The sequence below is a fragment of the Sorghum bicolor genome, chromosome 6 (genome assembly GCF_000003195.3).
Source record: "Sorghum bicolor cultivar BTx623 chromosome 6, Sorghum_bicolor_NCBIv3, whole genome shotgun sequence".
NCBI lineage: Eukaryota > Viridiplantae > Streptophyta > Magnoliopsida > Poales > Poaceae > Sorghum > Sorghum bicolor.
In genome coordinates, this window is record NC_012875.2 from 60,177,011 (window position 1) to 60,452,283 (window position 275,273).

Consider the following 275,273-nt stretch of genomic DNA (forward strand, 5'->3'; position numbering starts at 1 on the left):
CCGTCGTCCTCCTCCGTGGCGGCTCCTTCCTGTACCCCGACATCCTCCTCCTCCAAACGCGGTGGTGCTCCTCCCCCTCCTCCACCCCACCCTAGCATCCACCTCACAAGGAGGTCTCCACGCGTGTAGATCTGGCGGCCATGGGGCTCCCCATGCTAGGCTCTCTTCTCTCCCCCTCCCCTCCTCCCAATGTTGAATCTGTATCTTTCAAATGTTTCAGAAACTTCGAAGGTATGTTGTAGTAGAATCATATGATTGTTACCAAAGTAGATCGGGGATGTTGTACTTTTGTTGAAATGTTTCAAGTGTTTCAAAGGATTGCTGCAAGCACTTTGTTCAAACTATTTTCACCTGTTCGTACAAGATGTTGTAATCGTTTATGATCTAAATATTCTATATGCTTCACACAAATTGTTGCAATAATACGTTCTAAATGTTTCAGTTGCTTTAGGCTTTATGTTGCGGCAGTTGTTCCACGTTGTTTGCGAGTGTTTTTAATCGATCGTTGTTTCATACGCTTTGTAGCAATATTGCAATAATACGTTCCAAATGGTCCAGTTCTTTCGACCTAATGTTACGACAATTGTTTTTGTGTTGTTGCAAATGTTCTATTTGAGCTTTTTGTGTTGTTCGGTTAAGGAGGGGCAAGCCGAGCGGACAGGAGCGTGTGGCTCGCTGGGGCCTAGCGGACGTAGATGCCAGTGGATGTGGATGTTGTGGCCAGGGGCGCTAGGACGCGCTCGTCGCGCGGCTGCTGCTGCCAGGGGCACTAGGGCACGCTCGTCATGCATGGGGCAGACGTGGTAGGCTATGGTGCACGTTGGATCAGGATCGTGAAGCGGACGCAAGAGTTAAGCGCTTTAAGAGGCGTCTGGACGTGAGTCATGCGTCGGACATCCGAGCGCTAGCATGACCGGCAAATAAACACTAGATCTCATTTCTTAAAACTGACATAACTTTCCTATAACCAAACACACTATATGGCTATAGGCGGGCCTATAGCTAGAGAGACTCTCGACTGGGCAGCCCGTCCTAGCCCCACACAGCCACAGCTGTGGGCTCGCACGCCCGGTCGTAGCGGGCGCGGACCGCCGCTCTCACGACCCAAGCCGCGCGCGCCCGTGATGATTCATCGGTTCGTTTCACACTCACCGAGCAGGAATGCAGCCCGCGGCCCCGCATCCGCTCGGTTAGCGTGACGCTGCCACGACCGTACGGTCATGGTGGTTTTGTTGGCATCGCGCCATCGCCACTGCACATCTGGCGCTACCATCCGCTCCGTTGCGTCCGTGTGTTTTGCAGGACTGGATTTCCTGGCGCTCAATTCCCAGATGTTGCTGCCCACGTTGCGCCCGTGTGTACTATGTCTATGGACTAGTAATATTGTATACTATTATATTATTGCATGCAGTTCTATATAATTAGTCACGACTATTAATTCCTTCTCCGGCCTTTATCACGTACGTACATTACTATGCTAGCTACTACTATACTCGTATATAATCCCCCGTTTGATCGGAAGGAATTCAAAATGAATGCATCGTATGGAGTTCTGTATTATGGCGCTGTTTAGTTTTCTACCCAAATTTTTTTCATCCATCCCATCGAATCTTTAGACACATGTATAGAACGTTAAATATACATAAAAAAATAAAATAATTACACAGTTTGGTTGAAAATCGCGAGACGAATCTTTTAAGCCTAGTTACTCCATGATTAGCCTTAAGTGCTACAGTAACCCACATGTGCTAATGATAGATTAATTATGCTTAATAGATTTTTGTCTTGTAGTTTCCTGACGAGCTATGTAATTTGTTTTTTTATTAGTATCTAAAAACCCCTCCCGACATATCCGATGTGACACCCAAAAAATTTTCATCTTCAATCTAAACAGGGCCTATATATACGGATCTTCTCTGACCTCTCTGTGGCTTCTGAACATTCTTCGGTTCCCATTGTTTGATTTTTCTTCTTGTGTAATAATCCGCACAAACGGTGGTTGCATACGCACGGGCGCACCTAATGTGGAGAAAGATGGCCGGCGCCCGGAGCGCGCGGCGACGACCTGGTGCGTTTTGATTTGTCCATCCATGGCCATGGGGCTGGGGCCATGGCCACGCCCGCCAAGCGCCAAGCGTGGTCACCAGTCAACGCATAGATGGATACTGACCAGCCAGCTGCCTCCATTTTTCCTCCGCTGATAGATGTTTCCTGTGTGTGTACTGTATTTGTGTTGCCTTGTGACCGCTGCCCCGGTCAACTTATTCCTTTTCACTGTGGGCGTTCACACGCCCCCTCTAATTGGCCCATCACCCTTATAACAGGTCTAAGTAGTTATTTCCTCCGTCTTAAAATAGAGTACTACATTCTAGCCTCAAGACTTGTCCTTAAATATAGTACATTCAGAAAATAAGAAGATAATGCTTATTTAAATAAAATTACATGATCTGCTGCTTTCTTTTTTATTTATTCTCTCTTCTACTTGAATAATAAAAGTAATTCAGTGCATATTATATTTTCTATAAGGAAACACAGATTCTACCTTTTAATCATGCAAAATAGGATTATATTTCAATAGAAGATTAGGAAGTTAAGTGAGGGATACATGTATTTATTGTCTTTTGTCTCTAAGAATAGCCGCAATAAACTATAGTCTACGATGGAAGGAGTATGTATAGAATCTATATTAAATAAATAATACATGACCTCGTGCCTAAATAAAGCCATGCAATACGATGGATTTGTACTTTTGGGCGTGACCTCGTGCTCGCGTCACGGCCTGCCAGGGATGACGTGACGACGAGCAGGGCAGTGCCAGTGGGCAGCGTCAAATACTACTGCTCGGTGGGCACGAAGCCACGACCACCAACACCAGGGAGACGCTGACGCCGGGTGTTTGTTTATTTTTCTTTACTATTGACTCGATTAGGCCTTGTTGAGTTCACCCAAGAAACTATTTTTTAAAAAAAAAATTCATCACATCAAATCTTGCGACAAATATTAAATATAGACGAAAAAAACTAATTACATAATTTATCTATAAATTCTGAGATAATTTTTTTAATCTAGTTAGTCCATAATTAGATAATAATTTTTAAATAAAAACGAAAATGTTACATTATCTCAAAACAAACTTTTTTGAAAACTAAATAAGGTCATATAATAAAGTTTTCGAATGCAGACGCACGGCACGGATGCACCTCTTCTCACTTGTCATGCCCCTTCCGGCTTCCGCCGCCCCAGTTCGGTCCATGCTCAAGAATAAGAATGGATCCATCAACTGTCACGGTGGCGGAGGTGCGAGATGAGATGCATGCGTCCCCGGTCCCCGTCCGCCACGACGACGACGGCGACAGCCGCCGGGTGGCCATGCACCGGTGTCTCGCCATACGCCGGCCGTTCCGTCGAGTCACCGTCACGCGCCGGTGTTTTCACTGACTGGGGCCCGCCGAGCCCTGCAGACTGCAGAGTCAAATAGGGAAAAAAAAAGTATCCGACCTGTAATCAGACCCTGTTAAGACGCTGACCGATGGAGAGGCGTAGGCGCATCAGTCATCACACACTCCAGCTCCTACTGTTGCACTACACGCACACTTGTCGATCGTCGTCGCCCGATGGTCGTTCGTGTCCATCCATCCTTTTCTTGCCTTTCGTTCAAAAGCATGCATGCAGCTGTGACCAGAACGCACGACGGTACGAGTACGGCGCCATGGGAGGGGATCGATGCATGCATGGTTCGGCGGCCGAACCGTGTGCGCATGCATGCTCGTGCCATGCAATTAACCGCGCAAGAATATAATAAGGTCTTGTTTAGTTCGCAAAAAAAATTACAAAATTTTTTACATTTCCCGTCACATCGAATCTTTAGACACATACATGAAGTATTAAATATAGATAAAAATAAAAACTAATTGCACAGTTTGGTCGAAATTGACGAGACGAATCTTTTGAGTCTAGTTAGTCCATGATTGGACAATATTTGTCAAATACAAACGAAAAAGCTACAGTGTCGATTTTGCAAAATATTTTAGAACTAAACAAGGCCTAAGAGCATGGCTAATAAACCCGTCGGCTGCCGACTAAATAAACCTGCCATGTCACCGCCAGCAACATAGTCGGGCCTTGTTTAGTTTTCTAAGATTCCCCGTCACATCGAATCTTATGGCAAATGCATGAAACATTAAATATAGACGAAAACAAAAACTAATTATACAGTTTAGCTGTAAATCACGAGACGAATCTTTTGATCATAATTAGTCCATAATTAAATCATATTTGTCACAAACAAACGAAAATACTACAGTACCGAAAACTTTTCGCTTTTCGGAACTAAACAAAGCCTCGGCTCATATAGTGAGATGGCTAAAAAGTCGACTGTAATATAAGTGCAAGCATTTAATAGTTGCAGTACATGCTATTAGTGAATTGGCTAAGAGAAAGATGTCCCGTGAAAAACGCCAACTACGCGCTTGCTATCGGCTGTAAGCAGGCTGTTAATTTCTCGATTTGTGTACGCAGCCCGGCGTTTCACCAGCCGCCCGCTTCATTCTCTCTCTTCTATTCTCACCCCTCCACCTCATATTTCTTTTGACGCGCAATACCATTTAGCCTGCTGACTGTACCTTACTATACTTGCTCTAATGTCGTCGTCGCTTCCGTATTCAACGCAACTGCTGCTTGCAATTATTGTCCAAAAATAAGTGGCGTTTAATTGCAGATTATTCGTAATGCAATACAGTAATGGGATCCAAGTCAACGCGTGACGCCGGCGAGGCAGGTGTGTGCATGCGGCCTGCCGCCGGCAGGCTTATTATTATTTTTTCAATCTTTCCAGATTTGCAGATATAGCGAATCACCAACTCCAACCAACCAACAGATTTGCAGATTTCCAGATTTGTAAGAATAGAATCACGGGAAACTAATGAAAAAAATTCCACTGCCTCAAAGATTTCATAGGAAAATCACATGAAAAAGAATTCATGGAAAATTTCATGTGCACAAGGAATGAGAATGAGCAAGGGATTAATAGCTGCATTTAGTGTCTAATAATCAAGCGGGTGCTCTCCACCGGTATTCTATTATCATACTCGTCATAGTTGCTTGTATCCTCTCAGCCCGCGATGATTAAATGCAAATTGAGTGTTTTAGCTTTGCTCCTTGGTCGCTGCACCGAAGACTTAAACGATGGAGATAAATGAACGTAGGAAGTGTTATGAAAGGATACCTAGGTTGAAAAAAGAAGCAACATGAATATGTTCTTAGATTCCTTAGTTTTTCTTGTGCCCAGGCAAACACATAATTCCTACATTTTCAATTCCTTAGAATTGCATATGCATTCCTACATTATTTTAGTGTTTTCTATTCTTGTGTTTTCTCATTCCTATGTTTCAAAGAGGGTCTAAAATTGTACACCCCTTCTTGTCTTCAAAACAACCCTCGAAAAAAGGGTAATAATTAAGCCATGTAATATTGTACGAGCTACCTTGGTAAAAAAATGCAATTCTAATTTTGAACGTGCCTAACTAAATTTACAAATAAAATTAGTCTCAACATTTGTATCCAAATATTTTTACAATAGTAACATGTTCGATTATGAATGTAATGACATACTCGCTCTCTTTTTTTCTGACCGGACTTAGAATTACCGTTACCTCCCCTTTCTCTACTTACTAGTTTCAGTAACGTATAACGGTATAAGGACGTAACGCATGACAAAACTTGTGGCGTTTTCAGTCCTTGCATTGCGTTTTCAGTACTGCAACGAGAATCGCACCCAATTGAGAGTCAAGTCTCATCACTCATCAGTCTATTCATTTTTCCGCTTCTACCTCCAGTCTATTCTTTACGGGGGTGAAAGCGAATGTGAAACGACCAAGAAAGCACCGCAGCTGACGATGAAAACCCGGCCGGCCACCGCCCGGACATCATCATCAGGTTGGTAGCTAGACGTACAGGTAGTCAAACAAGAAACGTTTTAACCGTCCATGCATGATGCATGGGAGGATGACGTACGATGGTGCGTGCATGCACAAGGACCGGTTCTTGTTCTTGCTTGCACCGCTGTGCTTTGGGGAGCGAGAAGAAGCAGTCAGTCGCTGGGCGCTGGCTGCTGGCTGCCTGGCCATTTTGCTTGGACGCGCTAGCATTTTGGCCGCAGTGCCCCTAGGCAGCAAGCAAACGTGACGAGGATAGATACCACGGAACTACTACTACTACTTCCGTTCAACAAGTTTGGATACACAAGAATAACACAAGTCGTGTGTGGTGAAATAGTGTATGGTCTAACACTGCATCGTCTGTGGTTGGTAAACGGTTCATACAAAAATGCAAAGGCCGGAATATCTCATACATTCAGTTTCGGTAGAAAGTTTCGTAGCGTTGTTTCCAAAATTATCATGTTATATGAAATAAAATGAAACTTGAATGAAACCACCCACTCTCAATAAATAGTTTAATTCAATGGTTTCATACATATTTAATTTCAAGACACGTAGAGTTAGTAAAGGCAGTCGCAATAATAAAAATCATGTGCAATATATGACAACCTACTTAAATACACCGTCGTATTATAAAAAAACTATATTACAACTTACTTAATGCAAATAAATTTTACATAAAACTCTCATTGAGACTGGCCTTGTTCAGTTCACCCAAACCTAAAATTTTTCAAGATTCTCCGTCACATCGAATCTTACGGCACATGCATGAAGCATTAAATACAGTCAAAAATAAAAATTAATTATACAGTTTGTTTGTAATCGCGAGATGAATCTTTTGAGCCTAATTAGTCCATAATTAGATAATATTTGCCACAAACAAACAAAAATGCTACAGTGCTCCGAACCAATTTTTTTTGCAAACTAAACCAGGCCAGGCCGATTTGATCGCCTGTTGTCGGGTCCTGCAAGAATCATCATCAGCGAGTCCGTGCTGACTTGTCGGAAACGCGCCGCACCCGCGTACTGTACGCATGCATCTCCTCCAGAGTCCAGACCTCCACCTGCTCGTGCGCCGGTGCGCGTGACTTTTGTTACGCAGCAGTACAGTTTTGAAGCGGCGGGTGACAAAGGCCTTGTTTACTTCACGAAAAAAAAAATCAAAAACTTTTTTAAGATTTCTCGTCACATCGAATCTTGCAGCATATACATAAAATATTAAATATAGATAAAAATAAAAACTAATTGTACAGTTTGCCTGTAAATCGCGAGACGAATCTTTTAAGCCTAGTTACTCTATGATTGGATAATGTTTGTCAAATACAAACGAAATTGCTATAGTGTCAAAATTCAAAAAAAAAAAATTGAATCTACACAAGGCCAAATTTGTGGTGCGCGTCACTGCGTCGGTTAGTTGAACAAATCAAATTAAAGTAAATATATATCCGGGGTCAAATGGGTGAGGTTTGGGGAAGAACGGCCAATGATTTCGGCGAGTTTTGAAGCAATCTAAACCAATATTCCGGTCTTACTCTGACTTTGAAGAAAAAAACAAGGTCGTTTTGGGCTGCTCAAGTGCTGATGGTATGGTAATATGGTACGGTAATAGCAGCAACCAACCAAATTAGCATTTCCTGTTTGACAAGGTCGTTTAGCATGGGTTATTTATTTATTTATTAGCAAAGTTTAGCCTGGTTTTTTTTTGGGAGGAAATTACCGCTTTACCGGTTGTTCTGGGCTGCCATTAGCCAAGGCCCCATGGCCCAGGATCTCTCCGTCTTCATGGGCCGATCGCGTGTGCATGGTTTCATGAAGGAATTTCACCAATCGACCGTACATACATTTCTCTCTCACGGAAATCAGTTCAATAATAATAAATATAATAATACTTAAATCTCACAGAAAAATCGTAGGTACAGGGATATTTTGTATCGCGCCTCTTCTACGTGGCCGCATTTCCACCGTTGGTCAAGTCCGTACTTTCGTAGGTATACAGCTGCTGTGTACTAGTGTACTGTATGGTAAAGGTCGCATACATACGATACCAGAGACGGAGAGGGTGCAGTGAGTACTGTATATTTCAGAGTCAACTTTAGTGTGCGCTGCTGAGCTCTACACGTATATATTGTACCAGTGAGTACTGCATGCGTCTCCTTCACGTATAGCAACGTACGTGTGCTGCTGCTGTCCCCATTAAGACGTACGGACGCCGTCGCCGATCGAGAGACGCTCAGCTCGTGGCGCCGTTGCAGTACACGCACGCTCACAGTCACAGCCGGCAGCCACACCGTACCTTGGTCTGCCTCCGTCGTACGTCGTCGCACCTCGATGTCCATCCATGCCCGGCAGCATCTTTTTGTATTTTTCCCCTTCTTTCAAAAGCAGCTGTGGTGTTGCGTGTGACCACACACGCGAACGGCGCCAAGGAAATATGTGACCGGCCGGTGCTCCGTGTGTGCTCTATCTCGTGCCATGCAGCAAGTCAGCAAGTCCGCGCGTGCAAGAATATAATGTCGTCGCGTTCGCTGCCATGTTCAACGCATTTCATCCAACTGCTGCTTTGCCTGCAATTGTCATTGTCCAAAAGAAAGTGGCGCTTACAGATTGTCTCTACTAAATAATGTTCTTGTAACCACAAGTCAAAGCGCGTGTGACGCCGGTGAGGTAGGTGCATACGGCCGGCCGGCTTATTCTCTCTTTATCTACAGATTTGCAACTAGTATATAGTATGTATCCTCGATCGATATTATCGCCCTTGACATACATGCATCCACGTCCACGCACAGCATTGATCGATCATCACAGCTAGCACTACCAATCCGAGTACATGCATGACACACGGCCATTCAGAGATAGCATAGACTAGCGACGTGATCAGATTTTTTTTTTTTTAAGGAGGCGTGGCCTCTGCTTTTTAGAAAGCAATATAACGATACACCATCACGACTGGGGTTACCAGTTCAAAACCAAGCATAACAGCGAGCACCAAAAAAACCAACTACACCACTAGATCTCCACTACTTCAGAAGGACTTATCGCGCCAGGCTTGAAGTCTTTGAGCCAACTTGTGACAGCATCATTCATCTTGATGATCTGCTCCTAATCTTTCTCCTTAAGTTTGGCGCTCCACTTCTGCAGTAACGACAATGCAATGTATATGATATCAGTTGGGGCACGAGGGAACGCCTTGTTAATAGCCATCTTGTTTCTGACAGTCCATAAAGCCCAAGCAAAACCTGAAAATATGAAAATGATCAATCTAATTGGAAAGGGCCCCTTGCCCCTTAACCACGTATTGCAAAAGTCTTCCCATGATTTAGGATAAGCATCCAGATGAAAAACTTCCTTAAGCATCTCCCAGATCAATTTGGCCAGATGACATTTAAAAAAATGTGATCAGCAGCTACGTGATCAGATATTCATTTCAGATGTTAATTCTAATAAGTACTACTACTCCAAAACAACTCTAGGGAAAAAACAGGCAATTATACTGTAATAATAAGCCACATCTCCCGTCTTTTGGACCGCTTCCACCATTTCGCAATACCGACGAAAGGGTTAACCTGAGCTTTTTGCCTATCTTCTGGTGTTAACGCCGACTGCAAGGCACGGGTGCTGAAAGGATGTATCGCCTTCCAACACCGATCGTCACCGGGCCATTCAGACTAAAGTTTTCTTTGCCCTCGAGGACATATGCCCTTACTCTCCTACCCATTGGATTCGTTTTGAGAAGTGTGCAAACACACATCTCAATGCGAAACTGCTTTGAGATATATGTTTGCACACTTTTTAAAGCGAATCCAATGGGCTGCGGCCATTCAGCTCTTGTTGGTGAAAGTAGGGTCAAAAAGGCGCCCAAGTGTGTGCCATCCCCCAACAGCGAGAGTAACTCAGCCCACTGCTATCAATGTGTATACCGATTATTACAGTACTTAACTGGTAGGCCATTATAAGAAATGATAGATTTAATTTAAGACAACAAAGCTAACCTTCCACAGAGAGCCTGCATAAAAAACTGATGGCGCTGGGAAAGGAAAGGGAAACAAGGAATTTAGAGTTTTACAACTTTCTGTTCATGTCCTCTCTCTCTCCCTTCCTCTTGCTACTTATACTGTAACCTAGTTGATCCAGGACGGGCCGACTATTTTGGAGTTGGGCCGCCTGCGTCTCTTGGGCTTGTCGACTGGCTGGTCTGGCTCCGGGGCTTCCTTCTCAGGTGCTGCTAACAAATACTTCAGCTGAATGTTTCACCTGACCATCAGCAAGCCTGTGCACATCCTTGAACTCAATCCTGTGTGATCTAGTAGATACGAGGTGCCCGATTTGTCTGAGGTTTGATGAAGATGGAACCCACTGTTTTTTGAAGTACAAAGGCGTGCGGCAGTGCTGGATGAATCTGAATTTAGAACATATACGGGGAATACTGCTAGCAAAGAAAAACTCGAGGGAGTTCGTCAGAGGTGTCCTGAACTTTGAAGAGGATCTGAGTTCCAAAATATTTCTGCTACTATGGAGATGGTAGGGTATGAGAAACAAAGTGAATGCAGAATGCTCAGTGGTGATCAGAGAGGTCATCGATCGTCATGTTAAGGATCAGAGAAAAGGCGTGGAGATTGGAACGGTGATCAGCAGAAACAATGCAAGTGCCTGGAAAGCTCTCGAGGGGGATTGATTGGCTGGCTGAAGATCAACTTTGATGGGGCTTATTGCCCATCGTCGAAGATTGGGTCCTGGGGCTTCATTGCTTGGGACTGCCAAGGGGATGGTGCCTTAGCAGGAGCAGGCAATGAGGGGGCAATGCTATCGATGCTCTGATGGAAGAGTCCATTGGTTGCCTGAAAGCACCAAAGGTGGCAACACATCACAGGATTACGCACATTGTGCTGGAAACTGATTGAAGCTTGCTGACAAATGCGATCTGGTCTACGTCGAGGAACCTTTGTCCAAGTGGGATGATCTTTAAAGCGATTAGAGAGAGCATTTTGTTGTTTCAAGTATCGTCAATGTATCTCGCCAATGTAATAATTAATGTTGCGCATGAATTAGCTGTCTGTGCTACAAGTTGCAATGGCATGCCTGGGAGGTGGAATTTCCAAACTTTGTAAATGTTGCAGTAGCTCGCGATTCAGCTGATGAGCTAGTTGCTCATAATATGAGGCCTTAGAGCCGTGTTTAAGTTTCAAGAAAAAAAAAAGAAACAAGGAATCAATGTACACATCCCATATACGATAAATGTAAGACATATTTTGGTTGATTAGTCTTATCAATTTTTATCTTGAAATTTCTTATTTCTTTTTTCTTAATTGGCATACTATCAACAAAGAATCAACCAACAGGTAATCTAAAAGTAAACTCTCGGGGGGAAAAGTGACTTCAAAGAAATTACTTGCAGTCAGGTAAACAACCGAACATAGTGTTCTGTGAGAGGTCCTATACTGCTGTTTGATGATAGTACCGCAGAAACAGATACGGATATCAGTAGTCTTACCCAAAGCGGAATGACAAAAAATAATTAGGTGGTGTTTTCATGTCTAATGAATTAATGATATATAGTTGCATCCTCTACAGTTTCCCAATGTGACCCAAGTTCATGCTCCTTTGACTGTAGTGTGTATGTGAGTTCACATATGCTTGCTTGCAAGCACAAGAATTACTTGTGTATCAGCGAGATTCTCCTTGCTGTCACAAGAGAACCAGATCGGTTCTCCGGGCTGCCAAGCATGTTGTGGCATGCACCATCTAGTCAAGGCGAAGCGAGGGATCCTTGGCCGATGTTCCAAGCACGCAATTTGTGGTATAGGACGGCAAGAGAAATGTTAAATGTGACGTGTTCCGAGGTGGCAATGTTAGATACATATGAACCAAAGAGGCCTCTAATCAGCCAACTAACAGAGCAGCGATGCTCCAAAGTCCAGGAGGAGCTTAGCAAAGTTTTGAAGCAAACTCTTCTTTCTTATTCATGATGTTGAACAACCCAAGTCCACAAGCCACAAGCACTGCAGAAACTAATGTACAAATGCCAGGATAAGGAAAAAAAAAAGGGAAAAAGAAAACAAAGTTCTAGTAACATGGCATACTATTCCATCCTGTTTCCCGTAGCACTAGCCCAATCAGAATGATGGAGCCTTTCAGAAAATAATGTTTGGATGGAAGTTTTGACGCAGTGCTTGGATCTATTAGTAGATAGGAAGACCACGGGCAGGGGCAGGGGAGGTTGCCGTGCAGACTTGCAGACATGGGACATGATGGTTTGGTTGGTGAGCAGAGCAGAGCAGTGGACACCGCTAGATGGCATCCTCCCAGGCGGCGGCCCAGTTGGTGGCGCTGCCGACGCGGGGCATGGAGTTGATCTTGGTGAAGGTGTCGACCTTGAAGGTGGCGCCGCACATGGCGCCCTCGCTGTCGACGCGTGGCATGGCCTTGAGCCTGTTCATGGGGTGCTCGAAGCTCTTGAGCCCTCCCTCGCTGTGGAACATGCAGCCAGCAGGGAACGGCGCGTACGACTTGCCGCACCCGCGCTTGACCACGTCGCGGTCGTCGCTGATGACCGCGGACCCGTCCGCCGCCAGGCCCCAGTACAGCGGCACGCCGTCGCCGTTCCCGCCCAGCGCGGCGAACACGGCGCCGGAGCGGTTGTCGAAGACGACGAAGGCGAAGGCGCCCGCGAGGTCCTTGACGACCTGGTCGGCCGGGTACGGCCCGCGGTCGCGGAGCGTGCGGTAGGCCTCGATGACCAGCAGCGCCTCGTTGGTGGACCGCCCGCACAGGCCGTACTGCCGGATGAGGCCGCTCAGGTTGTCGAGGCGACCCAGGAAGACGCAGTAGATGTCGTCCAGGCCGCAGAACATCCGCGGGTAGGTGCCGGTGCCGGTGCCGGTGCCGGCGGAGGTGGGGCCGACGCAGGCGAGCGCGGCGCCGCCGCTGAAGGAGGTGGAGATGGCGTTGGTGGGGTGCGCGGCGTGGAAGTCGCGCAGGATCTCGTCGGGGTTCCGGGGCTTGTTGGACGCCGCGCCGCCGCGGGGGCTGTTGAGCTCCTGCGGCGCGTGCGCCACCTGCTTCTGGAAGATGGCCAGCATATCCTCTCCCTCCTCGTTCTGCTCTGTTTGTGTGTGAAGTGGAGTGCCGGATCTGAATGGAATGGGATTGGGAATGCAATGGAATGGAGGTGGGGATAGAGATGTGGCGTGCCTTTTATAGCAGGCACCAGGCAGGGAGGGAGCGGGATTGGATAGGGTGGTGGGACGTGTACAAAATATCCGTCCATTCCGTTCCGTGGATCCAAGGAAGGAAAGCGTGGAGTAGAGTAACGTGGGAGTGAGTGCTGCTCCTGCTGACGTGTAAGGGAGATGGGGAAAAGGACCGAGAGGATAAGATCATCACGTAAGGTAATACCGCCGGGTTGCTATTGCTAATGATGATGTGACACCACTAGTACTACGAGCCGGGCTACTGCGTTTTTTGTTTCACTCCATTATTACGGAGGAGTATTTTACCATGGACGGATGTGATTATTTTGTGGGTACGTACGTACGTATAGCACTAGCAGTCCATCGCGATCAGAAACCACATCGAGTCGCTATTTCATCGAGACATCGAGGCCTTGTTTAGTTGGTAAAAATTTTGGATTTTAGGTACCGTAGCACTTTCGTTTGTTTGTGGTAAATATTGTCCAATCATAGACTAATTAGGGTTAAAAGATTCATCTCACGATTTACAGACAAACTGTGTAATTACTTTTTGTTTTCGTTTAAATTCAATACTTCATACATGTGCCGCAAGATTCGATGTGACGGGAAATCTTGAAATTTTTTGGAAACTAAACAAGGCCTAAGATAACTGACGGCGATGCGTGGCGGCTACCCGGCCACCGGTGCTGGACGAAACCAGCTGCCCCGGAGCCGTGTCCCGTGGGCGTCAGTTTGGCAGGACCCCAACCCAGGTACTGGTACCTGCCGCGCACGCGCAGCGCGGCTGCAGGCAGGCAGGCGCGCGTCCCACGTCACGACACGAACCTTTGGTCCGTTTTCAGCGGGCCTGGGCCCCGCTGCTCCCCATGGTCCTCTGGTCCCGCGGATCAGATCGGATAAGGCCGCGGCACGGCATGGCCGCCGGGGACACGTCACCGTGCGTCGGACAGGCCCTCAGCGATTCGGTTGGGCCGGAGCCGGACCTGACTTCCCGGCACGGGACGAGGACGACCCACCCATGACCATGACCCACAGGTGTGAGCGGCTCACGTGTCCACCTCGGCCTCGACTCACCACCTTTTCTATCTACTATATCTTCCTCGCGTGTTGGCGTTGGTGTTGAGCACGTCCACTCGACTCGTGTCCTCCTCACTTCCTCGGTACGTAACACACAGACCGGGCTGAATAATTGTTACTCCTCAGCTTGGCAGTAGCAAGCAATTAGCAAACGCGTTCTGCCACGACATGTTGTCGGTTGGCCACGCAAATCATGTTTCTTAACCTCTCCTTGTTAATTAATGCTAGCTATGAAGACGCCGTCGTCACTGCTGCGTACGGCGAAACAAGCTAGTTGTGCGATGTTTGCTTGCTTGGACCAACAACGGGCAATCCGCTTCCCCCTTCCGCCCGCTACGATGGCTGGCCGTGTCTCTAGCTTTTATCTTCGTCACATATACAGTCATGCATTTGTCTTTGCTCTAGATAAGCACGCGGTTGGATTTCTTTCGGTCCAGATAGAGAGATATATATCGTCGTGAATATAAAGTGGGAACAAGGCAACAACGGTCGCTTTCCGATGAGTTTTTTTTTCTTGCTAAATTATTAAATGCTCTGCACTGCACTCAGGAGGAGGATCTATCGGCCCTAGCACGTTCTAGCAATGTAACAGTACATGTGTGCGCCCAATATATTTTATCCAAAATAATTATGGTCAAATACACACATGGATGCCTTTGGTTGAGCTTAGAACAACGAGATTTGACCGCAACTGCTCAGCCCTCGATAATAGGAAGGCAGTCCATCATGCCTCCATGGGCCTTTTGCGCCCAGCAGACCCTCACGACTGACGGACTGAGACAGACCGGCTTTTTTTTTTCTTTCATTTCTATATTTTTTTAAAAACGTGTTTTGCATAAATATTTCTCAAAAAAACCAATTGGAAAACTATACTACTATTACCGCTGCCGAATTATATGAAAGTTATGAGAAACCTCCATTTCTCTCACATCTTAAATGAAAAATCATAACTTATATATATATGAACCCAAATTAAGAAAATATTTATATGAAAGTTATGAGAAAAAAGAGATCTACAACATTATGATTTACGAATTTCCAAACTGAGATCTTTTTTATACCTAAAAAATAATATAACATTTTAGATATGTATATTTAGATTATACCGCCAAGATGGCTTCAAATAGGATTGTTGCAAGCTATAAGATTGTTTAGATTCCATCGTTAAATTATTCATATGTGGCAATCTCATTATGTATTGAATATTTTTGCTTTCCATAAAAGCAGAATTTACCTCGATCAAGAAAATATATGAAAAACTTGTGAGTTTTAGAAGATTTGTGCAACATAAGGGTGTGAATAAATTGCCTCGATTTATCCACTAGCTCGTATATTTTAGAAAAAAACATACATTTTCACATAATTTCGTATATGGTATAGATTATATACAAATAGTGTGGATACATAAGAGATGTATATTTTTATAGTTCACAATATTAAATATTTGTATATTAATATAGAAACATAGATGTGAATATTATATAATATTTTTCTTTATTTCAAAAAAATATTATATCAAATTTTTAGGTATCAGAATGATCTCAAATAAAAAAACCATACACTACAAAAGTTATGGATCTCCTTTTTATCTACAATCTTCATATAAATTGTGATTTTGTCCGAGTTTATATGTAAAACTTATGATATGAGCTAACAGAGAAGAGATGATTATGCCCATTGAACCTGCGATAAGAATTTTCCACTGGTTCAATCGGCAGCAGTGGTATAGTTTTGCACCTTTTTTAAATCTGGACAAATACTTTTGTGCATGAAACGAACTTAAAAAATATAGATATTTTTGTTTGGGTGGGGGTGGGGGTGGGGGTGGGGGGGGGGGTGCGCTGGGGGCTGTGAGGTTCCGGCTGCAGTTGATTAGTGGATGTGGAGCGGGGTCCAAACTAACAGGGAGGAGTTGATCCGCTGATGGAGCCCAATAAACGGAAGCCTCCCAGCCGCGCGGAAGCGTCCATACGCCAATACGGGCTGCCGGAGCCAGTGGTGGTCTGCACCACATCCACGACCCATGGGCCTACTGATTGTCCGCGAAGGAAGGATTTTTTTTTTCTTGATCAACGCGAAGGAAGGATTGGCATCACAGCATCAGTCTCCAAAATGACATTGGCATTCCACTCAAAAAAAAAAAGACATTGGCAGTCCCCAGATTGATCGCCGCTTGCGCCCCATGGATGCATGCATCCGATCACTTCAGCCTGGAAAGCGTCAGTTAGAAAATCAACTCTGCCGCACCCTGCAATGACTACCTCGCCATCTGAATCACGAATTACATAGGCCTTGTTTACTTCCCAGAAAATTTTGCAAAATTTTTCACATTCCCCGTCACATCGAATCTTTAGACGTATGTATGGAGTATTAAATATAGACGAAAATAAAAACTAATTACACAGTTTGGTCGAAATTGACGAGACAAATCTTTTGAGCCTAGTTAGTCCATAATTGGACAATATTTGTCAAATACAAACGAAAGTGCTACAGTGTCGATTTCCCAAAAATTTTCGGAACTAAACAAGGCCATAACCCCATCCGCCATTAGCTCGCCTTCCGGTGGACTGATATCTTCCCTGCCCCCCTGGGCTTCTGGAAAAATGGAGAAAGTAACGGGAGCTCTGCCTTGCATTGAAGGAAAACAGAAGGCCTTGCCTCAATGGCAGACACACCACGACATGGCACAGGACAACCACAAGCTCTTGAGAGAGCCAACCCGCAAAGAAACGAAAACAAGACGAAAGCCCCCAAAAACTAAACTAGTTTTGAAAGGCACGTTGTCGTTGATCAAAGTCCTCGTTTTGTACGTAGCGCAACCGATAGAGTCATGGAGCAATCATTCTGGAAAATCCGTCGATTCCTTTCGTTCCACATGACGTACTAGTAGATGCATAATCCGTTGAAGTGTCGTCTTTTATCATTTGGTATTGTCTTTACCGCAGCTTCCCACCAATCTTTGGTATTGTCCTCTTCTCCCTTGTCAATGTCATTTTTCGTTTGTTTCGGCTCTGAATGCTGTTCCCTTGTCAATGTCATTTTTCGTTTGGGCTCTGAATGCTGTTCCTTCTGCAGAATTCACCAGTCAGTGAAATGTATAAAGTGGGATCCTAGGACTATCCTGTGCACAGTGCACTGGAGATAGCTGCTGTGAAAGCATTATCTTAGCATATGGCTTAGGCACATTGCCATTACTCTCCATGGGTACTTCTATATTATGATGTATATATGTAAATTTCCATTTGAAGGTGCTGAATTTGCACAGCTCTTGATCAGGTTTGGACAAGTGATTCCTAATTTATAAGTTTGTGCATAATTTAAGACTAAAACTTTTGAGCAAGATCCAGCTCAAAATGGCATTAAACCACTCATAATCAACTGTCACTGTAGAATTGGCACTCATAAGACTCAGATTTTTAAGTGACAGTTCATCAGGGGAAAGGGCCTCGAGATCATACAGAAATGGTTCTTAATGGTCAGTGCTGCGTCTTTTGCCGGCCTTGTTCAGTTGGGAAAAAACATGGTTGTTGGCTACTGTAGCACTTTCGTTTTTATTTGATAAACATTGTCCAATCACGAAGTAACTAGGATCAAAAGAATCATCTTACAAATTACAGGTAAACTGTACAATTAATTTTTATTTTCATCTTTATTTAATGCTCCATGCATGCGACCAAAGATTCGATGTGACGAGAAATCTTGAAAATTTTTGCGATTGCTGCTTTGATTTGATGATTTCTGACTCAAAGTCAGGTATCCATGTTGTCCTGCTTTCCCTGACTCAAAGTCAGGTTCAGGGGCGCAGCCCTGAGAGATAGTGTCCTAACATTCATATTAGATGGCTGCCTTGTGCTAGTACTAGTATATGGTTTTTTTCGGCAATTGAGTTCAGTAATGTCATATGAATGATGAATTTGATCATATATATATATATATAGGCCTTGTTTAGTTCCGAAAAAATTTCGGATTTCGCTACCGTAGCACTTTCGTTTTTATTTGATAAATATTGTCCAATCATGAACTAACTAGAATCAAAAAATTCGTCTCGCGGTTTATAGACAAACTATATAATTAGTTTTGTTTTCGTTAATATTTAATACTTCATGTATGTGCCGCAAGATTTGATGTGACGGAGAATCTTAAAAAAATTTTGGATTTCGGGTTGAACTAAACAAGACCGTAGTTTTGCAAATATAATGTGGGGAAAGAATAGCCAGCAATGCAAGGCTAAGGCTAAGGGACTACAGAGAATAGTTCCTATGGCATGTACCGAAACAACATGAGGCGGCAATTCGTTGCTCTTATTCATCGATCGATCGACTCGAGACTGTAAAGAAGAGAAGGGGAAAGCTTTACCACCAATTACCACCCAATGGAGAAAGAGAAATTGGCATCTCCAAAACCAAGCAAAACCCTTGATAAACCTCCTCTCCAGATCAGTGATCAGTCCCACTCCTCGTCGCTAATCATGCCGTCCTCATCCTTGGGCGGCCGGACAACGATAACCACCTCGGCAGCTGCCGCGGCTATGCCCTGCTCAGCCAGCTTCTTCCCCCTCTCCACCACAAGCCGGCCATCCTTCTCGAGGACGTATATCCCCTGCTCCACGACCTCCTTCTTGCTCCGGTTGGCAATGACTAGCACCGGCTCCTCATCGGCCGTGCGCCACGGCAGCCTCCGGCCGTCCGCAAGCTCGACGACGACGGCGTCGTCCGCTGCCTCGGCCACGGGGCCCCATCCGGGCAGCACGGCCCACCGCGCCCACGCCTTGTCCACCTCCACAATGCCAAGGTCCACGTCCGTCTTGGTCCGCCTGGGCGCCGACTCCATGGCCGCGACGCCGTCCGTCTCCCTGACCACCGGCAGCATGAAGACGGTGGTCGCCTCGGCGACTTCGCCGTACTGGAGCCGCACCACCGTGACGTTGGGCCGCGAGGCGGCAGGGTCATCCTCCTCCACCACCTCCTCCCCGGCCGCCTTCTTCCTGGCGCGCTCCAGCTCGAGCTCCACGCGCGCCCTACCGGACTCGGTCTCCACCACCTGCAGCGCGCGCTCCAGCTCCGCAATGCGCTCCTCCACGTCGATGGCCTCCCTCGACTGGCGGAACCGCGCGTAGGCGAGGCAGTCGGCGGGGGAGTCCCTCCCGAAGGCCTCCCAGCCTTCCTCCCCGCGCCAGCGCGGGAAGCCCTTCATGGCGCGCGCCAGCTCCCGCACGCCCTTGGGTTCGAGCCTGTAGTCGATGGCGTGCCTGGCGGCGTCGGCACGCTGGCGCGCGTTCAGGAAGCGGAGCTCGTACAGGAGGTCGGGTCCGCCGTAGGAGTCGAAGTACGGGAGCAGGTCGGGCGGGAACGCGGCAACCTTGTCGTCGAGGAGCGAGTCGCGGACCTGGGACGCGACGACGAGGGAGTTCTGCTCGACGCCCGAGATGCCCGTGGCCTCCTGGATGGAGGACGGGTTGAAGCCGTCACGGGAGAGCGAGGCGATGAGGGGCGCGTACTCGTGCCACAGGCCCATGCGGTCGCGGAGGATCTGGAGGCGCTGGGTGAGGTCGAGGTTGCGAAGGCTGGGCGGGAGAGGGGACGGCGGCGGGTGGAACGGCTGGTAGAGCTGGCCCGGTGGTGCCATCGGGGGCGGCGTGAAGGGGAGCCTCCGGTCGCCGGGCCCGCCACCGCCGCCAGTGCTGCCGCCGCCGGGGAGCAGGATGGCGCTCGCGACGATGTGGCTGGCGCGACGGCGGCGCCACACGGGAGTGGCGGCGCGGGGCGTCCGCTGGTGGCGCGGCGCGGTGGTGGACGCGGCGGGGTGCGGGTGCGAGAGTGACAGCATGGTGGCGATAAGGGGGATCGGGGAGGGGAGAAGAGGAATGAGAGTCTGGGAAGCACGGAACGGAACCAGGGCTTATCCTTGTCCTAGCGTGCGCCACACGGGCGCTACCGACGCGCACTCCTGTTTTTTCCTTCCGTTTCCCTTTCCGTCAGGTACTTTCCGTTTCTGTCGCGCTTGCTTCTGAATCGAGCCTTCTCTCTCCACTCAACGGACGCTTCTCTTCTTCGAGGTTTGAATTTTCCTATATAAAAATTCAGATACGCAACTTGATAGATATTATTTGTTGCCTGTAGGAAGTTTTTATGAATATATGATTTTGAAGTTTTTTTATTTAAGAAAGGGAGGTTTCTCCTACTTTTTTATTTCAAAAAGCATAACACAGTCCAAGCATCATGTTTGATAGTCGCAAGGCAAAATCATAGACCCAAATCCAATTCTACGATCGTTCATCAGTAAGGAATCCAGCGAACCATCAGCTACTCCCGTAACTTTCTTTATTTGGAAATAATAATTTCCGCAACTTTTCATTTTTAGAAGATAACTAAGTTATACATATATGTTATAGAACATAACTTATTTCTATAAATTATACTAAGAACTTGGTATAACACTTTGCCAAACTTATCACCATATGACTTATACCATATAACTTACGACTTATGCCAAAACTTTAAAACACAGAATTATAAAACATTTTTTTAAATTTTCTTTTGTCTTTTTTTTCTCTTTTTATTTTTTATACAAGTCTATCAATTTTTTCTTTTTATATATGCTGCCAACCCTTATTTTATTTGGGTGATCGTTCACGATTTGATGTAACAAAGGTTCAAACTACCTCTCCTTCTAGCGGGCCTTTCCATAACCACCGCTGATGTCATAAAAAAGTAAAACATTTATTTTAAAATGCTAGATGTAAATTTTAACCATATAATTTGTAATTATTAACTTTCTGCACGTAACTTTTATGTCTAACTTTCTGTACGCAACTTTTATATCTAACTTTCTACGTGTAAGTGTGTAACTAGTAGATATTAACTTATAATTATTATCTTCTTTGTCTAACTTTTTGCAAAGCTATTTGATTTATTATATTTTGTGCTTAACTTTCAGTTATTAACTTATATGTTTAAATTGGTTTAATCAAACTATATGCTTAAGTTTTAATTGTAACTTTTTTGAACGTTCGCTAAATTGTCTCGTCATAAATTATGTTGATAAACTTGTTCCATAAAATCTTATATTATAGATAAAAGTTATGCGTATAACTTTATCATGTAGTAAGTTATATGTATATGTTATATGTGTAACTTTGTCACAATGAAGGTATATGTTAAAGTCACGTATATGAGTTATACGTAAAAGTTTGTTCCATAAGTTATACGTAAAAGTTGTGATTATAATTTTTCAAAAAAGAAAAGTAGAGATTTTTTTTTGCCTAAAATAGAAAAGTTTCCAAAAATAGAAAATTGCGGGATTTTTTTTTGCCAAAAAAGGAAAGTCGTGAGAGTTGTCTGATCGTTCGCTAGATTCAAATATATTGAACGTTCGCTATTTAGTGAGTCCGAATCATAGAATACTAGTTCCAATCGTTTTTTATATGTAATCTGAAAGTAGATATTAAGAGTCTTTTTCGTTCCCCTTGCTAAATTTAGTCAGCTAAACTTTAGTCATTTTAGTAGTTAAACTTCTAAACACACTGCTAAAATAATTTAGTCTTATAGTCACTCAAGAGTAGCTAAAATAGTTTTAGCCGTCTAAAATTTAGTAGGGGGACCAAACAAGCGCTAAATGTGTACAAAGCTATATAATTTGTATGGTTTTCAATTTCGGATATAAATGTTTGCAATAAGTAACTAGAAAGTTAGAATTGTTCGATGTTTTTACATATAATTTGGACTTTTTTGGATTATAACTACAAAGATTTTGGATTTTTTTTTAACTTACATCGTAGACATGTATTAAGATCTGAATATAAATTTTGCAAGTTTCTTGATTCCAAGTGCAATAGGTTTATTTTTTACTTTTGAAAACTTGAAATATGTGGTACACTGGTACTACAAAGTTTGCGAGATGAGCCTACAAAGTTTATAAGGTGATACTTCAAAGTTTTGTACAACTCAGGGGTAAAGTTTAAGTTAACCTTTTGGACATATAGAAGTGCAAAGTCTTAAATCAATTTTTATAATATATTAGTACTCGTATTTTAAATTCCGTGAATACAAAGTTCATAATGCATATAGGGACGAACTGCTTGTTCACTTGACAAAAAAGTCATGGCTAAAAGTATTGTTCGCATATTTATTGTGAGGAAAACACTGCTGAATTATTGACAGATTCGGTTTGTCATGGTGTTTATCCTTTGTGAAATCATAATCACAATACCGGCACTATTTGTTGATATATTCTACAGAAGGATGCAAAAGACCTTAAGTGCTTGCCTTATTTACACGGTAGACATCAAGAATTCAAGAGGATATTATCAGCACATGTATGGAATTCCCATTCCATTTTCATATAACTTTTATTATAACTGTCGCGCAGAGTTGATGATGCACAGTCTAACACAACTTTATACATTATATATATATATATATATATATATTGCCTCGTTGTTTTTCAGAGTATTAATGACAATTACTATAACTGAAAATGCAAGCTGCATGTCCTTTCTATTAGCTACCAGCAAAGACATATATCTCAATAAATAAGATGTACTCTATTCTTGTATTTAGTGCAAAGATAACTTTGAATTTCTATTTTACATACATTTTATTGTTTTTCTATATATATTGAGTAAAGTAATAATTAACATACAACATTTTATGGGGCATAAGACTATCAACTTTGTATATACTGGTTCTGGATAAATATTGAAAGAAACCATCCCCCATCTGTTTCAACTCCCATGTACCTGTTTTTCGTAAGAGAAAAAAAGCTTGTAGAATCCAAATAGTAGATTACATATTTGCATGGGTTAAATCTAGACAAGAGAAACATGCAATGAAAAATAGACTGATTGGGCTGCATGGGCTAAAGACATGAGAGGTAAGGAAAAAAAAAGTCCAAATCATATATCGCGGCCCATATATCACACGCGTGCCAACCCAACACCTCTTGCGCGTGTCGCTTCCTCCTGCTGGTGCACTATCGTCGAGTAAGAGGCTCCAGCAAATGTACACATTCATATTTTTCCACCACGACGTGCCTATCGACATAGAGAGATTGATATAAGCTTAAATCCTTCATTTTAACATGTTTACCAATGCAAAAATTGATTTATACTATGCCATGGGATCAATCAAGATCAGGATGCATTCCACATCCACTTCCATCACCATCAGCAACCAGGTGGTGCCTGAGCACACGCAGCACGTCGAGCAGGCCGACCACGCCCACCAGCTCTTCCTCCTCCACCACCCACACGTGCGTCGCTCGGTGCACCATCGCCTGCACCATCACTGCCACCAGTGAGCTTCTTCTGCGGCACACGGTTGCCTCCTCTGTCCGTCGCCTCCCCGAGAACAAGTTGCCGTGGATGTGCGTGTGCGGCGACGCTATAAGCTCCCTCCCGTTGGCGTCGATTATGTCCTCGTCCTCGTCGGACGACGAGGAGGATGACGACGAGGAAGCAGAGGAGGAAGACGACGACGACGACGACAAGGACGCATCAGTGGTACCACCGTATAGCAAGTCGAGCATTCCGAGGAGGTTGCGGCGGCGGAGGCGGGAACGGACAATGTGGAGCGTGGCCGCGGGCGGGGCACCACCCCAGTCCAAGAACGACACAAGCTGGCCGGCCGAGAGCGCCGCGATGGCCGCCACGGTCGCCACGCCGCCGGAGCAGAGCGCGGACGGCGAGATCTCGCCGACGAGGCAGCGGGCGGGGAAGCCGGTGCCGGTGCCGGTGCCGGCGACGACCGCCACCGAGGCGTGGGATGCCAGCGCGGCGCGGATGAGCGGCACGGCCGTGAGCGCGCTGTCCCCAGCGGCGACGGCGAGCGCGGCGGGGCGGACGGCGCCGAGCTCGGAGACGGACCGTGAGGCCGTGGCGGAGAAGACGCCGACGGAGCTCAGGAGGAAGCGCACCACGTCCTCCACCGTGAGCCAGCACAGCTTCCCGCGGTCGGCGGGGGCGCGCCACCTCTCCCTGATCGGCACGGCGAGCGTGTGCGCGCCGCCGAGGAACGCGTCCACCGCCTCCAGTACGCTGCCGACAGACACCAAAGGACCGACCCCATCGTCAGATCACCAAAACACTCGACCGTACCGTACGCAGGCAGCGCATGGCCGGCGGTCCGGGAAGATAACTATACGCGTGCAAGTGCGGCAGGCGACCTTGCGTCCGGGTCGACGCGCCGGACGGGCTGCAGCGCGCCGGCGGCGAGGAGGTCGGCGAGCGTGGCCTGGAGCGCGGCGGCCGGGGACGCCAGGTTGGCGTTGTCGGCGCAGAGGAAGAGCAGCGCGTCCGCCATGCACATGCGACCGGCCACGTCGGACTCCTCGCTGCCGTCCCACACCGCGACGGCCGCGTCGCCCCCGCTGCCGGCGGCCTCGAGGTCCGCGATGGCGTCGGCGACCGTGGACGACGGCGGCAGCCACCTCAGCGCCGGCTTGCCGATGCAGAGGTCCGACACCTGGTGCGCCTGGAGCAGCCGCTCCGCCGCCATGCGTGCGCGTGCATGCACCGGTGCGGTGCACCAGGTACAGTGAGCCGAACCGGGAGCGGGCGGTGGGTGTGATATGGGAAAAGAAAAGGGAGAAGCTAGCGTCGCGCGCTCAATCAGCGGCGGCGGCGGATGGTGGTGACTGGTGTTAGCTGGCGGTCGAGTTGCAGCTGAGAGAACATGCGATGCGATGCAGGAGGTGTGTTTTGATGTGTGTGCTTGCCGTGGCAGTGGCAGTGGGTTGTGGCCGTGGCCACCTGAGGACACAGGACAGCGATGGCCGATGGGTGACTGGGTGAGACGTGGCGAGGCAGCATGATGATGAAAACCTGAAAAAGGAAAAAGATCTGTGCCCGTCATTATCCTTTCTCACGGCCTTGTTTACTTCTATCAAAAATCCATTTTTTTTAAGATTTCTCGTCATATCAAATTTTTAGACGCATATATAAATTATTAAATATAGACGAAAATAAAAACTAATTGTACAGTTTGGTCGGAATTAACGAGACAAATCTTTTGAACCTAATTAGTCCATAACTAGATAATAATTATCATAAACAAACGAAAGTGCTACGGTGTCACGAAATTTTTCCTTCCAAAACTAAACAATGCTATGCTTTTAGCTACTCCCGGTTTATTTATATATGAAACTGATGACTGGTTTTTCTTTTTGGTTATATCCTGCTGGCTTTATTATATATAAGGAGTACGTAGTACTTGTTTATTTCATCACGGAAGTGAGTACGTAATCGACTAATCGTGCGCGCAATCCCTGCTGAACAACTGACTAACTGTCGGACGTTAAAGTTGCTCGATCGTCCAGGGCTTCGGCCATACATACCACTTTGCTGAATAACCGTCGGACGTTAAGTTGGCGAAACGGTACCACTACCGTACGGCTCCTTTAGGTTTCATGTCACAGGAGAGAAGGGCAACGACGTGGCCGTGTTAGCGTAGTATAGTGGTATACGTTTGTGGCTACCTACTACCTAGGTGTCGATCGCCAAGGTCAAATAGTGCTAGCTAGAGCTTTCACGAAGGTCAGACACGCGCGACGCTCTAGTTTCGTTTCATAACGAGCTGCGTGGCACTGCAGGCTCGTGCAACCAATAATATATCTGAGATGAATTGAACGTACAGAAAGACGTGTCACGTACGTCCGGCACGCGAGTATATCAGTCTTCTACGTGTTTTGCATTAATACGGTCTTGTTTACTGTGTTTAGTATGGACGAGATCGTCCTCACACATCACGGGAACCTTACGTCGTAATACCGCCGGTTCGGTACGGTGCCGGTTGGCACGCCTACGTAGTACTACGTGCATGCCACTTGTTGTTCAATGAAAGTGAAGTCAGTGTAGTATATCGCGTGGGCCGGCAAGTACGTGTACCTACGTAGGAAGACCGTATCCAACATAATGACGTGGCAGGGAACGGACCCACAAGGTCGCTCGCGTAATGCGTCTTGTTACTGTGTTTTTTTTTTAATTGCTGGAAAAAATACAAGGTTGCTACGTACAGTACGTACGTAGTAGGTATTACCACCGGACACGGACGCACGGGTGGTGAATGTGTGCGGCCGTGGCGGTGGTCGGTGGACGGCGTGGCCACCGCCCACCGGGGGCAGGCCGCAGGCCATGCATGGGCCTGCACGCGCGCGGGCAGGTGGGCGACATGCATGCGCGCGCGGGCGGAGGCCAAGTGGAAGTGGACACGCGCTGAGGCACACCAGCAACCAGTCACCACCACGTGCCGCACCGCGCGAGCTGCGGCAGCGAAGGGCTCCGCCGCCCGGATGCGGTGCGCGCGGACGGCCGGGTGCGACGGGAACGTACACATGCCGCAACCGCATGCCCGGCAGCGGCAGGTTAGGCCTTGTTTACTTTCACCCAAAATCCAAAACCTTTTTAAGATTTTCCGTCACATCGAATCTTTAGACACATGTATACAGTATTAAATATAAACAAAAATAAAACTAATTGCACAGTTTACTCGAAATTTACGAGACGAATCTTTTGAGCCTAGTTAGTTCATGATTCGATAATAACTACCACAAACAAACGAAAGTGCTACAGTGTTTCGAAAAAAATTTCAGCAAACAACTATACATATACATATACTCGAGGCCTTGTTTACTTCCGAAAAGATTTCGGATTTCGGTACTATAGCACTTTCGTTTGTTTGTGACAAATATTATTCAATTATGGACTCGATGTGACGAGAAATTTTGAAAATTTTTTACTTTTTGTGTGAACTAAACAAGGCCTCGAACGTAGCAGCGGGCTAGCAGCGGCCGTGTCCAGAACAGCAAAAGGCACGACAAGAACAAAGCAAGCTAGTAATGCCTGCATTCGTAGGGTCGTCGGAGGCTCGGAGCTAGACTCAGGCCTTGTTTAGGATTTTGACACAGTAGTATTTTCGTTTTTATTTGACAAATATTATTTAATTATGAAGTAACTAGGCTTAATAGATTCGTCTCGTGATTTACAGGTAAACTGTGCAATTAGTTATTCTTTTTATCTATATTTAATACTTAATACATGTGCCGCAAGATTCGATGTGACGGAAAATCTTGTAAAATTTTAGGTTTTTGGGTGTATATAAACAAGGCCTCAGACCGGCATCCGCAAGCACTGCAGAACAAACAGAATTTCGTTTTAATTTCTGGCACTGGCAGGGATGGTGATGGTTTGCAGCTGGATAGATGCATGCATGGCGGTGATATATACGATCGATGTCGATCGATCTCAACACGCTTGGATCTTTTTTTTTCATGTGTTCATGCATCCCAAGTAATGTGTTCATGGATTCCATGCATGCCCACAAAGCTAGTAAGGTGGAGGCAATAATGGTTCCATTGCGTTACGAGATTTAATTTGAGACAAGTTATTTTTCTTTCCAAGTCTGATCTATTTTATTGGGTATAAATACCAATATTTACATGGCCAAGTAGATTTAATATAAAAGTATATTTCATAATCAACATGATACAAAAAAAATGTTAGTACTTACCCTTTTCGTATATAGAAGTGATCAAAATTAAAATTATTTAACTTCTCGCCGAAAGTGAAAGCTGTATTTCTTTTTAGACTATAGCTGATATATTATTCGCTGATTTATTACAAGAGAAAAAACATTGTTGGCTGGCAAAAAAAGTACGACTTATAATTAATTCACATAAATATTTAATATAAAATAAAACTTATTTCAGAACATAACAAAACATGACTCGCTACATCTTACTCCTTACATTTCATCAAAAAGAATAAAAAGTCTAGTCTCCGAATGAGTCAAATAATTCTAAATTTAGTTACACACATATGAAAAATACTAGTCCTCTATACTTTAAAATCAAGTCATTTTGGATATAGCTTAGGTCAAACATTGAAAATATAAATCATGAATAACTTTTAAGTTGTGAATTTAAAAATATAAGGAACATATAAATATATTTATTTAAAAAGTACTTGTATATATATCACTTATTGATAAATTTTTTTATAAAAACAAGAAGTCAAAATTATACTTTGAAGATCGTGTCATTTGCTTCGACTCACCAAACCACATACATGGCACTACTTTAACAATAAAAAAAGCTCTCTCCATCCCAAATTATAAGGCATTTCAAAAAACTTAGAGAATCAAATTATCTCAAGTTTAACCAAAATTATAGAAAAATATAAAAACTTATGAGATCAAGTAGATATACTATAAAATATAATTAAAGAAGAATCTAATGATGTTTAGTTAGTATCATAAATGTTATTATTTTATTATATAAATTTGGTCAAATTTGTCATACTTTGACTATCTAGGATTCTTATAATGTCTTATAATTTAGGATGGAGAGAGTAATATGTTCGACAGCATGGCCTAACCTACATGATTCCAGGAACAACATCGAACACGATATGATGACCATTTGACCACAATATGTAGATAAGGCATCCCATAAACAAAAGTTTAACTCCGTCGTTATGCAACCTTTAACTAGTGCTTATATTTACCGCTACAACTTTGTTGGCTAGTGTGCGCTAGAAGGCTTCAGCTAGCGTTAGGCCCACGGACCACGGTGTGACGTCGATACTCTGAAAAAGATCATCACTAATCAGGGGCGAGGGCGACCAATCGAGTGGTAGCTGCTCATTCTATGTATCCTTTGTGCTGACTAATTAAAGAGAGCACATGGATAATCTTGTCAAATGAACCAGCGTTATGATGGCTTAGCAATGGAGTATAGTTATTAGAATACTAGTATGTAGCAGTATCTTTTTATCGAAGGGTGCCTATCCATGTGGACAATCTCATGTTAACCGTCAAATTTATGGTGGTGAACAAACAGGGTTATGGGCATCTGTGGGCTTTCTGCACGACCACCTAACCTCAACACTGCGCCCCGCAAAGCCCACTATGCCGACTAGGGGCTTGTTTGGCACAGCTCTCAACTTCACTAGTAAAGCTGTTTTTTTAGAAAATAGCTTCATGAGTGACTTTCTAGATGAAGCTGAGCTGTTTTGGAGAAAGTGTTTGGCAAAATAGCTTCACCAACTACTTCATGCATAGTTGAGAGAGAGAAATGAGGGAGAAGCTGCAATAAGCTACTTTTTTTCAGCTTCATCCAACTTATGTCTTTGTGAGAGGATGGAAAAAACAGCTTCACCTATGAAGCTGTTTTGGAAATAAGTGTTTGGCAAAAAAAACAGCTCACACCAAACAGGCCCTAAAGCAGATTCCCTGGGCTGACTAGTACTCCTGCAATTCTTCCTAAAAAAATGTACTACTCCTGTACATCGTACATACTCTAAGAAAGTTACTAGGCAATATCTATATGAGTTTCATTTGCTTTTAACCGCTTGCTACATAAGCATTCTATATGACATAACGATATTTTTAAAAGAATATATAATTAAGTTTTATGGAGACGAAACTCTGTTAGCTCAGTTTTCCAATTTTAGATGGGTCATGAAATGAAATAAAAGAATACAAGTGTATCTGAGGATGGTTGTTTCATTCATGTTTTAGTGGATTATATATATTTTGAAAGAACTTCATGAGACTCTTTTACAGTTTAGCCAAGCACGTCATCCATCATCACTGAAAGAATCTATCGTGTTAATTTAGCACGAGGGTACCAATCAAGCTCAATGTCAAGCTAGCTAAGCTGTTTTGAGTATTTTATATATACATATTATACGGTGTATATACAATAATAAAGGAAAAAGAGTAATTGATCAGATTGATGAAGGAAAGAGACGGGCGGCCTGGTGGGGTGATCCGCCGTCCGCGCATCCAAACACCAAAGCTGTTCATCCAGTGTGTATGGTATGGAGCTCCCTCGCGAACACGTACGCGAGGAATAGGCCCGTCGGTAACTACCGCCACTGCGTGACGGCAGCGCTGCACCCACCCGTTCCGTTCGGTCACCACCTAGCCGTTCTGTTCGGTGCGCCCGGTAGTATTTTTATATTTATTTGATAATTATTATTTAATTATGAACTAATTAGATTTTAAAGATTTATTTTGTGATTTATATGTGAATTGTATAATTAGTTTTGTTTTTGTTAATATTTAATATTTCATATATGTACCGTAAGAATTAATGTGATAAAAAATTTTATTTTTTTATTTTTGAGCGAAGGCCTGACTCCTCTCGTTGAATTAATTAGCACCGACATTTATTACTACTAGTAGTGTTTACGTGACGTTGAGCGCCGCCCGCCTCCAACACCAGCCGCGGGGCCCGCACCGCATGTCACTCCGTGGCCTCATTTCTCTCTCCCACAGCGAACCACCGAGCCACCCTCGCTGACAATCTGCCCGGTGCTAGTCCTGTCCTGTCCTGCCCCACCTGTCAGTACTGTCGGGTAAGCGGACGGAGGCGGCGCTGTCCCCGGCTGGGCCCCGCGCGTCAGTCGCGGCTTTTCTCGCTTCGCGCCCCCGGACCCGGGGGACGCGTGCCCGTGCTCCTCCGTCCCGTCCGCTCGGCCTCCTCGATCGGGTCCTCGCTCTCCCTCCACCCACGCAACGAATACAAACAGCAGAGGGCCTTAGCAGCCAGGGTACGGGAACATGGGCACGTTCCCCGTTCCGGGAACTTCGTCCCGAAACGTGGAACGGGAACATCATGGAACATCGTTCCCAAATGCGGTGGAACACGAATCATATGCAGGAGAAATCATAGAAACGTCAGTCTCAAGTGACTATGGAACTTCGTGGTGTGCGTGCATACTGCGCCATACCCGTCCGTGAGCGGCTGGCGGTGGCGACCAGCAAAAAATATAGTTGGTGATTGACTCATTGGCTTGGACCTACAATGAGCCTTATGGTTGGAGTTGGACAGTCCAAAATGAAACAAAAAATACAACAATAAACTATACCACGCTAGGAATCGAACTCATTTGGTTCAAAACAACACGTAAAACTACCTGAGCCAACCACCACGTCCCAGACACACGTTCCTTTGGAAAGTGGAACGCGTTCCGCAACTTAAAGGAACGAGACGAAGCTGTATACCCCCTACGTTCCAGAGTTTATGAGAATGCCGTATCACGTACCACGTTCCCGTACCACGTACCCTATGTTCCGGGAACTTGGCTGCTAAGCAGAGGGCAGCGAGCGAGCGGGCCGGCGGAAAGGGAAAGCAGGGCCAGGGAGGCGACGCCAAGTCGCCAACTGTTGAAGTGGAGCTGAGCCAAAAAGCGGGCGGCGGCACCGCACCGCCCCGCGCACCGCAGGCCTTGGCGCCATCCGGCGGCTAGGGGGGTGCTCCGCGCGTGGCTGCTCGCTACTTCTTCCATGGTGTGGCGGCTGTGGCGATAGCTAAAGCCTGAAGCGGCGGGTGGTGGTGTTCACGAGCCAGACGGAGCAGGCCGCCACGGCGAGACCTAGGAGGAGGAGGAGGAGGAGATGGTCGTCTGCTCCATGCGCAAGTCGTTCAAGGACTCGCTCAAGGTGCTCGAGGCCGACATCCAGCACGCAAACACCCTGTGAGTGCCTCCCAATCCCCTCCCCTCCTCCTTTTGCGGGGTCTGTTTCCATCACGGCCGGCCCGATTTCACGCTCGCACTTGGATTTTGACGCCATCCCGCGCCGCTCCCCGCCCGATTCCGGAGCGAAATCAGGGCGAAATAAAAAGTTGCCTTGGTGGGTGGGTGGATGCTATGCTACAGTGGCGGTTGAGCTCTCATGTACGTCGTGTCACGCCGCGCGCATGAGCGAGCGGTGGGTGCCGGCCGGTGGTTGGCTGCCGACGCCCCGCTCCGTGCGTGGGTGATGCCGCTGCTGCCTCACGCGTGCCCTTGTGCTGACTGCTCAAACAACTCGACAGGGCAGCGGATTTCTCCAGGGACTACGACGGGGCCTGCCTCCAGATGCGCATGTCCTACAGCCCCGCCGCCCACTTCTTCCTCTTCCTCGTGCAGTGGACCGACTGCAGCCTCGCCGGCGCGCTTGGGCTGCTCAGGATCCTAATCTACAAGGTGGTTTCTGCTCCTCGATAGGTTCCTGTGATGTGGCGTGGTGTGGTGTTCAGGATTTGATGCCGTTCTGTCTCTGTGCTGCGCTTTTTGCTGTTGTGCTCAAGCAAACTTTGTTTGTGCAGGTTTATGTGGATGGGAGTACCACCATGTCCACGCACGAGAGGAAAGCAAGCATCAGGGAATTTTATGGTAAGTGTCCTGCAACAACAACTGGCCGGGGGACAAAAAAGAACATCTTTGTAAAACTGCAACTGAAAAAAACACACACGCCTGTTTGTAATTTGGTCTTGTGATATTGATGCGCATTGTTGCTTGTTGCAGCTGTCATATTTCCATCCCTTATGCAACTGCCCAAGGGGATCAGCGACGTTGATGACCGAAGGCAGAAGGCGGTGTGCACCGAGAGATACCGGAGGAGAGATGAGGACGAGGGCAAGAGGCCAGTTTCAGAGATAGACATCGAAAGGGAGGAAGAGTGTGGCATTTGCATGGAGATGAATAGCAAGGTGGTGCTACCCAGCTGCAGTCATGCTATGTGCATGAAGTGCTACCGTCAATGGTGAGAACTGAGCACATTTACATAAAATTAACAGACTAAACAAGTTACTGTATATTCGCGTTGGATTGAATGTTCCCGCAGTGATCAGATAAGGCCCTAGTCAGCCAATTATTGAGTAGTTTCATTGCCTGATCCTTAAGGCAGCTCTGATCGCTGTATGCCTGTATGATATGAAATATGAATACATCCATATGCTGAACTATCTGCTGCAGAGATATACTATTAGATATAGTAGTTGTATTGATTGAGCCATGTGCTATCTATCCTTGTTTTCGCAGGCGATCAAGATCTCAATCCTGTCCCTTCTGTCGGGACAGCCTCAAAAGAGTAAACTCCGGCGACCTGTGGATGTTCACCGATTGCCGGGACATAGTTGACATGGCGACAGTGACCAGAGAGAACATCAGGCGCCTGTTTATGTACATCGAGAAGCTGCCTCTCGTTACGCCGGATAACATCTTCTATGCCTATGATTCTCATGTAAAATAGCTCGAGCTGTAGTAGTACACGATGACTTGCTCACCATTGTTTTCTGAGAGTGATGACGCATGGCTTATTGATTCATGCAGAGGATGTTCCTCGTCCTAGGATGTGGCTAAGCTTGGAGCAGGGTGTGGACTCTGACGATAGACCTTTTGAGCCTAACATGTATAGTCTGTTCAAGTTTCTGTAAATGTTTGTACATATTTATTGCGCAATGGAAGATCTTTAGGGAAAAACCAATTGTGTTCTGAAGTATGCAGGCTCTAATTGTGACACTACTTGGTGCATGTATTGGGTTCAATTTGAATGCTCTGTAGTTTCAGTTGGACATTTTTTGTGTATCGAATTCAATTTGAATGCAATGCAGTTTCAGTTGGATATTTCTGTGTATCGAACTGTTTCGTTTTATTCCTACTGTCGGAGTATCAGGTGCAACGCAAAGCCATGATGCTGAATTTTTCTGGTTGGAAAGGTTGTTAAACCCAGTGACAGGATGCCTACCGTTTTGCCTAATGGTATCGGTTGAATGGACCCAACGGTATCGGTTGAGTCGTTGAGACGTCGTTGAGACGTCATCTGCTACTACCATCACAATGGTCCTGCGCCAACCAGGATTGCTGCATGGAGCATCTCCTTGAAGTAATTCGTGGTACAGTACAGAAACAGAACACTAGAGAACAGCTCTGACCGTGCTGCCCGATATTTATGGAGCAAGCATCGCGGCAGGTGAGAGCGGCTATAGCAGGCGCACCGTACTTGCCGTACCATCACAACCAAACAAGGATGACAGTTATGCAGTCCGTACCATATGTACAATACGGATTACGGAGTACGGCCTTGTTTAATTCGCAAAAAAAATTACAAAATTTTTCAAATTCTCAATCACATCGAATCTTGCGGCACATGCATAAAATACTAAATATAAATAAAAAAAATAACTAATTACACAGTTTATCTGTAATTTGCGAAACAAATTTTTTAAGCCTAGTTAGTCCACGATTGGACAATATTTGTCAAATACAAATAAAAATGGTACGGTGTCCATTTTGCATTTTTTTTTAACTCAACAAGGGTACTCACACGGTCACAGGTCATATTTCAAATACTCCTATTTCAGTTTTCATCCTTCGGCATTGACAGGTGATGCAAGTAGGAAATCTGACAGCAGACAAGCAGATAAAAATAGGGGCCCCATAAAAATACATGGATGATGCAGCTGATGGACAAGTGGGAAAGATTAAACATTTCTGACTTTGGTCAGGGAAGGCACCAATAATGCCCTCATCTCTTTATGAAACATTATGGTACAACATCCTTCCCATACATTGTGGGTTTATAAGGGTCAGTCACATGCTACTCAAATATCTGTGCATGTTGAATGGCATTCAAAAGTAGACAGAACTAAGAACTACTCTATCGCTTCTGCTAATCATCTCTCCACAAGAAGAAAAAAAGGGTATAATCTTATCATCCTTCTGAAACCCTAGGAGCGAAAGTCTTTCCCAAATGGTCTGTTGTATGAGATCATTATAAGATCTTAGTTGTTGACCTGAAATTAAAGGTCGCGAGGCTTTATTAATGGTGAACACATTTAGAATGTAATAGGCTGCAAACGGAAGTCCCTGTTGGGAAACATCTTACCTTGTCTAAAATCCGCAATTTCCATGAATCACTCCTACGAGATGTATTAGGTTCAGCATAGTCTAAACCATGTTGGGCCTGATTTCTCAGGAGAGGCAGCCTTGCAGGCACAATTGTGTCATCATCACTGTCATAGTCAGTCTCACGTTCAGGCCCAAGGGTCCTGAGTACCATCCCCAGAATAATTGATAACACCTGACAAACTGAATATGTTAATAGAGGGTCACTCACACTCAAAAGTTTAATTTTTCTTCAGAAAGTACAATTTTGATGATGCAGCTACCCAAGTTAAACTTGAATCCCCCCAAACAGGATGCCAGCACCTGATTTCATTTAGAAAATTGATTATTAACAATTTTAAACAAATGAGGTATGATCATTGTACCAGTCATGTTTGGTTGTTTCTCATACATTCTTAAGAAACCATACGCTAGAGGCAATTTGTTTCTAAGCATTCTTCAAAGGCAGAATGTCCAAACCCCACCAAACTAAGCTACACATACTAGTGTCAAGTGTCTTCTAACTCCATTCACAAGAACTTGTACAACATTTTCTAGTCATATGCAAGGTAGAATTCTACAATAATGAACAATTGCCTTTTACTGCAGTGGAGGTGCAGCAGAATCTAACCTGAGCAGCCACCACTGAGAGGCCTACCCATTCACATATCTCAAAATTTGATTTCACAAAGTCCTTGAAATCCTCAAACTTGCCTGATGGATCAGGGGGGAAATCCTGAAGGTTTTGAAAAAAATCAAATACTCTGTCAGGACATAAAGTAGCAGATATAAGGAAAAAATCATAAAGTATCAGATTCACAGCTGAGCTCCTTACCTCTTCCCAGTTGCTATTCAGACATACATCCATAGTGATTGTGCCTTCCAGTATAATAAGCACAAATACGATGATCATGTACTACATGTAAAGTTAAGGAAAAAGAGACCCAATATCACCGCCAGGTCGCACTGCACTAAACATTACAGAACCCAAAGAATGTAACTGCAATTTGAGGCCTGCACTCTCACTCTCAATTCAGTTCTTTTTGGCATCTCATGTACAGATAATTATATAGCCCAGAAAAAACTGTAGTTTTTGCACCTAACTGAAAACCTTGGATAAACCAGCAGGAGCTTCTAACCATTGATTCACTATAGGTAGTCAACAAGCAAAACGCAAGCAAGGGTAGCTGGTATATCAGATAACATGTAATGTAACTCCATGTATCTAGCATTTCACCACAGGTAATCAGTAAGTAAGCAAGCAATGGAAGCTGGTATATGCAACAACATCTAACTCCATGTATCTACCAACTAAAGGATACACAAGAGAGGCAGTGACCATTTGCAGTTTCAGCGGCAATATGCCCAGAGCAAGTCAACAGGCACAAAAAGATCCCCAGGCCAAGAAAAGCGTAGATGAACCTGCATGACCGGTAATATATTTTTTCCTCAGTAAAACAACCAATTCCACTGTATATACTCTAAAATATTGAAAGGCAATAATTTTTCGACATGGTGCTCAAATATTGCTCAAAAGTCATATCTAACTACTTATTCTTAAAGTATCTGTTCCACGCCGCACTAACATTTTAGATTGGTAATGGCAGCAAAAGCATGGACGCTTGGCCCATTTGAATAATATTAATACTACAGTTGTCAGGATGAGGAAAGTCATTTGATTAATACTACTACAGTTGCTAGGAATTAGGATGAGGAAAGCGATGGCTAAACATGCTCACTATTTGGTTGTTTAACATCAGCATCGTCATTCTTTGTATATTCTTCATCAGTGCTGTTGCCCCACCAATCAACTAACTGCGGATCTACTTTTGAGTTAGGCCGTCCATTGCATCACATCATGCGTCCCGATCTGACGCCACATTGCAGCCGCCACCTAAAATCTCCTCTAAAGCACAAGTCCAAAACAGCAACACGGAAGCCGATCATCGTGCCACCATGCCCATAGAATAGCACTAGCGTCCACTAGAAGGATAGGGCAGTGGTTTCTTCCTTGTCATGCGTCACTAACTGTAGCCAAATCTGCTGCGATAGTGGCATGATAACACGAGGCCGTGCCCATCACCCCATCCGAAACGAGTAGCCTTTAACTGCCACAGGAGAATTAAAAAGCGCTTTCGGCTGGGTAGCTTGGTGTTGTACGCCAGCGCTTGTAATCTCTCATTTCCGCACGGCATCGTCGATTGGTCGCGGAACTACGTCTAATTCTAATGAAAAAAGGTCCGATGGAACAGTATGGTAAATACAGTTGCTGCGAAATCGGCCTGAAAGCAAACGCATTTCTCGAAGCGAAGGACGGTTTGGGAGAAGAAATCAAGAACAGCGAAGTTGTGGGCAAGAACAGCTGCAAATCTAGGACCTTGATGGCTCCTATAGCGTGCGCGCCCGAGCGGAAACAGAAACGGAGGCCGAGATCTGCTAGTAAGCAGGAGGAGGATGAGAGAGGGGAGGGAGAAGCGGTTGCTGACCAGGGGACCGGGAGGCGTTGGTGGAGGTGGTGGTCGGCGACCTCCCTGTACCAGGCGCGGAGCATCCAGAGCGCGTAGAGGATGACGGCCATGCCGGCAAGCCCCACGACGGAGTTGGCCGCCTTGAGCGCCGTCTGCACGCAGCTCCGCACCATCCGCCCCGCCATGCCGATGCCGATGCCGCCGTGGCTGGCCGGAGCAAGACCTGCTGCGGCTCCGACAGCCCAAGCAGCGCCTCCCTCTCGTGGGCTCGGCTGGGTCGTCGGTCGGTCCGGCTCACTTTTTTTTTTGTTCCGCGAACGAAGCAGGCAAGCGGCGGTGGCAGGATGGAGGCAGCACTCAGCAGCAGCCTGCGCGTGCGGGAGAAGCGGAGACCGGGCGGGTAGCTAGAAGCTGCTTTCTCCGCGGCCGGGTTTGGTTTGACGTGGGGTGGTGGGATCTTGTAGAAGCGGTGGATGAGTGGAGCCCCGCGGCGGCAGACTGCAGAGGAGGGGGAGAGAGAGTGGGGGTGGGAAGGGATGGCGGGCGAGGCGTGACGTTGACCTTGACAAAACGCGGGGAAAATGCGGGGGTGGGGAGTTTCCGACGGCCGACGGGGACGGGTGTAATAAACGACGTTGCTACGCTTGGTCTGGTGTAGTCGACGCCTCGCCGTCACGTATGGCTTCTGCGGTTCTGCTTGTATACTTTTGTTTCGTTTTGGTTTGATCGTGTGTTTCGTTCCTACTAGACGTGGACGGAGATTCTTCCTGCCACGGCCCACGGCTTGACGTTAACATGGGCAATTAATGATGTGTACTAGACTAGATGGGAAAGACCTGACGCAGTGACCCGAGTGAACAGAAATGATCGAGTCAGCACCGTCCATGCGAGATTTTCGTTCTCAATCTAGTGTGCGTGTACGGCTTTGTTTTTGAGAAATCATCACTTGACAAGTTCCAAATTGCATTGTCCACGTAGGTTTAAATAGTGGTTTGGTGGTCCATCACAGCTCCCTGCAAAAGTTACGGCCGCTTCACTTGACAAGAAGTAAGGCTACTAGTATTGTCTGTCTGTATTGCAGCTGCCCTTAGAACGCCTCAACACTTCTTGTCGACATGACGTAAAACTTTAGATTGAAATCACTACTTCTATTGGTTTGCGTTGGCCATGCCCTTGCCCCCAAACCTTATCATCCCGAGATTTTCTCGCTAGCGAGTGGGTAGCTTGGAGAATAGTGGCGATTGAGATGTTTTTTAGAGGTATGTCTTTTTTTTTAACCTTGTACGAGACCGTACTATCTGATGTAGAGTTTTGAGTTACGGGCTGTTGGCTGAGTTGTTTCATTTTATTTGACAATCAATTTCCAATTATAAATTAATTAGGTTAAAAAGATTTATTTCACAAATTACTTTCTAAGTTTCATAAATAATCTATATTTAATACTTTATGTCTATGTCCAAACATTTAATATAACGGACAGTAAACTTTAACAAACAATCCAGACATGGCCTTAGGTGATCAGTACATAGGAAACATACATGAATCATGGAGATTTCGACGCAAATGTCTAAGTTCATAGCCTTATATATGAGACGTTAATTGTGAAATACATCGGTGAAAAAAATTAGAGTAAACACAAAAATAAAAATCATAAAAAAATCAGTAAGTAAAAATACAAATATAAACAAAAATAAAATAAAAAGGAAAGGGAAAAAGAAATAGAAAAAAAAGGAAAAACGCAGTACCTGGAACTGGAAGAGAGCGCTCCGTGCTCAGCGTGGACGGCTACGCGCTCGAAGCTCCCTCGCGTGGGCCGCCGCTCGAAGCTACCTCCGCGTGGGCCGCCGCACGCTCCTCGTGGGCTGCTCGCTTCTGTAGTCGGCGGATGGCAGGTTGCCGACCGGTCGCACCGGAAGTTTTGGTTTCCCCTTCCCCGTTGCCGCCCGCGGCCCGCGCTCTCCAGTCTCCCCAGTCGCCCGTCGCTCGCGCCGCCGCTCCCCTCCCCAGCCGCGACGACGGTTGCGTCGCCGCCGTCCTCCCCAGCTGCGAGCGCTGCCACCGCCCTCCCCAGTCCCACCGCTGCCCTCCCCAGGCGTGAGACGGAGATTCAACACCCGCGACCGCGACGCCGTGGCTCTGGCAGGCTGGCTTCGTACTAGCGGCTCGCCTCGCCTCGCTCTGCGCCGTCACCGCGCACTATCCTCCGCTCTCTGTGCGCCGTGCTGCTGTGCCCCGTCTTCTGCTCCGGGACCCGGTCGCCCGCCGTGCCCCGCTCCCCGCTCTGCCCGGCTCGACGTTCTAGGGATTCAGCCGCTTCTCACCTCTGGAAAGGCAGAGTAGCGGACATCCCTTTGCAGACTGTAGCACCTCCTCGTCTCGTCTTATTCAGTGGTGAGCACTGAGCATATTTGACATTTTACCTAGGCAACGGGCATTGCTATTTGCTATGTCGCAGCTATTTTGTCAGTTCCTTAGATAGAGCAGTACTGAGCATATTCTGTGGAGAGTTAAATTCATTGCAGTCTCATGCCAGTTTCCACTTCACTTCACATTGGGCTTAATCTCGTGTCAGCTTACCTACATTGCAAATGTTGTCACATAGTAGGGCATGAAGCACGCGAGACCTTTTAAATATGTATCGTGCTTTTGACAGTCTCATGTTTGTATGCCGAATTTCTTACAAGTATCGTATATGTATATGTATTACCGGATTGTGAATTTAGATTATACTCAACTGCATACAGTAAACTTTGCTAGGACTACCCTGGGTCAAAATCCTGGTTCTGTCTCTGGTGTGAGCAGCGCCTCCCTTTTCTTGGTACCTTCATCAGCGACGACCATCCTCCTGGTACATCCTTCCCTACCCGCTGTGCAAAGCATCCCCACCCTAATTTCTTTTGCAAAAAAAGTTTGCGGTTGTACAATGTGCACCCATGCCCTGGATCTGCCCCCTGGCTACTGAGACTGGTCAGGTGTATGCAATTTTGAAGGAGTCAATTTTGAAGTAACAAAGATTTGGAACCCAGCTCTCTGTTCTCCACCAGCGCTTCGAAGATGCCGCAGGTAATGGTGGTGGCACGGAACTTCATGGATATGGTGGCTGCTCTTCCTGCGGGCAAGCTTGATATGCTCTATGACTCAGCCTTTATCTGTGAGGCAGTACTCAGGTCCAGAATCCACAACTTTTTTATAGTGCATTATTATTTCTTGCTTTTCTCATCTTGATTCAGTTAAGTTCACAGGTCACTTCCCCCACTGGCAAAGAAGTATGCACTGCAGATGTTGTATGTGTTGGCACCGGTGACCGCTGCAGCAATGGAAGAGTGGGTGCTCAATGAATATGCTGCCAAGCACAAGGTTGCCATTGATAAGCTTCTCCAACTCAGGGTCTTTGTCGAAGTGCGCGACAGGTAAGAAATATCCATCTCCATGAAATTCTGGGTATTTCATCTCAGTTGTGTTTATCTTTTTATGCATTCATCATGGAGTTTAGTTTTTCACAGTTACCGATGCTAGAATTTTGCCAAAATTGTTTTGCCATATGGCAATCAGTAATGCATTTGTTGTTCAGAGCAAGCGATAATTTGCATTTCAGCTGTTATGGCTAGTGGGCTGGCACTGGCCAGGAGTATTAGTTCGCAGCACTGCAGATTAGGATTGTTTGTTCAAGTATGTTAGCAGATAGATTAGTTACTTGCATGGATAATATTTGTTACTTGTTAGTAGGTTGTTAGGCATGCAAGTAACTAATCCTATCTGCTAACAAACTTGAACAAAATAATCCTAATCTGCTGTGCTGCGGAACTAATAGCCCTGGCCAGTGGCCAGTGCCGGTCCACTAGCCTTACTGTGCATGTTTGACGACATGTGTGGCTGTAGCAAGCTATTAGGTTGTGACACCTCCTTTATTTATTTAGTCAGCCAACCTTTTACATGTTCATGATGAAATAACCAGTAATCACATGAAATTTGATGGCTGTGTTGCTAAATTATCATCAAGAGATGGCCATGTCTTTGTAGTGTGGATGCAAAAAATTGGGTGCTGATTAGGGTTGTTGATCAATCACACTTACAGATTTGCATGTTTCATTCACACCAGTAATTAGGGCTGTAGATGGCCATGTCTTGTATTTCTTGAAAAAATTATCTTGTGATATATACTTCTAACATGCGAAGGTAAATGGTATGCTTGTATACATGGACACATGGCTTGGTATGAATGCTTGTTTTTGAAATATCCATACTATTTTATTTAAGGTGGAGAAGCGAGAATTTGTAATGATTGATTAATCATAGCAATTGACTCTTTATCGTGTAGTTCTTTCAGAATCCTGCTAACTTATTAATTTATTATTAGCTTTTGCTTGACTGACTTCTGTGCTTAGCACTGCAAACTTTCTGGTGCATGGTAAATTAATCACTTCCTAGCTCTCATGGTTTGGGTATGCATATATAGGCGACGGGACGTGAGCTACAAGATGAATCAGAAGTTCCAGGGAAACATGCAGAAGTATTTGGTTGATGGGTATGGTTCTCTCAACTACTCTTTTCTTTGTTTGAAAATTGCATGTGCCATCCTTTCTCAAACTTGGAGCTGCTATGATGGCATCAGCAACACAACATCACTGATGTGCTCTCCAGTCTCCATATAAAAAGTGCGGAATGATTATTCTGCCTTATAAAACTACCTGTGTCCTGCTGTTATCAATATCAATCGGGAAAACAACTCTACCCATATGGTGTTTTTTGAGGAAGAAAATAATTCACTCCTACAGATGATTGTATTGAAGAAGTGTAGAAAGTACCATTTTGTACACGAAATGAAAATTGTTGCGTATTGGTGATACTGTTCATACTATTTGTTTATTTAAAGAAACAATCTAACATGACATAGCTCAAGCTGGTGATGTTCAACCTTCTTACTCTACGGCAATAGTGTAGCATGATATATCTCAAGCTGGTGACATTTAGTGTTTTTGTTCTGAGTTCTTTTGTGGAGCACATTAATCAGTTGATCATATGACTTTTAGATTTCTTTTCTTTTTTTTACTTTTATTGCAGTGGAAGTTTACCAAGGGAACCTTTACCATTAAGTGTCACTGGTCGATTGCCCACTCCAGCAGATCTGGAAGCCTATGCTCTTGATCAATGGGAGGTTAGGATGCCAAAGCTTAACTCAGAACGTGTTTACCATGCCTGCCTGTTTTTTACTTTTCTTTATAGTATCTTCACTGTCTTCTTTTTTTCCTCTTTGAATCCTGTGTTGGCTTATATATATAGATATATATGATTTTCTATTTCGTGTTGGGATTATAGTGCTTCTTGTTGCAATTGATCAATTCATCCCAAGTCGAAAAAGGGACAAGTTTTAGCTCCTCCATGATGAAGACATTTCAGCGTGGTCTTCTGAGTTCAAGGTTCCATCTAGTTCCCTTGTCTTGACAGTTAGGTTAGTTCTTATAAATTAGTGATAGTCAAATGTTGTTTGAACAATAATGAATTGCCAAGTTGCTGCAGCTCTTTATTTCTTGTAGTACAGTTGAATAATATATCCTGTGGCATTCTCTAGAATTCTACATATGTAATACATACACTAAACAGTAAGCAGTAACTAGTAACTACTCCCTCCATTCCAAATTGTAAGACGCCTTGGCTTTTCTAGATACATAGTTTTTGCTATGCACTTAGAGCAATTCCAAGAGACTCTAAATCTTTCCTAAATGCTAGGAATAGAGATTTTAATGAAAAGCTATCCTCAACAGCTTGTCTAAATGCTTATGCAAATATAGCTATCTTCTATTCTGGATTTTTCGCTAGCCAAAAATAGAAGACGAGAATGGCTCTCTAGAGTGCGCACGAGAGATAGAAAAGCTGTTGGAGAATGAAGAAATATAGAAAGCAATTTTTATGGAAATGGTTTTCTAAATGATGATTTAGAGAATGAGATTTGCAAAGACTCTTGGAGATGCTCTTAGATATACACTGTCTAGATACTTAGTAAAAGAAATGTATCTAAAAAAGCCAAAACATCTTATAATTTGGAAAGGAGGGAGTAGTAAATTCAAGTTGATGGGGCTGACAACAAATTGCTGTTATTTTACTGTTCTATTTCCTGCTTGTAAGAGTTGATTAATGATTCAGTTCAGCTGAATGTTTTTTTTTTGGTTAAAATAATCAAGATATTTGTAAATCTTATTTGATATTACCAACCATGTACAACATTTAAATCATATTTTGATTTGTTGCTGTATGTTGACCAGCATTGCTATATATTTTTGATTGACTGATATAAGCGGTAATTTTGATGATATGATTTCCTGATTTGGTGTGCTTGCAGGGACGGTGAAGCTTCAAAGTTGACTGAGAATGGCTTCCAATTTCTTGTTAGTTCTCTGTTCTCAGCTAATACGTTAACCGACAGATTTCCGTCTTTGGCTCTTAATATTTTCTATGCTATCAGCTGATGGAAACGAATGCACAACTTTGGTACATAATGAGAGAATACATTTCATCTGCAGAGGTATTGGTGTCATATCCTTGTAATGTTTCTGTTGATTCACGTTTGTGACTTTGTGTTAAACTCTGTTGCTGATTATTTGTGTTATCAAATAGGAACGTGGAGTGGACCCTACGGAACTGATATCATTTCTCTTGGAACTTAGCTTTCATAAATTGGGAGCGGTAAAGTGATACTAGTTTATAACATCATGTTAAGCAAGTAGCTGTACACAATTTTCTTGCCAATATGGTGATGTCTGTGAAAACTCCTATATTCATAGCAACTTGGCCTTTGGCAATACAATACATGAATAGGAAAAATGAAGTTCTCATAAGTGATATCAGATGAGCATCTTGAAGAAGCTGTAATATTCCACGATATTTTACATGGTAGGAACATCAAGCTTGCATGTCTGATTAAGAATTCTTGAAAAAAGTTTAAAGGCACTGCAGTCTGAATCTAATAAATGAAATTAACGTGCATCTTACGTCGAGGTTTGTGCCTGGTATGTTGGTTGAGAAATTCATGGCCATGCATTCTTTCTGCTTTGTTCATGTCTCAGGCTTATAGCTTGAATACTCTGACTGATGTCCAAAGGATTGCCATCAGGGATCTTGCAGAATTGGGACTAGTCAAACAGCAGCAGGTAGAAATTTTATCTTTTGTTCTTTTGCCCCGACCATCTTTCTGATGATAATAGCAAGTTTTGAATTTCAGGGTCGAACAGATCGCTGGTTCATTCCTACCCAACTGGCTACTAATCTCTCAGCAAGTTTGTCAGATTCATCATCTAACAAAGAGGTTGCATAACATTTGCATCCCTTGCTTCTGCAATTATTTATGTTTTTCCAAATCTTCTCTATAACCTCCACCTATTTGTCCCCTATAAGCAAGCAGTGATCATGATTATAAAAGATGTAGTGTGTTATCACAGGGATTTGTGGTTGTGGAGACAAACTTTCGAATGTATGCATACTCTACTTCCAAACTGCACTGTGAAATTCTACGCCTTTTTTCAAGGTACATGAGATATCTTATGACCACTTTTTAATTAATGCTATGGTATCGTAGCAGTTATCACGTAGCTCACTAGCTCCTGCCAGAGAACTACATTCTTCTGTTTATTAATGTGCTTACATGCTATATGTCGCATGCAAAGAGGGCAACTGATGTGTCATAACTCTGTGGGCTCTGTACTAAAGTTCGATTACCTGATTGTTATGTCAGTATATTTTAATTCAGTTAATCTGGCATTCCTACTAGATCGCTCAGTGGTCACTGTTGTGAGTTTCAGATAGATGCTTGTTTAGCCCCCCCCCCCCCCCCCCCCCCCCCCCCCGCACACACAAATTAGACTGCATGGGTTAAGCTTCTAGTGTAATCCAGTACTATATCTAGGCAAAACTCTTAAATTACTGAAATAAGCCATCTGTAGAGAATCCATGGAGGTGGTAACACTTTAGAGTTGTTGTACTGTTGGTGTCTTGCAGATCTTGCTGTTTGAATCACCTGCATCTGAAAGTATTGTTGTCAGCTGCGCGCTGTTGGTTGTATTGTGTCCAGATGGTGCTTTGCCACCTTGTGCTAGCTTTGCAACAAACATGGCAAGGTGAAATTGACTTTTGTATCCTACTACTGAGGTTGACTAGAGACTCTAAGATTTGAAACTGAAAACATGGTTTTGAATGAGTTTGGTTGACAGGATTTGTTCTTAGGTTTCATTATATTGGCTATTTGACCTGATTAGTTCTGTAATATTACTTTGTGTGATGCCAATATTTTTATCTTTGTTGATGCACTCATTTATTCTGAAAGGAAAGTATTCAGTGTTCACTTTGTGTTTTCTTTCAAGGGTGGAGTATCAACTTCCAAACCTCATCGTAGGAGCTGTTACAAAAGAAAGTATCTATGGTGCTTTTGAGAATGGAATAACTGCTGAGCAGGTACATCTCTATAATACAACCTCTGTTTACTTGTAATCTTAAAACGTGCACAGCCGATCTTCTAAAACTGTGGCCACTATGTGCATCAAAGTATGGTAGATTGTATTCATGTGAAATGAGTAAAATGTATAGGTATATTTGTTATCAAAAGTATTGACATGTATCTAAAACTTGGAATGGTCATTGGTATTTATTGTGGAGACTGTCAACCAAACTGACGAGTAATAGACAATGTGGGTAGTATGTTAAAATCCGTTAAGCATCACCTATCAGAATTGACAGTTTCTTTGTTAGACATAGTGTGAGTTTCAGTAACAGATTTTGTCCATCAGCTTCTTTTTCTTGTCTCGAAAAAGCAGTTGTAGGGTATCTGTAAAAGCAGTCTTACATTTAAGATCTAGCTTGCATCTTGTTTTAACAAGACTGGTTATCTTTTTTTGTTTTTCAGATAATTTCATTTCTTAGACAAAATGCTCACCCTCGTGTTGCTGACAAGATACCCACTGTCCCGGAGAATGTCACAGATCAGGTAAGAACCGTGGCCAGGCAACACTTACTATGCTTTATTATTATACAGTACATTAGTAATTCGATGCTCATATATTCAGATTAGGCTGTGGGAAACTGACCGCAACAGGGTTGAGATGATTCCATCACATCTGTACGAAGATTTTCCTAGCAAGGTAAACACATTATCTTTACCATGCATCTGCCCAAGTACATATACTACTCGCTTACTTTTCTGGTACGCTGGGAATGCATTTAATTCGACTTCCTCATGCAGGAATGGTTTGAACAATGCTGTGATTATGCAAGGGATAATGGGTACTTGCTCTGGGAGGACTCTAAGAGAATGAGACTGATTGTACGAGGGGAGTTCCACCCTGAAATGAGGGAGTTCCTCCGCAGGCAAAGATGAAAAAAGACCTTGTAATATTTTTTTTTTGTTTAGCTACCCACATAATGTGTTGACATATCATCTGACATCTTTACTACAGCTGCTAAAATGTATATGATGCAGAAAATTCACAATTATCTTTAAAGTGACGGTAGTGTCAGTTTGGTAACAAATTTCAAGAGGGGATAAGGAAGATTTCAAGTTTGGGTGCTAAATTAGGAACAGCTAATTTTCTTGGTGTCAAATAAGTAATTTTCTTTATATGCTATGAGCCGAGTAAAGCATACACGGGTCGTTATATCATACATATCCACAAAATGTTGGCACGAAAGGCCATACAATTTTCAGCAGTGTTTAGATGTCATTCATCAATCGACATATATCATGCCTTTCAAAGCGTTTGGACAAAGAGTACAGCAGTTTCAGGTCGCAGATAATCTTTAACAAGACAGAATCCTGCACCATAAAATTGGGCATATTATTTCGCCATGTGTCAGGCATCCCAATCAGCCACATCTCACCTCGTTTCTCCCACTTCTTTCTATTCATCCTCTGCTTATGGGCCCGTCGTCGCCTCCACGTCTTGCAAACCGCGCGTCCAAATAGGTCGAACCTTGCATCCACAACTTGTTTACTTTCTAAAAATTTTACAATTTTTTTAAGATTTCTTGTCACATCGAATCTTGTAGCACATACATAAAACATTAAATATAGATAAAAAATAACTAATTATATAGTTTGTCTATATTTTACGAGACGAAGATTTTGAACATAGTTTGTCTATAATTTGTCTGTAATCACGCATGAAAATCTAAACCGATAGATGATTAAACCAATAGATGTATGATAAAATTGACGAGGTAACCCAAACCATTTTTTTCTAAAACATAGTACAATGGTCATATATACGCATGTACCCATCCTATAAATATATATACGTGTACACTCTATCCTGTTAGCACCAACGAAGAACTAAACTATTTCCTATTAGGTCATATCTATTTTTTGAAAAAATGAGCCGACTTATATTAAGATCGATGAAGTCATCGTAAACATTTCTTGTTTTTGCCAGGTAAAAAGATGCGAGCACCTATGCTACTGTCGATACCTTAAACCTTGATAGACACGGTCTCACTACAAGGAACCAATGTAGATGAACTAGACATCACTACAAAAATGGCTTTTAGAGGTGTCACAACTTTTCCAAGATATGTTGTATCTAGATGTTATGGAAATAATACACTTTAAGGGCCGATCTAGATCGCCACTAGGAAAATCATTTATGTGTAGCTAGAAACACCAACCGTCTAGAGAATGGAGGTCTTTTTCAAGGATTGTGTAGCGGTCGATAACACCAAAACTTCTTGTAGAATTCTCCCCTAGAATACCCGTACGATTAATATTTTTGAAGTTTATTAGTGCTGGATTCTAATTTGCATCTTTCTCTGGATTCTAGAAAGTCTCCATGCGTGTTAAACCATCACATTTCAGCAAACAATGAGTAATTTTCAAGTGAAAAATAATAAACAGACATAAACCAAAAGTGGAAACAAAAAAAAACCGTCTACATAATAAAACCATTATTAGTCAGCAAGCAATCAGTAACTAAGCTCGTAAAATAAGGCTTTATTTAGTTCACCCCAAAAATAATTTTTTTTAAAAATTTCTCGTCACATCGAGTCTTGCGGCACATGCATGGAACATTAAATATAAATGAAAATAAAAACTAATTGCATAGTTTGCCTGTAAATCACGAGACGAATCTTCTAAGCCTAGTTACTCCATGATTGAATAATATTTGTCAAATAAAAATAAAATTACTATATTGTCAGAATCCAAAACCTTTTTAGATCTAAACAAAGCCTAAAGTACCATTCTTACACACATTCACCTAATCATAAAATATTATAAAGCATGCTAGAATTATCACAAAGAGGTAGGTCAATAATAATTGCACCAATCTACGTCTTCCTATATTGCCGAACAAATCAAGGCATCTTGCTAAATTCGATCCATGTGTAGCAAGAGGACCTTTGTTACATATAGAGGCATAGGCTTCTCTTTTTTTTTGACTTTTTCTGCTTAATGAAAAACGCGCCGCTCGGCGTGGTCTCGAAAAAAAGGCTTCTCTTTTTTGAAGAATCTGGCGTATTTTTTTCAACGCATCTTTCCTTGGCATGGTGTACAGCGGGCTCATTACGAAAACTTTATGTAATATTGGATCTTTGCGTATATAGAAGCAGCCAGCTTCTATACGACGATCTTTGTACCTTGCGATAGCACGACGAAGAAAACCGAATGATTTTTGGATGTCTTCTCTATGTTCCTTGTAGGCTTCCCAACTCAGCAAGCCTTTTTTCTTCAGGTCAAAATACTCAGCTGTGATTTTGCTTGCCTTAACGCGCAACATCACTTCACGGTATTAAGCATGTTTGTTTGATCATGGCTCTTCGTTTCAAGTCTGAAACACCATATGGATCACGGCGACAAAGTGTCAATCCTTTTAATCCAACAATAAATCCATGTTTGTTTGATCATGACCCTTCGATTCAAGTCTGCAATACCATATGGATCACGGCGACGAAGTGTCAATCCATTTGATCCAACAATAAATTGGATCTTCCCTAAGTTATATGTTTTCCTGCATGCGTTTTGGGAGACAAAACCAAGAATTCATCTACAGAATTGGTCAACATGCTTTTTTTTTTCTCAGAAGAGTTTTGTACCCCGACTATACATTATTAATTCGGAGTGTATTACGACAGTTCTAGCCTCCAGCCAACTTAAGACTAAAAAAAAAAGTAAAGAAACGATGGCTAAACTACATCAGGAGAACCGTTTGTCCAAATTGTACTCTCTCCATTTTCTTTTCTTTTTTTTTTCCTTATTACGTTTGCGGGATTTAAATTGAATCCAGGGTTAAACAAACGAGAACAGAGGTACTAGTAGATTTCTTTAATATATAAAAAAAGAAAGAGGTAATAGATTGTAGCAAGAAAAAGAAATACAAAACCTGGGCTAAGTTGAGAAGATCTGTTAGGTTATATTGATTTTATTAGGAAGTCGAAACCAGGTATGGCCGTCGTATGGGAAATCGGCGAGGAGAGCAGGCTTCCGGCAGCGTTTCTCACGGGGACAAGAGAAAGAACACAGAGGCCTTGTTTAGTTCACCCAAAAACTAAAATTTTTTCAAGATTTCTGTCACATTGAATTTTGCGGCATATGCATGTAGTATTAAATATAGTTAAAAATAAAAACTAATTGCACAGTTTGCCTGTAAATCACGATATGAATCTTTTGAGTCTAGTTAGTCTATAATTAGACAATGTTTGTTAAATAAAAACGAAAGTGCTACAGTATCGAAATCTAAAAAATTTTCGGAACTAAACAAAGCCAGTGTGGAAAACGCACCTGTAGGATTCCACGCACCGGTACGATTGCATCTGAGCTTAGCTTTCAAGTCGCCGTACGTACGTCGTGCTAAGTCGATTGGTAAGTGGTACAGAGATTTCGACCAACAACTCAACAAGGCCCTTACTCCCTCGAGGACGAGGAAACACAGCAGAACAGAAGCAAAGGAAATCTTTTGGGTCTCTCGGCCCACGTTGCGTTACGTTGCTTTTTTAAGGAGGAGGAGGCCTCTTTCGCACCAGACCAGAGTCGGTTCCGTTCCGTGACCGCGCCGTGCAGGTGCAGGGTGCACCTTCTCCGTAAGCTAAAGAGTGAATACTGTACTTGATCGGTGATAGCGTTTGGCCATTCGCAATCTGCTCATGGGGGGCGCAATGTTGGCATGTTTCATTTTTTTCTCCAAAAAACGTAGCGAGGAGGGCTACACTTCTTTGTATTATAATTAAGATAGAATAGAGTTGAATACTGTACGAAATACGAAATGGCATAAAAGTTCGCTCCCACAAAGAGTTCAACTTAAGGCCTGATGAGGAGTGCTACTCAAAGACATCTAACCACGTCAGCTACAGGCTCTTTCATTATTATTACTCCCTCTCCGTATACGGTATACCCAATGTTTTTGGTCTAAGTCAATTTTTACTAAACTATTAGAAAAATATGTTAATAACAACTAAAAGTTCAAATACTAGCAAGACATGGCTTATGAAAAAAACAATGAAACTAATTCATGCTGTACACTATCATCGTTTTTTTTACTACAGATGCGTCGAGGTTACATTAATTTTATTTGGACTAAAAATTGAATCCGAAACGAAGGCATCAGACATTCGTGGAGGGCAAAAGTATTGGGCCGAAAGTACAGCTCGTACGAGGCCCGGCCCGGCCCGTGTTATAACAGCGGCCATTGGCGCGAGACGACGGACTCGTGCGCACGGCTCGGCTGGTGCTGGCCATGCCCATTCCCAACCAAACCCTGAACAAAAAGCCGCTCCGACCGCGCGCGCCCGGCCCGACTCCACTAGGGTTTTATCTCTCCCGCCGCCGCCTCGACGCTCCTGTGCCGCCGGCAACGAGCCCGAAGAAGCCTCGCGAAGACATGGCGGGGAAGAAGCGCAAGTCCGGGTCCGAGAAGCCGGCGAAGCACCGCCTCCCGCTGGGAGCCGATGCCGACGCGGTTGCCGAGGCCTCGAAGCGCCGCCGCTCGGGCGCCGCCAAGCAGCACCAGGCGGACGAGGAGGCGTCCATCCCGCCCTCCCTCAGCGCCAAGATCCTCCGCGAGGCGCGCAAGCAGCAGCAGGAGGAGATGCGCGCCGACGACTCCAGCGACGAGCAGCGGCCCTCTGCTGCCGAGGCGGCCGCGGGGCCGTCCACGTCGTCCTCGTTCCCCGTCCCCGCCGCGGATGGCGAGGAGGAGGAGGACGACGACGTCGACGAGTTCGACGGGTTTGACGCGCAGACCGAGTACGACGGCGGCGAGGTGCCTTTCCTACCTACCTGCAAGACTAAGAATGTTCGGTTAATTTATTGCCGTTGCTGAGCTTGTGCTGAGATGCGAATTTGCTGGCCTTGTGGCGTTGGTAGGTGGAGATCAACGAGGAGGATGAGAGGGCCCTTGCTGCCTTCATGTCAAAGGACAAAGCTGCCGAGCGCACCCTTGGTGATATCATCCTCCAGAAGATCATGGAGAAGGACGCCGAGGTTGCAACTGGTGCGTATGCTTTTTTTAACTGTTATCCCGTAATTGGAATCGCAGTCCGTTCGCCAAACCATGAGCTATTTTGAAATAGCCTTAACTGCAATTTTGGTATGAATCAAGTTAAATGTGCTAATTTTGGTATGAGTCAAGTTAAATGTGCTGGTGAATGCCAATGGACAGCAATTGTTGGTCGGACAATTCCTGATTGCTGTATTTACTTGAACAGAAGGACGACCTCGTGTAAAATTGGACAACAGCATTATTGAGCTTTATAAAGAGTATGGGACTTTCCTCTTTCTTACTTTCCGTAATGTGAAGAAGCATTGCATATTTCTATGCAGTACTGAATTTTTCATTTGTAGGGTTGGGAAGTTCTTAAGCCGGTACACGAGTGGGAAAATTCCGAAAGCCTTCAAGCGCATACCATCGCTGGAGTGCTGGGCAGATGTTGTGCAGCTAACGGAGCCAGAGAATTGGTCTCCTAATGCCGTGTATCAAGCAACTCGCCTCTTCTCTTCGAACATGAACACAAAGAACGCTGAGCGGTTCTATGAAGCCATTTTGCTACCTCGTGTTCGTAATGACATAAGGAAGAACAAGAGGCTGCATTTTGCACTCTACCAGTCGCTGAAAAAGGCCCTTTATAAGCCTGCGGCATTTAACAAGGGAATTTTGCTGCCACTCTGTCGGGTAATTGTTCTCTTCAGAGATCAGCATTTATTTGAACATAGGGCCTATCCGTTTCCTTTAATATCTCAAATGTTTATTCTGATGGTGAATTGTTGCATCTCTTTTATGGTTACATAATGTAGTTAATATTCTTGCAAATAGCATTTCCTGATGATCTGTTATGGAAAGGAGTTAGATCGTTTTGAAAGATTCAAAGATAGATTGATAACTGTTTCTTCTAACCACATATTATGTTTTTGATTGAGGCACCTTATCTGTCCATTTTTCCTGTCGTCATATTTTAGTCTTGACGCACAGATGGTACATAGCTTTCCCCTTTCCTTGTCAACTTCCGAGCTTATCCTAATTGCAGGAAAGGAATTGCACCCTCCGTGAAGCAGTGATTATTGGGAGTATTATCCAGAAAGTCTCCATTCCATTTCTCCATGCAAGGTCAGTTGAATATTAATAGGATTCATTTTCAAGATAATTGTGAGTTAGTGTCTTATCTTCTATTGTGCATTTCGATGCAGTGTAGCTCTAGTAAAACTAGCAGAGATGGAGTACTGTGGCACTACAAGGTGAGTGAGCCACAACCAACTTCTTCTATTCTCTCTGCATTGTTTATTAATATTACTGCATCCTTTTGTCCAGAGATTGTTTTGCTAAACATGCAAACTTTTCATCAGAAAATATTTAAATATCAGTTATCTATGATGAAATTTTTGTTTAGCTACCCACATAATGTGTTGACATAGCATCTGACATCTTTATTACAGCTTTTAAAATGTGTATGATGCAAAAAGTTCACAGTAGTTCTAGTCGTATGTATATACTGTATTAGTTCTTGTCACCTTGAGAATGCTGTAACCTAATCTCTCTTGCAGTTACTTCATCAAGCTATTTCTAGACAAGAAATATGCTTTGCCGTACCGCGCGCTTGATGCAGTGCTTGCTCACTTCATGCGTTTTCTTAATGATGAGAGGACCATGCCTGTTATATGGCATCAATCACTGCTTGCATTCGTGGAAAGGTTAGTGATGGATGTGTAGACTTTGAAGCATGATTTCTTTGATTTGAACTTTGAAGCACATAAACCTTTTATTTGTAACATGCTGCGAAATCACTTTCATACTTCAAATATGAAAAGTTCTCTTTGAATTCTCTGTTCCATCAGTCTTTGTATTCTTTGGAACAAAGTAGTCGCCTCGAAATCTTGTTGAAAGTGTGGTTATATGGTTTGAACATGTTCTTTATTGGGCGAGGCCCAAGCCTCATAGTTGCAGTTATGTTCATGGCTGGATTGATTGCCGGTGTTCATTTACCAAGTGTCTGTGCTCACTCTTTCACTGCTTTAGTCATGTATTTTACACTAAAAATTTCATGGCAGATACAAGAATGAGTTAGAGAAAAAGGATAAGGAGAACCTTGCACGTTTGTTGGATCACCAGAAACACTATTTGGTATGCCACTTTACATACTCATGAATATCAAAGCACCATTTACTGGATTTTCTTGGTTAACTGACATAGTGACATGAGCTAATGCTTGAAACATGAACCCCCTCTCTAAACAGGTTACTCCAGAAATTCGAAGGGAACTTCGAGGGAGCTGCAACAGGGGTGAAAAAGATATGAATTTGCAGACTTATATCCTTGCAGTGCAGCTTGTTACATTCTTTAGCTTGCATACATATACCATGTTAGCTGAACAAAAAAAATGTTTCAATGATTGCAATTGGAATTTTGATTCCAGTCTGGTTATTTCCTTAACATGTTTTCTTACTGTCACCTATCTCCGTCATTACCAAGCCTATCGAGGAAGACAAGTGGGACGTACCACAAGTGCCAATGGAGGAAGATTAGCCATATTCTCCAGTGTCAATTTTTACACTTAAATGATTTTTGGGGCAAACTTCTAAAGATATTGCTGTGATTTTTTGGTCATAAACTTGTAGTGCCAATATTATAAAATGGGTACCCAGTAGATAGGGCCCCAATGTTCTGGGAAGGTATTTTGCAATCAGAATGCGATTCACACAGTAGTTTGTTTTGATTGGAACTTGGAACCTGAAGATCAGTTGGCGCATTTCAAGGGGTCATTCAGCATGGATATGTGGTATACTGCCTTTCTCAGAGGTGGATAAGAAATAGTTGGGTTTTTTTGATCCTGGTATTTTGTAACCGTGATAGAACTAAATTATGTCGTACTTGAACCAGAAATGGAAATGAATGATCACGAGTTCGTTTGATTTGTTTAGGGTGTTTGTTGCTTGCATAATCCCCTATCTGGACCTCTGTATTACAATTTGTCTCTATTTAGGCTAATCTCAATGAGAGTTTTATGAATATTGAATATGCTGACATGACAATGTATCTAAAAGTTTTATGGTGATGAAAATCTTATGCACCGTCTCTAATATATAGAATGTTGGAAGATGAGCTATGAAATTCTCATTGAGATTGGACTTAGTTACCCACACAGACTGTAGATTAGCATTGTTCTCAAGGAATGATATTAAATCTTATTTATTTATTTATTTATTTATTTATTTATTTATTTATTTATTTATTTATTATCTAGTATGTTCTATGGATTCAATCTATATGTTTTAAACAAAAAAATTATAGATTTGGATCATGGGATTTTTTTTTCTTTCAATATGTATTTTTTTTTACTAGTAATACAAATTGGTATTTATCCAAATTTGTTCTCTCGCTATCCATTGATAGGATAGAGGTTCTATTATCCAATTATGATATTAAATATGATTTTTTAAACTAGTTCCCTTTATATCCCATAGCGAAAAAAAAATAAAAAGTTAAGTTCAAGAAAAAGTTCAAAAAAAAGGAAAAAAAGTAGAAAAAGTCAAACTAATATATCTCAATTTTTTAGAACTTTAGACGTCTTTTCAAAGGTTCTCAAATCAAACAAAAAGAAAAGACTTTATAAAATGAAGATGTCTATGTTATATATAATTATTGGATGGTAATGTAAATGAATCATAACTAGTTAAACCTATTTCCTGACATAGTGATATCAATAAAACAGATCCAAACTATAAGAAATTTATCGAAGCTACAATACAAGTTGCGGAATCTATACCGCTCAGAGCAACCTTTCTGCATCCCACAATTCGATCAAACCATAAGCATAGAGCTATCCTCCGCATTCAACCAATCTTGAGCCAACTCAGCACCCTCCTACATCTGCTTTTTATTTTTATGATTTTTTGGATAATTTTTAACAAATATTTGTAGTCTTATTTACATTCCTATAAACTTCAGCTTAGTCTAGTTTAGCATCACCACATCAGCAAAATCATCATTAAACAACCCCAAGTTACAAAAACAAATGGTTTTAAAAGTAAAAAATGAAAAAAAAATGTATTGTAATGAAGGAGAAAAACGGATGACCACAGTAAAAATGGACTTCAGAAAACAGTTTAGCGACCCATGCATTTTTAGATGGAAGAGGAAAATTAGAGAGGTAAGTCAATCTTTTTTTTCCTATAGAAAGAAAGAAGTTTTGGGCCCAACTTTAATTGCATTTGGGCCCTATACCCATATCCCATAGGAAAAAGTTTCTTTTTTCCTTTCCAAACTAAAAAAAATGTTGTAGTGCAAGCTTCATCCTTGAGCTTTAAAATGGGACAAACTATATCTCCCTCTACGCTTAAAAAACAGTAGCATTATCCTACCCCAGTTCACAAGAGTTTTTAGATGGTTTGTAAAAATATCTATAAGGCTTTAAAAATTTTGAGAAAAAACTTGGAGATAGATTGCCACATAAGAAATCCATATGAAACATTTGGCGTTCGTGAAAATATTTCTAGAAGCTATCAAAAATTGAATTTAGCTCTAGAAAAATGCAAAACTTATCTAAGAAAATTTGTCTAATTTGTCTTTTGAAAAGTTTTCACAGTAAAAATAAGAAATGCATGGTGGAAAAGGTCGCAAAGTTCATCTTCAACACTGGACCTCAGCCCCTTCTACACAACAAAACTATGGTGAAAAACTAGAAACTTTATGTTCGTACGATTAGAATCAGCAGCGGAAAGAGTCTTCCATCGAGAGGGAGGGCGAGGAATGAAGAGCCATAGTTCATACGACCACCACCTTCCTCACGCCATTAGCGTACTTCATTGAGAGGTATGTACTGCTGGATAGTACCAATACCCTACAAAGGGTTTTTAAAAATGGGTTTCAACGTGGCTTCTAAAAAATATCTTTAAGCATTTAAAATTTCTGTTGAAAACATGGAGATAGAAAATCCATATAAAACATTTGGAGTTCATGATAATATTTCAAGAAGATTTCAAAAATTGAATTTAACTCTAGAAAAATGTAAAGCTTATCTAAGAAAATCTTTTTCTAGAATATTCTAATCACACCTGAATGTATTTTGAAAACTTTCCATAGCGAAAATATTGCATCTAATATATTTGTTGTAAAGATTTTTTAAAACACTTCTAAACATTGACTAAAACTTCTTGGGATTTTTTCATACTTTTTTGTATATTTTCCATTTTATCAAAACTAAATCTATTTTTAGAAGCTTAGAAACATTTACATGGGCTCGCAATATTTTTTGTGTTTCTCATGTCCCAATCTATTCCTGTAATGTCTCTAGGAACTTTTAGAAGCTCGGAGATAATTTTGGCGCTTTAAAAACCTCTGATGGGTTTACCAGAATTTTTAAAATTTAAAACATAAAACTACCTTGAAAATCACATGTAACCGAAATAGGGAGCTAACTTAAATAGTTCTGCCATTTGAGCGAGGCGTTTATCCAACTTTTGAGTTTGAGGAACCTTAAACTCCAGCGGTATTTAGTAAAACAGGAGCGTGCTAACCTATAAGATTTGTGTCAGAGTGATTCTATAGTCAGCATTTTGTTCAGCTTGTACTATAGATTTTCGTCGTGCAAGAGTCGTCTATTAAGGAAATGATCGGACACGGGCGTCCGTCCGGACGGACCGCTCGCTCGCGGCGCGGCCCCGTTATTAACCCAAACAAGGTCAGAACACATATAGCTCTATGAGACCCGTTTCGCACCTGCCTGTGCCAGTTTTTTTAATATAGAAAAGTGCTGGTCTAGTTATAACTGAGTGCATAGACACAACTTTGCTAACATAACACTAGTATGTACATGTACATATAGATGGCACGTGAATATGTGACATACATGTATACTAGAAGAGAATATAATCAACATGCATGGAGAGATATGATGTACTGAACGACCAGCTAGTGCAACTTATAACGACCGTCTATACTTACATGTATGTGCACAAAAATGCCTTTGATTTAAAAATAATTATAAACCATAAATATAAGTTAACATGATCAACATAAATAACAATCATTTTCGTATGGGCCTCAATATGTTATTTGTACGGTAATGATTCTATTAAGACAACCGTCATCAACTCACGCGCCATTCCGCTCGCACTCTCCCCGTGCCCGTGACCCCTCCGCTCTACCACGCCCACTCCGCCCACACTCTCCCCCACCCCTCCGCACCGCAATGCCATTCTCCGGGCCTCTACTTGCGCTCTCGGGACGGACGCCACACCCGCGCGATAGCTCGTTGTTGTTCCATCCGGCTACGCTCTCTGCCTCCTTCCCTTCACAGAGACGAGGATGACCTTGATGGCTCTGACGAGGCAGGTCGGTCCTTCTCTGGTTTTGAGCCCTCCCCTACTCCTCCTCTGAATCTGAGCGCTCCTCCTTTTTTTCTCTAGATCTGAAGGATACGGTGGTGGCTAGGGTTCTAGTGAGCTCTATGGTCCTATTCCCTCCTCCCTGCAGCGAGCTCAAAGGTGATGGGCTTGGGGCTGTTTGTATATTTTTTTTTGTTGCTCATGTTGCAATGGGTTTTTTAGAATATTGCAATAGATGATTTTGGAATGTTGCAATGGGAGTTCGGGATCATTGTGACAGATATTTGTACAATATTGCAGTACTACTATTTGAGATGTTGGAGTATATAATTTTTTATGTTGCAGCACATAACTTTCGATGTTGCAGTACATATTTTTTCAATGTTGTAGTATATGTTTTTCGATGTTGCACTACATATTTTTGTGATGTTGCAATACATAATTTTCGATATTGCAGTACAAAAATTTTGTTGTTGCAGTACATGTTTTTCGATGTTCTACTATATATTTTTGTGATGTTGCGGTACATAGTTTTCGATATTGCAGTATAAAAATTTTGTTGTTGCAATATATGTTTTTTGATGTTCTAGTATATATTTTTGTGATGTTGCATTATATAATTTTTGATGTTGCAGTATATAATTTTTGATGTTGCAGTACATAATTTTTGTTGTTGTAGTACATGTTTTTTTATGTTGCACTATATATTTTTGCAGTGTTGTAGTATTTAGGCCTTGTTTAGTTGGCAAAAACTTTGGTTTTTGGCTACTGTAGCATTTTTGTTTTTATTTGACAAACATTGTCCAATCATGGAGTAACTAGGCTCAAAAGATTCATCTCACAAATTACAGGTAAACTGTGCAATTAATTTTATTTTTATCTATATTTAATGCTCCATGCATGCGACCAAACATTCGATGTGACGTGGAATCTTAAAAATTTTTGCGAACTAAACAAGGCCTTATATTCCGATGTTGCACTAAATAGTTTTTCCATATGTTTGTGATATTCCAAGTGTTTTATCTGGTTTAGACGTATGTTTCAGCAAATACTTCATGTTACAAGTGTGAGTAGTAGTACAAAGTGGGCATAGGTCCCTGCAGGCATAGAGGCGTGGGAAGTGGAGTGGACACGCGCGATAACAGGAGCATGCATACTTTAGCAGCAAGCGAGACCGGCCAGTGGGCACGGCAGCAACAGGAGCAGCAATGCACGGGCAAGTGTGGCAACAACAGTGTGTGAGCAAGTGTGTGGTAGCAGCTCGGCTAGGCACAGCAACGCATGACCAGACGGGCAGAAGCTGCATGCAACCGTGATCAGGTGCGGGCAGAGTCTGGCAGTCCACTGCCCACGAACATAATGTACAAAATAATAAAGGGAGTTGTGGGGACCAGCGACTAACAAAACAAATTTAAGTAATCAGGGGGCGGGCAGCGAATAGGCGCCGGCGTCCGGACGCGTCTCACGCGCCGGACGTCCGGGCACGAGGAAAGCCGTTAATCTATACCTTTCCGGCCACAATTACACATGAGCATTTTGCGGGCTAGGTTTGGGCCGGGCCAAAAAAAACCTAGCTATTTTAGACAAAAAAAATTCCATCCATAACCATCCTGCTGGGCAAGTCAGGCCTAATTTTCTGGGCAAGACTTTACGGTGCAAAATAGCTAAAATCAGTATTTTGGGTCAAGAAAAAAAATATCAACAGTGAGATCTGTAACCAAGCCCTGTCCATTGGGCAGGCCAAAACCATCGGGCTTAGGCTAGGCCCACAGACTGGGCCAGCCTCAATTTGCTCAGGTCTAACCACGGTAAGCAGGTGAAATGAAAATTTTTCTGTCAATGCCATTGCTAGGTGTTGTCACCCAAACATGATTGAACCGAAAGATAATTCAGTATCGTGAGGCTATGAAATATGTCATGCATGGCATGGAGTAGAAACTCTGACTCCATTACTTGTGTACATTACATTGTCGCATTCCTCATCAGGCCATCAAACCTTCAGCCAGGCCATCACCTCTCACGGCCAGTGCAGTAAATCTTCACCCTAAGCTAGATAAATTTCTCGCGTGTTTCCCAGAGAGAAATTAGGTCGAGTAGGAATACAACATGCAGAAGCACATCGGCTTTACAAAATTTGAGGCACGTCAACACTCAGGCCCTGTTTGGTTCCCCTTGTTAAATTTTAGCGAGCTAAACTTTAGTCACTTTAGTAGCTAAAGTTCTAAACACATTGACTAAAAGGAGCTAAAATAGAGCTAAAATAGTTTAGTTCCATTAGTCACCCAAGAGTAGCTAAAATAATTTTAGCTAGCTAAAATTTAGTAAGAGGAACCAAACGGGGCCTCAATCTAGGCCGATGTGCATGGCACATCTTCAGTACAATCTGGACTCTTAGTTCGTTTCACATCAGGTTCAGGAGCTGGCGGCTTGGACGGCCTATTGGGCTTGATCTCTTCGACCTTCTCCGTTGGGACATCAAACTACAGCGCAACAACATAATATGACTAGTTGGATTCCTCATGGATAGTGGAAAACATAATGATCGATATAGAAGCCAAGATGCAGCACGCATAAAAGATATGATGCTTTTGAATATTAGACATACCCTGTATCCACAGCCAGACACACAAGCATTGAAGCATTCCTACATGGAAAACTGAATTCGTCAAAAACTACATTGAATAACTGAAGCTTATCCGTATGTCACAAACCATATGCAAACAATAATTTACAAAACAAAATTTATTAGTATTCCCTTAACAGATCTCAACAGCTATGGTTGTTGTGAATCGATGCCAGAAAAGTTTAATACCAAAACTTTGGGAATTCACAAGCACTCTATATTTCTCCAAGATTTATATTAACTTGTGTTACCTGTTGTCACAAAATTATCAATAAATCGACATATAATCGTTAACATAGGCAAAAACTGATATTTACATACCACTCAAATTATTCAACCAACAAATCTACTAGTGAACTCTGGTTTGTGACCGAAATATCAGAATTAACTACATCTACTGGCGCTATGCCTGTAAATATGTTGAAGCATCGCTGCATTTATGCTTTTTAAGAAAGTAATCATTGTTTCATGCTTCAACTCAACATATAAATTTTAAAATGTTGAGCAAATAAAGGATTACATGACCCCAGTCACAAATACCATAGTTATAGCCTTACACGCTTCATACTAAAAAAATGCCACTGGTGCCCTGCTTATGCAGATCAAATAATAAAAGATATGAAAAAAATATATTAGGCTAAGAACAACTCCAAGGAGTGCATAAAGTAGTTGAAAATGACATCAATTATCTATTTATTCCTAGCCATGCGCTCCTCTAAACTTGATTCTGTAAGGAGCATGTTCAATATATAACAGCCGGAAAGTTGTAAATGTAGAAGGGCAGCAATAACCAGAATAGATGGTAAATGTTTGGTTTATATAATAACTTGTACAGGATGTAAACGGAACAAACAGTAAAATGAAGGACTCACCAAAGAGTAACTATCCTGCCCTGGAGATCGATCAATATAGGCGCTCCACTGGCGATCTTCTAACACCGGATCTTTGTAGCATATTTCAGTACATTTTCCTATGCCTGAGGAGTTCACAACAAGTAAGTCGCCGTGCGCACTACAAATACAGCGTCAAGAAAACGCAATACCATACTTTTCACAAATACGTACGACTTTACGAGCATACACGTTAGCAGAGGCAGACAGGCACGACACTATGACAGGAGCCAGAGACCTAGTGCTAACAATCAATTCTTAATCGACAGAAAAACTGAAAAACTGAACGAGCTACTCTGAAATCAAGCAATTTAGCTCCAGGAAGAGCTAAATCCAGGGGATGATACGCAGCAACAGCCATTCGTTCGGCTTCCACATCAAGTATACTCACACTCGTCCCAGGTGTCGCCGTCCGCGTTGCACCCCTTCTTGCAGAACACCCTCCCTGTAAATAATAAAACCCAAATGGCAGAAAGGAGAGGAGAAGATAAGACTCGTTAGCTTGGAGTGAAGCAAAGCAACCAAATGATTTCGCGGGGGGGCAAGGTGGACCGAGGCACTGACATGGGATCTGCACGAGGCTCGCGTACTTCTTGGTGCAGCAGCTGCCGCACGGCGGCGTCCAGTCGCCGGAGAACATCCTGGCCTGCCTCCGGCGCCAATACCTCCCGCGTCTCGCACGGACACGGATCGGTAGGCGAAGCGAGCGGCAGCGGGACCGCGGCGGCTGCCGAAGGATGCTGGTGCGCGGGCCCCGGTAAAGGGGGAGGCGAGGGGGCAGGGGTCCAGGAAATGGAGGTGGAGAGGGAGCGGCGGCGGCGGCGCGTTGTTCGGTTGCTATGGTCTGTACGCTGGTCGGTGGTGCGGAGCAAATTGGGGAGGGATTTTATTGTAGATAGATAAAACAATAAATGGAAATGGAAAAGAAAAAGGGTTACCGCACGCAGCTTACCTCGGAGCTCGGATGGTTAGATTCTGGTGACGATTGCATCTGTCAATCCATCCATATTAAAGCCCCCGAGTTGACTGCTTGTTTCTTTTTTTTTTTTGATAAAGTGACTGGTTGTTTATCTTGTGTTGAATTAATTTTAGAATTTTAAATATTGTATTTTCAGTAGTATAAGGTACATGCTTGTCGACGGCAAGATATGTCTATAATAGTATCACCATCTCAAGATTTGTGGAAGATGTTCACATAATAATTATAATATATCTAAGTTATAAACCTAAAAACTTTTCAAGATTTTCCGTCGTGTCGAATTTTGCGGCACATATATGATACATTAAATATAAATAAAAAAATAACTAATTATACAGCTTGCCTATAATTTGCGAGACGAATCTTTTTTAGTCTAGTTAGTCTATAGTTGAACAATAATTGCTAAATAAAAACGAAAATACTACAGTACTTAAAAACTTTTTTATCTCCTCAACTAAACAAGATCTTATTAGAAGAAAAATAAGTTTCGTGTAGTTTCTTTAGCGGAAGTAGGCCAAAAACAATACAATTTACGACACTGTATGTTTACTCGAATTATGGTGGTAGTTACATATGCGTCAACGCAAAATGAAGTGCATTGTGTAGCATAGTGAGTTAAGCTTTGGAAGTGGAAGGGATATTAAACACAGTTGAGGCCAGTCTCAATGCGATTTTATTAGAGTTTTATGAGTATTAAATATACTGATGCGGTACCATATTCATGAAGTGAGAGATCATAAGAGTTTCATGGGACCAGAGAGAGTTTCATTCCTATAAAACTCTTCTGCACAGTTTCCAAAATAAAAAAAAAATTAGAAACTGGGATATGAAACTCCCCATTGAGACTAGCCTTATGATACCTATTCATTAATTCTGTTTAGATTTAGAAGACATAAGGCATGTTTGTCCATATGTCATTAGGTAGTGAACATACTGCGGGCTAGAGATTTAAACATCATGTGATACAATTAGCAAGTTTGTGGTGTCAAAAATTATATTTGAAAGTATCTGAACCTCGATGAGAATGATGAAGAAATACAAAGGCCCAAAGGAAAGTTACTTAAGCTAATACTTATGCATTTTGCATCATTCATATATCACGTATTATTGTATTTGTATAGGCTATAACTCATCATGTATGCATCAAACAATCACATGTTTGAACTTTTAGCATATGAGGTGTGAAAAAAGTTTTTTGTCTGAATCTTAGTTCTTTTTAAATCAAGTGGAAGCAATAGTTTCGGATGCAGGAGAGATTTTTTTTATCTCAGTAGAGAAATTCTTTTACCAAGCAAAAGATAGAGAAAACTGAAAAAGAACCTATTTTCCTTCAAGTCGCCACCTTAAATAATTAGCTTCAACTAAATAATTTTAGACCCTTTTAGGCCTTGTTTATAGTTGGAGAGGAGAAAAATTTTAGGTGTCACTTCCGTAGAGTGTTGAAAGAGATGTTTGGATACTAAGGCCTTGTTTAGTTCTGAAAAAAATTCGGATTTCGCTACTGTATCATTTTCGTTTTTATTTGATAAATATTGTCCAATCATGAACTAACTAGGATCAAAAGATTCGACTCGCGATTTACAGACAAATTATGTAATTAGTTTTTTTGTCTATATTTAATGCTTCATACATGTGCCGCAAGATTCGATGTGACGAAAAATCTTGAAAACTTTTTGGATTTCGGAGTGAACTAAACAAGGCCTAATAAAAAAACTAATTATATAACTTGGCTGGAAACTGCAAGACGAATTTATTAAGCCTAATTAATCTATCATTAGCACATGTAGGCTGTAGCACTTAACGCTAATTATGGACTAACTAGGCTTAAAAGATTCATCTCATGATTTCTAAGTAAACTGTGTAATTAGTTTATTTTTTATCAATATTTAATACTTCATCCATGCATCCAAACATTTGATATAATGGGTGAAAACTTTTTGAGTTGGGAACTAAACAAGGCCTTAGCATACTTGTATAGTCTTAGGGGGTGTTTGGGACTACTTCACGAACTCTGCTCCACAAACTTCACTATGGAGTAGGGCCTTGTTTAGATCCAGAAACTTTTTGGATTTTGACACTATAGCATTTTCATTTTTATTTGACAAACATTGTCCAATCATGGAGCAACTAGGCTTAAAAGATCCCTCTCGTGATGTACATGTAAACTGTGCAATTAGTTATCTTTTTTATCTATATTTAATGTTCTATGCATGTGTTACAAGATTCGATGTGATGAGAAATCTTGTAAAGTTTTGGGTTTTTGGGTGCATCTAAACAAGGCTTAGCTCCACAAAAAACTGGAGTCACAACTCCACCTTTTTTTCTCGAACTGAGTGCGTGGAGCTGAAACCGTTTAGCTAAAAAACATAGAGCGAAGCTGCAAAACGTGGAGCAGAGCAGCCTCAAACATCCTATGAGCTAAATTTTATATATATCATGAGATCCATACATATGCATGCATCCCTTGTGTTTATATGTGTGTCTCCTTAAGATGCCAAACAAATGAAAAATAAGTACCGACCGCATAGCGTGTCACTTATCTAATTTCAAGGCTACTTTTTCATTGAGCAATCTTTAATGCAAAGATGCCGCATGCATGTTCAAACTACATACAAAAGTACAGTTTGGGACTAGGTGTTGCATGTAGACACGGAGGAGCGCGTGGCGTATATAATACAAGTAGTCTTTTGTGTCACAAGAATCTCTATATATTTTATATCGTGACGTGTGTAGTGCGAAACGTGTAATAATATATATGGTACTTATATAAAAAGAAAACTGCTCTATTTTAATCATCATGTGCTTCTATGCACCATGAGTTTTCATTTGGATTCTAGAGAGCTAAAAATTAGTTGTAAATTTTAGATACAAAATAGAAGAACTAAATATGGGTTAACCATAAAATAAGAGTTAGTGCGTACTATAATTAACTGATTATTGCAAGACTGTATTCAACTGATGACCCATACAGGCACCTAAACTCAAAATGTTTAGCAGTAGACCCAAAATCAGTCTCCAACAGGAGACTATATTTTAGGTTATCTAAGAGACAAAACTCAAATATAAATATTCTCTTTTTCTAAAACTCATTTGTAGAAAGAAATTTTCTTTTGGGTCCTGTTGTTGAAGAAGATATCGAATGAGTATTGAACTTTTGCATGTAGCACTACCTAATAAATATTAAATGCATCTTATATTTTAGATGTTGTTGGATATAGTCTAAGACAGACTATTTTGTTTAGCCCTAGCTACCATCAAAGCACCTCTGTATTGACATACACTAGCTAGGCAGTACTACGCTCCAAGCACAGCTTGTGTTGTGTTGTGTTGTGTTGTGCGAGACGTGACAGTGCACGTGGAATCTGGCGCGACGTGAATGTGTATCCATGGAAAAAATAAAAGCAAGTGGCGCAGCGCAGCACGTAATCCAAGCTTCCGTTTTCCTCCCTCCGTCACGAATCAACGTACATCACGGTTTTAATTTTACTGATGGTAGAGCTATTCCCTATTCTAAATATTCTAAATTTTTTGAAAGTTAAAACATCTTGACTAAATTTATATAATAAGATAATAACATTTATAATATTATTAAATATTATTAGTTTCTTCATTAATTATATTTTTATATTATATTTATTTAATTTTATAAATATTTATAATTATTTTTATTAAATTCGAGATGCTTTGACAGAATGATTGGATGGAGGGAGTAGCGTTTTGGTCTGGTGGGAAAAAGTTGTGGCTGTAATGTATTCTTAATCTCATGCACGTCGAGTGGCCGAGTGGGTGAGTGCAATCTTGAACAAGCGCCGGTTGGGAGCGGGAGCAGCCAATGGCGACCCTCCGAAATCGAAAGCCGCGTCACACTCTGGCCTTGTTTAGATTTAGTTTTTTTTATTTTGATAATATAGTATTTTTGTTTTTATTCGATAAATATAGTCCAATAATAGAGTATCTAGGTTTAAAAGATTTATCTCACGATTTACAAATAAATTGTGCAATTAATTTTTATTTTTATCTAAATTTAATGTTTCATGCATTTGCCGCAAAATTTAATACGATGAGGAATCTTAAAAAAAATTAATTTTTGAGTGGACTGAGGTCTTGTTTAGTTCACAAAATTTTTCAAGATTCCCCGTCACATCGAATCTTGCGGCACATGCATGGAACATTAAATATACATAAAAACAAAAATTATTTACACAGTTTATCGGTAAATCGCGAGATGAATTTTTTAAGTCTAGTTACTCTATAATTAGACAATATTTATCAAATAAAAACGAAATTGCTCCAATACTTTTTTTTTCACAAGTTTTTGGGAACTGAACAAGCTGAGTCACTCACCACTCACACGTCCCCAACCGCCCCGCACGGACTAAACAAAGAATCTCCAATTTATTGCTCCAAAGAAAAAAAAAACAAGAATCTCGAACTTCCGATTTTCCCAAAAGTCCCCAGAGATCCCCAAAGGTTCAAGCCACTTGGATGGCGACCCCACATGCCACAACGTGACAGGACTAGCCTGGCCCACAGGGCCGCGCACCGCGCGCCCGGTCCAGTGGAACACGCCACGGTACGTCCCACCGACATCCCGGGCCCGCATGAATCCCCGAGCCCACGGGTTGGGTGCTCCGGATCCACGCGACCACTGGGTGCCCCCCACGCTTCCGCGGTCCAGCTCAGCAGCGAGCGAGCGCAGGAGCCGCCAAGCCACTAGACTAGCCGAGCGCAGGATCCCACGGGATCCCACTTCACTTCCCACGGGCAGAAAGGGACGCAACTCGACTGCGAGGGACAGACAAGGGGAGGCGCAGGGCAGGGCAAACCATGGTGGCGTCGGCCAAGGGACGGCTCGTGTCCGTGCTCGCGGTGGCGGCGGCGCTCGCGGCCGTGCTCCTCTACCGCGCCCCCTTCTCCAAGGTCCCCGGGATTATGTTCCCTCTCGACAGCGATTTTTGTTTTTCGTTCCATGTGTCTCTTCTCTGTTCCATCTCGTATCGAATCTGTGGCGGCGGCGGCGGCATGATAGCTGAACTCCTGTTGCTGCAGAGCTTGGGCGGCGAAGGGTGCAGCCTCCTCCCGCACGACCACTTCTGGGTCGCCAGCGACCGCGTCGTCACGCTCGGCCGCGTCGGCCCCGCCGCAGGTACGTACGTGCGGCCGCCGTTCCATTCCATGCCGTCTGACAACCTCGCCATCGCTGTTCGACGCTGCCTGCCACTGGGCGCTGCGGTTGCAAGTGGAAGCATATTGGGTTGAGAGTTGAGGCTTGGAGCTTTCTGATGCCGATGGTTAATTGGTGCCTGCAGTGGAGGTCAAAGGAGGGCTCATCAACGCCATCGCGGTCGGGGACTACCGGAGCTTCGTGCTCCGCCGTCCTCTCCTGGACTACGGGGACGCCGTCATCATGCCCGGCCTCATCGACGTGTAAGCATCTCATCTCATACAGTCACACTTAGACTTAATACTACTATATTAACCTGCCTAACTGAATACTGAGATCAACTGATGGAGGGAGATTAGGCACGGCCAAAATGGTGTTGTAAACACTAAACAGCGATGCTTGCTCTAACTCTTCCAGTTTTAATTTCTTTTTACCCACTGTTTGATCGATGGTTCTCTGATAATACTTTCTTCAGGCATGCCCATCTCGACGAGCCTGGACGTGCCGAGTGGGAGGGCTTCTCTACTGGTACAAGAGCAGCTGCGGCAGGTGCAAATTCACTTCAGCCTGCTACTAACTGGTTACACCTACTTACCACTAGTCCACTATAGACTATAGTATAGTTATGGCAGTGGTTCTCTTGCACCTGTATGTACACCCTTATGGAGCATGGGCATGGCCTCAGGCTCTCTCAGTCAAGAGCAAGCACAGTGAATGAAAAGTTTCTCTTTAACAGCAAGTTTAATTTCTAGGCTTTGTTTAGTTCACCCTAAAAACCAAAAAGTTTTTAAGATTCCCCGTCACATCAAATTTTGCGGCACATGCATGAAACATTAAATATAGACGAAAACAAAAACTAATTACACAGCTGTAAATTGCGAGACGAATCTTTTGATCCTAGTTAGTCGATGATTCGACAATATTTGCCACAAACAAACGAAAGTGCTACAGTAGCAAAACCCAAAAAGTTTTCACATCTAAACAAGGCCCTATTATAAATCGTGTGGACCATTTTTGTTTCACACAGGCGGGATAACGACGTTGGTGGATATGCCACTCAACAGCTTCCCGTCGACAGTCTCTGAAGAAACTCTCAAACTGAAGGTCAGGTTTCTCTGTCAGTCGCAAGTACCATAAACTGTTGCTACCCGCTTCATGTCAGTGACTGACACCGCCATTACATGACTGACTTTCAGCTGGAAGCAGCTCAAGATAAGCTATATGTTGATGTTGGTAAGTTAACTAGCTGAAACACTGAAACCAAAGGCTTTCTTATTTCCGGTTTTCAAAACTGAGACACTGTTTCAGTAAAAAAAAAAACTGAGACACCGTGTCACTGTACAAATCTGACTCCTGTGGTGTGCTACTCTTGTACAGGGTTCTGGGGAGGACTTGTGCCAGAGAACGCCTTCAACCCAAGTGCTTTGGAGGGCCTCCTAAATGCAGGCGTTTTAGGACTCAAGGTTCGTTTCTCAGCTTGCAGATAGTGGGATAGCACTGAAACTTCAACATGTTGTGACCTCTAAGCACTTGTTTTTCAGTCTCTGTTCCTTGTTCCTTGTTTTCACAAGGAAGGTAAGCATGTATAATAGAACATTAGGACAATAGTAGTACCAGGGAGCAGAGCAAGTCCATTGTTTGGAGGTTCTTCCTAATTAGGGGTTGGACCATGCTCCTTTTCCTCCTTTTAACCAGCAGATATACTCACAAACTGATTGCCTCTCGCTTTCATTTCGTGGTTCTAGTCTTTTATGTGCCCCTCAGGCATCAACGACTTCCCCATGACAAATTCAACTCATATTGAGGTATGCTGCATTATTTCCTTATTTTAGATTGATTTTTTTCTCATGGAATCTCTGACGAATTTCCCTTAATTTTTAACACTGTAGGAAGGATTGGTTACACTGGCAAAATACAAGAGACCTTTACTTATCCATGCAGAACGTATACCTGAGGCTGAGGATGATGATATGCGAGAGGATGAACTAGATCCTCGATCCTATATGACGTATCTAAAGTCTAGACCACCATCATGGTAATTCTTGCCCTTATGCTGCAAGGAATTGAATGCTAGTCTCTATCTTAGGTGCTGGGCTTCTTATCTTGATTTTTATGGGATCCTAGAGTACATATCTATATCTATACCTACTACTAAATTGTGAAAATTTCAGTCTGCCAAAAAAAATTCTTCTGCCTCTAGAGTCCGCCTTCGCGAGAGATTCCGCTTGCACAAGGCGGGGAACCGGAGTGCGTGCACGTGGTGTATGGACTTGAGGGCGTTTTCTGAGTGGGAGGGGATGCGAGTCCGCGATGAAGAGGAGGTGGCGGTGTACCGTGTTTTGGTGGACGCAAGGCTCGGGCTTCCGGGCTCCTGGCGTGAGGCATGGTGTGGAGCCCACCCTGTTGCTGCTCTGACACCTGGAGCGCGAACCTATAGGCTACAGCCCTCTACCCGTCCAATCAGAGATGATATGCGCGGTAGCATGTGTACTGTGTGCACACCGCTTTTATTTTGGTTCCTTGGATTTTGAATCGTGGCGACATATTTAGGACATGTTTGGTTCCTTTGTTAAATTTAACTTTTCTAGAGTTTCCAATGTAAAATCTTCTATACACATCAAAACACATTGAAAACAAGGAAAGTATAAGGGCCTAGGTGCAAAGTATTCCTATTTTTCTTTGCCTAGAAATTTTCTAAGGTTCCCAATATAAAATCTCCTATACATATCAAAGCACATTAAAAAAATTGATAAATGCGTAGTAATTCATAGAAAAAACTAAAAATTATAAAACAAATTTTGTTCAGCTCCACATATGTAGATCCATACAGTAAACAAAAATATCATAAATTTTAATATATTTTTTTCTGGAGATGCTTGCCTATGCTTTTTAGTGTAAAATTGATCAGTTGAAAAATTATAAATGCGTAGTAATTCATACCAAAATCTAAAAATTACAAAATAAATTTTGTTCAGCTACATATATAGATCCATGCAGTAAATAAAAAATATCACAAATTTTAGTATATTTTTTTGCTGGTGATGTTTGTCTATGCTTTTTAGTGTAAAATTGAAATTATAGTTATTTCTGATCTAATTATTATGAAAATTTTATAATAGCCTATTTAATGTGATGCTTGATTTGTGGTAAAAGTTTTAGCACCATTCCTGAATATCTCACTAATTTACTAATTTACCTAAATTTATGCTTGAAGATGCTTCCACTACCTTTGCACGATGATGTCTTATGAACACTTCATAAGCCCATATGTTTATACTCTACATACATTTAACTGATATATCATATTTTATAGAAATTCTAATCTAAATAAAAAAATAAAGCTAGCAACAAACTTCTCATATTTTAATATAATATTAAGCTATATTAAGAGTTAATATTAGAGTAAGATAAGATTTGACTAATTTTTATTTTTGTTATTAAATAAATATATCTCCGAGCTATATATTATTGTAAATATTAACTATCCAATATCAGAGATGTTATGGTTATCAATAAAATAAATTATAGACTTTAAATTTTATAAAAAGAGAAATATAAATAGATATGTAACATTCATTTGATGATTTTCTCCCGTTGCAACGCACGGGCATATTTGCTAGTACCTCAAAAACCTCAAAACGTACTGTTTGAAAAACATGCATAAACAATAGGTGTGAGGAGCTGTAGTGTCAACTGCTGTACAATTTAAACTGTACTAGGATCAGTCGTCAATTGCATATTTGTACAACTTAATATTGTGTACGATAAGTTTTACCATAAGTGACCTCACTTTATAAATTATGCAATATCTTTGAAACCAGGGAGGAATCAGCTATCAGAGATCTACACCGTGCAATGAAGGATACGGAGTCGGGGGGTCGGTCCGAAGGAGCTCATATTCACATTGTTCATCTATCAGATGCAAAAACTTCCTTGGAACTTATGAAGGTTGAATGACATCATATAAAAAATGTTGTGCAACTTTCCATGACTTATCTAAATTTATGTTTTTAAGTTTTAGCGTCCTAAAAGAAACTCAACATCAACGGATGGAAGGGATTTACTGTTAATGAGAATTAGACATTGCTCCTAACATGTGCAACTATTGTTGCGGACATGCTCACACACATGACAGTTTATCTCTAGTTACTTTTTTTTTTTGATCAAAGGTGTTTTTTGTTGGTTTTACTTACTACAACTTTCTTTGCTTGTAGGATGCTAAACGCAGTGGTGCAAGTTTATCAATAGAAACATGCCCTCATTACCTGGCATTTTCATCTGAAGAAGTTCCAGATGGCGATACTCGCTTTAAATGTTCTCCTCCCATACGTGATGACACAAACAGAGAAAATCTTTGGAAAGCTCTACTTGTATGCTGTTTTTGCCACTTTCTATTTTTGAAGTGAACACTTACTATTAATATGCTAACTATTGGTTTATGGCATAATTAATATTAGGATGGACACATAGACATGCTAAGTTCAGACCACTCACCATCAACTCCTGATCTCAAACTAATGGAGGAAGGCAACTTTTTAAGGGCATGGGGAGGCATATCATCATTGCAGGTTAGTTTGTGTACAAAACCATTTGCAAAATCATGTGTGTTTGTTCAAGCTCACTAACTTCAGAAGTTACCAATTGAAGCATTTTTTGTATCTTAATTAAGTTGTAATAAAGAACAATACCTCATAATGGAAGTGGAAGTGTGATGCTAAACTTCTAAAAAGAAAGGTGTTTTGCGGATTCGATGTTTTTGCATTAAATTAATTTGGCATAATTATTTGTAGTTTGTCCTCCCGGTAACATGGTCATATGGGCGAAAGTACGGCATTACTCTGAATCAGCTATCCTCATGGTGGAGCGAAAATCCAGCCAAGCTTGCAGGCCAAAAGAACAAGGTACTTAAAATTATGCACTATACACTATTCAACATGATGGCAATACGTTCAAGTCAGACACCAAAGAATTATGTTCACTTATCATTTTTCATGTATTCTTCAAGAAATATCATGTAGATGAAAAATGCAGCTCATGTGTTAGTACTGAATCATGTAGGGAGCTATTCTACCAGGATACCATGCTGACATAGTAGTATGGAAACCCGAAACTGAGTTCCAACTCGATGACAGCCATGTTATATATCATAAACATCAGGTTTACTTCCTTCTTCAAATGACCCTATAGTAATTCAACTATTTAAAATGCTATATACTCTGATACTTGGCAAATAACAAGTAATTTCGTTATCTTTTTGCAGAATATTTCGGCGTATCTAGGAAAGCAACTTTCTGGTAAGGTCCTGTCAACTTTTGTGAGAGGAAACCTTGTGTTTGCTGAAGACAAGCATGCAAATGTTGCTTGTGGTGTTCCTATCCTCGCTAAGTAACATGCAGGTACAGTGGTGGATATCCTTTTCTAATTAAACATCATACCTTTTCATCACTGCATATACTACGGACATATAAAGAAATTATGCATGTAGAAGTAGCTAGCGTGATAAGACAGTAATATTCGGTGTTTATTCTTTTGTTTCAGGTGGATCCAGAGCTGCCATTGTTGATGATCCGTAGTGTATACAATCGTATGCACCATGTCAATTTGTTGGTTGCTCTTGTATATTTTTTAAACAAACTGCAGAAGCTCTGCCCCTCAATTAAGAGAGGAGTAAAAGAGTTTTATGTACAGGTTATAGATGAACTGCAAGGGAAAACAGAGAAGGCCAACAAGAGTGGCAAATATTAGCAGAAACCCGGGTAGAACACATTAAATGTCATTGTTGTGTAGTAGCAGTCTAAAGGTATTGGCATGCATTTTGCCTTGATCCCCACTTAGACTATTGGTTCGCTCTATTGATATGGAAGAATACAATTTGTCCATTTTCACGTCACTTTCTTAGGTTGCTATTGGTGTTATGGGCATTTGGAGTAGCGTAGAGGTGACGATTCATGGGGAAGACGAGTAGATGGTTGCATCCTCAAAGCTGTGGAAGATTCACTCCGGCACTTTGCTTTATATAGCGAGATAATTTTGTCTCCATGAAACTTTTTTTCGCGAGCATGCGTTTTACTAAGAGGAAGAAGAGATGTTCGTGCACAGCCACAGCCAGAGGTTGCTCGATTGCGAGGAGCAATTGAGCCTAAAAGCAGTTTTCTCTAAAAAAAAGAGCCTAAAACCCAAGGCCACCTACAAGATCACAAGATTGTTAAAGTACCTGTTTGGTTTTTCAGTTAGTTAAAACTATTTTAGCTTTTTTTAGTCAATGTGTTTGAAAGTTTAGCTAAAAGTAACTAAAATTTAGCCAACTAAAATTCAACAAGAGGACTAAACAAGCCCTAAGTTACATGGCAGATAACAAGGGAAACGACCAACCAAAGACCTTAAGCTGTTAAGCACTTAAGCATCAGTTTGGAGCACTACACGACCAACGACGATCAGATGACGATTTCCAGCCGTGACCATGATCCAGGCATTTCCTTCTTCCACCACCTGCAGATTTAGAACAAGCTCCGCCTACCAAGAAAAACTTTAGTGCTGAAATTAAGTCTATTTGCTGATCTGAAAAATTATGGCTATAAATATTATTCGCTAATTTATTGTGAGATAAAAAGTACCCCCTCCGTCCTAAATTATAAGTTATTCCAAGAATCTTGGAGAGTCAAAGTTTTTCAAGTTTGACCAAATTTATATAGCAAAATAATAACATTTTTGGTACCAACCAAGTATCATTATATTAGATTATTTGTTAGTTATATTTTCATAGTGTACCTATTTTATAACATAAATATTTATATTTCTCTCAATATTTTTGGTCAAACTTGAAAATGGTTTGACTCTCCAAAATTTTTGGAATGACTCATAATTTAAAAAGCGGCTCTACAAGATGTTTCGGTCAGGGTCACTCCTTTTTGGGCTCACATTTAATCTTTTCATTCAAGCCCGGCCCTACAAGACCGTGGGCTGGGCTTAACTCGGCGGGCCTGTTTTGCTCAAGCCTCTCTCTGTCAGGATAAGGGGTAAAAGCAGTCCGTCGGTGTGGACCTCCCTCCGTCACCGGAAGCGGAAGAGACACCCCCGCTTCCTCCGTCCATGGCTGCCACAGGCAAGCTTACCCTTCTCCTCCCAGTGACCCTCTCCTCTAGGTCCTCCCACTGCACGCGCGGCTTCATGCAGAGTCCACGTCGTCAGCTGCCGCAACGCCTCACAGTCACAGCGGCGGCCACCGAAACCTCCTCCTACAACCTACCATCTCGCTCCTCGCCGGAAACGCCGGAGGCCAGGCAGATACGCCTGGAGACGGAGTCAGCGCTGGAATGGGGCGGCGTGTGCGAGCGGCTCGCCCACTTTGCGTCCACTGCCGCCGGCCGCGCCGCTTGCGAGGGACGGCGCGTCCCCGTCGGGCGGAGCCGGGAGGAGAGCGAGAGGTTCATCGACCAGACGGCGGCGGCGGTGCTGCTTCCGACGCCGCTCGATTTTGGCGGCGTAGAGGACGTATCCGCGCTCGTCGCTGCGGCGGCCTCGGGCCGGGCGCTTGCGGTGAGGGAGCTTTGCGCAGTTGGGCGCAGCATCCGTGCCGTGCGGGCGGTGTTCGACCAGTTGAAGAGGCTTGCCGATGAAATGCCGGATGGAAGGTGAGGAATCGCTTTGGTGCGTCCTGATGAATTGGATGGCATTGAAACATGCTATCATCAGGTGGTACTAGTATTTTTGTTTGATCATTTTGACTGTGTATTGTGGATGTAATAAATCATAGTGCTGGTGATTCATCAGGTTACTGTTCACGTATTCTTACACATTAAAAGAATCTATGGATATTTGGTTCTTGTTTTCAGATTAAAAGAATGTCTATCTATTCTGCTGCAGGTACTCTTCTCTTGTAGATATACTGCAAGGCTGTGACTTTTTAACTGAACTTGTTCAAAGGATAGAGTTTTGCCTTGATTCCACCCTATCTCTGGTCCTGGATCGGGCCAGCAAGAAATTAGAAATAATCCGCAGAGAAAGGAGGAGGAACATCGAAATGTTAGAATCTCTGCTGAAAGATACAGCAGCAAAGATTTTCCAGGCTGGTGGGATTGATAGTCCTCTGGTCACCAAGCGCCGTTCTAGGATGTGTGTTGGTGTGAAAGCTTCACACAAGCATTTGGTGCCTGGTGGAATCGTTCTAAGTTCCAGTGGCTCTGGTGCAACGTACTTTGTGGAGCCACGGGATGCTGTTGAGCTCAACAATAGGGAAGTCAAACTCTCAGGAGACGAGAGAGCAGAGGAATTGGCAATATTGAGCTTGCTTACCTCAATGATCGCAGACTCCCAACTGAAGATCAGAAATTTGATGGATAAGGTTTTGGAATTGGACCTTGCTTGTGCTAGAGGGTCATATGCCCGATGGACAAATGGTGTCAAACCAACCTTCAGTGATAGTTATACCATTAGCCAATCAGATCAGTGCACTGACTATTCAGTTTATATTGAGGGCATTCGACATCCTCTGCTACTTGAACAGTCTCTTATGGCAGAAGAATCTACTACAAGAGCATCTGAAATGCCTGTTCCATTGGACATGTGGGTGAAAAAGCATGCAAGGATAGTTGTGATCTCTGGACCTAACACTGGAGGCAAAACTGCCACTATGAAAACCTTGGGTCTGTCCTCGCTTATGTCAAAAGCTGGTATGTTCTTCCCAGCCAAAGGAAGTCCTAGGATTCCATGGTTCGATCAGGTTCTTGCAGATATTGGTGATCACCAGGTAGTCTCTGTCCTTTGATGAGAATTTCTCTAATCGCTTGCGGGACAATAATCTTATTGATGAAAACTGTTTTTTGGGTTGAAGTCGCTGGAGCACAGCCTCTCTACATTCAGTGGGCACATATCACGTCTGCGCAAGATTGTAGAAATTGTATCAAAAGATTCTCTAGTTCTAATTGATGAGATTGGCAGCGGCACTGATCCATCTGAAGGTGTAGCTCTTTCAACCAGCATTTTGAAGTATCTTGCGAGTAAAGTGAATTTGGCCATTGTGACAACTCATTATGCTGATCTAAGTCGGCTCCAGTCAGTTGACAACCGATTCGAGAATGCTGCAATGGAATTTTGTGTAGAAACTCTACAGCCAACATACCGAATCTTATGGGGCAGTACTGGTAATTCCAATGCACTTAGTATTGCAAAGTCAATTGGTTTTGATCAAAAAGTGCTTGATCGCGCACAAGAATGGGTTGAGAAACTATTGCCTGATAAGCAAAAGGAGCGGCAAGGTTTACTTTATGATTCTCTCCTCGATGAAAAAAAACTTTTGGAATCTCAGGCAAATGAAGCTGCATCTGTTCTTTCACAAGTGGAGGGGTTGTACAATGAGGTACTTTTACTCTTAATGTTTTGAAATTTCCATAGCAGTGATGTACATAGATTCTCACCTTCTTATTTTAAATCCAACCTGGTATATTTTCACTTTGAAGATTCGCTTGGAAGCTGATGATCTTGAAAGTCGAGTAGCTGGTTTGAGAGCAAGAGAGACCCAAAAGGTACAGCAAGAATTGAAGGTTGTAAAGTCTCAAATGGACACCATAATCAAGAACTTTGAAGCTCAGCTAAAGAATTCAAAACTTGAACAATACAATTCACTAATGAGGAAAGCAGAAGCTGCCACTGCTTCCGTGGTTGCTGCTCATCAGCCAAATGAAATAACTTTTGATGACGATGAAAACCAGAGCTCGTTTGTCCCACAGATTGGGGATAAAGTGTATATACAAGGGCTGGGAGGAGGAACGATGGCTACTGTTGTTGAAACTTTTGGAGAAGATGAGAGCTGTATGGTTCAATATGGAAAGATAAAGGTTCGAGTCAAGAGAAACAAAATAAAATTGGTTCAAAGAGGCATAAATAATGAGGCAACAACTTCCTCTTCTGTAAAAGCAAAGGTATGATGCATCATCTCAACATACTATCTATTCACAGCATTGATAATTTTAGTAATCTTAATGAACCGCACAAGATGATAAGAACGGATATATTCAGAATGTCTGAGACATCTTTTAACCAAGCCATGTGATTTGTTACGAGTATATTATGATGATAAAATCTGTTTAAAGGTAGCGGTGACGGGGAAAACCAAGGTTCTAAAACTAAGCTAGCTATAGTTGCTCCATGTGTTCATGCATCGGTGGCATATCGACCAACCAGTTTAGTCGACTTTGTCGGCATTCCCGTTGTCTAACGCGTGGCATATGGCAATAGCATGTCTAGAGAAACCAAGTTAGCTTCAGCCCTACAGAATGCATTGATTCTGACCTGCAAATTCCTGACCCGGCTTTAGTTCGGGCAGATGCAGCAGCATGGAAGAACAGGCTGGACCTAGGATATGGTCCATGCAATGATGCAAGGCTGGTGCATGCATGAACCTTCGTTAACTCTGCCGTTGCTGTACCTAGATAGGCATGTTCGGATCATTGAGGATTGGCATGGCGGCATGTCTTGGTTTGCTTCAATCGTGCTCTGACCATGTTTGCTTTCCACCAGGGCCGAACACCGAAGCAGCGATCGGCAACGACAGCCGAGGCGGACCGAAATCAAGACGGCGGCGGCAGCATCTCCTTCGGTCCTGTCGTGCAGACGTCCAAGAACACGGTGGATCTGCGCGGGAAGCGGGTCAGCGAGGCGGCCTACGAGCTCCAGATGGCCATCGATGCGTGTAGAACGTACCAGGTGCTCTTTGTGGTTCATGGCATGGGCACCGGGGCGGTGAAGGAGCGCGCCATTGACGTCCTCCGGAACCATCCTCGGGTGGCCAAGTTCGAGGACGAGAGCCCTCTCAACTACGGCTGCACCGTCGCCTACATCCAGTAAACGAGGGCAGTCAGTACGAAACCTGTTTGGAATTGAATACAAAAATTTCAAAAGGATTGTAGAAATCAATTCTGTTTCATAGGGGAAAAAAGTCATGAACAGTAAAAGACTCCGACGTTCCTAAGGCCTTGTTTAGTCCTTACAAATTTTGCAAATTTTTCCAGCTGTCACATCGAATCTTTAGACGTATGCATGGAGTATTAAATATAGATGAAAATAAAAACTAATTGCACAGTTTGGTCGAAATTGGCGAGACGAATCTTTTGAGTCTAGTTAGTCCATAATTGAACAATATTTGTCAAATACAAACGAAAGTAGTACTATTTTTAAAGTAAACAAGGCCTTAACATGGCCTACAATTACAAAGTGTACAGCTCGCTTGAAAGGAGAGTTGACGAGTACGGAGTACTTGTTTATATGAGCCATGCATTTCTGCTGAAATTAAATTTTTTTTTGGGTGGCGAAACATTGGTGATATTTTTTATTGGTACGAATGGGCAGCAGAGATGGATCTCCCGGTGTCTCCGGATCCACGTGTGTGGAATGGAGTTCGGTGAGCTCTTCATAATGATTTTGCTAGCTGATTGACGGGTGGATTGGGATCGGATAAGGCCTGGTTTAGTTCGCAAAAATTTTCAAGATTTCCCGTCACATCGAATCTTTGGTCGTATGCATGGAGCATTAAATGTAGATGAAAATAAAAACTAATTGCACAGTTTACTTGTAATTTGTGAGATTAATCTTTTGAGCCTAGTTACTCCGTGTTTGGACAATGTTTGTCAAATAAAAACGAAATGCTACAGTAGCCAAAAATGAAAAATTTTGCGAACTAAACAAGGCCTAAATGGCCTTGGCAACTGTGATCAGTTCTGCGTCCTATGCATTGCAATTTGCAAGTAGTAGGGGATCCACAACGGAAGCAAGGTGTACGTCGCGTGCGTGCACATGTGCGCTTTCCGCAGCTGTAGCAGGATTTTGTGTGGCGAGGCCTGCTGTGGCCAAGTTCGCGATCGGCAATGCCGCCGCTAGAGTTGAATTGAACCGGTGGGTGTGCTGACAAGCTAAGTGACGCACTCCTTCCTATTTGTCGCTCCATTTTCAGAACAATGAGAGATTAGAGAAGTAGTAATACGTACTAAGAAAGAACAAGATGGAAAGTGTGGCTCCAAATCAACCATCGCATCAGTGCTAGGTCACATCTAACTTACTTTTTTTTCATGTCACTATGTGAAGCTAACTTTGTCTTGCATGAAATCTAGGGATTTCCTAACACTTAATTTCTTCAGATTTTTTTTGGTGTAGCCTTGAGAGAGTAAAAAAAGTAGGGCCTCTCAAGGCACTTTTGATTTGGAAATGTATAAACTGAAATGAAAACCAACACTTTTTGAAACGAATGAAAGTCATTACTTGAGTGTCGTTGAACCCTTCATTTTCCGATGCCCATGAATAGATGAGAGCGGATGAAGCTCCAATTACATGTCATTCGTGCCTCAATCGCTCTCCGATGCGGGAACGTTGTGCTAAAGCTCCAAAATCATGGCAAGCTCGAAAACCAAACGACAAGCATCAGGGTAAAAAAGATGATTGAGGTGGGTGCCAGTACTTCCTTCGCCTCGAAATAATTGCACAACTTGTGTTTTTAACGAGTCAATTTTTTTAAAAAAAAAATCAACAAGATTTATATGAAAATCTATTTCACTACTAATGGGACGATGTTTATTTGTAGACAGAGAGAGAGAGAGTGCATGATCAGCAACCACCACGTTAAATCCGGGCCAAATAGCACGAACAGCAAGGCGATGAGAGTACTACTAACGTGTGGTTTATGGTGGGGGAGGCAGCTCATGAACTCAACGCAAAGACTTGAGCGAGCGAGCGAGGCTGTTTAATGCATGGGAAGCCAGCACAGCGAGGCCTCCGCTTGCGTTGCATCGAATTCCACTTTTTAAGTTCCGAAAACTGAAAAGTTTTCGGAACTGTAGCACTTTCGTTTTTATTTGACAAATATTGTCCAATCATAGACTAACTAGAGTCAAAAGATTCGTCTCGTGATTTACAGTCAAACTGTGTGATTAGTTTTTGTTTTCGTCTATATTTAATGCTTCATGCATGTGCCGCAAGATTCGATGTGACAGGGAATCTTGAAAACTTTTTGGATTTCGGGGTGAACTAAACCAGGCCTAATAATCTGGTTGAAGGCGCGCATCCGCCACCCCAACTGCCACACCGGAGGACAGCTTCCTATATTCACTCACCCACCCGGCGGCCGGCCGGCGCACGTACGCGTCCACCGGACCCACCCCCCCTCCTCCCTTCTCCGCGCCCACCTGTGTGCCCGTGCGGGCCCCACCTCCGCGTGCCTGTGTCAGTGGGGAGCGCTGTACTTGCAGCCAGGGCGGACTGGCGGAGGGAGCCACCCGCGAATCTTCTTGCGGCGTGGCCGCTCCATTTGTTTAAGCAGCAAGCAGCAGGAGAAGCAGCGAGTCATGGGACGGGACTACTACAACTACAACTGGAGAAGGGCAGAAGGCAAAACCAAGTGGTTTATCGTTCCTCAAGATCCCCTCCTTTAATTTTGGCTGTCAATTTGTCCTAATCTCCCTCCCGTCATCTTCCCCACTGCCGATTCTTCCACTCTGCCGCAGCAAATTGCTTCTGCTGCGTCCTTTTCCTCCCACTCTCCCTCTCCCACTACATTGGTGTTGTTGATCCTGGAAGCCGCAGCTCCACAAGCTCCCAAAAGCAGTCTCCCAGCTTCTTGCTCCTCCATTTTGTATGTCCGTTGCTCCATCTCTCCTCTGAACCTGAACCCGCGTTAGCTACCTCTCAGTCCTACCCGCCATTGTTTGCAGGAGAGCCAGCAGAGGAGAGGAGAGAGAGAGAGAGCTCGCGACAAGGTTTTGCCTGCACCGCATCGCCCTCTCCCCGCAAGCTCCAAAAGCCAGTGAGGGGGGACTAAATATAGCAAAGGGAGCCCATCATCATCGTCGTCATCATACACTAATGCAACGGGAGAATCGGAGGCAGGAGATACACGTCTGTGGCTCTGTGCTCCTCATTCCTACTCCAAGATCCCCCATTTTCCTTCTCGTTTCCGGCGATTCTTCTTCTTCCTCCTGACTGATGTCAATGGCGATGGTGTGACGCCGAGGGACCCCGAGCGAGCCCAAGAAAGAAACTCCTCCACATTTCCACACCGTCTCGGTCTGGTCTTCGTCTTCGTTTTCATCCCTGAGCTGAGCTTTCCCCCAAGCGCCACCACCACCTCCGTCCTCCCATGGCACTGGTGCCAATGTGATACGCGGAGGTGCGGTTGGTCGGTCCTGAGGAGTGAGGAGTAGTACGGAGAGGGTGGGAGAAGAGAAGGAGAGCCTGCGGCAGCACCGGCTTTGGTTTTGCGCGTCCAGGCGGGAGGGGAGATGGCGGGCGGCGAGGGCTCGGCCGCGGTCGCGGAGGAGGGGGAGATGCGGTCGCTGGCGCTCACGCCGACGTGGTCCGTCGCCACCGTGCTCACCCTCCTCGTCGCCGGCTCGCTCCTCATCGAGCGCTCCATCCACCGCCTCAGCAATGTGAGTGCATGCCCAATCAGCACAAGAATGCACTCTCCCATGATTACCTTACCTGCTTATCATGCTTTCTACTAGTACTTTTCTTTTGTCCATGTCCATTGCGTGTCTGTCTGTTTATGACCATTTTTTTCTCGGATTTAACAGTTGGTTTGTGATTTAAGAGTTGCTGTCAGATATCATAAGATCAGTTGTTGCTTTATTAAGATCATGTTTGGAGAAATTGTTTGCTTTATTAGCACAAACATGCACTCTCGGCTCTATTCAAACTCCATCTGCTGTTACCTTTCTCATTGACTTCGTTAGGTGTCGCACTGTCAGTATCATCAGTCTTTTTTTTCCGCAACCAATGATAGTCCTGTACTTTTTCAGTGGCTGAAGAAAACCCACCGGAATCCACTGTACAAAGCAATGGAGAAGATGAAAGAAGGTCTCCATAATTCCACATATGCATTCTTTGTTGTATTTTTTCATAGGTTGTTTCGTTTGTTGGGCTGTCACGAAAGAAGGCGTGAACTAGGAAGGTTTAACTACCATTTTGCTGCAGAAATGATGTTGCTTGGATTCATATCTTTGCTTCTGGCTGCAACTTCAAGAATCATCTCTGGGGTCTGCATCGATTCCAAGTACTACAACAGCAGATTCTCCCCATGCACCAAAGAAGAGGTTGAAGAATCGATAAATGCAGAGCATGCCATTGCTCACGCACGCAAGCATCTGCTGGAGGTCATCCTGCAGCATTCACTGAGGAGAAATCTAAAAACTAGTTACCATAACCATCAAGGCTGCCGTGAGGTGTGTAAATGTTTTAGAGTTTGGCAGAACTGTCTCGAAGAGTTAATGCATAGCCAATCATCCTACGAAAACTTATATTAGTTTTGCAATTTTGCTTCTTTTGGTATTCTTATAAAGTCCATTTGATGTGCAGGGGTACGAGTCATTTGTTTCGCATGAAGGTTTGGAGCAGCTGCACCGGTTTATATTTGTAATGGCTGTGACTCATGTGGCATATAGCTGCTTGACAATGTTACTAGCAATACTCAAGGTTTTAACCCTTTATCACATGAATAGTATTTCTATATCTCTGTTTTTAATTTGTAGAGTTCCATTTTGAGCACAAATTTGGACTCAGTTTCGACCAAACGCCTTATCCCTGAATTTTTATAGAAAGCAAACGCCAAATTAACCCCTTTCATTGAAGCTTGTATGTTTTCATCTATATATATCAAACAGTGTGTCAGTCTATTGACTGCAAGTTGTAGGATCTGTGATGTAACATTAGCATTTTGAATATGCTATGCACATGAACAAACAGAACATTTACTTGCTTTCTGTTGTTTCTCACTTCTCAGGTTGGTTGTACACACATATATTATGATTGACATTGATGTCACATTGATCCTAATCTTTGCATGCTGTTAGATCCATAAATGGAGAAAATGGGAGGATGAAGCATTCAGGGATAATCATGAATCATTTTCTCGTAAGTGCATCCTTTTGACCCTCCAGAATAAACTACAGAAGTTAAATTGGAAATTCATTTGATGTGAATGTGATGATTCGAAACATTGGTGAAAGGCTTTTGAGAATAAGGCATTTCTTAAATAGTAGTTCAGAATAAGGAAATCAGTAATCAGTTTGTACTGTTCTCGTCTGATACTCTGAATAACACATTATGGGCAAGTGTGTATTAAAACATTGGTCAGGGAGACTTTAGTATATTTTTTAATTCTTGCTTTAGAAGTTCATCTTAGTGAATCTTGCAGGGTGACTGATATCTTTTCTTGAAAATTGATCTGCAATAATTTTAATCTTGTTTTCCTAATAGAAATGTTTTAATAACCTAGGGGTGCATCTGATTCAACAAAGCTTCTCTTCCCTTACTTCTGTAGTTGGAGCATTTTCCTGTCTCATTGGTGATACTAACCATATTGTCATCAAACTCAGTCTGATTACTCTTCTTCTAATTTGCAATTGACAGAGATCGCATATGAGTCAGCAACTAGAAGGCAACCAGCACTTACCAAATCCTATTCATTCCGCTTTTGGAGCCAAAATAATGTGGTCATGTGGCTTGTACGTTGAGGCAAATAAACTTTATAGCTCATCCGAGGCACAATGTTCTGCTTCTATGCTTAGGGTCAAGAAATGTTACTATTATTATTTCACTGTCGCAGTTGCACTTACGATTTGGATGCTACCATGCAGGTTTGCTTTGTTGCACAATTTGGTCAGTCTGTTGTTCGAGCAGACTACCTTATCCTCCGCAAGGGTTTTATAATGGTATGCCAGTTCCTTGCTCTTCAATTCTGAGTAGAAATCTCCTATACTTGGCCTTCAGTATGTTTATTCGTATAGATGGTGTTGGGCCTTACCTGATACTCTTTGTATTGATTTACTGAGTATTGCTATTTTGTAAACCCATTAGAGAGACACACTATAGTTCCATCGATACTGCTGTGTACTAGGTGTAAACCCTTGTTGTCATGTACTCATGTTTGACTTACTGATGATTGCAGACCCACAATCTTCCGCCAACATATGATTTCCACAATTACATGATACGCTCAATGGAAGAGGAGTTTGAGAAGATTGTTGGAGTGAGGTTAGTGTAATAGTAATCCCTGTTTAGTGTCTGCCGTTGGCTGCATATGCATTTCTAGTTTTTTTTTTCGTATTGGAGAAATATGATCAGCTAATAACTTACTCCTTTTGTGCAGTGGACTGTTGTGGGGCTTCGTTGTTTGTTTTATGTTATTTAATGTAGACGGTAAACTTCGAACCCACTTTCCTTCCTTTTTGATATTTTTGTTTCCTCACTGTCCAACGTTTGTAAATGGTGATTTTGTTTTAGGATCGAACCTGTACTTTTGGATAGCAATTCTTCCTGTAACTGTAAGTTGTAGCCTGTTTCTCCAACATTCTACAGCCTAGATTTCTCTGAAAAAAAAAATTGGCCTTAACTGCAATGCGAATGTTGTGTAGCTTGTTCTTCTGGTGGGTGCAAAGCTGCAGCATGTCATCGCAACTCTAACAGCAGAGGGTGCAAAGATGAGCACCTATGGGCCAAGGATACAGCCAAGGGATGATCTCTTTTGGTTCAAGAAACCAGAGTTTCTCCTTTGGTTAATACACTTCGTTCTCTTTCAGGTACCTATATATACTGCTAGGTAATTTGGAAGGAAGCACTTAAGAGATTAACTTAAGCTTACTCGTGCTCCAATTTGATAATTATGCAGAATGCCTTTGAGTTGGCTTCGTTCTTCTGGTTCTGGGTATCATTTCTGTCCAGTCTATGTGTTTCAAATAAATTGTGTGAACATAGTGAGAGCCTTTCCGTTCATTTCAGAAGTTATATAGTAACACATATATTGTTTGGTTTTGCTGCAGTGGCAATTTGGTTATGATTCATGCTTCATCAAAAACCACCTTTTGGTATATTGCCGCCTTATACTAGGGTATGCATTTCAGAACCCCCAGTTTCTACTAATACTTATTGAAATCATGAAGTTGAGAAAAATAGTATCACATCTATATATGTTATATACTTATATGTATGATAAATTCCACCAATACAAAATGTCAGGTTTGCTGGACAGTTCCTATGCAGTTACAGTACATTGCCTGTTTATGCGCTGGTCACTCAGGTAACACACTTATATGTATATGCCAAAATTAAGGTTCACATTAGATGACTTTTCTGATTTATTCATATCAACTAGTCTTAGTTTTGAAATGTTAGAAATGCATCAGTACAAGAAGAATTGATTATATGCATCTTGCTAAATGATATGCTTGCACGCCGACAGATGGGGTCCAAATACAAGGCGGCGCTGATCCCGCGGAGGATCAGAGAGACCATACATGGGTGGGGGAAGGCGACGAGGAAGAAGCGTCGTCGCCGCCGCGGCGACGACTCGACGGCCCGCACGGAGACGAGCACGGTGTGCTCGCTCACGGACGACGACGAGGACGACTTCGACGACCACCACCACGGGCCGTCGGACGAGACCCCGAGGCCCGGGGCCCGGGGCCGCCCGCCGTACCTGAAGATCGAGATGCTTCGTCAGTCGGGCAGCGGCCACGACGGCCCCAGGCCCGGCACCCCATGCTTCCACCCCGCGCCCATGCCGACGCCGGGCGGCGGCCGCGGCAGCGGGCACGCCATGCTCCTGCAGCAGGCCTCCGTCTCCGCGCCGTCGTCGCCGTCGTACCGCGGAGGCAACGTGACCAGGTCGGCGTCCATGCCCGGGTTCGCCGCGCTGAGGATGGGCTCCGGCACGCCGACGCGCATGAGCCATGAGGAGCCCACGTGATGCGCGCTACCCGTGCACGCCATGGATGGCTTGCTAGTGCAGACTGAAGACTGAGCTGCTAGTGTAGCACTGAATTTGGAGGTAGATCACCATATAGACATGCATATATATACACTTATATACGAAAAAATTTGGACGAGAAATGGCTTCTCCGATCCGTGATCCGTGTCGCACACGAGCACCATCCATGGCGAACGAACCACCCAAACGAGGAGCAACGGCAGCGGGTGAACGGACGCCGCAGGTGTACAACAACTCCCACGCGCTGGCCGCAACCGAACGTGCACCCGCCGCCACCGCCAACCAACCATCCGGAACCTACAAATATACACTCGGAAGATCCGGAACCATCGCGTTCTCCATTCCCGTCCCACCCCAGGGCAGGGCTCGTTTTCATTCTCCACAGCTCCGTCGCGACGCGAGACGAGGCGCGCATGCGCACGGTGCCGGCGACGTCTCCACCGTCGCCATGCAGGGCGGCGCCGAGGAGGCTGCTGGGCGTTGCGCAGCCGCAGCCGTCGCCCGTGGCTCTGGCTGTGGTGCCGGCTGCTGCTGCTGCTGCCGGGAAGCGCAAGCCGGGGCACCAGGTCCGGAGGGCGGTTTCCAAGGTGGTGGCGGCGCCATGCAGGCGCGGGATGAGGGTCATCGGCACTCCATGCAAGAAGTGCTGGTACACGCTGCGCCGCCGCCTCCGCTGCTGACTCCGACCCTCCCTCCCATTGCGCAGCCGCTCCTCGTGCACATGGACCCGGGAGAAAGGAGGCGGCGAGACTGCTGCGACGCGGGCATCGACGTCGACGGCGATATCAGATTGTATTAGGTAATAGGTATGGTCATCGTTCCTACGTTAATTCCACATCGGTAATTACCAACGGTGAGCGTGGCGCTGGCGAGTAGGATGGATATAGCGAGCTGGGCTGGATTCGCTACGCACTTTTGAACGAATATATGGTCGAATTTGTCCACAGAAAATGTCACTGGTATACTGTTGGGAATTGGAAATTTTGATCCTACGCCATTAAAGGTTTCACTCCTTAATTGGCTTCAACACTCGACATTGTGTTACTCCAGTCACAGCACCAAAATGTTAAATGTATAAGTTGATGAATGAAATTCAACAGAGGGGATTAATAGATGATGAAGTCACTCACTCATATAGATTCCAACCTACTTCACTAACGCTGTATCAGCAATAGCACACACATATATATATATATTAGATAAGCTGCCTACACATGCCAATTGGGCCAGGAAAACATGTCAGATTCAGACTTGTAGAAGAAACTTTGGTAGGGTAGCAAGCAAAATGGCAAACCTCTTCACACGCCAAGGGAACGGGGTAACAAAAGATTAGCCTGCTGCTAAGTTTCCATGCTACCATACCAAGAAGGGATGCCCAGGAGGAAACAACAGTCAAGGCCCTTGAGTTAGTCTCTGCAGTTCGCCCTGTTCATCCAGAGTTTCCATCAAAGCAGGGGGCGCATACTGTGCATTCCCCTGGTGCTCTTCGGCGTCCTGGCAGAACGAGAGGATTATGGTGTCGATCGACATCTCAACCACCGCAAAGAAAAGCTTCGCGACTATATAGCCGAGGGCCCATGTTACCTGCAGTGTCAGCGTATCGTCACAAGGCAGTATAGCTTCAGGTTTCAGCAAATGAAAATGAAATCTGAGAATCTGAGAATTTCAATGGATAAAATAAGGTTTCAGTTGGCTCACCAGGACAGGGATAACTGGAGATGATATCTTGTTGTGTGCAGACTTGTACTTGTGGGTGTCTAACATCAGAAAGGCAAAAAGCGCACAGAATAGGCTCACACACAGTTTTCCCAGGAAGAGGATAACATCCCCAATGACATTGACTTTTCCAATGCGCAGAATGTTCTTCATTATTAATCCAGTTGCGAGCACTGAAGCTTTGAAGAAACCTTTCCCAGTAATGGCAATCTGCAGCAGCAAAACAAGGTTATAAGAACTTTGTGTTTAACAAAAGAGCCATGTAACATGGATGGCATGCGCTTTCACGTGTTCTTGGTGAAAAATCGCTTTCAGGTGCAGGAATCTCAAGAGTCAACACTGAATAGCAGAATGCCAAGTCAAATGGGTTTAACTATCTGATCGAGTATATAGTTGTCAGTAACTGCATTCAGAACTATTAGGGTGGGAAGAGCTGGTGTGTAGCAAATCTTCATACTGACCATAATGTAGGCATTTCGATTTACTGACTTTAGAGTCCAGTCTATGCAACCCAGGCAGCATTCAGAAGAGGAAGACGTCGCTTTTCCAAAGCAGCTTTCTCGAGCAGAATCAACTAGCTTCAACTTGCGACGGAGGCATTCTAGTATAAACCGCACCCACTCAACGACAGATACAAGAAGTGAACCCAGAGCAACAGATCCAAGGCTGTAGCGCATCAGTCGCTTCAGTGAAGAGACTACAGTAAGAAATGGTATATCATGCTGCATTGAAATTGCTTGAATGATCAGCAAGGGAGAATACATATGCTAAAAACAGGAAAAAAACTGAAAATGGAGAAATTTTTATGTGAAGCAATTCAGTTAGATTTCAGACTTTGACGTGCTTACTGATATTTCACCACGTGCCCAGTAGTACGAAGCAACTGATCCCGCAACCACAGTTGAAGAGCATGCGAGAATGAATTGAGTCGCCCAGTAGCAACCAAACAAGTGGAATAGAATGGCAATGCTGATATGAGGGGTGTAATGGATGTTGTACCCACAACAGTTGTCACAATTTACTTTCCCCAGCTTCAGATCATACGAACAACAATCAGTATTGCAATCATTTCGGACAACTTGACCAGAGCTGAAGAGATGGAGTGTAGCAGAAAACCAGAACATATAAAAGATGGAAAGGATCAGCCACGGCAAAAGTGGAAAAGCTATCAGTGCCTGAACTTCACCAATGACCTTTGCAGCAACCTGAAACCATGTTTAATGGTTATTGGTTAGTGTTTAGGAGCTATCAGCTATGAGCTATCACATTCGAAACAGAGGTGTTTATTGTGGCCCTATGCAATACCTGTCATGTATCCAACTATTTGCTTACCTTTAAGACAGGTGTTGCTATCAGTATACGGCGGACAATAGCTATTGAGGATAGGAAAGCAATGATCATTACTGCTGTCATTAGGATTGTAACAGTATGAAGGTGACTTATTTCCTGGCAAGAAGATAGGACTATCAGATTTCAAGCAGAAGCAGCTATGTCTTGCAACAGATTGATTCAGTTGGAACTTGGAAGTACTTACCCGCCCACTTATGTGAACATATGGGTCACTTTCACCAATGACAACAGTTAAGGGGTCATTGCCTATCCAGCCAGCTGAATGTTTGATGCAGCAGTTACAGGAAGTGAACCATGAATTAGATATATGTACAATCCATAGCTTGAAGCATTCTTTGTGAATAGATACCTTATAACTAGGAACTGGAATAGTGAATCATACCTTTGATGTAAAAGAACATCGTTACAGATATAACAAGGGCATTGAAGAGGACTACTGTTATCCAAGTCATAGCAGCAACGAAATAACGAATCATAAGCAACCAGATCACTGACAGGAAAACAGGGAGGATTCCACCACAAACGATGAACACAGGCCAGGACTTCCCAATGTCTGCAATATATCTCTGCAGTAGAAAATAAACCAATTGAAGTATGCAACATGCTATATACATTACGCCACATCAGGATTTTCTTTAAATGCAAAAGAATAGTTATCAATCTTGAGCAGGAATTTGACATATGTAGTTTAAAGCAAATTCAGGATAAATCATTTGTCACTTGATGTCAGTACAAAACAGCGACTTTTTGTGAAGATAGAAATGACTAGGTCGGCAACAAAATTATGCCAAGAAGTTTACAGACCTTTAATACAGCAGATCTAGAATCAATGGCCTTGTGCACTGTTTTATCAATGAGGATATTTTCATCAATGCTGACACCACCCATCTCATGCCAGTGCTTCAAAGAGACATTGGATGCTCGTGCAATAAATTGGCAGCTCCAATAGACTGAGGGGGAAGGAAATTGAATTGCTTATCTCAGAGTATGGATTTACTGAATAAATAAGTCACACCATACTATCTAGCCCTTATTACTTTTAAAATTATTACTTTTAAAAGGACACACAAAATGACAGCAGAAATAATATTACCATTAACAGTTGGGAATATGATAGGGTAGCATGGACCCTGGAGTTGAAGTGAGCTATTCCTCATGTCTGGTGTGAGAAACTCAAAATAGTCATAGTCCCTATTGATCCAGTCATCAACAGAGAGGTGGATGTCCCCTTCTGGATAATCACAAATAAAGTTCAATCCATCTACAGCTGGATTTGGGCACTCCATCAGGCAGATGGCTTTGGCATCAGCCAGGTTAACCTTGCTGTCCTTGAGTCCACTTTGGTAGACTTGGTTCGGATTCATCCAGTATCTAACATCCAGCTCCTGCAAATTTGGGCTGCCATGCTTGTCGCCACAGATGTTCCCTTTGTAGTCCAGTTCATAAGTCAGCCTGCTTGATGAAAGCACAGGATGTCATCTTTTGTTAAACTGATGTAGATGCAGAGATTAACATTGTTGATCAATCTTTCGTTAGGGTCAGCCAATCTATTTGATAGGGCTAGGAGCTGCTTTCAGCTAAATATGACTAAATTTTAACTGATGGAGTGGGAGCTCCAGAAACCAATCAGATATCATCGACAGTTGGTTGCATGGACAAAGACAGGTCAAACAACTAGAAAATAGCATCAGCATCTGGACCTAAAACGCAACTGCTGCATAAAAAATGTATAATGGTGGTAAAATGGTGACAGCATACAGGTTGCATAAACACGAATACTCAAGAAAATCAACAGCAGCAGATTTTATCCCTGAAAATAGATTATTTATCAGGCCGGGGTTTCACTCACCTGCTTTCTGCCTATGAGAGAATATATGACCACTAACTTTCACCTACTTTCTGCCTTTGAGAGCACAAATTTTTTAGCTGTATTCTGGAATGCTGCGTTTTAGGTAGGGGATGCAATTCCTTGGGCCACAGCTCTTTTAACTAGTATAAGCAGTAAAAGCTCTTTTTTTTTGCTGCCCTCTGCAAAGCTAAAGATGCCTCGTTCTTTACCGAAACATCATGTTTCGTTCTTTACCGAGCCGGATAAACTAAGAAGCAAGACAAAGATTCGCTGCACACTACAGGTGACATACTAGTAGTAGCTTAGCGGCACACGTTCTTTCCCATAGCAAGCAAGATCCGCTACTAAAAATCTTTAACATTGCTTGTTGTTTCACCCAATCGATTTTTCTTTTCGGGACCAACTATTTTCTGTGTAATGGATGAGGGGGGAGAAGTCATCTTGAGCCTCCCACTCCAAAAGCAGCGTTCTTGAAAAAATGTGTGTCAATCAATTCTCAGAGAGACGAGAGCAGCTGAAATTGCTGAGAAATTGAGGTGGCCAAAAGATGGAGAAGGAGCGAGTCCTCGCCGACGCCGAGGCATCTCACAGCCACGGGCACCCAGGCCCAGCTAGGAAGGGCGAGCGCAGATCCTGAGAGGGAGGGAGAGGGATGGGGGGCGAATCTGGCTGACCTGAGCGGGTTGCCCTGGTTGAAGCCGAAGCTGGAGTTGACAATCATGGCGACCCAGAAGGCGGCGAAGAGCACGAGGAAGGCGATGTCGCGGCACCTGCGGTCGTGGCGTATAATGCCGCCGCTGGCGCCGCCTCCCAGCTGCTCGTCGCCGCCGGCCGCCGACGGGTAGCGGCCGATGATCGCGCCGAGGGGCCCTCCCATTCCACCGCCGCCCGCGGCGCCTCCTCCTCCTCCTCCTCCTACCTTGATGCTCGGCTGCTCGCCTAGCCTAGATGCGTGCGCTCCTTGCTTGCTTGCTCGACTCGATTTGGATTCGGCGCGGCACGGTGGCCTTGGCGTGAGCGAGCGAGCGATCTGTGCGTTGCGCGGTGCTGGTGGGGACTGGCCGACTGGGAGAGTGGACAGTGGAGAGTGGAGGGGAGGCACGAGGCAGCAAGCAGCAGGGAGAGTGATGTGAGGAGAGAGGTTTTTGGCTTTTCCTGCTCGCTCCGTCTGAAAAGGAGGTCCGCCACTTTCTGGTCGGCTGCTCCCTCTCTCTCTTTCTCTCTCTATCTGCAAGGAGCCAAGGACTGCTGCTGCAGCGCCGGAGAGGCAAAAACGCACAGCGTCATCAGTCACATGCGCAGCACCTACCACAGCGTACACACGATGTACCCACGCATTCGTGATTCACCCACGCATTCGTGATTCACCGCGGTCAAGGATTGGGAGCTTTTTTACCGGTATGAACTTCATCTTCTGACTATATGTGTGCCATTCCGTCCATATTCTGTTCGTTTTCTTCCGTCTAAGAGGTCTAACACGTAGGTCCCAGCTAGCACAATGTCCTTTTTGCCTTTCTCAAGAGGTGCGCCCAGCAGGCAGGGCTGGAGTTCAACGCCAAGCGCCTCTGACGGCGCGGTTCGCCGACGCGTGCGCGCACTCGGCGCGGTGCTGGAGTCGCTGGACGCGACCTTGGCCCGCGACAGCGCCCAGAGGGTCCGAGCCGAGGCGGGGAGGGCCCCGACCGGGTGAAGCTCGACAGCGGCCGGCTCGGGTTCGGCTGGATTGGGCGCGTGGTCACCGCCGCCGGCCACCACGAGCGCGGTGCACGGGTGGTCCGGTTCCGCGGCGGCGGCCGTGAGGAAGGCCGGGAGCGCAGGCGAGGGCGAGCGCGGTGTCGTCGGCGCAGGCGAGGTCGAGCGCGGGGTCGAGCGGCTCCTCGATCTCCTCGACGCGGTTGACGCCAGCGTCAATCCACGGGCGGCGCTTGAGGGCGAGGACGGCACGCAAGGGGTTGCGGTCGCCGGGCCCGTCGTAGAGGCGGACGCGGAGCGCAGCGGTGGCGTCGAAGAAGAGGTTCCGCTGGCGTGGGTGCGCGATCGCCACGTGGCCTTCGTGGGCGACTCGCTCGCGCGGAACCAGTGCGAGTCCCTGGTGTGCCTGCTCACCTCCGCGTTCCCGGCGCAGCTGGTGCGCGGCGTCGACGGCGGCGACTGCGACGGGGACGGCGACGAGCTCCGCAAGTTCAGGCGCCGGGCGTTCCCGTCGCACAACGCCACGGTGTCGGTGTTCTGGTCACCATTCCTGGTGAACGGCACGGAGAGGCTCAAGTCGCCGACCACAACCGGATCTCACAGCAGCACCACCAAGGCACAACAGCGCGTCCAGCAGCAGGAACACCACGAAGCTCACGACCTCGTTAGCCGCACGGCCGGCGGACGCCAATGTCGAGCAGCAGGAACACCACGAAGGTGCTATGGCAAAGAAGAAGGGAAGCAGAGGATGCAGCGAGCGAGGGGTGAATTGAATTGAAGGGAAGCACAGGGTTGGTGGTAGTTGAACTGACACAGCCTAGGGGTATTCAAGTCTATTGCCAGGCCACTTAACTGCCGTTAGACATTAAAATGAACGGAATGACACACAGGTATAGCCGAAGATGAAGTTAGGCACAGCGGTGCGAAACAACTTTTTAGTGGCATGGTGGTTTGGTCAATCTTTCATAATGGCATACAGGTAAAAAGCTCAAGGATTGGACGACGGTCCGTGTTCCTGCCGGTGAGGATAATGAAGGTGAACGATGTCTAGAGCATCTCCAACGATTTGATATTTTTTCTTTTTTTATGAAATTTGATATTTTTTCTTTGCTATTTATTATAGTTTGCTAACTCTCAAAATAAAATAGGGAGGAGAAAAACAAACCATCTTCAAAAGTTTTGTAAAAATAATTTGGCATTTACCAAATTGTGGACTCAATTTGACTTGCCGCGAAATTTTTGTGCAAGAGAGTAGCGCCGGATTCGTGCAGATCGCGTTTGTCAAGTGCTCCACCAGTTTGCATATATGCACAGCTTGACCAGGTGAATGGTAACTTGCCCAAAATGTTAATCCAAAATGTAAATTTTTTTAGATTCCTTGTGACATTAAATTTTACGGTATATGCATGGAGCATTAAACATGATAAAAAATAAACTAATTACACAGCATGTAATTTGCGAAATAAATCTTTTGAGTCTAGTTAGTCTATAATTGGATAATATTTATCAAATACAAACGAAAATAGTATAGTATCCATTTTTCAAAAAAATTTGGAACTAAACAAGGCCTAGAGTAATCAAGTGTACCACGAACCACGTTGTGTGTACCTATACATGCGGTGTTAGTTGTTTTATCTAGGTATGATGTTGGTTGTATATATCTTATATAATCAGCTTATGGTTGCACAATAGCGCATGGTGCAACCTCAGCATCTTCTTTCTTACCTCTCTTTAGCCTCACGTCTTTCTCCTCTGCCCCTACTTCCTTCCTCGCCGCCCTAGCCAGCAATAGTAGCACTAACGGACACACGCGTGCACCTCTCGACCTAAATAATTGATCCTATTTAGGTCATGTTTGGTACAACCACATTGTGTGGTGAGAAGAGGCAAAATTGGAGGAAAGGTGCAGCCAAAATAAACTAGTATAAACCCATATTATTATGTTTTTAGTGTAAATTGGGGATATATGAGAAGTGTGGCTAGAAAAGAGTATAAAATAAAACATGCCATTTTGGTTTGTGGTTTTAACTTATGTTAGCAGTAAGCAGCTTATAAGGTATACTAAACAAAACCTCAGTATGAAGATATGTGTCACTTGATTTTATCTATAAAGTGTTGTCGTCGAGGTGTGAACAACATGAATAAATATCACTCAACAAACATCAGCAACACAAACATAATTTTTTTGAAAAAAAAAGATATAAGGAGAGTATCTGCTACTAAGAGTAGTCCGTGTCATTTGGTCTTATGTGTAGTTTGGTTGGTTAATAAATAGAGCATAACATTCAGTTAATTTTAATCTAGATACATAACATGGAGCGTGATTTATTTTTGAAAAAAATATGAAATTAATTTGATAATTTTACGAGCTAAAAATTTTTTTTCTATAATTCTTAAAAGATTAAACTAGATTTTAGGATTTGATTGTGTAAATTTTCTATGTAGGAAAAAATAGTGTGACGAACTGACGACTGCGGTTTTTGCGGCCGCAATAAAGTAAGGCTTGTTTAGTTCCAAAAATTTTCAAGATTTCCCGTCACATCGAATTTTGCGGCACATGCATGGAGCATTAAATATACATGAAAACAAAAAGTATTTGCACAGTTCATCTGGAAACCGCGAGATGAATCTTTTGAGCCTACTATGATTGGACAATGTTTGTCAAATAAAAACGAAAGTGCTACAGTGCCGTTTTTCAAAAGTTTTTGCGAACTGAACAAGGCCTAAGCGAATGGAGTAGATAGGCCGCAGTGATTGCACTAGTACGCTACGTACCTTCATTCATAGCGCCAGCTACTTCCTGTCTAGTGTCTCCTCCGACTCCAATCCAATCCATCCCCACCCATTCATGGACCATGGATCATCACCATTGCAGCTTGCAGCTATAGCATAGTAGGTCGATCTCCAAACCGAAGGGAGAGAGAGAGAGAAGAGCAGAGTAGATCGAGCGAGGTTGATCGGTCAGGCCACCAGGGACCAAGGGAGGCAAAGGGGTCCCGGATCAGTAGGCGGCCGGCGCGGATCGGAGAACCAGGCGAGACGCAAAGAGAGGAGGAGGAGGAGGAGGAGGACATCCGGTTGGAGTACTCGGGAGAGGTAGCAGGACGACGATGCTTGGAGGCCGTCCCCTCTTCGTGCTCTTCGGCTCCTCCATCGTGCAGTACAGCTTCAGCAACGGCGGATGGGGCGCCGCGCTTGCCGACATCTACGCCCGCAAGGTACCACGCTACGCCTGCTGCTGCGGGCATCGCATCGTATCTGTGCGTCTTTGCTTCTCTCATCTCCTCCAGGCTCCAGCCCCACCTCCTCGCCGGCGCCGGTGGTGGCAGTGAGAGATCGAGATGAAGAAACAGATTTCCTCTCTCTCTGTGTGTTCTGTTGGCTAGTCTGTTTCTGGTGCATTCGGAACTGAACCAAAGCAATCGGTCAGTCAGTCGTCAAATCAAACAAATTAGGTTCTGCACGAATTAATGTACCATGTTCCATTATTCACACCACCAACTTTCTGCATGGAGGCCGGTCATCTCCACTTCTCCATGATTGTTGTTTGCACAGTACTGTACATCTGCTTCCCAAAACGATATATACCTATGCTAACTAGCCTGTGTTTTAAAGGATAAGAACGGCACCAATTATAACAAAATCTTGATCCCTGCTTCCTTTGATCCCTACAATGACTAACACAAAGGTGAAGGAACATGCCAAGCTCTTTAACTTGAACTCAGGGGATTGCTCAAAAAAAAAAAACTTGAACTCAGGGGAAGGTCATAGAGACTGGAAAAAAAAGGACTAAACAGCGGAATTCTCAACTTGGACCCAATTTGGGGCTTCTATGCTATGCCTTCCTATTCAATATGCCATCTATGCTATGCCTTCCTATCATGGATACTTTTTGTATTTTGCATGCATGTCCTTATATGGAAACTTCTTATTTAATATTTTGATCTGATATATATCTTCATTCGTATCTAGCTAGGCATGATAACCTGCTCTCTGTTGACTATGTATATTACTGCTAATTGATTCTGTAAGACATGCTATCTGACAGCATCTTTAAAATGTCTATGACAAAAATTGGCTACTTCATCTTATAAAATACATAAATGTTTGGAAAGCAGAAGATCTGGGCTAGGAAAATCTCTGCACCACTAGGACATAAAACTGCACATTTTCCGTCATGACAGATAATTACATTTGCATCTGGTTTTATCTGTCAATCTGGTTTTATCAATCCAGAAAGAACCTGCCACTGGGACAACTTTATAAATTTAGTGGCCCAACTATTTTATATAACATTCCACTATATATATATGAAAGGTCAATCAACCCTACTTTTAAAAAAGAAGTAGAAGAAGAGACATACATTGGAAGCATATATTTTTAAAATACAAGTATATTGCACAGTTTGGTTTGGTCACTAGATTCAGCTCTTGGTTAACTGATTTCTTTGTGCAACTTTCATTCTTGTTATTATAAAATCACACAAAAAAAAAACTAGTGTATAGCACGGTGTCCTGAGTTTTTTATTTTGTGATCTCACTAGGGCAACTGGTAAGGTAAACCCAATCATTCACATCTTATGTCAGATTAACCTTCGGGTCAGTTTATTGGTGAATGAAAGTACCTAACTAGCAATGTTTTTACTTCAGTAATGCTTATTTCTGCTTGCTATTCATTCAGGCTGACATCCTGCTAAGAGGATATATCGGCTGGAACACAAGGCGGGGTGTTCAAGTGATGGACAAAGTGTTCCCTAAGGTATATATGGTCTGGATCGCTAATTTTGTTTGTGTATCTCTATTTCAATAGTTATATTTCTCTCTACAAGATTTCATTTTGGGGCATGTGTAAATTTCTTACAGATTTCGCCCTGTTTTTTGATCATTGATAACAGCTACTGCCTAAGTAATATAATCCTCTTCTGTGCAGTTTTTCTAACGAGAGGAAGTCTGCTTCTTCCCTTCGAGTCTATTTCTTCCATTAGTCTTAGCTAACGACATTATGATAAACTGCTGATTACTTGATCATTCTTTAACTTGTTTATCATACCATAATGAAAGTTTTCAGTAGTTTTTAGTTACCTATCTATATGATGACACACGTGTACATTCTCAAGGACCAATACTATGATGTAAAGATCCTAATCCAATTTACAAAATAATCTTTGACGATATTAAAAAATGAGCTGGCTATCAGCCAAATTTTAAATGATTTTCTACCCTCCATTTGCCATAGGATTCAGCAGTGCAGCCATCTTTGGTAATAGTTTACTTTGGTGGAAACGACTCCATTGCTGCTCATTCTTCCGGTCTCGGGCCTCATGTGCCACTAGATGAGTACATAGGAAACATGAGAAAGATTGCAGAACACCTAAAGGTAGAGTATCGATTAGCAAGATGTTCCTGGAATGTAGATGCACCAGTAGCTAGTTGTTTGACAGTTGGTTTGCCTTTGTGGTCAGAGCCTCTCTGAGAAGACACGAGTCATTTTCCTGAGCTGCCCACCTCTGAACGAGGAGATGCTTCGAAACTCAACCAGGTGAGAGATCAGTTGTATGGTGAATCCAGAGGCTTGTTGCCATATAATTGAACACATGGAACTGAACATATTATGTGTGCAGTAGTACTATACTGAGTGAGATCGTCCGGACCAACGAAACCTGCCGTCTGTACTCTGATGCTTGCGTAGCTCTGTGCAAGGAGATGAACCTGAAGGTGGTTGATCTCTGGCATGCCATGCAGAAGAGGGAGGACTGGATGACTGCATGCTTCACGTGAGTTGTTTGCTGTTTGTTCTTGTCACCGGCCTGAATAAGAAGACGATAATTTTTGTGTTGCAGGGATGGGCTGCATCTGTCTGAAGAAGGGAGCAATATTGTGGTGGAAGAGATCCTGAAGGTGTTGAAAGAGGCAGAGTGGGAACCATGCCTGCACTGGAAGGCGATGCCGACGGAGTTTGCTGAGGACTCCCCCTTCGATCTTGTCTCCTCCAGCGGTGACGCCACCGTGAACCCGTCGGAGTGGACAATCCACAGGAAAATACCGTGGGACTGACTTGTTTGTGGCCTTGATTGGCTCCATGGCTGGATGCATACATGCATGCATTTGTTCTGCCTTGATGGATTTGGAATGAATCATGATGCTCAAGAATAACAATGGAGGACTAGAGTTAAGGGAGCTGGTCATGGCCGGGACAGTATGATACAGTCATCTTATCTATTTGATCAGACCTCGCTCTCTCGAAGACTGATTGATTATTATATATTGTGTTTTCCCCATTAGTATGGGTGTGTTCGGATTGATGGCAAGGTTGGCTAGGATGCATCCATGTGTTTCAGGGATATAGCCATTCAAGTTGTGTGTTCGATGATATGTTGACGAGCCAATTGTTTGGTTGGATGCAATGAGAATACTCGACTAGCTATATCTCATAACTATATAATATAAAGATAATAACATGAAACCACTCTCCCTATTTAACCAGTAGACAGTTTATCGGAGGTAAAATGGGTGAAATTTGGTGATGTGGGCCCCAAGTTCTTTCATGTTAATGAAAATATCAAACACAAAAATCACTGATCATCTTAAAATTTTTTAATGAAATTTTTGTCTCCAGCCATCAAGAAAAATGCTAAAATCAACTGGGAAGCATATAAGGATAGGCTGGGTAGATCTGAATTTCGCAACACCATCTTTGACCTTGAAAATCTTTATTCAAGCAATCACTTATCTCAGTTTATTAGAGGAACCTTTTTACCAGTAAAGAAATGTATTAGCAACTGTATCAGAGTAAACGGGAAAAAAAAGATCAGTAGGGATGGCCCTCACGTGTTACCCGTGGTTACATTAGAAATAGAGATAAAGATGTATCAAGAAAAGAAAAGTATGTATTGGGATTTGGGAGAAGAGAAATTTTTATTGGAAGGTGACAATGACAATTATTTTAGGACAAATTAAATTTACATATATGTTATAAGGTTAAGTATTTTTATACAGAGAAAGTAGCTAGTACGATACTTCCACTAATTTATTTAATGATGAGAGATATATGAATGTTGATATTATTATTTTTAAGAATGTTAGACTTTGGAGAAGTGTTCCTGTCGAGGGAGGGATATGCGGTACAACTGACTGGCCAACTGCCTGACTTGCCTTCAAGAGCCGCGGCTCTTGAGTCTTGAGCTTGAGAAAAAATACATAAGTCCTTGTCTATTTCTCCTCTTTTCTTTTTATAGCAAAAGTATAAGAGAAAAATTTCATAATTTTTTCTAATAAGGTTTGTATTTTTAAAAATATTTTTAGAGAAATCATTATGCCATAATGTTATGTGATTGTGCTGGAGACATTAGTATGATCCATAACATATATTATTCTAAATATATAAATATCAATTATATCTATCACTAATACTAAATTACGAAAATTTCGGTCCGCCACCGCCAATCTGTCCGCCCCTTCGGAATCTGTCTATCCCTTCCGATTCACGTGGCTTCAAACATTGTTGGAGGACAAAAAAAAAGCTTTTTTAAGGTTCTCAATGCAAAATCTTCTATATACATCACAATAAGTTAAGAAAAGTATAGGGACCTAAATGTAAAATGTTTGTCCTATTAGTTTATTTTTTTACTCCTTCAATAAGCTACAAATTGATAAATACGTAGTAATTCATAGGAAAATCTAAAAATTACAAAATAAATTTTGTTCAGCTCCACATATGTAGATCCATGCAGTAAACAAAAAATATCATAAATTTTAGTATATCTTTTTGCTGGAGATGCTTGTCTATGCTTTTTAGTGTAAAATTAAAAATATAGTTATCTTGCTCCAATTATTATGAAAATTTTATGGTAGTCTATTTAATGTGATGCTTGATTTGTGGTAAAAGTTTTAGCACCATTCCTGCATATCTCACTGATCGACTAATTTACCTAGATTTATGCTTGAGGATGCTTCCACTACCTTCGCACGACGTGTTGTTATGTCATATAAATACTTCATAAGCCCATGTGTTCATAATCTACATACATTTAACTGATATATCATATTTTATAGGAATCCTAATCTAAATAAAAACAATAAAGCTAGCAACAAATTTCTCATGTTTTAATATAATACTAAGGTATATTAAGAGGTAATATTAGAGTAAGATAAGGTTTGACTAATTTCTATTTTTATTATTAAATAAATATATCTCCAAGCTACATATTATTGTAAATATTAACTATCTAATACCATAGATGTTATGGTTATTAATAAAATAAATTATGGACTTTAAATTTTATAAAAAGAATAAATATAAATAGATATGTAATATTATGTCATTGCTTTATATGGTCATTTGATGTTTTTCTCCCGTTGCAAAGCACGGACATATTTGCTAGTATGTGCTAATTTGTCAAAAAATATTAGAAAAAAAGTTGCTCAAAAAAAATGAAAAAAGAAAAGAGAAAAAATTTTATAGGCTTTTATCTAGTGGCCCATCAAACCCACGCATCGCCGCCTTCTTGCAGCGCAGCGCCGACGCTCATCTTCCTCGCAGCGAGCGCAGATCTTCTGCTCCTCCCCCCACTCGCGCTCAGGCTCGGTCCCAGGGATAGGATCTTCCGCGCGTCGGCGGCCCCCCCCCTCGGCGGCGTCCAGCGACGGAGGGGCAGTCCCAGGCTCGGCGGCGGCGTCGGCGGCTCCCCTTCCCGCCTCTCGCCAGTCGCCTCGCGCCCTCGCTTCCGTCCTCCCCGCACCGGCCGGCGACCCTGCGTACGCACCTCCCTCTCCCCTCCCGCCTCTGCTGTTCCCGTGGGAGCCCGGCCAGCTGCCCAGGGTGGCCGGGCCTTGGCTCCGCCGGTGCTCAAAACACAAGCTTGTAAGGTTTTCAACTTCCTGTAGTAAGTAGCAACCGTTAGTTTTGAGATGAATTTCCCTGAATGAACTGTGTGGAAAAGATAATTTCAAAAATGAATGGAGAGTCAATGCTTGAACTATTGATCGGCTGTTTTTGTTGAACACGATTTTTTATGGAAATTAAGGACAGTGACATCATCAACAGCAAACACTTCCAAGTTCCAAAGGCATAAAGGGTCGCTTATTTTTTTTGAGAATGGTATTAGACTGTAATTTTATAATGTCCTGTGCTTTCTCTTAAATAGCCGAGAAATCTTTACTCTCGACAGTTTATACTTTGGTTCACGTGATTGTGGACTTCTTGCCTTTTGAATTGAACATCTTTTGCTCCCCTGCTTAGGAATACCCAAGTGCCATCGTGGGTTCAGGAGAAGGATGTACGGGAGGCGTGCATCGCAGCTGCTGAAGGAGATCGACTCCTCTGAGGCTGGCCAGCTCGCGCCATTCAACGTAATTCACGCTTCTCTGAACTCACCTGCAGTTACTAGTTTGGAATCATAGTGATTGCTGCTTCTATCTTGTTTGTGTCTGTGACAGTGAGACAGGCTGCAATTTTGTATGATCTCGTGTGTTCTGTGTTCAATGGATGAAATTGAGTGTAGAAAACCTCTTGTATCCTCATTTGCATGTGTTGCTTTACTTCTGTGGTAGCACCTAAAAAATCATAAACCGTCAGATCAAATATTGTTGGTTTGGCTGACAAATGTGCCTGCAAGCGCCTTTTAAACTCTTTTACCTTCGAAGCATGTTAGTTAGTATGTGCTATCTAGATTTGGAAGAAAATCTTATGGGACCAGGTTTAATCCTCCATCAAGTTAAACCCTATCCATACGTATGAATTTAGATAAAAAAATCACTACATGTTTCATTAATTCATAATCATATTTTTTACCATGTGTTTTTAATATGGATGTAAACAATCATGTGTTGTGAAATCTTCAGAATGAAACTAAGTCAGCTGCAATATTGTTGACATTATATAGTGCAAAAAAAACCCTAAAAAGGTTGAAATTTTTATATTACTCTTCCATTATCAGAAGCAATGTGACTTTGGTAGCTGCAGTTCCTTTTAGTTTTTTTCGTTCCTAATATTCAGTCTCCGAAATGTGCAGACTGACGTGTTTGATCAGGTGATTAGAGAGTGCAATGAGCACAACTCACAGTTTCAATCATTGATCAGGTAAATTTTATCGTACTAGAATGTTGGGTTGTTGACCATCTTGATCCAAAATTACCCTGATTGATAAGCATTTCCAGTGCACAGTTTACTTACTAGACCTGGCTTATGGCAGGAAAATGGTTGAGCAAAACTTAGACATCGAGACAACTAGAAATGAGGATCACTATGGTGCAGCTATCCACCATCTTTCCCTGCTCCGTAACAAAAGATGCCTGATGGCTTACATGTACAAATTAAAAGTTCACAGATGAGCTACCTTTTGTTTCTCTGTTTTATGCTGGTAGCGCATGCTTAAAATTGAATTTGCATGTACTGTAGCTAAAAGAATTACTTCCAAACAGGTACAACCGAGCAGAAGTTATTCAGAGTTTTAGATGGAAGGTTGGTCCTGTGCTTCCTCACGACATACAAGAAAAGCTCCATTTCTCAGAGAAAGAGTACTTCAAGAACCACTCTGCAGCCATTAAATCATACATTTCAGAGATGGATATAGATTTGACAGTGGTATGTTTTCTATTTCTTATGCTTTCTTAGGGATGAGATATCACTTGTCAGACTTCTTGTACCCTTTATTACAGGATATGGTTCCTCCCAAGGATCCTTACATTCAGGTTCGGGTGCTGGAGGACATTGGCGAAGTATCTCTTGGTGACCATTCTGTCTCATTGACCAAGAACTCACTCCATTTCCTAAGGCGCACAGACGCTGAACAATTTATATCACAGGTTTGCTATCTGTTTCTTCGCGATGTCCTTCTATCACTATCTCTTTTGGTAATAATATGATGCTGAACTTACTATAGGGTCTTATGGAAGAATTTCTGGAGTAGAGATCACATATGAATATATGATGCACAATAGGTATGACTCCTTGCATTTTTATCTTACTTAGATGTACTTTCAGTAGTGTTTTATAAGGGCCAAAGTTTACTTGTAGATCAGTGAAGACATGATATTTTATGTGCATATGGATAGTTCATTTGTCACAGCTAAGTGCATAGATATTCAGTTTAGGGTGTTTATAAAATATAGATACCAACTTTGAACCTGTTCTGTATTTGGACTTGCTTCTTATCTTAAACTATACATGTGTGAACTGATTATCTTGCAGGATGTGCGCTGCCTCTTTCTCATCAGTGCTGCTACCTGGTGGAATAGCACTGGTGATGCTTGAAGAGACTATTTGCAACAACGAAAGGACACATGTCATCCTGGGTCTGTAGGGTACATGAGACGTTTTCTGTACCAGGGAGCTTCTAACTAGTCGCCGGCAATGATTTCTTGCTCTAGATGATCGAGTGAAGTTTATAATAACTCTGTTAGTGGCAGTTTTCTTCATGATGTATTATTTTGTAGTAGAACTCGCAACTTTGTAAGCTGTAAAAGCAGTCTTACTAAATCCATTGCCTTGTTAGTCTGTTTACATGTGGATTCCTTTTGGTCAGTGTGCCATCCAAGAAAGCAGATGTTGATAACATTTTAACTTGTGTGTTAACATTAGTTTTGCTCGACTTAGAAACTTAATTTTTCTGTGTACTTCTTGCCCTCAATGTGGTAAAATCACAGTTCTCTCAGACTTTGAATCCTAGCTCGTGTCAGAAGCTACAGCCTTCATATATTAGCCATGAAGCAAGATTAGTGCACTTCTTGCAGGAAAGTTTCTGCTTGCTGGATTTATGTAAGGGCACTCATAATGCAAGATTTTATCATAGAGTCCAAGACAATTAAGTACATATTATTTATGGTATTTTGCTGATGTGGCAGCATATTTATTGAAAAAAGAGGTAGAAAAAATAAGACTCCAAGTCTTATTCAGACTCTAAGGCCTTGTTTAGTTCACCCTAAAAACAAAAAACTTTTGAAGATTCTCCGTCACATCGAATCTTACGGCACATACATGGAGCACTAAATATAGACGAAAATAAAAACTAATTGCACAATTTATCTGTAAATCGCGAGATGAATCTTTTAAGTCTAGTTACTCTATGATTAGACAATGTTTGTCAAATAAAAACGAAAGTGCTACAGTCCCGAAAACCAAAAAGTTTTCGGAACTAAACAAGGTCTAAGTTCACATTATTCAAAGTAATAAATAACTTTATACTCTATGATAAAATCTGCATTGTGAGTGTCCTAAGGTTGTACTTTTATTCTTGGGAACTTGTAGACTAGTATTCCTGTCTCGACAACAGTTGATATCTAGAGACTGTTGGCTGCAAGAAAAAAAAGTACTGTTGGCTTTAGCTTTTGAACGAACTTAAATTTTGGGTCGTTGAGAGGAGATGTACAGACTCTAGGTTGAAGATTGCTAAATTTTAGTAAAACCATACAGAAATTGTATTATGTTGTAGTACCTGCAAACTTTAAAATTTGAATTGCATCACTGATGATGCTTGTTGACCGCACACTTAGTACATTTATTTAACCTAACAATCCGGAGGCTCACGCCGCGCAGGGAAGGGGTACACGTCGCCCCAAATCTTTTGATTGGTCCAGCTCCGCGCCACGTCAACTCCTCCTCCTCCTATTGGTCCACCTCAGCCACCTCTCCCTTTGGGGTCTCTCTCTCTTCTTCACTGTTGCGGTAAATATCTGCCCTTCCCGACGCTTCGCGTCGCCTCCTCCGCCTCCCCCGGTGCGACCTTGGCACGGCGCGACTGCTTTCCCCTCCTCTCTTCCTCTCTCTCTCTCTCTCCCTCTCCCTCTCCCTCCCTAAGTGGCGGCGCTGCGGCCGGCCCTGAGCACAGCGGCCTCTGCCCGTGGGCCCCAGCAGCGACCGACACCACCCTGCCATGGCGCGTCGCCCCTCTCCACGCCTCCATGGCTCCACCACCGCCGCCGCGCCTCTCGACATGCCCCTGCCAGCCCCCGCCGCAGCGACAACGCCGGCTTAGGGTTTTGCCACTCCGTCGTCGGCCGTCTCCGGATGGGTGGGTGACACACTGGCGCGGCGGGTCCTCTGCTACATCGCCTCTCCACGACTGCGGCCAGGCAGGGCGATGGCGCCACCGGATCCCCGGCGGCCGGCACAACCGGCGCGGGCCGACCGCGTTGATGCCCGCCCCCGCAGCTGCCCCTCTCGCAGTCACCTCTGCAGGCTGGAGCCACCCTGGTTTGCTCACCCCTCACCTCCCCCCCGGTGCAGCAGCCCTAGCACGGGCTGCCGGCTGCCTCGGGCCCCTGCGTGGCCCTCCCGTCCGTCTCATCTCTATTGGTTCCATTGCAGTCTCCTCTCTATCTCTCTTCTGATCTGCGCTAGAGCTTGTCAGATTGATGGCACTTGCTTGCCCCTGCTTTCTATCCCATCGCCTCTATTTATTATTATGCAAGGTAAACAGATCAATGCAGCTGTTCGTTTTCTTTCATGGAAAACACATGTCTACCTTTGATTTACAGGATGTGTTGTTGTCTGCAAAAAAAAGTATGTCGCCTGAGCATATGCAGTTGCTAATGATGTGGTAAGGTGCATCCGGCAAATCCAAGCATATTTGTATGCCGTTGCTGATCTGCCTCTTATGTTGACCATATTTGAATGCCAATGATGCTAAAGGTAATTCTTTTCCCTCTGAATGACGACATGTGAGAGTATGCTGTTACAGTTACTACTTTTTTATGATCTTTGGGTTGGCATTTCAAGTGAGTCGTAGTCATTTGTTTTGATGAAGGCTCGGTCTTTTATGATATTGTATTCCACATTTATTTAGCTAAGGCATTTGGCATATGGGGTGACACTAATTGTTACTTATGGTCCTTTTTGGCTGTCCTAATGAACTGAGGCACTTTGGCATATGCAGTGATGGGCTATTTTTGTGTGCTAACAATCCAAACTTGTCTCATGTGCTTCACTGCTATCTGCAAAAAATGATGTTGTCCAGCAGGCTTTATGCTCTTGTGCAATTGTGTTATACTATGGTCTTCTGTTCCATAAAACATCGTTTGTGGTTTCTTGTGATTTCACCTATGCATGTCACCAAGGAAATAAAAAGGGTGAAGCCTTTCCAGCTTACTACAATCATGATTGTTTTCGCATTGCTGCCTTTCCAACTTATCACAGGCATATTTTCATCTGTGCATATTTAGGCCTCTCAATTTTACCGTCAGTCAGACTGCGATTACCTTTCATGTTTATATTTGTTTATTTTCCATCACTTCCCCATTGCTCATGAAGATTTCGCGGTTCCATCATTTTTTTCGTGGTTCCTCATTGCTCATATACAGTTGGTTGTTCCCAATGGTCTGGATGTTCACGTCTTTATCATAATAATTTCATTCATGCACAATATTTTCCGCTGCTTTGGGTGCTCCATTCATGGCCAACAAAAGTTTTTTTCCCTGACGCTTTGCTACAAGTGATGAAAATGGGCCTTTTTTGTTGTATAGCCTGTGATGAAAATAGACTCCCATGTAACTTGGGAATATAGACTGATGATCTTTAGAGGCCCATGGCATTTTTACTTCTACAAACCTAAGGTTCTCCCCGCGCAAGGAAGGGGTACACGTCGCCCCAAATCTTTTGATTGGTCCTGCTCCGCACCATGTCACCTCCTCCTCCTTCTGTTGGTCCACCTCAGCCACCTCTCCCTTCGGGGCCTCTTCTTCATTGTTGTGGTAAATATCTCCTCTTCTCGACGCTTCTCGTCGCCTGGTCCGCCTCCTCCGGTCTGACCTTGGCACAGTACGGCTGCTTCCCCTTCCTCTCTCCCTCTCCCTCTCCCTCCTCAAGTGGCGGCGCTGCAGCCGGCCCCGATATATATATGCATTGCTATCTGTTTATTGATCCTGCCATGCCACTTTTCTAGCCTGGGTCTATTTCAGTTTCATGACAGGCCTGCTACAGCACCTGCTCCTGTCTACATCCATTGGTTTCTGTATGTGCCGGCGACATGAGTTACTATTGAATGATACCATTTTTCAGTGCATGCCATTGTGCCTAGATACAAGAGATCAAATGATGTCCTTCTGTTTATTTCTGAGGCTACTCTTATTTCCTATCACACCCTTAAAACAACATGGCTGCTTGGTTTGCTTTCGAGCCTACTCTTCCTTCCCTTCTTCACTACATTGCTTTTATTTTTTTTAAGTTCACAAATAACAATCGATCACTGCGAACTTTCTTTTTCTATAGGTTTTCCATTTCACAGGTACGAAAAGACAATGTCATGTCTACCAAACAGGTTAGCTATTAAAAAATGTTTGTGTGAGATGACAACTACTGTGTCAGCTAATTTTCTTTTCTATGATCAGCTCTACAAGCACTCTAACAATGGAAAATTTCTCGATAGGTCCACAACTTATTTTCATCTGTGATTTTGCTAATGCACTTTCTATATTAGTCATGGTTGTTCTCTATGCCAATATCCTTGGAGGTTTGCAAAGCAATTCGTGTAATATTCTATATCTGCATATTGAAAAAAATATATTTGCAGGTTATGTTGAACATTCTATAAAGAGGAGAAAGAACCTCTTCTTCTGTCAACCTGAGCATCTGCTTCTGCTTCAAGGTTATAGCTTCTCTATGTTTCAAGTTAATTCTATTAATCATTCTAGGTCCAAAAGCATGCAGGCCTACAAATTTTTTTTAGGCTTACAATTTGCCTATCTATTTGTTCAGTGGTATACAAGGAAGATTATTTTTTACATTTCAACCTCACATCATGTTATATGAAGTTCTTAGTTCTGTCAATCCAATTTCCTTTTAGTTTTTTTCCATGTACTTAAACTTGAAATAGGTTATTTCTACCAATCCAATTTCCTTTAGTATTTTTGTGTACTTAAAGTTAAAATAGGTTCGTTACCTCAGGCAACTTTTACTGGGGTTGCCTTGCAATATTTTCCTACATGCTCTGCTACTGTGTAAGTGGTGGTTACCGAATAGCTTGAGGGTACATAAATTTGCATATGAGTTTGATTTGGTTGAGAAATAGATCACTATACAGATTCCTTACGTCATTTTCCACATAAGAATAAAAATGTTGCTTACTACTGAAAAATGTACAGAGTAAATTTGATTGCTCCATAGGTTACTGTACTACAGTTAGTGAATAGTTTGTCTGTTTGTTTACTAGCTTCCATTGCAACTAATCCTTCACTCATTCTAGATTGTTGAGGATGAATAACTGCGTGTTTCGCAGATGCAAGTGCAATACGTTGGCGTTTCGTTAATCAGACAGCGGTTCTTTGAACTAAGTGGAGTGGAAAGGCAACTTTAATTAGCATCCATACATGAGTGTTTTAGGACATGACCTGCTTAGAATGTAACCTTTGCTGCACCTCGTCTGTTGTGCTACACAAAATGCGGTCGATCGTGCTGTTACCATAGACTTATTGCAGGCAAATTTAGCTGCTGATACAAATGCATGATTCACTTGAGATTTATGTTGCTAACATTGGTGGTTATGTCTGTCAGTTTTCTACTCTTTTCTTATGATCTTTTTCCCTTTTGGTTTGTCATAGTTTAGTTTTCAAAGTCTTCACTTGGAAAGAAACAGTATCCATTTCTGTTGCGAAGATCCATGGACATAAACAGGTTTGCCACTAAATGCTTATGTGAATAAGCTATAGCAATCATAGGATTTGATACTAATTACTGAATCCAATAGTTAGATGCTTTTATATGGTTGTATGTACCTTTTTATTATGCCGGCATAGTTAGATTAGCTGAAAGACTGTGGTCACTGGATTTACTCCTCGGTACATAATACCAATGAGCGTCGCTTTATTTATTTTACTTATTATGGTCCTTAAAAAAAGTTGGCAGCCTCATATTATTTTTTCCATGGTATTCTTTACTATTTTGTTCCCTTCTAGCTTTTATTAGTCATTGTCCTTTTATTGATATTCTTTTGTTTGGTTTCCTGCACCGTTTCTCACCACATAAACATGAAATTAGCAGCTGGCATGATCTTAGGGCTTTCATAAAAATCTTAGTAGTCATCTACCGTAAAATACTTACATGCTAATAAATTTGAATTTAAAAGCATCAGAGTACCAGTACTGGTGATCCTTGAAGTATTTGGTACACTTACTAAACTAACTTTTAGCTAATTAAAAATGCATTTTATGCCACTCATTTTGTCTCATTCTTTGAAACAAAAAAATCCTCGTGTTCTCATGATCGATGTTGTGCGTTTCAAATATTGGCTCTCTATTTACCATTATTAGTGTAGTCTTTTTCAATGGTAAATTTTATATAAAAAAGCTTATGACTACTCAGATTGTAGAGGTATAGCAAATTCTATTTTCTTTCTGTAGCAACCGAATTTCCATTGTTCCAAAAGTTAAGTGTGCTTCATGTGTCTCTACTTTCCAGCAATAGCATCTTCGCTTCCAGCAGGGCTACACAGCATGGACAAACCACTCGGCAAGAACCACCATCGGCAGCAGAACATCCAACCTGTAAACAATGTTTATCTAAACTTCTTGTGCCATGCTATCGAATCTGTGAAATATCCATGCAATATATAGTCATGTTACCTTTTATTATTTTTAGAATTAACCCATATATGTAATATATGTGTGTATGTACATATTTAGGATGCCTTCAGTTCATAGTTGTACATCTCATCAGAATCACTGCAGCACAACTCCGTTATATACACACTGTAAATAGGACTTGGTTAGAACATTAAAATAAGTAGAAAGGCATTGGGTTGCAACGTTGGTTGTGCCAAGACATAGAAATAATTTAGGATGCCGCTCCTCAATCATGACTATGCTTGATTATTAGATCCTTTCATGATTTAAGGATATAGATACTTGGTTTTAGTTATTATATACAGATTCATCTCGTCATGTACCAAAACACTCTGTTAAAGCAATGTGTGACGTCCATGATTCGAGGATATGTACCATTGTACTTCTTATCTACCATCTCTTACTATTTATGCAATCCAGTAAATTTGGTTAGCTGTTAGCCTATTCCAAACTATTATTATTGTAGACATAGATTCAAGGTCGCAAAAGTAGAGATGCAAACATGCCTTATCTACTTATGTCCATTACCGTCTCTACTGTATTTCAAACTCATCTCTTATCTTCTGTATGCAGGCATAGGTTTTGGCATGTTAAGCCAGCTTCCAATCATGCATATTCTGTTGCTAAGTGTGTTCGTAGGTGGTTCTAACCATGTGTTGCACGTCACAGATTTTACCACACTTGATCGATGACCAGTTGACCACACTGCAGCTCTGTCTATATCATGATTTATATGTGTTACTTTCCTCGACCTAAATTGCTCCACAGAGACAATGACTCAGCTGCAAATCAACTTTACCCTTAGTTGTAATATTTTGTCAGCTTTGATGTACTGGTCAGTTACTTCGCATCTGTTTCTAGAACTGCTGCCTCAACAAGAATAATATTGCTTTTCACACTTTGTCCTCAATTCATTGTCTGCTTGAGTGTCAAAACTTGATTATGTTGATGTTGTGTTATTATTGTGCCTCCCGATCTTGGTAATGGATCCGTACTCATGAACACTCTTTCTTCTTGCAAGATCCTTGTGTGGTGTTTTCAACTCCTGCTCTCAAATGATGTAGGGTACATAAATGATATGAGTTGTTTGTACACTATACCTGAAGATTCTACCTCGTGCCTTAGGAATTATATGCTTTAGTTTTATTTGTCAGTTTTATCCTTATGATAGAAATATGATTGCTTGCTTTCTCATAATTTCATCTACCAAGTTTAATAGATTACTCATCCATGAATAAACTATGTATGTGTCTACGTGATGGGATATTTTCAATCGGCGCGCAAGGGCGCGCCACTCCTACTAGTTTATATAAATGGTGCTTTGATGTGAAGTTATTAGAGGAAAGAGGGGCATTTTTTAATCGTTTTGTACTCTGCTGCCGTTTGCATTTATCTTTGTTTTTGCTTAAACAGGATTCATTTTTTTTTTTAAAAAAATACGTGATGTGTCTTGGACTTCAGTACTGCTTGGATGAGTGCGATCTCAAACGTTTTCATATTTTGCTGTAGTTGTAGGACCAGTTCTTTCTGTAATTTCACTTTGGGCCTTGTTTAGTTCACCCAAAAACCAAAAAATTTTAAGATTTTTCGTCACATTGAATTTTGCGGCACATGTATGAAACATTAATATAGATGAAAACAAAAACTAATTACACAATTTGTCTGTCAATCGCGAGACGAATCTTTTAACCCTAGTTAGTCTATGATTAGACAATATTTGCCACAAACAAACGAAAGTGCTACGGTAGTGAAATCAAAAAGTTTTTACGTCTAAGGCCTTGTTTAGATCCAAAAACTTTTTGGATTTTGACACTGTAGCACTTTCGTTTTAATTTGACAAACATTGTCCAATCATAGAGTAACTAGGCTTAAAAGATTCGTATCGTGATTTACAGATAAATTGTACAATAAATTATCTTTTTTATCTATATTTAATGTTCCATACAAGTGCCGCAAAATTCGATGTGATGGGAAATCTTGTAAAGTTTTAGGTTTTTGGGTGCATCTAAACAAGGCATTGCACTTGGAGAAAGTAAGCCTGGGCAAAAATAACCGAGAACCGAAACCGAAATAACCGGAACCGAAACCGAAATAACCGAAACCGAAAATTTCAGTTAGCTGTTCGGTTCTCAGTTCTCATGACCGAACTAACCGATTAAATTTCGGTTCCCAGGCTCGGTTAACCGAAATAACCGAAATTCATAAAACAAGCCCAATAAACCTTACAAAATATAAAAGGTGAATGACACCCTCTCATAGCCTCACATCCTCACATTTTTTAAAATAACAACATCTTGCTTTTTAAAAAATATTTTTTTCTATTTTTCTATTCTTTTTTTATGCTTGTGTAAACTTTCGGTTAGTTCAGTCGGAACCGGAACCGAACCGAACTAACTAACTGAAACCGATTTTACTCGATTCCAAAATTTGTAAAGAACCGATCGGTTCCTATTTGTAGAGAACCGAATTTATGTCAAAAACCGAACCGACGAACCGAACGGCCAGGCTGAGGAGGAAGCACGACGTCCATCCAAAGATGGAGAGAACAATGCACGGTAGGCCAGAGCACCACTAGCCAATTCTGGACGCGCGCGACTTCCGAGGCCGGACAGGCAGCCACCGGCCACCCACCAACGTCGGGGGTGCCATGCCAGTGCCACGGTACAGTATAAATGCACCACCGCTGCCCCTCCGGCAGCTCCAACCCGGCCGGCCGACGCACCGACGACTTCCTTCCGCCGTGCCATCCACCCTCCTCTCGCAGAGGAGGTGCGGTGAGCACGAGCGGCACAAATCCAGCCGGCCAAGGTGCGTGGCCGCCGGCCGGTCGCTGGCTGCCCCGGGCTGAACAATGGCGGGCTCCGCGGTGGCCGTCGTCTTCCTTTCGGCCGTCGCGCTGCTCTGCCTGTACAACCACCTCCACCTCTCCCTCTCCGACCCGGCATCCGTCGTCCCCGTCCCCGTCCCCGCCGCCGCCGTCCGCTCGCACCGCCGCGCCGGTGGCCACCGTACCAACACCACTCCGTCCGGGTCCGGCAACATCGTCCTCCGCTTCGGCATGTCCGGGCAGCCGCTCCGCGTCTACTCCCCCGCCCCCACCCCCACCGCTGGCGGCGGCATCCCTGACATCGACACGTTCCGCGACAAGCTCGACCGGCTGCTGCCCGACTGGTCGCGCTTCGACGGCGAGCTCGGCCCCATGCACCGGTACTTCGGGCTGGACGGGCCGCTGGACGTGCGTCAGCGGCTCGCGTACCTGTTCGTGATCCTTGACCGGTCGCCTAGGGACGGAGGCGTCGGCGTCGACGAGCTGGAGGCGTGGCTGCGCCGGCAGGCCGTCGCCCGGCTGGACGCCGTCACGCGGAGGGAGATGGCCCGGCACGACAGGGACCGCAACGGTGCCGTCACGCTGCGCGAATTCTTCGCAGGTGAGCGCGTGGTGCGTACTCGTAATATCTCGGGTTCACAACGTTGCGGGTTGCTATGTCCTGATGATGCAGATGGAACAACATAAATGAAGCCAAAGTCGAGAATTTTATTCGGTTTCCTGCGTGTTTTTTTTTTTCTGTCAAATTGAACTGATTCGTGTGAAATTCATGCGTTTCCAAACATGGATACTACTAAGACTGGAGCAACATGGGGCATGGCAAAATGGCGAGGTGGATGGACAAGTTTGCGAGCGCGGACAGAAACGGAGACGGCTCGCTCAACGCCGTCGAATTCAACGAGTATGAATACGTCATATTTATATATACCATATATACATTCTGATTTTTTTTCTTGTACAACCTTTTTTATTTTTGGTAACTTTTAAACATGCTGTCATGGCAGCTTCTTGCATCCTGAAGACACCAGCCAAGAGAGCGTGATGCTGTGGCTACTGAAGGACAAGCTAAGGCACGATCGATGAGTGTTTTCGTAGCACGTTAAAATTCCAATGATATTTTCTGTTTTTACGCTTGCGAGCAGTAATATTTGTTTGGTTGGTTTGGGTGGAGAACAGTGAGATGGACCATGACGGAGATGGAAGGATAAACTTGGAGGAGTTTGTCGCCCAATCTGATCTTGAGCGTGCCGAAGCTGAAGAGAAGTTCAGAGAATTGGACGCCGACATGGACAAGTAAAAACATTTCCAATAACAATTCGACAAGCTTATGAAATACTACGTACTTAGTAGAGTTAACGTATAGTTTTTTTTTTAAAAAAATGTGTTGTCAGATTTTATCCTTTTTTTTCCCCTTCAATGTTCAGCTACTTGACGGTGGAAGAAGCACGCTCTGTACTGCAAAGCCTCATTACAGGGGAGTTCTCATATGCTACTTCACATGCCAAATTTTTGATGAAGGTGGTGGCCACACCAGATTATTAGACTAGCAACTAGATTTACTTTCCTTGTTTCTTATCTTACTTAATTGCAACTAATCCATGTTGGCACAGGCTGATGTTAACCAAGACGGCAAATTGTCGCTGGAGGAGATGCTAGATGACTACGTATCCTTCTACAGCACCGTTTATACGGATGATCATTACAGCAATGAAGTTGATAGTGATTCCCACGACGAGCTATGAGCAGTTAAGCCAGGGCAGGACAGCGATACGGAGGGAGGAGGTTCTTTTTACTTTCTAATAGGAGTTCGCAGCCAAAAAAATGAAAAATGTACAGCAGACAATCAACTGCAAAGATCAATTTTGTTCATCGTGACCCGCTGTCTGTTTTACGGTATTTTTCGTTAAAAAAAACTAAACATTCAGGGCCTGTTTTTTTTTTTTAAAAAAAAAAACTTTAGGTTTTGGAACTGACATCTCCAACCCCATCTAATATTTAAGGGTATCCCACAAAGATGCACAATAGAGGGCCAACACAAAGTTAACAACTAACAAGGTACAACAGGTTCACGAATTGCCAAAAAATAACTCATGAACCATGTACGATTGGAGTTACTTTCACTAACAGTAACAGACCATTGGTGTTCAGCACAATTCTTCTTAGTAAAGCATTACATGTATCTCCCAGCACTAATACTGCAAGGACTTGACTTTTGACAACTGGTTCGATGAGGTCGATAAAAAACAACTCATCTGATTTCCCAACCTTCACAGAGGGCACCACGTACAGCAGATGTCGCGGCAAACAACTTGTCTAAGTTCCCACACTTCAAACAGGACACTAGATACACCATATGTCCCCATAACGAAAGAGCACATGACCAAGTGCGGTATGGGCTTAGGATACAGCTAATGTAAGGTAGCATGTTTCTTGGCAGATGACACTTAGCATATCTGTATATTCGTGTTGTCAGTTTGCCTGGTTCATAAAAGACCAGCTCGAAGGGCACAAGTCCTGTGCTGTGTTCCCATCCTCATCCTTGATCTGAAGATCAGCATGATGCTTGACGAGCAATTCTGCAATGTCTTCTCTTTCACAAACGGCAGCATAGTGGAGTGCTGTTTGCCCTTCATTGTCCTGAACATGGAAGAGAAGTTCAGTTCAGTTCATTAGTCTCATAAACCTAAATGACTCAAGAGATCATGTCATGCTGCACTCAAGACAGCAAACAAGGGTGATACTAGTCTCATAAACCTAAATGTCTCGAGAGATCATAGCATGCTGCACTACAGACAGCAAACAGGGGTAATACTGAGCATAGCTAACATGTTTTCTATTTAATGTAGTTTAAGATGCAGACAACTGAATACACTTCATTCAGCTATATGACTAGATTAGCACCCATTGATCCACGTTACTCATCAAATCAATCTGCCATGAATAGTAGAACACAATAAATATACATTTCAATTTACCTTAGCATTCAAATCTGCATTTGCTTTAGCAAGAACCTCAACAGCACTTAGATGGCCACGATCAACAGCCCAATGCAACGGAGTTCTACCTTCAGTATCTGAAGATACCATATACCAAACCAAGTTTAAGTGCATTATGCTTATAAACATAACATAAGCATTAGATGGTTTATAGTTTGCAAACACAAACCTCTCACGTTGACTTCCACACCAGCTGCCAGAAACTTCACTATGTCTTCAGTTGCTCCTTCCCTCGCCGAAACATGGATGTCACCAAGTTCTCTACATATACATTTCAGTTTCTTCCAATTACAAACAGTAGTCCAAGGTAGGTAACATTTACAGCGTATAAACTTCTGGAGAAGACACCCATGAGGTAAACCACTTACGAATCATTTCCTTCATCTTCCTCATACATCAAACTGCTAAACACAGGTCCCATGGGCCCCTTCGAAGCTGATGCAGAAGCCATGTTATCTTCATCTTTCCTTTTCTGAAATTATTATGTCATGGATAAGCCAACACTGTCACGAGGATTGTCGTACAGACTGCAGCAAGAGTGAGGTCAATAAAGACCCACAGAACTTACCGCACTTGCACCTGCATCCCAGTTAGGGAATAGCTCCTGAACAATTGTGATGTACTCTTGCATAGCTTCTTCTGTAGGCATAGCACCCAGCTTATGCCAAGCATTCCTGGCATATCCAGAATATGGGCAATGTTAACTGAAGTAAGTTTTTTCAAAATTGACAAGCACAGGCAGAGAGTAAAGGCAACAACAGTTGTATACTCCCCCTATTCCAAATTATAAGACATTTTGGCTTTTCTAGATGCGTAGCTTTTGTTATTCACTTAGATATACACTATGTCTAGATACATAGTTAAAGTAATTTAACTATAAAAGCCAAAACGTCTTACAATTTAGAATGGAGGGAGTAAGTTAGCTGTAAGCAGTCGATCCGTGAGTTCAAGTGCTTGCTCACACAAAGTAAGACGTTATGCAGCATGATGACCAGGGCACTGAAAACCCTAAGCACTGCAGAGTTATGCAGCACGATGACCAGGGCACTCTTGGACGCAAAGCAAGGACACAGGATCGAAGTAGTTTTATGCTCAGGCAACACTAGCACGAATGATCAGTGTACAAACAGGCTCAATAGTTAATAATTAAGACTAAATTATGCGTGAGATAGGAGCATCATATATTATGTTTACTTCTGATGGGCCATGCTGCTGATCTGAAGTCATTCTAAACTAAATTAGAACCGAAGCAAATAAACCTAGATAGAAAAAACCGCACGAAATTCAAATTTAAACCAGTAGAACCTTGCACGAGAAAGAGGGGATGGGTTGGGAATCTACCATTTGGCACGGGCCTTGAGCTTGAGCGCGGATGGCTGCGGCGCGGTGCAGGGCCCCTCGGTGGCGATCTTGTAGAGGCCGTAGAGGCGCAGCTGCGCCTCCTCGGGGACGCTGGTGCCGGAGGCGGCGGAGGCCGCGACGAAGGCGGAGGCGGCGCTGAACTCTTCGTCGAGCTCGGTGCTCTCCACGCCCTCCCAGTCACTGTCGCTGGCGCTTCCGCCGTCGGTGGAGCCGTCGTGGGAGGGGAGGCGAGGCTCCGCGGGGAACGGGGTGGCCGGGGCGGGGGCTGCTGCGGTGGGGGAGGACGGAGGGGAGCGCGTGATGCGGAGGTTGTCCTCCTTGAAGGCGATCACGGTGGAGATGAGCTTGGCGACCAGGTAGGCGAAGAGGAGGCCGATGGCCGCCGCTTGGCCCAGCTCCTGCCAGTCCCCGGCCATGGCGAGGCGGTGACCTAGATGCGGTGACCTGGGTGGAGTTGGGGGGGGGGGGGGGGGGGCTGGAGACTGGGGAACTCCGAAACTGGAAGAAGTGGTAGCCTGGTGGTAGTAGGGGCCCGTGGGGAAGGAAGAAGGACGTGAAAGTAAAAGAGGTAAACGCCAGGGACCAAAACGTCAAATGGCTCGTAGCGTACCCGGCGGGTGGGTGACCCAGAACGGACCGTGGATTCGTTGAGCGGATCAGGCTTGGCCCATCGAGCCGCACCTTTGTCGGCCCAGCAAAGCACAACGTTTTCCCTTTTGTTTTACACAGTGCGGCATGCGGAACCGTCCACGCTCAATCCAACGGCGCGGGGAGCGCGCGGCGTCTTGGGTTCTCTCGGTGGCGCAGAGTTTTTAGTCCCACCTCGGCGCCGCAAGGAGGCAAGGGAGAGCTACGCGCCTATAGAAGAAAGCCCCGGGCCAGCGTCGTTCCATACTTACCTGGATGGGGTCGATGGGCGATCATGAAGGCCCATGGCCTTAATTTGTGGTAGAGGGTGCGCTGGTCTACCATCTCCCCAAGCGGGAGAGTGGACGTCTTAATTTGTGGTAGAGGGGCCGCGCGAACGCGGCCCCTGCCAATTCTAAGAAATTAAATTTTGGTCCTTGGGCCTTGCATTTCAAATTTTGGTCCTCATTTCTGATTCATGGAACTAATGAACTGGCGAACACTGGTGCAGCTATTCTGAAGCTGTGGTACAGTTTCCATTTTTCTAGCATCGAATTTTACTTATTTCATATTCCATTTGATCTGGTCGTAACGAATTTTACTTATTTCATTACAGTTGGCATCAGCTCGATCAATGAGGTTAACTATTGCAACATGGTTTTGATTACAGTCTCAACACTCGTACACCAGATGATCTAAGCCAGGCTTTGCCCAATTCATAATTAATTTCTATATGCATAAAATTGTTAGTCTCAGTTGAACAACCAAATGAAACTGGATACGGATCTGGACAGGGGAAAGGAGTTCTAGCATTCACTTCAGAACCACTAATACCGTGACAGACAAAGCAACAAAATGCATCTGAAGCTCAACAAATTATGGTGCAAATGAAATAAATAAAAAACAGGCTACAACATGGAGGTGAGTGAAATACACGAGTTCCAAAGAGCCACCGACAAGAATATGCTAGGCATGTATTAATAAAGAAGAAGACCTTACAAGGGAGGCAACAACAGAACTACTGCCACAAGAAACACAACCAACGATCCTCATAAGCAACAGCCGTCGAAAGTCACACAACTAATACTAAACCGTAGACATAGCAAAAGGCACGTAGAGAAAGCAAAAACTGACTTATAATTTGAAACACATGGGGTAAGAGATAAAGGAGCACAACTGTAGCTATATTAAACACATTAAAAGGATCTAAGCTAGCGCACCTATATTATAGCATTAAACAAAGCGTATAACATAATTGCAATTCTCTAGATCTTTACTAAAAGAACAAAACGGCAGGGAACTTCTCAGATCTATGGAGCAGCTGCTTAATGCTCACTTTTCATGTCCAGGACAGGTTATATACTATATGCTAAAAGAACTATGATGACCGAAGCACTTCACACAATCTCTCGACCACAAACAAGTAGCTGCAGGAAGGGTTACATTTTCAATCTAGTATGCTCTAGAGGCAATTACATATAGCATTTCCCTGTGCCAGATGGCTAATAAGATGCCCACTCATTCTTGAATAGAATAACCCAAAGAACATCTGGTGTCAACAAACAAGACTGAGGAAAACACTGCTTTATCCAAGCAAGCAAGCTGCAAGCACTATGGGTAAGCCACATGAATCAGGAAAAGAGCAACAAGCTACTTGTTGTCAAGGGTGTGAAAGGTCCTTGTTTGGTTTTGGTAATTGAGTGACAACTTAGGTGGACTAATAGTGTTTATGTGAGATACACAGGAAATTAGTCCACAGGTGATGATGTGATGATGGAGGAGCTCATTGCAATGAGACATGACATGGAGTCATGTGACCAAGGTGGAGAAGATCAAGATGAGGCTTGGCTCGATGGACCGGTTGCAAGAGTGAAGGGCAAGTCGGAGGCTTTGAAGCGAGGGACCGCGTGTGACGGTGAAGCTTGAGCAAGACTTGGCGCCGATGGACCGAGGCAACGGTGAAGAGCAAGTGAGGTCAAGATCGATGAACCAATACGGTCACGTGATGATATGAAGTGGATCATATCATTTGGTGATTGGTTGGTGCATGTGTTGCATCAACATTGGAGGAGATGGAATGGAATGCGCAAGGCAAAGGTATAACCTAGGGCATTTCCATTTCACCGGTCATAGGTGTGTAGAGAAGTTTATGACCGGATTTAGGATAGATGGCCGTACTATCAAGAGGGGCAAACTTGTTTGCATATCGGTCATCTAGTGCCACTTGAGCGATCTAACTTTGCATATGTGTTAGGATCGAGTGGCGTGGTAAGATGAGAGGCTAACTCCTTTGGGAAAATGTTTGTGAAAATGCTAACACACATGCACATGGTGGTGTACACTTGGTGGTGTTGGCACATTTACAAAGGAGGTGGTGTTCCTAGGGTTGAGAGAGATGTGGGTTTCTCTCTCCCTCCCGCCGAGCTTGCGAGGCGGGATTCGGCGCTTTTCGAGAAAATGAAGTGCATATTTTCTATTGCGCCGGTGGGAATTTTGGAGAAGTCGCGGGAGTGTTTCTCGCAACACTCACCGGACGCTAAGTGCAGAGGCACCGGACGCTGGTCCAGAGCGTCTGGTGTGATGTCTGTGGCGCAGGTGTGCACCGGACGCACCGGAGAGAGTCCGGTACTCAACGTCCGGTGTGCGGGCGGTTTGGCAACCCTCTCTGCGCATGAGTCCGGTGAGCACCGGACGCTCAGGGTGCGTCCGGTGACCGTGCAAGTTTGCGGAGCTCTCTGCGCACGGGTCCGGTGTGCACCGAACGCGTCCGGTGTGTCGCAGTGGAGCGTCCGGTGGTGCTGTGCAGGCGCGCATGCGCAGTAGCCGTTGGCGGCAACGGTCGAGTTCAAACGGCTAGTGACACGTGGCTGACGCCTGAGCACCGGACGCTGGGGGTTGAGCGTCCGGTGGCTCCCTGTGTGCGTCCGGTGCCCACGTGTTTTGCCCAGTGAAGGGGCAACGGCTAGTTTAGCCCTTGGGGCTATAAATAGAAGTGGTGGCCGGCCTTGGCCGGTGTTGAGCACCCTTGGGACTTAGTGTCCATGCTTGGGGAGTGCTAGTGAAGCCTCTAACTCACATATGCTTGATAGTGATCATCCGATTGTGTGAGTGAGCGATTCTAGTGCGTTGCATTGAGAGATTGCATCGAGTGGCACTAGGTGTTCGTGTTGCAAGCCGGTGGTGCTTGTTACTCTTGGAGGTTGCCACCTCCTAGACGGCTTGGTGGCTTGTGACTCCGTCGAAGCACGCAAGGAGATTGTGCGGTGCTCCGGAGAAGAGATTGTGAGGGGTACGGTGCTCACCCCGCGGGGATCGCGAAGAGCAACTCTATTGGATCGTGCGTGTCATTGAGCTACCTCACTTGTGGGTAGGTTCTTGCGGTGTCCTAGTGGGGACGAGGTTCGTGTAACACCTCTTAGCCGCCGAACCACCAAGTGTTGGTCGACACAACGGGGACGTAGCTTGGTGGCAACCAAGTGAACCTCGGGAGAAAATCATCGTGTCAACATTGTTCTTCCCGTTGGTTTGCAAGTCCCTAACACAAGCTTGTTTTTACATTCATATACTTGTGCTTGTGTAGTTGCTTTTGTAATTAGTTAAGCTTGTGTAGCTTGCTAGTTACCTTCTTGCTTGTGTAGCTAGAAGTAGTTCCCCTTGCGTGGCTAATTCGGTTTGTGTAACCTTGTTAGTCACTTTGCTTAGTTTGTGTAGCTAAGTAAGTTGCGCTCTCTAATTTGGCATTAGTTGCCTTGTTATTGAGCTTGCTAGTGAGCTTAGGCTTTATGCGCTTTGCCTCACTAGTTTGTGTAGGAGCTCCCTCGGTTTGTAAAGTACTAGTTGCATAGGTTTGTGTGACCTTGCTCCTAGAATTGATTAGGTGAGCTCTTGCTAAGATAGCACCTTGTTTGCTTGTTTAGGATCTTTTCAAGGTGCTAGAGAACTTAGATAGAGGGGTGTAGTCTTGGCTAGACCGATAGTTTTAATTCCGCATTTGTTTCGGTTAGCCGGCGCGATAAGTTTTAGAAAAGGACTATTCACCCCCCCTCTAGTCCGCCATCTCGACCCTTCAGGGTGTTGGCACCCAAGGTAGCAGGACCCTGGCTATGAAGCTCATAGACTGGATCGGTAATGGCACAGGGTTTATCCCGTGAGCGCCCAATTGGCCAATTGTGAGGGAGGTGAGATTGAGAGATGAGGGAAATTAGGAAATTGGTTGTTATTGCTCGATCCCAAATGAGGACTGGTACACGCCTACTAAACAAAAGGAAACAAACTCCTTAAATCCCTTATTTCTTGCCGTCTTTAATCCTCTTAACTCTTGCCTTCTTGCTGTTCCCTGGAATGTTGCTGTTGCTGGCGCCATCTAGGTGTCTGCGGCCCTGATCCTGCGCTCCCTGTAGGAGTAATGGCGGCCCCACAAGACTCTTGTTCTGTAAGGTACTGATGACATCTTGAATGTCTTCAGCACGTGCAGTAAAACCTGCTAGATAAGTTATTGGTCAATGGCATATAAAATACATGGCGTATACGGGAGAACTGGAGGAAAAGCAGGGAGCTGTGACAGTACTCTTATCCAGTGTTTGTCGCTTGTTGTCTGTCAAATTGTTCATGTTCCAAACCTGTTGATCTACCAAACATGTGGTCGCCATCCTTTTCTTGCTCATATCTATTACTTTCTGCTGCAATACCGGTATTGCCTTCACAAGACCTGCAGGTTCAGTACAGTTGAATAGGCATACTTTCTGATCAGGTAACTAGATTGACTGCAGGTAGAATTGATAAATGGGTAGAAGTTTTATCTAGATTAAGGCTCCATATATGTTTTATTTATTTATGTCACACATTCAACAACAATATTGAGGTTTACATGAAATAAAAGACTAAAGGACATCAAATGAAAAGAAGTGACAGAATCCACAAATTTTGGACCAGTTTTCTTGCTAAAGCTAACACATGGGAGCAGAAAACTGCAATGGCTTTTTTTCCCACGATGTAAAACTCCTTCCAGTTTGCAGTGTGCAAATATTTCACGTTTTGGAGAATGACAATCTCCAAAGCACATCTTTGACCACTATTTTCTATTAACATCCTAACAAATTTATGCTTTTATGAAAGTACTTCCCACAAAAATATATGCACACGATAAGTTTCTAAACTAAAAAACTTTTAAAGTTAACTATAATCAAAGCTTTAAAAGTTGAACCCACTCTAGCATTAAAGAATTGCAATGTGGTATCAGATTGTCAAACAAGGCATGAAAGCAAATCTTTAACACAAAGGCCTAAGGTTGTCATAACACAACATCATTTCACCAAGGTCCAGAACTAGTAATGATAAACAATTGAGCTTGGAGCTCTGATCAGGTTGATAAAACAGTTAATTCCATAATTCCTTGCTGCTGTAAGGAAAACCAATAATATCACATGCCATCAAACATTAAAATTGTAGCATTGGTGTCAATATTAAAACTGTAGCATTGGTAAACCACATAATCATGTTCAACTTTCACCAGAAATACTGGACAGAAGACAGAACTGTGAAGTTAATCAGAATTGATCAGATGATGTACCCTTTTCAGCATCCCTTTTTTTGTATTCAACTACTAAATAGTGTATACTATGTCGTACCTTCAAAATTTTCCTGCACAGAGTCTTCAAGCAACTTTTGTATCTCAGAGACAGAAGAATCAAGTTTTGTTCTGTATGTAGTTTGCCTTTCCAATGACGACATCTCTCTTTCAAGATTTTGAGACTCCATGTTAGCCTGGTGAAAAGTAAGAAACACTGGCAATTGTTACAGATATCTAGATATATTATAAGCTGATTCATTACAACTAAGGTGCTTACACTTTCAAGCTTTCTCCTCAAGGAGTCAATTTCCAAATCCAAATCTGAAGTGTCATCTTTGTGTGATTCTTTTGCACAAGAAATATCCTGAAAAAAATATAGTATATACAGTCATTTACATTACGATAACATGTGAGATGAGGGAATGAAGAAAATGTGAAATAAAGTATCACTACATTCATTAACAAAAGACACGCTGGTTTATTAGTTACTGCAAGCAACAAAAAAAATCAAGCTTAATTGATTTTGCATATAGATTGGTGATTTTAAGATCAGTGTGAATAATGGTATTACAATTATGGCATTCACAAGAAAGGCCAGAAACACTGGTTTCAACAACATAAACTTGCAAGTCTGTAATAAATTATATTCAGTTAAACGAAGCTCAGTATTCCATGCCCCTTCTCAAGAAAAATAATCCAGCAGTTTAGAAGACGCTCTAACCAATATTGAATCCACAGCCTCTTCATTTTTATGACTGCAAAGAGTGTGTGGCCATCTGTAATTAAATGTTTACTGTTTACATCAATAAATAAGCATCAGATTTCCAACACAAATGAAACTTTTCCACAGTATGAATGTAACTTAAGCATGCTGGAGTCAAATCTTTAGTTAGGATAAGGTGCATACATCTTCAGCAGCCACAAAACCTTCGGGTACATTGAAGCAATGCAGTAAGCAGAATTTCTCCCAGTTGGCCATTCTCTTATCCAGTCGATCCTTTACGACATGGTGAATAGCATTTAATCCCTGCAGAGAAAACATAGAGATACTTCTACTTATCATAATGGTCCTGCTGGTCCAAAAAAAAAAAGAAGACGAAACAACAATTTGCATCCTAATAAATGTTATGAAATACCTTTTAGAAGAGAAGATGTGATAATAAATGGCAGCATAAGTTAAACAAATTAAGTGCCAAATGTACTAAAACATGTTATGGAACTTGCAGTACACAATCACAACTAAAACATTCGAAGCACCCAAGCATCTAAGTGCAATACTGTGGTTGGAAGCTTAGTCCACTGTAGATCCCAATGCACACAATGAAGTCATGCATTTCAGTTCTCTGTTTTTTCACGGTAAAGCTCTGCAAACAAGCAGAAACAGAAATGAAATGTGCATAACACTTAGCAAATCAGCTAATGATCTCCACACCCCTACATAAAAGAACATCCAGGGAATCTGATGACATGCGGGAGGAATATGAATTCAGGTGCAGTGCAGAACAACTTTCATGTTTTGTTTTAACCGTAACCGGGAACTTCATTCAGTATCCATGTACACTTAAAATCTGGTGGAGAAGAAATTTATAGAATCTCAGAGCATCAGCGCACACCAAGTGCTGAGATATTTGACACAGTTTAACGTTCCCAAATGATTATCTGGAAGCGAGGAACATGAATTAAACTAGGGCAGTCAACCAACTATCCATTCCATCCCCATATCTAAATCCAACCCACGAATTGAGCAGTATCGAATCATGATGCGGGAATCCGTCGCTTACCCGCTGGAGATCAGTGGCCTTCTCTGCAGCCCTGGCGGCGCCGAGGACCCCTGGTGCGGCCGCTGCCCTGGAGAAGAAAAGCGACAGAAAAAATGGGCAAGTTAACAAACCTAGGTCGGCGGCGAATGAGGGGAGAGAAATCGGCTAAACAGAACACACGCACAAAACGATAAGGAGGGAACATAACTGGAGGCAGTACTCGAAGGCCCCGGCTCTGATGTCGTCAATGATGCCGTGGACCTCGTCGACGAAAAGCTGCGGATTCAGCCCCAGCGCCGCCTCCGCCGCCGACGCGGCGCTCTCGTCGCCGTCTTCCATCGCCCCGCTTCTTCTTCTTTCGAGTCTTCTGAGATGCCGACTGCCGGGTGGAGGGGGTGGAATGGGGATGGCCCGCCGCCTCGCCGGACGCCGGCAGGCACCCGGTCGAGGGTTTTCAAAATGTTGCGCTCGCAGTGTTTGAGAAACTGGTGTGTTCTTCTGTTTCGAGGCGGAGGGAGGCACACTTTTTTTTTAAAAAAAAAAAGGTCTACATCGTCCTCTCAACTATATAGTGTGGATTTCTTAACCTCTAAACTATAAAATCGAATTTTCCACACTAAACTTTTCAAAACTGGTCAAATAATCCTCCAAACGGTTTTGAACGATGATTTTGTTTTTTTATTTATTTATTTCTGTTGTATCTTTAAAAAATTATAGTAAATCATAGGAAATTTATAAAATAAAAAAATAAATTTTGTTAGACTCTACATAAGTAGACTACACAGTGAATATATAATATGGTATGCTTTAATATAAAATTTTTGTTGCAACTTTGGATCTATGAATTATTCTAATTAATTAAGTATAGATCTAGATCTAAAGCTACAATAAAAACTTTGTACTAAAGCATACTATATTATATGCTCACTATATCGATCTACTCATATGGAGTTTAATAAAATTATATTTATGATTTCCTGTGATTTACTATAATTTTTAAATATTTATCAAAAATAAAAAAATAAAAAAAGATAAAACCACCATCAATAACCGACTAAGAGGGTCATTTGGCCAGTTTTAGAGTTCAGGGGTAAAAAATTCGGTTTTATAATTTGGAAGGTAAAGTAGTCCAACTTATATAGTTGAGGGATTATATAGATGTTTTTCTTTTTTTCTTTGCTCTTGTCGTAAGACAGTCAAAGCATAACTAAATCTCATTTTCACGGTCATTCGCGCAATTTGAAAGCAACGGTTAAGAGACCGTGTCGTTTCTTTATTTTTTTAATCCTTTTTCTTTTTTTTTTCTAAGACAATGAAAATATGGCTATATTCGCTTTAATTTATTTGCTAAATTTGTCAGTTATTCAGTAGTATTTTTCTCTCACAACAAATCAATGAATAGTATATTTAGCCATGACTTTTGAGATAAGCAAACGAGCTCTATAACCCATCCATTTTTATGGCTATCTGTACGATTCGAAAGCAACGGCTAAGAGAACGCGTGTGTGATGACTCGTTTCTTTTTCCTTTTTCATCCTGATTTTTTTTTCTTTTCTGTCTCTGTGAGTTTGTCACCTTATTTCTAGTCCCACAAATGTTTGTCCTGAGCTAACGTCTTTATAGAGTTCAGTAAATATGTGTCTTATAGGATTCACTCAATGGCAGAGCCAAAAATATGCATAGAAGGGCAGTTGAAGAGTTCCAACCATAAAATTACTTGGTATAGCTTATTTACTTGGATTTTTGTACCGAGGATAAGCTCTTATTTTTCTAAATTTATCTACTATTTGACGATTTAACTATGCATGCTAAACTTCCTGTGGTAGACGTGTCCGTCAACAATGGAGCCATAAGTTATTCATAATAAAGGGTCCATACAGAGATAAAATGCAAATCTGTATGATTTTGTTGCCTAGAAGTCATGCAAAAATATATGACAAAGCTTTTATTATATCAGACATAAAAAGTTTGCTGTGATGTGGGGTGGGGGGGCATGGCCCCTGCCAGCCCCACTTGGCTCCACTAGTGAATGTACTAATTTTTTCTTATCGCAACTGTGGTTTGCTATATGGTAGAGATGAGCTCATTAATGATCCGTGCACTATCGCTCTGCTTCCATTTTGTCTCTTCACTTTCATAGCATTCTCTCTCACAAATGCATTGTGGGAAACCGAATTCGTGCAAACTTGTGGGCAAGAGAGCCCTTGGCAGCAAGCACCCATAGCTCTTGGGATGCTTTATCTTTCTTTTTTTGTATTTTGTATAGTTTATATGTTTTTTGATACGATTGAAAAAATGTGTTTCAAATATCTGTTTGTGATATTTCTCCCTAAACTTGTGTTTCTATTTTTATCTTGTAGCTTATGATTGGGTAACTTATTTCCTGGTCAAAAATTGGTGTTGCATGATATTTTCACAAAATTTGTGTGCTTGCGAGTATAAATTTTTTCACAAATTATGTGATAGATTTGTATCAATAAATTGTCTTCATAGATCATGTGAACAAATTATTGTTTTCACAATTACATGAGTATTGTTTGGCTTCCATGATTTATTTTTGTAAAATTATGTGAATGATAATTTGGTTTACCCAAGCTATGTGAATATCTTTCTGCATGCATAATTCCTTTTCACAGCTTATGTTCATATTTTTTTGGTTTTACAAGATATGTAAATAGTTTATGTGCATAACTTTTTCGTTAGTACAAGCTATTTTTGTTCACAGATTCTAAGTAAAAAAAAAATTTGTGTTTATATATTTTTCATATAATTTTTTACATGAATATTTTTGGCTTGCATAATTTATTTTTGTAAAATTATGTGCATGATAATTTGGTTTACCCAAGTTATGAGAACATTTGTCTGCATGCATAATTCCTTTTCACAACTCATGTGCATATTCCTTTTGTTTTTACAAGCTATGTAAACAATTTATATGTATATTCTTATTTTGTTTTTACAAGTTATGTGCATAACTTATGTGCTTGTATATTTTTTGCTCATAGATTCAAAGACAAAAACTTTGCATCTATATATTTTTCTAATAACTTTTTAAGTGAATATTTTTGTCTTGCATATTTTTTTCGTAAAGTTATGTGCATGATAATTTGTTTTACCCAAGTTATGCAAACATTTTTTTCATGTATAATTCCTTTGCACAACTCATGCGCATTTTTTTTGTTTTTTACAAGTGATGTAAACAATTTATGTGCATAATTTTTTGTTTCTACAAGTTGGGTGTATAACTTATGTACTTATATAATTTTCTGCTCAAAAATTCTGAGTCATATTTTGTGTATATATATATATATATATATATATTCTCTATATTATATATATATATATATACTAATTGATTTAGTCTCAAGAGTGGGAAGCGCATCTGAACTTAAAGTGATTAGGAAGCGCGCAAAAAGAAATTGATCAGGCCTCCGCTCGTCAAGGAAACCAGAAATGAACAGTTCACGGTGACATCAACTAATAAAAATGGAAGAGGATGTCCGAACGTTCGATGAACAATGATCCAGTGAACGTTCGCTTAATTAGTATACGGTCGCGGCCCACCGCCACTAGTCGTGGCCTCGTGGGTATATTCTTTTTGACTAATAATTTGTATTTGTTAAACCTACCGCTATAACTAGCTCACCATAATACACATCAAATATTCAAATCAAACATATAAGACAAAAAAAAACTAACGAGCTTATTGTAAGACTGTGTGTCCTTCAGTTATGTTCACATGAATTTGCAGCCTCCATAACCTGCAACGGGAAAGATGCCACACGTAAAGATATATACCAAAATGCACCTACAGAGTCGATCACGACGTGCTAAAAAGTTCTTATACTAACAAAGTGAAAAAAAATAATTCTGAAGACCATTAACGGATCTGAAGAAGATGGATCATATCTTACTGGGATCAGCAGTGGTAACGACGCCGGTCTGTCCAAAGTCACAGTCATAGGCATGGTGGCCGTTGGACTGGAAGTAGAGGTTCATGGCGTACGCCGCATGGCCCTGCACCGTGTCCGGCTCGTAGCAGACGCCGCCTGGCCGGATCGCGGCACAGTCGACGCCCTCTTGGCCGCACGCGAAGTCGATGTTCTCCTGCAGCACCATCTCGTCCGCCGCCGGTTTCGGCACGCACCACTGCCGCCGTCCACCCGCCGCTCCCGGCGAGCTCGGCGCGGGCGTCACCTTCGCGCTCACCGGCTCAAGGGTCTGCGTACGTGCATGGATCGTCGATACATTCGCCGTCTCAGGATCAGTGTGGAACGTACGAACTGAAGGTCATGCGTGGCGACCATACCGTATAGTACGTACCTCCGGATCTGTAAAGATGCCGACGTCGTAGACCGGCGTCATGTCGCCGCGGAACAGGCCGAAGTTCCTCTCCGACACCGGGCCGGGCTTGAGGTTCTCGTCGAAGAGGGAGAAGATGGAGACCTCGAAGGTGCGGTTGGGCATGAGCGGCGTGCCGACGCCGGAGCCGAGGTGCCGGATGGCGTTCTTGTTGTACTCCCGGGCGAGGTCGGCGCCGACGCCGACCTCCCAGTCCTCCCCGGCCGACGGCCACCCGGTCTCCGACACGACGATGTCGACGTCCCCGAAGCCCAGCCGCCTGACCGCCGAGTGCACGGCGTCGAGCTGCGCGTCCAGCATGTTGCCGTACACCAGCCCGGATCCCCGGTCCATGACACCGTCGTTCACCCGGAACAGCGCGAAGTCGAGGCTAATGGTGTCGTTGGTGAGCCCGTAGAACGGGTACGCGTTCACCATGAACGGCGCGCCCGTCGCGCGGAGGAACCTGAGCATCGGCCTCACGATGGCCGTGTCGTAGCCGTCGCGGAACCGCGCCGACGACGGCTGCTCCGTGGTGGTGAGCACCCCGAGCGAGTGCGTGGTGGAGACCTTGACCCGGCCGTGCAGGGACGCGGCGACCAGCGCGGTGTGCAGGTTCTGCATGGCCGGCACCAGCGCCAGCAGCAGCGTCCGGTTGGCCTCGGTGGTCACCTCGTCGCCGACCAGGAGCCGCGAGATGTTGGTGGCGCCCGCGTACGGCGCCACGTTGTCGCGCACCCAGCGCCGCGCGAAGGCCAGGCTCACCAGGCGCGGGACCACGCCGTTGGGAACCGTCACGTCCACGGCGAGGCCGGTGCCGGCGAAGGCCTGCAGCAGGACCGGGTCGGCGTCCAACAGCCTGACGCGGTCCACGATGGTGTCCCGGGCCAGGAACCGCGCCACGTCGGTTGGCGCCGGGAGCGTCGTGCCCCGCGTGCCGTAGTTGACGCCGATGCCGCCGGCGTCCGCGCCTGCGCGGGTTGAAATAGTGTCAAGATGATGACAAGATGGCAGGCAGAGCTCGACGGCGACGAGCAGCATCAGATTTTACCTGTGAATGTGATGGCAGAAACCAAGAGCAGCGTTGGGAGGAGGATCTGGAGCAAGACGGTGCAGCGTGTCATCGTGGCTAGCTTGGCTGTTGCCACCTACTGGCTACTACGTACTACAGTACTGACTATCACCAGCAGAGTGACACTACTTGTGAGAGAATGGCTTGCAGCTTGCAATTTTTAAAGAGGGGGAGAGCTGGGGCAGAGCAGCGGTGCCATGACCACCATATCAGGCTATGCTGTTGCGTGATGCCGGAGCAAGATGACTGTTCTTCTGCAGCTTCAGTTTGACATGGATGCCTTTCTTTGGCTATGGGTTACATACAGGCTTACAGCCTTACAGGTTCGTGATCAGCCATGCCCGGCCATGAACTTGGTTCTTTTCGTAACCCTTTTACACGCCAACTTTGTGCCTTTCTTCGCAGTGACTTCTGTTACAGACAGGCGACTCTAAACGTTTCAGGACAGTGTTCCAAACGTATAGTGTAGTACTACCCCACAACACAGCATTTTTGGCAGAATTCACACCAAAATGGTTCGCCCTGTTTAAATGGCGATATATTGGCATTGCAAATGCAAACATAACACCCCAACACCACAAACATTTTGGCAGGTGCAACTCTTAACTCTAGCAACGAATTGAAAAGCGAGCACACCGTGGTGAAATGGTGTTAGAATATGGAATAATAAATACATATAGTTATGATCATCCACAAGTGTATGTTTTTGAACATTTCCACCTGTAACGTTTTGAACATTTCCTCCTAAGGGACGCTGGCACCCAACGACACCCTGTCATCACAAATAATCCCCTGTATTCACACGCAAACAAGGCAATTCAGACAATGTGTTCGATGCAAGTTTTTCAGCCCAACATGTCATCGGTGTTCGCCTTGTTTAGAGGATCTGCCACTCCTCTGCTTCTCCAGAGCCATCAAGGTCATCGTCGTTGCCCATGCTACTGCCAGAACAGCCCAGCCCATCATCTTGTTTATACATTTGCTTCAATGGCTCGATTGACTGCACAACAGTAAAGAGTGGCGCTCCATTGGCCTTTTCTGCCAACTCAGAGGCCCGAGAACAGAAATCATCAAAGTCGTCTGCATAAAGATGCAAATAGAAAACATAGATATTATTTAGAGCTTGAAAAAAATGACTCAATGGGCATCTGATAAACTACAACGGCTCACCTTTGTCACGACAGTAAAAACCAATAGCCAGGGAGGGATCTATTTGTTCTAGAGCCAAATCTCGGACAACACTGTACAAGTGTAGACACATGAATCAGAGCCCATCACTAGGCATGCAGAGAGAATGAATCGGCAGTTCCATTCATCAGATTTCATTCCACAACAGCACACATACCTGCAGTGGTACGACGAAGTGTCTGCCTCCAAGTTATCCGGTGCAATGTCAACTGCCTGACACATAGAGAGCATTCCAGTATTACTACCATTACTAGTATATGCTAAACAATCATGCATCCGGGCCATTATCTGTGTATTCATAGTGATAAAAAATGGTAGTCCAAGCAAACAAGAGTGCACAAATTGAAAAACAGTAGTCTATATACACACACAAGCCCAATTATGTCTAAAAAATTGGTTGCGTTAGGCCCACAAGGGATACAAATGGTCCACTAGACTTAGCATGGCTCCTGCTAATTAAGACCAATGAAAGCTAGGATACAAAAAAAAAACTCTATAATCCAGAATATGGAATCCTTGCTGATTTCACATGATAGTTGCAAAGTTAAACAACAATCTACAGTGCTCTCAAATACCATGTCATCTTTAACTACCGGCATAGTTTGGGCATGCTTTGACCTGAATCTTCAGCTGCCAAGTTCCGGGACCCCCATTGGCACAACCTAACAAACTATAGGGACTCACAATGGACTTCTCTTCAACAGAAATAACCAGATTCTAGTGGCCTACGGAACAAGAACTGCTGCAGAATAAGCATGCTACTGTTGTCTTTGAATAAGAGAATGGAACTCAGTTCAAACTTGAAACTTAAAAGGTGCCAAATTATATCCATGAAATTAGATAACTACGAATGGCATTCACATACATGAAAGAACATGCAGTTTTGAATTTGATACTTAAGTATATGGTGCTCAACTTAAGTTAGAAGGTATAAAGCTATACAGTATTTCTGAAATAGATGCATCTGCATGCTAAGTAAATATAAAATGTATGCAGGTATACCATCTGAACGTCGTGGGGATCTAGGTAGAGGGCCCTATCATCCTGTACGCCAGCAATGTATGTTGACGTCCCAGGTTTTCCACCTAAAATGCCCAAGCTTTGTGGGAACGTAAACGTCTCCTTTAGTAATGGGATGTACCTGATAGAAAGGAAACAGATACTAATTAATTACATATCAATACATCAACAGAAACATCAATTACTAGACGGTATCTTTATTCATTGCCATTATGGCTACATGGATTTAAGATTGGTTTGTATTTTTAGAATAACCATCTATATAATAACCCATCATGTTGGACTATAATATCACAATATTAGCCATTTTTACAAAATAGGTCCCAGGCCACGTCACTGTCCTTAAGTTTTGTAGTGTATAGGTAGGAAAGCCTAACATAGGATGACTCTTAAATTCAGATAGCCTAGCATGGATCCTTATGCAGCCCCCAAAGCATGGAAATTTAGCTGATTACCTTGGATTAATTTTGTCGAGGCCAAGAACCAGAGGAACTAACAAAAGAATAGGTGACCATGTAGATTGTTCTTTGTTGAAATCAGAGCAAAGCTGAGCAGCAACATCGATGCAAACAACTGGAGCTCCACCTCTTTCACCATCTTCATCACCCGAAACCACATAAAGAATCATAGGGAAATTTTCCTTCCCATTGACAGCACCAGCTTGCTCTCTATTTGTGCGGATAAGGGTCTGCCATGCCCGGCACATAGCATATGGACCCACCCATGATCCAGCAGCCAGACCATAATTCCTTCCAGCTTGAAGTAAATTGTGAATAGAGAAAGCACAAGCTTCAGAATCACCAAATAGGTGTAAGACCCCTATATAATCTGGGTTGTATGGCTGCATATGAACATTTGGTTATTATAAGCAACCCTACATTAAGAATTAAAGGAGCTCCATGACCTACTAACTCAGCAGAAGTTCCTCATTTTTCTTTGCATAGGTGAACCTCTAATCCAGACCAGAATAATCAATTCATATATCTCTCACCTTCTCCGGGGGCTTTCTCCAAGATCTTCCAAGATGGTGAAAAATCAGTGCCTGCAAATTTTTGCCAGATAGCTTTGTCTGTTACAGCTTACAATTGCAGTGGCAGTCAATGAAGGGACACTTTGAAAGGGACAAAGTTTACCTGAGCAACCAGCATCTGACTGCTTCTAACCATGCATCCCCAGTTCACATCACTAGTCAGCTTGGAATCAGATATTGCATCAAAGCCTGGGACAATAAACATGTCAATATCTAGCCACCTGTGTACACGAAATTAAGTTTTCACCACAAACGTAGTCCTGCAAAGCCTAACCTTTCCGGTAGGTGATCCATATCTTGGAAGAGAAATCTTCCAGAAACGCAGCATGGCCGTCGCCAGACTCCTCTTCCTCAGGTGACACCTTGTAGCATTTACCAAGGAACCACACATCACTGGAGGTCAGAACCTTGGCGCAGCCCAGAAGACGCCACATCGAGCTGCTGCCTACGAACCTCCTCAGAATCCTAGACCAAGCATAGGACCCTGAGGACGACTTTGTCGATATGGCGTCGCACGCCGGCGACGACGACGACGAGTCCTGCTCCTGCTGCTGGCCCTCGAATAAGGCAAAAGGGGGCGTGAAGACGCCGGACAGGATGGAGGCCTTGGTCTGCCTGGAGCCGCTGTCTTCCTTGTGATCGGAGCCGAAGGAGGAAGAGGCAACGGAAGCAACTGGGACGGCGGCGGCGGCGGCGTCCTCCTCCTCACGTGGTGAATCTGGTGGAGGTACAGGTGCTTCTTCCCTCTCAGGCATCACCTAACCTAACGCACATGTGTTTGAAGAACACCCACGATGTCTAGCAAAGCTTGCTTACCCTGCGGCGATCCAGTCCTCGGCGAGATGAGGTCGGCCTAGGGCGCGCAAGTGGCGAGGGATCGGGGGCGCACGGCTGAAGAGGAGGGGAAGAGGAGGGGAGGGGAGGGGAGGTGGCGTGGCGGAGTCGGAGTCGGAGTCGGAGGCGGAAGAGAGGAGGAGCAAGGGAGAGGGGGACGGAGACGTACGCCGGGCGTGGGGCGCGCAAGCGGGGAAGGATCGGGGCGCACGCCTGGAGGGGATGGGGGTGGGAGGGGAAGAGGAGGGGGAGGTGGCGTGGCGGAGTCGGAGTCGGAGGCGGAAGAGAGGAGGGAGCCAGCCAGGGACAGGGAGAGAGGGGGACGGACGGAGACGTACGGGCGTATCGAGCTGGGCTTTCCAAAGTCCAGAGGAATTTCCATAGTTGGTGGGCTTGTCGCATGGTATGGGCCCTCTTTAGGGCCCACGTGTCATGGGTATCCCTCGGAGTGCGACCGCGACCGGACCGCGAGTGGTGGATGCATTATATGCGTGCGAGTGCCGAGTTTGCACGGGCACGTCAACACAACCCTGTGCCGCCGTTTGGGCCCGTTGTTTTTACACAAAATGTGAAGTGATTGGCACGTATATATGATTAATTTCTCAAAATTCATGCGAATTTTATACGATGTGACGTGACCAGTTACGTCAACGCTCGCTTCGCGGTTGCCGGGGTTGGGCAGCTGAGCTGATTGCACGGCACGACGCTGCTTCGAGCCGTGGCTTCCACGCCCAAGCAACAAAAGAGATGCATGGGGATGGAAAGGTATTTCAAACAGGAGTAACAAGAAGTAGAGTAGTGGACTTGTACTCTTCTTCTTCCTCCACCTTGTCCAGGATTGGCTACTACCTACTACCCCGTTTTCCATCCTTGACCTTCCCAGACGGCGGAGCGGAAGCCAGCAGAGAACGCATCTGGCCCATCAGATGGTTTTGCAGTATGGGCCTGACTCGTGCAATTGCCCAAGCTTGTCTACTCCTAGTGCAAGTGCAACACACCTCTGCCTTGCCTGATGAAACTATCCCAGCAAGTCCTAGAAAAAAATGAAGCCAATCCTAAAAAAAAAAATTATCCTGGATGCTTCTAAATTGAGTTCATCTAAAAATAGGAGGTAGTTAATATTAAAATCATTTTTGAAACAAATAAATACTAGTAAAATCATTGAAAGAACATGCAAGCGAGCAATCAAACCTTGCGTTATTCCCGCGATCTGAAGGAACTTGCAAGGCAATATGGCAGCTGGGTGCATGCATACATCCGGATCCGGCCGGGCTTGTTGTCATGTGCCACAGTACCAGTCCAGCTCAAACCAAGCATGCTGCTGAAGTGCTGAGTAGTTGGAGTATTGTCTTTTCCATGGCAGAGCAGACAACAAGAGCAAGAGTTGAAAGCCGCCATCATCGTCATATAGTACTGGTCAATGAACTATCTACTACTACCAGCTACTGCTAGACGGCTAGACGCGTACAATTGGCAACACTTCCTTTTTTTTTTTTTGTCTCACAAGATTTACCAATCACGGCTCGTAGTAGAAAATCACCATCACCATCACAATCACATGTGTGATGCAGACTGGCAGGCATGCATAATTGATGATCCAGAGCTGCTGCCAAGCTGGGGCCGGCCGGCCGAGGACAGCATGGCTCCTCATCACTAGTATTTGCCATGACCTTTTCTCTCCATATATGTCACACTTGTTGTGGTTTGGTCGCCAAGGAGAGGGGAAAGTGCCGTCGTCTCTGACCCTCTGAATCTCTCCCTCTCCCTCTGCAACGCATCAAGAAAAGGAACTGCAGCCAGCGATCGAGGAACACAAGCACCGGCGGCAAACATGGTTCACGGGAAGCTGGAGGTCCTCCTCGTCTCCGCCAAGGGCCTCGAGGACACCGATTTCCTCAGTAAACACTCTTTAATCTTCTTCCGAATCCTCTTCTTCTCCGCCGGGTCGCAAAAGTTCCTCCCTTTCGTTCTTGGTTGTTCTTGGTGCTCTGCTCTGTGAGCCGTAAGCGTCACGCCTGATGTGGTCTCTTCGTTGCGTGTCGTATTCGTATATATGTGCTTTGTCACTGCCGGTTGAGGTAGATCTGCGAGCCACGCAGCATACACAGTAGATGCCATGGCTAACCGTGGTGTTCACAAGTCCACTGTTCAGTGATCATGCCTGCTTACGGCATGTTCATCGCTGATCTAGCTCCGTAGTTGTCACCGTGGGCCGGCAAACTGAAACAAGCTCTGGAGATTTTCATCTCTCACTATCCTGCCTGGATCGTCAAAAGCATTTGGATCAGTCTCATACTGATCGATGCGTGCGATCTTTGTTCTGATCTAAATCAATGTACTAGTAGTTTTGTATATATGCTGCATTGAAGAAAAGTTCGTATATGTTACTGTAGCAGTCTTTTTTATCCTTGTTGGTACTCGGTACTAACCCATGTATCTTTTTTATGCCTTTTCTTTGTGCAAATGCAAATGCTCGTCAGATAACATGGACCCCTTCGTGATCCTTACATGCCGCACACAGGAGCAGAAAAGCAGCGTCGCAAATGGTACGCATATATTAGGAGTGTACTTTTTTACCATCCATTCACAAGAATCCACATTTTTTTAATTGTGTTTGTGTATCTGCTATTGCTAGAGGACACCATCACTTGATATATGCAGTGATGCGGAAGATAACTCGATGCCAATCTCGCTGTCCATTTTTTCAGGAGCAGGAAGTGAGCCTGAATGGAACGAGACCTTCATCTTCACCGTCTCTGATGAAACCCCGCAGCTCCATCTCAAGATCATGGACAGCGATGTCACTAACGATGATTTTGTTGGTGAAGCAACGTAATTACCCTTATCCAACACACCATACCCTGCAATTTACTTCTGCACAGAATTATTGCCTCTCTCTTTCTGCACCGAGTTTGCCTCTCTCTGAACTTTCAGTTATACATGGTTTTGTCGCTCTAACTAAGCCTGACTAGCCTTTAATTTGTGCACCTGTTCTTCTGAACTGCTTTCGTTCAGCATCCCTCTGGAGGTTGTGTTTCAGGAAGGCAGCCTTCCTCCGGCAGTTCATCCGGTCGTCAAGGAGGAGAAATACTGCGGAGAGATCAAGCTTGCACTCACCTTCACTCCAGCAGAGGTATATTCACTAAATAAATGTGCCTTGCAACATCTTTGCCGCTGCAACAGTCAAGCCATGCTATCAGCCTGAACTATATCACAAACTCACAATGGACGCAATGCTACTCTTCTACAGGAAACTCGAAGCCCTGATGACAGCGTCTGGAGTTGATCTGCCTGGAATGCCCGCATCGAGCAAGATGATAATCTTCTGAAGAATTAGTATTATTTGTTATGCGTCCCTATATATGCTTTGTCATGAACTGAATGTTTGCATGTAATTCCCAGCATTGCGATAACTATTCATCAGAGTTGTTTGGTATGTGTAACTCACCGGGAATATATGCATGGCCTGCAGAACTATCATCATCTCTCAAACAAAGTTGTAGCTATGAAATGGGTTTACAACACTAACATTTCCAAACAGCAACATAATTACAGTCTCACATGTACAACAGCATTGGATCACCTAGACTTTAAATAACTGCCACCAATAATACTGTGTAACATGAGGACGAGAAAAACCAAATGCAACCATACGAGTCTGGAAATTGCAACCAGGTACCACAAGACTTTGGGAAAATACAGGACAAGCAACATGTCCGCGAGAGTTCAACGCTCCTTGGATCGATCAGCTTCTAGAGAGACACACGGATGAAGTACTGCTCATGATCAAGCAGGTGTTAATCTCTTTTGCTTAGGCCTTCCTCTTGGTTTTGGTGTCATGCTGGCGCCTGGGGTCCCTGTTGCCGCTTTGCCTTTTGCCTTCTTACCTTTTGATTGACATGGAAACATAAATTATATTAGTTAGCAAGATTAGACTACAAAACATCAATTCCTGTTACTGAAGCTGAGTACTACAAAATACGTATTCACTCTGATAGTTTGAATATCAGCCTGTCTGTTTACACTCAATGATATGCCACATCTATTTTGTGTTTACACCTTGAGCCTGTTCGTTTGAGCTTTCAGCCATGACTTTTCAGATAATTGAACAAGCTTGCCTAAAATTGTCTCCAATAGACTTTTTAAAATGCTAAAAGATAAACATAAAGCAGCTTAATATTTTAGCGTGAAAAATCGTGTGAGCATAAACAACAAATGAATCAATTATACGAGTTTAGCTCTTCATAAAGTGCTATCTATTTGTTTTTCATCGTTCTCTTTCCTTTCTACTGTATAAAATATGTTATAAGTTAGCTCTTCTACTAAGTATGTATTTTGCTTTTCCCATGCATTTGAAAAAAAAGACTTTCAATAACAATTGCTGATGTCAACATCATCTCGTGCACTATGAATCTGTCACGCCCGAGGGTTGCGCAGGGGAGACCAATTATCGCCAATGCTTTGCGTGCTTGCAATGGACGTACTCAATCGTTTTCTGGCTTGGGTGGAGCAGAGTGGCTTCCTGACCCCGGTCGTTGGACTCACGGGGCCTAGGGTTAACCTTTACGCGGATGACGTAGTGCTCTTCGTTGTGCCCACAGAGAGCGATCTGTTAGCTATTAAAGCAGCACTGGGGATTTTCGGCTTGGCATCCGATCTGTTCTCCAATCTTGACAAGAGTGTCGTCACCCCAATGCATTGCTCCAACTAGGATGTTCAGCGAATTCAGAGCTTGTTGGCTTGCCGAGTGGAGGGGTTCCCCACCCGCTACCTAGGCATTCCGCTCTCAGTCCACAGACTGACGAGCAGGCACTCGTGGATAAGGTGGCAGCACGCATCCCAGGCTGGAAGGGGAAGCTAGTGAACGCGGCGGGACGCACAGCGTTGGTCAAGGCGATGTTGTCAGCCATCCCCGTGCACACCATGATCTCCCTCGGCTTGTCCCGCTAGGCCGTGCAGATGATTGACAGATTGTGTAGGGCTTTCATCTGGACAGGCTCGGACGAAGCTGGGGGTGGCAAATGCAAGGTGGCTTGGGCTACTGTGTGCCGGCCCAAGGAGTTGTGCGGTCTAGGAATCTCTGACCTGAGGAAAGCTGGGGTGGCGCTTCGTGTGCGCTGGGTTTAGAGAGATCGACGGAGAGGCACAACATTGGTGGCGGAGGAACGCCCTGTCATGGCCCTTTTCAGGGCCGCGACCGTCATCGGCCTGGGCAATGGAGAGTCGACCTTGTTTTGGAGCGATCGTTGGATCAATGGATCTAGTGTCAAGGTGGCGAAGGCGCTACCTGGGAGTGTGTGGACACGTCACATTGCTGGCCCAATTTCACTGCAGTTGCTGCTGGAGTTTAATCAGTTGTGTGACCTGCTTCAACATGTGCAGCTTCAACAGCGTCTGACACTTTCGACTGGAAGCTTATGGCGGGCAAAGAATACTTCGCGGCATCGGCGTACGGGGCGATGTTCTTCGGCTCTTCGCCAGTGCTTGGCACCAAGCACATTTGGAAGACGGACGCCTCGCCAAAGGTCCGCTTCTTCTTCTGATTGGTCCTGCATGAACGTTGCTGGACAGCACATCATCGTTTTTGGCATGGCTTACAGCAATCGAACGTTTGCATCATTTGTGATCAAGCACCGAAAATGTTGGATCAACTTCTGTCCGTCTACTGCCTCAGCCGGGAAGTCTGGCACATCTGGCTGTTGCGGCTGCATTTGCAGTTTTGCGAACCAGACAAGGAGGGGCCGGCGTTGGGATGGTGGCTAACCTCAAGGAAGCTGGTGCCCAAGGCACTACGACAAGGTTTTGATTCCTTCTTCTTATTGATGGGTTGGATGATCTGGAAAGAACGAAATGCGAGGACCTTCAATGGAGTGGCTTTGAACGTTGTTCAGCTCTCTGATGAGATCCAAATTTGAAGCTAGGCAGTGGTGCGCGGCAGGGAGTAACCGGCTTGGCTTGCTACTATTGGTTCTGTAGCGTTGGGGTTGCTGTTGTTGTTGCTTTTGTAGCGAAAGGGTTGGTAACCATGGTGTTACCAGCTTGTCGGGTCATATTTAAACTATTTCTGCTTAATGAAACACACGTCTTGTCGACGAAAGCTGGTCGGCAGTCTACCTTGGGGTATACCCACGGTAGTAGTTTATCGGTAGACGGTGCGCAAACTACGAACTCGATGGTGACGCAAGACACGGACAAGCTTTTTATCCAGGTTCGGCCGCCGAGTTGGCGTAATACCTACGTCCTGCGTCTGGTTGTATTGATTTGTGTTGAGAGAATATGATGCGTGACTTGTCCTCTAGGGGACCCCTGCCCCTCCTTATATATCCTGAAGGGACAGAGTTACAAGCAAAGTATCCTATTTGGTACAAAATCTTGTAGCCTTGCGGTGCACGCCGACCAGTCGTGCGCCGCACGTCTTCATCTTGTGGGCCGAGCCACCTCTGATGGTGCGGCCCATATAGGCCCATGAGGGTATAGGGGTTTATACCCCCACAGCTAGTCCCCGAGCACCATGTATTATGATGTAACACGCCGTCTTGAGCTTCTTCGATTAGTGAGGCTTGACGTCTTCAATAAGTAGGAAAGTCGCCCAAACAGTTGCAACGGTATTTTGACAAACTCAAAAGACAGTTGATCAACATTGACATCGAAGAAGCAGGTTGTTCGAAGAATGCATGGTGCTCTTAATTAAAAAATATTTCTTTCCTGGTGAAGTGTGCCCACATTACTTTTCTGAAAAGTATAGACCTCAAAATAGCAAGCATATTCACCGCAAGGTGAAGTGTGCCCACTTAGTCCCCGAGCCTGGTAGTAGGTGACGTAGACACGTGGTGCTAGGGTCAAAAGAAAAGTTCTTAAAGAAATTCTGAAACTGAGATGCATCGCCAGATGCATCGTACCGATGTAGTCCCCGAGCTTGCTGGAAGGCGAAGTATGAGCCTTGTAGCAAGGTCTAAAAAATTGAATTTACCAGTCCCCGAGCATATCATGCTCGTCTGCAATTGAATAGACTAATCGACCAGTCTCCGAGCATATAACGCTCGGTGGTCGGTACAGTCACCGAATTCTCATGGTGGGCTGGTCGACCAGTCCCTGAGCGTATAGTGCTCGGTGGTCGGTGTAGTCCCCGAATTCTCAAATTGGTGGGCTGGTCGACCAGTCCCCGAGCGTATAGTGCTCGGTGGTCGGTGCAGTCCCCAAGTTCTTAAATTGGTGGGCTGGTCGACCAGTCCCCGAGCGTATAGTGCTCGGTGGTCGGCACAGTCCTCGAGCACGGCGTAGGGACCGACGGACAAGTCCCCGAGCGTGGTTGGGCACGTAAACGTGCTCGGTGGTCGGCACAGTCTTCGAGCATAGCATAGAGAGTAGTCGACAAGTCCCCGAGCGTGGTTGGAAACGTAAACGTGCTCGGTGGTCGGAGCAGTCCCCGGGCACAGCGTAGGGAATAGTCGACGAGTCCCCGAGCGTAGCTTGTCGACTGGGCCAAACCCCTGAAAAATAAATATAAATAATAGGTAGTACATGATGTATAAATAAACTTTAGATAAAAATCAGTACTGAGATAAGTTTTAGATTTTTTGTTATAAAATTAGCACAAGTAGTTAATTCATCCTAGAGCTTGTACCAGCTCTGGTCTAGCCAACAATCAGCATGAGGTGCGGAACCTAGACACGCGTGGGATTGCCAGCCTCGCCAGAGAGCTACTGCCGACCACCCGGAACGCAGAGGGCGGATCTCGTGCACGTGTAGGGAGGAGTCGGAGACAGTACCGGCTCTGGAAAGCTCGTGTAGGAGAAAAAACTAGTGTGGCTAAACAAAAAGTTGTTTTTGAAGGATAATAAAAAATATTATGCCAAAAATAAATAAGATATTAGAAGTGTACTTATCTTTGGATGAAAGTCTAGTCGGTGACGACAAAATTGTCCGACCCTCGAGCTTTTCGACTTGTCATGACGGTGGTCGCTGTTGTCGTAGCGTCGTTCTTCGCGGCGATTATTATTGACGTGCTCTAAAAAAATATCTCGTGCACTACTCCAATGGATTGGCCCTCTAAAATTATCATGTGTGGGTCCACGAGTCGTATAGTTGCATGCATGTGTTCAACACATGAGTAAACAAATTAGTTGCATCCATGTCCAGATTTTTTGCCGCATAAGCATAATTGATGTCACAAGGTTGCAAAGATAAGCCACTTATTATGCTAGACTTTGAAAGAAGAAGGATTAGCAATAGAGATGGAAGTGGCCTGAAGCCAGGAGGAGCAAGATGATGTCTATTAGTTTCTTTCATGCATTGTAGGATTAGTACAACAACAACCTTTTGTGCATGTAATTCTCTCTTCTTATTAATATATGCCGGCCATGTTTGGTGTCCTAAAAAATGCCAGATTTTGTGTTAATGAACTATTTGTCATTATCATTTTCTTTAATACTAGAGCACCCGCTTTCATAAATTGCTTCACGAATTTGTGGCATGGTGGATTTCAGTGAAGAAGGAAGGGATCCCAAAGGGACACACCCTTCATGGACATGGGATGGTCTATTAATTCAAGTACGACATAATGCTCAACCTCTCTTCATTGTTGCTGCGGATTATTCTATAGTTGGAAGGGAGAGTAGATAAGGTTCTGGGATGACTGATGGTTACAAGGACTATAGCAGAACAAGCCCCTAACTTGCACAAGACGATCTCAAGGATTATCAATATCACAACAGTAGTCGTGGTTCTTAAAGACTGAACTCTTGGGTGTCTGGTATCAAAAGAGTTTTGATAGTACAAGTGATGGTTGAGTACATATACAATCTAGCTAGCACCTACAGTAGCAAGTTGCCCTATACTGCCTTCTCCTTGTGAACTATAAATCTGGTCCTTGGAAAAGGACTTAGGAGAGTTCCGTCTAAAATGCAAGTTCTTCCTTTGGTTAGCCATCGTATATTGGTGTTGGACAATCGAATGCTTAGCCAAGCATGAGCTGCCCCACCTGCCCTTTATGTGATCAGGGCAAGAAACATTAATCTCTTGTGTGTTCACTAAGCAGGCCAAGATTTTTGTTTTTGTAGAAACCATTTCATGGCTGCAACGACACACTTTGATGCAACGACACACATGTAAATGCTATAAAAAGTAAGCAAAAAATGCTCCTAGACACTAAAAGTGACATCCCTTTGCTGTTGGACCTTGAAAATGAAGGAATTTACTAGTGGACACTTTTATTGTTGTCATTTGTCAAATTTGTTGGAGGACACCAAATGCATTAAAGTAATCATTTTGGGCTTAGGAGGTGAGAGAACAATTGTGAAATGACTCCTATCTCTTCCTTCTTTCTCTCTCCCTTACTTCTACTACGACAAGGAGCTCACCGATGGCAGGAAGGTGGCGCTAGGGCTTGCCTAGGCCCACGCGCACTTGCCAAGGGACACGACCCCATCGGTGGTGGCCTGCGGTGGCCCGTGCATGCATGGCAGCCAGCTGCAGTGGCTAGGAGCCCTATGGAACTTGCCCGCAACCGTAGCCCATCAAGGCCTGGCCATGCAAGCAGCCGGCGTTGATGGCATCAACGCTGGTGGCGAGGCATTCCTAGGCCCAATTTAGTCCAACAAAGGGGAGCAAGGGAACAAAGAGATGTCGAAGTCGGTGGTTTCAATTGGGGTGGCACTGCGTGGTAGGGAGAATGGCGGCAGGGATCTCTGTTGCTCGATGTGTGCCTTTGCTCAACAATGGTGGCTAGCTTTGTGTGCTTATTCTAAGGGAGGGAGAGGAGAGTGGTGAGAGGGGCAACGGTGGCCAAGCAAGCCCTAGCACCGCCTTCCTATCACTGGCGAGCTTCCGTTAGCCAGGATTTCGCCGGAGCCCGACATCCTCCATAAGAAAAAAGGGAGAGAGAGATAGAGAAGAAAGAGATGGGGCAAAAGCATTATTTCGTTGTTCTCTCACCTTCTGAATTAGAAATGATTATTTTAAAGCATTCGGTATTGTGATGTTTACGTAGAAAAAGGGTGGGATCGTCGGTATTTGCTAGCTCGTTACGTAGATAGCCTTTTATAGACCATACTAATGTTGAGAGCTCATATTGTGATGTTTAACCCAGTGATTTTATTGTGATACTGCACACAATTAAATGTGTTGATAGTGTGATATTGTTTATAGAAAGAACACACACTGCCAATTAAATATATGTCACTATAACTCTTGGGCCGACTCCTTTCTGTCTCTCCCTACTTTTCCATATAAATTTATTTTTGTTTCTTAAAGTAAAAAATATATATTTATGTCAATTTAAAAGAAAATGAAGAGGTGGAAATATACAATTTCCCAAAAAAATATCTCTTTATTTGGACTTCCATGGTTGCCCTCCATTTGTTTTATGGTCTCATCTATTTTATCAAGATGTACTTGTTTGTTTATTTGAACTTCACATAGATGCTCCTAGTTATAAACTTCTTTATGTTTTGATCAAAATATGCATCTGAGTAAGTCTCATCCTTGATAATAACATGGAAACTTTCTCACATGGCCTCCTTGGTTGCTTAGTAGCACTTCTTACACTTGCAACTTTTATAATTTGAAGGTTGTATTAGTTGGATTCAAATGATTTACCACCTCTATTTTTGTCCTGATAACTTGCAAAATACTCAATTGAACTTGAAGAAGAGAAATGGACATATTCCAAAAGGAAAAAAAGAGATAACAAAAACATTGATCAATATATTTGATCAAACTCATAACTAGAGTGCAACATAATTCAACACAAAAGAGGGTTATGGTGATCCATGTCACCAATGTTTTTTACTTAGCATTAGCAAAGGCCCTGATTCAACACCCTTAAGATGACCAAGCAACCTCTCGTGATTGCTTTCATAAATTGGGGTAGACCCTAGGCATTTTTCTACCACTTTGTATGTAGATGATGTCGCCCTTTTTTAAGGCAAAAACTGTGGGGGAGATCCCCACAACACTTTTTATTTTATAAATTTTAAAGGGTTACAAAGGAGGACTTATAAACATCTTAATTGTATGCATCTAGCCAAAAACAAAATGAAGACCTTAGGTCATCACTAAAACATAGGGACTACAGAAGGCATTGATTTTTTCTAAACTAGCTATCGACATGTATATTGCCATTCCTGAAGATTCTATCATTCCCAATCTTCCAAATCTCCTAGGCTGTAATAATCACCACTTCCATGAAAAATGGTGTGTTCTGCTGTTGCGTGGCATGGGCTAGACATGAGTTTAAATTGAGGCTTGTGTTCTAGTTTATGCAAATCTTCTCCCAACAGCTCTTGGCAAAGGAGCAACTAAAGAACAATTGATCTATGTCCTTGTCTGTCCCTAAAGGACACATAACATAGTGAACTTCATCCTCGGCATGAAGGTTTCATCTTCTTAGCATCATCTTGGTATTCAACCTATCTACAAGAATTAGCCAAGCAAAGAATTTCACCCTTGGTGTGCTTTGGATTTCCACATCCAAGAAAACATCGGGTGTGCTAGCAAGCTTTGAAAAAACATCTTGCAAAAATTTCTTGCTGAGTATATTGGTGTTGCCCCACTGATAAGACCAAGTGTCTTTGTCGTGCTCATCAAACATTTGCAGTAATAAGTGATCTCTGAGGTTTTGGAGCTTGTTGAAAGCTTCTTGTAAGATTGGTAGAATGAAAATGCTATCCGAATCTTCAGCGTCCATAACGTCTTTCACATTTATATTGGCATTTCGTGCAAAAGAAAAGAGCCTAGGGAAGTGGTGTGCAAGAACATGCTCTGATTAGAGATCTCCTCAAATTGTCACTATCGAGCCATCACCAAGGGTGCACCGGGCAAAGCTTCTGAAAATGGTGCTAAGTCATTGCACATCTTTCCACCAAAAGGAGCCAACCTCTCTAGAAGCATGTGATACTTTGCTAGTGTAATATTTGCTCTAGATAAGATTTACTCAAGGTGTGTCAACGTGGTTATAAAACTTGTGTAGGTTGCTTGAGGAGGAGAGCGTCATTTTGGACATTGAGAATAATGACTCCTATCCCCTCTTTGTCTTTGGGTTTTGTAACTAGAGACCAAGCTGCCAAGTCACCCTTTTTATCCAGCCATTAGTAACATGCTTAAACAACTTACAACAAATCCTTAATAATTATGGTGAAGCCATTATCCTAAAGAACTATATTTAAAAAATGTAGAAGTCTATCAAATTTGGTGTGAAAATCTAGATATGGATCACATACTCCATTAGTTTTAGGTTCAATAGGTTAGCATCTCGTACAATTATAGAGGTGGAAAGGCTAATTGAAGACAAGAGATGGGAGGATGACACATTGACAAGAGAATTGATTGAACATGACAAAATTTCTATGGAAAGAAGAAGAAGAGGCATGGGGAAACCATTGCTTGGTCAAATGGAAATGTGATTTTCATCCTAAGACACTAGGAGGACTTGATATTTTAGATCTCAAAACTTTCAATCGAGAACTTCGTTTGCCATGGAGATGGCTAAGGTGGAAAATACAACCTCAACCTAGTTTATTCATGGGGATTATTGTTGTGTTGGAATCTCTACAATCATTAGCATAATTGGCAATGTAGTTTATTTCCTTTATTTGATTATTTTTCCCTAAGTTGAGACAATAAATTGGTAGTTACTCTACTTCGACTTAGTTCAATGGTAGAGCTAGAGCACATGTCCATAGTTAATAAAAAAGATTAAATGAATGTGAGGAAATTGGTAAATCTCAAGTTAACACATTGAGATTATGGGTAACTAAAATCAAGACAACATTCTCACTTCTCCCACTCTACACTAGTCTATCCTTTTTCTTTCTCTTTCTCTTCAAGTTGCCTTTTTCATTTTGTGATGAGTACAACTCTGTAAGTGAACGAGAGCGCCATCCACCTTCCATGCCATCACCATAGGGCATTAGTTCTCTATTCACTCCTACCTTGTCACTGCCAGGGAGTGCCCCTGGTTCATCCATGTCCTCTTTGCCACCACCATGAGGCATCATTGTCTGACCTAATGGGTCATTCATGAAGGATAAGGAGGCAGTAAAGTGTATATATAGCAGAGCACCCCACTTTTAACATTTACAATAGTAAGTGTTACCATTATAAATTGATTCCAATTTCAATCAAATAAAACATATCATAGAGATACATGAAGGGTATTGGTAAAAAAGGAAACATTGCAAAGTTGGAAGATAAGGTGCTAAACAAGCACATATTACTCAGTAGCCATCAATGCATGGTATCACCACTAATCAAGCATAGACATGAGCATTTTGGACCAGGCCAAAAAAATCCTACCCACGATTGTCCCATGGGTGAGTCAGGCCGAGCAAGTTGCCTACTATTGCCTACTATTTTTTATTAGAAAACAAATAAAATGAATATTTTGAGTTGGGCTCGGATCAATAGTTTTTTCTAGGTAGCTAGACCTCTGCCAAGGCCCTGTCCACTAAGGCTCATGGGTGGGCCAAAACTTGATAGGCTTAGGCCAGGCCGGGCTTAATTTTCTTAGCTCTAACAAAGTGTAGGCATGACAAGATGTAAGCATCATATCTAAAAAGCGAGGCTTATGGCGGTATGAATGAGTTGAACACAGTAGAGAAGGGCAACAACATCGACTCAAAACAGGTCGTTGGCAACAAAAAACAAACAAACCCTTATTCATTTTATATTGGAGTATGGAAGGTCATATCACCTTTCTAACTGACAGGTGTGAGGGAGATCATAGTGGTAGAGAACTAGGCAGTCGAGAGAGGGCACTGAGGCATCACTGGTAGATCTACCTGGCATCAACCAAAGCTAGGAGGGTGCTTGAGCAATCTGGACATGTACCTGGTGCAAGCTAGCTATTTGAGCACTCATCCTCTATCTTAGATCTAGCACACTGACCGAAGGGAATGCTACAATAATGTGGTTGATTGATGGAGGGGAGGAGGGATTGAATTGAAGCGGGGGCAATGACAATTTTGCTACTACTTGTCCCACTCGAGTACGAGGAGAAGATGGGAAGAAGAGAGTTAGCAGATCAACAAGGAGATGAGCATGGGAAAAGGAAGAGTATAGCAAGATGATGATGGTGACTTATGGCCCAAAAGCATAGATGCACACACTATGTTGCCACACCACAACACCCATCCGGTAACAATATAAATAAAGTCCAAGTGGAAGGAAGGGCGGTGGAGGTATCGAGGTTGAGAGAGAAAGAGAGGAAACATAGTTTGACGCGTACACAGAGTCCATGAGCTGATTGTTGTAGGCAAGCTTCATAAAGGGCATGCAACCCCCACAATCACAGTCCATGGATGACTTAGGTGCTCCATGTGGCGATACTCCAACATTGCTATGAGTCTGTGATGCAACAGGCTAGGCTTCATCAAAAACAGAAAGAGGCGACGATAAGGTCCACACTACCCAATAAAAATGGATAGTGGACACATGATTTGGCCTCATTGGATGAGCGCACCAAGATGTCCCTGGGAGCACATATCACACAAGTTATATGAACCTTCATATGCACTAGACTAGTGCCTTGTCATTCATAAGCCACTAACGCATAACCCATGCCTCATCTCTAACTGAACTTAGTATCTACAATTAGTAAGAGGATGCACTAGAACCAATCACTGATTGCATGAACATAAGCATGTGTTTTGACTGGTGGGCTGAATAGTGGGGGATGGGACGATGTGGTGAGCCTAGATTGCAAGGTGTTCAGTTCTAGGACAAGAGGGGTGAGACCATTCCCAAAGGAATATGTCATCTAGATGCAAAGTGTGGCCATCCCCTCAAATTGGGCGGATGATTTTGTCCCTCATAGGACACATGTGGGCGAGCACAATCGGTTGTGAGTGAGCCAACGAGTGCCGCCGCCACTATTGAAGAATAAGATGTTGGGAGGGGGGTGTGGAAAATGAAGGTCACATAGGTGGCCCATGGGCAGGGTCATGGTAGCAGATAAGATGCTCTAGCTCATCGTGGTGGTGTGTATGTGTGTGGAGGAGGAGGGAAGCAGTTGGGGACGACAAGCCCATACCCATGCAATATGCCCACTTGTGAACATTAGGGTTAGTGCTGGCTATGTAGGGCAATACCTGTTTGTGGGTGTGAATTAGGGGCGTCGTTCGTAGGCACATGTGGCAACTCAAAGGTGAAAGCCATGTGCGTTCAAGTAGGCTGTGAAATAGGTGGGCAGTGGCCTTGGAGTTTGTGCCTTTGTGGTGACTTGAATGCATTTGTAGGAACTAAGCAATGGATGGGAAAGCAAGAACAAAAGAGAAAAAAGAGGGTGATGGATGGGTCCCATGCGAGATCTCAATCCAAACATAAACATGAATGGCCCTATTCCCCCTAAGCAAAAGTATATGAGAAGTCGAGAACATACCATCCCTAAAAACTAGGACTAGATCGCTTCAACCCATCGTGTCCCTCAAACCAAGCACCTAGTAATTGCGCTAGTAACCAACAACACATAGTGGAATGACAATAATTGGTAACTTAAACCAAACATGGTAGCTAAAAAATCATTGCCTCTAAACATAAGATCCTATGTGTGCCCCTTCTACTTACGGGCAAATACAAAATAGAAGTGTGGGCAAACACAAAATGTGGTTGGGGAGGAACCGAGCTCCCTAGGTCCCCTCCTCAAGTTAAGATCCACCCTTCCTCATACTTATGGAAATGTGATTGGGATTTATCATGGCTTAGGTGATAATTCATTTATAAAACATTAGACTCATTTGTAGGAGAATAATAGAAGGATCTCATATCATACCAAAAGTGTCATAACTAAATAAAGTTTGTCATTAAAAGTTCTATAAGTGCATTTAACAAATACTAAAAAATACTTACATGAAGTCTGGCATTCTTCATCACATTGGTCTTTATTTCCATCCATTTTCAGTCTTCTTGCTAACCAAAGAGGCTGTAGCATGTTAAGATTGTTACTATACACACCAACAAGTAAACGTAAAAATTTGCAAGACACAAAATAGTAAAGACCCCACCAAAAAAGAAAACATGATGAGTGATAAGTACAATTATAGTGGAAGACAAATTACCATATCCATGTACCCATCAAAGGAGTACAAGTCGGTGACACTCATGGTTGGTTTGTAACAGTCCATTATTTCTTTGTACTTAAAGTATTGTTCCGCAGCCTTCATTGAGCGGAACACCTTTTTTGTCACAGGATCCGTAAAGTACTACAAAAACAAACAATGAATGGTCAGAAAACAGAAATTAACTGGATATTTGGAATGGGTGATGAGCTCTTTACCCTATCTGTCCTAATGCCATAACTGCATTTCTTAAATGTAGTTTCCTTAACCCATCCTGGTGGAAGAGACGAGACGTTGAAATCAAGTTGAGCAATGATCTACATGTAATGTTGAATGTTAGTTCTTGAGAATGTTAAAGCATATAATATATAGCCACAAAGTTAGATATTTAATTGTAGAATATTTTAGCATGTTAATCCATACATTATCTTTGTTGCTTATATCGTTGCAGTCCCCATCATTGGCAGATTCATCAGGGAGCTTGCCCTCATCTATGAGGCGCATCACTTCAGCTTTTGATGCAATCCTCACTTTGGAAGACGGGTGAGCATAAACCTATAAAAGAGAAACAATGCATCATATATTGTATACAAATAATATGAAAACTTAAAAAGAAAACCATTGCTCTTTCACTGATATAAGCTTCACAACATTCAATCGCAATTATGTACGAAAACATGAATATTGGTTACTTTGAATTTAGAGTCAACTGCATGCAATTGCAACTTACCTCAATTTGTATTACATATATATACCTAGTCGTTGTAAACAAAATATATACTCCTACATTTAACTTAGTGGGCAGTGTTTATTAATTACTTTGCATAGCGGCCATGTAACGCAAAATGCTTTACTTTTACTCACTAAAACTCCTGTACTAACTAAGCTAGTACTAACACAAAATGGCCAAAAAGAAGAAGTAAACACCTTTCTACGTGGCGCGTGAATCCTGGTAAAATCGTTTCATTATACATGTTTATAATAACAGCCGGAAGATAGATATGAGACACTGAGATATATACATACAATAGTTTGCACCTCTTAATTAGCAAGCTTCCATTTTGTAATAATCCCTCCATCCAAAAAAGATCGTAATTATGGAAACGTGTCGGTCAAACTAGCTCAAATTTGACCAAATTTATAGAAATTAGTATTAGCATTTATATCTCTAAATAAATTTATTATGAAAATATATTATGTAAATAATCTAATGATACTTTACTTTGTTGAATGTGTGTTATTAGTACTTTTTTATATAGTTCTAGTCAAAGTTTAGTTGTTTGACTCCTCAAAATGTGAGAATTACATGCTTTTGTGGACGGATGGAGGACAACACAACAGCTATTGTGTATTGATCTAGATCTCTTGATCATATCCCTCATGTAACTTTGACAGCAGTAAAACCCTATAATTACTAGTAGAGCTAAGACTTGGGCCGTGCCATTTGAGAATGGATCATATGGGACGATCCAAAGTACAGCACAACACGAAATATTTACTATACTATCTCTCATCTAATTTTTAAGTATATTATAAAAAATTAAAAAAAATTATTAAAATAGTATAAAAAGTATATATATATATATATATATATATGTATTTTATATCAGAAGCGGAAAAAGAAAACTAGTAAATACATTTTGAGAGGTCCTGCTTGGGCTGGCACATGAAAGCGTGCCGCGTGCCATGAGTTGTGCTTGGACTGGAAAAAAAAATCACTGTGCCATATTGGCGTGACCCAGCGTGCCTCTCATGCTCAGAAAGCATGACTCGAAATGGCACGAAGTACGAGAGGGTCGTGCCGGCGGCACAGGCCAAGTCCACCTAGTAATAACGTTTTCTAACTATGCATGCAGCACAAACGGACAAATTAAATATACATCTCATTTAGTTCATCACAAGAAATTAAAGTTAGTTAGTTATGGAATCTTTTTTTAAAAAATTCTTTTTATTACCTTGTACATCTTTCTCGGAATTCTCCCGTTCTCCCCTGAAGCCCTGATCTCGAGCAGCCACTTGTGATCCCCCCTGAGCCATGCGTACTTCCCCTGCACAAACACGCACATGCATTCCGCAACGGTGATGAGATGTCTGAATCCAATCCAATCTTCAGCAAAGGCAATGCAAGGTGGACATCTACAACGAACTCGTGTGATCAAACTCCTAGATTGTAGATAGTAGACGAACAGATAGCTATGCTTGATGACTCACCTGCAGCGTGGTCTTGTCGTCGAGCGTGTTCTTTGCTTCGATGGCGCGCTGCAGGCCCCCGGAGACGCAATAATCGAGCACCTCATTCTTGGTGCTGAAACTGAAGCCGGTCACGGGGCAGATGAAGTTCTGCATATATAAATGCGCACGAATGAACAAACAAGCAAAAGTTTAAACACACTAGTAGAATTGTTGTAAAACCCTAGCTAAGGCCTTATTTAGTTCTAAATTTTTTCGCAAAATGGACAATATAACATTTTTATTTGTATTTGATAAATATTGTTCAATCATAAACTAACTCTTTGGTTAATAAATCTCTGTAGGGGCCTCGGCCCCTCCAGATCCTTTCAAAAAAAAAAGATTCGTTTTGTAAATTACAAATAAAATTTGATGTGACGACTGAAAATTTTGCAAGTTTTCTCAAAAAAAAAGATTTTGCAAATTCTTTTGAGAACTAAACAAGACGTAACTCACACAGAGTCTCACACGCGCACCCAGGCCCCGCGCACATATACACAGTTTGCCCCGCCGGCGGCCGCCGCCGTAAAACGCAAGGCTACATGCATGTACCATGGGTGCGACGACGGGGCACCTATATATATGTCGGATGGACGTACCGTCGCCTGGAACGTGCCGTCGTCTTGTTTGTAGCCCTCCATGCCGAAGCCGTCGGGGAGCCAGTCCGGCCTCGGGACATCTTCGTCTTCGTCTTCGGACCACCCCGCCGTCGGCGGCCACTCATACTCGGCTTCGGGGACGACCGCGGCGGCAACCGGCGGCGACACCCGCGGGCTCTTCTCCTCGTCGTCCGAAATGACCACGATTGGCGACGACGCCCTTGAACCAGCCATCTCCGTCGACCGCTCTCGCTCGATCGGCCGCGCCGCCGCTCGAAACTGAAGCTATAAAGACGACGTGCTCTGGATGGAAAGTATAGAGAGGGTCGACGGAGCGTCGGGTGGCTGCCTCTCGTGTCTGGTGTGGTGTGACGGCAGCGCGCCAGCCGGAGCCGTTTAAAAGGCGACGAGAGAAGGGGTGTATCGTGACTATCGTCCGTCAGCAGACAGCCCGGGTACCAGCAAGGCATGCAGATGCCTTCTGTTTTGGTATTTTGGATGTATGTAATTGTATATAGCAGTATATATCTGTAACAATTAATAAGTACTATATACTACAGCCGTATATACCTCCAGCAATTAATACGTGCTATACTACAGCCGTATACATACTGTCCTATTTTCAATTTTTTCTAGTTATATATATACCTCCTCACTCCTATATATAATATATAATGCATTCTAAAAACCTTAAATTAATACGTGCTACTACTGCCATATACAGACCATCCTATTTTCAATTTTTTCTAGTGATATACCCTCTCACTCCTATAATATAATGCATTCTAATTTTTTAAAATTAATATGTGCTACTACATCCGTATACAGATTGTCCTATTTTCAATCTTTTGTAATGATATATGCTCTCACTCCTATAATATAATAATGTATTCCAAAAATTTTAAATTAATACTTGCTACTTCATCTGTATACAAATTGTCCTATTTTCATTTTTTTTCTAGTGATATAACCCCTTGCTTGCATTATTCTAAAAATTTTAAACAATTTGAGGAAATACTTATATATGACGCATGTAGCTATGGAATAAACCAATTAAAAAAATTCTCCTTAAATTATAATTTTATTTTCAATAAATTTTGCTAAATCTGGATATGAAACGCCATATCTTCCTTTTTTTTATTTAGACCAAAAAAATATGAAAGGTCCTCGTCCAAACAGGATTTGTGCGTGCGTCTACATCGTCAAAAGGTCGGAGTCTGATTGATTGAGTTTTTTTAGTGAAACCTGACTCAGGCCTTGTTTACTTCCAATTTTTTTTTTGCAAAATAGGAATAGTAGCATTTTCGTTTGTATTTCACAAATATTGTCTAATTATGGACTAACTAGGTTCAAAAGATTCGTCTCGTCAATTCCGACCAAACTGTGCAATTAGTTTTTATTTTCATCTATATTTAATACTCCATGCATACGTCTAAAGATTCGATGTGACGGAGAATCTGAAAAATTTTGCAAATTTTTTTGGAACTAAACAAGGCCTCACTCGTATTTAAGTCCCGGATTTGATACGAGTAATCGTATTTTTCTATTTATTTTAGAATATAATGACACTATATTTTTAATGATAAATAACGTATTTTTCGATAACGAGATGACTTTGTCAATCTTGAAATTTATCAATCTATTTGAATGTGCATATGTATGCACACCGGGTCCCAAAAAGTACATCAATTGCCGCCTGGCAGCACGAGCCGAGTCCACTAGCACGGTCTATTGGGCCAAGCATCATCTGAATGGCCCTCGTCTCTCTACCTTTTTTTTCCCTTTCCATAATTCAAGCATTAAGCATGCCTTTCCCCGGAATGAAATTAGACCACATAAAATTACTTACGTAAAGAGATAAACTATCATAAGTTAGTATTATTGGATGAAATGACACACTAATATAGACAATTAAATGTACGGTAGTGAATGATGTGTGTCGTTGACGTTGCACCTATTCATAAAATGTTGCACACATTTTCTACAAATATAATCAAACTTACAATATAAAAATAAAAAATTAATTATTTAGAGATGGAGAGAGTATATCATAATTGTTCACGCTAGATATAGATATAAGATAACTTTTAAAAAGATTCATAGTATAATAAAATAATATTTAAAGTTAAGAGGCGTTAAAAATAATATTTGGAATTACTTAAATCTAAAAGATTAAATACATTAATTAAAATAAATATATGATAGACTTAAACATTGCCCTATTTTGTATGGTTCCACTTTACTAGTGAAGCTGTTTTTAGACTTTAGCTCCATAAACAACTCCATCGATGGAGCTTAGCAAAACAGCTTCATATATACGTCTTTAAAATGTGCTCTCATGCGTAGAACATCATGATGAGGTGAAGCTGAGTGAAGCCATTATTTTTGGTTTCATCCCACCTTAAACCTTTGTGAGAACACGATTTAAGAAGTTTCTTAGATAAAGTTGTTTTATTTTACCCTATTTAATATAAAATGACTCATGAAATCGGTTAAAAGGCCCTACCAAAGGAAACCTTACATAGTACAAATCTCGTAAATTCTGATAGAGTGCTACCAAATTCGATCCTAGTATCTGATATGTACCAGACAAAAGAGAAAATGATGCTCGCAGAATATGCTTCGTATCACGTATACAGCATCAATGTAATACGCTTTTACATAAAGAAAACGTAAACAAAAACAACAGTTAATACGCTTTTACGTTAAGAAAACGTCTGCGAAACCCCGTCTCACTCTCATCTCACTTGGCGCGCAGTCGTCGCCACGAGTGACAACTGCAGCCACGATCCATCCATCCGCTCCAGGTCCAGGGGAGTGACGAGCGACGACTCGTGCAGCCCCCGGTTCGTCCTCCTCGAGCCCTCGTCCCTCCCCTCCCCCGCGCGCAGATCCCGACGCCCCTTCCCTTGCGCGCGACGCGACGACTCCACTCTCCACAGTCCACACGCCAAGCGAGGGCCGCATCTAGATCCGCGCCGCCGAGCTGACTATTGCAACCCACGCCTTCTTCTCCCCGCGATTTTCCTGGCCCGGGCGCCGTTGCTGCTGCTGCTGCTGCTACTACTACTACCACGCGGCCGCGAGGACCGCCGCTTCGTCCTCTGCTCGCAGTCGTAGCGGAGGCAGGGGCGCGAGGAGCGGACGGATTGCGATGGCCGCCGCGGGGAGGAATGCGGGCGTCCTCGCGCTCTTCGATGTCGACGGCACTCTCACAGCGCCGCGCAAGGTGCCGCGAGTTCCCCTCCCCTCGATCCGTTTCCCTTTCTCAATCTCAGCCTCCGGTTGCGTTAGCTTGGCACTCGGATGAGCTCAGTAGTTAGGAGTGGGCCGCAGCTCCAAATTGTCGAGCGCCGCCGCTTTTTTTGTTTGTTTTTGTGAAATGATCTTGTGATTCTCTGGGCAGGTGGTGACGCCAGAGATGCTAGAGTTCATGAAGCAGCTGCGCCAGGTGAGAATTCAGATCGTTCGTCCTCTTGCTCCTGCTGCATTTGTTCGTTGCATGACGAGAAATTACAGCTTCATTTTTTTTTTAATTTACTTTGGGAGCAGCATGTGACTGTGGGCGTGGTTGGCGGATCCGATCTTGTGAAGATTACTGAGCAGCTCGGCAATACAGGTGACTGAACATATGCGCTCAAGTTCGGACTTGCTAGGAGTTCGTTGCTATGTCGCCCTGTGTGACCCCATCATTGCACTGATGATGATGAACTCTGCAACGTTGGAAGTAATTGGTTTGCCCCCTTTTTTTTTCGTTTTTGCAGTTATTACTGATTATGATTACGTCTTCTCCGAAAACGGCCTGGTTGCACACAAAAATGGCCAACTAATTGGAACTCAAGTAAGTCTCTGGGCACCTGACATATACTATTTCAACATATATGCATTGGTCAACGTCTCCTGATATTTCGTTATGAATGAGAAATGTTCCACTAGGTACACGCTGAGATTGTCAAAATTTTAGTAAAGGAATGCCTCTGTTCTTTTCCTTTGTTGACATGCAACACTGACCAAACAAACTGTCATACAAAGTTCTAGTCCAGTAGAATAACGGACTTACCTATAGACTCTTTATATATATGCTAAAACCTGTCCTTGTGCACTCTGCAGAGTTTGAAATCATTTGTCGGAGAAGACAAGCTAAAGGTAAGCCTAAATGTGGTGTATTCACATTCGTGCACTGCTTCTTTTGATAAAATCCTAAGGCCTTGCTGAAGACAATGTGTTCTCTTTCCAGGAATTTATTAACTTCACTCTTCATTACATTGCTGACTTGGATATCCCAATTAAAAGGTCAGTTAATTACCCTGTTCAACAGTTATGATTTGCACTAGCTTGTTAGTCATCACTGACCTTTATAATGTTGACTGATTGCTCAGGGGTACGTTCATAGAGTTCCGAAGTGGAATGATTAATGTATCTCCTATAGGAAGAAACTGTAGCCAAGAAGAACGTGATGAATTTGAGAAGTATGATAAGGTATAAATCGTCTACTAAAAGCCAGTACCTTAGTCAGAGAGGAGGCAATCAAATCTATGGCACTGAAACGGTTGATTTCCTGCAGGTGCATAACATTCGACCTAAAATGGTGTCAGTGCTTCGTGAAAAGTTTGCACACTTGAACCTGACATTTTCTATTGGAGGGCAGATTAGTTTTGATGTGAGTCTCCTGGACTTGTACACGTATGTATTTTCTTGAAATAATTGGAATCATGGTATTTACTACTACCACGCAAAAATTCCAGGTATTTCCCCAAGGTTGGGACAAAACTTACTGCTTGAGATATCTTGAGGAATTTCAAGAAATCCATTTCTTTGGGGATAAGACATACAAGGTGATATGCCTTTCTTACTGGTGTTCAAATCCTATAAAACTCTTGATATGTATCTTCTTCTTAGGACCAAAAATAATCTGTGTGTATATTTTTACATTTTTTTTGGTTAGTAACTAGCAGCTTAATTCTAACATGGCCTTTATTTTGGTAATTTATCTGACTAATTTTTGTTTTCCATTGAACAGGGTGGCAATGACTATGAGATATTTGAATCTGAAAGAACAGTTGGCCATACAGGTATGCTGGCTGTATGGGAAAGGCTGATATTCTTATGCCTACGAATTTGTAATGTCACCTAACAAGAATATGGACATAGCTTAAAGAGAGATATTTTTAGTTCTCCTTAGAAAATAAAAATAAATAGGAAACAAGAGCATCAGTGCAAAATCAATGTGGTTTGCCTGAAATTTTTCCGCAGAATTTAATTTTAATGTTAAATGATACCTCTTTCATCATCATAGTAGTTGCATATTACAATTGCTACTCACTCATCAAGTCACCATTTCTGTCATTCCCATATTGATTCCATATTATTTTGATTTGCAGTTACCAGCCCCAATGACACAGCTCAGCAATGCAGATCTCTCTTCATGTCGAAGTGATCACAAGCTTATTTGCACCATATATTTATTAAGTTCACATTTATTAGTGATCTTTGACTAAATGCTTTTTGGCATTTTTTCATGACAATTACATCCAGCCATTTTTCCTTCCAAGTCCAAACAGATTGTACTGCTCCACTCTATACTCACAAATTTTCAGATTACATGTATACATTGGCGAAAATAAATGAGAATTACCTGTTTTACTTTACCCCGTGTTAAATGAGCTGTTCCTTGAGACGGTGATGTAATAAAAGATGATAATTATGCATTGCCGTTGTTAGCTATTGTCTGCAAATTCATGAGAAATTTGGGCACAAGGTGTCCGAAGGCATCTGTAAGTACCTTTCCAGCAGCTGCTTCAAATACTTTGGACGGAACGGAAGCTAAGGAAGTTGTTTGTATGTGAGCATGCTGAAAATTGTTTTATCACCTCAGATTAAAAAAAAAAACCCCCGCCTCAAATCCAAGTTGGTTTTTACCATCTTTGACTGAACTATGATACTAAACATAGACCCTTTGTAATGGATTAATGCTGACTGAAATTTTTAACAGCTACTCTTCCTAATTATAAGATATTTAGGCTTTTCTACATACGTTGTTTTTATTATGCATTTAGATATACATTATATCTAAATATATAGTAAAGACAATCTAAAAAGCCAAAATGTCTTTAATTTAGAATGGAAAAAGTAAAATAAAGCATTTTCATGAAAACACACGAAAACGTTATGTAGATTTGGAATAGCAGTCACTATTTTTCAGCCGGGACATTCACGGGGATGTGGGCTTTCCACCCGGGAAAAGCTTTTATTAATTTTCAAAACAATTAGCATTGCGCATCTAGAAAAGTCAAAACATAAGTATTTACTATTCAGGGAAAAGCGTTCGTTTTTCAAAACAATTAGCATTGATGACACAGCAATCTCAACACTGGAGTTCTAATTGACTAATAATTTTAGATGCTAATTATAACTGAAAACAGCCCCCGTGTAAGTGATACGATAATAAAACAACAGCGTTACAGGTTCCAAACTTGTATTATATCTTGTTCTATAAAATCTGGCCAAATTGTGAGGCATGACTAATCAAATGAACTGTGAGAATCTGCGTTGGAGCACATGTTTTTACAAACACAATACCAATCTCAAGTATATTTGCTTGCCATTCTCACTGACTACAAAGATTCGTCCAGACGATTTGAGCCATCGACCAAGAAAGTACACAAATAATCACAGTACAGGTCTTTTTAGAGTTTTTATGGCGATGCCCTCATCTTTCAATTATCATTAAAAGACCAAGTATGTTCATTACAGCACTGGAGTGGCATACCACTCAGGAAAAGAGTTTAAGCCAAGAGAACCCAACGTAACCATTCACCAGCTAAGAAGACTAAAGGGAACGCCAAAACAGATAGTTTGATGAACCACCTCTGGGAACCTCAAACACCAAACAGCCGCAGAAACTCAACTAGCAAATAGGCTTCTGAAAAGCAGGCTTCAGCTGATGCACGCTTCAACCATCTCCTGAGAGGCAGCTTCAACTGATGCAGGTCCCCAACGTTCCCAGCAACTCCAATTTCCTCAGGCACGACTCTTGCTCAGCAGCAAGCTTTCCTGGCAAGCAAGGACTTGGAGCTGCCTACACGGTTACACCTCACATATTAGGCAAATCATCATTAGCAAGAAAATTGTAAGCACATTTCTCCATCTATGTTCTGCGAAATAAAATAAATATGGACAACTTCATTCAAGAACAATACCCACCAGGAAAAAAAATGCATATACATTGTTCAAAATGTTGTTAAATGCTTTGTGCATAAAGCTCAGTAAAGCCTGTATATCTCATTCCAATGTAGGACCCCAAGTTGGTTCTCCCTCAAAATCAGGGACTTGGAGTGATCTACGTCTAATTCAAAGGGCGATTCATCATTGCCTAGTAAAAGATTATCATATAATATAACAGACTTGCCAATGCAACCAAGGAAATTGAAAGCTGATGCTACTCAACTTATCATAACAATAACCATCGAATATTAAACAAGCTGAGGACAAGTAATCGTAGTTGGTTGATTTAGTGAGAGATTTTAGAAGCAATGCCACGACAAGAAACAGTAAGCTTCCACGTTAAACTCACCAATAATTGTTATGTGCCTCCATGACTGGGCTGCCTTGAGAGTGAACATTCTCAAGAAACCAAAGGTGAGGAGAGGCACATTGACATATATGAAACTACAAATTCGATCTCTCAACCAAAATCTCTCTTCATGTCACAGCTCGGCAATGCAGAACTCTCTTCATGTCGAAGTGATCTCTAGTTTATTTGCACCCTATATTTATTAAGTTCACATTTATCAAGTGACCTTTGACTAAATGCTTTTTGGCATCTTTTTCATGACAATTACATACAACTATTTTTTCTTCCAAGTCCAAACAGATTGTACTGCTCCATACTCACAAATTTTCAGATTACATGTATACATTGGCGAAAATAAATGAGAATTACCTATTTTATTTTACCATGTGTACAATTTTTCAGATTGTACAGGCATCTTTCTTGGCGATGGCATGGGGTTCAAAGCCAGGTGGACCAGCCCAACCTTCCGACTGGCCTGACTGTACCATCCGCACCTTTGAGCATGCTTGGGAAGTATTCATCATACTGACCTCTTTCTTGGCGACAGCCCAAGCTTGAGAAGTATTCATTGTAGTAGTATCTTTCTTGGTGACAGCGTGGGACTCAAAGCCAGGTGGACCAGCCCAAACATCCAACCGAGAACCATCAGAAGCAGCAGGATTTGACACAGAAGAGCCATCTCTTTCAGCAACTGAACCGACCGGTTCAGGTCCAGACAGGCCTTCCAGCTGAGATGTTTTACCAGCAGCAGTCGCAGCAGATTCAGCACCTTGACCCTGGTGCACGGCCGGTGTGGTGTATGCGGATTCAGCATAATAGTATGGGTTATATGCAGATTGACCATAATAGTATGACCAGTCTGATGTCGGGATTCCAACAGCCATCCTTGAGGGATCAGTGGAAGTGAAGTAGGAGTAGAAATGTGCCATGTAGCTGGCCATGTCACTTGGTTGGACACCTGCTGTTCTAACCGCCAACATATGCCCATCCAATGGGTAACCATTCATGTGAGTGATTGCAGTAGCAGCAGAGTAAGCATCAGCAAATCTGACAAATCCAAATCCCTTGCTGACACCGGTGAACTTATCCACAACTACTTTCGCTTGAGTGATTTGGCCACATGGCAGGAAAAGTTCAATCAACTTATCAGTAGTAACGTACGGCGGGAGGTAGCCCACATATAGGTTAGTCATGTCAATTTGTCTGTGCTCATTGCCAGGTGTCTGAGGGGTTCGAGCAAATGTGGCTACATCAGATTCTGCAGGAAGCCCTGCAACTCTAACAACCAGAGTGCTTCCTCCGATCTGGTAACCATCCAAATGATCAATTGCAGCAGCAGCAGATGAAGCATTAGCATACCTGATCATGCCATACCCGGCATCAAACTTCTTAGCTTGAACAATTTCTCCATATAGGCAGAAAATCTGCACCAGCTGTTCACAGGTCACAGCTGATGGAACCCTGCCAACATACAGATTAGCCATGTCAATTTCTTTTACAAGCTTGCTACCTGACTGCGAACAAGCAGATTGTGCTGCATTGGCTGGAAGAGGCTCAGATCCCTTGACTACTAGCCTCTTTCCTTCAATCAAGTACCCATCCATGTGCTTGAGAGCCTTCGCTGCTGAGTTTATATCTGCATATAGCACAAAACTGTACTCCGCGTACATCACCACCCTGTCAATCTGACCAAAGGGCATGAAAAGACTAACAAGCTTGTCAGCTGACATGGTCTGTGGAAGGTTGGTGACGTACAGTCTACAGTTGTTGATTTCAGGAGAGGCATTTATTTCTGAGTGTGGTGAATGCTGTGAAACTGAGCTGGATACTGATGGAGAAAGGCCAGCAACTCTGACTGAGATCGTTTCACCTTCAATCAGTGCTCCATTCATCATTGCAACAGCCTCAGCAGCACAATGAGAATCAGCAAATTTGACAAATCCATATCCCTTACTTGAATTATTGGATTGTTCCACCACCATTGCATGGGTGATCCTACCAAATGGCAGGAAAAGCTCCACCAACTTGGCTTTGTTCATGGATGAGGGGATGTTACACACATATAGATTAGACATGTCGATTTCTTTGAGGGTCCTATTGTTGGCATGTGATTCCACAGGCGAGCTTGGTGGTCTTACTCGAACCAAGATCTTCCTCCCCTCAACCAGGCATCCATTCAACTCAATAACAGCATGGGCTGCATCGTGTGGGTCAGAGAACTTCACAAAGCCATATCCTTTACTTATACCTGACGTGTAATCCATGGCAACCTTTGCACTAGTTACTTTCCCATAAGGTAGGAAAAGATTGAGCAATTTGTCTGTATTCATGAGCAAGGGAAGGTTTTGGACATACACATTACTCATGTCCACCTCTTTCGTGAGTTGATGATCAGTCTCTGATATAGCTTGGACAGATGTATTGGATCCTGATGAGGAAACAGCAGCCACTCGAACCTCCATCTTCTTCCCCTCAATCAGATGTCCATTCAGCTGGAAAATGGCATGAGCTGCATGTTGAGGATCAGAGTACCTCACAAAGCCATATCCTTTACTTAACCCCGTGGCATGATCCCTCATTACCTTCACACTGGTTACTTGCCCATAAGGTACAAAAAGATCATGCAACTTGTCTTCATGCAGGAGCAAGGGAAGGTTGCAGACATACAACTTACTCATATCCATTTCTTTTGTGGAACCTGATGACGGAGCACCAGCCAGTCTGACCTCTAGCATTCTTCCCTCAACCATGCGTCCATTCATGTGTTTAATAGCTTCAGCAGCATAACGAGGATCAGAATACTGCACAAAGCCATATCCCTTGCTCGAACCAGTGAAGCAATCATCCACAACTCTTGATTTAACAATTCTTCCAAATGGCAGAAATAGTTCAATGAGCTTGTGAGAAGCCAAGGAAGGTGGTAGGTTACCCACAAACAAATTAGTGCCATTCCCTTCTTTCAGTTTGCCCTCATCATGAGCTGAAGAAAATGAGAGCTCTTGTCTCTTACACAGGTGCTTGTCCTGGTCATCAGATTGAACTTTCCTTTTCTCTACGGTAGCAGCAGCAAAACTTTCTGTACTGTATGTATAACAAGATACATCAGCAGCAAACTTGACAGATAACCGTTTTTTGAATGGCATTGTTTCCTTTTCTTTGGCCACAGATACCTCCTTCTGCGCAGAGTTATTGTGCCTCAACACTTGTTTCAGCTCTTTCTTATTTTGTTCTTGTTCCGAAGGTTGCACATAGTTGGACTTCTTCTCAACAAATTCCCCTTTGTCAATCATTAGACCTTGACATGGCTCCGCCACATACAGCTGGTTCCTGCAAGTATTGTGGCCATCAGGCACCAGATTGACGTAATGCTCTGAATGAGATGAGTCAGCCTTGTCACTGCCTTTATCGCTGCAAAGGTCTACTTCAAAAGGTTCCTTATCGCTTGCATCCTTGTTTTCAGGCAGAGCAGTGCCATTGCATTGCTCCACATCTAGCTCATCATCATCGTCATCATAGAATTCAACCTCAAATGGTTCTTCCTCCTCACTGCCTTCCTCATAACCAGCAGCAGCACTCATGTCATCACTCTGACTCTCCTGCAGCTGACCAGTCAAGCCACTTCTCCCCATTCTTGTTCTGAAAATTGGTTCATAGAAGAGAATATTGGTTAGCCCCGAAAATTGGAGGAAATGTATGTCACTGAAGGACACCGATAAAAATAATTAAACAGTGAACAACTGAATATGCAGCAGCTCACTGAAAGAAAAACATTGGATTTCAAATGAAACCTTTGGGGTCTACTAAGCAGTCTGCACAACTTGGACTGTCAGTTGCGCAATGTGTTCCTCGCAAACTAAAGGCGATCCACATAACTGACTGATCATTTAAATTCCAACTACTGGGACTGAAAGCGATAGCAAGATGTTCAGTAACAGCTCCTCATGTAATTGCATTGTTTGCCTTGTCACTAGTTACATAAATGGATAAACTAATATTTGATCCAGACGCACTGTCACTCGATCAATACAAAAGTTTAACGCAACCTGCAGAACCATCAAACCTTTGCGCAAATAATCGAACTAAAAGGGTACAGTAACAACAGTTACGTCCAAGGTTCAGTTGCTCCATAGTGCGGTGTCCTAGTATCAAATGAAAAGTATATATAATCCAACTAAGTTAACATCTTTATTAGGGCCATAGCATATGTCTGTGTATTAAACTTTTCCCGAGTACTTTGGGACTCTTTATCCAACACAGACGCTGAAGAAAACTTCTTAAAAGAATGCATGTAACAAGTAAAACCATTTTTTGGTAGGGTTCTTTGTACATTAACATGTGTTTCCTTTCCATCTCCTAGTAATTCCAGTGTGCAGTGCTCTTCCTAATTTTTCTTTCTTTTTTTTAACAAAAAAGATGCTAACTCAAAACCCTATACAAGACAAAAAAAAACCACTAAAATCAGAGACGTAAAAACGCAGTTATGAATCACACATTCACACTAAAAAGGACCGCCAAGATGCTACACAAAATTCCTTGATGCTGAACTCTAAACCCAGACACTGTAGCACTTTCGTTGGTTATGTATCGCAAGATTCGATGTCATGTGAAATCTTGAAAAAAATTTGGATTTTGGGTGTAGTAGGAGATAGAAAACCCCACGAAACACGGCAGCCAAAAGCAATGCAGGGAGGAGAATATCGTACATTAACCACGCGGCTCCTCCCCCCAACGCAAACGCAGCGACGGACGCCAAGAGCAATGAGGGTTTCGGGGACGAGGCAGCGTGGGGAAACAAACCTCCGATCGGAAATGCGAGGTTGCGGAGCGAGCGATGCAACCGAGAAAAGGCGCTTCGGCTTTGGTACGGGGTTTTTCTGTGGGCTTTGGAGTTGGAGAGTGGGAGCACAGGCGAGCACGAGCAGCAACAAATCCGGAGGAGAGGAGGAGGTGGTGGTGGCGGCCTAATCGGAGGTTGCGTGCGTGGTGGAGGTGGGGTTTTACTTCCCCTCTGCTGCTCTGCAATGGCTCAGTGGTGGAGAACTGAAGGAGGGAGAGGAGAGCAGGGGAGGTGAGTGGGAGGGAGGGCAGGTGGAAGTGGAAGCAGTTCACATGAACGGCCATTCGCCAGGATGGGAATTTGCCTGCAGGCCCCTTGGCGTAAGCGAAGATGCCTGCGTACCAGGGACTGAGTTGCAAAAATACACACCAATCAATCAATCTCTCGTCTCCATCCCGAATTCCCGGTAGCAGTGATGACTACTGGTGTGACGAATACACACACCATGGCCGTCTGGTGTCCTGTGTTGTGTGATGGTGCGAGTTCATCCAGGTCACTCTAGGCGTAATTAACCGAAGATCGAATCGAAACTAACCGAGATCGAGATCGAACTAACCGAGATCGAACTTTTCGGTCATAAATTCGGTCACTGCTTCCAACTAACCGAACTTTATACGGTTAGTTCGGGTATAGGTGTCGGTTAAGCGAACTAATCTCTGTTGGGAGTCCTAAACTATTTTTTTATCTTTTAAAAAACTTGATTGTGTGTGTGTTTTTGTTGTGTCATTGTGAGTTTGTGACTTGTGAGTTGTGAGATGCTGCTATAGTTAGTATTTGAATAAGGAGAACCAAGATATTTATATTACTTTGTGCAAATATGCTGCTGAAATTTGATACAAATGTGCTAGTCCGGTTAGTTCGGTCGTGATCGAGACCGAACCGAACTAACCGAGACCGAAATTGCTCGGTCTTTATTTTTTCAACTAACCGATCGATCCTTGTTTTGTGATGACCGAACTTTCAAAATAACCGAGGAACCGACCGGTTCGGTTCAGTCAGACCGAACGCCCAGACCTACATCCAGGATCCATATACACTCCCGTTCGAAAAAGAAACAATGAAAATATAAAGAGTCAAGTAGTTTTATGTATTTGAGACTAATTAATTTATGATTGGACATTGATTGCTAAATAAAAATAAAAATACGTACTTGTTAAACTTTAACAACCCCAACTAAACACCCTTTAAATTACAAAGCTTGCAAAACAAACGAACATAACTTTATCACTTGACGTGATTGTAGCGTAACACCCAACAATCACCGAACCAAATAGTACCGAACACTTCGTGCTAATGAAGCAATAAACTCAAACGACTCAATAATTTTTATAAAACCTTCATGCACTTTTATAAACCTAAAAGCTTGGCAGCCTCGTCAAAAAAAGAAAAAACAAAATAGTACCGAGCACTTCATGAAGCAATAAACTCAAACGACTCAATAATTTTTATAAAACCTTCATGCACTTTTATAAACCTAAAAGCTTGGCAGCTTTGTCAAAAAATAAAATTGAAAAAAAAGCTTGGCAGCCTTTTTAAAAAAAAAAGAAAAACTTGGCAGCCTTGTAAATTGTAGCGTTGCACGAACAAGGAAACTCCATCTTCTGTACAAGGAGATATGGAAATATTCTTTCTACTTTTAGAAGACAAAAGTCTTATAACCGCTAATATGACTTTCACAAGGGGCTAAATTGAAACAATATGCAACTTTTTTTTCTTTGGAAAAAAAAACGAAGCGTAAAATCTCAGCTCCACAAGGGCCCCAGCTCATAATTTCAAGGTTGCCTCGGCCTCCCGTGCTCGTCGTGATGGCCACCGGCGGCGGCGCCAGCGAGACGGCCGTCGGCGCCGGGGAGGAGAACGCGAGCGCTTCCAGGATCCCCACCCGCAGGTTTTTCGTGGCGCTGCACGTGGGCGCCGGCTTCCACGCGCCGGCGAACGAGAAGGCGTACCGCAGGGCCATGAAGCGCGCCTGCCTCGCAGCTGCGGCCATTCTTCGCGAGGTCCGGTCACTGAGCTCTTACCGCCCACTCTCTCCCTCCTGTTCCTTGTTGTCATGGCTTGGTCGTGGCGCCTGGATTTTAGCCGCTGATTGGAATTGTCAAGTGTCAACTGCGTAGGGTTTAATTGGGATTGGGAGTTTGGGACACACTGTCCATTTCCGTTAGGGAGACGTGGTGCATTATAAACTGAGCGGACCATGGCCTGCTTGTTCTCAGTTCTGTAAATATTATGGTTTATAGGTGACTGATTTTATTACTGTAGCTTCAGATTGTTGTTGTTGTTGTTTAAAGGATATGTTCGGGTTGTGCTGGACCATTGACGTTTGCACCATGTGCACTTGAGAAAAGCACTGCTGAATGATGTGATATTTTGATCATGTCGAAATGCAATCTTCAGATCCGTCCTTGCAGATTCTATTTTCAGTAGTGGATTCCTGATGATGTTTTGTACATTCCAGGGCAGTGGCACAAGCCTGGATGCTGTTGCAGCTGGCATTCAAGTTTTGGAGGTTAGTACTAATTACATTTTATGACTTCCTGTAGTTTTACTCTTGTAGTACCTATGTATAATTAATCTTGAAAACATTCAGATCAGGTAGATTGTGCAAATAAATGAAACAAGTATGTGATACATGTTGTTTCAGGTTTAAAATGTTTTTCCTAATATTTGCATGCTATAGTTTAACTACAGTAAAGGTTTAGTGGTATATTCTGGGAAAATGCTTGCTTGTTCTAAGCTAAAGGTATCTGAATCTGTTTATTCTCATATCTGACTAACTAGGATGATCCTGTCACAAATGCTGGTCGGGGTTCAAATTTGACTGAGAGTGGTCATGTGGAATGTGATGCAAGCATCATGGATGGAAGTACTGGTTCTTTTGGAGCTGTTGGAGCTATTCGAGGTACTTGTAATTTGGAGCATGGAAGTTGATAACTAAGTAGTATGAATAAAAATAGTGCTAAATGCTAATATGTTTTCCTGTGAACTTTGACTGCAGCTCTGATCATATTTTCTGTTTCTTGTAGATCAGATGTAAAGAATCCAATCAAAGTCGCTTTGCACTTGGCGAAGGAACAAATGGCAGGATCGTCATTGCTTGGTCGGATACCCCCCATGTAATCATGAAAACCGAGTATCTTCTCCACTTTTTGCCTGTTTTTCCCCTGTAAATTCTTGCCCATTTGTTTTGTTCACTTGTGCCACTCAGCTAACTGAATAGTAACATGTTCTTCAAAGTTGCATGATTTGCATCTCATCTTGTAATGCAAGCTGTTGCTTTATCCATTGAACCAGTTACATACAAAGTTCCCTTTACAATTTCGTCTCAGGATGTAATCTGATCAATGCACAATATATTCAACACTCATTTATGTTGATTTTATTAATTTACTACTGACCTATCACCCATCTTAGCTCTGTATCTAAATACTGATCTATTCCTTGTTATAGGTTTCTGGTTGGTGAAGGAGCATATCAATGGGCAAAATCTAAAGGAATGGACCTAGTTGAATCTGCACCAGGGGCTAATAATGTGAGTCCCTTCTTGTTTTTTGTTGTTTAAACTAATCATTTCATTCCTGATTGGGTGGAACATTTATGTTCTCAAACAGTGGTTGGTGACTGAGAATGCAAGAGCGCAGTGGGTGAAGTACACATCATTGCTTGTTAATACCAAGAAATTATTAGAGCATGACACTGGTTCTGCTTCAGAACATTCAGTGCAGTTGGAAGCACCAGGTTACCTCCATGTTATTTGCTACTTATTTTATTCGGGTTACACTTTAAAGTTTTATTGATCTGTATGATATTTCATTCAAACTTCCACCTTGTGTAAGTTGAAACATCATCTGAATGTTTAGTTTAACTTTATTTCCTTAGCATAATGATATTGAATGACCGTTGGGTAGTTTAAGAACTTTAAGTATTTCTGTTTTGTTAGTTGCCAAATTCTATTCTGCTAGGTATTTACTTTTTTTTTCATTATCTCCTAATTACATTTTGTCTCCAGCAATATTCAGAGCCGTTCTTCTTGAAATATAATTTTGACTGGTTTGTTGTGAACCAGTCATTTATGTCAAAAGATTTTGTATAACACACTGGTTCTACTGCTTTTCACAAGGTCTGTCAAAAGATTTTGTATATACATTATACAATTGTCATATTTTCCATGAACACAATGTCCAACAGATGTCAGCATTTATGTAAAAATAAAACAGATATCAGCACAGTGGTTGGTCTGAGTTCAGTTGGACACTTACAGTAATTATCCATTTATCTCTAACATATTATGCACTACTTTCATTTGGACTTGTGGTATGATATGAGCACAGAAAATATTTATGCCACCACCCAATTTTTAGTTACTCTACAAAGAGTCTCGGCAATGTGGTACCAATGTTACATTCTTGCACTTGTTTTATGCTATGTAGCAATTGTGATTTTTGAACTATATTTTCAGCTAATAAAAGGCTTCCTGCTCCACCTGTCCATCTGACCTGTGTCAATTTCATTGTAGGAACTGAATCTGAGAATATTTCTGATGTAAAGAAGATATTGACAGAGTCATTCATGGAAGACAATACAGATTGCGTAATGGATACTGTTGGTGTTATTTGTGTAGATAGCTACGGAAATGTAGCATCAGGTGCATCTAGTGGTGGTATTGCCCTGAAGGTCTGTTGGTCATTGTTCTCATCAGTTCTTGTTCAAAGTTTCTAATAAATGTTTGCCCCTTGAAAATGCTCCTTTTGTTTTTTTTTTTGTTTATTTACACTGTTTTGGATAAGTCAGTATGGTTGTCATGAACTTGTTACTCTATGTTCTCGTTCTATCAAATCCGTCTGGTTCCCAGTAGGACCGTTACACTCTAGCAGTAGCAAAAACCTCTCATTTTACTGTTGGTGCTAAGAAAAGCAGACTGATGTCATAGCACTTGGCAGGTAGATGGCCGGGTTGGGTTGGCAGCTATGTTTGGCTCTGGGTGCTGGGCTTCGTCCAAAGGACCCTTTGGTACACCATTCGTAGTTGCTTGTTGTGCAACTGGAGCTGGAGAACACTTGATTAGAGGATTTGCTGCCCGTGAATGTTGCATCTCATCATCATTGTATGATCATTTCTTTCTCTTTTATCCTTCCCTTTCCTTTTCCTTTTTTACCTTTCTACATTGTTTTCCAGCAAATATCCCCTTATGTAAATCTGAATATATATATATATATATATATATATATATATATATATATATATATATATATATATATATATATATATATATATATATATATATATATATGTATATATTATCAGGTCACAATCTGGTCCTGCTTCTGCATGCACTAAAATTCTCCGCTCTGTGGTTCAAGGCAGCAGCAAGATGTCTCATGACACAGGGGCTGGGTTGTTGCTAGTTCAGGCTGATGTTCGAAAGGTGAGTATTTGCAATCCCATCTGCTTACATCTTGGATGGGTAAGCCCCTCCACTGTGAGCTGAACCATGTATCTTTTGGTAGGGAGGGGATTTGTCTGAACTGGAAGCTGCTGAGCTGGTTGCTGCCTATTCCTCGCCATCATTTGGTGTTGGTTATTTCGGAAGCAATATGAATAATCCTAAGGTAGTACTAGGTGCTTTACACTCTTTATTATGTGGAGATTGTTGTTATTTTGTCTATTTGGACCAATGATTCTATGCACCTTTGTGTTTTGCAGGTTCTGATGCTTAAAACACCAGAAGGTCCATCCAAAACGGTCAACCAGTTCGCGACCTGCGTCAAGTTTGATAGAGAATCATCTGAACAATGACAACGACCCAGACCATGCAAAAGCACTTGTAACTTTTTCACTATGCATCCTTTGAACGATGAACGGTATTTTTTGGAGTGTTTGAACAACATTTGAATTTGTAGGAAATTCGAGAAGAAACCATTATTTTTTAGATGAGAACTATCATTTTTTTATAGAGGTAAAAAAACATAAATAGAAAGGATATGATGGGAAAACGAGAGCATGCAATTCAACTAGTAGCGCTGCCGAAGCCTGTGATCGCCTGGTAGCCCGACGAAGCAGCGTGGAGTGGAGGTCGTCGCGGGCCGGGCGCGGGAGCCGGTGCTCGAGTGGACGGGGGTTTTGGAAGTGTTTCTTTTTTTTTTTCAAGCAAAACTGGAACCCGTCACGGATTCTGCCACCTGTTCCATTTCTTGGCATCCGACGGCCACCAGCCCTGCGTCCGGTTCGTCGTGCAGCATAGTGATGAAAAAAAACCGTTCTGACTTTATCCCTCCAGAAGTTCTGTAAAACAACTTCGTACTTTGAAAATTTAGCAAAGAAAAGGAGAAAAACATCTTTTCAACATTTTAGTAAAAAAGCTTCTTAAAAATAAAAGTTGTTAAATATTTTCTTTAACTTGTAAATTTTTGCAGTTGAGAGAAACTCTTATCTACTCCCCAGCCGATAATTTTCTCGAGACAAGAGTAAATTGGATGTATAAATTAACTAAGAAAAAGGTCCCCGACAAGAAAATAAGAAAGATAAACTATAAAACAAGATTTCGTTCATTAAAAATAGTTTAGAGTTCCTAATACAAAATCATTTAAAAAGCTATTACAGGAGACATTAGAGGACGTTAACTTGCTAAATCTCTATTTAGTTTAGCAAACTCTTAGAGATGCTCCTATGTTACGCTGGTATATCTACTAATCACCAATTATGCATGTTAACGTGTTAATATACATGACATGCAAGTAATTAAATATTAGGCAGATATTTATACATATATATATTATTGTGTGACTTTATACATTGCATAATTCTAACTTAATTTTTTAGCTTTTCATCCTCACTTGTCCGTTTTCATATACCCACATATCTCAATTCTGCTTCTCATCCTAACCGAACCCGCCTTGTTTTCACCGAAAAATATACAAACGGAAATGAGAGTTTTTTCCATCCGTTTTCGCGTTCAAGGGCCTCATTTTCACCTGCACGACTAGAGTGTGTTATTTTTCTTTGTGAAGAGTTTTATGCAAACAATTTTTTAGGCTAAATAGCTGGCAACAGAAGGGTATATATAAGTATATTCTAACATACAAAATTGCACGCCAACTTTTATGACAGCTCTTGCATGAATTATTATTCCACTCTTTCTACATGCAACAAGATTATCTACTGAACAGTGCAATCAATCTAGTACTATCAAGGGGTCCCATTTTATCTAATCGGCATCAAATAGCTAGTGCACCATCCACTGTTTCGCTTTCATCATCGGGGGTGACAGACTTCGATTTGGACGTAACTCTGGAAAACCCATAGCCAAGAGAACTTCCTGTCGTAGCACACAACTGTAAAGGGAACAACAAAAGGCCATCAGCTAGTTACACAAATTTCATGATATTGCTCAATATATATTGCATGAAAGCAGCAAAGATTATATGAACCTGAAAGAAAAAGAATTTTTCCCACATGGTGTCATGTTACATGGACTTCAGAAAACCTCAAAACTCAAGAACATTAAAAAAAATCATCTAAGACTTGCTATATTTAAAAAACTTGGATGTCCATTACACTACATGTATTATTAGGCCAACTGCACCCATTTGTTCCTTTGGTAATTGATAGTCTACTATTTCGATTTTTGGGCTTTGGCTTCACCGAGCTAAAAGTCAGAAGGATCATTATATTGTAATGGCACAGTTCAAAAAAACCCTATAGTGTATACCATCACCGTTCCAGTTAGAAAATGGCTAGTGTTTAATCATGTAACAAATTAGCAATGTAACTAGTTACTAACATGAGACCGTCATCACAAGTTTAATTCAACACACATCTACAGATTCTACGGTTACCAACTATCCTTGAATTACTACCATTTGGAAATTTGATTTGCCTTGGTTTACTGCTTATCTTTTTGTTTGTCAGAAGCTTTCTGTTGCAAATATCATCAATAAGTTTAGCAGACCACTGAATGATGACATAATTACACACCTCTGTAAGCTCTGACAGATGTCGATTCCGGAACTCGCTGATGGTTTCCTGAATCTCTGACATTGGAAGTTTTGCCTGAAATGAAGCCTATGCATCAAATTCCATACATTACTAATAAGCACAGTGGATGATATAATCAAATAAGAGCTTACTTGTGCAAGAACAGCAGCAGCTAGCTGAAGGCTTGGCTCCAAGGTCTCAGGGACAACCTTCAAATTGGTCACACAATTCCATCAGAAGATAAAGTATCTCATATAAGGGAAACTACCGATATTGCATAATATAGCAACAAAAGTTACACAGTACATCAGGTGCATGCTTTGGTCCCATTATGATCAAAGCAATAGAACTCTCTTAGCAAATAAAAATTGTAAAGTGTATATGGTCAATAAAAGTTGCATCAGGAAACCATTATCACCAAGAATGCTCTGTAACATCCACGTACCGCCATTGCACCAGCTTTCTCCAAATTAACACCATGATCAACGTCATGTGCTCTAACAAATGTCTTCACATTTGGGAAATATTTGCTCAATGCCCAGACAGCTCTGTAGTTTGCACCAGGAGTATCCAAAGTAATTGCAGCAGCACAAGCTCTTTCAGCTCCAACTTTGTGCAGTACCTATTAAAATTCAATTTAGAACAGTAGTCTCAACAAGCTATATGTGTTACTAAAATATAACCGAACTCTCCCTACCTCTCTGCTTCCAGCATCCCCAAAATACACTGGAAGGTCAAGTGCACGCCCAACTGCTACCCGATCGCTGTCAAAGAAAATATGCATCAGAAAAAAGAAAATTTGGATGACTTAACCACTAAGGTGGATAAATTGAACACGGGTGATTTGGTTCCAAAGGAAGGTTAAGACATGCAACTATCAGATTGCGGGTCTTGCCAGCATTTTCCTGAATTCCTGGAAGAGTCTGCCTGAAAGTTTGTTTTATTTTCTGGATTTAATACATTCCAACTGTGGTCCCACATTAGTCTAAAATATGGCATCAACCATCTCAACTCTACACAGTAACTTATAGACTTAAATCTGCATAGGTTCATGCAGTCATACTTCATGATTAAACATTACTTCAGAACAAACATTAAGGTTCTGAATTGCTATCCATAGTTTCTTTAAAATTCAGGTTATTGCAAGATGCACCATACCTTCTAACATCAAGTGCAACAAAAGGGATTAACCGCTCTGACAGGAGTTGCGCAATGATCTAGTAAGGGGGAAACAGCTTTATTAGGATCAGTCAAACATGTAAAAAATAGTAGTGTGTGAGGATTGCAATACAACCTGCCCAACACGTCCAAAGCCTAATATAATAATATGGTCTTGCAAATCGTCAGTCTACATACATAGGCAGAAAAACAGAAGACAGCAACATTAGGTGAAAATTGATATGTTAAAGGAATAAAGGATATTAAAGAGCTGGCATGCTATTTGACTACAAACTTGGCAGATTATAGTAACAAGAAGCAATATTATCCCACCACCATGTGTTTTTTTTGTCTGGCATAAGCTCTTTGGTTAATTGCTCATCTAAAATGACTACTGCACTAGCTGATACCTGAACTGATTGGATTTTAGATTTTTCTTTTCTCATCTTTGATCATTATCTGAGATAGGGACAGATGCTGCAGCTAAAGTTACAACTACCAACAATTCTAGCCAAACTTCAGCATTGTTTCTGCATATGCAATATCCACATTATTCTTGTACCAAAAAAAAATGTAACTCTCACTCATCAATTTACTGCCAGTTCTTGGGTGGGACATGGCTACTAAACTGAAACAGAACAATACACCCACTGTGCTCGTCAATCATCCTCAGTATCTCCGTAACCATCTGAAGAAGATAGAATCACCTAGTTCTGAGTTTTAGCTGGTTCATAATTAGAATCTCCCACTGGATATTACAATTGTCAATCAGCATAATGGAAATAATTTTAGGGCTGGCCACAAGAAACTACTATAATCCAAAGTACTGAAACACACACAAAAAAGTAAATAAGGCTACTGAGTTGTTTGATTTCCTAACACTGTCAGGACCACTGAATCACATAAATATCAAATGGCAAATGAGTCTAGCTACATTTCACACAGGGAACACACTTGGCTACACAAACAGGCATTCAATTGAAACTTGTATTCTACATGGCAGGTTAAACTAGGTGAGATATGGCAGACTGACAGTGCTTTTGCATGCATGTGGCCAAGATTACATAAAATGTAATATTGTAACCGGAGCAAGAAGCAAAAGTGGGAACAAATAAATACCTCACTTTCCACGGGCAATAAACTCCTCACATCATGCTGCTCAAATTTTGATGCGAGAAACTGCCCCCCAGCAGCTAACCATGGTGTCAGAGCCATTGAAATGCCAACGACTAAAAATAGCAACGATGATAATTGAGGTGATAGAAGACCCTGTAAAATAGTGTATTCATTAGTTATCCCTCTGCTCTATAACATCCATCCATAGCACAACAATCATATGGTTCGTTACATAAAACAACTATAGATGTTCCTATGATCAAATATTTATTGTGTACATGAGAAGTAGGTCTAGAGTACTAGATACCTATGACACAGAAAGAGTTCTAGCTGTAGTTTCTGAAGAATGTGTATTGTAGAGTTGGGCTGGAGCTAAGGCTCTGCAACAGCTTCTTAGTAGGTTGCTACCTATGGCTGCTTAGGCGCTTGTTGGGCAGTGATCGTGTGTTTTTTCCTAGTGTGTGCCTGTGTGGAGCTAAGAGTCCTGTACTGTGTCAGGCTCTCCTGCATTGTTCGAGAAAAAAAAAAGAAAATGAAAACAACATATGTTACCTGATTGACAGCTTCTCCAAAGGCAACAAAAGCAAACTCACCACCAGGTGCAAGCAAGAGGCCAACACGAATAGCAGCTATAGTAGAAACCCCAAACACCCTGCCGACAAATGTAACCAACAATGTTTTTCCAAATATCAAGAGACCCAATATCACAGAGATTGCTGGGAAGTTTGACAGAAGCAGCTTTGGGTCAATAGACATTCCAACCTGGAAAACCAAACCTCAATGTAAGAATTAAGCAATGAATTCTCATCATCCTAAAGAAAGTGATAAAAATACCTTGATTTTGGACAAGCAAAATCGAGAGATAAATAAGTGCTCGAGCATTGATTATTGGCATACGTTTGATTCTACCTAAAGATGATAATGTACACACACAAAGAAATGCATTTATTTGACAAGCTGATGAAAGAGGACACTGAAAGATACTTTATTTGGGTAACATACAATGTTTACAAATCATATAGTCGAACCTAGTGGCCATGGAACCGACCAGGTGACTAATCGCAATTAGACCAGACCGATTAATCGAGCCTAATCAGTCCGTCGTTCATATAGCCGTCCTATATATTTCAGGACATATACATACTATGGATATACCTATATATAGTATATAGTATACACAATAAAGCAAGCATCAAAACTATATTAGTGGTTAATGGGAGACTTGTGAGAGTTAATTTCTGCATTGTCCAGAACTCTATCTCAGGATGGAGAATCAGCAAGTGAGTAGAAGAGGTGCAGCACAGCAAGCAAGCAGACTAGCAGAGAGGTTGCGGAGTGAGGGATGGAGGAGGGAAAGGGCAAACACTGTTGGAGGACTCATCATGAAGAGCAACGGCGACTTGAACTGGCAGAGGGCGGCGGCGGCTTGACAACTTCACTGGAGAGGAAGAAGGTGCGCAGCAGACAGGGAATAGAGTGCAGAGGAGGAGGAATAGCACGCGGGGCTAGACTGTAATGTATGATGCTACACTGATAACATTTACTGGCATGATTGTTCCAATAAGAAAAATATTTGTAGTCTGAGCTTGTGAAAATGGTTCTATCTACACTTCTCAACTATACACACATATCAAGATTCAAACTTTAAAATCTTTGACTAATAATTTAGTTAACAATTTTTCGTAATCAAATATACTATCCAATTATCATAAGTTTATAACAAACAATATAATATAAAATAAACAAATGGTCAAAGTATAATTTGGGAGACCATGTTATGTCAAGCTGTGCTTTATAAAAGATTATGGAGGTACTCGTAGTAACTAATAGAGTAGCAAGTCCATGGTAACTTAAGTTGATGCCCATGATTATGGTATAAGGTTAGGAACACTTGAAACATAACACTAGCAGCATATCAGTGTTAAAGAAATAATTCTTAATGAAATTATATTCCCAGTACTCACCGTCATAAAGAAAAGTCCTAACAGAAGACCACGATACGGAGCTATATCTGACTCAACCTGCAAGGAGAACTCCGTTTCTGCTAGTAACAGGCCAGCCAAAAAAGCTCCAAGTGCCATTGATAACCCAGCCTGTGAATAGTAGTACCATAGAATCAAAAGTAGTTTTAAGCAATGCAAAGGCTATAGATATAAACATATAGAATACGAACCCGGGCTGTAAGAAGACTTGTGCCAAAAATAACAAGGAGTGTATTCGCTGAAAATATCTCGGCATTCCGATTTTCAGCAATTATTTTGTAAATAGGACGGAGCAACTGTTTGATACAAATGGAAATTGCTCGTTAAATAATTGCAGATAAATGCAGCTGCAAGGAGAAAAAACAGAAACATGTATGCATGCAAGGAAACAAGCCCATGTCCAGCTGGGCCCAGAGTGGCATACAAAAGGGTCCCAGAAAGGATAAGAAAAATAATGTAAATGAACAGTCAACTCACCAGACGGCCTCCAGCAATTATGGCAGTTATAGCAGCTACTGCTTTGACTGCAGCCATTCCCATGGCTTCTGCTATTGCTTGGAAACCAACCTACAAAAAACAGATATTGAATGAAGGCCTCAAGGATCAAACAGTTCCAAAGGAGGTGTAAACTGGGCATGGTTTTTGAGGCGTTGTGGCGTCCTGTGGCACTGGGGGCATGCCTGGATGCCTAGGCGATATGGCGTGACTAAAAGCTTTGGTGGTGGTTGGGGGGGGGGGGGGGGGGGGGGTGGAGGGTACACCTCAACGCCTAGGTGACACCTCAAAAACCATGAAACTGGGGAAGGCATTGACTGCATCACTCACACATGGCCCCAGGCTCCATATATCAACCTCAAGTTGGATGCTATTTCCAAAATTTACATATCGTAGGACTATTGAACAAATTTTCTTACTTAATAACATGCTACAAATTTGCATTTCACCTATGTCATCTGAAATATAGAAATGTCTATTGCCACAGTCAAACTCTAATGGTCCTGAATAGCAACAAGAATTCAATGGGAATTTTGATTCAACATGAGTTTTGAAGTGCTCCTAGTCACTAAAAATCATACTACCATTGGTCTTCACAGACTAGTTTATCATGCTACATTAGACTCATAATCTCATTGGGCTATCAAGCACATAAACGTGTACCAATAAGCAAAAGGTCCTAGGACAGGCAAGGAAAAGAGCATAAAGATAAAATGGTTACCCCTCCTTTTGAAGAATTAGGTGATATGAGAGGTATTAATATCAACAGAACCACCACAGCCAAATCCTGGGGACAACACAAGAAAATGTATTAAAAAGGCAAGCTAGATTAACATTACTAAAGGATTGAAGGCTCTCAATGCTTCAGAATGAGTATGTCATGCAAGTCAATACTAGCACATATGCATCACAGATGTAAACAGCAAAAGATGCATAAAGATATGCAACTGTGAGGTGTGATCTAAAAGTTGTGAAAGTGATGTGCTTTAGTACATTAGCAAGAAATGAACAAATGGAAAGCTGAAACATAAGCTGTGTTATTTCAAAAACAGGGAACATATCTGAGCACAGTGAGGTTATACCTGGAACAATAACACAGAAAATGTAGCGCGCCCATGACGTGACGTACTTTCACCACGCTCTTGCAATACCTAGAAAAGCAACAAATGATCATCACAAAACTTGGGAAGTACAGATAAACATATAATTCCCAGTCATGAGAACATGATGAATCAGGCATGGTTCCAGTCAAACATTTGAATTTGAAACATAAAAACCATGGGTTGGAAGAACTTTCATAATATATCAATTTGATTGCATTACAGAAAGTAAATAGTGATCAAAGCGACAAAATGGAGACCTCGCCTTTTGTCCAACATGTCAAAGTGTCTTTGACCGGAGGGAGTAGAACTTTGTACTTGCCTAAATGAAACCTAGTTTATGCCTGAACATGGCATTTTGAAGCATGGCAAGAAAACAAATTTCCCTAGTAGCTTATTAAATACTAAATGGCAACTCATATTAGCTGAGAATATTAAATAGGGGTATATGTTTCTGCTCGTATGTTCGATCAGTAACAAAGAAACAAGAGTTTGATAAACACGTGTGATTTCAAGGGAAGTACTTGTAAGACAACAGCTGTGGATGACAGAGCCAACCCACTCCCAACAACGATTGCTGCTGGCCCTGGTAGTGCAGCAAAACGATGAGCTATCATACCAACAGCTGCAGTAGTAGCCAGCACCTGCCAATTGTTCAAATTTACCACGGAGTAATTGAGTAATGATAACTGTTTGATGGTTGTGTTAGCATGAACAGAACCTGAGCAGATCCCAAGCCGAAGACATACTTCTTCATCGAGCTTAGCCTTTCCACAGAAAGCTGCAGGTCCAGGATATTAAGCCAGTATATGCTGAAAGAAGAAATAGCATCCAAAGGCACTTAGCTGTGTACCTCAAGTCCAATGTTAAATAGTAAGAACACGACTCCGAATTCCGCAATTGCCTTTGTCCCGTGCACATTACGGATGATGGAGAGCCCATATGGACCAATGAGGACACCAGCAGCAAGATATCCAAGAACAGGACTGCCTAAGGTATCAAGGTAAAATTTATTTGCAGAAGGTCATAAAACTTTCATGAAAACTGATGATTTTAATCACAAATGTTTCCAACTTTTGTATGCATGAGTTCATGCATTCTAGCTCCTAACTTCAGAAGTCAGGCATTTCAATTCAGGAAAAGCATGGTGCACAGTTGTCACTAAAACAGTACAAATTGATGAGACCACGTTTGGTTCAATTGCAAACTTCCTTGGGTGACCAAAATAATGCAAAAAGCTACAGATGCTGCTGAACCATGCCGTGCACAAACAATATTATAATATGTATCTCACCTCCAGGGATTTTCTGAAATAATGGTACAAAAATAACACTGGCCAGAAGCAAATACAGTATGTCAAAAAGCGAAGCTTCTTCCTCATTTACCTGAATAGGGAAATGAAGATCATAAGGAATTTACATGCAAGCTAAGTTTTACTATAACAGTTGAATATCATAGACGTACACAAAATGAAATCAGAAGATGAGTGGGTTCAGATGAGGAAATCGTACCTCTTGATGAGGTAAGAGCTCTATTAGCTTCTTTACTCTCTGTGGAATTTGCCGTATCTCACGAACTATGGGCTTTGTTGTGGAGGTTACCTTTCCAATGCTTGTGGCAATGCCTTGCTGCTGAAATAGTTGACTCTTCTCAGCTCTATTTAAGAAGAATGCCCTACAGGACCCATAAAACAAAAAACCCTTTCAGGTATTGCCTAACTGACATGAATGAAAATGATGTCCACCAGATATAATAAGGAAAACACTTCCATTCCCATTTCTAATTTTCAGTGCAAAGAAGAGGTGACTATACAGAATGCAGTATGCTTTTATCTGTACACAAATAACAGCCAACAAGGTAAATTGGTGGAGTGCAGTTATCTGAAATCAAATCGTTACTGCAAAATGCAAAACCTAAAAAACACACAGCAGTTGTCATGTGACTCACCCTGAACCAAGAAGCAATATCCCAACAACAAGCTTCGGAACCTGTTTTTGCACTGATTTCATTAACCCCCGAAAGACTGATGTAGGCGTAAACTCTCCATCAACTTTGGAGGAGAAGAAAGATGCCGGGAAGAAGCGGGATGATCTCTTCACCAGTGCTTTTGGAGCACTCAGTGGTTCCTTGGTGACCTCCTTTCGTTCCATTTCCTGCTTCTTCCCTTGCTTTGACTTATCTGAATCAGGCTCAGCCTCTTTCTGAGGCTCAACAGACGTCTTATCACTGCTTGCTTCATCATATATCTCACGGGATGGTTCAAGCTGCTCAATGCCCTCAACAGTCAAGTCACCAACCATTAGACGCTCGATACTTGACACCTCATCCCTCACAGAAACATCATCGGTGGCATCACTGCTATACTCGTACCCTTCAGAAATGCTATCTTCTTCAGTGCTTTTCTGCTCTTCAGCAGATGACGTTAGCTCCACCACAGTGTCAACTGAGGATATGGCCTTCTCCGCTTTCCCCAGCAACATTTCCGCATCGTTGACACGCTGTGCAGCTTCCATCTCAAGAGCCACCGCCTGCTCAGCCAACACCATTATATTGGCAACATCTTCTTCGGCCTTGGACGCGTCCAACTGGGCCTTCTCTGCGAGCTCCGTCAGCCTATCAACCTCCTTCTGCAGCTCCATCTTCTTGTCCTGGACACGTCCCAGCTCCTCCTCGCACCGTGACAGGGCCATCCGGCAATCCTTAATCTCTTCCTGCGCAGACACAAGGGCCTCCTCCTCCACGCCTTCGATGCTAACCTCCATTGGCCCGACCGAGCCCCGCTTCGCCTCCAGCGCCTCCGCTGCCAGCTGCAGCCTCGCCTCGGCCATCGACAGTGCCATGGTAGCCTTTTGAACGGCCTCCTTGGCGTCCGCCTCCTTGCCGATAATCTCCTGCACAGTGGCAACGGCCGCAGACACGTCCCTCTGGGCGCCGTCGGCGCGGTCCTTGAGCGCGATGGCCGACTCGGATATCCGCTGCGCCTTCTCCTCGAACATGGTGCTGTTGAGCCTGGCCACCTCCAGCTCGTTCCTGGACCGGTGCAGCATCTCCCTGAGACGGTCGACGTCGGCGGGGCCGGGGCCCCTCTCGTCGTCGGACCCCGAGCTGGTGGCCTCCTCGTCGGTGACCTCGCCGGAGTCCTTGGCGGCCTCCAAGGGGCCGTCGACGTAGGCCAATGAGTCGTTGCCCTGGCACCGCGGCGGCCGCCCTCTGGCGCGGAGACTGAGAGGAGGGCTCCCGCGCGTGGGAGCCAGGTAGAAGAGCCCGCCGCGGCCGCGGAGGGCGGCGGCGGCGGCGGTGGACGTGAGGCTCCCGTACCCGCCGCCGCCGCCGCGGTGCCGCGCTCGCCGCTGGGTGCAGGGCCGGAAGCCATTCCCGGCGGCGCCGATCTGCAGGCCCGCCCGAGGGGCCGCGCGGCTGGGCCCGACGCCGGAGGCGAACCTGGACAAATCCATCGTACCCTATCCTGTATCGTAGCCGAACACACGAGGACAATCGGAAACCCAAATCAAACCCGCGGAAAAGGAGAGGTTGGGACGAGAGAAACAAAAAGCGGAAGACAGAGACAGAGACGGAGGAGTGAGTGCTCACGTACTGGTGGGTGGATACGGATTGGGTCGGACGGCGACTGGACCGGAGGAAGGGAGGCTTGTCACGGGAGAAGCGCCGCCGACGAGGAGGAGGAAGGGTGGAGGGGCCTCGGCCTCATTCCATTCCTACGATACGACAGGTCTGCGCGAGGGAGGCGAGGCGAGGCGAGGCGAGCTCACTCGCTGGCCCTGGCGCCCGGTGTTAAGGCCAAGGGCCAGTTTTGTTTTGGGATCCCTTTTTGTTTGTTTTGCTTGTTGCCCCCTCCTCTGATCCTCTCGCTTGTTTCGGCCAGCGGCGGCGGAGGGGACGAGGCAAAGCCAAAGAGGGCCAACTGCCAAAGCCAAACTACAAGCCCTGAATCTCTCTGGGGCTGGGCTTTGATCTGCAGATAAAATTTGTTTGGATTTCTGATCCTCGGGATAAATAATGGTATATTCCTCGCTAGTGGTACTTGTACCCCACTGATTCAGCGACGGGACCGCCACGATAGGGAGATTAAAATTAAAAAGGAGATAGAAATGCAGCTTGTTTTTAAGCTGTCGCTAACCAGAGGGGGAAAAAAAAAAGGCATTACCACCCTTGAAGGTCCGAATGGCCAAGTAAGACTGAGGACATGCTTAACATTGCTGTGGATTTTTACAAAAACCTTTTTGGCAAAGAACCCGACTCAGAGATTACTATAGATAGTGATTTTTGGGGCAACGAAGAAAAGCTCGCTAACTTGGAGAAAGACCTCCTGGAGAGGCCTTTTTCTGAAAACGTGATTAAAGAGGCTGTTTTCGAGTTCGAGTCTCGCCGAGCCCTGATGGCTCCTCTTTTATATTATAAATTCTATCAACACTTTCCAGAGGTTTTCGAGATATATAGTGGATTTTTCGGATTAGTGATATTTTTTGGATTACCAATGACCAAAATAGTACCTATTTTAAATGGGGGAAATGACTTAGCAGGGGATCCTTTAGCACCCCTTCTCTTCAACTTAGTGGCAGATGTCTATACCGGAATTCAATCAACTGTGATCTTATTATTGGCCTACTCACTACTGCCCTGCGCAGGTGGTGTTATATTTCTGCAATACGCAGATGATACGATCTTGTTCCTTGAGAACAATTTTGGTAAAGCCAAAAAATTTAAATGGCTATGGCTTGTTTTGAAAACATGTCAAGCATGAGAGAATTAATTATGCTAAATGTGACCTTATGATCATTGACCTCTCTGACGATGAAGCCCATGTGTTCTATAATATTTTTTGCTGCAAAAGAACAGACTTCTCCTTTAAATATCTTGATGACCCCTTACACCATACAAAGCTTAGAAAAAGAGGACGATCATCAAAATGGTGGCTGGCACCTCTCTGTCTGTGCTCGCTGTTGCTACTCTTACTGTTCAATCAGGCCCTGTTTAGTTTCCCACCTAAATTTTTTTCATTCATCCCATCGAATCTTTGGACACATGCATTGAACATTAAATGTACATAAAAAAATAAACTAATTAGTTACTCTATGATTAGCCTTAAGTGATACAGTAACCCACATGTGCTAATGATAGATTAATTATGCTTAATAGATTTGTCTTGCAGTTTCTGACGAGCTATGTAATTTGTTTTTTTATTAGTTTCTAAAAACCCTCCCGACATCTTTCCGACACATCCAATATGACACCAAAAAAAATTTCATCTCCAATCTAAACAGAGCCAAAGAAAACCAGCAGCAGCAGGCACAGGGCTGCAGCTGCGGTACCCCCTTCCGGTAGCTACTGTTCAACCAACAAAGGAAACCTGCTGCTGGAAACCAGCAGCAGCAGCAGCAGGGCTGTGGCTGCAAGAGTAGCAGCTAGGCTGCTACCTAGCTCAAACGAGAACTCGCATTTTCCAACTCTGATTCTCAACGAGCTAGGCTGCTAGCTCAAACCAGGAAAATTTCCTACGTGTATAGGAGTACCGCACAAACATTCAAGGATGCCAAAGAAAACAGGTATTGTATGAGACATAAAAAAGGAAACGCATCTTTTCTCTGCATTTCACCGCCGAAACAAGTTCTAGATAAATACAGGAACGGAATATACAGTATATATCCAGAGGTTAAGCTTATGGCTGCTACAGTACAGGCTCGAGGTTCTTCGCCTATCACCCCCTAAGGTGCCAGCAAAGATCAGAACCCCAACTACGCACAAGCACTGCTTTGAGTTGTAGCCAAAATGCTTAAGCACGCTATCCTGGCAGAGCATGGGTTACAGAAACGGCTCCAGCAAAATGCTTCCCACCATTCTGGATCCTCTGTAGGAAAGAAGGTACCTGCTACCTGCATCCTCAGAATGTTAGCTCTGGAGAAAATGTTGTGCCAAATGTACATCAAGTGCTGTATACTAAGCCATAAACGTAAGTGTTTCCCTCAAAAGAAGTCTAGAACTGCAATTGTTGCACTGCACTGTTGTGTGATGTGTCCCATATAACCCCTAAAACTCTGCTTTTCAACTTTTCAACACCCTAACAGAGCGGCATAGCTTGCACGACTGGCCCTTTTCCCTAGTAAACTACCAGACTTGTTGGGAGCAGACAATGACCAGCCAAACCATGGTGGCATAAAAAAGCTTCATGTGCCAACGAAATAAGTGTAAATACAAAGGAGGGGAAGAAAAGGAGGGAACAAAATTGTGGTGGTGGTGATGCCAGGTGCTACCTAGTTGACTATGCCATGCTGGCAAGTTTAGCTAAACAGCAGTATGGTGAAGGCTGAAAGTTTTACGAAGCTCAGGAAGTACAATGTCACTTTAGAAAGCTGTGAGTCACGAGTGTGCAAGTTTAGGGAGCCCTGATTGGATGCTAGCTTCACGAGAACTGTGTAAACAGAATGGGGGAGATAGTTACCTGATAAGTTGCCTTCACACTGATGAAGAATATGTCAATTGTCAAATGGGCCACTGCTTCATATGACAGCCTTGAGCCTTATATCATCTTCCGTGCAATTTCCTGTGCATTCTTCAAAGATGGAAGTGTGTCCACTACATCATTATTGCTTTGAGCCAACGTGATGTTCAGTAGTATCTTGCGACATGTTTCTGCCAATTGTTGGTAAGGCTGTGAACAAAGCAAACCAACTTCTGCAGAACTTTCAGATGGTCCGTCCACGGTTGGTGCATCCGTTGTCCTCCGAAGCTTATTTTCCTCACGCGCACTTAACTCTTCTTGTAGTTTGGCTGCCATGACTGATGCCCTCTTTATACATCTAGACGGAAGCTGCAAGAAGGATCAAGTGATCAACCTTAGTAACCAAGGCATAACAGTGGAGATCATTACTACTGTCTAACTTCAACAGGGCCTCAACATGCAAAACATTATGTGAAAAGGACACACTTCAAATAGCAGCTGGTGTATAAATACTATTGTATAAATTAGAGGGTTCATCCAAACTACTGGAACAATCAACCCAGAACCCATTTGCTACAATACTGCATAGAGCACTCCAATGAAGCAGAAACGACAAAATTAACCATGTCTATAATATTTTTATAATAGTCACGATTATCAGAATTCAGCACTTGCAAGACTGATAATCAGAACACATGCATTAATAATTTGGATAGTTAGACACACCAATATAGGTACCAATAACACCATGACGATGAAAATTTAGTCCCTAACTAGATGAAAACAGCAAAACATGAAACCTAACAAATAAGCATAACGAACCTGTGCAAGCAGGGCAACATTAAGACCAAAGCTTCTATCTGAAGCTCCAGCAACAAGTTTGTACAAGAAAATAATTTCTCCAAGATTATTTGCCTCTGGGCTAGTTTCCACCGGTTTATCAGTAACTTCCAAAAGCTTCATTGTGGCTAGATACGAAACATGATATGCCCCAACAGAACCTTCAAATTCTCTCTGAATATCAAGGATCTTTGGATAATGAGTGACAAAAATGACAATGCATTTTTTCTCTTTGAGAAGATAGTGTAAAGTAGCGTAAGCAATAGCAACGCCATCGTGTGTGCTTGTGCCTCGACCAAGCTCATCAATGATAACTAGGGATCGAGCTGAGCAGTTACGCAATATGTTTGAAGCTTCATTCATCTCTTCATGGAAGGTACTTGTTCCTTGTTGAATACTGTCAGATGCACCCATTCGGGTATAAATTCCATCAACAACATGCAACATAGCTGATGAAGCTGGTACAAAGGAACCAACCTACAAAAAACATGAAGATGTTTTTCAGGAATCATCTAATCATGATGAAGTTCGTCAGCTAAAAGAAATAACTCCTTTTTTAGGAGACAGTAGGAGAAGGCCCTAGTAATACTTTTTGAACTAAAGTTCAACAACAATGTCATCATTTTATCAAAAAAAAAGGTCATCATGTAATACATTCACAATGTGCTCCCATAAAGGATGTCATGAGATTTTCATACCTGGGCCATCATGGTAATTAGTGCAACTTGGCGAATGTAGCAACTCTTTCCTCCCATGTTTGGTCCTGTGACAATCTGGCAGTACTCACCATCTGTGTGAAGCTCTGTGTCATTTGGAACAAAATTGTTTCCCAGCAAAGACTCCAGAACCTAAACCCCAACAGCAAACTGTCACCATCATTGTCAATGCACCTAACATAGGGCATGTTTGGCACAGCTCCAGCTCCAAGAATTGCTCGCTGGAGCTTTGGGCATATGAAGGCATTTGGTTGAGCAATTTTGTTGTTATTTGGATTAAACACATGCTATGCTTAAAAAACATTGTTTTATCCTATAAACTAAAATCCTGTAATAATCTCAGAGCTGGAGATGTGCCAGGGTGTTCGGGCGTCCGGTGTCCGTGGCCAGCGCCGTTGTGGATACGGTCTTCAGAGAAGGCGCTGATTGGGCTGAGGCGGGGTTCGCTCCGCTGGTGGCGCTCTTGGCGCTTAGCCGCTTAGGTCGCAACAACTTGCTATTTTGTAATCTTTGGTTGTGAACCCAGTAGTATAGGTCTCTCTTGTTGGTGTTAAGGCCGCTCGCCTTCACCCGTTTTCGTCGTCGGGTTTTGCACCTCTTTTTGCTTTCCTCTTAATGAAAAACGGGTACCGGCCCGATCGCGAAAAAAAAGAGATGTGCCAGACAGGCCCATATATGGTGTTGAACTGGAAAAAGGAAAGAAAAAGATGCCATGTCCTACCAGACAAACAGTTGGATTTAAAGATATGGAAGTACATTTCTATAGATGTTTTTCATTGCCACCCACCTAGCAGTAATATATGGCCTAACCAGACAAGTAATGCAATGATAGGAAGGGGAAATTCATGCTTGCACACCCTAGTATAAGACTTAGCTGACCCATTTTTAGAACAATGTCTTGACGCATGATCCTAGATAGATAGCAGTATCATAGTAACTCCTCTTTAATCTCTTGATAGTAAAGAACATTGTAATAGAGAAGGGCCCAGTTTAACAACGGACATAAAGTGTAGAATCTGTCAGCAATAATCTCAAATAGTGTCAAGGTTTACACAGTACATAAATATGTTCCATCTTGTTGGTTACTCAACCAAAGGTACAATACAAGTCTTAAAGTATTTTAAAGTATGATGCAGTACTCAAGTATGCATAACTACTCTATCTTTTCAGAAAGGAACTCTCAAATTTCAAGGTTCCTCTGTTTGACGCATAAAAATTTAGCAGTGCAGTGCCACTACATACACGACTAAAAATTTGGCAGTGCAGTGCCCCAGAACCCACAAGAAAGTTTAAAAGTACATTATACTGCTTGTGATTTGCTGATCAAATTAGATAGTCCTGTTACTGATGTTTAGAAATGGCATGGAAGTGAGCTACAACTACAACTGACCGGATGGCGTCCATCTTTGATGTGAATCTGACTTGGTTCATTATCATGGACAAAAATAGGCCGTATATAATTCTGCAAGATGGAACAAAGGTTGGCCATTGGCGAACAATTTCACATAAGAACAAGTCAGACGTAAGGAGAGAGGAATTTTCATTACATTCTGCTTTGCAAGAACTGCAAATGAGTAGAGGCAGTCCAGAGCTGCAAGAGATTCAACAACTGCTTGAAACTGTGCATAGTACTCGCCAAAATCTGTGAGGAATTTATGCCACATAGACCTGCATATAACAGCTAGCTCCTCCTTAGCCAGTAATAGATTGTCTAGGTTCTTCAGTATTTCAGGGGTATGGTATCTGATGGCCTTTTTTGTGCTATTTATCTTTATCCAATTTGATGGTACCCTTCTATCTACTGGTAGCTGCAGGCACACAAAAGATAGTATTAATATTATAACAAAAGATAAATATAAACTTTTTGCTAGTTGAGAATGCAGTTAACAATATTTGAAGCTGAGCTCAGGCCACTTAACTTCGATCAAATGGGTGGTTCCAGCTACGGTTTTAAACTCCAAGTTGCGCATACCAAGTTGCTTTCGGTACTCCACGATCAATAAATCAAGTTTATGATCAGCCATTTTTACATTTACATGACCTTCTGTAACCTATAAAACATGCGAGTGTCAAGCCTCAGAACAGGTAAACAAAACAAGTTCATTTCGTTTTGAGGGAAGGATTTGCCTCTGGGAACTGATCCACAGATGCAATGAATAGGTTCAGCATATCTCCTTGATCAGCTGCATCTTTGTTAAGACAAGACAGAAGTTTCACAGCACTATTAAGTACAGTGGGTGACGAAGCTGTACTTATTAGCCTTCTCAGTAAAGAGGAGTGCACAGGTTTATGCTGAGAAGAGACAGTGCCAATATCTTCAAGAACAAGCTTCTGCAGCTGCTTCCCAACTGTGAGGATAGACTGGATAACACCAACAAACTGAAATGCAAACATTAGGAAATGAGGCACCAATAAGAGAAATACAGCAGTCAGCTGTTAGTATAAATACCAAGTGACCAGAATGATATATAGCAAGGATACACAAAATGGCGAAAAAATCAGTTTGCAATCGACTAGAACAAAAAGAAAGAATGCACATTTCACCTCTTTAGCTGTGGCTTTGCAATGAAAAACCCTTGTTATTCCTCTTTGAATGTCAAGTGATCTTCCAAGCAATGCCAAAACTGACGAAAGGACAGTACACAAATCACTACGTGCTGAAGCTGTGCAGGATCTATCCCCTCCATCCTGAAGATTGTTAACTGAATGCTGTGATCCCATTGATTCAAAAATCTCAGATACCGCATCATGACGAGCACAAATCAGATGTCTATCGCATAAGGGATGCGTTAACTGCAAGAACATCATATTATCAAAGAACTAAAAAAGAACAGTTGAGGTAAATGTAAAGCTTTTGGGGTTGTCACATTTCATATTTTGCAATGTTTTGATAACATTCAGTTAGGTTTCAATTGCATGTTACACCATGCAAACATTTTCAGAGAAGGCATAGATAGCCTTACCCAGTTTCTAAACAGTCTAGACCCAAAAGATGTGCATGTATTGTTCATAGTTTGGAACAGAGACCCTTCTGTTGCACCATCTGAGTTGTTTCTGAACACCTGAAAGCGCATTAGTTGTTACTCCATAAATTGAACAAAAGAGAAGTAGCCATTCACGAAAAAAACAACCCTAGGTGTCCTCTTGACTGTATGTATGGGAGAAAGAAATTATTGTCAACAAAACTATCCACAAAGCTAGAGGCCAAGGACAGACCTGAGAAATAAATATTAATAAATATCCAAACAGGAGATTTTACTTTGAAAGTGCTGCAAAAGACTCTACCTCAAGTTGTTGAAGAGCGTTTGCTGATAAGGAAAATTCTGTACCAGCAGAAAATGGCCGGAATGAAGAACCAAAGCATATTATCCTTTCCATGCCGAAACCTTTGAGATACCGAACTGATAATGCTAATGCTTGAACAACTAGCTCTGGCATCGCCATGATACCCTAGTTTTGAACAAATGGTAGTTATGAGAAATCATATACTACATGATGAACAATTAGTGACTGAGGCAGGATGGTAATGAATACACCAAAACACCACTCAGAATAGAATTAAAAGGCTAATAGTACCTCAATCCCATGAAGATTGTTGTTGTCATCATTTGTTTGTATCAGCTTTCTATCATCTTCAGCCCTAGAAGCATTGTCCAAAGACTTTTCAAATAAAGTTATCAGTTCAGCTAAAGCACCACCCTCGCCAAAACATTCACATGATACACGCTCAACCCGCACATTAGAGGTGGGTCCCAAATATGCCTTCATAATCTACACAACAAGTACATGCCGATTTAGATGAATCTGGGAGAGAAATATGTACTCAATTGGCAAGACCTTCAAGCAAAGTATACATAAAAGGAAAGGAAGAAGGTGTAGGGTAAGTAGCACATTAAAATCCACCATCAGAAGAAAACATTTCTTGAGTTTAGGCTGCAATGAAGAAAAGGCAATGACACTTCATGACGGACAACTGGACATGAACTTGGCATCAATTGTAAACAGAAAGGAAATTGCAACAGTGAGAGTAGAAAAGAAAAGGTGTGCTATACATACTACTAAACTACACTACAGTGAATTGTTTGTGGTTCTTGCCAATTTGCAAGCAACCATAGCATGACATCACAACTATTAAGCTAGAAATTAATTTAATAAATCAACAAGATTATAGCTAAAATATGATTAGTTTGCTATAACTACAGACTTCCATTAATAAAAGCGCATTAGCCATGAAAGGTAAGTGACACACAAACTAGACGAACCATACAGAACATATGACAAGCGAGTAAAGGTCGATTATACTCAATAAAACATCAGCTACACCTATCATGTGAATAGAAAAAACAAAACATCTAAGAAAGCTACAACTTGAACATGAGCACATAATGGTCAAGATCAACTAACTGATAATTCTCGTCAGGTACCTTACCTTATCTGTGGCAAAAGAGAGTGGTGTCCCGAGGATGACCTCCACAGGCGCCAATCCAAGCAGCACAGCTTCGAGTCCGCTCCTGGAGTCGCTGTCCAGGAACTCCCCGTGGATGACCTCACCCGTGGACACCTCGATCGCGACCATCCCAACCTTCACTTGAAGCCCCTCCCTCCCCGCCGCCTCCACCTCCTTATCCACGACGCAGACGAGGTAGCTGCTCCCCTCCTCGGGCGTGGCGGCGCCGCCACCCTCCAGCTCGCCTGCCGCGGCCTCTATCGTGGCGCGCGTGTACACCGCGGACAATCCCCGCGCAAACGGGGCGCCTCCCGCGCCCCCGGCCGCGGCCTTGATGGCGGCGGTCTCAGTCTGGCGCACGACCCCGACCTTGTGGCCCGCGGCGACGAGGCGGCGGACGTGGAAGCCGAGGCGGAAGGTGGGGATGCTGGCGGTGAGGAAGCTGCGGTCCGGGTGCGCGACGATGCCGAGCACCGCGGCGGCGACGGCAGCGTCCTCGCCGAAGAAGCGGAAGCGGTAGCCCACCTCGACCATGAGGAGCACGTCGGGGTGGCGGGCCTTGAGGTCGACCACCTGCTGCTCCAGCGGGGTGTAGCCCTTGCCACCGCCGCCGGGGGCAGTAGGTTTCAGGGAGCGAGGCGGCGGCGGGTCGAGCGGCTCCAGGAGCCTGCGGCGGACGGCGTCACGGGAAGGAGGAGGGGTGGGATTGGGCCGTTTGGCGGCGGGGGGTTTTGGGGAGAGGGAGAGGGCGCGCGCGCGCTTGGCTGGGGAGAAGGAGGCGACGGTGGAGATGGGCGGATGCGCCGCGGAGGGTTTCGGGTTAGGGGGAGGGGGAGGTGGCGGCGGCGGGTCGGCGGCGGCGGGCGCGGGCCCGGGCTTCGGGGAGAAGAAGCGGGAAAGCACTTGCTGCTTGGGCTTACCCATGGCGTGGTCGGTCGGCGCGGGAAATGTGGGGCGTGCGGGTGCCGGGTGCGGCGGCAACAGCAACGAGAGGGTTTTTGAGGGGTTTAGGATTAGGATGGCGGAAGGACCCAATTGCTCTAGCTTCCAACTGGGTCCCACGAGCCGATCAGCATCAGCTTTGCCGGGGCACCAGACGATCAGGCATTCGGGCACGTATAACGCAAAGATGCCTGAACTGACGTTTTAAAAAAGAAGCTAAGGGGTGTTTAGTTTCCCGTACAATTTAAAATGCAAAATGTTAATTACTTTAGAGTGATGAAATGTAAGGCTGGATAACGAGCCAGCTCGGCTCGGCTCGGCTCGTTAAAAGCTCGAGTTGGCTCGTTAAGCTCGCGAGCCAGGTATAAAAAAATATAAAATATAATATTTTTATTTATCTAAAGCTTAAAAATAGTAATAATCTATACCTATCTATAAAGAGCCAAAATTTCAGTCTGCCCTCCAAATTCTTCTACCCGCCCCGACACGCATCTTTCCCTACGGGTAGATTCGGCAGGACGCGATTCAAAAAAAACACTCAGTGGGGCGGCAGCGCAGGTCCACACGGGCGCTTCGTGGTCCGGCATGGCCCCGCCCTCGCAGCCGAGCGGGGCGGCAGCGCAGGTCCACACGGGCGCTTCGTGGTCCGCCCTCGCAGCCGATGGCTTCGTCGAGCGTGAGGAGGAGGAGCACGGTGGAGTACGATACGGAGCACGGTCTCGACGTCCTTTGCCTCCAGATCTTCTCCCTCACCGTCGTCCCGCCCGACCTCCAAAAGGTCGGCAACACCCCTTCTTCGAGTCCCGATTCCGTTCCACCCGACCCCATAGTGTCGCCACGATACGAACGTCGCCGACGCCTGCACTGCTCCCCACTTCTCGGTCCTGACGCGGTGTGCGTGCTTGCAGGTCGTGGTGGAGGCAGATGGGTTGGTGGTGGACGACGGCACCGATCTGGAAACCGTCTCTGAGCGCCTGCACCTCCTCGCTATCGGTAGAGGAGAAGCGAGCAGAGAAAGAAGAAGGGGCATGGCGGCGGGGTCTGGGAAGAGCAGAGGAAGGCATATGCCTCTAGGGTTCCAGGGAGGGGACACGGTTGCTGGGCCTCGCGCAGGTGGGCCACGCGTTGGCCCTGGCGAGGGGGGAGGAAGAGTTGGGCCGAGGAGAATTGTGGAGGGGTGGCACTGGGCCGCATATGGGAGGGCTCAGGAAGGTGGGTGCGGCCACCTGCTAGCCAGGCCTTCGGCAGTTCGGCTCCTGCTTGGGCCAGGGCGAGGAGGACAAGGGAATGGACCAGGGGCATGACTGGGCCGACGGGGTTAAGAAGCTGGTGGGCTGGTTGGGCTAAGAAGGAAAGAAGAAGATTTTCCATTACTAACTTGAAAATTTAAGATCGGCAAATCATAGAAATTTGATAGGAGAAAAGTGATGGAAAGATTCAATAAAGATTTGAAGGGATTCAAGAGAGGAACCTAGGAGGTGATATAGATATAGATTTTATAGCTTTTTGTTTCTCCCATTGCAACGCATGGGTATTTTTGCTAGTACAATAATAATATATTCAATAGTCTTAAGTCCAATAAAATATTCGTATGAGCTAACATATCAACCATTTATAAAGTGTAAGACATGAAGTAATACAAAACTAATATAAGTTATGATAATTTTTTCTTTAATATTGTAGCTCGTTTGGCTCGCGAGCGGCTCGCGAGCTGACTCGAGTTGGCTCATTATAGCTAACGAGCTAAAATCTTGGCTCGGTTCGGCTTTTATCCTAACGAGCTGAGTCGAGTCAGCCACGAGCCGAGCGAGCTAACGAGCTTCGAGTTTTTCGTCCAGCCTTAATGAAATGCAAAATGCTAAAATTTTCATAATCATGTTTCGTTGTTTCGTTTCATCCAAAATACATAATTTATTGCCCTCATGGGAGCCTTTTGAGGCTCTTTTTAGGTTTTTTTCCCCCCAAAATGGAGAATAACCATCTTTTACCAAAATTTTTGCATGGTGTTCAGTTCATTTTGTAAAATGATGAACCAAAATCCAAAAAAATTTGAGAAAAAAGGGGAACTAAACGCCCCTAATTTGTTTTCATACAAGCGTTCAAACCTACAATGAAGTAGATTAGTTTTCTGTGCTAATCTAGGTTGTAACCGTTCATTTGCATATTTAATCATGTAGAAGCGTGGTCTGCTTAACTTGGCTACGGATACAAACTCAAGCGCCCTCTGAGCCTCCACGGTTCGGTGGCCTAAAAAAGAAAAAAAATGCATGCAGCGCCGGTGCAAGCGTCTGCATTGTATGCCAAAAGTTACTAGTGTTTGTTCACCGATTTGAAACTTTGTTCTTTCGACGGACAACAAATACTGGCTTATAGAATTAAAAGATTACATTGTTATATTAGTTGTATTTTTCGAACTTTGTTTTAAATTAGATACTTTTTGTTTTTTACCATCAGCAAAACCATATGGCTTAGCATTAACACTTTAACAGATTACGTTGCCAAGCATTGACAAATACAACGGCGAAACAGATTCAAAGATCTGGTTAGTTAACTACCGCGCCTTGCCATCAAGGTTGTGTCCGCACAGGACCCTGACTCCATGATTTGTTGATTTATTATGAAAGAAAGATACCGTTGAATGGCTGACAGATTCGTCAGATAAGCTCAAGCGAACAGGCTCATACCTCCCCATCTACTTCATAGATTCGGCCAGAACTTGGCTGAACAACCTTTGGAAGGCACCATCAAGCGGTGGGCCGACCTCGAGCGCGAGTTTTGCGACCATTTTGAGGGGTTTATACTAAGCTTGGCACCTCTTGGGATCTCCTAGGATGCATACGCGAGGCTGACAAAAGTTTGCGTGACTACATAAAGCACTTCACCTAGCGCAAGAATCAGCTTCAGGAGGTCCCTGATTCTAGCATTGACAATATTTTCATAGCAGACGTAAAAGAATGAGGCACTCATTCAGGACTCGAGCGAAAGAAGAACATCACCATTTGGGATATGTTCGATCTTGCTCACGAGCATGCCAACGGCGAAGACTCCAACAATGCCAGCAACAGCAAATACAAAGTCACATCCTGCCGACAAGGCAGATCAATCTTCATCTAGGAAGAGAGACTATAAGTGCCTTTGTGGCCAATACCGAGAAGTATGGTGGCAACAAGCAAAAACAAGGTTGTGGAAACTGCAGCAAAGTTTGATGAGATCATGAATAGTCCATGCTAGAACCATGGCTTCACGGTTACGCATCTGGCCAAAGATTGCCGCACGTACAAACATCATATCGCCTGACAAGATGGTAAGGAGCCACTGAAAGGTAAACCCTTGAACAAGGATAAGCGAGGTGGTGACAACAAGGATCAGGATGGCTACCCCAATGTCCAACGCACTGTGCTTATCGATCTTTGAAGACCCGAAAGCTTATGAAGATCGTCGCCGCCAAAAGCTAATGCATCGCGAGATGTACGCCGCCGCCCTCGTAGTCCCGACCAAGCTGAGGTGGTTGGAGCGGCCATTCACTTTCGACCGAGATGACCACCCCGACCATATCGTTGAGGCGACTTGTTTCCCTCTAGTGGTGCAGTGGTGGAAGGCATAAGGATGACGAGGGTCCTAATGGACGGAGGTAGCATCATAAACATCCTTTACAAGGATGCCTTCGAGAAACTCAACATCGACCTAAGAAAAGTTGCGCCCCTCGCACTCCCCATTTCACGGGATTGTCCCAGGGTGCCGAGTCATGTCACTCGGCACGTTTGTCCTCTCTATCACATTTGGTGACCAAGTGCACCACCACAAGGAGACACTCTCCTTTGAAGTTGTTGACTTCGAGGGTCCTTACAATGCTATCTTTGGGAGGCCATGTTACGTCAAGTTCATGACAATCCCTAGCTATGCCTAACTCAAGCTCAAGATGTTAGGCTTGTGTGGTGTCATTCCCATAACTTATCTACTCATTTATGGATCTTGTGTGAAACGTGGATGGTTTTTGAGTTCTCGTGAATGGTGGGCCTAACAGACAACTATATTTAAATTCCTTTGCTTTCCTTAGTGCTCGATGGTGAGCGAGTAAGTATTTCATTAGTTTAAATCGGTGGTTTTGCCACAATGGCGCCCCCACCCCACCTTGGTCCGACTAATGAAGGAGAGTAAGGACCCGCTAAGTTCTTACTTTTCATGTTTACAATCTGGATCCAGTGCCGCTAGGGCCCTAACTGTCCAGCCATCGTCTCCACCACCTACCCAGCCTGCCCCCTGCCCTGAACTCTGTTCTAAGCCCACTGGAACTGGGGAAGAATAAAGGGAGAGTCGAAGAGGGAGGACACTGAACTTACCAGACACTGATGACATCCACAGTGAACTCCTAGGCGACTTCTTCTCCTCCTCGACGTGGTCTCTGGCACGGGCATGGGTGCAAGCACGACCGTGGAACCGTGAAAACCGTTCTGTTTAGTTCTCTATGGAATGCAAAATGCTAACTACTTTGGAATGGTGAAATGTAAAATGCCAAAATTTTTAAAGTTACGTTTAGTTCCATCCAAAATACCAAAAATTTCAGGGTTAGATAGGGGTAGTGAAGGTTCTTTTGTTTTTTTTTCTCTATAGGCCAAAATTCATAATACAAAATGACAACCATTTTGCCAAAAATTTTGGATGATGTTTAGGGCATCTTCAGTTCCCCATGAAATACAAAATACAAAATATGAATTACTTTAGAATGATGAAATGTAAAATGCCAAAAGTTTTAGAATTGTGTTTAATTCCATCTAAAATATATAATTTTATTGTTCTCATATGGCCTCTGGAGGCTCTTTTGGACTTCTTTTTGCCTCTTGAGGCCAAAATCTAAAATGGAGAATAACCATTTTGTTGCCAAAAAAATTATATAGTGTTTAGTTACATTATGCAAAATATGAAATCAAAACCTAGAATTTTTATGATAAAAGATGAACTAAACACTCCCTTAGTTTCATTCTGCAAAATGGTAAGCTAAAACCTAAAAATTTTTCTGCCTCAAATGAGAAACTAAACGGCACCAGCATCCCAATCCCACACTCCACCTCGTAAGTACCACTAATGAAGCTTTTATCGAACAAACACTTCCCTCCGCCCTTTCTCCCACCTCTATTGGCCGAACGCCCGAACCTAGTACTTGTCATTTTCACTCCACTCCTCAACGCGACACAGTACAAAAAAACCCAAGATACTGATTCACCACCCTCCACCCATCAGCGCCTCCCTCCAGCCCCTCGCTCATATCGACGATGATCTTCCATCCACCCCTCGTATCGCACAGCCAAGTAGGCCTTCTCCTGCCAAGAAACGAAGCCATCTTTCCCTCCATTGCTCCTCTTTCTTAGTTCCGGCCATTGCCGCCTTTGCTCCCACTCGTAAAAAAAAGTTTTTTCTTCTTCATCCTCCCTTCCTCTCATATATGAAATCTTCTATGTGCTAGCTATGTGCTGGTTGGCTTGCTAAATTAGGGATATTTTTGTTATCTACAGATTGGAAGGAGTTGTTGTTGAGGTTCCGGTGTCCCTGAAGTCCACGACTCGAACATTACCATTACCGGTCCATGCCGCAGCTACGAAGAAAAAAGTTTACTTGGAAAATGAAAAAAAACGTTTCTTACTTCATTTTTCATATGTTGGTTGGTTGGCTGCAAAATTGGTGACACTTTTTTTTGTTGTTTGTGGAATGAGAGGAGATGCTTCCATTTTAGACTTTGCCTTCTATTGTTTCAACTACTTTCTTTTTACCCTTTTTAGATCTATCAAAACAGCTAGAAAGCCTAAAACTAACCGCGAATCATGTAGCTGGCTTTGTCATGTAAATGGTGACAACCCTTGTTGAGAAAGTGGTTCCCAAATAGGTTTGGGAGAGGAGAGTGAAAGGAGGCACTAGGGTTTGTTGAGAAGAGTTGGGAGAGTGGAGAGAGACCCCCATTTCCCTCATGATCATAGCATTATATAGACAAGCATAAATTTACAAGCGACCCCCAATGGTGGTGGATTTTACATGCCACTCTAATGACTCGAGTTGGGCCTCTTCTAGGGGACTTGGCCCATTTGAATATGACATGTCCCAACAGTTAGCCCCTCATCTACTAGGTTATGGCTAGTAATACATGACCTAGTAGATGCTAGCACTAGAAGAGGCACAATACAACTCAAATCTTGGATGCGAGGATCGCCATTTGCGAACCACAAATGCACGTCTCACTAAAAACTCCATCCCAAAAACCCTATGGGAAAAAGGGCATGGAGAAAAGAGCACATGCACGACTCTAACCAATACAAGTTCTAAGTCCTAAGACATCTACCCCTAAGTGCCTTGTTCTTGCAGATGTCTTCACCTTTGGGCTTTGCCTTCTTTATGCACTTCTATGGCATGGTTCATTGGCTTTTGCTTGGCACACAGTCCTTCATCCTCAATGCCTTCTCCTCTAATATCTTCTTGATGCGAAGGTCTTCGGCACTGAATTTTTCTTTGGCACAAAGTTCTTTACCTTCGAGCCTTCTCGGTGTGGAGGTCTTCATCTTCAAGGCCTTCTCAGTGTGGAGGTCTTCATCTTCAAGCCTCCTTGGCATGGAGGTCTTCTCTCAAGCCTTTTTGGTGAGGGAGTCTTTGTTCTCGAGGCCTTCTCGTGAGCACCGAACAAAGAGTCTTCATATCTAGAGTTGTTGGTCCTCTGATATGCTCCCCTAGCCCCTCTTGGTCAGAGCTCATGATGAAGGTGTGGTCGATGTAGTCGTAGTAGTGGAAGTAGATGTCCGTTGATGTAGATGCTGAGTAAGGCGAAGGCCCATAAAAGAAGGTCTACCGACGACGGCGGTGCCATCGATGCTGATGTCGAAGGAGTGGATGAAAGCTCTTGAACCATTGTAGTGGGCGAGGATGATGGTGAAGCCCCCTCTTATCGAAGACTCTCCTGCAAAGGTGCTTGGTGGAGTAGGTATTGGTGTGGACGATGAAGGTGTCGGTGAAGCCCCCTTATGCCGATGTATCAGCGTAGGTGAGCCATCCCAGTTTGCCGTGACTGTAGGTGAAGACTCTCCTGCATAGGTGTTTGGCGGAGGCGAGGTTGGTGAAGTCACCGAAGGCGATGGCGAAGGCCCTCCTACAAAGTTGTTTGGTGAAGTCCTAGAAAAAGTTGTTTTGGTGGAGACGATGTTGATGAAGTCACTGAAGATGGCGGCGAAGCCTCTCATTTGAAGGTCTTGGAGAAGGCGATGGCGATGTAGATGCTGACGCCATGTGTCGAAGGCCAGAGAAGTCGCGTGAAAATGCACCTAAGCTGATCTCCTGCATTTTTTAGGGACTTAGGCTGGGCATAAAAGCTTTGTCGAATATTGACTTGCTTGCAAGTCTTTCGATACTCAGAAAGGCACTTGTTGCAAAAGATGGTTAGTCATTTATATGATACGTGAGGGTAGCACGAAAGCCTCAACTTCATGACCTGGTGCCTGTATAGGTGCAGGACTTCTTTCAGGATTTTGATGCATAGTCCTGGTGCCCATGTATTTTTGGGACTTCTTCCAGGTGGCCTGGGCCATGCTTTGCAATACACGTATGCAATATATGTATGTGATACCGATGATAGAACAAATACATCGGTGTGAAAATATTTGAAGAGATAAATATATCATGTGCCCCACAAAAGGATGGTTGAGCTTGAGCAAAAGTTATGCTTTACATACGAAAGAATGATGCCCTCGAATGGGGAACATAGTTTCTGATGGAAAGCAAAGGCTGCCATTTAAGAACCTGCATTGGTGTAGATATGACTTGTACTATTTGAATGTAAAGAGTATTAGCTCAATACGAAGGTTAGCTCAAATAACATTTATAAGACCTAACAAATAATTTGAACGATACAACCTGCAAAAAGTAAGAGAAGTGTTAGCATTATAGGGGTCGAAGGTTTATTAGATGTTGAAAGTTAATCGTTGTTAGAGACCGTTGACTAGAAAGCTACTGACAGATGAAAAATGTTGAATGACGAAGGCTGATAACTGGCAAAGGTTACTGAATAATGAAGTAAATGATGAAGGTTGTTGAACGATGAAGGCTACCAACTGATCAAGGTTGTTGAATGACGAAGGTTGCCGACAGATGAAAGCTGCTAAATGACGAAGGCTGTCAACTGACAAAGATTACTGAATGACGAAGGCTGCCGACAGACAAAGGCTGCTAAATGATGAAGGTTGCTGAATGACGAAGGCTGCCGACAGACGAAGGCTGCTGAATGACGAAGGCTGCCGACAGACAAAGACTGCTAAATGACGCAGGTTGCCAACTGATGAAGGTTGTTTGAAGATGAAGGTTGTTTACTAACGAAGGCCAATAACTGACAAAGGCCAACAACTAACAAAGGTTGCTTGCAGACAAAGGTTGTTTACTGACGAAGACCAATAATTGACGAAGGCTAATTACAGACGAAGGCCAACAACTGACGAAGGTTGTTTGCAGACGAAGGCTATTTACTAATGAAGGCTGTTGAGAACCAATGACAAGTGAATACCATTGACTTACTGACGAAGGCTACTGACTGGCAAAGGTTGTTGAATGACAAAGGCTACCAACTGACGAAGGCTGCCAACTGATGAAGGCCAATAATTGATGAAGGTCGTTCAACAATGAAGGCAAATAACTGATGAAGGCCAATAATTGATGAAGGCTTTTCACTGTCGAAGGCCAACAATTGACGGACACTATTCACTAACGAAGGCCAACAACTGACGGACGCTATTCACTGACGAAGGTGACTGACGAAGGCCAATAACTAACGAAGGTTGTTTATAGACGAAGGCGGTTGAGAGCCAATGCATGATAGGTAAATACCACTGACTTACTGACGAAGGCTATTGACTGACAGGTTGGCACTCATTAATCTCCCTCTCTATTGATCCTAATGGCTTAAACCGTTGGCAAAGTTTGTGTATCTTTTTTTAAGCAAAGGCGCTGGTGGAATTAGGGCTTGCTGCTTCATCTCTCCATTCTAATTGAAGCTGAGTTGATATAATAGGCGATAAGACTAAATGTGAATGAAGGCAGGCCGCCAAGAGGTCTTCCAAATAATTATTTAGTTTTCTGATTCAAGCAAATCTCGACGTGTAATGGATATCGACATATCGGCAATCACCATAAAAAAAAAAGACGGCACCATCTCTTGAAAATTGTCACACCCAGGCGAAAAAGAAGGGAAAAAAAAACAACTCGATCTATTCCAGACACCTCATATCACAATATCATGTATCATGTACTAATGAATGGGATACAACAGAAACGACAATCACCGTGACGAAATAACCGACCAGGAGATATTAAAACCAAATGTGCAGCAGCCAAGGAAGTCAACCCCAAGAGGCCCGACGCCTTTACCAGCTGTATTAGCCTTGGAAATCTCACCTTCATCAGCTGTCTGAGCCTGGGAAATCTCTCTGTCGAAGTGAACCCTAAGACTCTCGTTGCTTACACCAGTTGTGCGAGACTTAAAAGCCTTCACTCTGTTTACCACAATCTTATCACCTAGAAATGCCTTCACACGAACCCTCAGCTCGCCATCAACTTCAACAGATGCAACACAACGCGAAAGCTCAATACGTCTTCCAATTTCAGCAACTGGCACTCCATGGTCACCAGAATCTAGTAAGATGAGTTCTGCACCAGGTATGCTGGCTGTACCGGCAGTAAACTGGGCTCGTAAACCATGTGGCCATGATCCACTAGTAATTCGCACCTCGATTGTTGCCTCCACTGAATAAATAATAGAGCCAAGTTGAAACTGTAGTTCGCTAAGCTTGCTAGCATAATCCCTTTCCAGAAGGTGCGAGTCAAACCGAGAGAAGTGGCGGTAAGTTACAGCTAGAAAACTCAACCATTGATCCTCAGACTCAGTAGTACCCTTAACTTTCAGATCAACCTCAAAGGTCGCAGGGTCCAACACCACAACAGAACGTGTAGGGCCGGTCAGTTTCAAATATGGATCCTACATATGCAACACCACCAAATAATGTTAAGTAAATTGAAGTGAACCAAGAGGCTAATAAAACAATACAGAGCATTTTGCAAACCAACATTGTAAACGCAAAGTAAACAACAGAAAAAGCTGATACAGAACATTTGTTCCATGCAACATTGACATGTAAAAAACAGCAAATTTGCTGTGTGCATATAATCATGCATGTGCCGTTTTCAAGACAACTCAGAAGATATCAGCCATGATTAAATATATTAACTCAGGTATGCTACTTTAGCTTATAATAACAGATTGGAGGGACAGGGAGTGAGCCAGAGTCATGTACAAGTTTGCAGGACAACCTCCTAGCTGGGCACTCACCATATCCCTGACACAACGTGCATGTGCTCCCTATATTATGTAATAACTCCAATGTGTCAAAAAAGTAATTAGTTCAATCTAACAAGAGTGCCAATTTGATTAGTAAATTGTTTTTGCTCCTTTCATATATTGTCAAACCTTCTGTTTTGAAAATTCTGGTTAAGCCATGCATGCAGACTTTGACCTTGCTGTGTTTTCAACGAATTTCGTTGCTTTAAGTAATGAAATTCAGGATTCCTGTTGTGGGAAAATAAATTATCAAAGTATCAAACCCACCAACATGTCAGATTCAGTATCAGCAATCCCTCGGTCATCAGAAATTAAAATATGATTGCCTCATCAGGCAGGAAATTAAAGCAAGAAGCATTATCAATCAAGGAATTGAATGACTAGCAGCCAGTAAGAAACAAATAATATATACAAACCTCTCGGGTAACGGTTTGGCAGTTGTCTCTTGCGCGGTCAAAGATGATATTGCGATTGTGATCGACGCAGTCACGTATGGCAACCATCCCAAACACCTGAAGCGGCCACTGTGAAGGCACTCTCAGCTTTGCGATTTTGAGTGAAAAGACCTGCAGGGTAGTTCTTGGCATAGCATGGTCATGAGGCTTCATGTACGTGAAACGCTTGTTTGGGATCTTTGCTGCAAGTAGATTAATTTAGAATAAGTTACTAAGGAGTCCATCGATCAGCGACGATTCGGTGTTTTAAGTTGATTAACTTTTGTCATGTCACAATGCAATAGACATAATCTGTAGATGTCTGAGCTCAAAACACAATGAATGCATATACAAAGATAAAGATGGCATCTTAACTACTATATATCACTGTTATAAGTTTGTATAATCGTGAAGTTGTGATCCATCCATGCTAGCACATATAAAGGACGGAATATGTGATTGGATCCTTTACACAACTTGGAATGTCCGGCATAGAGCCAAACATTCATATTTCTTGTTAACCTTGCTGGGCAAAACCACCTGCTATTCTAGGCCAAAAGGACAAAATTGATAATAGTATGATTATCTTCAATTGTTGAGGGATAGGAGAAAACGACGCCAGGATAGAACAGGCTACCGGCCAGCCACAGCAATAGGGGATCGAGCTGCCAATTGCAAATTAGAGAGAGGCTCCATGGATTTGGCAGAGCGAAAAACAACTTACTAGTGTCTTCGAAGCAACCGTAGTAGCTCGAATATCGCTGGTTCCATGTCTCCCTAAACTGGCTAGCCTCGACGGCGAAGAAGTCGTACTCCACATCCTCTCCGTCTTCTTCCTGTAAACCCCTTTCTGCCATCCTCCTTTCCTCCAGCCTCATATGATGCGCCGCCCTCTCCGCCGCAACAACAGCCACCGTACGCACCCTCACCTCCGCTGTTATCCTCTCCTCATCCGGCGCCGCTTCCACGGGTCTCATGCCTATCTCCATCGCTGCACCACCGCCGCTAACGACGATTGATTGGATTCCTCGCCTCCGCCGGCGCCGCCGCGGCCGATCGAAACCTAAATTGAGTTCTTTTTCTTCTTCTTCTGTCCAAAAAAGGACTGGGTTGTCGATGCGTGCGGGTTAGCTACTTTGGCCTAGTACTTTCCTATCTCCAGGCCGCCCAGCAGGGCCCATCAAGCGACACGCACGCACGCCCGTGCGTGCCCCCTTCTCTGATCGCTAACGCCAAATTCTCCAATCCTGTGACGGATCCAGTTTTGTTGCCCACTCCCGGCGGCGCGCGTGCCGGCACGGTGCCCGGGCTCTTGGTGGCAGGCGACGGCCGCGGGGCTTCTGGCGGCGGCGGCTGCAGCCGGCTGGGGCCTGGGCCCTAGGTGCTAGGGCCGGAGGCGGAGCCCCACGGTCCGACCGACGGACGGCGGCAGCCAGGACACCGGACGTCCGGACGACCAAGCCACTGCCCAGGCCACCAGGACGGCAGTCGGCAGGACCAAGCGTCCAAGCGTCAGAATCGCAGTAAGTCACGAAAGATGAAATGTAAGGGATTGGATATTGGAATGTGAATGTGTCAATATGTTATGAATTCTGATTTACAGCATTTTTGGCATTTGCTAGCGATTTTTAGTTAACAGTGTGCATATATCTTTACTCAAATCACTTTTGGTTTGTAAAATGAAGAACAAATCAAAGCCGATAGGAAGAGGTTCCTTATCATTATCAAGATCAAGAATCTACGTCGTTTACATGTTGACATGTTCTTAAGTGTTGTTGACGTCCCCTTCGCGTGCGTACGTACTGCACTACTGGTGATAGAGATAAAAAAAAAGGCATTAGTGGCTTATTTTCTGCATCCATCTAGGTTTCTGCACTGTTCTTTTTTTTTTTACGAGACCCAGTTATATAGACGTAGACGCTCACAAACACGAGCGCACACTCACCTTTGAAAAGCATATATCATTTCGCATGAATTGCTCTTCTCCTGAAAAGCATGTATCATTTCGCATGAACATTATCAGTTTGTAGGATGGTGTTGCTCTACAAGATCATTTCTACATACGATTCAATTTCATAAATTACAACATACATATTAGGAAAATCATGTTGGTACTGTTGCTGACCACATATCTGGGATTGAGGACTCTTATCCTAGCACAGATCACTAGCTGAAACTCCATGAATAGCAGCCAATTAGTATTGCTTGGATATTGGTATAAGCAACAAACAAAATTCTAAAAAAACACTCCTGCACAGTACAATCTGAAATCATCCAAAAAGTTATGAGCTAGTACCACCCAAATAAATTCCTTGCAAACATTGTCCCCCACCCCTTCTGTTCTTTTTTCTTTCTTTCTTTCTATTCAGAAAAAAAAAAAATCTTTCTTTCATTGTGCAGATACAGGCATGGAAGATCAGCTACCTGAAGATGTGCTTACAGACATCCTCCGTCGCCTTGCACCACGCGGCCTCGCCATATCTCGCTGTGTCTGCAAAGCCTGGCATACCATCATTGATGCTCATCGCCTTCTGCGTGTGGACTTTCTCCCACACTCAGTAGGTGGCATATTCATCAACTTCCATGACCTAATCTTGTCAGAGTTCTTGTCCCGCCCCTCGACAGGCCCCACGGTATCTGGAAACTTTAACTATTTGCCTCGTACCTCTATAATTAGGGACCACTGCAATGGTCTCCTCTTGCTTCATGGCTATATGGATTACCTGGCCACACAGCAGTATTATGTACTTAACCCGGCCACACAACAGTGGGTGCAGTTGCCCCCACTTCCAATCCCACATCGAGGCATGAATTACCTAGACAATTTGTACCTTGCTTTTGACCCTACCTTGTCGTCACACTTCGAAGTATTCCAAATCCCCTATGATTGTCTCATCCGCCATTGCACTGAATTAGCTCCTACAATAGAGGGAACGGAATGGCCACCGTCACCATGCATCCTTCATGTTTTCTCAACAAGGACAAAGCAATGGGGGGACAGGTCATTTGTTCGAGAAGGAGAAGCTGCAGAAACCTTGACCAACACAAGACGGGATTTTCCAAATTTTCAGCACAGCGCCGTCTACTGGCTGGGGGTACTTTATGTACTTTGCCAAACCAACTTTGTTATGAGGTAGTCACACTTATTTTGTATTTCATTATTGATAGTGTTATTATATTTTATTGTGTACTAATGTTTCCCAATTTACCAATATTTGCAGAATATCATTGTCAGATGCTAAGTACCAAATAATTAAACCACCAGTAGATGATATGGGACAGACACATCATTCAAATCTATATATGGGCCGATCACAGAAGGGGATTTACTGTGCGTTCGTCGAGCATCCAGGCCTAGTTTACATTCTTGATGAATCATATGGCAAAATGAAGTGGGTGGCAAAGCATCATATTTGGTTTGTGCCAGGACCATTATCTGAGCATATAGATGGACCCTGGACCTTACAAGATATTAATTACTATAATGATCCCGGTTCGTATGGAGATGAGAACAGTGAGGCAATCGAGGAACAGAAATTTGAATGGGACTCGGACAATGATAATGTCATAGATGCTAAAGATAGGAACATTTTGCATGTCCATGGTGGTACTATTTTCCTTGGATTTCATCCTTACAAGGAGGTTGTGTTCTTGGGTCACACGTTACCCGAGGAGTGGCATACCATTTAAGTACCAGAAAAGTCCAAGACTTGGGCAACCTTTGCCCAAAATATTATGGAACAGGTATGGGTATCCAGCCATTTATAGAAGGTTCTTTTCCATATACACCTTGGACGGGAGAGTTTCCAGAAGACAATTAATTTAAGGTCTATGTGCTAAATCATGAAGCCATGAAGTTAAAAAATGTGAAGTCTATGTGCTATAAGTCATGAAGTCATGAAATGCCTTTTTTGGAGCTTATATCAGAGCAAGTATTATAATGGGCTGTAAGCTGGCTAAATGTTGAGGTGGAGGAGAGAGAGGAGAAGCGGGCTGTAAGCAGCCAGCCTAGGCACAGGAACCAAAAAACTTTGTGAGAGAGACAAGTAGGCCATGTATTAATAGTGAATAGCTAACTATTGTATGGGTGGGCTGGGAGAAGGCTGCAAAAAACCTTACAGGCAGCAAGTGGATTGTATTATTAAACTTGCTCTCAGTGAGCTTCTCAAGTTTTTGGTTGAATGTATCCGCCAATGCATGTAAGATTAAGCTAAGAGCCACTTAATTGTTACAGAAACTTTTGGTGAGGAATTATTAGATGGTGCCTATTGCAGAGTACAATTGACTGGTCACTTTCTACGATTTGCAGCAGCAGCTTTTGCTGTGTTTTTTTTACTCGTAAGTCGTAACTAGAAACTAGTCTTCATTTCATGGAGTAGAAACGAGTGACGTGATTATTTTATTTGTGCATACTATATGATAGCAACAAAACGATATGAGCAATAGGACAGATAGGAAGAATGATGATTGTGGTTACGGCTGAGGTCATGTTGATTCTACTATCCTCCAAGAGGTCACCTAAAGCATGTCAAGAGGTAGAAACAGCCCTCCAGTTGCACCAAACACACAGCTAGCCTTGCTGCTCTGAAAGTCCACGTGCTCATCCTCCCAGTCCCAATAGAAAAAGAGACGTGTGTCTAAGGTCCTGTTTAGTCTGAGGATGAAAATTTTATGTGTGTCACATCGAATATGTCGGAAGGATGTCGGGAATGATTTTTAGAAACTAATAAAAAAAACAAATTACATATCTCGTCAGGAAACTACAAGACAAATCTATTAAGCATAATTAATCTGGCATTAGCACATGTGGGTTACTGTAGCACTTAAGGCTAACCCTAGACTAACTAGGCTTAAAAGATTCGTCTCACGATTTTCAACCAAACTGTGTAATTAGTTTATTTTTTTATCTACATTTAATATTCCATGCACGTGTCCAAAGATTCGATGGGATGGATGAAAAAATTTTGGGTGGGGAACTAAACAGAGCCTAAACACTCGAAATGTTTGCCCTGTGATGAAAATAATATAGAAATGCAATATGTTTTCAATCACTTGGTTCCTCAACAGTCAACACAATGAGCGAGATAGAGAGTACGTACTCTATTGGGATAAGGCTAAGGAAATATAAATACACTAGATATAAGACCTCATTTTTGCTACGGCTCCAAACAACTTGGGCTTCTTACTACAGTACCAAGGAGGCCGTCGAAGGGAAAAATTGGCTTTTCATTAGCTCCTAATCCGTTTTAAGAATAGAGATAAAAAAAACTGCTCCTTTCATATAGTGCACGGGATGAAGCTAAACAGGGACCTAAGTTCTTCAGCTGGTCATGTGCCATATGCTTACCGGTTACCACATGTCAAAGTTGTTATAAAAGCTCTACCTACTCCCACTAGCCACAAATAATTAAGTTCTGATTTGGGTTTGTCTAAGGTCAGCCGTTTCAAATTTCGTTTGCGAAACTATGTTTACATCTGATCCACACATGACATAGTAGGTCTTACGACTTTTCTAAAACTATGTTTAGACAAACATATATATATTCCTATTACCTTCAAGCTAGTCAAAAATTATAAGATACGGATTTAGAAAATTCCAAATCATCACTTAGTTTTTGGCTAATGACAAGCGTACTACTTGTTGTCTCGTATAAAATGCCTAAGCTCGGAGTTGAAAGGTTGCGTACGTCCACCTTATCTCATGGCGTAGAACAAGCAGCCTGCTCCCCGATCCCAGAGCGCAAATGCACTGGCATGGCATTTCAGATACCGTTGATTTGAGGATTGCGCGTATACATTAGGCCTGTTTTGTTGTGCTTCGGTCCTGCCTCCGCGGAGCTCTGTCTCCGGAGCCGGAGGAGCTGCACCATAGACGGACGCGACGAGCAGACGTCAAGTAGAGGAGCCAGAGCCGTTGCCGTGCGGATGGTCTTCGTTGAGAAAAATCTCCAGAGCACAATTGAGATTGCTCGTTGATTTGGAGGTAACGCTAACCGTGTGGCCTATTCTAGCGCAAGGTAGCAGTAAAAATAACATGCTATATTCTAGGCTTTCTAGCGCAAGTATATATACAGGGAAAGATGAGGATTGTTATAAACTAACCACAAAGATTATTATAACAATGAAAACAGAAAAAAAAAAAGAGGAAATTGGAGAAAACATGGTCCATTGGCGTCGTTGCGTTCACATCCTCTATCGTGTCTTTTTTACCTATTTCCCACTTCGTCAGGCCCTTCGCCGGCGACGAGCATCTACGTCAGTCACTACGTGGTACGCCCCTCCCATCCGGATCTGATCCAGTTACATGCATATGCTTACTAACTTCGATATTAAAAAAAATAAAAATAAAAAGCTATCAGGTGTGTACATATATGTCCTACACTGGATCTGCTCCTCGGATGCAACATATAACAGAATATTCAACAAAAATACAATCAGAAATACATGTCTAGATAGTAGTAATCTAGATTAAAAAAATCCAGCACAATGAAATAAAATCAGTCAGGGTACGTTCATCAGCTAGCTCAGCATGTCAATGATCCATCTCAAGTTCTCAACAGAGGTCAACAGAAGAGCTGCCTTGGCCACATAAGCTGTCATGTCATCACCCTAAGAGCTCACCATGTTGAACTGAAACCTAGAAAGCTGCTGCGGGATGGTGGAGATGACAGGCCCATATCGCTGCATTAATGTAACGAAACAATTTTCAGAAACAAATTTTAACAAATTCTTGAAACTTGAAGGCACTACACAATAACAGATTAACACCAATGATTATGGCCAAACAAAAGAAGGAAAACCATGTACAACAGTGGTGGCTGGAAAGGCTCACAAGAAAGGATCGGTCTCAATATCAATAAACTGCATAAACACAATATTGCTTTCTTATTATATATATAAATAGTTAAGTGCCAAGTAAACTTTGCGGGAACCAGTGTGATGTAGATTACAGAAGTGACAAAGCAAGCAAAGAGATAGTCCCTCTGCTCCAATTTATGTCACTTTAGCTTTGTCCTAACTAATAAGTCAAATTTCTCTAGCTTCGAACAAATCTTAAGTAAAAAAATTTCTTTAACATATACAAGTTCAAATAAATGCACTATCAAGACATTTTATGGAGAATTTAGTGGAACTAATTTATGTTGTAGATGTTTGTGGTTCTACAAACTCAGTCAAAGTTAAAGTTAGAGAAGTTTGATTTAGGACAAAGCTAAAGTAACTGATATTTGGAACGGAGGTAATAGAAAACAAACAAAGTTAACCAGAACAAAATAGGTAAAAAAAATGCTTGTGGAATCTCCACTTTAAGATCTAGATTTACTGCCCTTCTCCAGAACTCAATGGATGACTAAAGGTTCCCAAAGTTTCCATCGGACATCATCAACAACGGATTATGAATGGTACATTACCTGAACATTGTCGTAGAGTTCAAACAGTGGGACAGCAAGCAGTTTCAAATTCCTTGGAACAGCAAAATACTCTCTTTCGGACAGGTGAACAATGAAAAGTTTCTTGCATTCCTGTTCAACAAACTGGTCATTCCAATTATCTGATCCTAACAGCACAGGTAAGAAATGATCCCAAAGCAACAATGTACCTTGGGCTTGGTGATATGTGGAGGGCAGTAAGGATACATCACAGTCTCAAAGTTCGGTCTCCACCACACAGCAACACACTCTCCAATCTGGAAGTGACAAGCATGTTACACCCTTTTTTAACTATGGGAAGAGATTTATGCTGCCCTAGCTCAACCTATCAAACACATCATACAATATTTTTAACGGCATGTAGAACAGGAAGCAGTACCCAGAAACTTACTATGGTCAGTCAGGTATATACTAAGTATTTGATCATATATGTGGTAACATACTGAGTCCTTAACTTCCATCTTATGATGAAAGTTCACCATATCTACCAACATACATGATACATGATACTTCTACATAATTTTTTCTATGTGAAGTGAGATGGAAGCACCACAATAAGGAGGGTATTCCAGTTTGTGTGCCACATCTTTGAAGCCTGTGATGCTGATAATGTGCAAATAACCAACTATGCCATTGTTTCCACTTATGCATACTACAATATAGAACACCCAGAGGCCAGAGCTATAGGTTTGCTATCTATATGCCCTAAACAACAAAAGGGCAACAGAGAGGAAGATAAATAGTGAGTTGAGGAAAGCAAAAATCCTGGATAAGCAATGCATTTTCTCCTTTTCCAGATTAACATTAAATCATCCTATATGAATCAGATATGTCGGGATGAAAAGGTTTCTGATCTTCTAGGCAACCATGTAGATAATACCATTCAGCATGATATTATAAACTAGAAAACGGTCAGATACAACTTATGATAAATTCAAGAATGACATGACTAAATGACTAACAGATAACAAACTCTCTCAAATCTCTCTTTTTTTTTAATGCATTACCTGCCAGTTAGGTGGAAAGGAAGGCGAGTTCACAGCAAGTTTGCTGCACAACTTTCTTTTCAAACCCTCAATTTCTGCAAGCATCAGTCCAGTCACATGAGTCAGTAAATATATACATAACCAGATACGGTTAGCATTAGAATGGATCAGACAGAAGTTGGGCACATATACTCACCATTTTCTCCAGGCTTCAACCGTCCACCAGGAAGTTTGCAAAATGTATTTCCAATTTGCAGGAGCAGTATGTGAGGGTGGTTGTGCTCTTGCACCTATGTAGGATAGTGGCAAGTGAAGATTTTAGGTTTTTTTTTTCAAGTTAAAAAGTTCGTTCATAGGTTGACTATCATAAAGTACTTAAGTTCACAAAAAATTTGGCATTTTCATGCAAAAGGAGTCTTTTAAGGAAATACTGATGGGATGAAAAAGGTACATACCAATAGGATTGCTTCAACACTTGTGCGCATTCCTTCTTTCATGTAGCTGTCATACACAGAAGTGAGTGGCGATTAACTTATGTTGCATTGGGTGGAACAAAGCTTACAAGAAGATAACTACTAAGAGAGCCTGACTTTTGGAGAATGTTTTTATAGAAGACAAATAAATATTGAGCCACTGTTTAGAACACAGGAGTATGGGCATCTATCAGAAAAAAATAGATTTCCACGTTAATTACCATATTGTTTGTTACAAATGACCGAATGAAAAAGGCAAATTTTAAAAATTCACTTCCTTTCTGGTGTATTTGACCTAATGAAACTCTGCACCATTGCCTTTACAGATACAGTTGTGTGGTAAAGCTATTTGTGGCGTGCTCAAACAATTAAAGAATTGCCTCATGAATCATGATAATAGAATGACTGGCTAGAAAGATTCGTCCTATACAACGACTAAAACATGAAAGACTGGAACTATTCACCAAGTATTAGCAATTTATGCCGGTACAGTTAACCCGCTGCAGACAACAAAATAGGCATCCAATAATTGTCTACTTGAAAGTAACAGCCTAAAGCAGGCAGGGAAATGTCCTAATTTCAAAACTAAAGCATTCTAAATGTCTGCCTCTGCTGTTCTCCAAAAGGTACTGTAAAACCCTGCTACCCACCACCTAATATACTCTCCACTCAACTGAAAACTTCAACAAACAAGATAAAAGAACCAACAAAATGCAACCTCAATACTATGTTTTCATATATCGACAACTATTTTTTTCCTTTAAGGAGCCATGTCAACGCTATATGTCCACATTCAAGTAATTTACAGAAATGATTCGGGAACGTGCAACAACATAGCTGCCAACAGTACATAGACTCGGAAACGTTGCCTGCTACTCTCCAGTTCAAGCAACTCTCCGCGCCAACTTGGAAACTAAACCAAGTAGTTTTGTGATCTGAGTGCTAGGGTTTAGGGTTCCCGGCGAGTGCACGAAACTTAGGGTTTGGGTCGTGGCGGCGGCGGGGGTCCGCACCAAGCACGGGCGGAGCGCACTTACTTGACCTTCATACGGGCGAGGCGGTCGGCGACGGAGGTGTCCTTCTCCATCTTGGGCTCCTTGGTGCCGAACGTGTAGTTGGCGAGCGGGTACACATTCACCACCGGCGACGAGGAGCTCACCATCTTGTCCCCACCTCCTTGGATCGAGCGAGCGAGATCTCCCCTCTCCTACTCCTCCTCGGGGTCCGGCGGTCGCCGGAGGCGGCGGGGTGGCGGCGGAGCAGTGGCTGCTGGGCTCTGGTCGAATTGGCCGGCGGTTAGGGGAGGCGTTGCGAAGGGTCTCGATCACAACTGGACACGGCTTCCTCTATAGAGGGATGGACAGGATGGTCCGAGACACCGGCAGCTGTTAACGTGAACCGTCCGATCCATCTCGAAGCCGTTCCAGTCAACTTGTTCGATTGCCGGTGGTGTCTCGTAGTCGTAGTAGCCTAGCAGGACTGCAGGAATTAAACTTTTACGTTTTTGTCTTTTTGTTTTTGTTTTTAAATTGTGGGTTAGTATAAACGCTTACTTTTTCCATCCACGAATAAATATACATGAGAGATGAGTTCTTTTAAAAATTTGACTAAATATATACAAAAATATAATAATATATTTATTATATGTAATATGTATCATTAGATTGAGTATGAAATATATTTTCATAATATACTTATTTGTAGATACAAATATTGATATTATTTGATATATTTCTAATCAAACTTAAAAAAGTATGAATTTTCACTGTATTTGATTTATGAAAAATGACCAAAATATAGTCCCGATTCCAAATCAGGTAGCGCTTGACGATTGGATTGGGTATATGGAATTATGATGCTCACAAATCGCAATCCACTTGTTAAGAAATTAAAAATGCAATCTGCCACTCTTGCTGACTTCGAGCAAGTACAGCAGCAACCCAATTGGCAATTTCCCAATGCAGGCTTTCAGGGGATGATTTATGTTGGATTATGAAAACTGATCAAATACTACATAAAAGATCAATTTCCAAATCAGGTAGCACTTTACAATTCGATTGGATTCTCTCTCTCTCTCTCTCTCTAAAGAAAAAGGAAAAAAGAAAGGAACGGTTTTCATTCATATAGTGACTGTTTGTGAGCCAAAGACAGTCATAGCACAGTAGTAGCACTGCTCTGTTACATATGGATGCTTCAAAAAGCTGTGATGCATATGAGAACAGGAGTACCATGTTAAACGGAATTTGATGCTCAAAGTCCACAAATCATCATTATAAACACTATTTTAGAGCAACTCCATTCCAAGTCTCTAAATTAAGCTCTTAAACTTTTATTTACAAGCTATGATAAAAAAAAGTAGGGGCTCAAATTAAGACCCAATTCCAATGAAAAAAACATACCAAGTTCTTATCTCACATGGGACCCACCTGTCATTGACAAATCATACATCAACTCCACCATTTGTAATTATTGTCTTGATTTATGGGTGGGAAGAGGAAAGTGGGTGGGACCCACTAGATAGGGGGTTCTAGATGTGAGGGGCTGAAACTATAATTTGGGAAGATATGGAAAGTGGGAGTCCAAGTAGGAGGTGGGTTGGAGTTGATTTTTTTAGATCAAATCCCTAGATTTAGAATAGGGACTTGTTTAAGAGGTGGGCTGCAGCTGCTCTTACAAAGTGCAATCTGTTATTCTTGCTAAGGCCTTGTTTAGTTGGCAAAAACTTTGGTTTTTGGCTACAGTAGCATTTTCGTTTTTATTTGACAAACATTGTCGAATCATGGAGTAACTAGGCTCAAAAAATTTATCTCATAAATTACAGGTAAACTGTACAATTAGTTTTTATTTTTATCTATATTTAATGCTCTATGCATGCGACCAAAGATTCGATGTGACGAAGAATCTTGAAAATTTTTGCGAACTAAACAAGGCCTAACTTGTGTTTCCCAAGTACAAGCAGGCAAGCAGCAGCCCAATTTGGCACTGCAAAGCCACATTTCTCTCTTTGCGACCTTGCCTACGCACTTGCCATTGCAAGCCTTCAGGAACGAACCATGAAAACTTCCTGTGAGTTTTCATATTTCAGTCAAAACAAAAAGAGTCAAAACCGGACCCAAGAAAACCAAAAGAGTCAGCTTATTCGACAGTCAAATCAAGGTTGTCATACACAGCATCTGAGTTCATGTCAATGACACACACATCTCATTACCAGCTGACTCCACTACGGGCGTGCTTGGAACTTTCGCAAGGTTCCCTCGCCTCGTCTCACCCGGATGGCACAGGCCCCGAGATTCTTGCCGACCCGGGAGAGCCGATTTGGCTCTCTTGTGGAACATGCCGCCAGTTTGGATGTCTAGCTCGGTGAGGCGATACAGTACTCGGCAAGGAATCCAAACATGCCCATCTGCTATCGCCTCCTTGGCTGATCCGAGGTCAGCTTCAATCCTACACCCGCCAAGCAGCGCCCTCCAGACGTCAGAATCAGGTCGACAAGGCATGCCCTGCAGCACGGTCACGGCTTCGTCGACATGGCCGCTGCAGGAGAGCAGATCGATCAAGCAAGTGTAGTGCTGCAACGACGGCGGAATGCAATACTCCTTCTGCATCATGTCAAACATCCTGCGGCCTTCGTCGACGAGAGACCCGTACCTGCACGCCAGCAGGACGCCCATGAAGGTGAAATGGTTGGGCCCGAACCCTTGTTTCCTCATGACACCAAACAGCCTGAGCGCGTCGTCAGCTCGTCTATGCACAGCGAGGGCTCTGATCATAACGTTCCACGAGAAGACATCCTTGCTGTACATCTTGAGGAAGACAACGAATGCCCGGGCCACATCGCCGCACATGGCGTACATCTCCACCAAGGCTGTTCCAACCTCAGCATGGACCTGGAGCGCCGGAGTCACTAGGTTTGCATGGATCCATCTGCCGAGCCTCAGCTTCCTCAAGTTCTCGCAAGCCGAGAGAACCGAGACGACGGTGAAGCTGTCTGGGTTGAGACCTTCAAGCAGCATCCGGGGAAACATCTGGAGCGCCTGCCAGAATCTTCCGTGCCTGGTGTAACTCGAGAGGATGCAGTTCCATGACACCAGGTTCCTCTCAGGCATCCGGTCGAACAGTCCCCTCATGCCGGCAAAATCCCCCGCGTCAGACAGCGCCCTGATCATCGTCGTCCACGATATGACGTTCTTCACCGGCATCGCCGCGAACAGCTCCTTGGCCGCCACGATGTCCGCCGTCCTGACGTACGCGGTGAGCATCGCGTTCCAGGACACGACGTCCCTGGTCTCCATCGCGTCGAACACCTCCCGCGCGCTCGTCACGTCTCCGGCCCTGACGTACACCGACACCATCCGGTTGGAGAGGCCGATGGACTTGTCACGGAAGCCGTCGAACACCCGCCGGGCGTCACCCAGCGACCCGCGGGCGACGTAGAACGCGAGCAGCGAGCTGCTGACGGCTGGCACGGCGGCGAGCCCCTCCTTGAGCACGCGGCAGTGCACCGCCTCGGCGGCCCGCCACATCCGCAGCCTCGCGCACGCGTCCACAACGTGCGGGTAGGTGAAGCTGTCCGGGGCGAGGCCCTCCCCACGGGCACGGCGCGGCATTTCGGCGAACAGCTCGAGCGCGCCCTCGTGGGGCCCGTGGTAAGCGCACCCCCGGATCATGGCGTTGTAGAGCGCGACCGCGCCGGGACCGGTGGGCTCGGTCTCCCGGAACGAGGAGAAGAGCAAGTCCGCGTGGGCCGTGTCGCCGAGCTCGGTGGCGCGGCGGACGAGCAGCGCCGGGAGGCCAGGGAGGAGGCGGCGGAGGGAGGGAGAGGTGACGAACAGGCCATGGATCTGGTCGAACTGCCGCTTGCTGGCGCAGTCCTTGAGGAGGCTCGGTAGGCGGGATGAGAGTTGGATGCTCATAGGCAGGCTGCGGCGGCCGGCCGCCGGGGGCGGCGGCGGGAGAAGGCCGGGGTGGACGAATTGGGTCGCTGACACGGGATGTTGGGGTCACCGACTCAGTGGCTCATCGGCGTCTGCGATTCCAGGGTGCGATCCGATGGGCCTCGCCATTCGCATTGTGCCGGATCGTGTGCTGAAAGCATGAAACTGAAATCGGGAGCGTGCCAACTGCGAGTGTCTTGTTCCATGTGAATTTTCAGACGGTGCTGTGCTTCTTGGGTTCGCTGACCAAACATGTTTGAATTCAGGAAAAGTTCAGATCCTACAACTATTCTGAATTTCATCCTGCAGCTCTGCGTTTGCACAATTCAGTTCTGGGTGAAAAGTTTTTGGGTAATATAACACTTTCGTTTGCATTTGGTAATATATTGTCCAATCATGTACTAACCAGGCTCAAAAGATTCGTCTCACAAATTACAGACAAACTATATAATTAGTTATTTTTTATTTATATTTAATGCTCCATGCATGTGTCGCAATATTCGATGTGATAGAGATTCTTAAAAAGATTTTAGCTTTTGGATGAAACTAAATAAGGCATCGGGAAAAACTTCAGATCATACAACTATTTGTGTTGAAACATTTGTGTAATGACTTGTAATTGGGTAAAGTTAAATCTGCCCTAAGGGGCATATGCTCTTACATCCATCTATCATTATTAGATTTGCATTAAGAAGTGTGGACACATATATCTCAATACGATACAAATCTGCGTTGAGATGTGTTTGTGCACAGTTCTCAGTGCAAATTCAACGATGATGGATGTGAAAGCATATGCCCTAAGAGTAAAAAACCACCCCCCACCCCACCTTCAATGGCGCATGTCTACCTGAACATGGAAGCCTGAAATTACATACCGCCACTACTGCCTAACCTCAGGGTGCCTGAGCCCTTGTTGTGGCTTGCACACATAAACTGTCACGGGTCCGGCTGCGTGTGCCGTTTGGATCTGCTGCTTTCAGTTTCAGGTCATGGACAACTACCGGAGACAAGGCAGAAACACCCAAAAAAATTTGACAAGGCACGGATTATTTTTTAAAAATGGTGAATTGTCATAGGCCTACTTCTAAGATAGATGTCCTCGTCTCCTCTTTATCTAATCAGAAACATGCTAAGATGAAAGTCTTCCTTCGAAAGAAATATCTCCTAACAAAGATCTCCAATGGCAAATGAGTACGTATGTCAGCATGTGATCCAGTAGCAAATGCCCAGTTTCATTCATTCAATAGTACAGTACTACCTAGTAACAACAACATGCCACTGCATGCATAGGATTTGCATGAAAGAAGTTACAACAAGTCACTGCATCAGAATCAGATCGAGCATCGTCGTCCCTCTTTCGCAGCACAAATAGACATACGGCATATATAGGTGTGGTTTTCTTAGCCACAACCACAAGCCGGCCGGAGCACGCAGTACTGGAAAATTCGTCTCCAGAGCTAGCTTGGTTATTACCCCAGGGCGCCGTCGCCGACGTTGTCGTCATCGTGCACGTCGTCGTCGCCGCCGGCAGTGTCCGCCGTGACGACGTCGACGAGGAAGTCGAAGAGGTCGGTGTTGTGCACGGCCGTGGCGACGTCCTCCCTGTGCACGGTGCGGCGCTTGCCGTCGAGCGTGGCGGCCCAGGCGCGGCGCGTGAGCTCGGCGACGAAGAGCTCGCACGCCTTGGAGAACACCACGGGCGCCTCGCCGGAGATCATCCTGGCGCCGCCGTCCGCGGTCTCCCCCGCGGAGCGCTTCATGATCTTCTTGATGCGCGCCAGCGGCAGCGCGTGCGGCCCCGTCCGCGCCGACACCCCGCCGCAGAAGATCCCCGAGTACGGCCTCGCCTGCCTCATGGCTTCTTTCTTTGCTGTGTGCTACCGCCCGCCGCGCGCCGTACGTCGCCGATCGATCGCCGGTGCAACGAGATCTATCACAGGTCGTTACTAAGTTTCACCGGCCGGTCGAGATTGGATGAATTGAAGGAGGGGGTGCGTGTCTTATATACACGCATGTGATGTTTGACACTGCGAGAGGTGGATCGAGGAGCGCGTGGCGTGGTGCATGCGTCGCATCGCTTGGTCGTCGCTGCCCAAGGCCGGCAATGGAGGTGGTGGCGGACGGCCGGCCGGCCGATTGGAATAATTAATAAACAAACGGGAGAGATGGCTGCTGCGATGGTGTACGTACATACGTATAGGGGAGTAGAAAATAATTTGAGCTTTCTGGGTGTATTTGGACGTTCGTTGTTGCTTGCATCCTTGCGCTGGGCCCCTTTGCTTGCATCACGCAGCAGGCAGCACTTGTCGCCCAGAGAAAGACGGCGAGAGAGGGGAGGACCGAATCGGTCAGGAGCTGAGGCGGCCAGTGGGAGCGTGTCCTTTGCTTGCAAAGCGTTTTTTTAGTTTTTTTTTTTGGTTTAAATAGTTTGCTACGATAGTTCCTTAGGGACTAGGAAGTGAGGCTGAAACACAGTGAAGCTCTGAGATAGGAGTATCACTAAACTAGCACAGGACTACATCCTCCTCCTCGTTCATTGCTGTCGGTTAGGATGACTAGGATACTTTTTTTTTTGAAAGATCATGACGGGCAAGGAGCCCCTACTGTAGAGACATAAATAAATAAAAACAGCAAGGTTCAGATACAAGTGTAAGAAAGAAAAAAGCATAGCAAGAGAAGCAAGAAGGGTGGGGAAGATTATGGAACTAGGAAGGGAAAACTAAAAAAGAGCATAGCCCAAATCATCGGCCTCCAGATTACATTAGGTTGTCTAACCATTCTTGAATTTTGGGGAAGTATCTTTGCTCTGCATAGCAATCAGAGGAACTCAGACTTGAAAATTCTTTTGCAACCCTGAATTGAAGGTGTCAACTCTCTGAAGATGAAGTTATTTCTGCTCATCCAGATTGCCCAGCAGAAGAGGATGATGATTTCCATGAAGAAGTCTTGAGTGATCTGTGCTCTGAGGATTTCTAGGTTTTGTAATGGCAGTAACTCCAGGTTGACAATCAAATTGATGGTTTCCCATGCTTCTGATGCAAAAGGGCAAATAATGAACAAGTGCTGAATTGTCTCTTCAGCCTGTTCATTGCCCCAGACGCTGCGGCTGCGCGCTTGCTATTGCTGGCCCGCAACGCCCGTTGGTAATGGTATGCAGCCACCGCGGTCAGTTGGGCCTCTTAAGGCGTCCGCTGGGCTTGGCAGGCTGGACTGGACTTATTGGGCCGAACCGGGCCGCAAGCAAGTCGCAGCTGCAGCGCCAAACGACGAACGGAACCGGAGCCGACAAGGACAGGAAATCGCCACCGCACACCGCCGCCCGCCGGCCCCCGTACGCACGGGGTGAAACTAATTCTAGTTCTGCCCGCGCCCTCGCTGCTCCTCGATTCGATTCGATCGATTGGTTCAGGTGAGGCGACCTTTCCTCCTCTTCAGATGCGCCCCCGCCGCCGCCGGCGACCCCGCTGGACGACGAGGACCTCCTCGCCGAGTTCCTTCTCCGCCTCCCGCCGCGGCCTTGCTCCCTCCCCTGCGCCGAAGCTGTCTGCAAGTCCTGGCGCCGCGTCGTCACCGATCCCCATTTCCTCCGCCGCTTCCGCGCGCACCACGGCACGCCTCCCCTCCTCGGCTTCTTCGACCCATACGGCAGATTCTTGCCCACGCTGAACCCTCCGGACCGCGTCCCTTCCGCGCGCTGGTCCTATGCAGGAGAGGGTCCAAGTTACAAGTGCTCGATGTCATGACCGGCCACCGGTCCGCCATATCAACCAGCGAAGTCAAGCTACCACCTCAGCTGATGTACTATGCGGTCCCTTGACACCCTTGTTGTGGCAATCCATTTTCCTGGTTCCACGAGGATGTCGGAATCCTTGGTTATGATTTGCAAACACAGGCCTTTGCTATCATTGATGTACTGTGGAGAGGCTATGAATATGATTGCAGATATCTGTTCATGACGAAGGATGGTCTCCTTTGTATTGTCATGTTAGATGAATATGAGCACACCATCCAATTTTGGGTGTGGGATACAGTTCTTAGCAGTGCTGCAAAGTGGGTGCTGCTTAAAGCTGTTTTGCTGGACATGCCTCTCCCACTAGAACTTGTACAGTTGTATTGGCCGGCGTTGAGAATAGTGTGGTTTGAGGAGGAGAACAATGTGATCTTCCTGTGGACACATACTGGCATTGTCATGTACTCATGTTCAACCTGGAGTCCATGAAGTGTATGAAGGTGTCTGAAGAAATTCGCTACAACAAAATTTATCCTTACTCAAGCTTCATGACTGCACGTACTGCTGTCTTGTGAGCCTCATGAGCCTGAAAGTTTCTAATCCATATGCATGATGCTTTGAAGTAAAAGTTTCCTTGTATGACGGATTTGCTGTTTCTGCAGGTAGAGATGTCAGCCTGTTGTCTGTTGATGAGGTGCATGATAGATTCACCGAGGCAAGTGAGTAATTCTACATTGTTAGTCTGTTGATCAGATGCATGATAGGATTCAGCGAGACAAGTCCTACATCTGTTCAGTAAATCGGTTAGTCGAAGCAAGCAACAAGCCGGGAGCCAATATGACACTCCTCCAAGAAGGGGTGCTGTCCTGCTTTTATTTTTCCTACGAAGTTTCCTTTAAACTTGTATGCTTAACTTAAGCATCCTAGCAGTATGTAACCAGCTGGGATTTGATCTGAATGTGTATCACTGTATCTTTATCTTTTATCGCAGACATGGATGTCTAGAACCCTAGAATAGTGGCAGTAGTTTCATGAGTGCCTGTAAGACTGTAACGGGTTGACTTCAGTCTTAGATTCCCTGATATTGTTACTGCAATCCATTGTTCCATGTTATTTTTTCTCAAGTCCTCCAGATCCTCACAATTGATTGTAGTATCAAAGAGCCAAAGCCAACCATCCTTGGTCCATGAAATTGATCGAACTGAATATATGCATGCGTGCTGCTGTCACTTGATTTCCAAAGCCCTCCTGTACTTTACTAGTCGGATCATCACACACTTGATGCCACTCAGGCCTTGTTTAGTTCCAAAATTTTTGGTAAAATGAGCACTATAGCAATTTCGTTTGTATTTGACAAATATTGTTCAATCATGGACTAACTAGGCTCAAAAGATTCGTCTCGTCAATTCCGACTAAACTGTGCAATTAGTTTTTATTTTTATCTATATTTAATACTCCATGCATACGTCTAAAGATTCGATGTGACGGGAAATCTGAAAAATTTTGCAAAATTTTTAGGGAACTAAACAAGGCCTCAATATAATCGGCATGAGGGACAGATGAGGAGGCCTGGTGGTTATGCTTATATTGTTCCTCTTATATTGTCCTGTGAGGAGATGTCTCACGATAATGTGAGGAGATGTCTCACGATTACCATTGTCTGCCTGCCTGACTGCCTCCAATCAGCTGCTGTCCCTGTCCGCCATCCTCTTGAGGAGTTGAGACTGCTGCTGCTGCAGGGCATCGGTCACCGAGGGAAAACGCGTGGCCTGGCCTGACTGACCAGAGCCACCCACCCGTCCTGCTCTTGCGGCGACAGCGACGGCCACGGCGACCAGAGAGAATCATAATCATTCGCAGGCAGCAAAGCAGAGGCTGGGATCGTCTCCCGTTCTTGGCTTTCCACTGCTGCCTTATTCATTCATCTCGAGGGTTCAGAAGTGATCGATCTGCAATCTGAATACTGGTTGAATTGTCATGTAGTACTTCATACTGCTATGACTATGATGTTATGAATCAGTAGTATGTATGATACAAGCAGCATTCATTGGCAGATGGGCCGATTTCTATTTGTCCTCCTCCCTCCTAGAAATGGGAGTACGTACGTGCCCAACTCTTCTCCTCTCTCCGATCCATCACCATTCCATGTCCAATCTTTCTCTTCTCCCAGCTGTTTGCTGTTCTAGTGCTAGCCCAAAAGTGTGTACATCAGCAACTTGGGCCTCCTTTAATTTCCAAAATTTTTTAAGATTATCTTCCATCACTGTTTCTGTTCCAAAAAAAGAATTGCATTTTAGACATAGACTAAGTTATACTTTCTTATATTTCACTGGGTTTGTAAAAAACATATTATAGGTGACGCTTGTTGTGCATCATAAATACTAATGTTTTTTTAATTTGCATATATTTGATTGAACTTGAGATTTATTGACTTAAGAAACGACAAGAATATAACGTCCTTTTTTAGGACAGGAGGGAGTAATTGTGCTCCTAGTGCATTCTAATCACGCTGGCAATGCAACATGCATGCACCGTAGCTAGCGTTGCATTTGCATAGACTGACCCACTAGTGAGTCTCAGTCAGCATGCACCCGAGCCTCTGAATTTTAAATTTGACGGGTGCCAGCCACCACTGGGATGGATATGAAAGTGCAAGCTGAAAAGCAGCAAAAGGGAAGAAGGTAGTCGAGAGAGGAGGGGTGGGGTGGGGTGGGGTGGGGTGATGGATGGCTGTGGCTGGCTCTGGTTGTTAACAGCCGGCAGGGGACCATTCGCTGCAGGATCTAATATAAGGCAGGTCAGGTCCCAACGCTAGTTTGCTGATGCTGGTTCTAGCTCCGATCCGTGTATCCATGGAGGATGAGATGAGCAGGTATTAAAAGAGGCCAACGTCAGAGACCGAAAGGAGGCAATGCAATGCAATGCAAGGAGGGAGACCTAGACCAGACCAAAGGGAGCTGGACCAAAGTGACCACATGCGTGCCTTCAATACAGTACATGGACAGTTCACAGTTGTATATGTGTACATGCATGCAACCCAAGCCACCAGCAGTGCTCCGATCCCTTTGTAGCACAGCATACTATATATTTCCACTGTTTTTCTTAAGAGGAAAGGAACTCTCAAAATGGCTCCTTATTTCTTTTCTTTCTGTCTCTCTCTTTTTTCTAGGAGAATTGATTGAAACCATCAACCTTTTGAATGTCTAGATGCATGCTCTTGTTCCACCTTAGGTGATGACTGAAGAACCTGACATCATTACATCACTGGTAATTATCACCGGCTAAACCCCCTTTGGCTCTTTGGCAGGATTTCTCAAGGCAAGGGGTTTCAGGTTTTTTAGACTCGCCAACCCAAATGCTAGCTTATAAAACGGCTCTGAAAGAAGCTGCAAAAGGGAGAAACCGTTTTTTTTAAAAAAAAACTAAACTAGAAGGGTGAAGCCACCTAAATATAGTGTCTCTGGCTTTTCTGGCTTCTTAGATGAAGCCGTTTGCAAATAAACCCTACTAAACAAGACCAAATCAGATATCGTCTTAGAAATTTGGCTTATGATGATGCTTGAAATTTGGCTTATGCCGATACTGATTTATTGCAAGAGAAAGTATTATTCCTATACAAAAAAGTATCACTGAAGTAGTGCTAAAGAACAGGGCTAAACTTGATGGATTCCTCCTGTTTCCCTTGTGTTGGTGGATTTACAGGACTTTTATTGTTGAAAGAAAGAAAGATAATAACAGAATAGAGACGCGCGCGGTTGGTCATACTCATGCAGTCATGCTCATATGTGCCCCTGCTCCCTGGGGCCTTCGTCCTTACACACGGTGCAGTACTGCCATCATAGGAGCTGGAGACACACACGGCCATGAGATATTTAGGTGGTGTGCCGTCCTATTCGTTCTTGCACGGCTGCATGCTCCACCTCCACGGACAAGCAAGCAGATCAAAGGCAGACAAAACTGGACCGTCCTCTTCTTATCATGTCACGTCACTTCGCCTAACGGCTAAAGCACGCAGTTGGGGCTATTTTTTACTTTTATCTTCCCGGTTGCTTGAATTATGGGCTCAACAAGCTTAGAGACACAACAATACTATCACTAGCTTGGTGCTCACTGCAATGATGGTGGTGCTACGTGCAGGCCGTATGTGTGACAGCATGATCTGCATATATAGATGTTTATTACATACTACTACGACCAATCCCCATGCACCACAGTCTTAAACAACTCCCATTCTACGCCTTTAAGCAAGCAAAGCACTCATTCAGCACAAGAAAAACAGAAAACCATTGTGGTGCGTGGTGACAGAGAGGAGACAGCAGGCATCTGGGAGTCTTGCCTTTGTCTGCCCTCTTCTCATGGCTACGGCTGGCTCTTGGCTGGTGGCTTCCAAGTTACTCATCCTCCTCCTCAATTGCCATGGCCCAGGCTTAATTGTTTGCATTGTATTGTAGTATATATACGACGACGTGTGCCAGCAGGTAGAGTAGAGTGATCCGAGGGCATTCTCTTTCTGCATTATCCATTATGCAGACAGACTGCATGGTGTACCAAACGGGCAGGTGCTTGGTGCTGTGACGTTTCTACCGAAACCATTATGCAGACAGACTGCATGGTGTTGCATGCCTGCGTATGCACCTAGGACTAGTATTTTAGATCAGACGACAAGTGTTTCCTCATCTCCTCATCCAAGGTTCCAGCCTCGAATATTTTGCAAAATGTGAATAATATCAGTTTGGTTTGTATTTGACAAATATTGTCCAATTATGGACTAACTAGGCTCAAAAGATTCGTCTCGTCAATTCTGACCAAACTGTGTAATTAGTTTTTATTTACGTCTATATTTAATACTTTATGCATACGTCTAAAGATTCGATGTGACGGGAAATCTGAAAAGTTTTGCAAATTTTTTTAGAAAGTAAACAAGGCCTGAGTTGACATCTTGACCAGCCCAGGATTTACACCGGGCCGACATTCCCGGTTGCCAGCCTGGAGAATCTAATTCGTACTCGGTCCGTTGAAAAAGAAGTGATTTTTGTGAATTGATTTTAACTTCGACCTGTTCTTATATAAAATAATACTAATATTTGTGTCTCCAAATATGTTAACTGTGACCTGATTTTAATTCGATATTCATATGCGTTATTGGTTTTTTTGTTCTTAGATTTTTTGTTTAGATTTAAGATCGGTTGACCCATGAAAACGAGATATATAATCTTCTTTGGGACATGGACATGAGGTATGTCCCAAAAAAATGATTATAAGGAGGTGTTAATTTCAATCTCTTGGAACTGAAAAGAATGGTCGCACGAGATGAAGGGTTAAACTTGTGGATATCGTGGGCAGATCAGATGTCTTAGTTCAAAACTAGCTCTGTTTGTTTGAATTTATCAAGTCAGAATTAATTTTATGACTCGCTGACAGTATTTGCATCAGGCGCTTTTATAGCCACCGGGTCTAATTGGGCCGACATTTGTCCAAGGGGAAAGGAAAATTCTGCTGCGCAGTACCACGACGGCAGACGATCTGATCCGAGTGGAAACTGGAAAGGGATACTGGGATAGTACGTGTTGATCTGTCCTGACAGTGGCAGCTAGTAGAAACAGGGTCGCACGAGACGCGACTAGTACTCCACTCCAGTCTCCAGCACCAGCACCAGCACCCGCACCAGCGGACGCCCATGAATGCTTTCTCCTTTCGGCGGGCGGTGGGCGGTCGACGGGTCCGGTTGGTGGGCGCGGTGCGTTTGGCCGTCGCCGGTGGCCCGGGCAGCGGCAGCGGCAGCAGCAGCCATGGACGCATGACCAAAACACGCATGCTCCGTCGCGCGCTCTGGGTCTGGGATCTGCCGCCCGCTCCTCGTTCGTTTTCTGCAACTTTTCATTCAATCGCCTCGCCTCGCGTCACATACGATACTCGATCGAGGACGGTGCAAAAGGCACGTAGTACTGTCGATTAATTCTCCCTTGTTTGGACGACACCGCCACTGCAAAGCAAAGCCAGGAGACGCAAACACGCGACAGGCTCTCTGTCTGCGTGATCGAGGCGCAGGGATGGATCATGATGCATGGATGGAGTGAGAGGAGACGCAAACCACGAAATGCACTGCAACTGCAAGCAACAAGCTGGAAGCGGTGCAGCATTGGCCGGCCACGGAAGCAAAAAGAGCAACCAGTAGTGCTTGTTTGGTTTGGTTCCAATGCAAGAACGGGAACAGCAGAGCCCGGGCATGGGATCGACCGACCGACCGACCCACCCACCGGTGCACGGACGCGCGCGTGCCGTGTTAGTATCGCCATCGCTTCAGTACTCCTGCCCCATGGTCCCATCTCCACGCTAGTCCACAGGCACACGTACCAGGCTTGAGGTAAATTACCCGTGTAAAATAAAATAATGCACCCGCCCCGCCCGTTGTCAAGCAAATTTAAACATGACGGTGCGCCACGGCGGAACGTACGTAGAATTTGCTGCGCGCGCGGTTATTGGGACGTACGACTTGTGATTTGCACGTACTCCATTAGCAATAGCAAGCAAGTTATGCGTTTGAATTCGTCTGAGAGTTGAATGTTATAAGAGGTTTAGGGATTTACTAATGACTGTATGATGCATTTCAATTTGTTTTACGATCAGACTCCACATCATGTTTGAGTAGTATATATTTAACTTAGGCATGCATGCATATTAACTTAAGCTTTGGTGAAGTGGATTAAATATAGGTGTCACCCGAGTGTGTGAACCGGCGGTGCATTTGACTACTAGTAATCATTTCCCAGTACGTACCCGGAACTGAGGGAAATCCAAACGCAACAAGACAAGAGTCGGGACAAAGCTAATTACTGAAACTGCCGTGCTGTCTTCTAGTCTTTCACTCCCTTCTCTTCACTGTTACTGCTCACTGCTCTCTCTTTCTTCTCCCTGTGCACGGATTGACACGCCCAGAAAAGGATACAATTCTACCACGGTGTCATAATTTAGTATCTTATTAAGTTTGAATAATTATTTATAGATAAAAATATATCATTATTTATGATATCAAATAAATATTATTAGATTAATTATGAAATGTATTTTTTATAATAAATATTTTAAAGCCGTAAATATGATAGTATTTACTATAAATTTAGTTAAATGTAAACTACTTTTATCAGTTGTATTTCTTTTACGAACGGAGGGAGTAGAGCCTAACTGCACTGAAGTGTATATAAACCGCACAAGTGTAGCCTCTCAAAACTCATCCACGATGTCAGTGTGTTGTGATGCCGTCCATAGAAGCTGAGAAGGCACAAGTAACGAAGAAGGCATGAATCGAGCGACCGCAAATTCAAAGGGTTGCTGCTGGATAGGCATGGCATGGCATCCAAAGTGGCAGGATGGATCCTGAATTCTGAGATGCTCGGTCAAGTAGCAAGTAACAAATGGCGAAATGGGAGGTCCACAAGGGCAAAGAACAAAGGTAGAGGCCACAGGCCAGTCAAACCCACACATTTTTGACGAATCAGACGGGAGCTAACATAAACTAAGCAAAAAGAAATGCCGTAAAAAGATCAGTGCAAACGACAGACAGACAGGACTCCCCAAGTGGCGAGTCTACCCTATCCTGCCGTTAAAGCCCTATCTAGCAGGCTCTGAGGGACTTCAGCTAATTAACTTCTTATGTGAAGTCCCGCCCGACTCTAATTCAAGATACAGCTTCATGAGACAAACTAAAGAAAATGAGAGAAAATGTTTTCTTGGTACAAAAGATAAAGCTATCTAAATGTAGCTTTACTAGATTTCTAGCTAAAACTGCTATATAGAAGGTCCTATTTGGCAAGGCTTTTTAAGAGGCTTTAGCTTTCACTCCGAGTGAAGCTCTGTCAAACACCAATTCAAAAAATTGGCTCTATGAGAGAAGTTCTAAATGGGAGGAGTTGCTTTTCCTACTACAAAGGCGAAGCCATCCAATGGCGTTTCATAAGGCTTGGGGTCCAGCTTCTTTTGCGGAGCAACTTATTTGGTAGAGCTGAAACCATTTAGAAAGCATTTAACATAGTGGTATCTTTGTTATAATTTGTTCTAAGTTTATAAAGAGGTTTTGAGAGAAGCCACATTTTCCTAGCTCTGCCAGCCCCTCCTTCGAGCTTCTATGTGGAAGTCATTTCTTGATGACCGTTTGCAAGACTTTGACTCGAGCCAAAGCCACTGCAAAAGCCCTGCCAAACGAGTCCTATGTATTGCTTCTCTTGCTTATTCCACTTTGTCTTGTTTTCATCAATGGCTTGTTCAATTAATCTCCAAACCAAGAAGGTTGGAGGAAATTGATGGGGATTAATGGGAATTTTGTCTTGTAAGGATTTAAGCGACCTCAATGTCCTTCAATTCACTTGATGTGAGGATTAACCAAACAAACCCAGCCAGTATATGAAAAATATATTTTCCAAAGAAACCATGTCAAACTAGGACAAAAGCTTGGGCATATGCTACTCCAGGACTGCCACGCGATAATTATGAGTCATAAGAAAAGAGAGATGCTCCCAAATCAGTGATTATGCTCACTCCAGCTTTGATTATGTTAGTGCGCGCAATAACTACTCCGCCACCTTCCTCCCTCCTCCTCCGATCCCCTCCCACCGAGGAGAGGAGACGGACGCCGCCATTTAATTCCTCCGCCTCTCCTCCGCCCACTAGATTTTACACGACATTCCTCTCTACTCACATCCTCTGCTTTCTTCCCTCTCCTGTCTCCTCTGCCGCTTGCGCGGTTGTGCCTGGCCCCGGCGGCGTCTGCTTCCCTTGCTCGCCCCGGCGCCGCTCCTCGCTCTCTCTTTACTCCAACTGCTCCCACTCACTCCCCAACCACCTTGCCGCTCCTTCCACCTCCGTCTCCTCTCCATCCCCCCACGTGGCCGTGCTGAAGCGGCGGTTTGTGGCCGGGCAGCCCAGCAGCAGCAGCAGCAGCTCTGAGCCATGGCTCCGTGAATTCGGTCGCTCGCTCACCGTGATCAATCCGGGTCAATTTGTTGCGGGTTTGGCACGAGCTCGGTGCCGCCGCTCAGACTTGGCCATGACGAGGCGCTGTGCTGAGGCGGCGCCGAGCCTCCTGCAGGTCCTCCTTGCCTTGCACTGCGGGGTGGTGTTCCTGCAATGCTCGGCAGCATCTGCCATGGGCAGCGACGGTGAGTGCTATCGCCATTCTTGGCTTTTCCCGGCGAGCTGTCGAGGTTCTGTTCGAACGGCTACATAATCTGGGCTTCCCTGTCGCTTCCACTTCTGGGAGATATGCTCCAATTTAGTTCCTTTTCTGTTCTCTACCTGATTTCGAACCGCTCTTCAGATTTTGCTTCTTGATCTGCTGCTCTCTGCAGAGTTCAGACCTTCATTCTTGCCAAATGCAACCGGCAATTCCACATTTTTATTGAGGATCAAATATTGAAATTTCTCCATGTTTAACATGCAAATTTCGAAAAATTTCGCACCCACATTTCCTGATCTGTGAGCTCGTGACACTGTTGTAACACTAACGGTTGCCGCTAAGCAAATCCGGATTTGAATTCACCCCATCTATTCTCGCTCGAAACAAGTAACCGCCAATCTTTTCCTCTGCCTGACTCTGACGCGTGGATTTGTGCCAGTGTCGGCGCTCATGGCATTCAAGCGCGCCATCATTGAGGACCCTCACTCCGTGCTCTCGGACTGGACTGACGCGGACGGCAACGCCTGCGACTGGCGCGGCGTGATCTGCTCCGCGCCCCAGGGCTCCGTCATCTCCCTGTAAGGAACTCCACCCGTTCGACTTGGTAGATCTCAATGTCCATGGTCTGCTTCATGCTTGCTTGGCACTCAGTTAGCAGCTGGGTAGTGCCAGAACTTGCTAATTGCTGCTGGGTACTTGAGTGGAGAGGTGGGGAGAAAAGAGCTTTAGTTACTTAAAGCTTCGAACCAGTAGGATTAGGTATGCAAGTGAAGGCTTGCTTGGTACTTAACCACCGTCAGTCCGCCATTTGCTGGTCCTTTCACCTTTGCAGCTCTGGCCTCTGATGTAGATGTTTTGGTATAGTTGATATTGATAGTGCATGTGCAAACAGCTCAAAAGATGCAGTGGGATTTGCCAGTTAGATGTCGTCACTACTTAATACTGAACAGTAGGTTTGGTTTAGACTTCACAACAATTCAACGAAAGACCAACAACATTTTGTACTTGCCTACTAAGGCCGTGTTTAGTTCCTCAACGAAATTTTTTCGTAACACTATAATATTTTCGTTTGTACTTGATAAATATTGTCCAATCATGGACTAACTAGGTTTAAAAGATTTGTCTCGCAAATTACAAACAAACTGTGCAATTAGTTTTTAATTTCGTCTATATTTAATACTTCATGCATATGTCTAAAGATTTGATGTGACGAGGAATCTTGAAAAATTTTGTGTTTTGGGGAGGAAGTAAACAAGGCCTAAGTCAAAATCTTTTACAAATGGATTTTCTGTTGATGACCGTGATTTGAACTTTGCATCTTGCAGGAAGCTATCAAACTCATCTCTCAAGGGATTCATCGCACCTGAACTTGGGCAGCTTAGTTTCTTGCAAGAGCTGTATGTTCCTTTTCTGTGTTGTTTCACCTAGTTTTCGTGAAGTTAGCTATACTGTTTCTCTGAAACTGTTCTCATTTTCTTGACAGGTATTTGGATCATAACCTGCTCTTTGCCACAATCCCAAAACAAATTGGCTCACTTAGGAACCTGAGGGTTCTGGACTTGAGTGTTAATCGGCTCACTGGCCCTATCCCTTCCGAGTTAGGTGGTTTGAGCAGTGTGAGCGTAATGTAAGTCACGTTTTTGTTATTTTTTGCATTTGTTACTATCTGTTTGTGGATTGACATTGCCTTTGGTATCTGAACAAAGAAAAGATTTTGCTCTATTCATCTCTTGTAGAAATTTCCATTCCAATGGGTTGACTGGGAGTATACCATCGGAGCTTGGAAAACTACAGAATCTCGTCGAACTTAGGTTAGATAGGAATAGACTGAAGGGATCAATTCCAGGAAGCAATACTCCCAGTTTTTCTCCTGCTTCAAATATTGGGTTGGTGACTTCTCTTAACTCCTCTTCTGTGTGGTGCTTCATACTGTACTGTGCCAGAGTTATCTATGCTAAATTTTATAGACTAGTGATGGCAGTGTTATTGTACTCTATATCCATGCAATGCATACATGTATAGCCAAATTAAAGTTTAATTTGAGGCATCAAAACATTCATGATTCGTGGAGAAAACAAACAATAAAATAATTTCAGAGAAAATGAGCAATGGATGCATGCCGATATACTTATCAAATATAAGCATTCAACTTAATGTTACCATCTGTCTCTGTCAGTGCCATTTCCAGCCAGAAAACAATACACAAAGCTACCTTTCACAATGTCCTGATATTATCTTACTCTATCTGAATATCTGAATCAGTATCTGTTTGCTCCATCAGATCCACAGCTCACAACGGACTATGCCCTTCTCCCCGATTATATGTTGGGGATTTTTCTTACAACTTTCTTGTTGGAAAAATTCCACCCTGCTTAAAATATCTTCCAAGGTACGATTATGTTATGTACTTGCTACTATTTCAGTATTTCATTAAGTTTGCCCATTTAAAAGGCCTTTTTGCAGGTCAAGTTTCCAAGGGAACTGCTTCCAGGATGAGTACTCTGTCCAACAACGAGCTTTGCAAATGTGTATAAGTGCGTATTTTGTTTTCTACCACCCAGCAGTTACTATCAATTAATATATTTGGTCTACTGTTGCATGTTGCACCTCACTGGGCTGATTTAATCACTGGAATACTAAACATTTGTTGTTACAATCCATGCTATACCTCTAGATGTTGTCTTCAGAGTATACAATTGCTATGTCACGCCGGGCATCATTTTTTTTTTTCATTTTTCCCCTTTGAGTAACATTTCATAGTTTCCCAAGATCACTCTGCTTGCAACCTCCATTGAGCACGAATTCACTCTTTGTCTTAGGTGGTTCTACTGGCCAGCGAGGTGGCACAAATGGATTCAAACATCCTGGGCATAATAAGCATGAAAAAATCCAGCAACCAATTTGGCTTCTTGTTTTAGAAATTGCAACTGGAGTTCTTCTGGTTGTTTTTGTGATTACTGGTATCGTTACTGCTTCTAGAAGTTGCAAGCTGAAGCCTTCTATAAGAATATCATCATGGAATCGATCAAAAAGTTGGAGCGATGAGATAACAGTGTTGATTGGTATGTGTTATGTACATTCCTCAAAGGAACAGTTGATGAATCGATTAATGTGCTTTCCAATTATTTTGGTTGATGTATCCATGTTCTCTCCAGATTCTGATATGCTGAAAAGTTTACCAAAATTAAGTCGCCAGGAACTTGAAGTAGCTTGTGAGGATTTTAGCAACATCATTGGCTCATCACCAGAGACAGTAGTATACAAAGGAACCATGAAGGATGGACCTGAAGTTTCGGTCATATCGTTGTGCGCCTTTGAAGGTCAATGGACTAGCCACCATGAACTCTTTTACCAAAACAAGGTATGCTATATGATATCAAGGGATTCAAGCACTTATTTTTCTGGATACTAAACGGGATGATGTTTTCAGGTCCTTGATCTGGCAAGATTGAACCATGAGAACATAGCAAAGTTTTTAGGGTACTGCAGGGAGAGTGATCCATTCTCTAGGATGCTAGTCTTCGAGTATGCACCAAATGGGACCTTATTTGAGCATCTACATTGTAAGTAATACTCTCTTTGGTAGTTACCTGCAGCCTGATCTGTGCCCTATTTCATGTCTAATGGATTTCAATTTCATTGTGAATGTTTTTTTGTTTAGATGGAGAAGGAGGCCAGTTATCTTGGCTCAGGCGAATGAAGATAGCCATTGGGATTGCCCAGGGGTTAAGATACTTGCATACTGAGTTGCAGCCCCCATTTGCTATATCTGAGCTGAATTCGAATTCTGTGTATGTTACAGAAGATTTTACTCCAAAGGTATGTCCTGCACAGGAACTAGTACATGCATCCTCGTTTGTCTCACATTTATTATTTTTAGTTATCTCATGCTTAAATAGTCTCCAACTTTGTCTGACAGTCATTTGTTTCTACTACGTGTCTTTGCAGCTGGTTGATTTTGAATGCTGGAAAATGATGTTCTCAAGACAGTTCTCGAGACACGAGAAGGCTACTGGACACTTGAATAGCAAATCCCCTTTCCCTGGCCATGGGGATTCCGGGGAGGATAAACAAGCTGATATCCAAGCCAATACATTTGCTTTTGGAGTGATTTTACTAGAGATTATCAGCGGACGGCTTCCGTATTGCAAGGATAAAGGCTATTTGGTCGACTGGGTGAGCCAACTTATGTGTCCTTTATCACCACGGACGTTTTCAAACTGTTTTCAGTATGCATGGGAACAGAAGAAGCTATTGACAGAAAATGTTGTCGCTGCTAAAATGTTGAACCTTGTCACACATGCAGGCGACCAAGTACCTCCAGCAACCAGAGGAGATCGGGAAGCTGGTGGACCCTGAGCTGAGCAGCGCGAGGAGCGAGGACCTGGCGGTGCTGTGCAGCGTGGTGAGCCGGTGCATCGACCCAGACCCGTCCAAGAGGCCTTCGATGCAGATCATCACGGGCGTGCTGGAGAACGGCATTGACCTGTCGGCGGCCGCCATCCTCAAGGAGTCATCGCTGGCGTGGGCCGAGCTCGCCCTCGCCTTGTGACACGCCACTCCCTCCCTCCCACCACCGTGTGTAAATCCATCGCCACGCACGCTGCTACTAACATTCTCGGATGCGGGCGCTGATGCTGTCTGCTTGGCGTATAGACAGGACTCTAGAGGGGCAGGCGAGCGAGCGGCGTAACGCATGGACGGGCGGCGCCTGCTCCGCTGGTTCCGGGCATGCTTGCTTGATAGTTGACACTGATTTCCTTGACTGGTGGTGTAACTGTAACTGAACTGGTGTAATACGGACATACGTAGAGTTCATAGCTGATGTGTAGGAGGCATATTGCTGTGTTGCCGGTCTGATGGAGGCCTTGGTGACTTGTCTGTCTTGGTTTGCCCCTGTGACGGTGTGATGAAAACCTGTGTGTCTGTGTGTGTGGTTTTCTCTGAAACAGAAGTGAGAGCAGAAGCATCCCTTTCGTCGTGTGTGGAGACGGCTGTCTGTCTCGGTTGCCCCTGTGCTGTGACGCGGAGTGGTGAACACTTGTGCGTCCGTGTGTCGTCTCTGAACCTGACGTTGCTTGTGTGCCAGCTGCTGCTTTCCTGATTGATACTACATTTTAAACGTAGCAGTAGCCAATGCCAATGAATCCTGTGAAGTAACAGGGAGGGAAATCTGCTGGTCGAAATGGATGGGTGCTGGATCAAAGTGGTGGTGATGTTGTACACCGAACAAGCCGTGAAGGCGAGCGAGGTCGAAAAGAAACCGGACGCCTCGCCTGGCTGGCGTCGCCTACGCTCGTGCGGAAAAAAGTGTGGAACAGACGCGAGCAAAGCTGCACGGGGAAAACAAGGGGAAAAAAACGCGCACGTCGGAGCGGCGTCGCAGTCAGCGTCTCGGTGCCGAGAAACAGGCGAAAGACCGGGCCAGGCCAAGAAACTGGTTGGCGGATGCGGGGCGGGCAGGGACGCAACGCAACGCAACGCAGGGTGGCGGTGCCGGTGCCTGGGCGCCTTGGGTGGCGTGGCAGGCACCACGCAACCAGGGCCACCACGCCAGGCCGGAGGGATCCGGCGGACACCGACGGGCCGTTGTGCGGGCTGTGCCTAGTCGCGCTACTGAACGAAAACCTTTTGATCCGGGGATTTGGACCCATCCAAGGCAGAGGCACGCGACTCGTACCAGTACCGACTACTAACACTTTCCTTGTTTCCAACCACTGACGCCCGTTCCGTCCGTGAAGCGCAACAGCAACAGAGCAGCAGAGGAGCCAACGCCATTGTTTGCTCATTCCTTCCTTCACCCATGCGTGCCATGATCCACCGGAGTTCCGGACACGCGTAACAAAATCATTATCTTCATGGTTTCGTCGAATATTCCTTCCCCTCGCGGTTGCTTTGATTGACTGTACGTCTGTCTGATTATTTAGTTTAGTTATTACTATAGTCGCTGTCAAGAGCTGTTGGAGCAACGACACCACACAAAGACGGCCTCACCGCCCAAAAGACTACTAGACGTTCCATTCGCCTTTTTTTTTACCGCTGAAACGTCAACCTCGTCGTCTGCCCTGACCAAGAGACCGCCAACATGACGACATCCCATGCTTTTTATTCCAGAATTTGCTGAGTTTGATGATGACCTACTTCAACCTATTTTAGATTATTAGACAATACTAGGCCTTGTTTAGTTCCGAAAAATTTTGGGAAATCGACACTGTAGCACTTTCGTTTGTATTTGACAAATATTATCTAATCATGGACTAACTAGACTCAAAAGGTTCGTCTCGTCAATTCCGACCAAACTGTGCAATTAGTTTTTATTTTTGTCTATATTTAATACTCCATACATGCGTCTAAAGATTCGATGTGACGGGGAATGTGAAAAATTTTGCAAAATTTCCTGAGAACTAAACAAGGCCCTAGTCGAGGTGTGGCTATTTTTCTTAGATGAAAGTTATAAAACACGCTATTTTTCTTAGAACAATAAACATCAGTATCATTTTTATACGAATTTATTCGGTCCAATTTAAAATAATCTTCCTTAGAATTGTAATCTTTCTAGGAGGTGTGGCTAGTAGTACGCTCCAAAATATGCCACGTTACCACGGGACCAAATCACCCGGTAAAGGAAAAAAAAAACAAAATCAATGCACGCCTGACCTGACACTTGCCGCCGATTGTTTGGCGCCATGCCATCCGGTAAACAACAGGAGATGAGCCGACACGCGCACTGACCAGAAAGAACAAAACACGACGATCGATACAGAGAGCCGGATGCTTGCGTTGTCTTGTTTATTCTGGGTCATTCCAGGTCCAGGCCATGTCCACCTCGCAACAATGCGACAACAACGGCAAACCGCTAGCGAAATCCCAATCCGACACCCCCAGGGTGCAGCAACACGAAAAGGATCCTCGATCGGTCAGGCACTGGCCGGCTGCACGAAGTGCTGCGCCACGATGCGGCGCTGTATCTTGCCGGTGGCCGTCTTGGGAAGGTCGTCGGTGATGAACACCTTCTTGGGCACCTTGAACGACGCCAGGTTCCGCCGGCAGTGCGCCAGCACCTCCTCCTCCCGGAGCGCCGACCCGTCCCGCGGGATCACCGCGCAGTTGATCTCCTCCCCGTACTTGTCGTCGGGCACCCCGAACGACACGGCCTGCGCCACGCCGGGGGCGCCCAGCAGCACGGCGTCCACCTCGATCGGGGAGATCTTCTCCCCGCCGCGGTTGATGAGCTCCTTGATCCGCCCCACAAGGCGGACGTACCCCTCCTCGTCCACCACGCCGATGTCCCCCGTGTGGAACCACCCGAACCGGAACGCCGCCTCGTTCGCCTCCGGGTTCCCCTTGTACCCGGCCGTCACGTTGTCCCCGCGGATGCACACCTCCCCGGGGCTCCCCGCCGCCACGCGCCGCCCTTCCTCGTCCAGCACCGCCAGCTCCTGCCCGACGGCGCGCCCCACCGACCCGGGCTTCCGGGCACCGTCCTCAGGCAGCGGGTTCGATGTCATCAGGTGCGACGCCTCCGTCATCGCGTACGCCTCCAGCACCGGCGCGCCGAACGCCGCCTCCAGCCGCTCCAGGATCGCCGGCGCCAGCGACGCGCTGCAGCTGCGGATGAACCGCAGCGCCGGATATCCCTCCGCCTCCGGCCGCGACGCGTGACGGTCCAGGATGATCTGGTGGATCGTCGGCACCGCCGTGTACCACGTGGCGCCCGACGCACGCATGTCGGCCCAGAACGTGGACCCCGAGAACCGCCCCGCCGCCGGGAGCGCCACGGACGCGCCCGACGCCAGCGAGCTCAGCAGCGCGCAGAGGAGCCCGTGCACGTGGAACAGCGGCAGCACCACCACCGTGGCGTCGGACTCGGACAGCCGGTACACGGACCGGATGTTCCGCACCGACGCCGCCAGGTTGCGCTGCGTCAGGGGGACGCCCTTGGGCCGGCTCGTCGTGCCGGAGGTATGCAGGAACAGCGCCACGTCCGACGGGTCGTTGTCGTTGGGAGAGCCCTCCGCCGCGCCGCCTTGGTGCGACCCGTTGCTCTTGGTTCCGTTCCCGTTCGCCAAGGCCAGTGGGAGGCCGGCGAGGTGGACCGGGCCGGCCGCGTCGTGGAGGGTTGCGGCGGCGTGGACGAGCCCGAGCTTGGCGGCCGCCGCCTGCGCCGCCGCGTTGCCCTCGGCGTTGGTGATCAGGAGGCGCGCCTCCGAGTCGGAGAGGTAGAACTCGAACTCCTCCTGCGTGTAGGCCGGGTTGAGCGGTGCCGCCACGGCGCGCGCGCGGATGACCGCCAGGAACATGATCACCAGCTGCGCGTACAAGTAACAGATCGCACGCGCGTCAGGTCCCGCTACAGGGTTGCGCTGCGCAGGAACATGATCGATCGATCGAATTCGAAAGATGAAGGAGACGAACCTCGACGGTGTTGGGGAAAGCGAGCGCGACGACGTGGCCCGGGAGGACTCCGGCGTCGACGGCGAGTCGCGCGGCCGCCGCGTCGACGAGCGCGTCGAGGGCGGCGTGCGTGAGCTCCAGCTTACCCGGGACGGCGACGGCGCGGCGGGCCGGGAAGGCGGCCGCCGCCTCCTTGAGCAGCGCCGTCAGCGTGGTGGCCATGGAGAGGGAGGGAGAGCAGATGGGAGAGGTGTTGGACGGCCGGGACGGGGCTGTGTTGCGTGGCGCGGCGGGCGAGTGCGTCTGTTTCTGTTTGTGCGGCTAGCTGGTGAGCGAGGCCGTGGCGTGGCAGGCGCCAGGCGGTGCGTATTTATACGGCCGGCGGGTTGCTTCGTCAGCGACGGTTAGGTGGTGCGAATCCGTGTCTGATTTTGGTTGCCGCTGCGCCTGCGCGGCCCACTGCAGAGCAGAGCAGAGCAGCCCTCTCCCTCTGCAGGTGCGCCTACAAACAGTGGACTACTCGGGGAGGTTTTTCTGCTGCCGGCGGAATCGGCGTGCCTTGCAGAGGGTGGACCAAAAATTTCAAACTTTCGAATTGAAAAAATGCGAAAGGAAAGGAACTCGTGCGCCATGGGCCATGGCTGCTCTCCTGCCTGCGTCTTTCCCGCGTGCATCCAGTACCAATCCGTGAGAGTGAGACCCTTTTTTCCAGTACCGATCAGCAGGAATCAATGCTTGCGAGTGCTAATTTCATCATCATCAGCAGCAGCAGCAGCAGCAGAAGAAGAAAACAACACAGAGTACAGGATATTTCGAGAGCAGAGTATGCACATGTACCCAGTGGAATCCAATCCGGCTTGACGTGTCCGGACGGACTATCTGCCGATCAAATTGTTGCTTAAGGCCTCGTTTAGTTCCGAAAAATTTTAGAAAATAGACACCGTAGCATTTTCGTTTGTATTTGACAAATATTGTCCAATCATGGACTAACTAGACTCAAAATCGTCAATTTCGACCAAACTGTGCAATTAGTTTTTATTTTCGTCTATATTTAATACTCCATGCATGCGTCTTAAGATTCGATGTGACGGAGAATGTGAAAAATTTTGCAAAATTTTTTGGAAGTAAACAAGGCCTAAGTAGTATACCACAGGTTATGATGATGACTCCCTGATCGAAGGGTGAGACGAATAATACCACAGGTGACGTGACGACACAATTGCGTACTTACGTACGTACTGTACATTAGTTTAGGGGTGGCTGAAAAAAGAGCATGTAGTACTACTTGCACAAGTCACCCCTACTAATACTGTAGTTGTAGGGACCTAGGCCTTAGCCTTGTTTACTTTCCAGAAAATTTTACAAAATTTTTCAGATTCCCCGTCATATCAAATCTTTAAACGCATGTATGAAATATTAAATATAGACGAAAATAAAAACTAATTGCACAGTTTGGTCGAAATTGACGAGACGAATCTTTTGAGTCTAGTTAGTACATGTTTGGATAATATTTGTCAAATACAAACGAAAATGGTACTATTCCTCTTTTGTAAAATTTTTTGGAACTAAAAAAGGCCAGTTTAGTTCCGAAAAGTGAAAATTTTTCGATACTGTAGCACTTTTGTTTGTTTGTGACAAATATTATCCAATCACGAACTAATTAGGATCAAAAGATTCGTCTCGTGATTTACAGCTAAACTATATAATTAGTTTTTGCTTTTGTCTATATTTAATGTTTTATGCATGTGCCACAAGATTCGATGTGACGGAAAATTTTGAAAATTTTTGGTTTTCAGGATGAACTAAACAAAGCCTAGTGCACGTCCCATCCGAGATGCGATCGTGGCGGCAAGTGTCACGAGCACGCTCGCAGCTTTGAGTCCTGTTCTTCATGGTACAAGCAAGCGCGGGCCGCGGCGCCGCCCGATCACCGGTATACCTAGGGTCTTGTTTAGGTCACCCGAAATCCAAAAAGTTTTTAAGATTCTCCGTCATATTAAATTTTACGGCACATGTATAAAGCATTAAATATAGACGAAAACAAAAACTAATTACACAGTTTATCTGTAAATCGTGAGACGAATCTTTTAGTCCTAGTTAGTTTATAATTAGACAATATTTATTAAATAAAAACGAAAGTATTACCGTAGCGAAATCCGAAATTTTTTCGAAACTAAACAAGGCCTAGGTCACGTCACAGCCCCGTGGAGTTCACGGTGTGCACAGTGCCTGCCCCAGTTTGCACCAGACCAGACGACAGACGTACCAGCCTAGTGGCCTGGCCACCAACTCACAACTCACCACGCGTTCGGTACTGGAGTGCCATCGACCCATTCCAAACGGATTCGCTCCTCTTTTCTTTTTTTTTCTTTTTCTTCTTCTATTCGAATTGCTTATGTCCATTTTCTGTTTTCCAAAACTTGCATTGCACGTGTCTCATTAAGGCCTTGTTTAGTTCCCAAAAAATTTTGCAAAACTTTTCAGATTTCCCGTCACATCGAATCTTTAGACATATGCATGGAGTATTAAATATAGATGAAAATAAAAACTAATTACACAGTTTGGTCGGAATTGACGAGACGAATCTTTTGAGCCTATTTAGTCTATAATTAGATAATATTTGTCAAATACAAACGAAAGTGCTACTATTCACATTTTGCAAAAAATTTTGGAAGTAAACAGGGCCTATGCGGAGTTAGAAAGGTTCGATACACAGTGAGTGTCACTCTCTGAGTGAGTTACCCAAGGAAGACTCACTGACATACACACATAACAAGAAACGCCGGCTCTAACGGCGGTGTTGAACGATGTGTCGATGTACTTAAATAAGAAAATAGTGGGCTACGGGGAAGGATTCAAATTGCTTCTGTCCAATTGGGTTGCACATCAACAGTCTGTTTGATTTAGAATGGCTCTACCTGACATTAGCATGTTTATAATGGATGGTTTCGTGCATCAAGCCAAACAATACTTTTAGGATGGGACGCAGCATCCGATGGCTCCATTGGGTGCCATTCCGTGAAACAGACACGCTGTAACTAACCTATTGTTTGGTTTTGGGATGGTTAAGGACGAGACGATCTCGAAATTCGGGCTTGATTTTAGAGTGGAGGGAACAAACTATTATTATCCTTAGGGCTCATTTGGATTGAATGATTTTTGTAGGATTTTTATAGGAATTCTACTTATGGAGGATTCTTTCGTTTCCTGGCCTTTGGTTTGTAAGATTCATACTTAGCATATCCTGCAATTCAAAGAAGGATCGATTATTAGTCCAATAATATATACGTAAGACAAACACGTCCCTTCAATTCAAGCAGATGGACTTGTCTCTCTTCCTCTTGTGCGTGTACATGTACCGAAATCGAATCAATAAATTAGGCAAGCTTCGTCTCAATTGCACCTCGAACAAGTCCTCTACCCTCGTGCAGGCAAACTCTGGCCGACACGCTTAAGCCTAAGGTAACTAGAGGCCAAGATACCCGGCAACAGGATGTGCTTGGACCCCGAGCACAAAAAACTCTTATCTCAACCATTACAATGAGCTAACTGATAGGATTAAAGGCCTATTTGGCCTGCGCCTGAGCTCACCGAAACCATAGGAAGGACAATGCCAAAGTATTGCGGTGCAATTTTGCTTGTCACTCTTTTGGTTAGACGTGGCATGGAAAAAATGAACTACCGGCCCATGGTCAAGTGTGGCACTCAACCAAACGGCACTGAAACTAAGGCATACAATGTGAGGCGAGGTGCGGCCATGAACAAAACCACAAGTGTTTAACAAGTAGTTTCTCGATCAAAGGATGCACAGAACTACAAAGATGCCACATGGCCACCATAGTTTGATTGCATCACGCCTTGATTCTCTTTTTTCTAAAAGAAAGGTTCTATATATTTTTTTTTTCAATTACAACAAATTGTGTTAATATAAAAGCTTTAAAGAAACTACTTCTGGATTTTCCTAGACAACAAACACACATAATCACTAAGAGGATCTATATATACCGGACTGATTATCGATCGTTCCAATGCCTTCAACGTACCTCGATGAAGTCTCTTTATACGATAGGGCATACATGCATGGCCGTGGTCACCAAAGTATATCTTTCATATATGTTTGGATTATATATAAGTTTGACTTTGTTACTAGATTATACTTTGGATTCAAACATACATAATGTCCGGGCGGACACAATGGATGACGCGCGCGCGTGTGCGACGCAGGTAGTGGAGATGTGGATGCGGCGAGGGGCGAGGCGTGTTCGGACAGGCGGGTACCGGGGGCGACCCTGTCCTGTGCCTTGCAGTGCCTGTCAAATTAAAGGAGCTGTCATGCATCACCCTGCCATGCTCTGCTCTGCGGCGCCACAGAGCTGCACGCCTCCCCCGGGCGCAGGCGCAGGCGCAGCCAGCCAGCCATGCGTTCTGTGTTTGGTACCTAAAAAGCTAGCGAGCGTGCGTGGATCTGTTCGGATACATGCATGGTATATAGTGATTGATGCATGCCTTCGCCTACGATGGATCGCGAGTAGAGTACAATAGGCACCAACGTCGCGTGCACGACTCTGCCGGTCCGCATCGATCCATCCTTCGCCTGCATGCGACGATGAGCCCCGGCCGGCCGGTGTGTCGGTGTGGCTAGCTGCATTATGCATGCAAAATGCATTGCTGGCGTCGCCATCGACGAGCTAGACCTGTAGCAAATAATTAATTCTCCATTCTTAAGTACGAGTACTCGCATTAGATGATGAAGACGATCGAGTCGACGACGACAGTCGAAGCGAAACAAATCAAACGACTTTTCTTTATTTGTCCAGGCTACGACGGCACTTCGCTATCTTGTTCATGAAAACAAACAAACAAATTATTACAGACGGCCATGCATACAGCCCGCAGACACGTATATATACGGGGGTCCGGTTCGCCCCCAACACCGCCAACGACGAGCAAAAGCGATGATACGACGACAATGCAATAATAATAATGGCTTTCGAGACGTCACACACGTCAGTCTACCTCAACTTAATTGTTAGGTAAAAAGGGGTGTGTTTATATGCTAAACTATCTCAATCTTAGTCTTCTTCTTCAACTCGAATTTAAATTCTCAAATTGACCATTTGCAACATCATGGGCGAAACCTTTTGGGATATAAACATTTTAAATAGATATAGAATGTTGAGATAGACTTCTATTAGGGATTAACATTACAGATATATAGATTTAGAATACGTATAAAGATACAAATACAAATACATCTATATATCGATATAAATACAAATACAGATATAGATATAGATATACTCATTTAATAAAGAGGTTGTCCTACTTGAAACTTGATCTTCTTTCGAGTTCCGTTCTCATAGTGTAATCATATTTCCAAGTCAAAGTTCAATGTTGTGTTGCTAAATTGATTCCAAACAGCCTCCTAATATTATCTTATCTGCCTGAAAATGGATATGCTTTCGCAGAGAAAAGAAGATATGGATACGGATATAGAAGCTAAGGCTCCTCTAGATTCCTAAAAGAAATAAATCCTTTTTCCTCGATATTATATTAAAACCAACCATTTCTTTCTAGTCCACACATTTTATTCTTCTTCTTTTTTTTCTTCTTTTTTGCAATGACTTTGGGACCTCCCTATGCTATTAAGGATGTGGAGCTTGGGTCTGTTCATAACACTCTTGTATTCCCTCTATTTTAAATTATAAGTCGTTTTAACTTTTCTAACTTTTACTACACATTATGTGTCTCGATACATTGTACAGGTTATGTGTCTACAAAAGACAACTTATAATTTGAAAAACAAAAACTTCACATACTCGTCTGTCCATGTTGCGCATGCATGGCTACAGTATGCTCGATCAATTCATCCTCCGTGTCTGCATTATTTATTCATGATTGACGATGAACTTCTACGTTGGCATCTATGCATGGAGAGCAATGCAATATTTAATCCATGCTTTACTTTGTGTCTGTGGCGAACATGTCTTAGTTAGTTGTAGCTGTAAGCATCACTCCGCTCTAGGAATCCATAAGCAACTTATCATTAAAGTTTCAGCTTATAATTAACGTACTTGCGAGGACCGATACAATATAATAAAATATTTCATATATACGAATGTCATCTCCGCCGTTCGTGCTACATTTAAAGGATTAGCTGCACATGCTGTTGCGTGGAAGCATATTTTTATTTTTGTCCCTATCCATGCATGGAAAAGAAGAAGCGGTGATTAACAAAAAAAAATACTAGTATTGCAATATATAGGTGGCAACTCCATGATTGCATAACCGGCATAAGATAGGGCTGACGGTATTTGGCCTTTTGGCGTTTTCAAGGGCCGAATACGTAATAGCGCCTCAGCTAGCTACAGCGCCAACAACCAGTATAAAATGCAAAAAGAATGCCTATACGGAGGCAATTCTTGTTTGTTTATTTATATACAAGAACCAGATACGGAGGATCGTGATAAATGAATGTATCGAATAAGGTACGGTGTATATCTCCTTTTCATTTTGTTTATATTCACACAGTTTAAAATTATAGTTTTATTTAACTTTATCCTAATCCTAAAGTCAAGTTCTCTAATGTTAACTAAGTTTCTCTTAAAGAAAAGATATTCTAACATCTACGAATCGAATAGTACTACAAATCAAACCAAACTAATATTATAGATGTTATTTATAGACTTGGTCGAAGTTGAGAACTTTGACTCAGGACTAACAAGTAAAACCCAAATAAAATTTGAAATAGAAGGAATAATATAGAGTACTGGGTGACAAATCAATCAAGCCTTGGTACAATGGACAAGAAATCCAAACAAGTCATCGGGAAAACAAACCACTAGATATGGACTAACGGCATACTCCATCCGTCCACGAAAGAGTCAATTTCTAGAGTTGTCCTAAGTCAAACTTTTTAAACTTTGACTAAATTTCTAGAAAAAAATGCTAAGATTTATAGTATCAAATTAGTATTATTAGATTCATCATAGAATATATTTTCATATAATGTGTATTTTATATTATAGATGTTGTTACTTTTTTCTATAAAGTTAGTCAAACTTTAAAAAATTTGACTGGCACGGATCCTAGAAATTGATTCTTTTGGGGACGGAGGGAGTATTTGTTTAAGCTATAAATTTTTGGTCTTTGAGCTCAAAAGCTAACTTTCTGGCTTTTGATTTCAGGTTGTATACTTTTTGTTACTGAGTATTGTAATAAGTTTTGTAGCTTCTCGACACACAAAAGCTAAAAAAAAAGCTCCTCTCAACATGTTTTTTAGCTTTTAGTTTATTTCCTCAAAAACTACCTTAGGTTTTTCAAGGCAAGCTCAAATTGCGGCGATGTCTGTTTCAGCTTCTCCTAAAGGCAAAGCCACTCGGTTCCGCCCTACCACTTAAGGGGAATAATGGCTAAATACTTTATTTGATATTAAACCTAAATATATACTCCATTTGTTTCAATTCAAATGATTTTTTTTATTACTTTAGCTAAGCTTATGTATATACATAATATATGAGCATTTACATACAGTACCAAAAAAATTCGTTACGGTACATATTTCATGGTGGATTTGATTAACAAAGCTAATCCAGTGAGCTAGATGTTGATGTCTTTATTTATATCTTGTAATTAATTATACTTTTAAAAGTTTAACTTATGATAAAATAAAATGGTCTAGATTTCTGATCTGAACGAGGTGGCCTCTATGAGGCGGAGGACGCGATTTGTAAGAAAGCGTCCCCGAATGATTTCTTTCTTGTTTTGTGAGTGCATATTACGACGGCACCGTGCATAGACATTCTGTGTTCCATTTTTTTTTTCGAGTATAAGAAGCCCAACAACCTGCCGGCCGCTTTGGCCTGTGGGCTCTGGCTGTGTCTGTGCGGTGGAGATGGTCAAGCCCAGTCCAGCAACGGAAGCGCATTGAGGTTAGCAAATTTAGTTATTTCCTCTAGTGCTCCCTAAATCCCAAAGTGATTTGTTTCTAGAATCACTCTAGATTAAACTACTTCAAATTTTACTAATTTTATAGAAAAAGGTGGCAATATCTATATCATACCAAATAAGTATGTTATAAAAATATATTTCATGATATATGTAGTGATAATAATTTGTTGTCTTAAAAACCGGTGCCCATTTTTTTTTATATAATTTCAGTTAAGTTTAAAATAGTTTTAAGTCAGAACGTATAACTCTATATAAGTTGATTTAAGGGAGTATATATATCATATATTGAGTTCCTTTTGCATTCAACGCACGCAGAACAAAAGATGCATTTATATGCGAACGTCTTTGTAATTGATTATGGTAGCACTTTTGTTTGTAATTGATAATTATTATCCATACTGAACTAATTAGGCTCAAAATATTTATGAAGCAGATTACATGCAAAATTATGCAATTAGTTATTTTTTAATTTATATTTAATGCTCTATGCATATGTTTTAAAATTCGATGTGACGGAGAATCTTAAAAACTCTTGGAAACTAAACAAGACCTTAGTTCCTAAATTTATTTTAAGATTCCACGTCACACCGAATCTAATGTTGCAGCATCACCAGTGACGGCAAATAGTGGTACGATTAACATGGTTCAATCATCAAACAGTGGTACACCATCTAGGTGATGACAATCACCACCTATTGCCACAAAGAATATGCAATCTAAAATGCACTCAAAATCCACTCTCAAATGAGCCACAAGCTATGGAGGTGAGAGAGGCGAGATGCTCTTGAGCTCACAAGATCAAACACGTAGGCCTTGTTTAGATCCAATTTTTTTGGCTTTAGACATGATAGCACTTTCCTTTGTATTTGGTAATTATTGTCCAACCATAAACTAACCTGGCTCAAAAGATCCGTCTCGCAAATTATAGATAAACAAAGATCCGTCTCGCAAATTATAGATAAACAAATTAGTTATTTTTTTTATCTATATTAGCATGTGCCGGAAAATTTGATGTGAAAGAGAATCTTGAAAAGTTTTTGATTTTTGGGTGCAACTAAACAAGACTTAAGAGCATCTCCAAGGGACTTTGCAAATGAATTTTGCATTTGGTGTTGTTCGCAAAGTCCCAAACTCATTTGCAAAGTCTAAAAATAGTCTAACTCCAAGGGACTTTGCATTTAGACTTGACAAAGTCAAAGTGTGGACCCCACCTCCGAATTTTTTTCCCCTTCGCGCCATTTTGACGTATGTCGTGCGTGCCAGTCGCCGCCCAGGCCAGGTCGCCGTCAGTTGCCACCCAGCCCAGGTCTTCGCGCCAGTCGCCGCCCAGCCCAGGCCACATTCGTCGTTCGTCGCCGTCGTCGTTCGCGTCAGTTCGGCTCCGTCCTCCTCCGAGTGAAGGTCCCCACGAGGGAAGGTCCACCTCCGTTCCCACGCTGTGGCCGCGTTCGTCGTCCAGACGTGGCTGCGTACGTCGTCGTTTGTGGACGCGCGTGAGTCTCCGTGGTCGCGCCGCCGCCAGTTCGGTGCATCGTCGTGAAGACACAGGGACGGCACAGATTGAGATCCATGGAGGTACCTTGCTGGAGGAGGCGCGCGACACCTTGGCGGCGGAGGGATCCTTCACGAGGAAGCTGGAGGGCGGGCGCGCACGGCAGCTAGAGGGACGGCGGGCGCGCGCGGTAGGGATGGCGGGCGCGCGCGGCAGGGAGGGCGGGCGCGCACGGCAGCTAGAGGGACGGCGAGCGCGCGCGGTAGGGATGGCGGGCACGCGCGGCAGGAGGGCGGACGAGCGTAGAGAAATCGCGCAGGGTGGGGGGGGGGGACGGAGTCCGACGTGGAAGGCCGAAATTGTAGATGCAAAGTGGTGGGAAGGTTTGCATATATGCAAAGCCTCAACCTATATTTGCAAAGTTAACCAAATTGCAAACCATATTTGCAAAACCATTGGAGGAGTATTTTCTACTCTTTTTTGCAAATAGGGCAATGCAAAGTTTGTTTGCAAAGCCCTTAGAGATGCTCTAAGACTATCTCAATTGGTAATCAATATGGTCACCTAAACCTAAAATAGGTAGCAAGAGACCCAAAATTAACCTCTAAACGGAGTTGGAGTACCTGTATGAGAGGCATAACCCTAGGCCTTGTTTAGGCCTTGTTCAGTTCGTGAAAATTTTTGGCTTTGGCTACTTAATTATTGTCCAATTACGGACTAACTAGGCTCAAAAGATTCGTCTCATAAATTATAGACAAAATGTGTAATTATTTTTTATTTTTGTCTATATTTAATACTTTATGCATAATTATAACGATTCGATGTAGCGGAGAATCAAAAAATTTTAGAAACTAAACAAGGCCTTAGTTGGGAAAAAAATTTGGTTTTGGCAACTATAGCACTTTCATTTTTATTTGACAATTATTGTCCAAGAATGGACTAACTATGCTCAAAGATTTGTCTCGCAAATTACAGTCAAACTGTATAATAGTTAAACTTTTAAATATATTTAATTCTATGCATGTCTTCAAAGATTTGATGCATTTAACCCATTTGTAAAAATGATTTGCAAAATTTCTCGGAAACTAAACAAGGCCTCCTATCCACTCACATGCATTTCTTAAGCCATGTTTAGGCCTTGTTTAGTTTCCAAAAAGTTTTACAATTTTTTTTAGATTTTCCATCACATCGAATCTCTAGACGCATGCATAGACTATTAAATATAGACGAAAATAAAAACTAATTGCACAATTTGGTCGGAATTGACAAGACGAATCTTTTAAATCTAGTTAGTCCATGATTGGACAATATTTGTCAAATACAAACGAAAGTGCTACAGTATCGATTTTTTAAAAAATTTTGGAACTAAACAAGGAGATGAAAATTTTTGGGTGTCATATCGTATGTATTAGAAGGATGTCGTGAGGGGTTTTTAGAAACTAATAAAAAAACAAATTCCATAGCTCGTTTGGAAAATCTGTCATTAGCACATGTGGGTTACTATAGCACTTAAGGCTAATCATGGACTAACTAGGCTTAAAAGATTCGTCTCGCGAATTTTCAACCAAACTGTGTAATTAGCTTATTTTTTATTTACATTTAACGTTCTATGTATGTGTCCAAAGATTCAATGGGATGAATAAAAATTTTTTGGGTGAGGAACTAAACACTTGATATGCGAATTTTTTTTGGATTTTGACACTGTAGCACTTTCGTTTTTATTTGACAAACATTGTCCAATTATGGAGTAACTAGACTTAAAAAAATTGTCTCATGATTTACAGGCAAACTGTACAATTAGTTTTTTATCTATATTTAATATTTCATACATGTGTCAAAAGATTCGACGTGACAGAGAATCTTGAAATTTTTTTATTTTTAGGTGAAACTAAGGCCTGTTTAGTTTTCCATCCAAAATTTTTTCATCCATCCCATCGAATCTTTAGACATACGCATGAAACATTAAATGTACATAAAAAATAAACTAATTACACAGTTTGGTTGAAAATCACGAGACGAATCTTTTAAGTCTAGTTACTTCATACTTAATAGATTTGTCTTGCAGTTTTCTGACGAGTTATGTAATTTATTTTTTTTATTAGTTTTAAAAAACTTTTCCCGGACATCCTTCTGTTCAATGTGACATAAAAAATTTTTAATCTAAACAGGGCGCCCACGCCTTAGCTAGGCGGACAGTGTGCGGTGCCCTTGTGCGGTGGAGCATGTGCGTGTGCGAATGTACAGTTGTACACTCTGCTTGATGGATGCGTGTGTGCTCTTGTGTGGTCAAATCGTGTTTCCTGTCCACCACGGTTTTAATGCTCTTGCTACCTGCACCACCTATCTCATCTCTCTCTTGGAGTAGAGATGACACATGAGAGAGAGAGAGGAGTATTACTCATCAGGCCTTTGCCTTGTTTACACTCAAAATCTAAAATTTTTTAAAGATTTTTTATCACATCAAATCTTTAACACATACATAACATATTAAATATAAACAAAAATAAAAACTAATTATACAGTTTGTCCATAAATTACGAGACGAGTCTTTTAAGTCTACTCCAAAACTTGATCGGCGTAGCTCTGCTCACCAGTCAAAGTGCTGACGTCAAAACTGTGGAAATTACTACTTGTAAGCATCTCACACGTCAGTAGTTTAGATTGACAAAGTATCACATTCACATCTCAAATTATTGCTTTGGGAGGTGCCATGCACCTGGCCGCCACGTATCACACGTTACCCCTGGTGAATTGCATGATGGCCACGTATCAACCGTAAGCTATACGTGCACTAGGCATTAGGCAACCAGCCCGCTTTGCTCTGTATATATACAGTGCTCTCAAGGGAAGGGAGAAACACACGCCCACAGAAGGGGAAAAATAATCTCAAATGGACATTGTCATCTCCGCAGTAGCAAGCGAGCTAGTGAGCCGGTTCATCTCCTTCGTTTCCAAGCAGTACAGCAGCAGCACATGTCTGAAGCAAAACCTAGAAGAGCTGCAGCGTCTCCTCCTCAGAGCTCACACCATCGTCGAGGAGGCCGACGGACGGTACGTGTCCAACTCAGGGATGCTGGCGCAGCTGAGGACTCTGACGGAGGCCATGTTTCGAGGGTACGACGTGCTGGACACCTGCACGCCGCTGGAGAAGCTCGGAGACGAAGCAGAGGAGGAGGTGAGTGGTTTTCTCCACACATGGTCGCCTCTCGCTGTGATGACCAGACGACGCACTTATGGTGGTGATTTGGCGAAATCCGGTGCTCTGAGTCTGAGGCCTCTTAAGCGTCATCAGGTAGAGAGCGCAGTTAGAAACTTAGAAACCACTGTTGCTAGCATGGCTGAATTCGTCGTGCTCTTAACGGGATGCGAACGACGCATGTCTCGCAGCCCCTACAGTAGCTATCTCTACATCGACAACTTCATGTTTGGTCGCCAAGTTGAGAAGCAGCAAGTGATCAGCATCTTGACGACCAAAGATGATGATGATGACCCGTCTAGGTCTACTAGGGCTGCAATAACCGTGCTGCCTATCATTGGAGGCTGCAGGGTCGGCAAGAAGACTTTGGTTGGGAACATCTGCAGCGACGACAGAATCCGTTCCTGCTACCCTTGCATTCTCCATTTCAGCGGAGACGAGATTCAGAAAATCGACGAAGAAAAATTCTCGATCTGCAGGCAAGTGAGGACTCTGGTCACCGTCGAGTTTGCCTCGGACGTGGCTGACGAGGAATGGCTCAAGTTTCAGTCGTTGCTGGTGGCATCGACAGGCAGAGGAAGCAAGGTGATCATCATAAGCAGGCTGGAGAAACTGGCGCGGTTTGGGACGGTGAGCCCGGTGCGGATCGGCAGCCTGTCGCGCGAGGAGTACAGGTACCTGTTCAAGGTGCTCGCGTTCGGCAGCGCCGACCCGGCGGACCACCCACGGCTAGCCTTGCTAGGGAGGGAGCTGGCGACGGTGTTCCGGGGCTCGCTCGTCATGCTCAACGTGTACGCCTCCGTGCTCAGGAGCAGCCTCAGCGTGCGTCTCTGGACGCGTGTCCTGGACCTGTTCAGAGCCATGGCACGCAGGAATCTGGCCGTCTTCGGTGAGCATCCCACGACTCTTCTCGAGAGAGACGGCAGCGCGGTCGACATCACCGGGTTCTCGCTGTCTGGTGCGTCGTTCCGGCTTGTGCTGGTGACGACGGCTGCGAAGGGTGGTGCTTGCGCTTCGGACGACGGCGCAGTGTTGCCGACGATGTCGTTTGGGGATATAATAGCAGGCGCTGAGATCCTGCCTGATCGATTTCGGTTGGTTTGGGAGTCCAGGCTGCCGCCTTATACTGTCATCTGTGCAAATTGTGCTGCAGAGAAGCCTCATCATCAGCACCCGGTGTCAGTGTCACCGAGAAGGAACAAGCGTCAGAAGTTGTGTATGTAACTGTAGTAGCTTCTAGTTCATCAGGCAAATGTGAATTTGAATCGTATGCATGTTTTATATGATTGCAAGTTTGTAACACGACACAGTTCGAAGGTCAGTTTGAGTTTCTAGTTAACTTTAGCCACACAGATGTCGCTTCCCAGCTTCCCTTTTGACTTCGTCAAGTTGTACTAATTTCCAACGCTTGTAACTAGAGTCAACAAAGGCCGGCGAGTGCCTCCGTCTGTTGTTGCCACGTTGCTGTATCATGTGCTTGCGCGTGTTCGGCATTCTTTGCTGTTAAGAATCAAATCAAATGTAAATGAAACAAGAATTGGAAGAACCGGTTGTCCATTGATCTCATAAATGTATTTACACATTTGAAGTGTGATGAACTGACAGCTTAACCTGAAGTGCCGAAGCAACAATTCTCCACCACTATTACCAAAGGACAGCTTCCTTTTGGCGGTATGTTTTTTCAGATGAACCACCGCAATTTGGGCTGGATACGGTATGCTTAGATGAAAACCCCTTTGACTGACTCTTGAATGGATGAGTAGAAAAATAAGGAGGAAATAATCATGGCAAACAAGAGTGTGCTATAAAATCACTATACCTTTGGTATCTCATTAAAAACCTATATATATTTGAAAGCACATATGTGAAAACTACAAATACAAATATATCAGCCATATTTGGATGCTCTTATTTTAATAAGAAGCCTTTTTTTGTTAAGCTAGTATTTCACTAGGTGCTCCTAGAAAAAAAAACAACAAGAGTATTTGGCATGCATGCCTAGCTAACTTAACCCTTCTCTCTCCCATCTCGGCGGTCACCACCAAAACCATAGTGGACGCATCCTCCTCCCTCTTTCTCTAGGCTCGCCTGCTTGTCGCTTGGAAGGAGGTGGTGATAACATTCAAAGAGAAGATAACACAAAAGGGTAGAGGAGGAGGAGGCTATGTTTTCCTAGACGCTAAACGGTAAACAATCGGTCACCTGTCGTTTAGCCATTATTCGAGCTAAACAGTCTATTAAATGGGCTAAACGGTTAATTAAATGGGTTAAACGGATGCTTAAACAGAAACGATGTACCAATGTGTAGCGTTTATATGATGTTTAAAATGTCTAAACGACCATTTAGGCGAACAATGGGAGGAGGAGGCACTGAAGATTGAACAACAGGCGGCGATGATGAAGATTGAATACAAACTGATGTGGCAGTAGAGGAGCTAGATGGAGGTAGAAAGAAGCACGACACATTCAGAGGACATGGTGTGGAAGATGACGAGGCAGCCGTTAATAGGCCTCGTTAAAGGTGCTTGAGGAGTATCCTATAGAGATTTCAGTTCTCCTACGTGAGCCCATATATAGAAGTATGCTTAGGTAAGAGGATTAATACATATACATCACAACATAAAAATTAATGTGGGAAATATAGGGCATTCCCGTGTAATAGTTGTAGCAGTGATAAGTAATGTGTTCTATGCCATCTTATGCATACCAAGGGCTATACCATCGCCATTCAGATTCAGTGGCGTCATCTGGGTTGGCTTCACCCCTACAAAGCTGAAAATCTTCTTCTTTTACAACACAGGAATACTTGTGTTAGGAGCTCCTTCACTACCATGCCCGCCTTGATTGGATGCATTGTCCTTCATGTGCGACGCCCACTCGGGAAGATATCTTGCATTTCTTCGTGAGTTGCCTCATCTCTCGGTTTTGGTCGTGGGTGCTGGCAGGAGGCAACCCCTCACTGTCCCACTAACCTCACATCCGCGGTGAACGCTTTGCGCATCTTGTTCTCTGTGAACAAAGCCAGCCTAGGGAACACAATGATCCTCCTCGTGATTTGCTTTGATCATCTTGGAAGAGCCATAACTAGTTGGTGTTGCGAGCTCAAGCTATGGATCTGCAAAGCCTCAATCTCCCTAAACGGTGCCCCCTTCTCCATCCGCTGTTGTGAGCTTAATTACAACGATATGCTATAAGCTAGAGAATGCGCAAGTCTTTGCGTTATTTGGATGGCCTTTTATTTCTAGAATTGGATTTTGAGGCATTTGGACAAGTATTGTTTATGTAACCAATGTAGTGGACGCTAGATAAAAAATTTAACAAGCTAAAATAGAACATGTTTGTACTTGTCGCCTAAAGACGCTTTCTTAAAATCGAACATGTTCACGAAAACATCGTTCCAATTATATCATGCATGTCTACCAATATATCGAATAAATCATTTAAGTAGATACACCATTTGGTACTAGTAGGTTTTCAATACAAGTAAGTCAAAATCCCGTATTTTAGTTATTGTTTCTTGTTCCAACCATTTGAAAAACCTGTTGCTATAAGGCCGTTTGGATTGTAAGATTTTCAAAGAAAAAAAAATACACGGATCAAAATCCCTTTATATTTTTTATACTGTTTATATGTTTTTTTTTGGGAAATATACTGTTTATATGTTTGGAACATAAGATTGAACGTATCCTTTCTTGTCGAAAGTTTCTCTCACTCATATGTTTTGAAGGAAAGAAAACACCATTCTAAGGCCTTGTTTAGTTTCCAAAAAAAATTGCAAAATTTTTTAAATTTCCCATCACATCAAATCTCACGGCACATGCATGAAGTATTAAATATAGATAAAAACAATAACTAATTACACAGTTTGTCTGTAATTTATGAGATGGATCTTTTGAGTCTAAATAGTTCATAATTGAATAATATTTGTCAAATACAAACGAAAGTGCTACAAACAAAGCCTAAAAGGGGACTTTTCCGCCTATGACATGACATTTTCGTTCCTGTATTCCAAACAGCCATTTTAATAAATTCATGAGTTTTCTGGATTCTTTGTTTTACTATTACATTTTATTTATTTAGTTATTTGTGTTTTTCTTTTTTTAGTTCCTTCGTTCCAAATAGATCTGCATGTCTTTGCATTTGATTTTTGGTTAAGGCCTTGTTTAGTTCGTAAAATTTTTCAAGATTTTTCGTCACATCGAATCTTTGGTCGCATCCATATAGTATTAAATATAGATGAAAATAAAAACTAACTGCACAGTTTACCTGTAATTTGTGAGATGAATCTTTTGAGCCTAGTTACTCCGTGATTGGACAATGTTTGTCAAATAAAAACGAAATGCTACAGTACCAAAAACACAAAAAAAATTACGAACTAAACAAGGCCTAATAATGCCCCATGCCTATTTATGGATTTTTTTGACAGTGACGTCCATGGATTTGATTTTTGCTTGGATTGCAATGCACTCCACCGAAACACTACAACTGTACGGAAGCTCTAGGTTTGGAATTTGGATGCACGTCAAGTAAGCCTTGTTTAGTTCATTTTTTTAAAAAAAGATACTGTAGCACTTTTATTTTTTTTTGATAAACATTGTCCAATCATAGAGTGACTAGGCTTAAAAGATTTATCTCGCGATTTACAGACAAACTGTGTAATTAGTTTTTATTTTTTATTTATATTTAATGCTCCATGTATATGCCGCAAGATTCGATGTGACGAAGAATCTTAAAAAGTTTTGGATTTTCTTTTTTTTTTCTGAAAAACAAGACCTAAACGGGCGAAGCCTACGCCGCTATGCATAGGCCTTGTTTAGATGCGGAATGTTTTTGCATTTTGATAGTGTAGTATTTTTGTTTTTATTTGACAATATTGTTCAATCATGGAGTAACTAGTCTTAAAAAATTCGTCTCGTAATTTACATGTAAACTGTACAATTAGTTTTTATTTTTATATATATTTAATACTACATACATGTGTCGGACATTTTAAAAACATTTTGACTTTTAGGGTGCACTAAACAAAGCCATACATTGGCATATTGCCATGCCATGGATGGGGCCTATGGCCATCTGCCGTCGGGCGGGCCGGCGTCGCCCGTCGGTGCCGCCGTGCGGTACCTCGGTCGGTCGTTGGAGGTCGGAGGCACGGCAGGAGGATCCTTTGGCATGTGACGCGTTTACCGGCACGCATCCCCGTCTCCTGCCGCGTCCAAGGAAAGGAAAAGGAAGCCGGGCGTCTCGGGATCCACGCAGGCACCGCCCGGCGGCCATCCCATCCCATCCATCCATGCGGGCACGTTTGCTGCTGCTGACGCCTCGCCGCCAACCAAAAAGCCAGAGATTTCTGCCTGGTTTAGTTCAGAAAAGATTTCGGATTTCGGTACTGTAGCACTTTCGTTTGTTTATGGCAAATATTATCCAATTATAGACTAACTAGACTCAAAAAATTCATCTCGCGATTTACAGACAAACTGTGTAATTAGTTTTTGTTTTCATCTTTATCTAATGCTTTATGCATGTGTTCTAAGATTCGATGTGTCGGGAAATTTTGAAAAGTTTGTGGATTTCGGGGTGAACTAAACAAGGCCTTCCGCGGGCGTCATCCACGCTCCAGCGAGCGAGGTGTCAGAGCGCACCGGCCGCACTGCACTGGTAACGGAAACAGCAGCAGCAGCAGCCCCTGCACGGAAAGAGGAGCACGCGCACCAGCAAGGGGAAGGGGAAGGGACGCTCCTCGTCCTCCGCGTCGTCTACAACCAGCCACCCGCTCCCCGTCTCCCTCCTTCCTTTCCATACCAAAACCCCACCGAAAAGCCTCTTCCCCCTCCACTGTTTCCATCCACGGACGGCTCCCATGGAGGCGGCCGAGTGAAGGAGCCACCAGCCAGCCATCGCATCGTCTCCGCGCTGCTTCCGGGGGCCGGATCTGGGAGCGCCGCGCTGACAGGTGACCGGATCTGGACCTCTCTCTCTCTCTCTCCCTCTTCTTTTTCGTTCCCCTTTCGGTCGATTCAGCGGCCTGCGACGCCTCGCCGCCGCCGCCTCCTGTTTGTGGATTTCTAGGCTCTTTTGCGTTCCTTTCTTGTCCGTGGAGCTCTAGGTTTCCCATGAGCGTACGCGTGTAAAAAAAGCCCTATCTTTTTTCTCCAGTGGTTTCTGGAATCCGCAGGTATTTTACGACCGTGTTTTTCGAATCCTTGATGTTCATCCTGCGTGATTTCCTTTTTTTTTCATTTCGATTTCCACTCCAGTCGCGTCGCTTTCGAGCGTCCGAGTTCAGCGCGGCGAGGCGGCGACAAAAAAGCGCGATTCTTTTTACGCTGATACGAAACCTTTTTCGCATATCCTTCGAATTAACTAATCGCTCCAACGTGCTCGGATTTTTCGATACTAGATTATATACTAGGCCTGATATGATAAGATATCTGGCTGCGCTTGCTGTATATCTGAAAAGGCCGATGTGCTTTGTGCCTCATATGAGTCCAGAAAGCGAAATTTTAATAATCCGCCTTTTGTTTTCTTATCGACGTCATCTCTGATTTACCCTGCCAAACACCGGTGTCAGTGTCACCGACCAGGGCTTCTGGGTTTATTAGCCCGACCTTTTGGCCTCAGAATCTGGTGTGAAAGGGATTTTAGTCCCTCGCTACTCGTTTGATGTAGACTGATACGTGTTTTATGACATGATCGAGCAAGGGGAGTGTCGCTTCTTTTTTTTTCTCCCTTTTCTTTTAAAAAAATGATTCTTTTCATTTGTTTTGGTTATGATGGTTGTCTGTTCCATGAATTCAGCTGCTCAAGTAGCCATCCCCCAGTTGCTAAAAGTAAACTGTTTTGTTTCTCTGCAGTGGAGTATAGTGAACTACATCGTCAGCTGCAACACTCCTCGATACAGATCCAGGAGTCCTTACACCGCAAACGCGCCTTCCTTCCTTGTGCTTTTGCATTCGCGTGGAGCGGGGATTTGTCCGGCCTTTGAGTTGACTTCTTCTCTCGTAGGTGAGGAAGCCCTTGCTTGCTTGGACTTGTTTATGAAAAATGTTGGCATTTAACTGAACCCTGTTCTAGGGATTTAATCTTCGTTTGATGTGGACTATCGCTAAGTTTTCATTGAGGTCATCCTGTTAGCTGTTTATTGTCATCTGTCTTAGGCTTTAGCTTTCCTTTTTCTTTTGCTCAATACATGTTTCCTATTTCCAGGCAATTCTAACAATTTAATATTTTCATGTGCAGTGCAGTATTGTGAGCTGCAACATCAGCTGATCCAATGGGGACGTATAAGCTGGGTGTGGAGGTCGTAAGTGCTCATGACCTGATGCCCAAGGATGGGCATGGTTCTGCAAGCGCTTGTGTCGAGCTCACCTTTGATGGGCAGCGCTTCCGAACTGTTGTCAAGGAGAAGGACCTGAACCCAGTCTGGAATGAGCGCTTCTACTTCAACATATCAGATCCTTCTAATCTTCGTGAGCTTGCCCTTGAAGCATATGTCTACAATGTCAACAAAACTCTTGAAAGTTCCAGGTCCTTCCTTGGGAAGGTCATGATTGCTGGCACCTCATTTGTGTCCTTCCCTGACGCCGTGGTCATGCATTATCCATTAGAGAAGCGAGGGATGTTCTCTCGTGTCAAAGGAGAACTGGGTATGAAAGTATACATCACCAATGACCCTGCCATCAAAGCTTCAAACCCTCTTCCTGCAATGGATCCTGTTTCCAATAATCCTCCTGCAGCCCCAAGTCCAGCAGAACAGATTGCAGCTGATATAACTGGTACTAATCTGCACACATCTCAGGAGCATAGGTCCGAGGCAAAGACCTTACACACCATTGCTAAGGAGGTGCAACACCATCATAACCATGGCCATCTTCCAGCTAGTTTTGGTGGGCAGCCTTCCAAGTACTCTGTTGACCAGATGAAACCTCAATCTCAGCCACCCAGGATTGTGAGAATGTATTCAGCGGCCTCCCAGCAGCCCATGGACTACGCACTTAAAGAAACCAGTCCGTTTCTTGGTGGTGGGCAGGTTGTTGGTGGCCGGGTCATACGTGGCGAAAAGAATGCTAGCACTTATGACCTTGTGGAGCGAATGCAGTATCTGTTTGTACGTGTGGTCAAGGCACGGGACTTGCCCGACATGGACATCACTGGAAGCCTGGATCCTTATGTTGAAGTGAGAGTTGGCAACTATAGGGGGATAACTAAGCACTTTGAAAAGCAAAAGAACCCAGAGTGGAATGCAGTCTTTGCTTTTTCCAGGGAACGTATGCAGGCATCCGTGCTTGAAGTTGTGGTCAAAGACAAAGATTTGATTAAGGATGACTTTGTTGGCTTTGTGCGATTTGATTTGAATGACGTCCCAATACGTGTGCCCCCTGACAGCCCTCTGGCTCCAGAATGGTACAGGCTTGTTGGTAAGAGTGGAGATAAGTCCATGGGTGAGCTCATGCTTGCAGTTTGGGTCGGCACCCAAGCTGATGAAGCATTTCCTGATGCCTGGCATTCAGATGCGGCAACACTTGAAGATCCATCTGCAGTAACGCACATGAAGTCTAAAGTTTATCATGCTCCTAGATTGTGGTACCTGCGAGTCAATATAGTTGAGGCCCAAGATGTTGCTATATTTGATAAGACCCGCTTTCCAGATGTATTTGTGAGAGCACAGGTGGGGCATCAACTTGGGAGGACAAAACCTGTGCAGGCTAGAAATTTCAACCCTTTTTGGAATGAAGACCTTATGTTTGTGGCTGCTGAACCATTTGAAGATCACCTTGTTTTGACTCTTGAGGATCGTGTAGGTCCGAACAAAGATGAACTGCTTGGTCGTGTAATCATACCTTTGGCAATGATTGATAGACGTGCCGATGACCGTATTGTCCATGGAAAGTGGTTCAATCTCGAGAAGCCTGTTCTTGTTGATGTGGACCAACTGAAGAAGGAAAAGTTCTCTACTCGGCTTCATCTCCGTCTCTGTCTGGATGGAGGTTACCATGTTCTTGACGAGTCTACAAACTACAGCAGTGACTTGAGACCAACTGCCAAGCAACTCTGGAAGCCGTCTATTGGTTTGCTTGAACTTGGTGTCCTTGGTGCTCAAGGGATTGTTCCCATGAAAACTCGAGATGGAAAAGGTTCATCAGACACCTACTGTGTTGCTAAGTATGGGTCGAAATGGATAAGGACACGGACCATCATGAACAACCCAAATCCCAGATTCAATGAGCAGTACACCTGGGAAGTCTACGATCCTGCAACTGTCCTGACTGTTGGTGTTTTTGACAATGGCCAACTTGGAGAGAAGAGTGGGGAGAGGACATCTAGTGGCAAAGATGGGAAGATAGGCAAGGTTCGGATACGCCTTTCCACACTCGAAACTGGTCGTGTGTACACCCACTCATATCCTCTTCTGGTTCTACACTCATCAGGGGTCAAAAAGATGGGTGAACTGCATCTGGCAATTCGATTTTCATCAACATCTCTGGTAAACATGTTGTACCTGTACTCTAGGCCTTTGCTTCCAAAAATGCACTATGTGCGCCCAATACCAGTGCTTCAGGTTGATATGCTGCGCCATCAAGCTGTCCAGATTGTGGCTGCCCGACTTAGTCGGATGGAGCCACCTTTGAGAAAGGAAGTTGTTGAATACATGACAGATTTTGATTCTCACTTGTGGAGCATGAGGAAAAGCAAAGCAAACTTCTTCAGACTCATGACAGTTTTCTCAGGCTTGTTTGCAGTTAGCAAGTGGTTCAATGGTGTATGTTCATGGAAGAACCCCATTACCACTGTGCTAGTTCACATCCTCTTTATAATGCTGGTGTGCTTTCCTGAGCTCATACTTCCAACAGTGTTCCTGTACATGTTTCTTATAGGGATTTGGAACTTCCGCTACCGACCTCGTTATCCTCCACACATGAATACCAAGATCTCTCATGCAGAGGCTGTTCACCCTGATGAACTTGATGAGGAGTTTGATACATTCCCAACCAGCCGCAACCCTGAGGTTGTGAGGATGAGGTATGACAGACTCAGGAGTGTTGCTGGAAGGATACAAACAGTGGTTGGTGATATTGCAACACAAGGGGAGAGGGTTCAAGCATTGCTTAGCTGGAGGGACCCTCGGGCCACAGCAGTCTTTGTCCTATTTTGTTTGATAGCAGCAATAGTCCTCTATGTTACACCGCTTCAAGTTATTGCTGCATTAGGAGGGTTCTATGTGATGAGGCACCCAAGGTTCAGACATAGGTTGCCTTCAGTACCAGTCAACTTCTTCAGACGGTTGCCAGCAAGGACCGACTCTATGCTATAAATAAGCCACTATCTGGTGGTCTTATCATTGTAATCTCTAGAGAGGCTCCCTCTGTCACTGTAGTCTTCTTGACTTTGTTGCTATTTGTAACTGTGTTTGTTCAGGACTTGAGAGTCTGTTGATCGTATCAGTTGCTGAATTCTGGGAATAATTGGCAGACCTAGTTTTTGTTTCTGTGTTGATCCTTTCTAAAATATCTAGTTATGTAATGTTTAATAGCTCACTTGCTTTATATTGTGCTCTGTCCGCTCATATACAGTCGTAAACTGTATGTAGCTATGGATCTGCTAGCTTGTACTCAAAAACCCCTATAGCAATTAATGGTCATTTCACACCCTATTTTCTGTGGTTAATTCTTTTTTATTAGCCCAGGGTCGCAGCATGCGATTAAAATTTATTGTAATTCAGCTGCATGTATGGATAGGAAAGAATGCTGGCCATTGTAACTACTGTTGCATGATTCGACATTCGGAAATCGGAATACATACCTAGCATCTATATGATGGCAGGTGCTGGCCATTTTAGGAATGACTGTTTCTTTTAGGCATATAATATTGTGAGTGTTTTCCATTTTATTATTATATCTGGCATTGAAATATTTGTGGTACATAAATAGCCCATTCAAATATCACAAGTTCTTTTTGTTTTTTAGGAGTAGTTCTTTTTGTGGTTGGTTTTAGCATCTATGGAAAACATCTGGACAGCAGAAAAGGCTGAATTCTTAAATGGGATTTTTGCTGAATTGCAGAAAAAAAAAATCCATGATAGGTACTTGCCAGTTGCCATAATTCTGTTTTTTTTCATGTTCCAAGTATTATCGCTTCACTTTTCTTCTGCAATCCTTTCTCCAGTGCCTTGTCCAGGAAAACATACCAACATTTCTTGAAGCAGAGATGGGTGCAGCAGAGTCATCTTCCAAGCTCGCTAGCTCAGTCCATGGCTTTAGCGTCAAGGTCTAATCTCCATCATTCCCTTCATTCCTCTCAGACAACCTTTCTTTCTTATCAAACATGGCATGGTTTATATGTGGAACTTTGGAAAAGGTGTTTTGATTTTTTTTTTTTAATTTTTTTGGAATATGAAGAAGAGAACTTTCAAATACTTGGGTTTCTTTCAAAGTTATTGTATTTGAAATCTCTAATTCCACAATTTAATTTGCAGGATGCGAGGGGAAATGATGTGGAGTTGAGTAGATACAAGGGGAAGGTTCTGCTTATCGTGAATGTGGCTTCCCAATGGTTAAAATTCTGATAATCATTTCCTGGTTCTTGAATGAGTTTCTCCCTTCTTTTTATGTGTGTTTTCCTACCTGACTTGGTATCCTTGCAGTGGTCTGACAAATTCCAACTATACTGAGTTGGGATCACTCCACAAGAAATATGGCGAAAAAGGTACTTTATATACACCAATTGCATAGTTGCATGTGTGCTTCTACTACCCTCAAAGTATCAATGGCAAATAAGCATTGATATTTCCCATAGGTTTCTTGTAGTTTGAACAAATATTGATTCAGTTGGTTTGGAGGCTTCTGAAGCAGTTACATGTAAATTGGTTAAACATTATTCCTTGACTGAGCTCCACTTTTTTATAAGGCTTCATTGAGCATGTTGATACTAGTGTTGAGACTAAATGTCAATCTGATTGCATTCGAAGCAGCAACAGCATGCTAGTCAGCATTTGGTTATCTTTCTCATTTTAGAGAAGAATATATGTTGTTTCCGCTGCTTGATCTTGCAAGCTTTCTCAATTTCTTTGGCAGTTTTAAATAAGTTTAAGTTCTGGTGTCCCTTGTACTTCTGTCCAATGTTGCACTGCATGGATCCTTCTGTTTTTTCTTCATTCATGCTATTGTGTACACTCGAATCAAAAGATCTGGCATTTAGCTATAGGTGTGGATGCCGCTGCTATTGTTTTCTATGTTACACCATATCAATTGTTTTTTAAAAAAAAAACAAATTTACACCATACCTTTGTTTGGCTAAATTGGTCTCAGCAGTCCCCTGCCAATAACCGAAGCTTTTGGCCTTCTGCTATCTTCAACTTCCATTTATCTATCCCGTTTTCCGCACTTGTTAGGATTTGAGATACTGGCGTTCCCATGCAACCAGTTTGTTGGACAAGAGCCAGGTACCAATGAACAGATTGCTGAGTTTGCTTGCACCCGTTTCAAAGCAGATTTTCCTGTTTTTGGCAAGGTACATAGATCCAGTGAAGAACCTTTTTGTTCTGTGTTAGATTGGCCCCGGTCTAAATATGCCTAGAGTTGTCAAACCAGGTTGATGTGAATGGCGGGAAGGCTGCTCCGCTGTATAAGTTCCTGAAGTCAGAGAGAGGCGGTCTGTTTGGAGAACGCATCAAATGGAACTTCACCAAGTTTTTGGTTGACAAAGATGGGCACGTTGTGAGCAGATATGCACCAACCAGCTCCCCGTTGAGTATTGAGGTGATAATTTATACTAGTATATAAACTGCCTGTGCCCCTGCATGCTCATTTTCTTCACCAACACGGAGAGTAATTCGCCTGGTTGATGTGGCCTCTGCAGAATGACATTCAGAAGCTTTTGGAGGCCTAGAGCTCTTCTTCGCCAACACAGAGAGTAAAATTCACCTGGTTGATGTGGCTTCTGCATTGTACTCTCAACGTCCACAAAATAATCCAATTCTAAGTTTTGTAATTAATGTATTGATATTTATTTGATATATCATAAGTTTAGTTACATTTGAAATTGTTTGATTTTTTCCAAAAAGCGATGGACATTACTGCCATTGAGTACATGGTACAGTGGTCTCTGGATTCCAAGAAGAGAATAACAATACCGTAGATGTATAGTTGGCACAACGGCATTATCACGCAGAGAGAACGAAGGGGGACAGTTGGAATCGAATATGCTAAAAATAATAACACAGGTCGCAACATTGAGCGATGCCTAGTGAATTCTATAAGAATTTACTTATACTCAAAAAAAAGAACCGAATAAGCTATTTCGAAGTATGGTTTCGGGTATTCTTGTGCGAAAATAGAAAATTTCTCGAGAGCTGGAATTATCGACAAATGAGCTAGCCTCTAGATGAGTTGATATCAATGCTGGAACTTCTCGTGTCAAATATCCCGGAGGTGGGCCACCCTCCCGTCACGGAGGGCGGCGGCGTTAGATTTTGGTTGTGCCCGGAGCTGGGCGACGCCTCCTGGCCGCCGGTGAGCGAGTCGGAGCTGAAGGCCGCCGCTGTCGCCGTGGCCGCCTGCTGCTGCTGCTGCAGCTTCCCGGCTTTCTTGGACTTGGATCTCGACCCTCCCTGGTGAAAAGTCCCCAGCACCACCTGCACAAACCACCCAGGCAGCCACAGATTGTGAACACCAGTCGTCTTAATATCCAGCCACCAGCCATTTTTACTACGTTCATAAGAAACATTTTTGTCTGTTCTGTCAACTTTTGGTTGAAAAACTTCAAATAGCATAATATTTACTACTACAAAATTGAGGTGAATACTCGAAGCAGAGGGAGCAAGGAGGATGTTGTTGTGGTACCTGCACGGTGCTTGCAGCTACCAGTGGGCCGCCCAAAACACCTCCGATCACATTCCTTTCAGGGCTGCAGAGCGTGACGCTGAGCCCGCCGCTCTGCTGGCCCTGTCCCTGTGCTTGTGAGCCCTCGGCCAGGTTGTACGAGCCTGTTAGGCTCAGGATCTCATAGAACCCCTGCCATCATGGAACGAACAAGTTCTATGTAAGATGGAAAGCATCAGGGGGGCTGTAGAGACGAGATCAAATTTCGCAGAGTTCCACCGGGTTTGTTGTTGCATTGCCATTGTGCACGCACCTCGTAGATGGCAGGGTTGTTCTTGTACGGCTGCGGCGACGCAGCGTGAACCCTCGCCATGGGAGAGCCGTCGGCCGGGTGGCGGAGGACGGCCCTGGAGACGGAGCCCATCGCCGAGAGGACGCACACCGCCCTTGACGACTGGGTGGCGAACGCGACGATCTTCGCCGCCACGTCCTGGTGAAAGTGAATCCAACGTTGGCCGTCGGTATGCCTGCTGAAATTGAAGCTGCATTCTGTTTCTTGGAACATTCAGTGGAGTGCACATACCTCTGAAGGAGACACCGTGATGATGTGCGGAGTGAAGCTCGTTCCAGCCGAACCGGCGAACGCATTGCCTGGAGCACACAGAATGACAGAATGATCAGGCGACAGGATGTTAATCGTCTACGAATGCATTCTGTTCCTCAATGATACAGTAGGTTTGTAGGTTTCTGACTGACAAAACGTTGTTTTTTAGAAACCCTGTTGATGGTTTTGCAGACTGACAGAGCTGTAGACATTGGACATTATTCTCTGTTTCTGCATCTAGCTAGCTAGACAATGAATGGACATTGGTCTGTAGTTGAGTTGGACAAGCTGTTCTTTTTTTTTTCAGAGTGTACACAGTCAGAGAGATTCTGAATAGTACGGTGGAGAGGAGGAAAATCTAGACTGCAAGCAAAACCTACAGATTGTGATGTATGTTCCCCATAAAACGATTCCCCAACTGCTGAAAGAAAGGAAGGTCTCAGTCGGATTTTCTGCAATCTTCCATCTCAAAAAAAAAGCTACTTTATTAGGCGAGGAGATATCAGATATGGCATGTTCTGAACTTTGGGTACATGTACATGTCAAAGCTAAATAAAGGCAAAAATCAGCACCACAAGCTTTCAAGTTGTTTTTTTAGAAGTAAAATTTTATATTCGAGATGAGATTTGAATGAAAAAAAAATCTTCTTTGGAGCGGAAATCAGCGGGTACCTTGGGAGGGCGAGGGCTGGTGCTTCTTGCCGGTGCCCGGCGGCCGGCCGCGCCGCTTCTTCTGGGCGGCGTCCTCCATCCCAGAGCCGCCGAGCATGTCAGGACCGGACGACAAGGACCCCATCCTCGGCGGCGCGGCGACGAGGTGCTGCTGCGACGCGGCGGCTTGCTGCTGCTGCTGCTGCTGCTTCATGGTGCCGTCGGGTCCGTATTTGCGCGGCCTCCCTCTCTTGCGCTTGACAGGCTCCGCGTGTACCGGCGGGACGGCGCCGGGGCCGGAGGCGGAGCCCCCCATGGCTGCGGCAGCGGTGGTGGTGTGCAGCAATGGCGGCGGCGGAGGGTCCATCTGGAACTGCATGCCGGCGAGGGAGCCCCCGCCGATGGAGTTGAGGATCGCCGTGGGGCTCATGTTCATGTTGGGCATGTTAGGCATGGGGCGGATGACGGAGTGCATCCCGGCCAGCGAGGACGGGCTATGGTGCCCGCCGCCGCCGCCAAAGGCCCGGTGCTGCTGCTGTTGTTGCTGCTGCTGGTAGAATGATTGGAGGTCGGACTGTGAGATGAGTTCCTTGCCATCCATGCATGGAACGAAGGAGAACCAACCAACACCAACTCTCCTTCCCCGGCCGGAGCACCCAAGGCAAATAAAGCAATCGCCGGGCGCTCGCTGGTCTGTTGCCCTCCCTGCCGCCTCTGGTCACGTCCGCCGATCAGCTAGCTGCCTAGCCGCGGAACGCTCTGTCCCGGGCCCTTCCTTGGGCGGCGGTGGCGTTGGAGGCGGATCGGAGGTGCGTCAAGGCGCGGCCTTTTCGCTGGAGAAGCAGCTTGCAGGGCAGGAGGAGCGCGCACGGCGCCACGGACATGGGCGGGCGGGCGGCAGGCAGAAGACGGAGAGGAGAGAGAGAGAGCTGGAAGCTAGGAGGAGGAGAGGAGGGAGAAGATAGGAGATGAGATCAGATAGATAGATGAAATGATGGGAGAGAGATAAGACGATGACGCGGTTGGGGTGGGGGTGGGGGTGGTGGCTACTGCCTTGGCCTACACGAGAGGGGGCGGCGGCGAGAGCGGCAGGCAGCAGCTGGGCACGATCGAGCTGCTGCTGGGGCTGGGATGCTGGACGGATGGATGGGCATGGGCTGGGCTGCACGTCTGCGTCCCCGCGCCCCACCCCACAGAGGCGATAAGATTTCCCGTGCGCCCGCCGAAAAAAGCTAGCGGCGCGGGGCCGCGGTTTCCGGCGATCCGTTGCCGCCGCCGTCGCGGTCCGTTCGGCCATGCCATGCCATGCCATGCCAGCGCGGGAGGGCGGTGGGCTGTCGCTACCCGGCCAGTCGTCGATGCGCGCGCTTGTCCGTCCCCGGCCCCCGCCCCCACGTCCAGTCCAAGCCCCCACACGAGCAGTTCGGTGGAATTCGGGAGATTTTTGCGCGGACCCGCCGCGCGCGTGATCCTCTCGCGGAAATCGGCTAGAGGTTACAGCATCCATCCTTGTGCCGGTGCGTGTCTACGTCGTCGGCTTTGGCGTGGACTTCCGTGAGAGTCAGAGCTACAAATGCTAGATTTTCTACGAAAAACTAGGTTTGCAAATATTTTCTCCAACAAAGTGTCTCGGATTTGATGGGCAGTCCGTTACGTACGGATGGACCACCGCTACAATGGCGGTCTTTTTTAATTTATGATTTATGATTATGGTCAATTTGTTCTCACCTCTCTCTTTCTATCATCTTATTGTTAGATCCTTTTGGCAGCACTCCTATGACTCTCTTCCCGCGAGAATCAGCTAGGGCCTCCGCAATGGGAGGTAAGAAAGGGGTAAAAGGGAATAAACAAAGCCTTACTATCGGCACGAAGTATTGTGGGACTAGTCTTACTACCGGGTGAGAAAGAATAGAAAAATAAGATGTGCGCAGCAGACTAGCTTCTTCTTTTGCTCTCTCTCCATGATGTTAGAGCACCTCCAATGGTTTGGCAATTTTGGTTTGGCATTTGTTGTTGTTTGTCAACTCCCTATTGCAAATGCAAAGAAAAAATATGGCCATCCCCAATGGTTTGGCATTTTGGACTTGGCAATTACCTAGTGGACCCAGCCAAATCTTTGCGCGCGTCTTTCTGTCGCACGCGCGTGTTTCCTTCGCGCGAAGGGAGGCGCCACCGCTCGCAGTCGCTGGTTCGTGTCCGTCGTCGTCTTCATCTTCCTCGTGATTGATACCGTTCTTGGTGGAAGTAGCCGCTACCTGAACCTCATCCCCAGCTGCTGCCCTGTTCGCAGTGTTTCTGTCCAGACGAGCGCGATATTCAGGGAGGGATGTAGCAGACTCGATCGGCGTATTTCAATCGCGTTCAGGGAGGGACGACGTAGCAGACTCGATCTGCGTCTTTGAGTCGCGGCAAACCAATGGCGGCGCGGACTCTATTTGGCGCGAGGACTCCCTCCGACGAAGGAAACGACGTCAAAGGGACCAGGCCGCGCACGGAATTGACGCATGAAAACCGGTCACAAGCGTTTGTCAATCCAAAAGCCAACTCCCAAATATGCCAAGGGGAACCTCTCAAATGCCAAGTTTACTAAAATGCCAAATCTGTTTGCAAAACCGTTGGAGGAGTAAATTTTACCTTTTTGCCAAATAACACAAATGCCAAACTAGAATGGCAAACCGTTGGAGATGCTCTTACTACTCTACATATGTTAGGCCCCACCCTCCTTCCTGATCAACATTGTGAGCTCGATGCATCACTCCTTCCGTCTGTTCTTTGGGCCCATGCTCTGACCTTACTGCCGGATGAACATTGCGGACGCCCTAAACACTACTAAAGGACTCAGCTCCACTTGGAAATCACTCCCGCTGCTCCGCCCAACTTGCATTGCAAGTGAGGACCGAAAAAACCCACTCCCCACCACTTTGCACTGCTCCCTCGCCTTCCCCGTGCGGTTGCATCTCTCAGCCAACCCTCCTCGCCTTCTCCGTGCAGTTGCGCCTCTCAGCCAACCCTCCTCGCCTCCGTAGCGCCGCCTCTCGGCCTTCCTCTGACTCCATTGCGCCCTCCTCTACCACCATTGTCGTCCTTCGCCGCTAGCGTGCCCTATAATGTTGCATGACTCATGCCATCCCCGTCGCTCCACCCTCTTCTCTATCACACCTTTCTCTAACTCCGCCACCACCACCGTGCATCTACCCCTGTTGTTGCTAGCACAGACGACAAGGGAGCAGGAGCGAGCTCCTCTAGATGTGGGAGCAAGAGGAGAAGACCTGCCAAGCACCCCCTGATTGACTAGAGAGCGGCTAGAGAGAAATTAAAGTTCTTATAGTAGGATAAGAGTAAGAGGTGTTGAGATCTGGAAAGTAACTCTACAAAAGAGATCTTACTATGTCTACTTCCCACATTTATTGGTTTCTACCATGTTTTTTCACGTGCTATTATTGTTGACATGTCTAAATGAACTTTTGTTGACTCAACATTATTGGTGAACCTCATTTTTTTAGTGGGAATCATTAGGTTTTTGTCAAGACTTTAATATTTCTAGAATAAAAGTTACAGCCAACTCTGTTCTAGCAAAAACCATGAGGCTTAGATCAACCTAAAACTTATACCCAAAAAAAGAGAAGAATTTTTCGAACTAAATGGGGACAGTGAGGGTACGGGAAATCTAACGGACAATAATTGCACTTCAGCAATTATCTCACGAATTACTTCCAATCTTTTTAGTTTAGAAAACTACTCTCTTTAATTGTTCATAAAATTTCCTACCCTTTTGATATTCCTTTCACCATCTATGTGGATGCTCATTTATTTAACAATAATTGCACTTCAGCAATCATGAAGGTATGCATGTATATTGGAAAAATAGCATTAGGATGTCCATCAAACTTCAAATCAGCTACTAATTGAATGACTTTGAATGGTATCAACCATGACATGTCTTAATTTGGAAAATACCGGTACACATGACGGTGGAATTGTAATGTTGATTGCAAAAATACGAAAAAAAACCCACCATGAGTAGTTACATGTCAAATTTTTAAATACAAATATTTTCATTGAGCTATCGCAGCTACCTATTCTTTTCCATTGTTCTAAAGAAACCGTTTCCATCGGCTGTTCGTTTGTCTTATAAGCCGTATTTTTTCTGCCAGCCCACAGTGTTTTTCTCTCATAATAAATCAGCGAACAGTATTTTCAGACATGAAATTTTAGACCAAGTAATAAGTGATAACTTAATAAAGTTATGCTGGCAACCAAGTAATAAGTGATAACTTGGATGGTTATTAGTGGAGGAGCGAGGTTGCACCCTCTACCCACCAAGGATGTCGACGGTCATATTCATATCATGCATGAGCACTGTAGCAACTGTCATGGGCGCCGGAGTAGCCTTCGTAGCACGCATGAGCACTGTAGCAATATAGCAGCTCTGTTGGTTGGGTGCCTAGAATGTGTTGTTATTTTTTAATTCATTTTATGATTTAATGATGTTGTTCTTTTAGTAGACTTGACGTGGATGATCGATTTAATAGTGGTGTTGTGTTCTTTTAGTTGTAGACAATGTAGAGACGCCTATATAGATTTTGTCAATCTTGTTTGTAGAAGTGAAGGCGTGTGGCGTTAATATTTTAGTGGTAAACGGCTTTGTACTGTGATTGAAAAAAACACTATAGCAAGGGTGTATAGGTCGTCATAGCGTGATCAACATGGCTAGCTAGCGCCATGAATATATGTTGTGTTGTAAGATAAGATCATGAGACCAATCATCCACGTACGAAAACGATCTCAAGCATGTTGCGATCAATAATCCGTCACGTGCCCTTCCTTCAATATGGCGATATGGCCCATCTCTTTCGCCCTTACATAAGCCCGCTGCATGTGTCATTATATATATATATATATATATATATATATAGCTCACACGATGATGTTCTTTTTGTTTGGGCTAGCTCCAGCTTTGAATTTCTAGCACACCAGGTAGCGTTAGCTCTCTAACATAGTGTATGTCAAACCAATAGAGTAGGCAACCTGCCTAATTAGTTTGAGATGATTTTTATTTTTTGGATTTGCTATATATTCACTTGTATATAGAAATGTTTGTACTGACTGTATTTTTTGGATTTTGCTGTCAGCATGCTTACACAAAACTGTCTCTAGAAAACGTTTTCTAGATTCATAAATCAAGCCAAAGAAACAGCAAAAGAAAAAAAACATTGGAAGAAGCCTCACACATTACTTCCCTACCACTAAACCTCTAAGCCTCAGAATCATATGTGGCTAAGTAGCTAACAACCCTTTTGTAATACCACATTTGAGACTCTTAATGAATTCTATTTAAAAAAATCTTCGAGTACTACAAACTTTAGTTTAGATCGTTCTTCCATCCGAGGTTATTTGAAAAATTCAAAATCTTAAAATTTTTGGGTATTAAATGATTTCAAATCAAAAGGTCATTAATTATATAGTTGCAAATATCTACAAGAATTATAACTTAGGTTTATGCTGTTTCTCCATCTGAGGTACTTTTAGAAAACAAAATAATTCAAAATTTAAATTATTTGTATTTGTGGTAGGTTAAGAAAATTGTCAATATATGTATATCTATACTAACGGTTTTCTTAAGATTGCGGCTAGTATAAATCACCTATTTACATTGGCAGTTGTCTTAAGACTATTGCCAATATAGATATGATTTTACACTGATGGTTGTCTAAGACTACAACTAGTGTAAACTAAGGATCTATACTAGCGTCAATCTTATGAAATCTTCCAATAGAGATAGTAGAGAGGTATCTCTAATGTCAGTCCATAGCCATGGACCCATAGTTTATTTCCATTGAAATCTATTTTGTATGAACCACAGGTGCTTGCTGGCGTCAACACAAATCATTTCTATACTAGTGGTTGTATATGAGTGAAATCCACCCTATCCCATGTAAGACTTTTTTCACCGCACAGTTGAATTTCAAGAGATGTCTACCTTCTTCTTCCTCGTGTCTTCTTTTATAAGCTCGATGTTGTGATGGGGGGTAGAGACAACCTATATGGCAGCACGACTAGAGATGACAAGGCTGCGGGGTGGCGAACACCCGAATTGAGAGAAAGGAGGAAGGACTGTTGTAAGTCGACGAGCAGTGTGCGATAGCAAGGCGAAGAGCGGAGGATGTTGGTTAGTGGAGGTAGGGGTGCACGATCCATTGGTAGCTGCGCGGAGGATATAGTGGCAGCAGAGGCAGAGTCGCTCGAATTAGGGGACGAGTGACATGACGAAGATGATGGTGAAGGAAGAATACATAAAAAGATCTAAACTATGAAACTTCAATCGAATGGTGAAAAAAAAACGAGTGTGGGCTGGGCCCGGGGGGTTTCACATGTAGGTGTGGAGCTAAAGCACAAAATTAAAAGGGTATACTCTCACCTTGTAGGTGTAAAGATTTTTACCATGGGATGCGCATGTGGTGAGGATATAACATAATCTTTGTTTCTTTTTTGTTATTGTTTTGGCAATGGGTGCATCGTGCACCTAAATTATTATGTATTTTTTTTCCTCGTAGCACGATGTTTAGGATTACTTGTTTCGATCTCTTCCTCCTCGATCTATATGCAGTATTTATCAGCTTAATTAAAGATAGTTTGTAGCTCATGTTATTGGAGACGTTGTAATAATATTGGTTAGTTGCTTTACTTTATATTCCTATGCATATGCCAATCACCAATCATCCGTCGCCATGCATGCATCCCGACGATGGATGGATGGATGGATGATGAACCAGTGAGCAGTCCTATGATGGATGGGACGGATGAGAAGAAGCAGCGATCGATGGAACCTGCGGTTGAGCGGTCGTCAAGGCCGGGCGGCCGGACATCACTGTGTGCGCGTACGTTGTGATCCGGCCCATCGGGCCAGCACACGTATGTACGTACACACCACACGATGGACGTCGCAACTGCGACCGATCGATCGGGGCACCGCAAAGGACGACGTTATCGTCACGGCAGCATCCGATTAGATTAGCTAGCCCACTACTACATGCGTCCTTCTCCGGCTGGTGGTAGTACTAGCATCTTGTCTATTCATCACCTGAATGCATGAATCATATATTTCAACAGAGTTGGTTAATTAATGGGTTCATCGTCCGTGAGTCAAGAGTTGGTAGTTATAATTGGTTGTAGCACAAACTGTGGCACTCTCTCTACTAGCTGTGTATCATTCAAAAAACTGAACGCCTGAGCTTGCTCTATTTTTTTTTTATTTCTTCTCATAAAAATAGCAGCAAAACTTTTACCATCCATTCGCAAAAAGACGTGAGCATAAATGGTTGGTATAGGAGGTATTTCTCGACTGAATTGATAACCAACTATGTGGTGAAGGGCTATGCATACAAAATGAATAATCCATATCTGAATCTGAACATTCCAATATCGGAACTCAAAGGCGCGTGATAAGTAAGGATGAAAACGGAACGGAAATATCCCGAACCGAACCGAACCACTTTCTATATTGGATCCGATCGAATTCGTATTTTTTTGTCCGACTTTACCGTTTTCGTTTTCGTATTTTAGATGTTTCGTATTTCAAATATAAAAGTAGAAAACGGTTTAGACATTTTTCGACCGTTTTCTACTTTTCTACTTTTAATTTGAAATATTTCGAATTTAAAATTTGGTTTAAACCGAATTTAGTCAAATGCACGGTCACACAGCCCAATTACAGAGTACTCACCATGCATCTGTGTTCTTTCTACTAGTGGGTAGCTATGTTCCTGCTAGCTATTAATTACTTGTTCTTATTTATGTGTGGGCTATTGTATTAAATACCTAAGACCAAGAATCATGCACTTTTTAATTATTATATGCACTTAA

At 43.6% G+C, this 275,273-nt stretch overlaps 36 protein-coding genes, 2 long non-coding RNA genes and 1 pseudogene across 70 annotated transcripts; 19 read left to right on the top strand and 20 right to left on the bottom strand.

Moving 5' to 3' along the window:
• LOC8085878 (stem-specific protein TSJT1) lies at nt 11,859-13,106 on the bottom strand. The gene has a single exon (XM_002448738.2). The coding sequence runs from the start codon at nt 13,010-13,012 to the stop codon at nt 12,221-12,223; it is 792 nt and encodes a 263-aa protein (XP_002448783.1). The 5' UTR covers nt 13,013-13,106; the 3' UTR covers nt 11,859-12,220.
• On the top strand, nt 14,251-14,841 carry LOC110436097. The gene is made up of 2 exons (XR_002453764.1): nt 14,251-14,283; nt 14,429-14,841. It is a non-coding gene; the product is annotated as an uncharacterized LOC110436097 (long non-coding RNA).
• On the bottom strand, nt 18,363-20,098 carry LOC8085879 (rubisco accumulation factor 1, chloroplastic). Its single transcript, XM_002448739.2, has one exon. The coding sequence runs from the start codon at nt 20,024-20,026 to the stop codon at nt 18,644-18,646; it is 1,383 nt and encodes a 460-aa protein (XP_002448784.1). The 5' UTR covers nt 20,027-20,098; the 3' UTR covers nt 18,363-18,643.
• LOC8085880 (CBS domain-containing protein CBSX5) lies at nt 22,892-24,881 on the bottom strand. The gene is made up of 2 exons (XM_021464067.1): nt 24,362-24,881; nt 22,892-24,233 (listed from the first exon to the last, which is right to left on the bottom strand). Exons 1-2 carry the CDS (start codon nt 24,691-24,693, stop codon nt 23,321-23,323), a joined length of 1,245 nt encoding a protein of 414 aa, XP_021319742.1. The 5' UTR covers nt 24,694-24,881; the 3' UTR covers nt 22,892-23,320.
• On the top strand, nt 31,289-33,590 carry LOC8085881. Its single transcript, XM_002447289.2, has 6 exons — nt 31,289-31,676; nt 32,018-32,168; nt 32,291-32,357; nt 32,490-32,727; nt 33,006-33,207; nt 33,297-33,590. The coding sequence occupies exons 1-6, from the start codon at nt 31,597-31,599 to the stop codon at nt 33,324-33,326; spliced, it is 768 nt and encodes a 255-aa protein (XP_002447334.2). The 5' UTR covers nt 31,289-31,596; the 3' UTR covers nt 33,327-33,590.
• On the bottom strand, nt 34,368-37,808 carry LOC8076475 (tetraspanin-19). The gene is made up of 6 exons (XM_002448741.2): nt 37,337-37,808; nt 36,173-36,272; nt 35,686-35,766; nt 35,482-35,586; nt 34,852-35,046; nt 34,368-34,759 (listed from the first exon to the last, which is right to left on the bottom strand). Exons 1-6 carry the CDS (start codon nt 37,501-37,503, stop codon nt 34,748-34,750), a joined length of 660 nt encoding a protein of 219 aa, XP_002448786.1. The 5' UTR covers nt 37,504-37,808; the 3' UTR covers nt 34,368-34,747.
• LOC8085882 (RNA polymerase II transcription factor B subunit 2) lies at nt 39,233-46,919 on the top strand. 7 transcript variants are annotated; one of them, XM_021464149.1, is made up of 17 exons: nt 39,243-39,709; nt 40,063-40,166; nt 40,309-40,485; nt 40,561-40,728; nt 41,775-41,843; nt 42,380-42,473; nt 42,635-42,735; nt 43,656-43,701; nt 43,779-43,838; nt 43,931-43,999; nt 44,380-44,463; nt 44,535-44,618; nt 44,752-44,837; nt 45,670-45,760; nt 46,209-46,289; nt 46,369-46,443; nt 46,545-46,919. In XM_021464149.1, the coding sequence occupies exons 3-17, from the start codon at nt 40,373-40,375 to the stop codon at nt 46,677-46,679; spliced, it is 1,356 nt and encodes a 451-aa protein (XP_021319824.1). In that variant the 5' UTR covers nt 39,243-39,709; nt 40,063-40,166; nt 40,309-40,372; the 3' UTR covers nt 46,680-46,919. The 7 variants fall into 7 exon arrangements, 6 of the variants coding, with proteins under 6 accessions (XP_021319824.1, XP_021319826.1, XP_002447335.1 ...); XM_021464151.1 differs by having other exon boundaries at nt 40,291-40,485; nt 46,545-46,873; XM_002447290.2 differs by having other exon boundaries at nt 40,345-40,485; nt 46,545-46,873.
• Nucleotides 50,756-54,694, top strand: LOC8076476 (bystin). Of its 2 annotated transcripts, XM_021464084.1 has the most exons (10): nt 50,759-51,546; nt 51,651-51,777; nt 51,992-52,043; nt 52,128-52,455; nt 52,808-52,887; nt 52,968-53,015; nt 53,322-53,468; nt 53,826-53,898; nt 54,012-54,084; nt 54,221-54,694. In XM_021464084.1, exons 1-10 carry the CDS (start codon nt 51,022-51,024, stop codon nt 54,298-54,300), a joined length of 1,533 nt encoding a protein of 510 aa, XP_021319759.1. In that variant the 5' UTR covers nt 50,759-51,021; the 3' UTR covers nt 54,301-54,694. The 2 variants fall into 2 exon arrangements, with proteins under 2 accessions (XP_021319758.1, XP_021319759.1); XM_021464083.1 differs by having other exon boundaries at nt 50,756-51,546; nt 51,992-52,455.
• LOC8076477 lies at nt 59,973-62,489 on the bottom strand. Its single transcript, XM_002448742.2, has 5 exons — nt 62,178-62,489; nt 62,005-62,058; nt 61,596-61,699; nt 60,706-60,744; nt 59,973-60,580 (listed from the first exon to the last, which is right to left on the bottom strand). The coding sequence occupies exons 1-5, from the start codon at nt 62,251-62,253 to the stop codon at nt 60,449-60,451; spliced, it is 405 nt and encodes a 134-aa protein (XP_002448787.1). The 5' UTR covers nt 62,254-62,489; the 3' UTR covers nt 59,973-60,448.
• Nucleotides 67,335-78,768, top strand: LOC8085883 (endonuclease MutS2). Its single transcript, XM_021463673.1, has 21 exons — nt 67,335-67,512; nt 67,642-67,738; nt 67,902-68,019; nt 68,232-68,305; nt 68,784-68,860; nt 68,953-68,989; nt 69,134-69,219; nt 69,502-69,561; nt 69,646-69,791; nt 71,578-71,704; nt 71,971-72,126; nt 72,214-72,324; nt 72,547-72,657; nt 72,815-72,913; nt 73,017-73,141; nt 73,831-73,867; nt 74,783-75,387; nt 75,620-76,502; nt 76,587-77,111; nt 77,212-77,673; nt 78,272-78,768. Exons 1-21 carry the CDS (start codon nt 67,420-67,422, stop codon nt 78,596-78,598), a joined length of 4,356 nt encoding a protein of 1,451 aa, XP_021319348.1. The 5' UTR covers nt 67,335-67,419; the 3' UTR covers nt 78,599-78,768.
• Nucleotides 81,035-87,445, top strand: LOC8076479 (MLO-like protein 14). Of its 2 annotated transcripts, XM_021463348.1 has the most exons (16): nt 81,035-81,371; nt 81,451-82,167; nt 82,537-82,594; nt 82,712-82,959; nt 83,093-83,209; nt 83,587-83,647; nt 84,146-84,240; nt 84,373-84,447; nt 84,684-84,769; nt 84,885-84,934; nt 85,019-85,059; nt 85,150-85,314; nt 85,404-85,439; nt 85,555-85,622; nt 85,751-85,811; nt 85,974-87,445. In XM_021463348.1, the coding sequence occupies exons 2-16, from the start codon at nt 82,018-82,020 to the stop codon at nt 86,478-86,480; spliced, it is 1,818 nt and encodes a 605-aa protein (XP_021319023.1). In that variant the 5' UTR covers nt 81,035-81,371; nt 81,451-82,017; the 3' UTR covers nt 86,481-87,445. The 2 variants fall into 2 exon arrangements, with proteins under 2 accessions (XP_021319023.1, XP_021319022.1); XM_021463347.1 differs by having other exon boundaries at nt 81,035-82,167.
• On the bottom strand, nt 87,612-92,588 carry LOC8076480 (choline transporter protein 1). Its single transcript, XM_002448743.2, has 10 exons — nt 92,091-92,588; nt 90,661-91,019; nt 90,372-90,517; nt 89,950-90,133; nt 89,752-89,825; nt 89,550-89,663; nt 89,066-89,422; nt 88,679-88,939; nt 88,200-88,427; nt 87,612-88,085 (listed from the first exon to the last, which is right to left on the bottom strand). The coding sequence occupies exons 1-10, from the start codon at nt 92,291-92,293 to the stop codon at nt 87,894-87,896; spliced, it is 2,118 nt and encodes a 705-aa protein (XP_002448788.1). The 5' UTR covers nt 92,294-92,588; the 3' UTR covers nt 87,612-87,893.
• Nucleotides 95,862-99,527, top strand: LOC110436361 (GDSL esterase/lipase CPRD49-like). 2 transcript variants are annotated; one of them, XM_021463276.1, is made up of 6 exons: nt 95,862-96,326; nt 97,789-97,866; nt 98,344-98,484; nt 98,570-98,646; nt 98,732-98,881; nt 98,948-99,527. In XM_021463276.1, exons 1-6 carry the CDS (start codon nt 96,219-96,221, stop codon nt 99,159-99,161), a joined length of 768 nt encoding a protein of 255 aa, XP_021318951.1. In that variant the 5' UTR covers nt 95,862-96,218; the 3' UTR covers nt 99,162-99,527. The 2 variants fall into 2 exon arrangements, with proteins under 2 accessions (XP_021318951.1, XP_021318950.1); XM_021463275.1 differs by having other exon boundaries at nt 95,863-96,326; nt 98,729-98,881.
• On the top strand, nt 101,604-104,708 carry LOC110436362 (DNA replication complex GINS protein PSF1-like). Of its 2 annotated transcripts, none has more exons than XM_021463277.1 (8): nt 101,604-101,967; nt 102,346-102,455; nt 103,118-103,185; nt 103,298-103,411; nt 103,527-103,689; nt 103,764-103,910; nt 103,988-104,045; nt 104,296-104,708. In XM_021463277.1, the coding sequence occupies exons 2-7, from the start codon at nt 102,381-102,383 to the stop codon at nt 104,012-104,014; spliced, it is 594 nt and encodes a 197-aa protein (XP_021318952.1). In that variant the 5' UTR covers nt 101,604-101,967; nt 102,346-102,380; the 3' UTR covers nt 104,015-104,045; nt 104,296-104,708. The 2 variants fall into 2 exon arrangements, with proteins under 2 accessions (XP_021318952.1, XP_021318954.1); XM_021463279.1 differs by having other exon boundaries at nt 101,604-101,861.
• On the top strand, nt 105,771-111,567 carry LOC110436222. Of its 16 annotated transcripts, XM_021462683.1 has the most exons (6): nt 105,773-106,734; nt 108,310-108,358; nt 108,611-108,685; nt 109,643-109,710; nt 110,515-110,579; nt 111,231-111,567. In XM_021462683.1, exons 1-6 carry the CDS (start codon nt 106,717-106,719, stop codon nt 111,304-111,306), a joined length of 351 nt encoding a protein of 116 aa, XP_021318358.1. In that variant the 5' UTR covers nt 105,773-106,716; the 3' UTR covers nt 111,307-111,567. The 16 variants fall into 16 exon arrangements, 1 of the variants encoding a protein (XP_021318358.1); XR_002454028.1 differs by lacking the exon at nt 108,310-108,358 and having other exon boundaries at nt 105,772-106,734; nt 109,638-109,710; nt 110,494-111,567; XR_002454027.1 differs by lacking the exon at nt 108,310-108,358 and having other exon boundaries at nt 110,494-111,567.
• Nucleotides 113,358-115,353, top strand: LOC8085884 (calumenin). Of its 2 annotated transcripts, none has more exons than XM_021463882.1 (6): nt 113,358-114,085; nt 114,283-114,385; nt 114,489-114,554; nt 114,661-114,777; nt 114,876-115,002; nt 115,095-115,353. In XM_021463882.1, the coding sequence occupies exons 1-6, from the start codon at nt 113,509-113,511 to the stop codon at nt 115,224-115,226; spliced, it is 1,122 nt and encodes a 373-aa protein (XP_021319557.1). In that variant the 5' UTR covers nt 113,358-113,508; the 3' UTR covers nt 115,227-115,353. The 2 variants fall into 2 exon arrangements, with proteins under 2 accessions (XP_021319557.1, XP_002447340.1); XM_002447295.2 differs by having other exon boundaries at nt 114,909-115,002; nt 115,095-115,351.
• LOC8076481 (acyl-CoA-binding domain-containing protein 1) lies at nt 115,533-118,330 on the bottom strand. The gene is made up of 6 exons (XM_002448744.2): nt 117,822-118,330; nt 117,049-117,154; nt 116,849-116,952; nt 116,650-116,741; nt 116,460-116,557; nt 115,533-116,121 (listed from the first exon to the last, which is right to left on the bottom strand). The coding sequence occupies exons 1-6, from the start codon at nt 118,256-118,258 to the stop codon at nt 115,954-115,956; spliced, it is 1,005 nt and encodes a 334-aa protein (XP_002448789.1). The 5' UTR covers nt 118,259-118,330; the 3' UTR covers nt 115,533-115,953.
• LOC8085885 (protein MIS12 homolog) lies at nt 122,654-126,311 on the bottom strand. Its single transcript, XM_002448745.2, has 7 exons — nt 126,007-126,311; nt 125,820-125,886; nt 124,946-125,065; nt 124,316-124,402; nt 124,097-124,232; nt 123,037-123,177; nt 122,654-122,949 (listed from the first exon to the last, which is right to left on the bottom strand). The coding sequence occupies exons 1-7, from the start codon at nt 126,135-126,137 to the stop codon at nt 122,756-122,758; spliced, it is 876 nt and encodes a 291-aa protein (XP_002448790.1). The 5' UTR covers nt 126,138-126,311; the 3' UTR covers nt 122,654-122,755.
• Nucleotides 129,253-131,683, bottom strand: LOC8085886 (glucan endo-1,3-beta-glucosidase). The gene is made up of 4 exons (XM_002448746.2): nt 131,191-131,683; nt 130,122-131,110; nt 129,713-130,019; nt 129,253-129,559 (listed from the first exon to the last, which is right to left on the bottom strand). The coding sequence occupies exons 1-4, from the start codon at nt 131,261-131,263 to the stop codon at nt 129,534-129,536; spliced, it is 1,395 nt and encodes a 464-aa protein (XP_002448791.1). The 5' UTR covers nt 131,264-131,683; the 3' UTR covers nt 129,253-129,533.
• On the bottom strand, nt 131,858-135,530 carry LOC110436280 (cysteine protease ATG4B-like). The gene is made up of 8 exons (XM_021462918.1): nt 134,724-135,530; nt 134,553-134,638; nt 134,411-134,461; nt 133,875-134,260; nt 133,402-133,540; nt 132,557-132,612; nt 132,382-132,452; nt 131,858-132,291 (listed from the first exon to the last, which is right to left on the bottom strand). Exons 1-8 carry the CDS (start codon nt 135,202-135,204, stop codon nt 132,089-132,091), a joined length of 1,473 nt encoding a protein of 490 aa, XP_021318593.1. The 5' UTR covers nt 135,205-135,530; the 3' UTR covers nt 131,858-132,088.
• LOC8085887 (C2 domain-containing protein At1g63220) lies at nt 136,853-138,794 on the top strand. Its single transcript, XM_002447296.2, has 5 exons — nt 136,853-137,181; nt 137,764-137,829; nt 137,992-138,115; nt 138,299-138,416; nt 138,534-138,794. The coding sequence occupies exons 1-5, from the start codon at nt 137,115-137,117 to the stop codon at nt 138,567-138,569; spliced, it is 411 nt and encodes a 136-aa protein (XP_002447341.1). The 5' UTR covers nt 136,853-137,114; the 3' UTR covers nt 138,570-138,794.
• Nucleotides 147,964-154,525, bottom strand: LOC8076482. Its single transcript, XM_002448747.2, has 8 exons — nt 154,164-154,525; nt 153,547-153,675; nt 153,291-153,383; nt 151,759-151,890; nt 151,554-151,652; nt 151,336-151,479; nt 151,127-151,199; nt 147,964-148,286 (listed from the first exon to the last, which is right to left on the bottom strand). Exons 1-8 carry the CDS (start codon nt 154,395-154,397, stop codon nt 148,069-148,071), a joined length of 1,122 nt encoding a protein of 373 aa, XP_002448792.2. The 5' UTR covers nt 154,398-154,525; the 3' UTR covers nt 147,964-148,068.
• On the top strand, nt 156,924-159,811 carry LOC8085888 (phosphomannomutase). Its single transcript, XM_002447297.2, has 11 exons — nt 156,924-157,392; nt 157,570-157,614; nt 157,716-157,782; nt 157,928-158,004; nt 158,274-158,309; nt 158,401-158,456; nt 158,543-158,642; nt 158,728-158,823; nt 158,909-158,998; nt 159,184-159,235; nt 159,545-159,811. The coding sequence occupies exons 1-11, from the start codon at nt 157,318-157,320 to the stop codon at nt 159,598-159,600; spliced, it is 750 nt and encodes a 249-aa protein (XP_002447342.1). The 5' UTR covers nt 156,924-157,317; the 3' UTR covers nt 159,601-159,811.
• On the bottom strand, nt 160,835-166,832 carry LOC8076483 (multiple RNA-binding domain-containing protein 1). 3 transcript variants are annotated; one of them, XM_021462708.1, is made up of 3 exons: nt 166,534-166,832; nt 162,106-165,372; nt 160,835-161,237 (listed from the first exon to the last, which is right to left on the bottom strand). In XM_021462708.1, the coding sequence occupies exon 2, from the start codon at nt 165,363-165,365 to the stop codon at nt 162,135-162,137; it is 3,231 nt and encodes a 1,076-aa protein (XP_021318383.1). In that variant the 5' UTR covers nt 165,366-165,372; nt 166,534-166,832; the 3' UTR covers nt 160,835-161,237; nt 162,106-162,134. The 3 variants fall into 3 exon arrangements, with proteins under 3 accessions (XP_021318383.1, XP_002448793.1, XP_021318382.1); XM_002448748.2 differs by having other exon boundaries at nt 160,835-161,241; XM_021462707.1 differs by lacking the exon at nt 166,534-166,832 and adding an exon at nt 166,440-166,527 and having other exon boundaries at nt 160,835-161,241.
• LOC8085889 (putative threonine aspartase) lies at nt 168,333-172,551 on the top strand. Its single transcript, XM_021462442.1, has 11 exons — nt 168,333-168,573; nt 169,032-169,082; nt 169,355-169,475; nt 169,605-169,689; nt 170,024-170,105; nt 170,185-170,311; nt 171,090-171,247; nt 171,514-171,677; nt 171,878-171,998; nt 172,081-172,182; nt 172,277-172,551. Exons 1-11 carry the CDS (start codon nt 168,379-168,381, stop codon nt 172,367-172,369), a joined length of 1,299 nt encoding a protein of 432 aa, XP_021318117.1. The 5' UTR covers nt 168,333-168,378; the 3' UTR covers nt 172,370-172,551.
• On the bottom strand, nt 173,583-184,320 carry LOC8076484 (K(+) efflux antiporter 2, chloroplastic). 2 transcript variants are annotated; one of them, XM_002448749.2, is made up of 21 exons: nt 183,994-184,320; nt 182,346-183,859; nt 181,910-182,072; nt 181,693-181,783; nt 181,252-181,388; nt 181,120-181,179; nt 180,923-181,042; nt 180,381-180,449; nt 180,020-180,085; nt 179,281-179,370; nt 178,995-179,099; nt 178,786-178,914; nt 177,374-177,583; nt 176,825-176,974; nt 175,842-175,895; nt 175,706-175,764; nt 175,245-175,311; nt 174,993-175,169; nt 174,700-174,756; nt 174,548-174,622; nt 173,583-173,904 (listed from the first exon to the last, which is right to left on the bottom strand). In XM_002448749.2, the coding sequence occupies exons 2-21, from the start codon at nt 183,851-183,853 to the stop codon at nt 173,788-173,790; spliced, it is 3,504 nt and encodes a 1,167-aa protein (XP_002448794.2). In that variant the 5' UTR covers nt 183,854-183,859; nt 183,994-184,320; the 3' UTR covers nt 173,583-173,787. The 2 variants fall into 2 exon arrangements, with proteins under 2 accessions (XP_002448794.2, XP_021318116.1); XM_021462441.1 differs by having other exon boundaries at nt 182,346-183,864.
• On the bottom strand, nt 185,971-193,815 carry LOC8085890 (DNA mismatch repair protein MSH3). Its single transcript, XM_002448750.2, has 13 exons — nt 192,841-193,815; nt 191,988-192,182; nt 191,697-191,861; nt 191,375-191,473; nt 190,956-191,204; nt 190,539-190,790; nt 190,331-190,462; nt 189,959-190,219; nt 189,802-189,873; nt 188,394-188,543; nt 187,678-188,172; nt 186,856-187,224; nt 185,971-186,289 (listed from the first exon to the last, which is right to left on the bottom strand). Exons 1-12 carry the CDS (start codon nt 193,780-193,782, stop codon nt 186,934-186,936), a joined length of 3,303 nt encoding a protein of 1,100 aa, XP_002448795.2. The 5' UTR covers nt 193,783-193,815; the 3' UTR covers nt 185,971-186,289; nt 186,856-186,933.
• LOC8076485 lies at nt 202,954-205,629 on the bottom strand. The gene is made up of 3 exons (XM_002448751.2): nt 205,316-205,629; nt 204,574-204,794; nt 202,954-203,797 (listed from the first exon to the last, which is right to left on the bottom strand). Exons 1-3 carry the CDS (start codon nt 205,578-205,580, stop codon nt 203,102-203,104), a joined length of 1,182 nt encoding a protein of 393 aa, XP_002448796.1. The 5' UTR covers nt 205,581-205,629; the 3' UTR covers nt 202,954-203,101.
• On the top strand, nt 205,992-208,296 carry LOC8085892 (annotated as a pseudogene).
• On the bottom strand, nt 210,921-214,975 carry LOC8076486 (pre-mRNA cleavage factor Im 25 kDa subunit 2). Its single transcript, XM_002448752.2, has 7 exons — nt 214,515-214,975; nt 213,460-213,505; nt 213,201-213,294; nt 213,026-213,099; nt 212,189-212,275; nt 212,001-212,111; nt 210,921-211,272 (listed from the first exon to the last, which is right to left on the bottom strand). Exons 1-7 carry the CDS (start codon nt 214,637-214,639, stop codon nt 211,201-211,203), a joined length of 609 nt encoding a protein of 202 aa, XP_002448797.1. The 5' UTR covers nt 214,640-214,975; the 3' UTR covers nt 210,921-211,200.
• LOC8085893 (pentatricopeptide repeat-containing protein At1g62260, mitochondrial) lies at nt 216,369-218,730 on the bottom strand. Its single transcript, XM_021462717.1, has 2 exons — nt 217,126-218,730; nt 216,369-217,011 (listed from the first exon to the last, which is right to left on the bottom strand). Exons 1-2 carry the CDS (start codon nt 218,388-218,390, stop codon nt 216,657-216,659), a joined length of 1,620 nt encoding a protein of 539 aa, XP_021318392.1. The 5' UTR covers nt 218,391-218,730; the 3' UTR covers nt 216,369-216,656.
• On the bottom strand, nt 219,623-220,470 carry LOC8085894 (nuclear transcription factor Y subunit C-2). Its single transcript, XM_002448754.2, has one exon. The coding sequence runs from the start codon at nt 220,265-220,267 to the stop codon at nt 219,881-219,883; it is 387 nt and encodes a 128-aa protein (XP_002448799.1). The 5' UTR covers nt 220,268-220,470; the 3' UTR covers nt 219,623-219,880.
• LOC8085895 lies at nt 221,713-223,260 on the top strand. The gene is made up of 2 exons (XR_002454333.1): nt 221,713-222,712; nt 222,804-223,260. It is a non-coding gene; the product is annotated as an uncharacterized LOC8085895 (long non-coding RNA).
• LOC8076487 (probable LRR receptor-like serine/threonine-protein kinase At1g63430) lies at nt 230,730-236,309 on the top strand. Of its 2 annotated transcripts, XM_002447302.2 has the most exons (13): nt 230,730-231,293; nt 231,750-231,888; nt 232,636-232,707; nt 232,794-232,937; nt 233,047-233,196; nt 233,592-233,699; nt 233,774-233,844; nt 234,130-234,372; nt 234,466-234,671; nt 234,741-234,873; nt 234,972-235,129; nt 235,259-235,486; nt 235,617-236,309. In XM_002447302.2, exons 1-13 carry the CDS (start codon nt 231,182-231,184, stop codon nt 235,860-235,862), a joined length of 2,010 nt encoding a protein of 669 aa, XP_002447347.1. In that variant the 5' UTR covers nt 230,730-231,181; the 3' UTR covers nt 235,863-236,309. The 2 variants fall into 2 exon arrangements, with proteins under 2 accessions (XP_002447347.1, XP_021318050.1); XM_021462375.1 differs by lacking the exon at nt 231,750-231,888 and having other exon boundaries at nt 230,732-231,293.
• On the bottom strand, nt 237,833-240,042 carry LOC8076488 (oxalate--CoA ligase). Its single transcript, XM_021463888.1, has 2 exons — nt 239,726-240,042; nt 237,833-239,619 (listed from the first exon to the last, which is right to left on the bottom strand). Exons 1-2 carry the CDS (start codon nt 239,924-239,926, stop codon nt 238,228-238,230), a joined length of 1,593 nt encoding a protein of 530 aa, XP_021319563.1. The 5' UTR covers nt 239,927-240,042; the 3' UTR covers nt 237,833-238,227.
• LOC8085896 lies at nt 252,037-253,566 on the top strand. Its single transcript, XM_021463674.1, has 2 exons — nt 252,037-252,321; nt 252,439-253,566. Exons 1-2 carry the CDS (start codon nt 252,037-252,039, stop codon nt 253,564-253,566), a joined length of 1,413 nt encoding a protein of 470 aa, XP_021319349.1.
• LOC110436086 (FT-interacting protein 1-like) lies at nt 257,970-262,883 on the top strand. 3 transcript variants are annotated; one of them, XM_021462234.1, is made up of 3 exons: nt 257,970-258,292; nt 259,194-259,344; nt 259,579-262,883. In XM_021462234.1, exon 3 carries the CDS (start codon nt 259,613-259,615, stop codon nt 262,649-262,651), a length of 3,039 nt encoding a protein of 1,012 aa, XP_021317909.1. In that variant the 5' UTR covers nt 257,970-258,292; nt 259,194-259,344; nt 259,579-259,612; the 3' UTR covers nt 262,652-262,883. The 3 variants fall into 3 exon arrangements, with proteins under 3 accessions (XP_021317909.1, XP_021317910.1, XP_021317911.1); XM_021462235.1 differs by having other exon boundaries at nt 259,584-262,883; XM_021462236.1 differs by lacking the exon at nt 259,194-259,344.
• On the top strand, nt 263,457-265,382 carry LOC8076489 (probable phospholipid hydroperoxide glutathione peroxidase). Its single transcript, XM_002447304.2, has 6 exons — nt 263,457-263,604; nt 263,813-263,889; nt 263,981-264,042; nt 264,728-264,846; nt 264,927-265,094; nt 265,195-265,382. Exons 1-6 carry the CDS (start codon nt 263,545-263,547, stop codon nt 265,222-265,224), a joined length of 516 nt encoding a protein of 171 aa, XP_002447349.1. The 5' UTR covers nt 263,457-263,544; the 3' UTR covers nt 265,225-265,382.
• LOC110436087 (AT-hook motif nuclear-localized protein 9-like) lies at nt 265,515-268,415 on the bottom strand. Its single transcript, XM_021462238.1, has 5 exons — nt 267,432-268,415; nt 266,740-266,807; nt 266,470-266,646; nt 266,178-266,348; nt 265,515-265,969 (listed from the first exon to the last, which is right to left on the bottom strand). The coding sequence occupies exons 1-5, from the start codon at nt 268,009-268,011 to the stop codon at nt 265,709-265,711; spliced, it is 1,257 nt and encodes a 418-aa protein (XP_021317913.1). The 5' UTR covers nt 268,012-268,415; the 3' UTR covers nt 265,515-265,708.

Bases quoted from the DNA above. Each gene is read 5' to 3' on its own strand.
- LOC110436222 (XM_021462683.1), top strand. The intron at 108,359-108,610 runs GTTAGCTATTAA...ATATATTTGCAG, and splicing joins ATGTCATGTCTACCAAACAG to GTTATGTTGAACATTCTATA. The intron at 108,686-109,642 runs GTTATAGCTTCT...GTCATAGTTTAG, and splicing joins GCATCTGCTTCTGCTTCAAG to TTTTCAAAGTCTTCACTTGG.
- LOC8076485 (XM_002448751.2), bottom strand. From the start codon at position 205,580: ATGGAGATAGGCATGAGACCCGTGGAAGCGGCGCCGGATGAGGAGAGG. The intron at 204,795-205,315 runs GTAAGTTGTTTT...ATCTACTTGCAG, and splicing joins CGGTTGCTTCGAAGACACTA to CAAAGATCCCAAACAAGCGT. The intron at 203,798-204,573 runs GTTTGTATATAT...TTGCATATGTAG, and splicing joins GCCAAACCGTTACCCGAGAG to GATCCATATTTGAAACTGAC.
- LOC8076479 (XM_021463347.1), top strand. From the start codon at position 82,018: ATGGCGGGCGGCGAGGGCTCGGCCGCGGTCGCGGAGGAGGGGGAGATG. The intron at 83,210-83,586 runs GTTTTAACCCTT...GCATGCTGTTAG, and splicing joins TGTTACTAGCAATACTCAAG to ATCCATAAATGGAGAAAATG. The intron at 84,770-84,884 runs GTTAGTGTAATA...CCTTTTGTGCAG, and splicing joins GAGAAGATTGTTGGAGTGAG to TGGACTGTTGTGGGGCTTCG.
- LOC110436361 (XM_021463275.1), top strand. From the start codon at position 96,219: ATGCTTGGAGGCCGTCCCCTCTTCGTGCTCTTCGGCTCCTCCATCGTG. The intron at 96,327-97,788 runs GTACCACGCTAC...CTATTCATTCAG, and splicing joins CCGACATCTACGCCCGCAAG to GCTGACATCCTGCTAAGAGG. The intron at 98,647-98,728 runs GTGAGAGATCAG...TTATGTGTGCAG, and splicing joins ATGCTTCGAAACTCAACCAG to TAGTACTATACTGAGTGAGA.
- LOC8085881 (XM_002447289.2), top strand. From the start codon at position 31,597: ATGGTCGTCTGCTCCATGCGCAAGTCGTTCAAGGACTCGCTCAAGGTG. The intron at 31,677-32,017 runs GTGAGTGCCTCC...ACAACTCGACAG, and splicing joins ATCCAGCACGCAAACACCCT to GGCAGCGGATTTCTCCAGGG. The intron at 32,169-32,290 runs GTGGTTTCTGCT...TTGTTTGTGCAG, and splicing joins TCAGGATCCTAATCTACAAG to GTTTATGTGGATGGGAGTAC.
- LOC8076480 (XM_002448743.2), bottom strand. From the start codon at position 92,293: ATGGGAGGGCCCCTCGGCGCGATCATCGGCCGCTACCCGTCGGCGGCC. The intron at 90,134-90,371 runs GTCTGTAAACTT...TTTCTACTGCAG, and splicing joins CTAGATCTGCTGTATTAAAG to AGATATATTGCAGACATTGG. The intron at 88,086-88,199 runs GTGAGCCAACTG...CTGACACTGCAG, and splicing joins CTCCAGTTATCCCTGTCCTG to GTAACATGGGCCCTCGGCTA.
- LOC8085890 (XM_002448750.2), bottom strand. From the start codon at position 193,782: ATGGGTAAGCCCAAGCAGCAAGTGCTTTCCCGCTTCTTCTCCCCGAAG. The intron at 191,474-191,696 runs GTAGAGTCTTTT...ATGCGCTTTCAG, and splicing joins ACGCTCTTCAACAACTTGAG to GTGTTCAGAAACAACTCAGA. The intron at 190,791-190,955 runs GTGAAATGTGCA...TTTGCATTTCAG, and splicing joins GCAAAGCCACAGCTAAAGAG to TTTGTTGGTGTTATCCAGTC.
- LOC8085882 (XM_021464149.1), top strand. From the start codon at position 40,373: ATGCCGCAGGTAATGGTGGTGGCACGGAACTTCATGGATATGGTGGCT. The intron at 40,486-40,560 runs GTCCAGAATCCA...TTAAGTTCACAG, and splicing joins ATCTGTGAGGCAGTACTCAG to GTCACTTCCCCCACTGGCAA. The intron at 44,000-44,379 runs GTAAAGTGATAC...TTCATGTCTCAG, and splicing joins GCTTTCATAAATTGGGAGCG to GCTTATAGCTTGAATACTCT.
- LOC8085878 (XM_002448738.2), bottom strand. From the start codon at position 13,012: ATGCTGGCCATCTTCCAGAAGCAGGTGGCGCACGCGCCGCAGGAGCTC.
- LOC110436362 (XM_021463277.1), top strand. From the start codon at position 102,381: ATGTACGGGAGGCGTGCATCGCAGCTGCTGAAGGAGATCGACTCCTCT. The intron at 103,412-103,526 runs GTACAAATTAAA...ACTTCCAAACAG, and splicing joins AGATGCCTGATGGCTTACAT to GTACAACCGAGCAGAAGTTA. The intron at 103,911-103,987 runs GTTTGCTATCTG...AACTTACTATAG, and splicing joins CTGAACAATTTATATCACAG to GGTCTTATGGAAGAATTTCT.
- LOC8076489 (XM_002447304.2), top strand. From the start codon at position 263,545: ATGGGTGCAGCAGAGTCATCTTCCAAGCTCGCTAGCTCAGTCCATGGC. The intron at 264,043-264,727 runs GTACTTTATATA...CGCACTTGTTAG, and splicing joins CAAGAAATATGGCGAAAAAG to GATTTGAGATACTGGCGTTC. The intron at 264,847-264,926 runs GTACATAGATCC...TTGTCAAACCAG, and splicing joins ATTTTCCTGTTTTTGGCAAG to GTTGATGTGAATGGCGGGAA.
- LOC8085879 (XM_002448739.2), bottom strand. From the start codon at position 20,026: ATGCTGTCACTCTCGCACCCGCACCCCGCCGCGTCCACCACCGCGCCG.
- LOC8076482 (XM_002448747.2), bottom strand. From the start codon at position 154,397: ATGGCTGGTTCAAGGGCGTCGTCGCCAATCGTGGTCATTTCGGACGAC. The intron at 153,676-154,163 runs GTACGTCCATCC...TTATATATGCAG, and splicing joins ACGGCACGTTCCAGGCGACG to AACTTCATCTGCCCCGTGAC. The intron at 151,480-151,553 runs GTAAAGAGCTCA...TTGTTTTTGTAG, and splicing joins ATGGCATTAGGACAGATAGG to TACTTTACGGATCCTGTGAC.
- LOC110436086 (XM_021462234.1), top strand. From the start codon at position 259,613: ATGGGGACGTATAAGCTGGGTGTGGAGGTCGTAAGTGCTCATGACCTG.
- LOC8085887 (XM_002447296.2), top strand. From the start codon at position 137,115: ATGGTTCACGGGAAGCTGGAGGTCCTCCTCGTCTCCGCCAAGGGCCTC. The intron at 137,182-137,763 runs GTAAACACTCTT...AATGCTCGTCAG, and splicing joins CGAGGACACCGATTTCCTCA to ATAACATGGACCCCTTCGTG. The intron at 138,417-138,533 runs GTATATTCACTA...ACTCTTCTACAG, and splicing joins TCACCTTCACTCCAGCAGAG to GAAACTCGAAGCCCTGATGA.
- LOC8076475 (XM_002448741.2), bottom strand. From the start codon at position 37,503: ATGGCGGGGCGGATGGTGCGGAGCTGCGTGCAGACGGCGCTCAAGGCG. The intron at 35,587-35,685 runs GTAAGGAGCTCA...CAAAACCTTCAG, and splicing joins TGAATAGCAACTGGGAAGAG to GATTTCCCCCCTGATCCATC. The intron at 35,047-35,481 runs GTTAGATTCTGC...TCAGTTTGTCAG, and splicing joins TCTCAGTGGTGGCTGCTCAG to GTGTTATCAATTATTCTGGG.
- LOC8085880 (XM_021464067.1), bottom strand. From the start codon at position 24,693: ATGGCGGCGGAGCGGCTGCTCCAGGCGCACCAGGTGTCGGACCTCTGC. The intron at 24,234-24,361 runs GTCGCCTGCCGC...GTCTGTCGGCAG, and splicing joins CGCGTCGACCCGGACGCAAG to CGTACTGGAGGCGGTGGACG.
- LOC8076484 (XM_002448749.2), bottom strand. From the start codon at position 183,853: ATGGATTTGTCCAGGTTCGCCTCCGGCGTCGGGCCCAGCCGCGCGGCC. The intron at 181,784-181,909 runs GTACGATTTCCT...TTCCCTATTCAG, and splicing joins AGCTCTTACCTCATCAAGAG to GTAAATGAGGAAGAAGCTTC. The intron at 179,371-180,019 runs GTAACCATTTTA...TGTTTTTTGTAG, and splicing joins CTAATTCTTCAAAAGGAGGG to GTTGGTTTCCAAGCAATAGC.
- LOC110436087 (XM_021462238.1), bottom strand. From the start codon at position 268,011: ATGGATGGCAAGGAACTCATCTCACAGTCCGACCTCCAATCATTCTAC. The intron at 266,808-267,431 runs GTACCCGCTGAT...TGTGTGCTCCAG, and splicing joins CCAGCCCTCGCCCTCCCAAG to GCAATGCGTTCGCCGGTTCG. The intron at 266,349-266,469 runs GTGCGTGCACAA...CCATGATGGCAG, and splicing joins ACAACCCTGCCATCTACGAG to GGGTTCTATGAGATCCTGAG.
- LOC8076481 (XM_002448744.2), bottom strand. From the start codon at position 118,258: ATGGCCGGGGACTGGCAGGAGCTGGGCCAAGCGGCGGCCATCGGCCTC. The intron at 116,953-117,048 runs GTAAGTTCTGTG...TAATAATTTCAG, and splicing joins GGGATGCAGGTGCAAGTGCG to AAAAGGAAAGATGAAGATAA. The intron at 116,742-116,848 runs GTAAGTGGTTTA...ATGTATATGTAG, and splicing joins GAAGATGAAGGAAATGATTC to AGAACTTGGTGACATCCATG.
- LOC8085883 (XM_021463673.1), top strand. From the start codon at position 67,420: ATGGTGGCGTCGGCCAAGGGACGGCTCGTGTCCGTGCTCGCGGTGGCG. The intron at 68,020-68,231 runs GTAAGCATCTCA...TACTTTCTTCAG, and splicing joins ATGCCCGGCCTCATCGACGT to GCATGCCCATCTCGACGAGC. The intron at 71,705-71,970 runs GTTGAATGACAT...CTTTGCTTGTAG, and splicing joins CTTCCTTGGAACTTATGAAG to GATGCTAAACGCAGTGGTGC.
- LOC8085893 (XM_021462717.1), bottom strand. From the start codon at position 218,390: ATGAGCATCCAACTCTCATCCCGCCTACCGAGCCTCCTCAAGGACTGC. The intron at 217,012-217,125 runs GTACGGGTCTCT...GCTCTCCTGCAG, and splicing joins GGCGTCCTGCTGGCGTGCAG to CGGCCATGTCGACGAAGCCG.
- LOC8085888 (XM_002447297.2), top strand. From the start codon at position 157,318: ATGGCCGCCGCGGGGAGGAATGCGGGCGTCCTCGCGCTCTTCGATGTC. The intron at 158,824-158,908 runs GTGAGTCTCCTG...CAAAAATTCCAG, and splicing joins GAGGGCAGATTAGTTTTGAT to GTATTTCCCCAAGGTTGGGA. The intron at 158,999-159,183 runs GTGATATGCCTT...TCCATTGAACAG, and splicing joins TTGGGGATAAGACATACAAG to GGTGGCAATGACTATGAGAT.
- LOC8076477 (XM_002448742.2), bottom strand. From the start codon at position 62,253: ATGTTCTCCGGCGACTGGACGCCGCCGTGCGGCAGCTGCTGCACCAAG. The intron at 62,059-62,177 runs GTCAGTGCCTCG...TATTATTTACAG, and splicing joins GAGCCTCGTGCAGATCCCAT to GGAGGGTGTTCTGCAAGAAG. The intron at 60,581-60,705 runs GTATGTCTAATA...GTTGCGCTGTAG, and splicing joins TGTCTGGCTGTGGATACAGG to TTTGATGTCCCAACGGAGAA.
- LOC8085886 (XM_002448746.2), bottom strand. From the start codon at position 131,263: ATGACACGCTGCACCGTCTTGCTCCAGATCCTCCTCCCAACGCTGCTC. The intron at 131,111-131,190 runs GTAAAATCTGAT...CAACCCGCGCAG, and splicing joins TTCTGCCATCACATTCACAG to GCGCGGACGCCGGCGGCATC. The intron at 129,560-129,712 runs GTAAGATATGAT...TTCCCGTTGCAG, and splicing joins CGTTACCACTGCTGATCCCA to GTTATGGAGGCTGCAAATTC.
- LOC8076476 (XM_021464083.1), top strand. From the start codon at position 51,022: ATGCCCATTCCCAACCAAACCCTGAACAAAAAGCCGCTCCGACCGCGC. The intron at 53,016-53,321 runs GTGAGTGAGCCA...TCTCTCTTGCAG, and splicing joins GAGTACTGTGGCACTACAAG to TTACTTCATCAAGCTATTTC. The intron at 54,085-54,220 runs ATATCCTTGCAG...ATGTTTTCTTAC, and splicing joins AGATATGAATTTGCAGACTT to TGTCACCTATCTCCGTCATT.
- LOC8085884 (XM_021463882.1), top strand. From the start codon at position 113,509: ATGGCGGGCTCCGCGGTGGCCGTCGTCTTCCTTTCGGCCGTCGCGCTG. The intron at 114,086-114,282 runs GTGAGCGCGTGG...GATACTACTAAG, and splicing joins GCTGCGCGAATTCTTCGCAG to ACTGGAGCAACATGGGGCAT. The intron at 115,003-115,094 runs GTGGTGGCCACA...ATGTTGGCACAG, and splicing joins ATGCCAAATTTTTGATGAAG to GCTGATGTTAACCAAGACGG.
- LOC8076486 (XM_002448752.2), bottom strand. From the start codon at position 214,639: ATGGTGAGCTCCTCGTCGCCGGTGGTGAATGTGTACCCGCTCGCCAAC. The intron at 213,295-213,459 runs GTATGTACCTTT...TATCCTACATAG, and splicing joins GTGTTGAAGCAATCCTATTG to GTGCAAGAGCACAACCACCC. The intron at 212,112-212,188 runs GTACATTGTTGC...TTTGTTGAACAG, and splicing joins CACATATCACCAAGCCCAAG to GAATGCAAGAAACTTTTCAT.
- LOC8085889 (XM_021462442.1), top strand. From the start codon at position 168,379: ATGGCCACCGGCGGCGGCGCCAGCGAGACGGCCGTCGGCGCCGGGGAG. The intron at 168,574-169,031 runs GTCCGGTCACTG...TGTACATTCCAG, and splicing joins CTGCGGCCATTCTTCGCGAG to GGCAGTGGCACAAGCCTGGA. The intron at 170,312-171,089 runs GTTACCTCCATG...ATTTCATTGTAG, and splicing joins AGTGCAGTTGGAAGCACCAG to GAACTGAATCTGAGAATATT.
- LOC8085885 (XM_002448745.2), bottom strand. From the start codon at position 126,137: ATGGAAGACGGCGACGAGAGCGCCGCGTCGGCGGCGGAGGCGGCGCTG. The intron at 125,066-125,819 runs GTAAGCGACGGA...TTTTCTCTGCAG, and splicing joins AGGCCACTGATCTCCAGCGG to GGATTAAATGCTATTCACCA. The intron at 123,178-124,096 runs GTACGACATAGT...CTGAACCTGCAG, and splicing joins TGTGCAGGAAAATTTTGAAG to GTCTTGTGAAGGCAATACCG.
- LOC8085896 (XM_021463674.1), top strand. From the start codon at position 252,037: ATGGACATTGTCATCTCCGCAGTAGCAAGCGAGCTAGTGAGCCGGTTC. The intron at 252,322-252,438 runs GTGAGTGGTTTT...AAGCGTCATCAG, and splicing joins GAGACGAAGCAGAGGAGGAG to GTAGAGAGCGCAGTTAGAAA.
- LOC8076483 (XM_021462708.1), bottom strand. From the start codon at position 165,365: ATGGGGAGAAGTGGCTTGACTGGTCAGCTGCAGGAGAGTCAGAGTGAT.
- LOC110436280 (XM_021462918.1), bottom strand. From the start codon at position 135,204: ATGCCTGAGAGGGAAGAAGCACCTGTACCTCCACCAGATTCACCACGT. The intron at 134,462-134,552 runs GTAAACTTTGTC...AAAAATTTGCAG, and splicing joins GTCAGATGCTGGTTGCTCAG to GCACTGATTTTTCACCATCT. The intron at 132,613-133,401 runs GTATACCTGCAT...TCTATGTGTCAG, and splicing joins ATCCCCACGACGTTCAGATG to GCAGTTGACATTGCACCGGA.
- LOC8076487 (XM_002447302.2), top strand. From the start codon at position 231,182: ATGACGAGGCGCTGTGCTGAGGCGGCGCCGAGCCTCCTGCAGGTCCTC. The intron at 233,197-233,591 runs GTTGGTGACTTC...TTGCTCCATCAG, and splicing joins TCTCCTGCTTCAAATATTGG to ATCCACAGCTCACAACGGAC. The intron at 235,487-235,616 runs GTGAGCCAACTT...TCACACATGCAG, and splicing joins AAGGCTATTTGGTCGACTGG to GCGACCAAGTACCTCCAGCA.
- LOC8076488 (XM_021463888.1), bottom strand. From the start codon at position 239,926: ATGGCCACCACGCTGACGGCGCTGCTCAAGGAGGCGGCGGCCGCCTTC. The intron at 239,620-239,725 runs GTTCGTCTCCTT...TTGTACGCGCAG, and splicing joins CTTTCCCCAACACCGTCGAG to CTGGTGATCATGTTCCTGGC.
- LOC8085894 (XM_002448754.2), bottom strand. From the start codon at position 220,267: ATGAGGCAGGCGAGGCCGTACTCGGGGATCTTCTGCGGCGGGGTGTCG.